Source organism: Pongo pygmaeus, chromosome 6 (genome assembly GCF_028885625.2).
Source record: "Pongo pygmaeus isolate AG05252 chromosome 6, NHGRI_mPonPyg2-v2.0_pri, whole genome shotgun sequence".
Classification (NCBI taxonomy): Eukaryota; Metazoa; Chordata; class Mammalia; order Primates; family Hominidae; genus Pongo; species Pongo pygmaeus.
Genome location: NC_072379.2, coordinates 123690723 through 123979080, shown reverse-complemented (window position 1 = coordinate 123979080; position 288358 = coordinate 123690723). Strand labels below are relative to the sequence as shown.

At 35.8% G+C, this 288358-nt stretch overlaps 2 protein-coding genes, 1 long non-coding RNA gene and 1 pseudogene across 7 annotated transcripts in view; 2 read left to right on the top strand and 2 right to left on the bottom strand.

Annotated features, from left to right (window-relative positions):
- Positions 1-28364: 28364 nt before the first annotated feature.
- LOC129041297 (elongation factor 1-gamma-like) lies at positions 28365-30178 on the bottom strand (annotated as a pseudogene).
- Positions 30179-68208: 38030 nt separating this feature from the next.
- Positions 68209-133368, bottom strand: LOC134739891 (uncharacterized). 2 transcript variants are annotated; one of them, XR_010126984.1, is made up of 6 exons: positions 133246-133368; positions 122924-123029; positions 76102-76212; positions 72739-72916; positions 72455-72577; positions 68209-72014 (listed from the first exon to the last, which is right to left on the bottom strand). It is a non-coding gene; the product is annotated as an uncharacterized LOC134739891 (long non-coding RNA). The 2 variants fall into 2 exon arrangements; XR_010126985.1 differs by lacking the exons at positions 72455-72577; positions 72739-72916; positions 76102-76212 and having other exon boundaries at positions 71280-72014.
- Positions 133352-240130, top strand: POT1 (protection of telomeres 1). Of its 4 annotated transcripts, none has more exons than XM_054496751.2 (18): positions 133352-133468; positions 134264-134448; positions 165045-165158; positions 166184-166231; positions 171021-171135; positions 192316-192446; positions 199760-200050; positions 204297-204452; positions 210342-210508; positions 211520-211599; positions 216500-216556; positions 220555-220711; positions 222338-222543; positions 228003-228138; positions 234071-234159; positions 236110-236201; positions 238041-238146; positions 239324-240130. In XM_054496751.2, the coding sequence occupies exons 2-18, from the start codon at positions 134326-134328 to the stop codon at positions 239434-239436; spliced, it is 2181 nt and encodes a 726-aa protein (XP_054352726.1). In that variant the 5' UTR covers positions 133352-133468; positions 134264-134325; the 3' UTR covers positions 239437-240130. The 4 variants fall into 4 exon arrangements, with proteins under 4 accessions (XP_054352726.1, XP_054352730.1, XP_054352727.1 ...); XM_054496752.2 differs by having other exon boundaries at positions 133355-133468; positions 134267-134448; XM_054496756.2 differs by lacking the exon at positions 133352-133468 and adding an exon at positions 147638-147710 and having other exon boundaries at positions 134373-134448.
- A 38492-nt stretch (positions 240131-278622) lies between these two features.
- LOC129041295 (uncharacterized protein encoded by LINC03043) overlaps positions 278623-288358 on the top strand; it is a 13569-nt gene continuing 3833 nt past the window's right edge. Inside the window, exons 1-3 of the mRNA XM_054496750.1 lie at positions 278623-278889; positions 281577-281633; positions 287394-287467. Coding sequence (XP_054352725.1) covers positions 278809-278889; positions 281577-281633; positions 287394-287467 — 212 coding nt within the window. The 5' untranslated portion in view covers positions 278623-278808. The remainder of the gene's footprint in view (positions 278890-281576; positions 281634-287393; positions 287468-288358) is intronic.

Sequence of the window (288358 nt, the reverse complement as noted above, 5' to 3'; positions counted from 1 at the left end):
GCCTTCAAGTTTTATTCATGGTAAGTGCCCTATATAAGGGTTACATTTCTTATCTTTTATACCATATTTTACCATAATTTTTCTATATTTAGATAGGTTTAGACAAATACTTACTGTGTTACAATTGCCTACAGTATTCAGTACACTAAAATACTGTGCAGCTGTGTAGTCTAGGAGCAATAGGCTATACCATACAGTCTAAGTGTGTAGTAGGCTATATGATCTGGGTTTGTGTAAGTACATGCTATGATGTTTGCAAAGTGGCAAAATTGCCTAACAATGCTTTCCCAGAATGTCTCCTCATCATTATGCTAAGTGTAACTGTACATTTGTACAGGATGTCAAATAAAAATGATAGTGTCATACTTTAGCATAAATAACAGCGAAATAGGAATTAGGGCATGAAAGATCTCTGAGCCTCAGTTTCCTCATTATAAAGTAAAAGCGATGTTTCCGTATGATTTATCTGATGTGTGTGTATTGAAAACTGTTAAGGACAGGGTAAATTATCCTTAACACTTTTCACATCCCTAAATATCCAGAGCTATAGAGATACAATCATAAGAGAAAAAAACTACAAAAATCAGACAATAAAATTTGTTTTATTGATTTATTGTCATATCCCATCATAGGTAAGACAACATTATTTCTGCAAGCTATATGAAATACTTTCAGATTTTTTGAGATGAAATTATGTCATCATATGCATTCCAAGAATATTTTTCTGCTTATCTGAATATGAGATAGAAAATTATTACACTAATCATGAGCCATGAGTCTTTCTTAACATTTAGATAATGGAAAACTATAACTGCCTTAGCACATACTGCCCACAGAACCAGCTATGAAGAACCTTTCTGAAGCCTTGTCAATGTGGAAGAATCATTTAGGGTAGTAGTTCCCAGCTGGAGGCAGAAATAAGCAGTGTTATTTCTGAACCAATTGTATTTCGTAAAGCATCTTCTCACTTTAGACTGTTGTCTTTATAATTAGAATAGTGCTGTGGGTAAGGGAGTTGTAATTTGAAAAACTTCATTTTCAAATCCTTCCTCTTCTGCTCACCAAAGGAAGAATTAATCAGAACCACTAAGGAATTTTGCAGAAACTCTCAAATTGCATAATAATTCTGATGCACACTCAAGCCACAGCCTACCTCCTACTCACTCTATATTAATTGATAAATTATTCATTTTAAGGGCTTCCAAATAAAATCAATAACAAAATCACTTATAAATCATTAATGACCTCAGTTCCCACAAACACCTTCAATTTCAAAGAACTCATTGGACAAATATGTTTACATCTATAGCTTGGATGTTTGTAGACTTTGGAAATAATGCATTTGGAATAATGAGGTAAAACTCTCTTAGCAAGTTAGAGCACACAAAATGATCTTGCTAATCACTGGTTTGGTAAATGCATGCTCTCAATGACCTTGACATCCTCTGTCTCTCTCTTCCTTGTTCATTCTGGATATTAGCCCTTTGTCAGATGGATAGATTGTAAAAATTTGCTCCTATTTTGTAGGTTGCCTCTTCACTCTGTTGATAGTCTCTTTTGCTGTGTGGAAGCTATTTTGTTTAATTAGATCCCATTTGTCAATTTTAGCTTTTGTTGCCATTGCCTTGACTTGATCACGGTGGATAAGCTTTTTGATGTGCTGCTGGATTCGGTTTGCCAGTATTTTATCGAGGATTTTCACATCAATGTTCATCAGGGATATTGGCCTGAAATTTTCTTTTATGGTTGTTGTGTCTCTGCCAGGTTTTGGTATCAGGATGATACTGGCTTCATAAATTGATTTAGGGAGAAGTCCCTCTTTTTGTATTGTTTGGAATAGTTTCAAAAGGAATGGTACCAGCTCCTCTTTGTACCTCTGGTAGAATTCAGCTGTGAATCCATCTGGTCCTTGACTTTTTTGGGTTGGTAGGCTATTAATTACTGCCTCAATTTCAGAACTTGTTATTGGTCTACTCAGGAATTCGACTAATTCTTGGTTTAATCTTGGGAGGATGAATGTGTCCAGGAATTTATCAATTTCTTCTAGATTTTCTAGTTTATTTGCATAGAAGTGTTTACACTATTCTCTGATAGTAGTTTGTATTTCTGTGGGATCAGTGGTGATATCACCTTTATCATTTTTATTGTGTCTATTTGACTCTTCTCTCTTTTCTTCTTTATTAGTGTGGCTAGTGGTCTATCTGTTAATCTTTTCAAAAAACCAGCTCCTGGATTCATTGATTTTTTGAAGGGTTTTCTGTGTCTCTGTCTCCTTCAGTTCTGCTCTGATCTTAGTTATTTCTTGTCTTCTGCTAGCTTTTGAATTTGTTTGCTCTTGCTTCTCTAGTTCTTTTAATTGTGATGTTAGGGTGTCGATTTTAGATCTTTCCCACTTTCTCCTGTGGGCATTCAGTGCCATAAATTTCCCTCTAAACACTGCTGTAGCTGTGACCCAAAGATTCTGGTGCATTGTGTCTTTGCTGTCATTGGTTTCAAAGAACTTATTTATTTCTGTCTTAATTTCATTGTTTACCCAGTAATCATACAGGAGCAGGTTGTTCAGTTTTTATGTAGTTGTGTGGTTTTGAGTGAGTTTCTTAATCCTGAGTTCTAATTTGATTGTACTGTGGTCTGAGAGACTGTTTGCTATGATTTCCATTCTTTTGCATTTGCTGAGGAGTGTTTTACTTCCAATTATGTGGTCAGTTTTAGAATTAGTGCGATGTGTGCTGAGAAGGATGTATATTCTGTTGACTTGGGGTGGAGAGTTCTGTAGATGTCTATTAGGTCCACTTGGTCCAGAGCTGAGTTCAATTCCTGAATATCCTTGTTAATTTTCTGTTGCATTGATCTGTCTAATATTGATAGTGGGGTGTTAAAGTCTCCCATTATTATTGTTTGGGAGTCTAATTCTCTTTGTAGGTCTCTAAGAACTTGCTTAATGATTCTGAGTGCTTCTGTATTGAGTGCATATATATTTAGGATAGTTAGCTCTTCTTGTTGCATTGATCCCTTTACCATTATGTAATGCCCTTCTTTGTCTTTTTTTTTATCTTTGTTGGTTTAAATTCTGTTTTATCAGAGACTAGTATTGCAATCCCTGATTTTTTTTTTTTTTTGCTTTCCATTTGCTTGATAAATCTTCCTCCACTTTTCTTTTTATTTTGAGCCCATGAGTGTCTTTGCACGTGAGATGGGTCTCCCGAATAAAGCACACCAATGGGTCTTGTCTCTTTATTCAATTTGCCAGTCTGTGTCTTTTAACTGGGGCATTTAGCTCATTTACATTTAAGGTTAATAGTGTTATGTATGAATTTGACCCTGTCATTATGATGCTAGCTGGTTATTTTGCCTGTTAGCTGATGCAGTTTCTTCATAGTGTCAATGGTCTTTACAATTTGGTGTGTTTTTGCAGTGGCTGGCACCAGTTTTTCCTTTCCATATTTAGTGCTTCTTTCATGAACTCTGGTAAGGCAGGCCTGATGGTGAAAAAATCTCTCAGCATTTGCTTGTCTGTAAAGGATTTTATTTCTCCTTCGCTTATGAAACTTAGTTTCGCTGGATATTAAATTCTGGGTTGAAAATTATTTTCTTTAAGAACGTTGAATATTGGCCCCCACTCTCTTCTGGCTTGTAGGGTTTCTGCAGAGAGATCCACTGTTAGTCTGATGGGTTTCCCTTTGTGGGTAACCCAACCTTTCTCTCTGGCTGCCCTTAACATTTTTCCTTCATTTCAACCTTACTGAATCTGAGGATTATGTGTCTTGGGGTTGCTCTTCTTGAGGAGGATCTTTGTGGTGTTCTCTGTATTTCCTGAATTTGAATGTTGGCCTATCTTGCTAGGTTGGGGAGTTCCTCCTGAATAATATCCTGAAGAGTGTTTTCCACTTTGCTTCCTTTCTCCCTGTCACTTTCAGGTACACCAATCAAACTTAGATTTGGTCTTTTCACATAGTCCTATGTTTCTTGGAGGCTTTGTTCCTTCCTTTTCGTTCTTTTTTCTCCAATCTTGTCTTCACGTTTTATTTCATTAAGTTGATATTCAATCTCTGATATCCTTTCTTCCACTTAATTGATTTGACTATTGATACTTGTGTATGCTTCATGAAGTTCTCCTGCTGTGTTTTTCAGCTCCATCAGGTCATTTATGTTCTTCTCTAAACTGGTTATTCTAGTTAGCAATTCCTCTAACCTTGTATCAAGGTTATTAGCTTCCTTGCATTGGGTTAGAACACGCTCCTTTAGCTCGGAGGAGTTTGTTATTACCCACCTTCTGAAGCCTACTTCTGTCAATTCGTCAAACTCATTCTCCATCCGGTTTTGCTCCCTTGCTGGCAAGGAGTTGTGATCCTTTGGAGGAGAAGAGGCATTCTGGTTTTTGGAATTTTCAGCCTTTTTGTGCTGGTTTTTCCTCATCTTCATAGATTTATCGACCTTTGGTCTTTGATGTTGGTGACCTTTGGATGGGGTTTCTATGGGATGTTTCTATGTTCACATAGAACATTCTTTTTGATGATATTGATGCCATTCCTTTCTGTTTGTTCGTTTTCCTTCTAACAGTCAGGCCCCTCTTCTGCAGGTCTGCTGGAGTTTGCTGGAGGTCCACTCCTGTTTGTCTGGGTATCATCATTGGAGGCTTCAGAACAACAAGACTGCTGCCTGTTCCCTCCTCTGGAAGCTTCGTCCCAGAGGGGCACCCACAAGATGTCAACTGGAGCTCTCCTGTATGGGGTGTCTGTCAACCCCTCCTGGAAGGTGTCTCCCAGTCAGGAGGCATGGGGGTCAGGCACCCACTTGAGGAGGCAGTCTGTCCTTCTGCAGAGCTGGAGCACTGTGCTGGGAGATCCGCTCACTCTTCAGAGCCGGCAGGCAGGAATGTTTAAGTCTGCTGAAGCTGCACCTACAGCTGACCCTTCCCCCAAGGCACTCTGTCCCAGGGAGATGAGAGTTTTATCTATAAGCCCCTGACTGGGGCTGCTGCCTTTCCTTCAGATTTGTCCTGCCCAGAGAGAAGGAATCTAGAGAGGCAGTCTTGCTATAGCAGCTTTGCTGGTCTGGGATGGGCTCTGCCCAGTACAAACTTCCTGGCAGCTTTGGTTACACTGTGAGGGGAAAACTGCCTACTCAAGCCTCAGTAATGGTGGACATGCCTCCCCCCACCAAGCTTGAGCATTCCAGGTTGACTTCAGACTGCTGTGCTGGCAGCAAGAATTTCAAGCCAGTGGATCTTAGCTTATTAGGCTCTGTGGGGGTGGGATCCACTGAGCTAGACCATTTGACTCCCTGGCTTCAGCCCCCTTTCCAGGGGAGTGAACCGTTCTGTCTCACTAGCACTCCAGGCACCACTGGGGTACGAAAAAAACCTCCTGCAGCTAGTTCGGTGTCTGCCCAAATGGCCTCCCAGTTTTGTGCTTGAAACCCAGAGCCCTGGTGGCGTAGGCACCCGAGGGAATCTCCTGGTGTGCGGGTTGCAAAGACTGTGGGAAAAGCATAGTATCTGGGTCGGAGTGCACCATTACTCAAGGCACAGTCCCTCATAGCTTCCCTTGACTAGGGGAGGGAGTTCCCTGACCCCTTGCACTTCCTGGGTGAGGCGACGCCCCACCCTGCTTCGGTTCGCCCTCTGTGGGCTGCACCCACTCTCTAACCAGTCCCAATGAGATAAGCCAGGTACCTCAGTTGGAAATGCAGAAACCACCCGACTTCTCTGCTGATCTCACTGGGAGCTGCAGACCAGAGCTGTTTTTACTCAGCCATCTTGCCAGCCACACTTGTGTGTCTTTTATATTGAAGACACTGTCTCATCATTGAAGAAAACTTTTAAACTAATCATCATTAGTTTAAAATAATACAATAATACAATAAATGGGAGATAAAGATGTGGGATTTTTAATATCCATATCTGTCTATAACATTTATAACCTGCCGAAAATATTCCATTGCAAATTTATTCAACAAATATATATTGTCCACTAACTTTGTACTTGGTACCACTCTAGGCACTGGAGTTATTCCTTCCATTTATTCCTATCTCTAAAACAATCAAAATTAATTAAAACCCAGAACTGTAGATAATTCTATGTTCTCAGTAAGTGTAATAACACCACATTTTTCTATAAAATATTTTGCAATGCCATATTCCAAATATTCTATAAGAAGTTAATATCTAATCCTCTTGTTCTCTAAATTTGTTATCTATTACAATGCTGTTAACATCTTTGTTACAATGACCATCTTAGTTCCTTGAAGCAATTAATAATTGAGTCATTTTCTGCTTTAAAAATAAACTCATATTATCTGCAATTTGTAGGTAACAGTTTTGCTCTTGCCACTTAATTTATCCTGGCTTTTATAGAATAAAAAGTAAAAGAGGGGAAGTATGGTTTATAGCCAGTATTGTAAAGGAATAAATTTTATGTAGTTTACCAAAAGGATCTTTGTTCTCTTATAATTTAAAAAACACTGTCTCTCAGCCACACAATAAAATATTTTTTCTTTTGAAAAAAAAAAGAACTAAAACTTCTGTGAGATTTTTTAACCTGAAAGGCATAATCAGATTAAAAGGAAGTCTGTTAACAAAAATGTACCAGTTAGATCTTCACCAGTTGACACTGGCTTCCACATTTAGATGCAATTCTCACTATTTCTTCCTTTAAATTCATTGTATTATCTTAAATCAACTTGAAAACAAGATAATGAGAGTAGAAGTAACCTCCTTGAGAAGATTCAATAACAATTACTGTGGGGTTAATTACCATTTTTTAAGATTTTTAAATCACAAATAAATATTTGTAAATATTGTTAGATTGTGAATTCACTGGTGGTTTGAGAACGGAAGCACATGGATTAAATCAAACTGTGGTGGTGGGAAGGTTTTTGAAGCACAGGCACCTTTCCCAGATTGCAATTAGCCCCACCCTGATAAGATTCATAGTGTTAAAATTGAGGTGGTTATAAGGTGTGTGTGTACATTCAGACTGAAACCACACAGTATATTCTAATTTCCTCAACCCTCACTCCCCTGCAAAACTAAATCAGAATCTCTAGGAAGAGACTAAAATATATATTTTGAGAAAACTCTACAGACTGTCTTTTATTTTACCCGTGTTTAATCTCATTTTCTCATTTTCGTTTACACAAAATACTGGCATCCCTGAGACAGAATGATATCTTAAAATACACAGATGCTGCAAAGAAAACATCTCATGGCTGTACAACAGAAACATAAGGCCACTGAAATACATTAACTTGTCAGTATACATGTAAATATGGATGAGAAAAAATTTGGCAAAAGAGCAAACATATTCTCATTCAGAAAATACAACACAGTAAAACATAAGCACAATTAAATGAACCGAATTATAACACATCAATAGATGAGAGGCATACCATTGACTATGTCTGCACAGTAACTATACTGTCAATTTTCTGGATTATTAGACAAAATATGCACAAAGCTTTTGGATGATTAACTGTGTTTATTAAAATCCCATTAATTTAACCAACATTTATTGAATACCTATCATATGTCATGCACTGTGATGAACACTGGGTTTACAAAGATTAAAAACAGCACGGTCCATGCATTCAAGAACCTGCCATCTAAACCTCAAAATCATGCAATATACCCATATAACAAACCAGCACATGTACCCCGTATCTAAAATAAAAATTGCAATTATTAAGAAAAAATAGGAGGCTGTATCTTGTTTTTGCTCTGCCCCCATCCCCAACATCAATTCACACAAATGCATTTCCAAACCAAATAAATGCTCTTTTTGTATCAGTAAAAAAAATAAAAAATAAAAAAGAACCTGACATCTTAAGTCATTTGTTTACTACATAGGTTTAAATGTCTTACAGGTCACCTTACAGTTTTTGAAAATCAGCATATGACTGATACAACATGATTCACCTATGTTTTGTGATGCTCTTGTTTTACATAAGTATGCAAAAGTTAAACTTACTTTACAGTCTTTGAAATTTTAGCAATTATAGAGACAGTTAAAATATATTTTTTAAATGTCTCATTTATTCATTTTTTTATTTAACAAATATTTATTGAAAGCCTGTTTTGTGCCATGTTCCCTGCCAGGAACTGGAGACAGAGCAATGAAATATCAGTCTAGTTCTTGTTGTTTAGAACGTCAATTTTATATTTATTCTTTTCCCAATAACAAAGCAGTTAGATGCTTCCATCTGTCCAGATCATTCACTTTGTTTTCCTGCTGCTAGAGTTTTAGCCCTCCTTGTCCTGAGACTCTAAATTTTTCTCATCTCCATCAACCTTATTTGGTGCGGTTTCTGTTTCCTTCTCTATATAATCTGACATGCTAATTTATACTAAACTGTCAAGAAAATATCTCTTCTATCTGTGTGATCATTGTACATTTGTGCAATGGCCTTTTAGAAATCATGTATTTAAACCAAAGTGAGTCTAGTGCTAAAGATTTCAAACTCTAAGAAAGTCTTAGGAAATGTCTGAGTTAGTTATCTACATACCTACCTACCTATGCAGGATTATGCCTAGAGCCACCCGGTGTTAAATGCTGTGAAAAGTATTTTGGTATTTAACTGCATTGCCCATCTCACAGTGTGGTGCCCCCAACATGATGCTTCCCCCTTCTGTTTGAGAGACTCTGGCATGGACCTTTGATTTATGAATGCAGTCACTTCATAACAGGAGTTTTGTTTTTCATCCTTTATCCTGTTGTGTCCTGCTAATCATGTACTAAAATGAGCAGAGGACATTCATCCTCGAGACTACTTTAACAGTGTTTAGTTCAAACATACTTTATCAACCTGATCTGCTGTCAAGCTGAGCCAGTCATCAGGAATACTTCCTACTACCTCTGACAAATTTCAGTTTTCAGAATCATTTATTTCAAGGCTACATTTTAAGAAAAGCTGATAACATTTATGTGATAGGAACTGTGCTGCTTCTTTTAAATAATTGTTTTACTTTAAGTTCTGGGATACATGTGCTGAACGTGCAGGTTTGTTACATAGGTATACATGTACCATGGTTGTTTGCTGCACCTATCAACCCGTCATCTAGGTTTTAAGCCCTGCATGCCTTAGGTATTTGTCGTAATACGCTCCCTCCCCTTTCCCCCCACCCCCAACAGTCCCCAGCGTGTGATGTTCCTCTCCCTGTGTCCATGTGTTCTCATTGTTCAACTCCCACTTATTAGTGAGAACATGCAGTGTTTGGTTTTCTGTTCCTATGTTAATTTGCTGAGGATGATGGTTTCCAGCTTCATCCATGTCCCTGCAAATGACATGAACTCATTCTTTTTCATGGCTGCATAGTATTCCATGGTGTATATGTGCTACTTCTTTATATCTGCCATCTCATGTAATTCTCTTCATGGTCCTATGAGTTAGATTGAATATGTCCATTTTTTAGATAAAGAAATTGTGATTAAAAGAGGCTAAATCTTTGGCCATAGTCATGTAGTCAAAGAGTCTAAAAATTAAGATTGAAGCAACTGTAACAGATTTCAATGGTGCCAGAAATAGGTCATGACAAAAAATATATTTAACACCACTTATCACAGTGACTGAAAGTCTACGTTAGTAAATAATTCTTTGTGATTCCAGCATTAGTTTATTTGACACTTTTAATTTTGAAACGTTATATATGTACATCCCTAAGAGGAGTAATGCCTGCAGTTTTCAATCTAAATATTATTGGATATTCAGACATATCTCTAGGGAGACATTTTTTGTGAATTCTATGCCTTATATCTAATTTACCTAATTTCACTAAATCCAGGATACTATTTATTATAAAACATACCAGTCTTTTGCATACCACCAAGAGAAAAAATGCCAGTTAACCACGACAATGATAATTTTGTTATCATACTGACTTAAAGTGGTATCTCAATTTCAGAGATGTTAAAATATGAAAAATGTGCTTCTTATTGACAAAATAGCATACTATTCCTTTGAACCGGAATAAAATAAATAAGATGGAATTTAGAGTATCATTAAAGACTAATTTTACCTACTTTACCATTTAAATGAAGATTAATGAAATCGCTAGATACTTTTATTTACATTGGTTTGGGAGACTACAAATTAAATAGCTTTGTTATTGCAGATTTTGGCTACGCACCATCATTATATTCAGGGGACTGTAGTTGCTATAGTTATGAGCATAATTAAGAAAATACTAATTTATGATATATATATATATAACTTAATATCACTTTGTTCTCCACAATGTAAAGGCAAAGTAGAGAGACAATATTCTGTTTCTCAAAATTTTAACTCTAAAGCCAAGATGGCAAATCGTGTTTGAGTTTAAGTAAATAGATAAACCTATCTGTATTCTAATCTCACTTATAAAATACTTCTGAGAATATTTTGTATTCAGTTCAGGAACAACCATCATTATCAGTGTTGTTCCAAGAATACCATATATGCATCACTACTTGTGTAACTTGCAACAGTCTCTGTGTGCCCTCTCTTATTGTAGCCTCATTTTATTAACTATCTGAGTAAGAGTTCAACAGTACTTGCTTAGTGGAAAAATGCATTTTCTGTCTTTAAATGGTTCCCATTATTTTTAACAACTAAGAAAACATCTGAGCAGATAGTTTTCAAAATAGCTTAAGCTTTTCAGTTGTTGTTGAATTTTGAGCACCTCTAAGACTTGATTTCTTAGATGTAAAATATAAGAATTAAATGAGTTAATATAAACGTTAATATTTCATGGTGTAAAAGCCACTTGTTATTGTACACAATGTAGTTCAAAGAGTTCCTTTTTAATGCTCACTTTTTAAATTATACTTTAAATTCTGGGATACATGTGCAGAATGTGTAGGTTTGTTAGATAGGTATACATGTGCCATAGTGGTTTGCTGCACCCATCAACCCATCATTTACATTAAGTATTTCTTCTAATACTATCTCTCCCCTAGCCCCCCCCACCCTTGATAGGCCCCAGTGTGTGATATTCCCCTCCCTGTGCCCATGTGTTCTCATTGTTCAACTCCCACTTATGAGTGAGAACATGTGGTGTTTGGTTTTCTGTTCCTGTGTAAGTTTTGTGAGAATGATGGTTTCCAGCTTCATCCACATCCCTGCAAAGGACATGAACTCATCTTTTTTATGACTGCATAGTATTCCATGGTGTATATGTGCCACTTACTTTTTAAAATTTATTCATCTCTCCTTTTTTCTTCCCCTGCCACTTCTTTTAACTTTACATTTTCTGTCTGTACTCTGCTGCAAAGTCCATACTACTGAACATCTGGGACTTGGTTTGTTAGTGCCTAGAAGTTTTACATGAATATCAAATATACAGAAAATAAATCCCAGTGACTTTTTAGTTCTTCTTCCCATATTAGGAAAAACTAGAATATGTTTCTCTTAAATCGTCAATGACATGTTTTTCTCTTCCTACTCAGCCCATTGATTCAATGATTTCTAAAATTCTAGACAAGTTTTATCAACTGTTCAAAGCTAGTTTTGATAAGCAATAATTCTTCTTTGTTATTTACTGGTTCCTGAATTAACATTTTTGAAAAGCTACCACTTCAAGTCTTTTTACAGTAATTAGGATCTTTGGTAGGAGTTTGTCACTGTCAGGTGACAATCTTCAAGTAGTTAATTAAGGATCCTTTCTCCCCACCTATGGCATATTGGAAATGTACCTATAAATATTTCATCTTAAAATTAAAATTTCAATATTTCTTATGGCTTCTAATTTTGGTTTTAGATGACTTCTTGTACATTGGTAAGTACTATCCTCATTTTCTTTTACCATTCCTTAACTGCTATTTTATGCATCTTACAACTTTATATTAAGAATATAGAAGACATTAGTCTTAATTCATGAAAATTTATAGTTATGGAAAAGTTTTTAAAAGCAACACCTGGCTGGGCATGGTGGTGTGCAACTGTAATCCCAGCAACTCTAGAGGGTGAGGCAGGAGGATCACTTGCGCACAGGAGTTCAAGACCAGCCTGGGCAAAACAGTGAGACCCTATCTCTTAAAAAAAATTAAGAAATAAAGGTCCAACACCTGAATTCTTCGTCTTATTTTTGGTATTTCAAAACAAGCAAGTTTTTGTCTAATAATTTGCTTTAGAATAACAAGTTTTAATAGACAAATCAAAACATCTGAAATTCATTTCTCTGGTGTGGGATAATTACTAGAGCTTCTACAATTTTTTTGAGTGAGTAATTTTCTCAGCATACAATATCTACTTTTAGACATAATAGGGAATGTATTCTTTACATTATTTCTTTTTAGGATTCTCAAAAATTCTCTCATAATAACATTCGATTGCTGATTCATTTAGCCCCGTGGTTCTGCCCTACTTTCTCCATGTTTATACTCTTAGCAGGGAGCTGCTAATGTTCCTCAAAATATATAATAAACTATTGTCAGCTGGCAGTCAAAGTAGTTACATACCTGAAGTTATTATATGTGAGGCAATTTTGCATTAATACTAACATACACTGACAGATTTTATGAAACATTTATTTAACATAAATCTTACTGAACCAATTAATTGTTTTACTATGGAATTTTTATTTTAAAGATAGGTGCATATTGAAAAGTCAACAACAATTTGTTTCAAATGCATTTTTTTTCTTTTAAACAAGTAATAGAATATTTCATGTGGTCAGATTTACAAGTGCACAACTCATAGGTGAGCTCTTATCTAACCTAAGTTCTTGCCTTAGCAGATCCCCTGTGCTTACTGGCAGAGTAGGCTTTTGGGGAGAACTCCACCTCTATAACCTTGTTCCTTAACACTGTACCCAAGATATTACAATGAAGAAAGATAATCTCCTAGAATTATTTTCAAAATAAAACAAAAACTTTGGAAATATTGACTATAGTTCAATCATCTGTTTTGCAAATGAAGTAACGGCAGGCCTCTCCCTCTTAGCTATAATGACTTCTACATTGTTAGCTCCTCCTCATCTAAGAAAAAAAAAAATCAAAACCAAATCTTCATGTACAATATTCTTTTTCTCAGAGGCATTTATTAAGCACTGAGAATCCAGAGATGAATAAGTATGGTTCTCTGATTTGAAAGATCTGTAGTCTAGTCGGGGAGAAAAACGACAAATAACGATCCTTCGCTATACTGATGGTATAATAAAAGTTTATGTAAAGTGCCAGAAAGCACAGAAGGTGGAAAGACTAGTTACCAACCAAACTTAGAGTAACTTTTATATCTGATCTCTTTTTCCTCTGACCTTTTTTGACTTTTAAATAAATACCATTTAAATAGTGATATTTTGAAATTGATTTTTTTGTGCTGTGCTATATGGCATTTCATGAAACAATTTATTGAATTTATAATAGAAGGTACATTGATTCTAGTATTCCCTTATCTAGTAAATCCGTCATTACATTAAAGATAAGAGTGATTGTTATACTTGTTTAAAATATATTTTGCTATTGACCATATTTTAGACATTTTATTCCCAACTGTTCATATTTCACTAGTATTTCTTGGGTCACAAATTTAAGTCGATCTGTAAATAATATAGCTCAAACTTATGAAAACTTTCTATACTTTTGAACTATATCCATCCCAGAGTGGAAAACTTTCAGTCTAAACTTTTCAGTGCATCAAACCTAAAGTGGAAGCTGAACAGGCTTTTATAATGGTGTTTCTATTAAAAATAACGAATGTGTGATAGAGTAACTCTTAGTTAAGCTTTTATTTTACCTAAGCTCTTACCTTAGTAGACACATGCCCTTTTTAAATATACAATAATAAAAATCATTATGATAAAAAATAAAAGCTACTGAGAAACTAATAAATACATTGTTTTCCATAAAATTTTTATGCATGTGAATCATTTAGTCCTCAGAAAAATTCTGTGAAGCACTAGTTATTATCCCAATATTAAATACATATGCAGAAAGGTATTCTGAAAATTTAAGAGATTTGCACGAGAACATACAATATACAGACAGCCTAAGCAGAACTTCAAGTTTTTGATTTTGAAATTTCATAGTAGTATATTTTCTAATGTAAAATATAACATTGTCACTTCTAAACATTTCCATTTATACTTAAATGTAACAGACAATTATGATTCTAAGTTTCACTATATTGTAACATATATAAAATCAATTTAAAATGGCAAGATTTTTATACTTAATCACAAACACACCAAGCATTCATACAACTTACAATAAAATCTTTACAACAAAGACTTAGAAAGAAGAGAAAGTATGTTATATGGACTGAATATTAGTGGCTGTGAGTTTACTACTAATGATTTCACATGCCTATAGATAAGTGGTAAACTGGCTTGGGATTAGAACCAAAACTTAGTTCTGTCACTTACTGCGTGACCTTGGACAAATGCCTTAAGTTATCTGCGCTTCTGTTCCTTCTCTGTAAAATAATAGTACATCACACATAGTACTTTGGTGGAAGATGAATTCTAGGGGAAATATACAGGATGATAGCTGGCATATAGCAGGCATCTAATAATTATTAGCTAATATTAAATTTGCTATAAGAAAAACTATGTTAGGACTTGATATTATTTTTAAAGTTGTTAACACTATTTTTGATAAGACAATCCCAAAGTTCAGTTTTAAGACATTATGCATTTGTTCTGCCTGTAAATATAAAATAGCTAATTAATTTAACAAAGTATTTTCCCTTTGAATAATACATGTTTAAAGAGAGCTTAGCTGGAGACTATTCTGTGAGGTTACAGAAATTGAAATTTTACATGAGTATTTTCAACTTTATAGTCAATTGGAAAGCTATTTGTTAACAAGGCTACCAAGGCAGTCATTATCTGAGAGACCAAGATCTGAAGTAATGGGAACCACAAAGAAGTGAGTGTAACATACTAATACAATTTCCCCTGGAGGTATTTTCAGACAACTGATCTGAACAGGCATAAGAGGGAAAGTCAAGAAAATAAGAAAAAACAATGCCTTTTTTTAAAAAAAAAGAAAACTCAAAAACTATGCAGAGATTTTGACACTCTTTTAATTCTGGGGTTATAAAAATTGGAATTTGGGATTCTCCAAGTAGGAAGAGGTCTATGGGAAACACTTAATGCTTTCAGTTAAGAACTTGAGAGGGCTGTTCTCTAGTGTAGGGGCAAACTGGAATTAAAATAGTTCTTAAAAATCCTGAAATTATTTCAATTCATATATGAATAAAGATGATCTTGCCTACTAGAAAATTAGATCCTCTCTGGAGGAAGAAAACATCATCTCTAGCCTCTATAACTTTTCACCAGATAGGAGCTTTAAAATAACTGATCGTGTTAAAGAAATAGATAAGAAAGTGGAAAATTTTACTCAGAAACAAACTAATTAAAATAACCCATTGGAAATTTTAGAAAATAAAAAATGCAATAAATCAAATTATAAATTTAATAGCTATGTTTCGTTAATGATTAGACACTACAAAAAAGATTATTAACTAGGAAACAGATAAGTAGAAAAATAAACAGATTGAAACAAAGTTAGAAAAATAATTTTAAAATATATAAAGAAAATGAGTTTCATAATTGAAAATATCTAATGCATATAATAGGAGTTCAGAAAGGAACAGAAAGAAACAATATTTGAAAATATATTGGGCAGATAAAACCAGACAACATCAAACCTGTAAAAGATATCAAAAAGCTTTAAGATCAAATAGAATAAAGAAAAAACACACACAGACACGTTGGCTGTACACTTGGTGAAAAAGAAAGAAAAACTTGAAAGAAGGTACAGGGGCAAAAAGGACGTTACATTAACAGGAATGACAGACAACAAGACTGAGAACTCACTTGAGCTGACATAATGTAAGTTGAAAGATGATAAAATGACAGCTTTAAAGTACTGGGGGAAGAAAAGCCAATCTTAACTCCTACGGCCGGTAAAAAAAAAATACCCTTAAAATTACGGTCAGATGAGGAAATTTCCAGATCAATATCTAAGAAAAGTCATTTCAAGGAACACTGTAATAAAAGATATAATAAGGTAGTTCAGGAAGTAGAAGTACAGTAATGTAAAAGGGTGAATACCTTTGGAAATTTGGAATAGAAATGAGGATAAATCTAAATGAATATTCACCATTCTGAATAATGTCTTGTGGAGTTTGAAGTATGTTTCTGTGTATAAATAAATACATAAATATATGAATATATAATAATAAATAAATATAATAATAAAATATAATAAATATATAAACATGTGTGTATGTGTGTGTAGATTTGCATATATGTATACGTTTATATTTGTATGTGTATATGTATATAATTAAAATATATGAAAACAATAGCACGAAGCTCAGGACTTAGACAAGTAGAATTAAAATATAAGGTTATTATATTGTCCAGAAAGTGGTAAAAATATAAATAAAAAGTGAACTGTGGGCCGGGCGTGGTGGCTAATGCCTGCAATCCCAGTACTTTGGGAGGCTGAGGTGAGCGGGTCATCTGAGGTCAGGAGATCAAGACCAGCATAGTAAAACCCGGTCTCTACTAACAATACAAAATTTAGCCAGGCATTGTGGTGGGTGCCTGTAGTCCCAGCTACTCAGGAGGCTGAGGCAGGAGAAGCTCTTGAACCCGGGAGACAGAGGTTGCAGTGAGCCAAGATCACGCCACTGTACCCCAGCCTGGGCAACAGAGTGAGACTCCATCTCAAAAAAAAAAAAAAAAGAAAAGAAAAAAAGTGAACTGTGGAAACTTCTAAGAATAAGTATAATAAATATATGTGTATAATTTAAAGCTAATAGAAGAATAAAGGAATCCTTAGAAATTATGTGAGTTATTCTAAAAGAAAATAAGAAAGAAGAAAATAAATGAACAAAACCAAATAGAAAAATAGGGGAATGCTCACTTTGGCAGTACATATACTAAAAGAAAAACTGGAATGAAAAATAGGGGGGAAACTACACTAGTAGATTTAAATCCCCCATACATCAATACTTATATTGATCATATGAAGATTAAATTGACTATATACTTCAAATGTTTTTAAAAGATTGTCAGGCTGATAGAAACACAAAACCAAACTACACTGTTTACAAGGGATACATATTAAGTATGAAAAGATAAAGGACAGTTAAAAGAAAAAGGATTTTTTAAAACATGCCATGTAAAGGCTATCAAAAATAAAAAGCTGACACTAATATAAGACAAACTGTATTTCAAGAAAAGGTGAAAACCTAGACAAACGTATGGAAGTAGAGAGTGGAATGGTGATTACCAGAGGCTGGCGAGGTTGAGATAGATGGGGGTGTGGAGAGATGTTGATCAAAGAGTACAAATTTCCAATTAGGATAAACAAGTTCTGATGATTTATTGTATAGCATGGTGACCACAGTTAATAATAATGTATCGTATATTTCAAAATTGCTAAATGTAGGGAAATTTAAATATTTCTCACCATAAAGAAACAGTGTGTGAGGTGATTTGTATGTTAATTAGCATTGCTTGATCATTCTACAATGTATGTATGTATGTATTAAAACATCACACTGTACTCCATAAATATATACTATTATTATTTGTCTATTAAAAATAAAATAATTTTTAATTCAGGGAAAGAACAACACACTAAAACTTATACAACAGAAAAAAGAAAGTAATAAAACTAAAACCAAAAATCAATGAAATGGAAAACAAACATACAATAAACAAAATAAAGAACATTACAATCATGCGCCATAAAAAGACTAACAGAATGATGAACCTCTGGTAACACTACTCAAAAAAAAAAAAAAAAACAGAGGGAAAATATGGATGGAAACGAGACAATATTACATAACCCACAAACATTAAAAAATAATATAAACTTTACATCAGTAAGCTTGAAAATGTAAGAAATTGGAAAAATTCTTTTAAAAACTCAATTCCAAAATCTCAATAGGCCTTTATCTGATAAACAAATTCATAATTTAAAACTTAAAAAATAACCAATAGGCAGGGAGTGGTGGCCCACACCTGTAATCCCAGTACTCTGGGAGGCCGAGACGGGTGGAGGTCAGGAGTTTGAGACCAGCCTGGCCAACATGGTGAAACCCCATCTCCAATAAAAATACAAAAATTGTCCGAGCTTGGTGGCACATGCCTGTAGTCCCAGCTTCTTGGGAGGCTGAGGCAGGAGAATCGCTTGAAGCTGAGAGGCAGAGGTTGCAGTGAGCCAAGATCATGCCCCTGCACTCCAGCCTAGGTGAAAAAGAGTGAGACTCCATCTCAAAAAAAAAAAACACAAAAACAGTTCTACATGAAACACATTTTGTGGATTTCCACAATCACCGTATCAATTAAATATTATAATGGATACTCTTTCCAGTGAAAGCAACAAAAATTTAAATATATTTCTCAATTCTAATGTCTTACTGTGTTGGATTTTTATGTATGCAATTATGTCATCTGGAAATAATGACAGATTTTTCTTCTCCATTTCTAGTAAGTGTAATTTTCGGCACATTCCACTGGCTTCCGGTATCATGTGGGGCTTGTTTCTAAAATTAATCCTTTTATCAGACTTTTTAAAATGTTTTAAATTTTCCGACTTTTATCTTAGATTCAGAAGGTGCATGCACAGTTTGTTGGAAAGGTATATTGCATGATGCTGAGGTTTGGGGAATGACTGAACCTGTAACCCAGGTAATGAGCATAGTACCCAGTAAGCAGCTTCTCAGCCCTTTCCCTTCTATCTCTATTCCCCCTCTAGTAGTCCCCAGCATCTATTATTCCCATTTTTATTTCCATGTGTACCAGTGTTTAGCTCCTACCTTTTTTTTTTTTTTTTTTTGAGACAGAGTCTCGCTGCATTGCCCAGGCTGGAGTGCAGTGGAGCAGTCTCAGCTCACTGCAAGCTCCACCTCCCAGGTTCACTCCATTCTCCTGCCTCAGCCTCCCAAGTAGCTGGGACTACAGGCACCCGCCACCACCCCCGGCTAATTTTTTGTATTTTTAGTAGAGACAGGGTTTCACCGTGTTGGCCAGGATGGTCTCGATCTCCTAACCTCGTAATCCACCCACCTTGGCCTCCCAAAGTGCTGAAATTACAGGTGTGAGCCACCACACCCAGTCTAGCTCCCACTTATTAGTGAGAACGTGGTACATTTGGTTTTATGTGTCTGCATTAGTTCACTTAGGATAATGGCCTCTAGCTGCATCCACGTTCCTGCAAAGGACATGATTTTGTCATATGGCTGCACAGTATTCCATGGTGTATATGAACCACATTTTCTTTATTCAGTGCACCATAGATGGGTACCTGGATTGATTCCATATTTTTGCTATTGTGACTTATGATGAACATATGGATGCATGTGTCCTTTTGGTAGGGTGATTTATTTACCTTTGGGGATTTACGCAGTAATGGGATCGTTGGGTTGAATGGTAGTTCAACCTTTAGTTCTTTGAGAAATCTTCAAAAACAGTGGCTGAACTAACTTAACTTACATGCCCACCAACAGTGTCCTCTTTTCTCCACAGTCTCACCAACATCTGCTATTTTTTGGCCTTTTAAACAAATCCATTCTGACTGGCATGAGATGGTATCTCATTTTGATTTTGATTTTGATTTCTCTGATGGTTAATGATGATGAGCATTTTTTCATGTTTGTTGGCACTTGTATGTCTCCTTATGAGAAATGTCTGTTCATGTCCTTTGCTCACTTTTTAATGGGGTTACTTGCTTATTGTTCATTGATTTGTTGAAGTTCCTTATAGATTCTAGATATTAAACCTTTGTTGGATGCATAGTTTGAGAATACATCTGTTAACTTCCTTGATAGTTTCTCTTGCTATGCAGAATCTCTTTAGTTTAATTGGGTCTCACTTATCAATTTTTATTTTTATTACAATTGCTTTTGAAGACTTAGCCATAAATTTTTTTTTTACCTTTTATTTTAAGTTCAAGGATACATACACAGGTTTATTACATAGGTAAACTTGTGTCGTGGGGGTTTGTTGTACAGATTATTTCATCACACTGGTATTAAGCCTAGTACCCATTAGTTATTTTTCGTGGTCCTCTCTCTGCTCCCAACTTCCACCCTCCAAAAGGCCCCAGTATGTGTTGTTCCCCTCTATGTGTTAATATGTTCTCATCATTTACCTGCCACTTATAAGTGAAAACATGTGGTATTTGGTTTTCCATTTCCTGTGTTAGTTTTCTAAAGATAATGGCCTCCAGCTTCATCCATGCCCCTGCAAAGGACATGATCTTGTTCTTTTTCTGACTTAGTCATAAATTCTTTGCCAAGGCCAATACTGAGAAGGGTATTTTCTAGGTTTTCTTCTAGGATTTTTATAGTTTGACGTCTTACATTTAAGTCTCTAATACACCTCTAGGTAATTTTTGTATATAGTAATAAGTAGGCATCCAGTTTCAATCTTTTAATCTTAATCACAGAGAGTCTTAAGTAAGGCTGCTCAGAAAACATGTGTCTCCTGAAGTTAGGTGGGGGATGATTGACTGGAAAATCTAATGGGCAGAGACACCAGACAGCTGTGCCAGTGGTGCAAAGTGAGCAAAAGAAAGGTTACTGCCATGTTAGGCCTTACTTACAGCCGGTGTTTGCTTGTGGTAAAAAAAGGCATGAGTGTTTCCAATGGACCTGTAGTGGAACATGTGAGAGAAAACTCAACTGAAGCCATTGTAGGATGCTCTATAGGGAAAATAATGATAATGAATACTTACACCACGGTTCTATGGGATGGATAGATGGACAGATCAGATGATCTGATAGGTCTTTAGATAGAAAGTTTCCTCTCAGCATATCAATGAAATTAGTTCTACTTATTACCATCTCCATTTTCAGATAAAGAAAATGAAGCAAGGGATATTAAATAACTTGTGCAAGGTCACACAACTAGTAAGCAGTAGAATCAGGATTTGAACTCCAGCACCCCAGCTCAGTTATCTTAAACGCCACGCTCTGCTGGATACACAGAGAAAGTTTAAGTAAAGCAGACCACCAGAAAACCAGGAAGCGGGTAGTAGGAAGGTAGAAGGCCAGGCAGAGAAAATTGCATTACCTGCATCACGAGAATCTATGAAAGTGCATATGAGAGGAAGAGCTTTAAACATCTACCAGGCTCTGAAACAGAAAACTAACTCAGCCAAAGAGTCATTTTTCCCCCCCATTTTCACCCCTTCTGTCATTTCCAGTTTGACCCTAGAGGATCTTGGAATAAAATATTAGCCTCTTTAGCTTTTCTTTATTCACCCACATGCTTTGAAAAAAAAAAAAAAAGGATTAGTTTTTAAAACAGCTTAACTCATATTTGTCAGATTATTCTCTTATTCTGACTAACAAGGATTCACATTACTACTTGCAGTTTATCATAATTTGCAAATTTCTAGACTCTCTGGGTGTGTGCCCTCAGTTACGAAAGGGATTATATTTGGAAACTCAGGATGAATGAGAAAGAGACCATGAATTTGTTGTTCTGTTTTCCTCCTCACTTTTTTTTCTGTGCCAGACAAATTAAATAAACAATCTGAGTTTCAATTCTAAAAATAAAAAGCATGCATTTACAGTTGCCCAAATATGTTTTCATTTTCACACATAAAAGGAAATACTATAAAGATTTAATTATAACAAGACTTTGACATTTGTAGCATAAGTACCATAGGTTAGCTAATGTTCGTGTATCTTCTCTACACAAAGAAATAAACTAGGACCCAACAGGCCAGCCTGAATGCTGTCCAGCAGCTGTCACGCTGCAAATTTGTCATATGGATTTCATAATAGTAGAAATTAGCTGGCAACTCTTCAACCCATCAGGCAAAAACGCTGCCATTCCTTTTAGAATTTTGTAGTACAGAAGAGAAATACTGGGGAAATTAATGCAGTCTTATGGAGGTGATAATTGTTAAAGAAAATGAAAGGATTAATAGCAGCCTGTAGTGTGAAATGTGCAATTTACTGCAAGAATCCATGAATGAGGGTCTAAAATATTACTTTCAAAGGGATAATACTGAAGGCAATCAACAGCTGCCTTTACTTCATTCTACAGATATTTTAAACTTCAAAGTCTGGCTAGTATAAGTGTTAGGCAGACAAAGACTAGCAGGATCCTGTTGGAAAATGATGCACAATTAGGTATTACTAAAATTAAGAGCAATGACATTAACCAACAAGGGTTTTTCCAAAGGAAGAATTTTCCAAATTCTTCTTGGAATGTCAGCCAAAATATCATGTTACCTGAAATCTTCTAACTCTGAATATTAACTATTTAATCTAAAATTTCTCACAGAAAGAGAATATTTTAAAAATTTTAAGATGCATTTTCATCTTTTTCCTGCCTCTGAGAATAGCTCTAAAAGAAGATAATAAACCCTATTTAAAATACAATTTGTTCCTCTAACATTTGGGGTTTAATAGATAAATTCTATTTATGGATTGATAAAATAGAAACAAAGCAATGGAACTCATCTGTCAATACCTAGCTCTCTTGTTCGCTCTTGTTTTTATATACCATAATGAACAGTGACTTCAGCCTGGAACATTCTTTGATTTGAATCTCAGTTTAGACATTCCTTTCTCTAGGAAGAGTTTCTTGATTCTTCCAAACATTAGAGATTTATGAGATAATTTTTGGCTGTTATCTTGTTTTTATTTGTCCATAAAATAAACTGGGACTAATGTTGCCCTAATTATTTTTTAACTTTTAAGTTCAGGAGTACATGTGCAGGTCTGTTACATAGGTAAACATGTGTCATGGGGGTCTGTTCTGCAGATTATTTCATCACCGAAGTATTAAGCCTAGTGCCCACTAGTTATTTTTCATGATCCTCCCCTCCTCCCATCTTCCACCCTCCAATAGGCCCCCTTGTGTCCAGGAGTTCTTACCATTTAGCTCCCATTTATAAGTGAGAATATGAAGTATTTGGTTTTCTGTTCCTGCATTAGTTTGCTAAGGATAGAATTTTTTATGCTTCCAAAAATGCAGGATTTGTGCAATAATATATTAGAAGAACATAAATGTTTAATATTCTTAATGTGCTTTCATAATATCCTATATTTCTTCTCTCATAGTACTTAGCACACACTGTATTGGATGCATTTATTTAATTTTTCCCCTTTCTAATCTTATAAATGCTGAGAAAGCAAAGAACACTGATATACAGTAAGTTCTCCATAAATACACAGAATGAAATTATAGATAAATTCGAATTGAGTATTTATAAAAATTCACATAGTAAAGTTCTGACTCAGAATAAAATTAAGATTTTGGACAGCATAAAAATAAAAGCCAATCAAATCACCAAAAATCAGAGAAAGATGGCTTACAGAAATAAAGCATTTAGAAGATACTTTAAAAATGTGGAAAATAGCAATGAATGTTAACAGTAGACGAAGCACATTCAGAAAGTAAAGTCATAAGCAATATGAAAACTGTGCTAGTTATTTTGTCATAATTTTTTTAAAATATTAAATGAAGCCATTCATGTTGTAAAGGAAGTCAAAAACAGAAATACAGGAATCCAGAACAAGGATAGTGAGTGAAACAACAGAAGAAATAAAATGTGATCTGTTAGAACTTGGGACAGAAGTAGAAAGAAAGAAAAAAAATGCAAAAATGAAGACAAAATTTGAAGGAACGCAAAGGAGAGCAGAAACACGTAAAAATATATAGTAGGGGGCACAGAGTGTAAAAGTTTAAGTGTCAAGCGTGAAGAATGGAGATGAAGACACAAATAGGAACAATTAGAGATACTGTAATAAAGATAGAATACAGGCAAAATAATAATGGGAGTCTTGAACAAGTGAATAAATATTTATACAATTCTAGAAAAATTTTATTAAATACACATACTAGAAGAACACACTGTCAGCTAGGGAAGTGACCCAGAATGATTAATACTGTGCTACAATCTAGTCAAGTTGTTAGACTTTAACCATACAGAAACAAATAGGAGGAAAAAAATAAGGTAGGATTCAAATTTCTCTGCAGCTATAGAAAATACCAGAATAGTATTGAGCAATATCTAAAAGATAATTAAAAGAGAAAGCATAAGCTCAGGCTTTATTAAAACCAGGATATAAAGTACAAAGCCACATTTTGTAGGACAAGCTGCCCTACAAATGTAATGTTCAATAATTCTAGAAATATTGTCTCTACGAACTTTCTTGAGGATCTATTTAGGGAATTGCCACAGAAATTATGAAAAAAAAAAGTCAGTGAGACAGAAATAACCTAATTACGGAACTTCAACTAAAATAAAAATGGAAATTAAAGTGGTTTCAACCACACAATTTCAATTTCCATTGTTTCTTCTTTCCTCCTGCATCTTTGCATTTTCATCTGGAATTTTTTTTTCTGCCTGAAGACCCTTTAGTGTTTCCTTTGGTGCTGTGTTACTGATTACAAATGTTCACAGTTATTGTTCATCCCAAAGTTTATATATTTCATTTTCATTCTCAATGAAATTTTTCACTCAATAAAGGATTTTGATTGGCATTTTTTTCCTGGCAAGAAGTTACTTGCCAGTGATCATTGCTGCTTTTAAGTTCATCTGTCTTCTTTAAATTCAGCTACTTTTAACATTTTCTTGTATTTCTCTTAAATTTGCATTACCTCTCTTCTCTCTCTAAATAATTCCATTTACATATCTTAAACTCTTACTTTCTGTTTTGAAGTGTCAATGCTCATTCTGGGTATCTTCTTCTAACCAGTATATTATTAATAGTTAATAAACGCTACTCTCAACAGTACTTAATGTGCTGCTAAACTTTTATCACTTATTTCCAAAGTTGACTATGATACTTTAGTCCTAAAATTTCAATATTTTATAGTTTTCAGTTCTCTGCCAGATTTTCTAGTTTATATTATGTGTCCTTTAACAGAGTAAAATTGTTATTTTAGGAGTTTTGATAGATCCAGTATCTGGAGCCCTGTGAATCTTTTCTGATGCTTGTTTCCGCTAGATTTTGTTCAGTTAGTCTTTCCCGTTTATATGCCTGGATATCTTGGATACTTTTATGTTCCAGACCTTGTTTTTGCAAAACTGGCTGCATAAATAATTTTACTTGACCTAAGATGGTGTCACTTTCCTCTAGAGATGATTTATCTTTTGTTTCTGCCGGAGCAATATAAACATGGGATTTCCTTTATCTACTTTCAGAAACTGAAATGTCCCAAAGCTGACTTGAGAGTTTGCAAGGGTGTTTATCTATCCAGTTGACCTTTACTTTTGGGTTGCAGCTTATTGGAAGCCCTCCTCAAAGCTACAGGTATCCACCAGAGCCAAACTCCCCTTGCACGCAGATTTCTGCTCTAGTGATCTATAATAGAATTAGAGTTGGATTATTTTCTGATACACTTAACAACTAATAACTACAAGCAGAGATTCAATTATAAAAATAAAGAAGCTATTGAAATACTGAAGGAAACTACGGAGAACTTTTATATAAACTTAGAGTGGAAAAAGATGATCTAATCATGACTTGAGATTCAGAACTCTCACAGAAAAGACTGATAATTTTCACCACATAGGAATTTGCCCAACTCATAAGTATTTGAGGGTACAAACCCATGGCTGGGCTCGACTTTTTAAAAGTCTTATCTGAGATTCTTCATCGAACAGAGTTCTGTCAAAGCCAATTTAAAAAGCCTAAGTGAAAAATAACTATTCTTGCTACACTTTATGCAAATAATCAGGCCAAGTACAGTAAGAATAAGTTTATTTTATAAATAAATCAGTTCTATCATGAAAAAAAAAATTTCACCACATAAGAAACTTTAAGAAAAACCTTTTTGCACGTCAAGAAATACCATAAATAAATTCAAAGAGCAACCCAGAAAAAATATTTATGATTCTGTCACAGACAAACATGGACTCTTGCTAGAATATATAAATCTCTAAAAATAAGAAAAAATGAAAAATGGGCAAAGGTTATGGAAATAAAAAAATGCAAGCAGTCTTTAAACATAAACGGATGCTCTAACTAATAATGAAAAAACAGGAATTAAGCCTACTCTGAGACGCCATTTTATCTTACCACACTGGCAAAAACTGAAAAGTTCAAGAAAACACTCCATCAGTGAGGCTATGGGCAAACAGGTATCCTCATATATTGCTGATTGGAATAGACACTGGTGCTATTCTAATTAACAAAAATTTGTCAATAACTATCAAAATTGCAGAAATATTTCACACAACAATCCAACATATGACATATTTCTCACATATACTTGCATAGGTGAAAAATGATATACAGGTTGAGTATCTTGAATAAAAAAAAATCTGAAATGGTTAAAATACTACATTTTTTGAATGCCTATGTGGAGACTGAAAGTTTGCTGTTGTCTGTTGTTGCTGTTGTTCAACAGCAAGTATTCTGATGATGCTACTGCACTGCTTTGTTACCCTGAACACATCATTTTTTCACTATATGAAGGCTATGTCACATATTTTACTGTTAAGTACTTATGTGGGAATAAGAGTAAAACAATGATTACTTATTGGCAGCATATAAATTCAGAGTGAGGAATGATGGCAACCACAGATTGTTCACAAATGTGGCTGAGACAGTGACATCTTTGCTTTCTGATGGTTCAGGATACACAAACTTTGTTTCATGCACAAAATTCTTTAAAATGTTGTATAAGATTACCTTCAGGCTATGTATAGAAGGTGTGTATTAAACATAAATGAATTCGTGTATAGACTTGGGTTCCCCAAGATATTTCATTAGGCATATGCAAATTTCCAAAATACAAAATACAAAACACTTCTGGTCCCAAGCATTTCAGATAAGGTATACTCAACCTGTGTATGCACAAGCTTATTCATTGCAGTATATTGTCTAATAGCAAAAGTTTACATTTGTAATATTGAAATGTGCACCTATATGAGACAGATCAAGTAAATTATGGTTACTTTATGTGAACTCGGATCATTGTTTTCACTTTCATAGATATACCACAGACCTAACATTTTTATTTATATATATATAATTATTGTATATAAAATTAAATGCTTAGTAACAACATACACTAAAACTAAAACACTAGCATAAATTAACACAAACTCTATAAGTAAGAAAACAAAAACTTTTGGAAGCACTCCACTTTGACTTTGTGTGTTTCTGTACAAATAGGAAGAAAAAAGGGCTTTGTCAAGAAAAGGAGAGAATAAGAGGTTCTATTGGAATATATCATCCAATAATGTGTGTTAGGAGAGCATACGAGTGGTGTGGTATATTTCATAAGCCTTTCAATAACAGAAAATAATTGTATTCCTTTCAGAATTAAATGACAAATTTGGTGGAAATAAAATTCTTAGATCAAAATATTTTTCCTTCAAAATACCAAAGAAAAGGCCTCTGCCACACCCAAGACTAGACCAGGTTATATACATATACTTACACACACACACACACACACACACACACAAACACACCCCTTGCATTTCACCTTTTGTTTCAATATCGTATATATAATTATTTCACTATGAAGTGTCTTCTCCCCCATCCTGCAAATTCCATGATAATAAAGACTGTGCCTATTTTATTTGCCTCTTTTTCATGTAGGTCTGTGTCAGATATAGATTAAGTGTACAGTGAATGAATAAATTAGCAAATGGACAAATTCAAAGAAATACACAAAAAGCCTATGTGTTTTTCTTTATTTTCTTCTGCTATTTATAATTAAAGCAAAAGTACCTAAGGAAAGGTACATTTTGCTCTGTAGTGAATACGCTGTATAGTCTAAGCATATGCTTAAAGGATTTTTTAATCCTATTTTGAATTTAGTACAAATCTGTCTATTCATGAAGCGTTTTACAATCTGATTTTTGTTTGTTTGATTTTGGTGTTTTGTTGTTGTTGTTGTTGTTGTTCTTGAAACAAGGTCTTGCCATGTCACCCAAGCTGAAGTGCAGTGACACAATCACGGCTCACTGCAGCCTCGACCCCCTGGACTCAAGGGATCCTCCTCCCTTAGCCTCCCAAGTAGCTGGGACCACAGGTGGATATCACCATGCCCAGCTAATTACCCTGTCTCTACAGTCTGTATTATAGAACTTTTTAAAAAATTTGGAATAATTTGGATTCCAAGTGTAACTATGTCCATTACCAATGCAAGATCTTGGGCAAAAGTGTAAATAGCAATAATAGCTAACACAAAGTGCTCCGTTTTGTGTCAGAGACCTTTCCAGGAGCTTTATTAAAAATACAAATTAATTCCAAATTAATTCTGTGATGTTATGTGAATTTTATGTGGATGAGGCATCTGAAACAAGCAGAGGTTAAGAAAGTTGTCCAAAGTAAGGAAGCAATGTGGGAGAGAAGAGACTCTTTTTTCTTCAATGTTCAGTTTCCTTTAATGACCCCCATCTCCCTGAAGGGGCAGGTGCAGGCAGGTAGGCGTTGGCAAGAGATGTTCACTTGAAGATCTTGCCCTGATTGAAGGCTTGGCCAACATGCTGGAAGGCTCCCTCCCAGGAAAAGTACTCTCGAACCAGCATCTACATCTCCTCACTGCCAGTATCCAGTTTCCGCCATGTGTATGATTCATAGTCCACCTGCCAATTTGGACTCAGCGGAAAGGCAAGCTCCTGGCCTCAGAAGACCCAGGCTCTAGAAATGGAGCTGCTAGTGTTGGTTCCAAAGAGGATGATACTGGCGAAGGCATTCTTTCTCAGCTTGTCCAGTCGCTGGAACATTCCAGTGATGAGATAGCAGCTCATGAAGATCTGAGTGAGCTCTTCAGGGAAGCGATACTCTTGAGTATCACAGGGACCAGCCATCCTCATCAAAGTGCTCCCAGAAATATGGCAGTGCCACAAGGAGTGTGTCATTGTTGGAGTCCCTGCCGCTTAAATTCATCCAACACAGCCGGGTGCGGCGGCTCACGCCTGTAATCCCAGCACTTTGGGAGGCCGAGGCTGGCGGATCACAAGGTCAGGAGTTCGAGACCAGCCTGACCAACATGGTGAAACCCCGTCTCTACTAAAAATACAAAAAATTCGCTGGGCGTAGTGGCAGGCACCTGTAATCCAGCTACTCAGGAGGCTGAGGCAGGAGAATCGCTTGAACCGGGGAGGTGGAGGTTGCCTTGAGCCGAGATCACACCACTCACTGTACTCCAGCCCGGGCGATAGAGTGAGACTCCGCCTCAATCAACCAATCAATATAAAATAAAAATTCACCCAACACAAAGGTACTCTTGGGCAGGTGAGCGGAGGGATCCTTGGCCTTAGGCTCAGCGGCCAGCACCTGCTTACATTCATCCGTCTCCTCCTCTGGAGCAGGGGCAGCTGCCTTTTTCTCCTCCTTCCACTCAGCCTGGGGCTCTGCTGCTCTTCCTGTGAACCCTGCTTTTTCCGCGGGGTGTCCTTTTTAGGGTGGCTCTCGGCAAACTTTTTAGCATCAAACTGGGCCATCTTCTCACACAGTTTCACTTCCCCCAAGACAGCCCAGAACTGAGACTGGTTAATGCAGGTGAGGAACCAGCGGTTATAATATATATAGTAAATATATTATATATTGTATTATTTTAATATTTTACAATATATTACAAAATATTTTATATGATATTATATATAATATATAAATTATATATAGTATAATAACGTATATTTTATATATAAATTACATATTATAATAATGATATATATTATAAATATAATAAAATATATTACAAAATTGGGAAAGGCTTGGTGGAAAGAAGGTTCTATGACCTGCTTATAGAGCCACAACAGGGTGCGGACGACTGTGATAACAGCCAGTCACTCATTCGCCCACCAAAAAAGTCCTCATCTTCAAGTAAGCGTCCAGCAGCCCCAGAATTCGCCTCACTTCCTCCTTTGCATTCTGAGTGGCCTGCTTGTTGTGGTGCATGATGCCCGTGATGCGGAACACCCAGGCACTGGCTGGGGGCACTCTACCGCTATCAGCAAAGCTCACCCACTGCGCCACCTAGGCTGCTGCTTCGGGTGTACTTCCCCGCAGCTCCTCATTGCTCACATATGGCATTGCTGTCAAACACACAGAACCCACCGTCACCCTCAAATGCTGGAAACTTGCCGGCAGGAAATTTGTGGAGACATTCAGGCGTGCGGTTGGTTTGGCCGAAGTGGAAGTGGGGTGGTGCGGACAGCACATGGACCTGAGCCCCGCTGTACTGAGCATCAATGAGGGCCTTGAAGGCCCTCCAGTTTTCAGGATATGTGTACAGGGTCCCAGTCGCCATGGTGCTTCCGCAAAGAAAGGGGCGAGAAGACATTCTTTTTGATGTTTAAGATACATACCATCTATCTGTATTTAAAATATATATTCATATGCACAGAAAAGGCATGTAAAAGAAACTCAGCAGAGGCTACTTCCCGAGAGGACTGCAGGACTTAGGATCTACAGTGAGAGGAGGATTAATATTTTACTCTAAATGTTTATCTTTGTAGTGTTTGAAAGGTTTACGATGTGCATATGTCATATTGTCAGTTAAAAGAAAAGACAGAGCAAATCCTACCTACCCTGAAATGTGTGTTGTGTTCCACTTGGCAAGGAGTGCCAAATAAAGGGAGGAAAGCCAAGGCCCAAATTGTCAATATCACAGTCTTGCACATGGCCAGCCCTGTTTAGCAAAGAAAGTATTTCGGATAATTTATAAACATCAAAATACGTATTTTGTAAATTTTATATCTATGCCTTTGGAGAAAAATATACTACAAAACAAAGTGTAGCTTGTATCATTTTATTTGAATTATTTTACATATTGATTTACTTTAGAAAGCCATTGTGAAATGTGCTTCTACTGTAATATACGACTGTGTGTGGTCACTTTATTAACAGAATAATTGCATTGTGCTTTTTTTTTTCCACGTGTACTGCTACTCAGAAGTATTTCTTTGAAAACAGCACTGACGTTTTGATCCCCAGAATTCAAGTCTTGTAATCATTCAACATCAAATAGGGAGCAAATCTCATCATTTTCAAAGCTACTCTGAGGTGTTATTATGGAATATCATTCTAAGATATTGTTTCACCGTCAGAAAAACTCCTGTAAGAAAGAATTAGTCTATTTGTCTATTTCAAAAGGAGTTTTTTTAAAAAGGTGAAATCTGAAAAACAAAACAAAAAATGACTTAGGACAAGACTTGTAGTAGGATGAGCCACTGTTATTTTGCCTTCTGCTTGATCCAACTCACAAAAGAAATACTTGTTTGGCAAATGAGTAAATGGTGGTATTACTTACTGAAGTTGACTATACAACATACTCGAACAAGGATAGTTTGAGAATAAAAGGATGTATTATCCACTATCCTCAGCAATCTAACACAGAAGCAGAAAACCAAACACCACATGTTCTCACTTGTAAGTGGGAGCTGAACAATGAGAACACATGGACACAGGGAGGGGAACATCACACACTGGGGCCTGTGGGAGGTGGGCAGGGGGAAGGAGAGCATTAGAAAAAGTAGCTAATGCATGCTGGGCTTAATACCTAGGTGATGGGTTGATATGTGCAGCAAACCACCATGGCACACATTTACCTATGTAACAAACCTGCACATCCTGCACATGTACCCCAGAACTTAAAAAAAAATGAAAAATTGTTAAAAAGATGCAATGCCAATAATTACTCTATGACAACAGGTGTAAGCTAAGACTGTCCCAGGCATATCAGATGGCTTTTGCTACATAGCATACTACCATTGGATTTAAACAACAATAATTTTTTTTAATTTCATGATTCTATGGGTCGCTTAGGAGGATTTTGTGGCTTGGCCTGCTTGGCTGATTTTCTGTGGGCTCATAGACAGAATGTAGGCCAGTTGGTGGCTGAATGATCTAAGATAGCTCCTGAATCATTCTAGGCTCACAGCTCTGGCAGTTGTCAGCTAATGTGCAGCTTGTCTTATTATCCACTGGGCTGTCTCTTCCACATGATAGCCATAGCATTCTACAGGCAACAAAAGTTGAACCTAAGACCTCCTGAAGCCTGGGCTCATAACTCGAACAACTTGTACCTCATCATTTTTACTATATTTGACGTATTAAGGAAAGTTACAAGGTCAGTCCCAGATTTAAAGAGTGGAGAACTAGACTCCAGAATTTGATGAGAGTTACTGAAAAGTATTGTAAGTATTTTTGCAATCCAAAACTCTAGGCACACTAGAATATATGATCAGCCTTCATTTTCTGAAACTTGGAAAGCTAAAAGAAGTACAGCTTCTTTCCAAAAACGACAAAACAAAGGCTATGCTACTGCCCTGTGACTTCAAATACAGGTCTTAGAATTATGAAAACATCTTTGAAAGCCAGAACAGGACCTCAAAATGCTAAAAAGGTTATATAAAATGAACCCTCTGTGTTGTTAATAAAATAATCCTGTAAACCCTCCCTAAGTCATCCACATTCTCAAAATGCAGTAAGTACCTTTAAAGCCAGATATTTAAATCAGGCCTATTCACTCACAATACTGGTCAAACAGAAGGTATTTGCCTGTTCTTGATCTTTTGCCCCTGGTCTCTCACGCTGCAGGCAGATACTCTCATAGCTCATGGATTCTTATCTTTGGAAGAGACATGTTGATCACAGTTGCAAAATTTTGTATCACAAATGGACCATTAATTAGTTCTCTGTAGCTTTGCCCATTTTTTCCTAAGGAAATTAAAAGGAGTTCAGATGGAACTCGGAGCATCACTTAAATGGGAAGGATGTGCCAAGCCCAGGGATCTTATGACGTCACAAGTTCTTAACTTCAGTGCTCTTCTGGTATTTTCACCTGCCTCCTTTGGCTCAAAATATAAGCTGTCCATTAGTCCACATGGTAACCAGGTCTTCACCTCCTCCTGCACCCAGTCAAATCTCAATGGACCAAGTTTTAAGGGGAATCTTTATGTGTTATTTTATTTATTTATTATTATTATTCATTTTGTGTTTTGTTTGTTTGGTTGGTTGTTTGTTTTGAGATGGAGTTTCACTCTTGTCGCCCAGGCTGGAGTGCAATGGTGCATTCTCAGCTCACTGCAACTTTCGCCTCCCAGGTTCAAGCGATTCTCCTGCCTCAGCCTCCTGAGTAGCTGGGATTACAGGCGGCAGCAACCACACCCAGCTAATTTTTGTATTTTTAGTAGAGACAGGGTTTCACCAAGTTGGCCAGGCTGATCTCAAACTCCTAACCTCAGGTGATCCATCCGCCTCGGCCTCCCAAAGTGCTGGGATTACAGGTGTGAGCCACTGCGCCTGGCCGGAATCTTTACTTTTAAAAGCTCCTGAAAGTATCTTGCTGAGTTATCAAGTTGGGGACACATAGATGTTATCAACAAGTTTATATTTCAACCTAAATCTTTTATTTAATCTTTCTCCAAATGACATTAAGGAACCTAAACAAAGAAGCAAGAAAACACCAAAGAACCCCATCAAAAAGTGGGCAAAGGACATGAATAGCCAATTCTCAAGCAAAGATATACAGACAGCCAACAAACATATGAAAAACTGCTCAGCATCACTAATTACCAAGGAAATGCAAATTAAAACCAAAATAAGATACCACCTTACTCCTGCAAGAATGGCCATAATTAAAAAATCAAAAGATAATAGATGTTGGTGCAGATGTGCTGAAAAAGGAACACTTTTACACTGCTGGTGGGAATGTAAATTAGTACAGTCACGATGGAAAACAGTATGGAAATTCCTTAAAGAACTAAATGTAGAACTACCATTTGATCCAGCAATGCCACTACTGGGTATCTACCCAAACAAAAAGAAGTCATTACATGAAAAAGCCACATGCACAAGCATGTTTATAGCAGCAGAATTTGCAATTACAAACATATGAAACCAACCTAAATGCTCATCAATCAACGAGTGGATTTAAAAATGTGCTATGTATACACCATGGAATACTACAGAGCCATAAAACAATGTAATAATGGCCTTTGCAGTAACTTGGAACTGGAGGACATTATTCTAAGTGAAGTAACTCAGGAATGGAAAACCAAACATCATGTGTTCTCACTTGTAAGTGGCAGCTAAGCCATGAGGATGTAAGGGCTTTGGGTACTTGTGGGGAAGAGTAGGAAGGGGGTCAGGGATAAGACTACATATTGGATATGGTGTACATTGCTTGGGTGACGGGTGCACCAAAAACTCAGAAATCACTACTATAGGACTTATCCATGTAACCAAACACCACCTGTACCCCAAAAACTATTGAAATAAAATAAAGATAAAAAATCGTTTAAAAGAAAGAAACTATAATGTATAGATTATTTTCTAAGAAGAAAGAAATTATTATTTTGGTTTCTCTGAAACACTTTTACTAGAAAAAAAAATTACGCATCACTGACTAAAGAAATTTGGTAGTCAAACACCTGCTTCCTGTAAATTAGAACAGTTTCTTAGGGATATAGCTGACAGATGCCACTTTTATGTAGTGAATCTTCAAAACTGGTACATTATTCTCTTGAAAAGAAGGCTGAAATGTATAAAAATGAACAATAGCAACTACAGAATACATGGAAAAGAAAATTCCTGCTCAATCAGACATAAACTAATGGAGAGCAAAATCTGTGCAAAGAGCAAGATTTGCTCTTGCTTTTTCTTTCCTTTGTGTGCACCAAACACTATTAAAGTAATAATGGCAACAACCATGATTATCAAATCCTCCACTAGGTGCCAGGCCTTTCACTAAGCACTTTACTTGCATTCATCTATTAAATCCTCAAAAAAGTATGAGGTAGCAGTGTTAGCCCCACTTTAAAGATAAAGAATCTGGAATGTAAAAGTGTTAAGTAACTTGTCCAAAGTCACACAGCAGATAAGTGACAGAACTGAGATTGGAACCAGGTTGTTATCCTCCAAAACCCATAAAGGTCAACCGTTGCTACAACCTACCATGGAATATGATGACTAGGGGTAGAGCAAAGGTGGAAAAGGTGACAGGATCTGATAACATGTTCATGGTTTCTCAATATATGCTTAGTAATAACTACAAATTTGACCTCTAACTTTGGATTCTCCCAAAACCAATCATCAATCCACTATGCAGGTGAGTATATAATATTCAAATACCTATATGTTTAAATATATGCTCCCACTTGACAGTGAAAGAAACATCATGTTCCATAAGGACATTCATTTTCTAATCCTTTATACTTGACATTATTAAGCTAAAGTGTGAATTTTCATTACATTTTTAGGGAGATTTTAGTTGTTCATTTTTGTTTCCATATCTTATTCAGATTTTTCAATAAGATGAATATTTATTTGCTGCTAAATCAATAAAAAGTAATAGCACTCAGGGGCTGCCAACCATGTGAACAAAAGTCTCTAGCAGGAATTAACTGATAAATTCAATTGACTGGATCTCATTCAAGGGGGCAAAGAGGAAACAATGCAAGTCTTCCTCTCCCACATAACATTATATGAATGTTCCTGTAAGAAAAAGAACATTTCACCAATTTGCCAAGTATTTGAGTTTTTTTCACAACCAGTGTAGCAAAAGTTAGCTGTATGCATTATCCTTAATTTAAAATAATTTTATATAAATGTGATTTATGCCTCAATTGGCAGTAAATGGCACATGTAATATATATATATTATAATACAGCTTTTATTTTTCTTTGCTTCTGATCTTATACATTTTAACTGGGAATTTTTCGTTTTAAATTTCAACAGCAAATGCTTTAAGTTGTTTTGTTAGATATACATTGTTTCCAAGAAATAAAACATTTAAATATCTATTATCTTGATTTTCTCCTGAGTATTAGACACAGGGTTTCTCTCCCATTATTATATAAGATTTAGATTCAATTATAGTGTTAAGAATTATCTAAATTTATTTTAGGTACAGTTTAAAAATCAAATTTAATCATTTTCTAGATACCATAAGATTGTCTTCTGGTCCAGATATTTGAAGGTATCTAGATAAAAGTCAAAGTAATAGGACTATATATTTTATGGGAGTGTGCTGTTAATTCCATAACACCTCTAGAGTCATTCTATTTGTTTATAAGACCAAAAGGAAGTGGAAAGAGAGGTATAGGACCAATTGGCTCAGCTATCATTGGTTTAGAGATCTGTGCCTATGTCTTAGTATAGTGGTAAGTTTCATAGTGAATGCGAACCCGACCTGAAATCCATCCATGCTAGCTATATCTGAAGAGAGGGCAAAACCAGAGGTGAGGATTTGCATGGTAGGAAGATTACATGGGTCCCAGCAAAACTCATAGAGGATATCATTTTTCATCCAAATGCTATGTTTAAATCAGTTCCTAATACCTGTTAGTAGAAAAAGATAAAAGTGTATCTTTTTCCTTCAAACAACTTGATAAAATCTCACATTAACATCCAAACAGTTTCAGGTATGTCAGGAAGCACACTTTAAAGAAATACATAAGAAGCAGATCTTCATTCAGTCCATTTGGACCACAAGGCCTAAAAATTCCCTTTGTGGGGCTGAAATAACTAAGACGAGCTGTCTACATTAATCAAACTACATAAGAAATGGGCAAGAGTCTACTACGTGCTGTGTAAAGACAGACACTGACAATCGAAGCTAGGGAGTTTTAATGAGAAGACTTAATTAAGATACACATCATCTTCAGAAATATGAGTCTTTAATTTTCAGAAAATCACTGCCAACCTTAGCTCATCTGTGCTAATTAGCAAAGACTGGGAATTCAGAAAATCAGGCTCTTAGGGAAAGGGATGCTAAAGAGAGACTTTACAGAGCACTACCCAGATAGTATACTGTTGCAACTCTGATCCTATCATAGAGACTTTTGTAGATTTTGGCAGGAACAGGATTTTAAATATACCTGGCTAAATCGCCCATGAAGTGCATTGTTCCCTAAACATCCTGACATTTGGGAATCTCAAGAACACCAGAGACAAGGACTCATTATGCTCTGTGGTGTTCTACCAATTGTTGAATAGCTCAATTTAATTGAAAGTATTGTCTTAGGCTAAGCCAAATCTGTCTCTTTGAAGTTTTCATTTACCGTTTAACTCTTACTCTCTGAAATTATGCAGAAGAAGACTAACCCATGTTTCCATATCTCTCTCTGTTAGATTTTCTCTTTTCCAACAGAATTCTCTGTTTTTTCTATTGTTTTTTGATAACTCCATTACAGACGTTACCACTATCCTTGGCAGCCTCCTGGAAGAAACCGAGTTGCTGTCCTTCTTAAAAGTTGGTGTCTCAAAGTGTGATCTACTCAATGTGTCATGTAGTAGAACTTTGCCTCTGGTCCTCTGGACAATTACATTCTTTAATTGCTACCTAAGTTTGCATTAACGTTTTGGCAGTTACAGCACGCTGTTGGCTGGTTTTAAACTTGCAATCAACTAAAACACCTGTCTTTTTTTTATGAACAACTGTTGAGCTAGGTTCCTCTATATTTTGTGCTTCATCAGTTGATTTTTAATTTAAGTCCAAATTTATTTAGTCTCTATTAAACAAATGATCAATGTCCGCTTGCAGAAAAATTAGAAAATATGGCAAGATAAGGAAGATGAGCAAGCATAAAAATTAAGTATAAATCATCCCTATATTCCCAACATTTGAAGATAACCACTCTTGACATTTTGATATATATTTATCAATATGTTTTTCTGTGCATACACACAATGGCTGTTGGGTATTTATGTGTATTTTTGTGCACACATACATGGAATGTAATTATTTATACTCTTATGTACTTGTCATTTTCTGTAAATGCTATAAAAATATTAGTTTTATATTTTCATTTAAAATTGCCTCAAGAATTTCGTTTTTACATGTGTTATTATTTCATTTACTATGGCTATGTAATAAACCACTTCGAAATATAGTGACTTAACAACATTTATTTTGCTCATAATTCTGCAATTTTGCAGACTCAGCAACTTGTCTCTGTTCTATTAAACTAGCTGTAGTGGCTTAAAGAGTGGAGGCTGGAATCAGTTGCGGAATCTACAGTGGCAACATACTCCCCACCTTCTCTTTTTTCTAGTGGAACCCTAGTGCTTCTCTTGTAGCCTTAAAAAATTTTATTAAAAAATATTATGGAGGCTGAAATCATCTGAAATCTCTCGTATTACTAGCAGATGCTAGCTATTGGCAGGAACCTAAGCTAGGGATGTCTGTTACAACACTTACTTGTGACCTTGCCGCATCACCTGGGCCTTCTCACAACATGGTAGCTGGGTTTCAAAGGAGAAATACCCCAAAAAAGAGGGAGCCAAGTGGAAGTAATGTTGCCTTTTTTGACCAACTTGAAAATCACCCAACGTCACTTTCATTGTAGTCTATTCATTGAGGGAGTCACAAAGTCTTGCCTGGGTTCAAGGGGAAGAAAAATAGACTCAAACTCTAAATGGGAGTGTGGTAAGGTTGAGGTTGAGCATTTGAGAGTGGAAATACTGTGATGGCTAGTTTTGGAAAATATTGTCACTGCAGCTGTAACTCGTTTATGCTACTTAATATTGTTTAAAATTTTTACCTTTAGAAAAAATACTGCAAAGCAGTCTCTACATTTCTGAGTATTTGTGCAATTATTTCCTTGGGATACATTCTGAAAACAGTGATTACAGGGTCAAAATTTACACACATTTTTAAGGCTTTTGACAGATACTGGCAACTTGTCATTCAGAAACAACGGAAATTTCTATCCCAGTCATGAGCCTATGAACAAAAAGGCCCATTTCCCAGCTACCATTTAAACATTAGCTATTATTAGACTTGTTAATATTAGCCAGTGCTATCTTATTGTTATTTACTTTTTAATTTCTTTTAGTACTAGTATATTTGAATATTTTTATATGTCTATTAGTAATTTGTATTTCTTCTTTAGAAGTTGTTTTCATTCAATTTCCTACAATAGGTACTCTCTGAGACTTATATCTTTATCTTTGAACATATCTCACAGATATAACTCCTAAGTATTTTATAATTTAGATTATTATTGTTAATGAGCTATATTTTTCATAGTAGGTCATATTTGTTTCTTGATAATACATAGGAAAACTATTATTTTTTACAATTCTTTCTTATCCAGCCCCTCACTGAATTATTTCAAATCTAATTGTTTTCATTTTGAATCCTCTGTGTCCTATATAGGCAATCAAATTATCTACACCAAATATATTAATAACAGTCTTCACTTTCCCAGTATTCAGATAATTTATACATTATGTTAGAATGTTTACAATATATATTTTAGTTAGAATATCTAAAGCAATGCTAAATATTAATGAAGAAAATACACTTCTACTTTTATTTTTTAATGCATGAGTTAATGAGAATGCAGCTAGAATTTCACCCGTGCAAAATAAAAATTCTTACTGTGCTCATTTCCTCCTGTTCTTCATAAGTTTTTCTTCTATTCCCAGATTATTAGCCATAAATGCCATTTTAATTTTTTTGACATATGATTCACAAACCATATCATTCTCTTTTGAAGTATACAATTTAATGGTTTTAGTATAGTTTGGTACAAAAGTAATTACAGTTTTTGCCATTTAGAGTGAAACTGTGAAACTGATTCCATTAAGACTCCTTTTCTTTATAAATTATCGAGTCTCAGGTATATCTTAATCAGCAGTGTGAAAACAGACTAATACAGTTTCTAAAGTTGGAAATACTGGACTGAATTAAATGATAAAGTATTTATGTGAAATGTCCAGAGTAGACAAATTACTTTTAATGGCAAAAACCATAATTACTCTTGCACCAACCTAATATATTGACAAAGTTGTGCAACCATCACCATTATCTACTTCCAAGACATTTTTGTCACTACAAAAATAAACCATTAATTGGTAGTCACTTCCCATTCCCCACATCCCTCACCCCTTAGCAATCTGTAATCTACTTCCTATCTGTATGGATTTGTCTATTCTGGACATTTCATATAAATACTTTCTCATTTAATTCAGTCCAGTATTTCCCACTTTATAGGCTGCATTAGTCCATTTTCACACTGCTGGTTAAGATATACTTGAGACTGGATAATTTATAAAGAAAAAGAGTCTTATTTGACTCAGGTTTCATGTGGCTGGCGAGGCCTCACAATCATGGTGGAAGGTGAAAGGCATGTCTTACATGGTAGCAGGCAAGAGAGAATGACAGCCAAGCAAAAGGGGTGCCAAGCAAAAGGGGAAACCCCTTATAAAACCATCAGATCTCATGAGACTTATTCACTACCACAAGAACAGTATGGAGAAAACTGCCGCCATGATTAAATTATCTCATACTGGGTCCCTCCCACAACATAGGGAGATTATGGGTGCTAAAATTCAAGATGACATTTGAGTGGGGACACAACCAAACCATATCATTCCACCCTGGTTCCTACCAAATTTCACTTCCTCACATTTCAAAACAAATCATGCCTTGCCAACAGTCCCCCAAAGTCTTAACTCATTTCAGCATTAACTCAAAAGTCCACAGTCTAAAGTCTCATCTGAGACAAGGCAAGTCCCTTCTGCCTATAAGCCTGTAAAATCAAAAGCATGTTAGTTACTTCCTAGATACAATGAGGGTGCACACATTGGATAAATATAGCCATTCCAAATGGGAGAAACTGGCCAAAATGAAGGGGCTAAAGGCCCCATGCAAGTCTGAAATCTAGTGGGGCAGTCAAATCTTAAAGCTTCAAAATGATCTCCTTTGACTTCATGTTTCACATCCAGGTCATGCTGATATACGAGGTAGGTTCCCGTGGTCTTGGGCATCTCTGCCTCTGGGGCTTTACAGCCTCCCTTCCAGCTGCTTTGAGTGTCTACACCTTTTCCAGGTGCACAGTACAAGCTGTCAGTGGATCTACCATTCTGGGGTCTGGAGGACCATGGCTCTCTTCTCATAGCTCCACTAGGCAGTGCCCCAGTGGGGACTTTGTGAGGGCGTCAACCCCACATTTCCCTTCTGCATTGCTCTAGCAGATGTTCTCCATGAGGGCCCTGCCCCTGCAGCAAACTTCTTCCTAGACATCCAGGTGTTCCCATACAGCCTCTGAAATCTAGGTGAAGGTTCCCAAACCTCAATTCTTGACTTCTGTGCACCTGCAGGCTCAACACCACATGGAAGCTGCCAAGGCTTAGGGCTTGCACTCTATGAAGCCACAGTCTGAACTGTACCTTTACTCCTTTTAGCCATGGTTAGAATGGCTGGGACACAGGGCACCAAGTCCTTAAGCTGCACATAGCAGCAGGGCCCTGGGCCCAGGCCATGAAACCGTTTTTCCCTCCTAGGCCTCTGAGCTTGTGAGGGGAGGGGCTGCTGCAAGGGTCTCTGACATGCCCTTTGAGGAGACATTTTCCCCATTGTCTTAACGATTAACATGCAGCTGGTCGGGCACGGTGGCTTATGCCTGTAATCCCAGCACTTTGGGAGGCCGAGGTGGGTGGATCAGGAGGTCAGGAGATTGAGACCATCCTGGCTAACATGGTGAAACTCTGTCTCTACTAAAAATACAAAAAATTAGCCGGGCGTGGTGGCAGGCACCTGTAGTCCCAGCTACTCAGGGGGCTGAGGCAGGAGAATAGCGTGTACCCAGGAGGCAGAGTTTGCAGTAAGCCAAGATTGTGCCACTGCACTCCAGCCTGGGTGACGGAGCCAGACTCCGTCACAAACAAACAAAAAAAAATGTGACTTCTCATTAGTTATGCAAATTTCTGTAGCAGGTTTGGATTTCTCCTCAGAAAATGGGTTTTTATCTTCTATCATATCATCAGGCTGCAAATTTCCCAAACTTTTATGCTCTGTTTCCCTTTTAAAATTGAATGCTTTTGATGGCACTGAAGTTACCTTTTGAATGCTTGGCTGCTTAGAAATTTCTTCTGCCAGATACCCTAAATCATCTCTCTCAAGTTCAAAGTTCTACAAATCTCTAGGGTAGGGGCAAAATGCCACCAATCTCTTTGCTACAGCGTAGCAAGAGTCACCTTTACTCCAGTTCCCAACAAGTTCCTCATTTCCATCTGAGACCACCTCAGCCTGCATTTCATTGTCTATATTATTATCAGCATTTTGTTCAAGCCATTCAACAAGTCTCTAGGAATTTCCAAAGTTTCCTATATTTTCCTGTCTTCTTATGAGCCCTCCAAACTCTTTCAACTTCTGCCTGTTACCCAGTTACAAAGTCACTTCCATATTTTTGGGTGTCTTTACAGCAGTGCCCCACTACCTAGTACCAATTTACTATATTAGTCAGTTTTCACATTGCTGATTAAGACATACCCAAGACTGGGTAATTTATAAAGAAAAAACGGTTTAAGGACGCACAGTTCCACGTGGCTGGGGAGGCCTCACAATCATGGCAGAAGGTGAAAGGCACGTCTTACATGGTGGCAGGCAAGAGACAATGAGAGCCAAGCAAAAGGGGAAACCCCTTATAAAACCATCAGATTTTGTGAGACTTATTCACTACCATGAAAACAGTACGGAAGAAACTGCCCGAGTGATTCAATTATCTCCTACTGGGTCCCTCCCACAACAAGTGGGAATTATGGGAGCTACAATTCAAGATGAGATTTGAGTAGAGACATAATCAAACCGTATCAGAGACTTTTCTGAATTCTAATTCTATTCAGATTATATGACTAGATGAATGTTGATAGTTTTATAAGTATGCCTCTGTGTCTTAAGTTACTAATATATTTTAAACACAAAAGAGCCAATTATTTGCTCAACTTCTATGTAGAAACCATTTGTTACATTTGAATAACAAGCTCACAATTTGCTCATTTCTAGAACCATGTTGCCTGCATATCTCTATTTTGCCTTTAAGTATGTACTGAAAGACTAAGTGATTAGCTAAACACATGATACACTGTCTCTGCTATGCCAACCAAAACCTTGCCAAATGACAAAACTAGGGGGTTTTGGCAAAGTTTATTCTAAGTAATTACATAGGAACTCATATTAATCAATGTACCTTCTCTGTATGGGAATAAATCACCCCTTTCATAATGCAATCCAGACTCTTTCACTAGTATTAACCACAAGCCTACTGACTCATGGTTTTCAGAACAAAGCATTTTTAAAACAAATCATTCAAGTTTTTCTCTTCCTCTAAACTCTGTAATCTTTCCTTTTTTCACAGTATCTAAAAAAGTCACAGACACTGTGGCAAATGCTAAATCTCAACTTTAGTGTCTGCTTTGTAAACACTACAGCCTCGCTGAAGAAGCAATGAAAGGGAGAACAGTATAATTCACATTCATCTATCAAGTTGCTGGTGGTTCTCAAGACATAGTTTATGGAAACTTTCATATTGAATTTTATTATAATTAATAATTCAATTTAGCTTTCTTCTCCCAATTTGGTTGCTGTAAATTATCATGAAAAAGAGTCATGGACTAATAACGTTAGGTAAAATTTTCATTAGTATCTACATGCAGATTTATAATTAATATAGTCATGGGATCATAAACATTTGTGAAATCTTGTTGAGGGCATGCATATGCAAATCTGCAAATATGTAAACAAGGACACCTTTACCTGATGTGAACTTCATGAATGTTTCATGGATTCTTGAGTGACAGAAGTTTTCAGGAGCAGTGTTTCTCTGATTTCCTTTGCCTGCAAACAGGACACACTGGTAACAATTTATTGCAAGCTTTGTCTCTCATCACCTAATTAATGGGAAATGAATGTAAACCTGAGTATATTCAACCACTGAAGAAAATTAAAAAGATACTAACTAATAAAGAGAAAAAAATTTGTTAATAGCTTATATAAGACCAACTTTGTTGTTTATTAAATTACCTGTATTTACAGAAATCTGTTAAGATAAATATAAGCTTGATGGTGAACTAAATGTTTTATTTTCTATTTGTGAATATGATGGACAGGAACTGCTACAAAAGAGAAGAAAGGTAAATTCTTAAAATATTCAATTCTAGAATGTGTCCATGACCTTTTGTGCCTTATGCCACAAAATGAATTATTCATAGAATATTGATAACTATGTTATACACAGTGGATCGAAGCATTGAGCTGGAAGATGGAAGATTTTAAGTCTCATTTTGGCTCTCCAACTAACCATGTGTCCCTGGACAATACATTCATTCATTCATCCACTTGATAAAATTTTTGAAACTTCTGCCATGTGCTATGTACTCTACCAGGCAATAGAATATAGTAATTAACAAAACAGAAAAATGTCCCTGATTTCAAAAAGCTTAAGTCCAGTCATTTACCCTCTATTCAAGACTTTTACTTTCTAGTCAAGACACACAATTCCTTTGTCTCAAGTGTTCTCATTTATAAAATGAAAAACTTGGATTGCAGTATTTATAATATCCGATCAAAGACTCCTGAGTCTTCATCAATAAAACATGTGCTTTCACTCATGTCCTCAGTAATGACTGTAGGTTGTCCTGAGTTGTGTGTATACCAGGTTTCAAGATCTCCACATGATCACTAGCAACTATTTCTTCAGCAAATTGACATTTTTGTTATGTGGACTATCAATACACCAACACAATTCTTGCTGAACAACACGGGTGTCCATTCCATAAGCACAACCTCTTGAAGTTCCATTTCAAAATTCAGAGCATTCCAACCAATGTGGATGAGTTACATCTGTGAGTGTGAGGAGACAGCGTTTTCCTCTAGCTTCAGGGTGTTCTGATAAAAGTATGGGAGGCTGGAGCATGTGGCTTGTGCTCTCCAAAAGTAAGCATCTTTATCTACTGCCCTTCAAGTACTGCATGTATATATCATTTTCTAGGTGTGCCATGATGTAAAAGAAATTGGGAAGTATTGATCTAACCAACCAAGTTATAAAATTAAAAATGGTAATATTACAATTTAGATAAAGAAATAAGTAAATTAAAGAACAGAAGAAAAACAGGAAAAAGGGTATGGTCAAGTTCTAAAAAGTCTTTTGTATCACCAAAACAAACTTATTGTTATGTGAATAAAATTGAAACCAATAGATCTTAGACTTCAGGGAGTATAAAATTACACATAAATATGACATTTAATTTAAAGTGAAGTGGGCATCTTTTGAAAAATCTAATGGAAAGCTATGAATTCATCATTTCACTTTATAAGGCAGTATCACCTTCCCGTTTATTTAATATGTTTATAAATATAATGATCTAAAGTGCCTATATTTGTAAATTCAATTAATATATATTAGCAAAACTAAATCCCAGTGATTGTATATGGAGCCCTAAGGGAACAATATTTTAAAGCTTTCTTCTTCTCACTTAAATATAAATAAATAAGTTAGATCAAAGCCCTGATTTATACAAGTCCTGTTGATCCTACAACCCCTCCAGTTGCTCAAATCTGTTGACCTCCCCATTTGCAGCCATTGCTTTAAGTCAGGCTTCCATATCTGTCATCTAATCTACCTCCTCATTGTTTCAAAAATGCATCTCTATCCTCTGCAAGACATTTTAAAGGAAATTCTTTGCCTACATAATGATTTGCACTGAAAGAACGTAAAAACTACAATAATCTCAAATTGTTTTAGGAGAGATTTGTTACATATTTCAAATGGATTTTCTTTAAAAGTATGTAACACTGGTCAGCCAAATAGAGTCTAAATTTCTTTGTATGGCATGCAAGATCCATCTTGATCTGGACTCAGCAAATCTCTTTAGTCTCATCTTCTCCCATCCCTATTTCAAACAATTCTAAACTGTCCAAAGTTCTTCCAAGCATTGGTGCATCAAATACTGGGTGCATTTGAACATGCCTTTCTTTTGCCTATAATCACCTATCTCCATTTGTGATATTCTTCAATTGTATTTCTCACATAATCACAGATAAAGTTAATCATTTCTCCCATGTTTTACATCTGCTGCTCTTACAACAGAGTTAAAAGTATGTGTACGTCCATCTTATCTACCAAACTAGGCTCTCTTTGAGAATATAGATTGTGTATTGCATCTTACTCACCAGCATATATCAGGTAGACAATAAATATTTATTAAATTAAAGAAAACTCTTTCCTATAAAGGTATTCATAATATTCTTTGCAGCCTTGGAAATCAAATTATAGTTGAGGATTCTTATAACACTATATGTCAACTTGAAAAAATATTACAAGATTAATAACATATTAGCTCAGTGTAATAAAAGAAGAATTTACAGTTACAAAGCCTATATTCAAAATTACCTTATCATTTTCAGCAATGACAGTGAAACAGTCAGTGTGCTAAGTAGTGAGAATTGAAAAATAAATAAGAAAGGATCATTAGAACCTTCAGTTCAAAAATGTATGTTGTCATCTATATTTATGATGTCTACTCAAGCTTTACTCAGATACTTATAAAAATAAATACTTATCAAAATACTTATGAAAAAATGATAGTTTCACAATTACCAATTATTAGGACTAATAAAAATCAATATCAGTATCTAGAATGAAATGAATATGAACTGATACATTTTTACTGTGTCAGTTAATGTCATATCTTGCCGTTGTTTCAAAAAATAAATTCAGTCTGCAATAACATAGCATATGCTTTAAGTTTCTGAGAAAAATTATTTTAAATTTAAATTCTATACCTGCCAATAACAGGAAAGCCATCTCCAAAGGAAGCTCCTGGCAAACTGGCTAAAATCATCTTTATTAAAAGTAAACTTTGTGCAAAGAGAGCTTTTACTTCCCAATATTTCCAGGAAAAACAAGCAACAATACTTCTTCTGAAGGCACCAACATGATTCATATTTCTGAATCAATCACTGTGGCCAAGAAAATTAAATGAGTTAGTTAGTCAGACAGGTTACATCTCCATCCATGAAGAGAGAGCAGTAAGGCCAAGAGGTCACACATACCTAAATCCCATGGACTAAGAGTGGGCCCTTCCAAGTGTAATCAGGTCACTGGTATATGAAGAAAATAAAAGAGATGCTGAAAAAAAATTAAAATGCAGGTTCACTATAGAATAACGACGGAGAAAACCTCAAAATCAGTATTAGTCTATGATCTCCCTTCAGCATTATTTTTTACTAAGAATATGTTGATTATTGTGCTATCAGGTGTTCTAGATATGGCAAATAATGTCTTATTATAATTATGAATACAGGTTTGACCTCATAGACTCCATGGAATTACATTAAAAAGCTTCAGGAATACACGAACTATTTTTTGAGAGCCACAGTTTTAGATAATTCTTCTCATTTTAATGTCTATATAAATCACCTTGGGATTCTGATAAAATGTAGACTGTGATTCAGTTGGTCAGAGATGGGACCTAAGACTCTTCATTTCTAGGAAGTTCCCAGGCAATATCAATGCTGCTAGTACATGGACAACTCTTTGAGTGGCAAAACTTAAACCATGAGGACACAATCGACTCACATAAATGAAACTCCAGAGGCAGAGAATAATTCATGATTGGTTTACTCTGGGATTGTTTTCTCTCTCTTCTCTCTCTCTCTCTGTCTCTCTTTGTCTTTCTTCTCGCTGCCATTCACAGTGTCACTTTTGTTCTAAGGCTGATATCATCTTTAATCATAAGACATCTGCAAGAAATATTCATGTCCAGCAGGAAAGAACACTTCTCACCCTCAGTGAATCAGAGGCTTGAGCTTATATTCCCTGAACCTCTCTTGAAACAGTTCCTGCAGATGGAAAAATGCCACATGCTGATTGATTGGCTCAGATGGCTGGGGTACCTGAGCCATTACGGCAGAAGCAACTGATTTACTAATTAGCTGAAAAGCGAAATGGTGAGACATAACATTTAGCCAACAAATTATACTTCAATTTAGCATAAAATATAAGGAGATAACATGTATGAAATAAATATTGAGAAACAAGAAAAACAGATATGGAAATGACAAACAACACAGAAAAAGAAAGGAATAGAATGAACAAAGAGATGGCATGTTAAAGAATTAGATTAAAAACTATTCTTACAAGAAATTTAAGACAGTGCTAGAAAATGGAGGGGTAATTGTAAAATTGTATAAAGTTAAACACTTTTTTAATGTTTAAGAGAAATGAGGTATATAAAATGCAGCAAACAATAAAGGAGGAGAAAATATGAGAAATAGAAAATACAAAATAAGACCAAAGATATGGGAGAGATTTAATATTTTACATGACAGGAATCTTGCAAATAAAGCAACAGAAAAGGAAAGTGATACATCCTCATGTTATTTTCAATATACTTTTGTACTTTGATTTTTAAATAAAGTACATTTTAAAATAACAGTTTCTTAAAATACCAATAAGATGGAGAAAATATAAAATATTTTATGCTTTTTAGCAAAAATGTAGTATCTAAGAATAAGTGAAAAACCTACAGAATAAACATCACAAAATTATACTGAATGTCTAAAACAGAACTTAAACAAATGGAAAGCATTTCATGTTCTGAGCTGCAAAAAAAGGATATTAAAAAGTTCTTTTCACAATAATGCCATTTTTATAAATAACCCTCAGGACTCTGTCAAACTTGATAAAATGGTAGCAATTTTTGAAAGAATAATATAATAGAACAATATAATAACATAATATGAATGGAACAAAACAACAGACAATTTTGAAAACTACATCAAATGATTACAATCTTAAGTTACCAGGTATTATAAGATCTTAATAAACTGTATAGAACACACATATTGGGAAATATTAATGGAACGAATGGAATGTCCAGAAGCAGATTTATTTAGTGTTTGCTAAAAGAGGCATTTCTAAATCTCAGTATAAGATTGGTTGATTAAACAACTTTTTTTGTAACAGCTGGTCAAATCATTAGAAAAATGATTAACTTTCTTATATTATTTAGAGAAACAAATTCCAGAGATTTTTCCAATGAACTAAAAGTACCAAAAAAATTCTAGGCATTTCAAGCAGGGGGAATTTAATATAGGGAATTGGTTTTTCCAAACATGAAACAGCTAAAAGCCAAAAGCGTGATACAAAACGTAGCAACAAAATAAAGCTGTTATTACTCACTTGTGATTAGTGGATAAAGAGGGGTGGCAGTCTTACCAAGGCCTAAGATCCACAATAAAGGAAAGAGTGCCAAGAAAAGATTGTTGTGTTAACTTTAAAAAGTTAATTTTCTATATGGCAAAAAATATCAACAATCAAAATGAGGCTAATAAAATGGATAAAAATATTTGTAATATATGTAATATCTTTAATATGTTAAGAATTGTAAAGAAAATTTGCAAAAGAAGAAATGTAAAAAATTACTTTTCTATGTTCAATCTTATGCACTAGAAATAAAATAATGCAAATTAAATCAGATAAGCTTGTATTAACTGAATGAATATTATGCTGATTTAAAATCAATAACCACAATAAAATATAGACATGGGATTTTTTCATAGTAGATGTAGTTTTATTTTTTAGGGTGTAAAGATATTTAATCCTAACAGGATATTGAAAGGGAAAAACTCCAAGTCCACTTTGTAAATAATAATCTTAAGCCTGGAGACTGAAGCTGGAGACTCTGTCTCAAAAAATTTTTTAAATTTAAATGTAGAAATAAAGTTCACACCTTTGGCTTCCCAGTATATACAGTATATAGAGATGATCTTCTAGCCAGGGTCTCTGCAGTTCCTACATCTAGTTGTAAATTCAGTTTTTCTGATTGATGCTTACACCTTCTTTAGTACTTTCAGGATGATGATCAGGGTGATTCCAAGATGGTGATCATAGCTTCATTCCCAAGATCTGAGGGTTGCAGTAGTCTTTCCTTAATCTCTAGCACTGGTTGTTGCAAGTACCATGAGGGTTTCCAAAGAATCAATTGAGTTTCATCTATGCTTCTTCCTGCCCATAGTGTGTATCAATATCCTATTTTTAATTAATACTCTAGGTTAACACTTCAGCACTCATGGTAACACTATCCTTTTGCTGATATGTACTATAGTAATTCTATTTAAGCCTATTTAATCCAAAATAAATACCTTTTTTAGTTTTTAGTGTTTTTTGTTGTTGTTGTTTTGTTTTGCTTTGTTCTGTTTTTGAGACAGAGTTTCACTCTTGTTGCCCAGGCTGTAGTGCAATGACGGCGACCTCGGCTCACTGCAACCTTCGCCTCCCGGGTTCAAGCAGTTCTCCTGCCTCAGCCTCCCGAGTAGCTGGGATTACAGGCACCCACCACCATGCCTGGCTTATTTTTTGTATTTTTAGTAGAGATGGGTTTCACCATGTTGGCCAGGCTGGTCTCAAACTCCTGACCTCAGGTGATTCACCCACCTTGGCCTCCCAAAGTGCTGGGATTACAGGTGTGAGCCACTGCACCCAACCTAGTTTTTAGTTTTATGAGTACATACCAGCTATATATATATATATATATATTTATGGAATACATGAGATATATTTAGTTGCAAGCATACAATGCATAATAACATCAGGGTAGATGGAGTGTCCATCACCTCAAGCATTTATCATTTCTTTGTGTTACAAGCATTCCAATTATACTCTTTTAGTTATTTTAAACGTATTTTTGTAGACTGTAATCACTATATTGTGCTATCAAATACCAGATCTTATTCATTCTAACTATATTTTTGGACCCAGTAATCATCCTCACTTTCCCCCACACTCACTACCCTTCCCAGCCTCTGGTAACCAGCATTCTACCCTCTATCTACAATTCAACATAAACGTCTTTTGAGGAATGATAGAATCTGTCCAACTAATTAACCTGCTAGTAGGTAGCTTATTGGACCACTAAAATATAGGGCTCGTTAAGTAAGAGCCCATATAGTATCCTGATCTTTCATAAACAACCTGATCACCATTGGATCTACTGAGTCATAAGGGCTAAGAAGCACAGTGCTTGCACAGCACCCTTTTATTGGTCTTGGTGCCTCTAAAGGTGAGTGGTCCTTCAAATCATCAGTCAGATAGGTTTGATAAGTGTATACATAAATATGATAAACTAGCAACCCTCTTAGCCATTTCCACATAACTTTCACCTACTTGCAGAATTAACAAATGCTGTCATACACCCATATACTATTGCTCCCACTGAATTATTATATGCTTCCCAAAGTTCCATTATATTTATTCTGAAACATGTTTGTGCTTTCATCTATAATTACATAAGTTAGTTAACTATCATGTAAGCTAGTGAAATATGTATGTAAAAAAGGAATTTGATTCTATAAAAACTAAGTTGAATATATGGAAAGGTCCAAGTAACTTAAATTACTTTAAATTATAATCATTTACATATAAGACAATAATAAAAGTGGAGAAAATCTGGATTTCTGTAAAGACCTCCACGCTTAAATTTCTTTGAAAGTACTTCTAGTACTCGCCCAGTTTATAAAAGCTGGATGTGGTTATGAAAAAATACAATAATAAGCTAACCAAATAGTAATCTAAGCAAATCAAAGGCACAAAGAAAGCCTTTATTCTGTCTGAAAATTTGATGAATAAATGTACATTTTTGCTTTAACTTACTGAATTTTTGCCTCATTGAATTATACAAGTCTATATGTTGTCATCAAAATAAGAAGTGGTCCTACAAGCATTGTGCCTCTTTCTTAAAGTAGGTGATACAAGGTGGAACCACTTGCACTTGGGAAAACATATCCCAATATATACTCTTACTCACTGGTCTTCCAGAAGCTCCACTGAGGCTGCAGGAACTTAATTTTCATGGTTATTATTCCCTATCCTTTGATACATACTTGTCCTACCTAGGCATCTCGGCATAAGCAATTTCTCATTCTCCAGGTATTGGCAGCCTAATGTCGTCAGTGGACCGAAGTAGCAACTTATAGGATGATGAGATAATTAGTTCCTACAGACTATACCTTTCATGAATCCATGAGACAAGACTATGAATTTGTATTACTCTCCTTGCTCAATGTAATAAAACTCATTCTGGAGGGTTTTTTTTTTTAGCTATTGGGCAAAATTAAACATTATTTCCAAGGTTAAAAGTGTGTTTACCCAGTATTTACCACAGTTGGTAAAAATTTCCTCAGCAAGGAAATCCACCAGCTTGACAACATTTATAATAATCCACTAACATTATCCAAAATGCATTCATCTTCTGTGCCTGCCAAATCAGGTGGTTAAACAGGGACTTAATAAGAATCACTAAAACTGCAACTTTTAAGTATTGATATTACTTTTGATGTCATACTGCTTTTGCAAAGAAGAAAAGCTCTAGGATCTTCCCTTGCTCCACACTATCCCTTTCTCCTTAAGTGAGGAAACCAAGTGAGGAGTTTGTCATTTACTTTAACATTTTGTTGGTTGATAATTTTATTTCTGTCAATGAGTAAGATTATGAGTAGCCCTGTCTTAGAGAAAACAGTTAATAAATGATTTTTGAAAGATGTCACTCACCATTTATTTCTCATGGCTTGCAGGAAGAGAGTGTGGTACTGTTCTTCTTTGGAGATATACTTAGAGGCTAATTCACACACAATCTGCTAAAAATTTTAGATTAGTTTTGCTAGTAATGTTAACATGTTTTACTGGCGGACTTTCATATGGGGTTTAAGGGACATACCTAGTAGATAAATACTGTGTCTGTGGCTTGAGAAAGTTTGCAGTTCAGGAGAGAGGGTAGTGGAAACCAGTTCCTTTGTTTTGTACATGTAAAATTTTGGATGCCTATTAGATGTTTAAATTTACAGATGCAAGTGGCACATTATGTAATCTGGAGTTCTGGGATGTTTGGAGCTAAAGATACAAATTTGACAGTCAGTCAAAAGTAGATGGTATTCAGAGCCATAGGATTGAAAAAAAAATTATCTATGGAGAAAGAAAAAAGAGCCAAAGTTCAATCCCTGGGACATCTATTGTTCAGAAATCAGTCACAAAAGAAACCAGAAAAGTAGGATGAGAAGTAGAAGCCACTGAAGTATAGTAGCAGAGAAGTTAAGACAATCAGGTGACCCAAGACATCAATAATGGTTAACCGTCTACTGCTGCTGAAAGATGAAGTAAGATGAAGACAAAGGAGTTATCAAGAGATTGGCAACATGCAAGAGCTATTTCGCTGCAAAGTTGGAAAAAACAGTTCATTTGGAGTTTATTAAAGTAAAAATGAAAAGTGAGAATGTGGATACAGTAAAAACAGCTTTTAAAATAAGATGCTGTGAAAAGTTGCAAAAAATTATGGTGGAAATTGAGTAGCGTGTAAAGTCAAAAAAAAAGGATAGCTTTTTTTCCTTAAGTTTGCAATGATAAAGATGTATTTATGCTGACGTAAGCTGAAATTTTAAGTTGTTAAGGCTAAGCAGATGTTAGCCAGACAAGGAGCAAAGAGAATCTCTTCTGAGAGAGCAATGTGTAAGAAAGTGAAAAGAAGCTTAATACAGTCAGTCCTCCATATCCATAAGTATTCATGAATTTGGATTGATTGAACACATTCAGAAAAAAATAAATGGTTGCATCTGTACTGAATATGTACAGACTTTTTTTCTTATTCCCTAAATAATACAGTACAACAGTGTTTACATACAATTTACATTGTATTAGGTATTACAGATAATGTAGAGATGATTTAAATTATATGAGACAATGTATGTAGGTTACATGCAAATATCTATACCATTTTATATAAGGGACGCGAGCATCCATGAATTTTGGTATCGCTGAGGGTCCTGGAACTAACCCATTACTGGTTATTTACCCAAAAGAAGGAAAATCAGAATATAAAAAATACCTTCACCCCCTGTTTATTGCAATACTATTCACAATAGCAAAGACAGAATCAGCCTAAGTGTCCATCAACAGACAAATAGATAAAGAAAACACGGCCAGGAGCAGTAGCTCATGCCTGTAATCCCAGCACTTTGGGGCGGGCAGATCACGAGGTCAGGAGATCAAGACCATCCTGGCTAACATGGTAAAAAAAAAAAAAAAAAAAAAAAAAATTAGCTGGGCATGGTGGCCAGTGCCTGTAGTCCCAGCTACTCCAGAGACTTAGGCAGGAGACTGGTGTGAACCCAGGAAGCGGAGCTTGCAGTGAGCCGAGATGGCACCACTGCACTCCAGCCTGGGCAACAGAGCAAGATTCCATCTCATAAAAAAAAAAAAAAGAAAAGATAATATGGTATATATACATAATGGAATATTATTCAGCCATAAAAAAAAATGAATGAAATCATGTCATTTGCAGCAACGTGGATGGACCTGGAGGTCATTATGTTAAGTGAAATAAGCCAGGCACAGAAAGACAACATTGCATGTTCTCACTCATGCGGGAGTTAAAAAAAAATGAGTCTCATGAACGTAAAGAATAGTAGTTAACAAAGGTTTGAAAGAAAAGAATAGAATAATAGTTAACAAAGGTTTGAAAGAGTGTGTGGATAGGGGAGTGAAGAGTGGTTGGTTAATGGGTACAAAGATACAGAAAGATAGAAGGAATAAGTTCCACGATTTGATAGAAGAGTAGGATGCCTGTAGTAACCAACAATAGTTAACAACAAAGTATTACATATTTCAAAATAGTTCAAAGAGTAGACTTGAGGTGCTCCCAACACATAGAAATGGTAAATACTCAAACTGATGAATATCCTAAATACCCTGACTTGATCATTACATATTCTATGCATGTAACAAAATATCACATGTACCCATAAATATGTACAAATATTATGTGTCAATCAAATAATTTATAAAGAAGTAAAAACTGGCCAATTTGCCTAGAGCTTAGAGAGAAGTGTGAGACAAGAATTAGATGTAGGGAGGGATAGCGGTGTGCTCTTATGCCCAGTTTCTTATGCCTGATTTTTGAATTGGCTCTGAGGAAAAAAAGCACAAATTTGCAAACAATTTACAGAGAATAATGAAATGCATAATACTCTGCTATAAATTCCATATAGCAAATTAGTTCTCACAGAGTGATTTTATTGATTTTTGCTGAACTCTTATGTTCTATGACTGTAAATAACAAGTGTAGCTTCAACATTAATGTTGGTTGATATTTTCATTTCCATTAATAAGCCAAAAGTGAAATGAAGATATACGTCTGAACCTTATTTGTTGGTCAATGACATAAAGGCCTTCCTTGTTGAATTATAGAACAGTTTTCCCAACTGGAAAAATATTTTTTATTTTTTGTGATATTCACAATGTGACAGGAATAGACATGACACTTAAAAGTTTAATCCGTATTATTAAGAAAGCGTCTCCTTCACATTATTGTGTAGGCGCCATATGATATATTTTCTTTTATCACTTTCTTACGTCTATACGGTCAACAAAACAGTAAATCAAGTTCTGATTTTTAGCATTTGTCAACTCCTGTGGTGTAAATATTCCCACCATGGCCAATTTTAAGAGATCAACATATCATCATAAAATGCTGAGTTGGAAAGAGCTGCCAGTAACACTCCATTAAATGATATTTCCATGACACAGACACAATAAGTTAAGTAACCTCAAGATAATAATAAAATATAGCCAAATAATTATGAAGTGATGAGTTTCAAGTATTTATTACCTATGTTTGTTATATAATCTATTTAATGTTAAGTTTATATAATTATCTTAAAATAATATCTGGGTTTAACAACCGGCTCACAAAATTTCTGAAAGTTTAGCTCTTGCGAGTTGGTACAAGCCAGCTCCTTCACACTATCATGTAGAGGTCATAAGACACAATGCCTCACAGGTCATATTAAAAATGTTTGGTATCAAACTATGTGCAAATTTTGTGTCTAAGACATTTAAAAGTAGAGTAATAGGAAGAATTAAGGCCACAAAAATATATTAATGTTCGCCTCTTAATACTTCAACAAAACAGGAGTGTTTAGAAATACGGTTGGAGAACAATTGGGAAAACTTACTTTGGAACAGGCCACAAATTGTTAGAACCAAATTACTTCCTAAAATCCATTCCACTTTGATTTTTCTGCAGTTCTCCAATGACTATACCAACTACCAAAAATATGAAAATTTAGGTCCCACACAGCTGATGATCCACCATAGAGACTATTAGGTTAACTGATGATTCAAGCCCAGTAGGTTTCAGCAGAAAGCATGTTAAACTGAACTCTGATAAGAGTTTTTCAAGGTCTAAAGTCTTCTGATAAATAATATGATGTAACATATTGCTAGATTTTTGGATATTAAGCCATCATAGCATTTGTGAAAAAATCCTACTTGGTCATGAGGTATAATTATTTGTATTTGTTGCTACATTCAGTCTGCTAGTATTTCCGAAAATTTATATGTCTATATTCATATGGAATATTGGTCCACAGTCATCTTTATTTGTAACTGTTGTATCTGGTTTTGGTAACTGAATAATTAATAAAATAGGAAATATTACCTTTAAAAAACTGAGTACGATTAGACAATCAGTAATGTGGGAAAATAAGATGATATCCGTGGGTTCCCAGTACTAAATCAAAAATATGTGAATGGTGTGTATAAAAAGTGGTGAAAATAAATTTTTCTTTATTGCTATAAAGCTAATTAAAACCTCGTTTCAGAAAAGAAATGAAGTCATCATAATATTTACTGGTACATGCAATTCCTAGAAGGAAAACTTTAAAAAGAGAGGGAGAAATGAAATCACTCCCCAATGAGAAGGCAGCCTGATCAAACATAAAATGTTGAAAAAAATGTTAAAGTACAGAATTAAAAGATGTAATTACTACACCTGTGACACTATCAAATTGGTTGTTTTCAGTGTGGCTCTTGAAAGTGGTTTGATGGGAGCCAAAGTGTCTTTTGGCTTGTGAGGCTAAGTGATAAATTGCTCGTCCAGCACATTCTCCCTCTCCAAACCCATAGAAGCCTTCATTACACTCACAGTGACAGTTGGTTAACAAGTCTGGATAGTCTGGATAAAAACTACTCATATTAAAAGTTTAGAGCTCTATTGAAAGTGTTGAAAATAACTTGAAAAGTGTTCTTTGTAGTGAAATTATATTGTAAATGGTTAGTCACAAAATATAATTGTGGATTTAACAGCTACGGGTTTTTTTTCTTTTTAATTGGGGAAGCCTGCTGATCAAAGGGAAAGTCTTAAGAGAATTAATTGAAAATTTATTTAGTTCTCTTTTAGATTGCATTTAAAATGTGATATTTCTTGAAGTTATGAGTAATATTATTGAGAATAGAGAGTTAAATTAACCTACATATTTTTTATAACTTACCCATGTATTTAAGAATCTTATTTATTACACCCATTTTCACATTATTTAGCTACATGAAGAAGAGGCAGCATAATGAAGTTATTATTAAAACATTATTATTGCTAAAGAAGCCACTGATAAAAATTCATTTTTGTCCATTGACAAGTATAGATACCTAACATTAACAGAGAGGAAAAGAAGACCTAATGAGAAGCGTAAAAACTAAAAATAGAATGAATTAATTTGCATACATGATTTTATACTGAAATACCATATATCAGAACTCATTTTTTGCCCAATTTTTTACCATTCATTAAGAAAGAATTAGCAGCTAATATGACGTAATTTGTTACAAAAAGTGCTGTTGCACAGTCTTTAATACGTGCTACATCAAATTAGGCCCTCACATGTAATGTACACATGTAATATGTATATGTAGTATGACAAATTGTCATACATACTATAGGCAGTTCTTAACCATCACCCAAATTCTACTCTATAGTACTTCTTTATTTGGTAGTATAATTAATTCCACCCACTTCCTCTAGAAGTCAGTCCTGTTTTTCAGAGTCAGATTCAAAGACAGAATGATGGCAAGTATACAGGTTTGTAACGTGTGCAGCTATAAATTATCTACCTGTCTTTGAGATAGTAGCCAGAACAAAAGGATAATTATGGGAAGAAGAGTAGCAAGTAGTATTCACAATTTTATGTGGGGAAAAAAAAGGTTCTTGTTATAAGTAAGTGAGTGAATTGGCAGAGTAGTTCTGTAGTTCATGCCCTTCTATGTTAGGACATAAAAATCTATCGAGGTAGCCAGGCGCGGTGGCTCACGCCTGTAATTCCAGCACTTTAGGAGGCCTAGGCAGGTGGACCACCTGAGGTCAGGAGTTTGAGACCAGCCTGGCCAACATGGTAAAACCCTGTCTCTACTAAAAATAATAATAATGATAATAATACAAAAATTAGCTGGGCATAGTGGTACACGCCTGTACTCGGGAGGCTGAAGCACAAGAATCACTTGAACCCAGGAGGCAGAGGTTGCAGTGAGCCGAGATCATGCTACTGCACTCCAGCCTGGGCGATAGAGTGAGACTCTGTCTCAAAAAAAAATTTATGGAGGTACAGGGGACTATTAACAGTTATAAGTTAAGGCTTACAAAACCAGCTTGCATAAAAGATAAGGATATAGAGTGCTGGCAAGGTCAAATACACTTTAAAAATATACAAAATTATTAAAATTTATCTTCCACCAAATCTCAGTATCGAGCATAATAATAGTAAACACAAAGGATTTTGTTGTGCCAAATAAATAAGAAAGCCCATGTAATATGAGCTGCATTCAACAGATAATAAATGTCTAGGAATGGTGACTATGATGATGAGAATAATTAGGTTAAAACATCTTACCAAATATACATAAGTCTTCAAAAATATCTTTTAGGAGTAAGGTTTATACTCTTTGACCCAGCAATTCCCACTTTGAGAATATTTTTCTAAGGAAATAATTAGATACGTGTGCCAAGATACATGTGTAATGATTTTTATAAAAGTTAATTAGAATAAAGATACTGCTAGCAACCTAAGTATTAAACAAAAGGGAATAATTAAATCAGCAGAATTCATCTACACCATGCAAAAATGATAAATGATGTTATAAAATATTATATGACACAGTACATTTTCACAATACATTGTTAAATGATAAAATTTTATATATCTAGAATGTTATGTTTTGAATATACGTAAATAATCCATACCTGATGCTATTTGTATTTTTCATTTATTCACAAATTTTACATATATATTCACATATAGTGAAAAAATATATACCTAAAATGAGCAACTCTATCTAGGTGGTGATTACTTGTGTCTTTTATTCTTTCATTTCCATTTTCTTCTTTTCTGCATATTTCAAATTGTCTATGCAGCTACACACAATTTTTATAATGTCAATATCAATGACTAGTCTACCAACGGACTTTTTAATAGACACTAATAGAACTAGGAAAGGTATTTAGTGGAGTACATTGATGGGATTTGGTTGAGGTTCTAAAGGATGCTAGAATCATAAATCAGAGATATAGCCAATGCTAGAATGAATACCTCATTCTGATTCTGATAATCTATAGGGTCAACTTTAAGTATTTTTTTGGCCACAGTTTCTTTAAGATTCACACATAGGTCTTCAAGCAGTTTAAGACACTAGTCCACTAAATCAAGCAGGCACTTCTTTGACAAGTTCATTTTATGAGATGATCTCAATTATTGCTAATGCTTTAAAATTCATAATTAGAGAATGTGGTCCTCCCTTCATGTCCTGAACAACTGAGGGGAAAAGCTAACAAAAAGAGGTTGGTAAATGGGTATGTGATTCCAAGGAGCAGATGGCTCTGGTGGTCTTCAGCAGGTGCTCATTTACATATTTTTGTCATAACCACTCTCTTCCTTCCCCCAGCATGGCAATATGCTCTGGCTTGAATGCACATTTATACCAGAAGCTTTTTGATTTGGTGAAAAATGTACTGACCATAAGGTCTTAGGTTTTGTTTATTGTCCTGTCCCTTAGGCTAAGTACATGTAGTCTTAAACACGTCCCTTAAACCTCGTGAATGTTCCTTATCCTCAACCATGCTTCCCTCTCATACTATTCATACAGAGATAAAAGGAAACTAAATGGAAAATTGTGCTTGGGAGGGCTTAGATTTCATCCTAAGACACTGATAATTTAAGGGCCCAAATTTTGGAAAGAAGCAGAAATGGTGCAGTGGGTAAAGCCACAAAAACTGGAGGTCAGAAGACTCTGGTCCTCGCCTGGTCACTAGTTATACATAGTAGGACCTTCAAAACATGTAATTTCATTCATTCTCAATTTACCTACGTGCAAAATGCGGGTAGAAGAAAAGGGGAAGAGAAGGTAGAAGCTAAGCTATGTTATGTTTAAGGCCTTATTCAACTACAAAATGCTTTAACTTTGTCCTATGGTGTGAGTCATCTGGTGGGGGTTTTTTTGAGAAAAGTAAATTTATTCTAAAATTTTAACAGATTTAATGTGCTAAAGAGAATATAAGATAGAACCTCACAGAAACAAAATAATATGTAATGGGACATATTATTGAACAAACACTTCACCATTATACTTTATCTATGATTAGAAAATAATTGATATATCCCTACCCGTACTAGTTAAATATAAGGGTTCCTTCTAACAAATAGTATTTTCCCATATTATTGGTAGCATAAATTTTTGTCATTATGATCCTTTCAGACAGTAGAAATACTGTCTAATTTAGTCTTTAGAATACTAACGGAACTTTTGAAATAATAGAGTAAATAAATTTAACATTTCAAAGAAACTATTCAGACTAGTTCAAAACATGTTTTGCGGAACATAACTAGTTTTTTAAGTATTTGTGATTTATTTTATACCTTCCAGGTATAATCATTCCTGGTATGATCATTCCAGGTATGATCACTTTCCTGTGTGTCATAAAATGAAATTAATTATGGAAAAAATCTTGTCCACAAACTAATAGAATCATCTGGATTTTTAATGATATAGTAAAATATTTTAATATTATACTACATAAATAAAACTTTAAAAATTAAGAACAAGATTTTATTCAAAGTTCATTCATTTCTTGAACAAGATTTAATTGTGTGTCTGATGTGTTACAGCATTGCAGTAAGCATCAAAGTCTTTAAATAACATCAGGTGAATATTTGAGAGGCAAATAACTGTAATACCAGTTTCATCATATTGTTTTTTAATCCATATGATATGCTAATCTTTCAACTTGTAATAGCATCCTCTTATCCCTGATAATTTTCAGTTATTTAGAACTTTTGAAAAATATAAATGTATAGACATTTTATATCCAAGAGCCAGCTTAAACAAATATTATTAGAGATCACAGAGTATCCCACCAGTCTAATTATTTTTATTCCAGAAGGCAGAAAAATCGGCAGATTCAAATATAATACAGGTAAATCATTTAGAGAATGAATTACAACATCTCCTAAAAGGATGATATCTTTTGTGTTGAATTTTCATAGATTTTTGAGAGAAGATGACAATGAATCCTACTCAAAGGTGACAAACCCATAGACTTTTTTATCTTCTGATAGAAATGCATTTCCATCCCTGAAAGAAAATAGTGATGAGATTCTGAAATCTGAACAAGTTATCAAGTTTTCAAGCAAGTATAATAAAACACAATAAAAATACTTACAGGAAAATAAATGTTCAAAATCTTGTGAACAATCTATTTTTCTTGCAATAGTTGCTTCAAATCCAAAGAAAATAAAGTGCTTCTCTATTACTGAGCCTTAAATATATTTTGAATAACTGAGTGTCTAAACTTTTCAAAAATCCACTCTCCAGTCAGCAATTTAATTGGATTTTAAGTTTCTAAAATTGACATTGAGGAGAGGACAAATCTGTCATAAGTCATAGCAATTTCAATGACGATATAAAAGTCAATCTAACCTCTTCAGTAAATGACTTAATTGGCTTATGCATAACTGCAAGGAAAGATAAATAATTTAATTATTACATAAATGTAAAATGTTTGTAATTAGCTCTTTTAAAAGTCTAGGGCAACATTAATGCATAGATAATTACATCAAAGTTTGCAAATTAGTTTCCAGTGTTCACCCACAATTCAGTTAAGTGGACCAAATGGCCACATTTGACCACCTCTTACTCTTGTTGACATTTCATGTTTTCTTGTGTATTTTTGTCTCTTTGGTTTTCCAATTAATTCTTACAGGTAGCCAGCTTTTAAAACGTTCTTCCTTCTGAGGCATAAGAAATCAAGCATGAAGAGCACACCATTGCCCCTACCCACATCTAGCTTCTGTCTCTCCTCACTTCCCTCACTAAGTTCTAGGCAAAGTGGCCAGGTTTCACCTCTTTAAAAGTAAAGTCGTCCCTCCATATCCACAGAAAATTGGTTCCAGCACTCCCCCTTGAATACCAAAATCTGCCAATGCTGAAGTCCCTTATATAAAATGGTGTAGTATTTGCGTCTAACCTATATACATCCTCCCACATACTTTAAATCATCTCTAGATTACTTATAATATCTAATGCAATGTAAATGCTATGTAAACAGTTTTATGCTGCATTCTTTTAAATTTGTATTATTTTATTGCTGTATTTTTTATATATTTTTAAGTATTTTTTATCCTCGGTTGAATTCATAAATGTAGAACCAACAGATATAGATAGTTGACTGTAATAGTTAATAAAAATCATGCAACTGAAAAACAAATTCATATTGAACATTTTATATTCATATATAATTTTAAAGTCCTCATTGATACATCTTAAATTATTTTGTTTCTAAAAGATAGAGATGTATGTTGAAATTAAGTGAAATTATCCTATGATAATAAGGATTGAGTAGTGTTCAATTGTGTTGGTGAATCTGCCTCTTTTTATGCATATTCAAAAAGTGGAATTGAACTGCTAAATAAGTTTACCAATAAAAAATTAAGATTAGATCAATAAACACACATATAAGCCTCAAAATTGGGTAAGGGTATTTTATGAAATTATACATTTGTGTATTCATTCTCAGGAATAAAAGAGACAGAGAAAGAGTGCAGTGAAGCAATTTTCTTCCTTTAGAAATAGCTTGGATTTCATTTTTGTCCTAAAGAAACAGAAGTGTAATATGGAACATTTCACACTGACAGATCTATCATCTTAAAAACAAAGACAAAGTGTGACAAGCAGTTTAACAAAAGTGAAGAGGAATTCTGTTTAATTTGGAGCTGTAATAGGAATCATGATGCAAGAACTTAAAACTGAAGGAGAGAACAAATAAGGTATTTGTCCAATAAATATCTTACCAAGAGCATCAGCATACTCTTTTTTTTTTTTTTTTTTTTTTTTGAGACAGTCTTGCTCTGTTGCCCAGGCTGGAGTGCAGTGCAGTGGCACAATCTCAGCTCACTGCAACCTCTGCCTCCTGGGTTCAAGCAATTCTTGTGCCTCAACCTTCCAAGCAGCTGGTGAGCACTGCCACGCCTGGCTAAGTTTTGTATTTTTAGTAGAGATGGGGTTTCGCCATGTTGGCCAGGTTTAGGCCCTCAAGTCCTCTGCCCTCCTGGGCCTCCCAAAGTGCTGGGATTACAGGCGTGAGCCAATGTGACCGGCCATCATCCCTTTCTTAAAAACAGATGCCAAATACCATCAGGGAAGCTTAGGACCTAGACAAGAGAATATATTATAGAAAGAAGTGAAGTCAAATCCTCTAAATTTATCTGAAAATTCTATGATGAAAAATAGATGTCTAGATTCAAAACTTTCTCTTTGTTCGTCAATCCACTGTACCATGTTACCTCTCAGAATATCTTGAGGTGAACAATTCTTATTCACAACACTAGAAACAATTGGGAAAACACTAATTCTATTTTAAGCCTGATTGGATGTGTACTGATAGGGAGTTTGGTGAAGTTAGTCACATAATGACTCTTCATAATAAAATGTTTGACAAGCTATCAAAACTCTTTTGGAGAAAGAAATGGTGGATAGAGTTACTCTAAGGAATACATGTCAATTCAGTTAGCTTATTCCTGTATCACATTTTGATGGCAGCTGAGTGATCTCTGTGAATCTCATACTAGAAATTAGGTTAAAGTAAAAAATGAGTCAGATTGATTTTGAAGAATTTAGTTAATGTTACAAGAACAGTGGTGACACTAGTGCCAAAATTTTTACATATGGTAAGCTTTTTAAAAAACTAAGATTTAAAACAAATTCCTGACGTATACAAATTCAAGTTTACGACTTGACCAAATAATACGTTTATGACTTTACCAAATAATTCAATACAGACACTGTAGTTCAGAGGCTCATATTTCAAATGTCAAAAGTTAGAATCTAAAAAGAAAAGCTGTCAAGAAATAGGGAAAGAAGGATAACTCTCTGAAAGCAGACCAAAACTCATAATCTGTCATCTGGGTAATGAGACAAAGAAACAGTTGTATTGTAGACATATCGAGGAGAACATGATTTAAAAAACAAAACAAAACTGTATCACCCATGAAAATTTTTTATTGACTTGATGTTTCCTAAGGAATGTCATCCAGCTACTTTAGCTTTGAGCCAGGTGTGGTGGTTCATGCATGTAATCCCAGCACTTTGGAAGGTCAAGGAGATAGAATCACTTTAAGTCAGTAGTTTGAGACCAGTCTAGACCAGTCTAGGCAACATAGTGAGACCTCATCTTTATAGAATATTTAAAAATTAGCTGGGCATGTTGATGCATGCCTATAGTCCCAGCTGCCAGGTCCAACCTGCAGACCCCGACCCAGAGATGAATGAAAGACTTACACTGACACAGATATTTTGTCAGCACAGCTAAGGGTCTCTGCTGCCTGAGTCCACAGTGTCTTGCTGATAAGCTGGTGAAGTTTGCATTTATTTAGTACAGATTAAATGACAAAGGCTTTGGGTCAACACACCTGTGGGTAATTAATCTGGTTGCCCTCCCCTGGAGAGAGCAGTCTCACCCTCAAATGATCAAAGGTCAGTCTTAGGACCACATGAGTAAACACGCTATTTAGATATACTCCCCTACATTCCTTGTATCTACGCCCTAAGCTTTTAAGAGAATTCAGCTGCCTTCAGCCAAATCTTTTACTAAAACTATTATAAAACCTTCCAGCCTCCCAAGAAGGTTTGCATCTTTCTACAATTTTTCCCACAACCCTGACTGAACTCCCACACCTACCTACTCAGGAGGCTTGGGTGGGAGGATCTTCTGAACCCAGGAGGTTGAGGCTGCAGTGTGCCATGACTGCCCTACTGCACTCCAGCCTGGGCAACAGAGTAAGACCATGTCTCAAAAAAAAAAAACCTAAACTTTAGCTTTGGCATTCCAGGGTCCTTTATGACCTTGATCTTGACCTCATGTGCCTCTCCTCTCTTATCTCTCTGTTCCCTATACTCCAGCCACACTAGACTGACTACTCACCTGATCAACAGATTTATTGACTAGGAGGCATTGATGAAACTCTCTCTGTAGCTTTGAGGATCAAAACCTTACCTAAATTGTAAGGCTTAGTTCAATTATTCAAATCCCCTCTCTTCCCAGAAAATTCCTCTGATTACTCACAGAGAATTATGGTCTTACCTGTACATACATATCTTGCTTTGAATCTATAATTGACTCATCACATTCTGCCATAAATTACAGTTGAATGCATATATCTGTCTTTTCCCTATATATAGCCCTAGAGTACAGACAATATATGAGTCTTTTTGTATCACATTTATATCTGGAAGATTTGTAGAATGTAACTAAATGAATTAGTAACTAGATTAGGAAATCTTAGATAATGCTATATTTAAATATCCTTTATCCCATTTTATATAAATAGAAAAAATGTTCTCTGGAATCTTCTGCCATATGTCTACTTTGACACTGGAAAATGAGCACCCAAGCATTATTCTAGGGCACTAATATCTCTTAAAAATTCTTCTTAAACTCACCCTGTATATTTATTTTCTGATGCTCAACTATAGCAGCCTGTATCCATCCACAATAGCACCACATATTTCCTTCTCATTTGGGATTACAACAGTCTCTGGTAAAAACATCACACTGTCTATACTCTCAATGCTGAAAACTAAAGTTAGAGACATGAGAAATTGTTATATGTTTATATATATATGTATTTATGTGCGTGTATATATATGTATATGTATGTATAGTTTCAGATGCCAGAATAAAATGAGAAATATTTATTTACTGTACAATAACTGTAGGGTGTTCTACAATGACATTCTGAATTTTCCTATGTAGTTAAAAGGAAAAGTATCTTTGTGTTTACTGATTTTTTAAAAAATGCATTATGTTGAAGTTATAGTCCAACACGAACTCAGGTCTCACCACAGGCTCTTAGCAGTTAACATCTTCTAACCAAGGCTTGTAATGTGAATATTTTATGAAGAGACTCGTTTAAGTGATCAATATAAGAAATACCTCTGCCAGAAAATTGTGTGGGCACCCTATTCTGTTGACTCCATGTAGTCAGCTATTTGTTTTTAGACTCTAGAACATATAGGCCTCTAGGCAAAAGTTATTCACAACTGAAATATCTGAGACAGGAATAAAGGAAGGGAGGGTATAGGGGAGCAAACAGCATCAGCTTCAGGGTTATTCCTGTCCTTTCTTCATTACTCTGACTCTGAGTTTCTATTCTCATGTTACTTTGACTTGCTCCTTAAATGATGAAGAGCTCTGATTCACCCATACTTTTAACCAACCCACATCTTACTGCTGCTTCAATTTTTTTAGTTCACCTGGTTGCTGATTATTTACATGAACCTTAGACTTCATGCCCTGCTTTATCTCTCTTATTTTCCTATCTGGCATTGTATACACCTCTTGCCTGGACATACTACACTTGTCTGTGTTCTACTTTCCTCATGGCTCTTCAGGGGGCTTCTCTCCTCACTGCTGGAAGAGGCAATCATAAATAATAGTTTCACCTTCTCAACTTTTCTCAAATACCAGTTGCAACCCAGCTTTTTAAAGGCGTTGAATTTAAAACTTTTACTGTGATAAACGGATAATGGAGAACAATGGTGTATCAGAATTCCAGGCTGTGTAACAGATTACTAGAAATTGGAGGACCTCAAAAGCCAAATTTAATCTCTCACAGTTCTGAATCCTGTAAGTCCAAAATTAAAGTGTTGACAGGGTTGGTTTCCCCTGAAGGGAGAGAACTGATTCCGTGCTTTTCTCCTAGCTTGTGGTGGTTGCTGGCTGCTACGGTTTGAATGTTTGTTCCCTCCAAAGCTCACATCAAAACTTAATCCCCAAGGTGGCAGTATAGAGAGGTGGAGCCTTGAGGAGGTAATTGGTCATAAGGGCTCTGCCCTCATGAATGAATTAATCTGTTCAAGTATTAATGTATTAATGGGTTAATGTATTAGTGGATTTTCAAGGGAGTGAAACTGGTGGCATTATAAAAAGAGGAATAGAGACCTAAGCAAACACATTAGCATGTTCGGCCCCCTCACCGTATGATGCCCTGAGCTGTCTTAGGAATCTACAAAGAATCCCCACTAGCAAGAAGACTCTCACAAGATGCAGTCCCCCAACCCTGGGTTTTTTTTTTTTTTTTTTTTTTTTTTGAGACAGAGTTCCCCTCTATCACCCAGACTGGAGTGCAGTGGCCTAATGTCGGCTCACTGCAACCTCTACCTCCTGGGTTCAAGCGATTCCTCTGCCTCAGCCTCTTGAGTATCTGGGATTACAGATGCGCGCCATCACGCCTGGCTAATTTTTGTAGTTTTAGTAGAGACAAGGTTTCACCACACTGGCCAGGCTGATCTTGAGCTCCCAACCTCAGGTGATCTGCTTGCCTCAGCCTCCCAAAGTGCTGGGATAACAGGCGTGAGCCACAACACCCAGCCCGGACTTTTTAGCCTCCTTTTTTTTTTTTTTTTTTTTTTGCTTTAAGTTCTGGGGTACACGTGCAGAATGTGCAGTTTCATTACGTAGGTATACATATGCCATGGTGGTTTGCTGCACCCATCAACCCATCACCTGTATTAGATATTTCTCCTAATGCTATCCCTCCCCTAACACCCCCCACCCGCTGACAGGCCCCAGTGTGTGACATTCCCCTCCCTGTGTCCATGCGTTCTCATTGTTCAACTCCCACTTATGAGTGAGAACATGTGGTATTTGGTTTTCTGTTCTTGTGATAGTTTACTAAGAATGATGGTTTCCAGCTTCATCCATGTCCCTGCAAAAGACATGAAATCATCCCTTTTTATGGCTGCATAGTATTCCATGGTGTATATGTGCCACATTTTCTTTATCCAGTCTATCACTGATGGACATTTCGGTTGGTTCCAAGTCTTTGCTACTGTGCATAGTGCCACAATAAACATATGTGTGCATGTGTCTTTATAGTAGAATGATTTATAACCCTTTGGGTATATACCCAGTAATGGGATTGCTGGGTCAAATGGTATTTCTAGTTCTAGATCTTTGAGGAATTGCCACACTGTCTTCCACAATGGTTGAACTGATTTACACTCCCACCAAGAGTGTAAAAGTGTTCTTCTTCTCCACATCCTATCCAGCAACTGTTGTTTCCTGACTTATTAATAATCGTCATTCTAACTGGTGAGAGATGGTATCTCATTGAGCTTTTGATCTGCATTCCTCTAATGACCAGTGATAATGAGCTTTTTTTCATATTTTTGTTGGCTGCATAAATGTCTTCTTTTGAGAAGTGTCTGTTCATATCCTTCACCCACTTTTTGATGTTTTTTTTTTCTTGTAAATGTGTTTAAGTTCTTTGTAGATTCTGGATATTTAGATTGCAAAAATTTTCTCCCATTCTGTAGGTTGCCTGTTCATTCTGATGATAGTTTCTTTTGCTGTGAAGAAGCTCTTTAGTTTAATGAGGTCTCATTTGTCAATTTTTGGCTTTTGTTGCCATTGCTTTTGGTGTTTTAGACATGAAGTCTTTGCCCATGCCTATCTCCTGAATGGTATTGCCCAAGTTTTCTTCTAGGATTTTTATGGTTTTAGGTCTTATATTTAAGTCTTTAATCCATCTTGAGTTGATTTTTGTGTAAGGTGTAAGGAAGGGGTCCAGTTTCAGTTTTCTGCATAGGGCTAGCCAGTTTTTCCAACACCATTTATTAAATAGGGAATCTTTTCCCCATCGCTTGTTTGTGTCAGGTTTGTCAAAGATCAGATGGTTGTAGATGTGTGGTGTTATTTCTGAGAGCTCTGTTCTGTTCCATTGGTCTATATATCTGTTTTGGTACCAGAACCATGCTGTTTTGGTTACTGTAGCCTTGTAGTATAGTTTGACGTCAGGTAGAGTGATGCCTGCAGCTTTCTTCTTTTTGCTTAGGACTGTCTTGGCTATGCAGGCTCTTTTTTGGTTCCATATGAAGTTTAAAGTAGTTTTTTCCAGTTCTGTGAAGAAAGTCAGTGGTAGCTTGATGGGGATAGCATTGAATCTATAAATTACTTTGGGCAATATAAACGGTATTCAAATAGGAAGAGAGGAAGTCAAATTGTCTCTGTTTGCAGATGACATGATTGTATATTTAGAAAACCCTATTGTCTCAGCCCAAAATCTCCTTAAGCTGATAAGCACCCTCAGCAAAGTCTCAGGATACAAAATCAAAGTGCAAAAATAAAAAGCATTCCTATACACCAATAACAGACAAACAAACAGGCAAATCATGAATGAACTCCCATTCACAATTGCTACTAAGAGAATAAAATAACTAGGAATACAACTTACAAGCAATGTAAAGGACCTCTTCAAGGAGAACTACAAATCACTGCTCAAGGAAATAAGAGAAGACACAAACAAATGGAAAAATATTCTGTGCTCATGGGTAGGAAGAATCAATACTGTGAAAATAGCCTCCCTATTTTTAAGAAATCGAATCCTTTTTTAAAATAAATTATATAGTTTCTGATATTTTTATAAGCAACAGAAAATGGACTAAGATATTGGCAGCCCTTGATGTTCCTTTGCCTGTTGGTGTGTCACTCCAGTCTCTCCCACTGTCATTACATGGTGTTATCCTTGTGCATCTCTGTCTCTATGTCTATTCTTTCTTATAAGAACACCAATTATATTAAATTAAGAGCCTGCCTTACTCTAGTGGAACCCAATCTCAACTTAATTACATCTGCAATAACCCTATTTACAAAAATGTAACATTATGGTACTGAGAATTAAGACTTTGACATATCTTTTTGAGGGACACAATTCAACCCATAACAAATTGTTATAGCCTATGCTGGCAAATCTAATTTGCTAGCAAAAATTTACAACAATTAAAAATTATTGCAATTTCTGACCAGATAAATGCACCCCTGCTTCTGCAGGATATAGTTATGATGGCTTTCTCTGCCTTTGTTTTTCATCAAAGAAAACTTCTCAAAGCCTGAATCTCATGCATACTAATGAGATTCAGTTGTTTTGTTTGTTTGCCATAACTGCAAATCGTTTCACATTTGTACCATTAACAGGCTTATATTTTATTTAACACATACTTATATTCCTATTTATTATAAGATACTGTTTTAGGAAAAATAACAAACTTACATAGTTTGGACAATTGTCCCCTCCAAATCTCACATCTAAATTGATCCACAATGTTGAAGGTGGGACCTAGTGTAAGATGTTTGGGGCATGGGGCAAATCCCTCATGAATGGTTTAGTCCCATTGGATTAATGGTAATGAGTGAGTTCTCCTCAGTTCTAATAGTTCCCAGAGATCTAATTGTTTAAAAGTCTGCCACCTCCCTCCCTATTCTTTTTCCTTCTCTCTTACTTTCCACCATGTGATCTCTACATGCCAGCTCCCCTTCAACTTCTATCCTGAGTCGAAGCTTCCAGAAGCCCTCACTAGAAGCAGATGCTGATGCCATCCTTCTTGTACAGCCTGCAGAACTGTAAGCCAAATAAACCTTTTCTCTTCATAAATTATCCAGCCTCAAGTATTCCTTTCTAGCTACACAAACAGGCTAGACCACTAAATTTCAAAGTACTTACTGTAATAAATTGCCAAAAAAACAAAAAGTGCAAATGAAACATCATAGATTTGAATAGAGGCAAGAATGACAGCAGCTGAAAGAATGAGGAAAGGCTTCCAAGAAAATACAGTTTTAAGTTTAGATCTTAAAGGATAAGAGCAGTACATGCTTACCAGAAAACTGGATTTGGTGGAAGGTTGTATATCTTTGTCCCCAAAATTTTGAAATTCTGTGATTTCATTTTCTCACAAATATGAAAATAGCTTATAATGGGCAAAATTTCAAAGAGAAGAAAATTAAATTATAAACAATTAAAGGACAAGGAGAGTATGTCTCAGTGTGGTTGGAGTATTACTAAGGAAACTAACTGAAGATAACACCGGAATGTTGGCCCAGTGTATGACTCAGGCTAGTTCCCAGCAGTCGCAGCCCAAACTCCTGATCTCAGGATCAACCTTGATCAGAAACAGAGAACATATAAACCTTCTTAGCCAACAATCTTGGGTTAAGTTTCAAGTCACCTTTGCAGCAAGTTTCTGGCTGGTCCCTAAGCCCTAGTCATGTCATTTGTGTCAATCTATAAAAATCTAAAAGGGCACTGTGGGGACTGGGTATTCCTATGCATTACTACTGGAAATTTGAATAGTAATGGCACCTTTGAAGAGCAATCTGATGACACTTATTAGAAATTAAAACATATAAATTACTTAGGCAGAATTAATCTCTTAAGAATCTATCCTAAAAGTGTTAAGGAGAGAGTAGATAGAGATCTCAGTGCAAGGATATTTATTGTAGCATTGTTAACAGTGAAAAAAGAAAAGAGAGAACAACAACAAAGTGAATACCACCATCAATAGAGGAACAATCGAATTAAACAATGTTTATAAATAACTTAATTCAGCATGTACCATGTTGCTATTTCATCCATTTGAGCTAATCTGATCTCATGTTCTCTCTCTAAAGGATTATTCTATTATGATAATTAATAGTGTTCTCTCAGTTTTCCTCTAGAAAAGATGTATAGTACATATATTCCATCATTACTTTTGAGTATTTTGACCAAACTTCATGGAAACCATTCACTTCCTTCTTTACACATTTATTTGTTGTAGAAAAAATATGTTTATTATAGATAATCTAGAAAATGACATAAGCAAAATCTTACCCAGTAATAAATATTATATATCCTTCAATGTATATTCTCCCAGTATTTTTTCCTGTGAAAACATTTTTAACCAAAATGATATCAGACTGAACAAAATGTGCTGTTGGACGGTGAATTAGTTTCCTATTTTTTCTGTAATAAATTTAGTGGTTTAAGACAAGACAAATTTATAATTTTACAGTTCTGAAGTCAGAAGTCCCAAATGAGTTTCACTCGACTGAAATTAAGTTGTCAGCAGGCCATGTTCCCTCTGGATCCCTCTAAGGATGACTCTGCTTCCTTGTCTTTTCCATCTTCTAGAGGTGGCCTGGATTCCTTGGCTCCTGGCCTCTTCCTCTGTCTGCAAAATAAGTAGATTTTAGCTGCTCTTGCCACAAAAAAATTAATTAATTAATTGAAGGATAACTATGTGAGATGATGTATATGTTAATTTGCCTCACTATAGTAATGATTTTACTATCTATATGTATCCCATAACATCATGCTGTATACATGTTTTTGTATTTGTTGTATAACAAGTAAATACACACAATAAAATTTATTTTAAAAACCAAAACAAGAACCTGGTAGATTAACATCTTTAAATCTCTCTCTGACTCTGACCCTTTCTTCTTCTGCTATATCTACTTTTCTGACTGTGAAACTTCTCTCTCCCTTTAAGAAGAACCCTTATAACTACATTGGGGCCATCAGATAATTCATGATAATATTCACATATCAAGATTCTTAATTTAGTCACATCTGAAAAATCCTTTTTGCCATGTCAGGTAATGTATTTACAGGTTTCTGAAATTAAGATGTAGACATCCTTGAGGGGTCATTATTCTGTGTACCACAAATAGGTTCTCCAGAAGCAGATGCTCAGATGGAGTTTGGGATGCAAGATGTTTTTCGGGGCTTAATCTGTGGAAGGGAAAGAAAACACACATTTGGGTAGAGAAGGAAGTCAAACTTTGTCAGGCCTAACAAAGTCTCAGCCAGCCCAACAAGGAGCTCTACAGAAATTGCTACCATTTAAGAGTATCCTAGGTCAGCCCCAAATAGCTAAGCATTTATAACCTGACCTGTATCAATCACTGAGTGATCCCAAGGAGTAAAGTCAGGCAAAGCAGCTCTCTCTGTAGCTGAGGCAGACCATGAAGACAATGACAGCTGGAAGCTGTCTGCTCACCATACTTGCTATAGCTGGGCAGCAAGTCTAATCCTTGAAGAGGGAATGTGTGTGGCACATCCTCAGGTCACCTACATAATATATTTATAATGTATCTATAGATTACTCTTTTATAACTTGATTCCTTCATTAAATATAGTTTAAACATTTTCTAAATAACTGCATATTTCTTAATGTCTAACTAATACCAAGGTACCTGTAACAGACACCTTGCAGTTGAACATTTTGGGCATTGCCATTTTTTTACTCTATTATAAACAATGTAGCCAGGAACTATAAGTTATATCACTAAACTATATTCACCTAATATTCATCTTAAATTTGCACTTTCTTATCTATCCAGAGTGATAATCACCTTTTTTCCATTCCCCCCATAACAATCAGATCATATTGGAATAAGAAATGGTAAATCTTTTAAATCTAAATTCTACAATTTATCTTCCAGAAGTTGTACTTTAGGACAGGATATTATTTTCTGGCATGAAGATCTAAAGTTTTCTTTATTAGTATATTTTATCCTTTTTAATATCAATAGTAAGAAATCTTGTCAAAGTTTGTAAAAGCTACACATCAATTTTAAAAGTAAAAATCTAGAGTAGATATAAAGTTCTTCATTCATGAACAACCAGCCTCCTCATCTCAGGTACACTGGTCCTCTTCCTCTCACCAGTCCCATTCTGTCTATCCCATTGTCACATGCTTTCACTTTATTCCCATTGAGATACAAAGGTCTGCTCTCCCAGTTATAGAGCTTTAAGCCAGGACCAGAGGTTAATACCTTTAAACAATAACTACTAGCGAGACTTCTACATTCTCTTTACATGAAGCCAATCCTGGGTGCACATTTATGTAAATCAAGAAAAGCCAAGAATTGTCCAAACACAGAGAAACAACATTGGGAGATAAACAAATCCCATTCCTCTCTGGACCAAAATATTAGTCATCTTAGTAGTCATTCCTACTTATTTTCCTGGCAAATGTCCACATATACTAAGAGAACTGGGGCATGTTTGGGAACAAATTCATACCAAATAGTGGAAAACATTGATAGTATTTTAAAATATGAATCTCTTTTTCCATAGATACATTAATAATTTTCCAGAACATGGAAGTAAAATTGCATTGAGAGGAATAATTTTATATATTCTTAAATACATCCCACACATAATTGCTTAGTACAGAATGTTTCTCTTATGCCTGTTCCTTCCACTGTTAAAAGAACAGCAACTTTCATAATTTAATTGGCTACTAAACTATCATGTCACAGATTAGTCACATGTAAATTTAAAATTCATATAAAGAAATATTCGGGGTAAATAGTTATAGTATTAAATGCCCAGTGAAAATGCATTAAAAATAATTTTGCGTTTGATGGAAAAAAATCTTATATACCTAAAGTATCCTACTTCATTCAGAAAGTCAAAATGAAATATTCCTGCAGACATACAAAAGTTATACGATAAAAATGATTTTTATAGACTCTATAAATGATTATTTATAGAAATAGTTTATTACTAATGTGAGTTCATTTTTTGCCAGAATTTATCAGAAAATTGGTATTTGCATAACTGAGCATGTACTTTTTTTTTTGCTTCCAAGGTAAGGAGTATTACACCTGAATATAGAGCAATCACTACGACAAATTATTGATGAAAAAAATGTCAGTAAGCTATTGTTCACTTTTATATAAGGGTGCTGGGTGGAGATTAAATTAATTGAATTAAGTCTGAGCTGACAGTTGGATGACAGCACTGAGCTAATTAGTATAACACTAAATGAGAGGAAAGGATAATTGGGCACCAAACCAAGATATCTCATTTTAAATAGATTATGTACCTGGTTTTTAAAGTATGTAAAGAAAATAACAAGCTCCATATGATTTCTCACCTACCCCATAAATTGAGACACTAGCAGTGAAGAGAGTTAAAAGAACCACAAACAGCAGTGAGACTGTGGATCTCTTAGCACTGTTATTCAGATGTGATGGTTAATATTGAGTGTTGACTTGACTGGATTGAAGGATGCAAAATATTGTTCCTGGGGGTGTCCCCTCCTCTACCCTCTCCTTTCCTTCCCTTTCCATCATGTCATGGTCCCTCCAAATATATTTTTAATTTTTTTTAGCTCTTCCTGTTCTACATGGTGTTACTTCTGAAGTTGTAGAAGACTTGGCCTTCTGTGATACTTACCTCTTACCTTCTGACTCCCTTTACCTCTGGCCATAATAGGGAAAAAATAAGAATCAGAGTAAAAAAAACAAAAAAGTTGCAGGCAGAAAAATGCTTTTAAACAAATAAGCCTTGCAGGGAAATAAAGGATGTAAAGTCAAAAGGGTGAAAAATGAAAGATTAGGGACAAATTAGAATGTAGTGGATGTAATGGTTAATATTTGCTCTCAAAGACAGTTTCCAAGAACAGTGCAAGGATGTTCATGACCATTTATGTCAAGTGCCAACTGTGCTTTAGAAGGGAACCAGGCAGCTTAAAAGGATCCTTTCCCTTGGAATGCCCTTGTCCAGCATAACCCCATCTGCCTGAACAACTCCTATGCAGTCCTCAACTCCTTCCAGTTGCCTCTCTCATATCACCTACTTATTTCTTTGATAACAGTTGCCACCATCTGTAATTACCGTATTTTATTTATTTGTGACATGTTTGTTGTCTTTTTTTCTTAATAGAAGGTATGCTACATGATGCTAGGAGCCTCTGTTTTTTACAACTTATGGCTAGTACTGAGCACGGTACATAGCACAAAACTGAATGAATTCAAGATACAATTCAAGCACCATATCTTAAGTCAAGTGTTTGTTTTACACCTTAGTTTCTTTCCCATTATAATAATGGCACCTTCTATATACAATTGTATTTTATTCTACATTAATAAACTCATTTGTTTTCTTTTCACTTCTAACAGAACATGAGCCCCTTGAAGGTTGGGTCATGTCTCATTCCTCTTTGGAAATGCAAACCACTTAGTATATAGTTCTGTGAATGGATGAACATTTTGAGAAAGCATGACTAGCCTCCCAAAACCATCTTGAGCAAATGAGAAAATTTGTATTTCACAAGTTATTAAATATGAAAAATACACTTCTTTATAATTCAGAGAGCAGAAACATTTTTATAATTTGCTTATGGAAATATATCATAATTTAAATATGCATTTTCTCTTCACCTGTACATTCCATAGTCTATTTTAACCACTTCATTGGCTAAAAGTTAGCTGTTAAATATAGAAAATGCAAAGCTATGATACCTTTTTGGAGTATCTCTTTAGGAATTGCTGATTGGCTTCACCACTCCTTCATTTTCTTCAACTCATCCGATACTTCAGTACCCATTAAGAATTGTGACTTTCCCTATGATACTTAAACTTTCAGAAACATCAGAGACTGCTCAATGACAAATATGAATTTGAAGAAAAAGTCATTTTCCACCTTTTTGCAAATTTTTAACTTGATGAGATGTCCTATATTCAATTGAAGTTGAAAGAGATACTTAGGCTACATAAAAGTAGACATTTTCTTTTCTAATAGAAATACAGGATTCTGACTAAGAAAAGTTAATATTTTTCTTCATTGTGGCTACATTTTGCCTTTTGGTTGAACATTTTCTTAGATGTAATTTGCTATAAAAGATATAAAATATGTATGCTTTAGATGTCTTAAAAGAAGAGTGATATTATTGGGCAACCAACAAACCAGCTTGCCTAGGACTGAGGGTTTTCCTGGGATATAAGGCATTCACTGCTAAAACCAGGCAAACCAGGATGGTTGTTTACCCTAGGCTGATACAACATCATTTTTTTTCTTTTTAAACTTAAACTGTATACTTGTTAGAAAAGTTTCTAGAATTTTATAAGATGCCATCTCTAAGGTAAAGTTAAAGAGAGGAAGGTAACTTATTTTCGTTTGAAAGGTTGACATTTTTATGTTTTACTTTCATCCCAAGATGATGATGATGATTTATTTATAATAGTTGTAAGGGTACATGGCACTTAAAGACACATAAAAGACAAAGCTCCTGTGGGTGCTCCCATCTAACCCAAAATGCAATACAACACATAATAGCAAAAGAGGAGCTTATAAAAGGGGTGGAAAAAAAATTGATACTGGAAGGCTTAGTGAGAGAAATGTGTTCTAAACTTTCAAGGAGAGATGTCAAAGAATAAAACGAAGTGTGTTTCAGTAAGACTAATTTGGTTTTAAACATTTTAAGAATTAAACATGCATAAATAATAGGAAAATTAATTTCTGTATCTGTTCTCTTGTTATACTGTATCTTCCTTGTGAGTTTTTTTCTTATTTGCCATTATGCAATGACCCTCTTTATCCTTAATACTGTAATGTTTTCTGCTTAAACAGTTCTCACTGAGAGTTGTATACTTACTCCAGCTTCTTGTTAATATTTGTCAGGTACATCATTTTTCCTCCGTTACTTTCAAATCGAACATGTCACTATGTTTTAGATGTGCCTTTTAAAACAGCATATAGCTGAGAATTCATAATCCAGTCATAGAATTTCCATGTTTTAATTGTTAGGTTGATTCTATTTTCTCTTACTATGATTCTTAGTATTTTATTTTTGCCACCTTACTTTTAGGTTTTACGTTCTTTTCTTTTTGTTATCGTCTATTGAACTCAAATGTCTTTATTCCATTTTTTCTCCTCTAAATTATTGGAAGTTTCACATTATATTTCTAGCTTTTTTTAGTGGTTTCCTGAAATTTCTAACATGTATAATCAAACCTGACAATGTCTAATATTAATCAATATCTTTATACCCCTACTTCATAGAAGAAAAGTAACTTACAAACCTCTTCCATGTAATTCATTTCTAATACTAAAATTGTTTTGTTTTCAAACCATACACGGTCATTATTTGTAATTTAACTTCATGTTTACCACATATTTACCAATACTCATTCTTACCATCCATTTATGGATCCTGTTCCTACCTTCTGAGTACAGTTTTCTTCTTCCTACATTAAATCCTTGATTTTAATTTAAGTGACTTTTTAAAATCCAACAAACAAAAAGCCCTATTTGAATATATCTTCTCTTCCCCCTCACTCTTGAAGAATTATTTAACAGTGTATAGAACTCTTGATCTCCTATTTTCTCTAAGCATTTTGAGTGTATCATTTATTCTTTATTTTCTGACTTTTCTTGTTGATTTTGAGATATCTGCTGCAGTCCAAATATTATTTCTCTGTAGTTAATCTCTCTCTCTCCACTTCTCTTTCTCTCTCTGCCTCTTTGTCCTTCCCTCTCCTTCTCACTCCCTTTCTCTCTCTTCCTTTTTCCCTTTCTCCTGGCTTTCTTCTCCCTCTTATTTGTCTTTAAGATAAAACAAACAAAAAAACCTGTTGTCAGTTTTAATTAAATATGATTGGTATAAATTTATTTTTAATTATCCTGATTGGAAATTATTTTGCTTATAGGCTAAAAGAATTCTTATTTTTCTTCAATCTGGAAAAGCTTTCAATTATTATCATTTCAAATATTGTCCCTTTCCTATGCTACACTGGTAACTTCTATTAATATGTATATTGGATTTTCTCTTCTATCTTCCATGTGCCTTAGTCTCTCTTTCGTATCTTTAATCTTCATATCTCTTAGGACTACATTCTGGGAAATTTTACCAGCCAACCAATTCAACATTCTCTCTTCAGCTTTACCTTTTTTTTCTCTTTTTTTTTTTTTTTTGAGAGAGAGTCTCACTCTGTCGCCCAGGCTGGAGTGCAGTGGCACAATCCCAGCTCACTGCAAGCTCCGCCTCCTGGGTTCACACCATTCTCCTGCCTCAGCCTCCCGAATAGCTGGGACCACAGGCACCTGCCACCAAGCCCAGCTAATTTTTTGTATTTTTGGTAGAGATGGGGTTTCACTGCGTTAGCCAAGATGGTCTCGATCTCCTGACCTCGTGATCCGCCTGCCTTGGCCTCCCAAAGTGCTGGGATTACAGGCATGAGCCACCACGCCCAGCCCAGCTTTACTTTTATCTTAAGAATCATAGAATAAGTGTGATGTGGTGCTGAGAAGAATGTATATTCTGTTGATTTGGGGTGGAGGGTTCTGTAGATGTCTATTAGGTCCACTTGGTGCAGAGCTGAGTTTAAGTCCTGGATATCATTGTTAACTTTCTGTCTCGTTGATCTGTCTAATATTGACAGTGGGGTGTTAAAGTCTCCCATTGTTACTGTGTGGGAGTCTAAGTCTCTATGTAGGTCTCTAAGGACTTGCTTTATGAATCTGGGTGCTCCTGTATTGGGTGCATATATATTTAGGATAGTTAGCTCTTCTTGTTGAATTGATTCCTTTACCATTATGTAATGGCCTTCTTTGTCTCTTTTGATCTTTGTTGGTTTAAAGTCTGTTTTATCAGAGACTAGGACTGCAACCACTGCTGTTTTTTTTTTGCATTCTATTTGCTTGGTAGATGTTCCTCCATTCCTTTATTTTGAGCCTATGTGTGTTTTTTCACGTGAGATGGGTCTCCTGAATACAGCACACTGATGGGTCTTGACTCTTTTTCCAATTTGCCAGTCTGTGCCTTTTAATTGAGGCATTTATCCCATTTACATTTAAGGTTAATATTGCTATGTGTGAGTTCGATCCTGTCATTATGATGTTAGCTGGTTATTCTGCACATTATTTGATTCAGTTTCTTCACAGCATCGATGGTCTTTACAATTTGGCATATTTTTGCAGTGGTTGGTACTGGTTGCTCTTTTCCATGTTTAGTGCTTCCTTCAGGAGCTCTTGTAAGGCAGGCCTGGTGGTGACAAAATCTCTCAGCATTTGCTTGTCTGTAAAGGATTTTATTTCCCCTTCACTTATGCAGCTTAGCTTGGCTGGATATGAAACTCTGGGTTGAAAATTCTTTTAAGAATAATGAATATTGGCTCCCTCCCTCTTCTGGCTTGTAGAGTTTCTGCCGAGAGTTCTAAAACTGACCACATAATTGGACGTAAAGCACTCCTCAGCAAATGTAAAAGAACAGAAATCACAACAAACTCTCTCAGACCACAGTGCAATCAAATTCAAACTCAGGGTTAAGAAACTCACTCAAAACTGCTCAACTACATGGAAACTGAACAACCTGCTCCTGAATGGACTACTGGGTACATAATGAAATGAAGGCAGAAATAAAGATGTTCTTTGAAACCAATGAGAACAAACACACAACATACCAGAATCTCTGGGACACATTTAAAGCAGTGTGTAGAGGGAAATTTATAGCACTAACTTCCCACAAGAGAAAGCAGGAAAGATCTAAAATCAACATCCTAACATCACAATTAAAAGAGCTGAAGAAGCAAGAGCAAACAAACTCAAAAGCCAGCAGAAGGCAAGAAATAAATAGGATCAGAGCAGAACCGAAGGAGATAAAGACACAAAAATCCCATCAAAAAATCAATGAATCTAGGAGCTGGTTGTTTGAAAAGATCAACAAAATTGATATACTGCTAGCAAGACTAATAAAGAAGAAAAGAGAGAAGAATCAAAGAGATTCAATAAAAAATGATAAAGGGGATATCACCACCGATGCCACAGAAATACAAACTACCATTAGAGAATACTATAAACACCTCTACACAAATAAACTAGAAAATCTAGAAGAAATGGATAAATTCCTGGACACATATACCCTCCCAAGACTAAACCAGGAAGAGGTTGAATCTCTGAATAGACCAATAACAACCTCTGAAATTGAGGCAATAATTTATAGCCTGTCAACCAAAAAAGTCCAGGACCAGACGGAATCACAGCCGAATTCTACCAGAGGTACAAAGAGGAGCTGGTACCATTCCTTCTGAAACTATTCCAATCAATAGAAAAAGAGGGAATTCTCCCTAACTCATTTTATGAGGCCAGAATCAGATATAAAATAAAAAAAGAGAATTTTAGACCAATATCCCTGATGAACATCAATGTGAAAATCCTCAATAAAATACTGGCAAACCAAATCCAGCAGCACATCAAAAAGCTTATCTACCACAATCAAGTTGGCTTCATCCCTGGGATGCAAGGCTGGTTCAACATATGCAAATCAATAAATGTAATCCATCACATAAACAGAAACAATGACAAAAATCACATGATTATCTCAATAGATACAGAAAAGGCCTTCAACAAAATTCAACAGCCCTTCATGCTAAAAACTCTCAATAAACTAGGTATTGATGGGATGTATCTCAAAATAATAAGAGCTATTTATGACAAACCCACAGCCAATATCATACTGAATGGGCAAAAACTGGAAGCATTCCCTTTTCCCTTTGAAAATCAGCACAAGACAAGGATGCCTTCTGTCACCACTCCTATTCAACATAAAGCTGGAAGTTCTGGCCAGGGCACTCAGGCAAGAGAAATAAATAAAGGGTATTCAAGTAGGAAAAGAGAAAGTCAAATTGTCCCTGTTTGCAGATGACATGATTATATATTTAGAAAACCCCATCGTCTCAGCCCAAAATCTCCTTAAGCTGATAAGAAACTTCAGCAAAGTCTCAGGATACAAAATCAATGTGCAAAAATCGTAAGCATTCTTATACACCAATAACAGACAAACAGAGAGCCAAATCATGAGTGAACTCCCATTCATAATTGCTACAAAGAGAATAAAATACCTAGGAATCCAACTTACCAAGGATGTGAAGGACCCCTTCAAGGAGAACTACAAACCACTGCTCAACGAAATAAAAGAGGACACAGACAAATGGAACAACATTCCATGCTCATGGACAGGAAGAATCAATCTCATGAAAATGGCCATACTGCCCAAAGTAATTTATAGATTCAATGCCATCCCCATCAAGCTACCAATGACTTTCTTCACAGAATTGGAAAAAACTACTTTAAACGTCATATGGAACCAAAAAAGAGCCCGCATAGCCAAGACAATCCTAAACAAAAAGAACAAAGTTGGAGGCATCACGCTACCTGACTTCAAACTATCTGATCTTTGACAAACCTGACAAAAATAAGAAATGGGGAAAGGATTCCCTGTTTAATAAATGGTGCTGGGAAAACTGGCTAGCCATATGCATAAAGCTGAAACTGGATCCCTTCCTTACACCCTATACAAAAAGTAATTCAAGATGAATTAAAGACTTAAATGTTAGACCTAAAACCATAAAAACCCTAGAAGAAAACCTAGGCAATACCATTCAGCACATAGACATGGGCAAATACTTCATGTCTAAAACACCAAAAGCAATGGCAACAAAAGCCAAAATAGACAAATGGGATCTAATTAAACTAAAAAGCTTCTGCACAGCAAAAGAAATTACCATCAGAGTGAACAGGCAACCTACAGAATGGGAGAAAATTTTTGCAATCTATCCATCTGACAAAGGGCTAATATTAAGAATCTACAAAGAACTTAAACAAATTTCCAAGAAAAAAACAAACAATACCATTAAAAAGTGGGCAAAGGATACGAACAGACGCTTCTCAAAAGAAGACATTTATGCAACCAACAGACACATGAAAAAATACTCACCATCACTGGTCACCAGAGAAATGCAAATCAAAACCACAATGAGATACCATCTCATGCCAGTTAGAATGGTGATCATTAAAACGTCAGAAAATAACAGATGCTGGAGAGGATGTGGAGAAACAGGAACACTTTTACACTGTTGGTGGGAATGTAAATTAGTTCAACCATTGTGGAAGACAGTGTAGCTATTCCTCAAGGATCTAGAACTAGAAATACCATTTGACCCAGCAATCCCATTACTGGGTATATACCCAAAGGATTATAAATTATGCTACTATAAAGACACATTCACATGTATGTATGTATGCTTATTGCAGCACTATTCACAATGGCCAAGACTTGGAACCAACTCAAATGTCCATCAATGATAGACTGAATTAAGAAAATGTGGCACATATACACCATGGAATTCTATGCAGCCATAAAAAAGGATGAGTTCATGTCCTTTGCAGGGACATGGATGAAGCTGGAAACCATCATTCTCAGCAAACTATCACAAGGACAGAAAACCAAACACCACATGTTCTCACTCATAGGTGGGAATTGAACAATGAGAACACTTGGACACAGGGAGGGGAACATCACACACCGGGGCCTGTCGGGGTATGGGGGACAGGCATAGCATTAGGAGAAATACCTAATATAAATGACAAGTTGATGGGTGCAGCAAACCAACATGGCACATGTATACCTGTGTAATAAACCTGCATGTTGGGCACGTGTACCCTAGAACTTAAAGTATAATAATAAAAAAAAGAAAAAGGAAATAATAATAATAAAGAATCATAATTTAATGTCTGAAATTTATACAGGATGATTTTTCAAATCAGCCTGGTTTCTTTTTATAATGTCTAATTGTTTCCTTATGAATTCTGTTCATACATGGTTCTAACTAAATTAAGTATGCCTATTTTGTTTTCTGTTTCAGATTTTCCTATTATCTTTTTTATATTTGCTCATTGCACCTTTGTTAAATCATTTCCTTATAATTGTTTTTATATTTGATTATAATCTTACCTTCCAAAGCAATTATTTACTCCATATGCATTTTGTGCAGCACAAGTAATGGAAACATGTCTCCAGTAGTTTTACATTTATTTTTTCAAAGTTTCTCAGGAGTACCATTGTCCCAGGAACAATTTTTTTAACATCTTTATTGAGATTTAGATTCGGTACCGTACAATTTTCTGATTTAAATTGTGCAATTCTATGGCTTTAGTATATTCACAGAATTCTGTAATCATCACTACAATCTAAGTTTAGAACAGTTTATCACTCCAAAAAGGAAACCTGTGTCGTGAAGTCACTCTTCACTCCACCCCTTCCTCCAAGCAACCAATAATCTACTTTCTGTCACTGTGGATTTGCCTTATCTGGAAATTTTATATAAACAACATCATGAAATATGTGGTCTTTTGTGACTGACTTCTTTCACTTAGCATAATATTTTAAGGCTTATCTGTGTTGGAGCATGCATCATTACTTTATTTCTTTTTATTATCAAATAATATTTCATTGTATAAATGTACCACATTTTGTTTATTCCTTCATCAGTTGAGGAACATCTGGGTTTTTTCTAATTTTTGACTGTTATGAATAATGCTGATATGGACATTCATGAACAGGTTTTATGTGGATGTACATTTTCATATATATTTTAGCATACACCCAGGAGTGGAACTACTGCATCATTTGGTAACTCTGTGCTTAGCAGCGTAGCATTTTGAGGAACTGACTGTTTTTCAGAGTTTGTAGCATTTTACATTCTCACCAGCAGTGTCTGAGAGTACCAGTTTCTCCACTTCCTCATAAACACTTGTTATGATCTATATTTTTTATTTTAGCAGTTCTAGTGTGTGTGAAGTGGTATTTCATTATGATTTTGATTTGTATTTCCCTAATGGATAATGATGTTGAACATTTTTTATGTGCTTATTGGTCTTCTTTATATCTTTTCTGGAGATATGTCTATTCAGGTCCTTTACCCATTTTTAAAACATGTGATTTCTCTTTTAATTATTGAGTTGTAGGAATTTATATTCTGGCTACTAGTCCTTCATCAGATAAATGATTGATTTGCAAAGATTTTCTCCCAGCCAATGGGCTGCCTTTCACTTTCTTCATGGTATCATTTGTAGCAACTTTTTAAAAAGTTTTGATGTCCAATTTACCTATAAATTTCTTTTGTCACTGTGCTTTAGTATCAGATCTAATAAACCATTACTTAGACCAAGTTCATGAAGATTTATTCCTATTTTTATCTAGGATTTTTACATTTTCAGCTCTTAAATTAGCTCTAAGATCCACTTTGTGTTCACTTTTTGTGTATGGTTTAAGGAAGGAGTCCGACCTCATTTTTTTTGCCTGTGGGTATTCAGCTTTTACAGCAATATTTGGTGTAAAAACAACCTTTGCTTCTTGCCTTGACACCTGTGTTGGTAAATTTTTTTGTGTCAACTTGGCTGGGCTACAGTGCCCAAATATTTGGTGAAATATTATTCTGGATGTGTTTTGTGAAGGTTTTATTTTTGGATGAGATTAACATTTAAATTGGCAGACTTTGAGTAAAGCAGATTACCATCTATAACGTGGAGGGGTTCCATAATGTGGGTGGGCCTCATGCAAGCAGTTGCAAGCCTTAGTAGAACAAAGACTGACCTCTGAGCAAGAAGGAATCCTAGCAGCAGACTGCCTTTGGCTTGAACTTTTACTCTTCCCTGGGTCAAAAGCCTGCCAGCCTACTCTACGTATTTCGGGCTTGCCAAGTCTCCACAATTACATGAGCCAATTCCTTAAAATAAATCTCTCCCTCTTTCTCTCTCAATGTGCATGTGTGTGTGTGTGAGAGAGAGAGAGACAGAGAGATGCAGACTGGTATCTGTCATTCCACATATACACATACATACACACATCTTGTTTGGTCTGTTTCTCTGGAGAACTCTGACTAATACAGTACCATTGTCCAAAATAATTTGACTTTAATTATGAGGGTTTAATTCTGGACTTTCAATTCCATTCCACTTACACATATGTCTATCTTTATGACTCCAGTACCAATTTTAATGCCTCCATTTCATGATTCACATATCTTATACAAGATTCACATATATAAACAAATTTGGATCAGACTTCAAACCTATGTATGGCACACTCTTCATTTTGAGCTCATGAGATATTTCTATTTCTACCAAGAACTGAGCAGAGATATGACAACTTGACTCATATTAGGTCACTGTAATTTTTTTTGATCACCAAAGGTGGAAAGGCAGAAGATGCTAACTTTGTGTAGCTGCCTTAGTTCCAACTTTGTGTTTAATTTCTCCTGAAGTCTCATCTTTTGTCTCTGCGTGGACATTATGGCTCAAATTCTTGGGCATTATAGTTTGTTTCTGAATTTGATAATCACCTCCTAGATAAGCAATATCAACTTGTGCCCTTAAATGCTCCTTCTTCATTTTTGACACTACACACACACACACACACACCCCCCTCACTTTTAGTTACAATTTATTCATCATTTCTAAGTACGAGAGTAAAGATTTTGGCCACAATCTTCGTTAGAAACAGAATTTAAATACATTTGTTTGTTTTTGTTTGACAATTTCAAAAGTCTGAATTAAAATTCAATTTTAAAAGTTCAATATTAAATATATATAGTCAAGAAAATAGGATGTGAGTACTCAAATTTTATTGATATGAATACTCTAAATTTCTTATATATTGAACGTATAAAGCTATTCCACGCTTAAATGACACAGTCTTTTTTTGGTGGGGGAGAGGGAAGGGTCTCACTCTGTTGTCTGGCTGGAGTGCAGTGGAACGATCTCGACTCACTGCAACCTCCGCCTCCCCGGGCCCAAGCGATCCTCCAAGTAGCTGGAACTACAAGCGTGTGCCACCACTCCCGGCTAATTTTTGTATTTTTTGTAGAGATAGGGTTTTGCTATTTTACCCAGGCTGGTCTCGAACTACTGAGCTCAAGAGATCCACCCGCCTCTGCCTCCCAAAGTGCTGGGATTACAGGCATGAGCAACCGCACCAGGCCTAAATGACGTAGTCTTAACATGGATTTTAGTGATTAAAATAAGTCACTGACCACTTAATAAATTAAACTATTGTATTTAATTTTATTGTTCAGCTACACATTGGATTATATATATGTATGGTTAACCTTAGGAGTTACTTAAATCTTACTATTTCTTTTTCCATAAAAGAAAATATATTCTGAATTCTAAATAACTATTGCCAAATGTATTTTGAAATTTTTAAAAAACTCATGTCTATTATTCTATATTATATTTAGGGCTCTACCTACTTGAAGACAATGCCATTTAGACAAACATAAAGGCAAGTTATATTGTAATAAGGGAAGCATGCAATTTCTAAACATTTTATCTTCCTCACTGCAACAAAAAATTCACAGACATTTTTAAAGTCTCAAAACAAAAGTTCCAGAGAAAATATTAACAATTTTACTTCCAAAATAATCAGCTATTATAAACTCCTCAACTTCAGTTATTAATGCGTAGAAATGACACAACAAACCACAGTAATCTTAAGAACCTTTAATTCTTGAGGTGTACCAGCCACTCCCCATTTCCTAATGAAATGGCAGTAAAATAAACATTTATTTCCCATACTTCCACTTTAAAAGTAAATGTTTTTTTGAAATATTTCTTTGAAAATATTTGTTGTTAAAATACTAATTAAGAAAACTGAATTTAGTGTTCTTGTCAATATGTCATTCTGCTTTTGGGAAGCTTTTCCTATGTTGTATGCTGTTCAAAATGTTTTGAGAAGCAACAAATTAGTATTTTAATAAAAAATCTTTTCAAAGAAATACTTCAACATAACATTTACTACAAATTAGAGGCTTTCTTACAATATGTTAATGATTTCACATTGCCCAAAACTATCTTCCAGCCATATAGCTTTGATTATCTTCATTTTATCTGTTTCTAGAGCTAGCAAGTAGAGTATCCACAATGAATGTCTATGGTGTTTGTTCAGGGAAGAAGACAGGCAAAAATGAAGATATATAATGTGCTTAGTATGTATGAATTTTGTAAATATGATTTACTCTATCAATTAAAACAATTGGTAAGCCATACACCTCATAATTGTAGGTACCATGTTGTATATAACCCTATTTTTCTTAGTTTTGACAGGAAAGCTTCCCAAGAGTGGACAGCTATTGCTACAGGAATATAAAACTTTTAGAAATTCTATATAACATGTTGAAATTATTCCACACATTTTTGAACTTGTATTTTGGGTGAAAATTGATTTAATTTTAACATACTTCTAACTTATTAAAACATATATTTCGTTTTGCACAATTCAATAGGTTTGATGTTGTAGATTGAAGCTTTAAACAGGTACCTTCTCAACAAGATTAACAGCTAATATGGCCTCCCTCAGATGTGTGAGTTTGTTTCATAAAGAATTATTTATCTAGTTGCATTTCCCAGTTGATATGAATCTCATTTTTCATAATTTAATATTTCAACATTTTTATATGTGATGTTAAAATTATTATGCTGATTAACTTTCAAAGAACTTTTTTCTGTAGAAATAATCTATTCAGTTTTTTTTTTTTTTTTGAGATGGAGTCTCGCTCTGTCACCCAGGCTGGAGTGCAGTGGCGCGATCTCAGCTCACTGCAAGCTCCGCCTCCCGGGTTCACGCCATTCTCCTGCCTCAGCCTCCTGAGTAGCTGGGACTACAGGTGCCCGCCACCACACCCAACTAATGTTTTGTATTTTTAGTAGAGACGGGGTTTCACCACGTTAGCCAGGATGGTCTCCATCTCCTAACCTCGTGATCCTTCCTCCTCGGCCTCCTGTTCAATTTTATATTTAGGTGAAAGTATGAGATTTTTATTTTTAGCATCTGTTTCAGTAGCCATTCACTTTTGTATTATCCATTATTTAAGAATTGCCTTTCAATTGTTTGATGTTAAATAACAATGGTGCCAGAAAATAAATGTAAAGGCTTCTTACTAAAGATATATAAGATCCAATCATTTCTCAATTAGTCACTGATAAATAAAAAATGGCATTCTCCCCAAAATGACAGGTAAAACCCAAATCTCGTGTATTTATATCAGAACTTTTCTGTCAGATAAAGGGGAAAGATATGAATGTCTCTATTTTTTTATATTCAAGAGAGGAAAAGTCAGAGTGAAAAGTTAAATTTCTAGCCCAGTCCACTAGAAATTTTGAAAATGATGACTTAATTTCTGGGCATCAAGAATTAGAAATTAGTCCTAAAATAATACTTAAATATTTAAAAATAAATTATCAGGACTGCAAAAACAATGTCAAGTACAAATATAAGTTTTGTCACTTATTATATTTAAATTTGCTTTTTTTAAGAGGAATAAACCATGTTTTTTTTTTTATCATTTCAACTTTTATTTTTCTTTTCTTTTCTTTTTTTTTTTTTTGAGACAGTCTTGCTCTGTTGCCCAGGCTGGAGTGCAGTGGAGTGATCTCGGCTCACTTCAAGCTCTGTCTTCCGGGTTCACGCAATTCTCCTGCTTCAGCCACTCGAGTAGCTGGGACTACAGGCACCCCATGCCTGGCTGATTTTTTGTATTTTTTTAGTAGAGAAGGGGTTTCACCATGTTGGCCAGGATGGTCTTGATCTCCTGACCTCGTGATCAACCTGCCTCGGCCTCCCAAAGTCCTGGGATTACAGGCTCAACTTCTATTTTAGACTCGGGGTACACATGGATATGCTGTGTGATGTTGACGTTTGGGGTAACACATCCCATTGCCCAGATTACTATCTCACTAAGTGCCCAACTCACTAAGCACAGTACCTAGTAGGTAGTTTTTCAACCCACACCTCCCTTTTTTCCCTACCTCCACAGTGTCTATTGTTCCCATCTTTATGTCCGTTTCTACAGACATCTTCATTTGTGTTAGTTTACCTAGCAGTTTTTCTAATATATGTGTGTTAACAAAAACACTTTGAAAATCAGTCTGAGATAATGGCTGAACACAGAAAATGAGAGTAAATGTGACTCCACTTTCGTCTTAAAATATCTTTATTTTTCAGATGATTTACTTTAAATTTTACATGAGCTCTGTATGTGAACAACAGATTGTGAGGGCATGTTCTTCTCACTAAAGATTTTACTGTGTTTTTACAGTCTAAGATTCCAGTTACCAAATAATAGAACAGCTAGCTTCTGTGGTTGCAAAGATAGCCTTCACGCTATAAATCAATTCACTAGCTTCTTGTAAACTGCTGTGAAGCCAGACAGCCTGAACAATTTAATACCGAGAGAGGTGTGAATTCCCTCTATCTTAATAAATGATTGAGCTCAAAATATTTAAGTACTTACAGTTTTATTCCAAAATAAAAAGGCTCAAATCCAGTTATGGAAATTAAATCACTTTTCATTTCACAATGTCTTGCTTATGCTCTGCTATTTAATTACTACTATTTTAAAAATGGGTTTTCTAGGACTAATGACAATATTTGACAAACTAAATTTTTGAACATAAACATAAAAAGCATTTAATCATACTTCCAAAGGTTTTATCAATACTATCAATAACATTGACTTTTCTATCATTACTAACAGTAATATTGAATTTGTAATAAAAGTGTGGTGTTGCTGCAGAGTTATACATTGACATGGAATGGAGATCGAGCTTGGTTATATAGCACTTGTCTGGAGTGAGAATTTCTAGGTTCCGATCCTGGCTCTGCTATTTATTATCTAAGACTAATTTTGGACAAATTATGTAACCACTTTCTGCCTCAGTTTAGTCATCTGTAAATCAGAATAATAATGGCATTACCTCATAGGGCTATGATAAAAGTTAACTGGGCTAGTATTTCTATTTAGAGCAGTACCTGGCATATGTAAGTAATATACATATGAGTTGAAAAAATACTTTAATATAAATAATATACATATGAATTGAAAAAATACTTTACCTAATAATATACTATAATAATACCATGTATTGAATAACATTTTGAATTTTGTAATGCCTGCTTTCTTTCTGAATAGTGGATTGTTCTGGAGAATAGTGAATGAAAGTCAATGTCTCATCCAGAGGAAAAATAAAAGACATACTTATTAAACTTGTTAATAATACAGAATTGAGAGCACAGCTGATAGTTTCAATAACATTGACATTCAAAAAGTTTTGCTAGAAATAATAAGCTGATTCTAGCCAAATAAAAGTGAACATGAAAAAATAAAATTCTAATGTTTAGATTTTTTAAATTGCCAAGTCTAGAATGGAAGAATTTAGTTTAACAAAGATTCCATGTTCTATGAAATGGCAAGTTCAAAATTAACCAACCATGTTATAGTTGCCCCAAGTAACTATTAACTTTGCCTGAATCAATAAATATGTAATGTCAGTTATTTTTTTAAAAGAGTTAGAATGTAATCTGGACAGGTCTTAATATTACTAGAATATTAGAAAAGACCAGAGATTATTTTTAAGATGGGTATTGACTAGCTGAAGTATGTGTGGAAGGTGTCAGGAAAACTGAATAATAGAAACCTCAGCAAAAGCAGAACTGAAGTGAATTATATGGTTTAGTCTAAACAAGAGAATACAAAGGTACAGGATAACTGTCTTCAATAAGTTCTATAAAATTCTTGAAAGGAATTCTACCTCATTCCCGTTAAGCTTGAAAACTGAAGTAGTTTCAAAATGCTTAAATACCTACTACTTTGCAAAATTTTTGTCTACAAAAAACTTTCTACTTGACATATAAGTGACAGATTTCTCTGTTCTCCTCATTCTCATCCTCTTTACAGAAGTAACTAAAACTAACAACTATCTGAAACTGTTGTGTCTTGAAGATCTTTCTCCACTAACCTGCACCTTCAAGGTTTTTTTCTTCCTTTGTTTCCTCTTTGTCAGGCTCTCCTTCCTTCTTCCATTTCCTTAACTAGGAGTTCAGCGAGATTTTTTTTTCTCTATATTAATCTCTCAATCATAACAACCTTCTCTATATATCTGCAAATAATACAACTGGAACTGCACTTAAGCTCTCTCAGGCACCATCTATTGATTATTTCCAAAGGACTACCTTATTAACTTCCTCAGCTCTGTCTTGGCCCACCCATCTATAGCCTGGTAACCCAGAGTTTCTGCTACCATCCAAGCCATCTAGAAATACTACTTTCAGGGAAAGGTAGTGTTGGGGAAGAATAATTAAAAACAAAATCCTCTCCCAACCCAGAAAACCACTCCACAAAGAGGAGAAAAAAAAAACCAGTTTTATTTATTATTGAATAAGCATTAAACCAGAAAGTGGTGTGCATCCCAGGCAATCTGCTAAGAGATTGCAGACAGAAAGGAGTCTCACCAACATTTATAGATCCACGGAGTTTCAACCCATTATATATATGGTTCTAAGATAAACAATTAGTTCTCAGGTAAGAGAACTTGACAGCACCATTTGTTGCACATAGTTTTGTCGGAGGCATTTGAACCACAGCAACTCCATCTTGAATAGGGGCTAGGTAAAATAAGGCCTGTTGGGCTGCATTCCCAGACAGTTAAGGCATTCTGGAGTCACCGATGAGATAGGAGGGCAGCACAAACTACAGGTCATAAAGACCTTGCTGATAAAACAGTTGGCCGTAAAGAAGCCGGCTAAAACCAACCAAAACCAAGATGCCGACAACAGTGACCTCTTGTTGTTCTCACTGTTACACTCTGCAACGTGACAGTTTACAAATGCCATGGTAACATCAAAAATTTACCCTATATGGTCTAAAAGGGGAAGGCATAAATCATCAGTGCCTTGTTTAGCATGTAATCAAGAAATAACCAAAAAAATGGGCAACCAGCAGCCCTCGCAGTTGCTCTTTGGAGAAGCCATTCTTTTATTCCTTCACTTTCCTAATAAACTTGTTTTGCTTTACTCTATGGCCTCGACCTGAATTCTTTCTTGCACAAGATCCACCTCTCTTGGGGTCTGGATCTGGACCTCTTTCTGGAACAGTTTATTCTAAATTTACATAGTAATTGGGGTGACCATTTGTGTTAGTTAATTGGCTTTATCCAAAGGAATAACAAACTTCCCATATCATTATGACAGAAGATAGTCATAAGGTGCAAACACCCATTCAAGTTAGGCTCTAGCTCTCCCACAGAAACTGAGACATAGGGATGCTATCTTCCTTGATGGTTACATTTCCAAGATATGGCTCTCAGGTTTTTGAAAGAGGTCTTCCTGGGTCATGAAGGTAGCAAGAGACTTATTTAGCTTTTAAAAGTATTTTTGTACATTTCAAAGTCACAGAGAAAGAGTTTACAAGTTTCTAAAGTGAATTTTCTTTAAAAAAAAAAAAAAAAAGGGATAGAGGGAGTTTCTTCCCTATTTTCAACGTGGAGAATTTAGCCTCTTATTTATCTGTATTTCCCCTTCAGGAGAAGGGAGGAATTGAAAATGACGAAGGAAAAGGCAAAGAGTCTTTGCCACGCATCAGCATTCAAATGTAGAAAATACAAGTGGCCAAAGAGAGAAATCAAGAATATTTGTTTTATAACTGCTTATAAATGAGTGATGATGGCAAGGCAATCATCCCTCCTTTTATTAAAAAAGGAAATACAGTATATGTCATGATTTAATTTAAAATTATAATATCACTTACATCTAATGTAAGTTCAGCCCAATACAATTAGACTTACAAAGGAATGTGGGAAAAAAACCACGAATTTATTGATATTTGCCCAGGCTCCATTATTTATTGCTCCAGAAGGGTAATTAAGAAACTAAAAAGAATTGCACTGGGAACAATTTGCATGAACACATTTTCCAGAATGTGCTCCAAGAAAAAGAAGAATGCGTGGTAGAACAAATATAAGAAAAATTACATTTGCCTCCCAGGATTAGAGGTGTATGGGACACATTCCCATGTTAAAGCCTCTGTGAAGTCCAGCATTTAAGAGACCTGTTTAACTGCTGTGAAAATAACAAAGACCATCTAAATGAGAAGAAACAGAGACTATTTATTTGGATCTTGGTATAGCAAGAGAGTCAGCCATCATCACTTGTATTTAGCAGAGATTTAAAGGCAGGCAGGGGAATTTGAAAGCTGAATCATAGTGAAAAAGAGGAAGGCTTTCAGGTAGGCTCTAACTGGAAGATGTTGGCATGGAAAAGATGAAGGTGTGACAACTAGAAGTGGAGAATCTCATGTGATTGGATCCTAGAATGTATTTGGCTTTTTTGGTTTGTCCTGAGTTGGTAGCAGGGGAAAAATGGAGAAGCCGGCACTCATTGACTTGAGCTGAACAAGTTCTGACCATTCTGGGCTGGTTGATGCAGAGATTGTGGGTCAGTGTTCTATAGTCATATATAGCCTGGCCATTGTCCATGTGTATGTTATAGTATCTCACTTTTTTTAACCCAACATTCTCAAACTTTATTAGGCTGGTCTTTTGTAATGAGATGAAAAACTTTTCAGGTTACTATGTACCCTGGAACAATTTATAATATCAGCAATGATATGTATTTTTTGAAAGTTTAAGAGAACTTAACTATAAATCTGCTCCCTTCATATTTTCTGAATTATCTTTAACGATAACATAAATAAGTTAACTTCAAAGAACCCAAAGGATATACAGCGAAAACTAGTCCCCCATCTTGCCTTCCTAGAGGCAAACTCTCAAAACAGATTTGTATGTCCTTACATATACACATACACATCATATACATATACATATACATATACATATGCAATCCTTTCTTCCTTCTCACAAAGAATAGCACTTTGCTCTTTTTAAACCTCGTAACATCACTTAACGGTTGTGCCATATTAACTTCTGGAGATAGATATTTAGGTTTTCCCAGTCTTTTGTTTTTACTAAAACAGGCTTCTGTTAATAGTCTTGTATACACATTCTTGCACATATGTGTGAGTCCATCAGGTGGTTAAACTCCTAGAAGTGAAATTTCTGGATAAGAGAATTTTAAACATTGACAGATACAGTCAATTTGCCCTCCAGAGAGACTGTATCAATTTCCACTCCTACCAACAACTTCAAAGTGGGCCTGCTTCCTCATACCGTTGCCAACACAGTCTTCTATTCAATGTTATACTAACAACAGGTTAAAGATAGTGTCTTCTAAATTATTTAATTTGTATTTTTCTTAGAAACATTAAGCATGTTTTTATGTTAAAACACATCTTTACTTCCTGTAATTTAGTCATGATCTTTGTCCCATGTTTTCTTGGATTACTTGTTTTATAGATTTGCAAGAATTTGTTACATACAGACTAAATCAGCCATGTGTATATTAAATGTGTGATAGAATTCCCCCCCGCTTACTAGGTTTTTTATTTGTTTGTGTTGTGAGAGTGGTGATGGTTTCTGGCACTTTTGTATGCAATGACTTGAAATCGTTAAGGTGTCATTATTTATAACTCCTGGATTATGCCTAAGGAACTTCTTTCAAAGTTTAGTTTATTTCAATCTCAAATTTAGTGTGAGTACTTCTGTGAATTCATATTTTGCACTTATATCTGGCTTTACCTGAAATTTACTTTGGTGTAAAGAGAGAGTTAAGAATCCAGCTTTACTGTTTTTCTAGGTAGCTAGGGTCAAAATAAAATCAGGTCAAAATTTTTTAAAATTTTTAAAGTTCAGCCGGATGCGGTGGCTCACGCCTGTAATCCCAGCACTTTGGGAGGCTGAGGTGGGCGGATCACAAGGTCAGGAGATGGAGACCATCCTTGCTAGCATGGTGAAACCCCATCTCTACTGAAAATACAAAAAATTAGCTGGGCGTGGTGGCGGGCGCCTGTAGTCCCAGCTACTCAGGAGGCTGAGGCAGGAGAATGGCGTGAACCCGGCAGGTGAAGCTTGCAGTGAGCCAGGATCACGCCACTGCACTCCAGCCTGGGCAACAGAGCCAGACTTCGTCTTAAAACAAAAAAACAAAAAAATAAAAAAACAAAAAAGTTTAAAGTTCATTGTTCATATAAAAGAACAGTTCAAGGACCAAGGAACCTCAAATGGAAAGTGATAAGAGGTCCTGTTCACAACAGTTACAACACAGCTTATTAAGCTAAAAGAAGGACGTATTTGACCTTTTATGTGATTGGCTGTTATGTGTAAACATCCGTTTTGAGATAAGTAGAGCTGTTTAAGCTGATTTGTCTATAGCTGATTGGATTAATTTCACTGACTCACACTGACAAAGGTATAAAACTGACATTTTTTGCTTTGTTTATAATTTATTTATAATTGCAGCTAACATTTCAAGAAAATCCGGATGATTTACATGTTGGCTATGTGGGTATGGGCAGTTGACCTTGAGGTATATCTAAAGTGTGGCCATTGTTTTTATTCATTTTATTTAAACACTAGTCAATTTTTTTTCTCCAAATGAATCTGTGTTTATAATCCATAGGCTTGAAATATAGTGTTACATTAGATAATGGTTTATTTGCATTATTTCATGCTTTTACATATATTTAAGACCATGATCTTTTTCTCTGAAAATATCTCTGTATATTTTTTAGGTCTGAAATATAATAATTATTGCTGTATTTCTAGATATTCTGGAATATCTACATTTTCTCTTTTATACAATGCTTACCTAAAGGTTTTTTATTTTTTATTTATTTATTTATTTATTTATTTATTTTGCTTTTGTTTCTAATTCTGCAATGAATTTCTGGTTTTATAGCATTGTGATAGAGACCTGTACTTTTTCTGCCTTTTGAAACATGTTTACATTTTCTTTAGAAACTTTTATATTTGGATGATGTTTATTACTAGCCAATAGTAAAGGTGCAGTCTTTGTTTTCAAAATATAGGGCACAGTATATCAATTAACACTACCTTAGTAATCATATAAGCATGTAATTTTGGTTTGCTATTATTACTTATTTTCTACTTGATTGACCTTGAGTGAAAGAGATGAATTAATCCCACATAATACTTTTGTCTTTTCATTTTTTTCTCCTTGTATTTCTGTAGCTTTTGCTTCATTAACTTTCTGGTGTCATAAATATTCCTGACTATGAAACTGCCTTTGCAAAAGTTGGATCAGTGAGAAAATTCTAAGAGCAAACTGAATGAACCCATTCCACATTTTGCATTACCCTTTATTATTCCTGGGCTATTGGTCCAAGCTAACTTTAAAAGGCATTTAGGCTGTAGTTTAAATGATAATAGGCCTTGCCCCAAAACTCAGAAACTCAATCACTTTTGTAAAGCTAATGGGAGGCCAGCAGGCTGGGGTGAGGAGAGGAGCCTGAGACCTACTAAGACTCAGACATAAATTATTGTCAGCCATGAATCTGGAGGTTATAAGATATGCAACATCCCCAATTATTTCTTCATATAAAAGTATTATTGTAGATTGGCCTTTTGAGATATCAGTTCGGGATCTTTTTTTTTTTTTTTTTTTTTTTTGCATGTCTGATACCCATTGCTTCACCTGGACTCACCAATCTTGCTCCTGTGGCCCCGCCTGGAAGGCATTCAAGCCCTCAGGAGGACAGCCTTGAGCCCCTGTGATTTCCTCTCGGTCCCAACAAATCAGCAGTGTGCCTAGCCACACCTGCCCCTTCCCGCAAACTGTGTTTGAAAAATACCTAACATAGGCTGACTCTCTTTTCGGACCCAACCCGCCTGCACCCAGGTGAAATAAACTGCCTTGTTGCTCACACAAAGCCTGTTTGGTGGTCTCTTCACACGGATGTGTGAGATGTTTGGTGCCAAAGACCTGGGTCAGCGGGACTCCTTCGGGAGACCAGTCCCCTGTCCTCACCCTCACTCCATGAAGAGATCCACCTACGACCTCGGGTCCTCAGACCAACCAGCCCAAGGAACATCTCACCAATTTTAAATCGGGTAAGCGGCCTCTTTTTACTCTCTTCTCCAACCTCTCTCACTATCCCACAACTTCTTTCTCCTTTAAATCTTGGCGCCACCCTTCAATCTCTCCCTTCCCTTAATTTCAATTCCTTTCATTTTCTGGTAAAGACAAAGGAGACACATTTTATCCGTGGACCCAAAACTCGGGCGCCGGTCATGGACTCAGGAAGGCAGCCTTCCCTTGGTGTATAATTATTGCGGGGACGCCTGCCTGATTATTCACCCACATTCCATTGGTGTCTGATCTCTGCCGGGACGCCTGCCTTGGTCATTCACGCACATTCCCTTGGTGGCAAGTCAATTGCTGGGATGCCTGCTTTGGCTGCTCACCCACATTGCAGCCCAGGGCTGCTCCCCACCCCCTTCTCTGTGTCTCTACCCTTCTCTTTAAACTGGCCTCCTTCACTACAGGCAAACTTCCACCCTCCATTCCTCCTTCTTCCTTAGCCTGTGTTCTCAAGAACTTAAAACCTCTTCAACTTTCACCTGACCTAAAATCTACGCGTCTTATTTTTCTTCTGCAACACCACTTGGCCCCAATACAAACTCGATAATGTTTCCAAATAGCCAGAAAACGGCGCTTTTGATTTCTCCATCCTACAAGATCTAGATAATTTTTGTCGAAAAATGGGCAAATGGTCTGAGGTGCCTGACGTCCAGGCATTCTTTTACACATTGGTCCCTCCCTAGTCTCTGCTCCCAATGCGACTCATCCCAAATATTTCTTGTTTCTCTCCTGTCTGTTCCTTCAGTCTCCACCCCACACTCTGAGTCCTTTGAATCCTCCTTTTCTACAGACTCATCTGACCTCTCCCCTTCTCCCCAGGCTGCTCCTCGCCAGGCTGAGCCAGGCCCCAATTCTTCCTCAGCCTCTTCTCCCCCACCTATAATCTTTCTGTCATCTCCCCTCCTCACACCTGGTCTGGTTTACAGTTTCGTTCTGCAATTAGCCCTCCCCCACCTGCCCAACAATTTTCTCTTAGAGAGGTGGCTGGAGCTGAAGGGATAGTCAGGGTACATGTGCCTTTTCTCTATCAGACCTTTCCCAAATCAGCCAGTGTTTAAGCTGTTTCTCATCAGACCCCACTAAATATATACAGGAATTCTGATATCTAACTCTGTCCTACAATTTAACCTGGAGTGACTTAAATGTCATCCTAATTTCTACCCTCTCCCCAGATGAATGGGAAAGAGTTTTTTCTCCAGCCCAATCTCACGCTGATAACCACCTATTTCATGAGCCAGACCTCCAGGAAGGCATTAGAGAAGTTCCCCGAGAAGATCCCCAATGGAACTATCAGGCAGATTCCCCAGGTATAGCTAGGCGAGATTACATGGTTTCCTGCCTAGTTGAAGGGCTTAAGAAGGCAGCTTACAAAGCTGTTAATTATGACAAACTTAAAGAAACTACCCAAGGTAAAGACAAAAACCCAGCCCAGTTCATGGCCCGCTTAGCAACAACCCTTAGACACTTTACCACCCTACACCCAGAGAGGCCAGAAGGCCGCCTTATTCTTAATATGCATTTTATTACCCAACCCGCTCCTGACATTAAAAAAATCTCCAAAAATTAGATTCCGGCCCTCAAACGCCACAACAGGACTTAATTAACCTCGCCTTCAAGGTGTACAATAATGGAAAAGAGTTGCAATTACTTGCCTCCACTGTGAGACAAACCCCAGTCACATCTCCAGCACACAAGAACTTCCAAACGCCTGAACTGCAGCTGCCAGGGGTTCCTCCAGAACTTCTGCCCCAGGAGCTTGCTTAAAGTGCTGGAAATCTAGCCACTGGGCCAAGGAATGCCCGCAGCCCGGGATTCCTCCTAAGCCATGTCCCAGCTGTACGGGACCCCACTGGGTATCAGACTGTCCAACTCACCCGGCAGCCACTCCCAGAGCCCCTGGAACTCTGGCCCAAGGCTCTCTGACTGACTCCTTCCCAGATCTTCTTGGATTAGCGGCTGAAGACTGACGCTTCCCGATCACCTTTGAAGCCCCCTGGACCATCACAGATGCCGAGCTTCGGGTAACTCTCACAGTGGATGGTAAGTCCGTCCCCTTCTTAATCAATACGGAGACTACCCACTCCACATTACCTTTTTTTCAAGGGCCTATTTCCTTTGCCTCCATAACTGTTGTGGGTATTGACGGCCAGGCTTTTAGACCCCTTAAAACTTCCCAACTCTGGTGCCAACTTAGACAATGTTCTTTTAAGCACTCCTTTTTAGCTATCCCCACCTGCCCAGCTCCCTTATTAGGCTGAGACATTTTAACTAAATTATCTGCTTCCCTGACTATTCCTAGGCTATAGCCACACCTCATTGCTGCCCTTTTCCCCAGTTCAAAGCCTCCTTCACATCCTCCCCTTGGATCTCCCCACCTTAATTCACAAGTATAGGACTCTTCTACTCCCTCCTTGGTGACTGATCATGCACCCCCTACCATCCCATAGAAACCTAATCACCCTTACCCTGCTCAATGCCAATATCCCATCCCGCAACACGCTTTAAAAAGATTAAAGCCTGTTATCACTTGCCTGTTACAGCATGGCCTTTTAAAGCCTATAAACTCCTACAATTCCCCAATTTTACCTGTCCAAAAACTGGACAAGTCTTACAGGTTAGTTCAGGATCTGCGCTTTATCAACCAAATTGTCTTGCCTATCCACCCCGTGGTGCCAAAGCCACATACTCTCCTATCCTCAATACCTCCCTCCACAACCCCTCTGTAACCCATTATTCTGTTCTGAATTTCAAACATGCTTTCTTTACTATTCCTTTGCACCCTTCATCCCAGCCTCTCTTCGCTTTCACTTGGACTGACCCTGACACCCATCAGGCTCAGCAAATTACCTGGGCTGTACTGCCGCAAGGCTTTGCAGACAGCCCCCATTACTTCAGTCAAGCCCAGATTTCTTCCTCATCTGTTACCTATCTCGGCATAATTCTTCGTGAATACACATGTGCTCTCCCTGCTGATCATGTCCGGCTAATCTCCCAAACCCCAACTCCTTCTACAAAACAACAACTCCTTTCCTTCCTAGGCATGGTTAGGTACTTCCGCCTTTGGATACCTAGTTTTACCATCCTGACTAAACCATTATAGAAACTCACAAAAGCAAACCTAGCTGACCCCATAGATCCTAAATCCTTTCACCACTCCTCTTTCTGTTCCTTAAAAACAGCCCTAGAAGCTGCCCCACACTAGCTCTCCCTAACTCATCCCAACCCTTTTCATTACACACAGCTGAAGTGCAGGGCTGTGCAGTCGGAATTCTTACACAAGGACCGGGACTGCACCCTGTAGCCTTTTTGTCCAAACAACTTGACCTTACTGTTTTAGGCGGGCCACCATGTCTCTGTGCGGCGGCTGCCGCCGCCCTAATACTTTTAGAGGCTCTCACAATCACAAACTATGCTCAAATCACTCTCTACAGTTCTCATAACTTCCAAAATCTATTTTCTTCCTCACACACCTGACACATATACTTTCTGCTCCACGGCTCCTTCAGCTGTATTCACTCTTTGTTGAGTCTCCCATAGTTACCATTGTTCCTGGCCCGGACTTCAATCCGGCTTCCCACATTATTCTTGATACCACACCTGACCCCCATGACTGTATCTCTCTGATCCAGCTGACATTCACTCCATTTCCCTATATTTCCTTCATTCTTGTTCCTCACCCTGATCACACTTGGTTTATTGATGGCAGTTCCATCAGGCCTAGTCGCCACACACCAGCAAAGGCAGGCTATGCTATAGTACAAGCCACTAGCCTGCCTCTTATAACCTTTCATTTCCTTTCCATTGTGGAAATCTAGCCTCAAGGAAATCACTTCTCAGTGTTCCATCCGCTATGCTACTACTCCTCAGGGAGTGTTCAGGCCCCCTCCCTTCCCTACACACCAAGCTCAGGGATTTGCCCCTGCCCAGGATTGGCAAATTGACTTTACTCACATGCCCCGAGTCAGGAAACTAAAAAGCCTCTTGGTCTGGGTAGACAATTTCACTGGATGGGTAGATGCCTTTCCCACAGGGTCTGAGAAGGCCACTGCGGTCATTTCTTCTCTTCTGTCAGACATAATTCCTCGGTTTGGCCTTCCCACCTCTATATAGTCCAATAACTGACAGTCCTTTACTAGTCAAATCACCCAAGCAGTTTCTCAGGCTCTTGGTATTCAGTGAAATCTTCATGCCCCTTACCGTCCTCAATCTTCGGGAAAGGTAGAATGGACTAATGGTCTTTTAAAAACACACCTCACCAAGCTCAGCCTCCAACTTAAAAAGGAGGACTCTATCAAGGATAGAGCCCCAAAACTCACTAACCAAGCAAGTAATTATGCTGAACTCCCTTGGGCACTCTCTAATTGGATGTCTGGGTCCTCCCAATTGTTAGTCATTTAATACCTGTTTTTCTCCTTCTCTTATTCGGACCTTGTGTCTTTCGTTTAGTTTCTCAATTCATACAGAACCGCATCCAGATCATCACCAATAATTCTATACGACAAATGCTCCTTCTAACAACCCCACAATATCACCCCTTACCCCAAAATCTTTCTTCAGTTGAATCTCTCCCGCTATAGGTTCCCACGCCGCCCCTAATCCGGCTCAAAGCAGCCCTGAGAAACATCGCCCATTATCTCTCCATACCACCCCCAAAAATTTTGCTGCTCCAACACTTCACCACTATTTTTTTGTTGTTGTTGTTTTTCCTATTAATATAAGAAGACAGGAATGTCAGGCCTCTGAGCCCAAGCTAAGCCATCATATCCCCTGTGACCTACAGGTATACATCCAGATGGCCTGAAGCAACTGAAGATCCACAAAAGAAGTGAAAATAGCCTTAACTGATGTCATTCCACCATTGTAATTTGTTTCTGCCCCACCCTAACTGATCAATGTACTTTGTAATCTCCCCCACCCTTAAGAATGTTCTTTGTAATTCTCCCCACCCTTGAGAATGTACTTTGTGAGATCCACTCCCTGCCAGCAAAACATTGCTCCTAACTCCGCCGCCTATCCCAAACCCTGTAAGAACTAATGATAATCCACCACCCTTTGCTGACTCTTTTTGGACTCAGCCCGCCTGCACCCAGGTGAAATAAACAGCCTTGTTGCTCATAAAAAGAGAGAAAGAAAGAAAGAAAGAGAAGAAAGAAAAAGAAAGAAAGAAACAAACAAACAAACCTAACATAGGAGCTTTGGAGGAGATAATCTGAGGATGAACTCCATCTCCCACGTGGCATGGCCGCTTTCATATCTGTTAAACTCTTTCTCTACTATAATGCTGTGGTCTTTCATTTTCCAGCAGGCAGGAAGAACTCCTCAGGCAGTCACAGCCACTTCATTGCAGACTCCCTAATTTGCCTCTCTGTTTTCATGCTTGCCTCCCTTTGGTCTTTTCTCCACACAACATCACATGTGAAATTTTAATATATGTAGCAGATCATGTTATTCCCCCTTGTCAAAAGTGTTCAATGTGTTTTACTATCAAGAAATAATTTCTTCATACCATAGCATATATCCTAGATTAGGTTTCCTAGAAGCAAACTCAGTGACGAAGCTTTATTTGCTAGTGGCTTATTGGAGAATGCACTGGGGAAAACATCTATAAAGAAGTGTGGAAAGCAAGATTAAGCAGAGAAATTGTACTGTGACACAATTGCAAAGAAGGTCTGTATTCATTCCATGGGGAGCATTGAAGCTAGACTAGCCCTTTGAAGTCATCCCATGGTTTTTCAAGGGCCTTTGTACAACTACATCAACAATTAATTTGATGCTGTGGCCCTCAGAAATGGGTAGCACTTTGGGTGAGCCATATCCATTCTTCTAAGGGTCATTCATAAGCCATAAGCAGCCAATACTCCTGGCAGCTACAGTAATAAATGAATACTTTGGTCACAGCATTCCCCGGAGCAAATACCACATAAAGAGACTTACTATTGGCCCTTGTTTAGACTGGAGACTGCAATTTCCTTTCTGTTCCTATCCACCCTGATGCTCTTACCACACTCTAACTGCAGTAGCCTAGGAGTTTCCCCTCAATGCCTTGGCATTAGCTGTACCTTTCACCTGGAAATGTCTTCCAGGAGAGCTTTGGGTGCCTTGCTTTCTCATTTCATTCAGGTCTCTACTGTGGTATCACTTTTGTGAAAAAAAAATAAATAAAATCTTGGGACCACACCTCACTATGCCAGTGGGAAAAAAAAAAAAATAAGCTAAAAGCTGAGGCGTGCAAGAAACTGCCTTTCCTTTTGTTCCTAAACAATAGAATTTACCCAATATGGTCTGAAAGGGGGAGGAATGCCAAATATCTCCACAGGTAGCTATTCAGTGTTCACTATCTTATGTGAAATGCTGATTTACTGAGTGGGAGAAAAATACATAATTGACTATTCCTCTACCTGCTTCTTTTGCAGCATGTATTAGTCCATTTTCATACTGCTATGAAGGAATATCCAAGACTGGATAATTTATAAAGAAAACGAGGTTTAATGGACTCACAGTTCCACATGGCTGGGAAGGCCTCACAATCATGGTGGAAGGCAAAGGAGGAACAAAGACACGTATTGCATGGTGGGAGGCAAGAGAGTATGTGCTGGGGAACTATGCTTTATAAAACCATAAGGTCTTACTATCATGAGAACAACACAGGAAGCCCCCCCCCCATTGACACGATTTCCTCTCACTGGGTTCCACCAGTGGCGCATGGGGATTATAGGAGCTGCAATTCAAAATGAGATTTGGGTGGAGACACAAACAAACAGTATCATTCTGGACCACCCCTTCCCAAATCTCATGTTTTCACATTTCAAAACCAATTATGCCTTCCCAAACAATTCCCCCAAGATCTCAACTAATTTCATCATTAACTCAAAAGTCCACAGTCCAAAGTCTCATCTGAGATAAGGCAAGTCCCTTCTGCCTATGAGCCTGTAAAATCAAAAGCAAGTTAGCTACTTCCTGCAATGGGGATATAGGTATTGGGTGAATACACCCATTCCAAATGGGAGAAATTGGCCAAAACAAAGGGACTACAGGCCCCATGAAATTCTAGAATCCAGCAGGAGAGTCTTAAATGTTCTGAAATGATCTCCTTTGACTCCATGTCTCACATTCAGGTCATGCTGATGCAAGAAGGGGGTTCCCATGATCTTGGGCAGCTCTGACCCTGTGGCTTTGCAGGGTACCGCCACCCTCATGGCTGCTTTCATGAGTTGGCATTGAGTATCTCTGGCTTTTCCAGGTACACGGTACAAGCTGTCAGTGGATCTACCATTCTGGGGTCTGGAGGATGGTGGCCCTCTTCTCACACCTCCAATAGGCAGTAGTGCCCCAGTGGGGATTCTGTGTGGGGGCTCTGACCCCACATTTCCCTTTCACACTGCCCTAGCAGAGGTTCTTCACGAGGGCTCAACCCCTGAAGCACACCTCTGCCTGGACATACAGGCTTTTCCATACATCCTCTGAAATCTAGGCAGAGGTTACCAAACCTCAGTTCTTCTGTCCACCCACAGGCCCAACACCACATGTAAGTCACCAAGGCTTGGGGCTTGCACCCTCTGAAGCAACAGCCTGAACTGTACATTGAGCCCTTTTAGCCACAGCTGAGATACATATCCCAAGACCACATAAAGCAGCAAGGCCCTGGGCCTGGCCCACAAAACCATTTTTTTCCTCCTAGGCCTCTGGGCTTGTGATGGGAGGGGCTGCCATGAAGACCTCTGACATGCCCTGGAGACATTTTCCCCATTGTCTTGGCAATTAACATTTGGTTCCCCACTATTTATGCAGATTTCTGAAGCAAGCTTGAATTTCTCCTCAGAAAATGGGTTTTTCTTTTCTATCACAGCATCAGGCTGCAAATTTTCCAAACTTTTATGCTTTGCTTCCCTTTCAAACTTAAGTTCCAATTCCAAACATATATTTGTGAATGAATAAAACTGACTGCATTTAAGAGCCTCCAAGTCGCCTATTGAACACTTTGCTGGTTAGAAATTTCTTCTGCCAGATACCCTAAATCATCTCTCTCAAGTTCAAAGTTCCACAGATCTCTAGAGCAGGGCAAAATGCTACCAGTCTCTTTGCTAAGGCATAGCAAGAATCACCTTTGCTCCAGTACCCAGTAAGTTCCTCATCTCCATCTGAGACCACCTCAACCTGGACTTCATTGTCCAGATCACTATCAGCATTTTGGTCAAAACCATTCAACAAGTCTCTAGGAAGCTTCAAACTTTCCCACATCTTCCTGTCTTCTTCTGAGGCCTCCAAGCTGTTCCCATCTCTGCCTGTTACCCAGTTCCAAAGTTGCTTCCACATTTTCAGGTATCTTAATAGAGTACCCTACTCTACTGGTACCAATTTACTGTATTAGTCCATTTTCATACTGCTATGAAGAAATACTTGAAACTGGTTAATTTATAAAGAAAAAGAGGTTTAATGGACTCACAGTTCCACATGGCTAGGGAGGCTTCACAATCATAGTGAAAGGTGAAGGAGGAGCACAAAGGCACATCTTACATAGTGGCAGCAAGACAGTGTGTGCATGGGAACTGCCCTTTGTAAAACCATAAGATCTTGTGAGACTTACTCACTATCAAGAGAATAGCATGAGAAAACCCACCCCCATGGTTCAATTATCTCTCCCATTGGGTCCCACCCATGACACCAGGAGATTATGGGATCTACAATTCAATATGATATTTGGGTGGGGACACAGCCAAACTATATCACAACATGTGGACTCAGTAATGTGACCACAGCTCCCTCCTTCCCCTCCAGCCATCTTTTGCCCTTTAAATACTGAAGCCCTCAAAATCAGCTTTGGAAAAAAGACAAAGACCACTGTCTGTTTCTATGATTTTGTGTTCCTTTTTTCCAGCCATGTCTTTAACCTTAGCAAAATAAATCTCCAAATAGATTGAGATCTGTCTCAGATCCTTTTTGGTTTACACTTTCTTATTTGAGTCCTTTATCTAAAAATTCTCCCCCATCCTCTATCTCAATCACTTTCTTGTCTCTTACTGTTATTTATTTTTCTTTATGCTATTTAATATTTTCAAAAAATACATAATGTATTTGTTTGGTTACTTATTATTTATCTGTGGCTCACAAGATATGAGATCTATGAGATCAGAGATGGATCATATGTTTGGGTTTTTCACTACTTTATCTACACTGTCCCCAGGAAATAAAAAATGAGTGAGTGAATTCTTAGTAGTACAATTTCTCATGGCAAAATGTTCTGAGATACAAGTTCTGCAGGACTGGTTTCACAAGACACAGGTAACAAAGATTCCACTGATAAAATAAGATGTGGTAAAGAAGCCAGCCAAAACCCATCAAAACCAAGATTGCAATAAAAACAACCTCCTGTGGTCCTCACTGCTCATTATACACTAATTATAGTGCATTAGCATGTTAAAAGACACTCACTAGTGCCATGACAGTTTACAAATGCCATGGCAACATCTAGAAACTGTCTAATGTAGTCTGAAAGGGGGAGGAACCCTCAGTTCCAGGAATTCCCCGCCCTTTTCTGGAAAACTTATGAATAATCTACCCCATATTTAGAGTATGATCAAGAAATAACCATAAAAGTAACCAATCAGCACCCCTCAGGGCCGTTCTGACTATGGAATAGCCACCCTTTTAGTCCTTTACTTTCCTAATAAACTTGTTTTCACTTTATTCTGTCAGCTGGCTCTTCAATTCCTTTCTGCGAGAAATCAAGAAGCCACATGGCCTCCAGGGCTGAACCCCAGTTTTGTGATTTGCCCTGTGATAGTTCTTCCTGTGTCTTCTAATTTCTATTTTATGTTTGTCTTCTTATTTTAAATGTTTTTATGAGTTTTTTCCAGCTTTATTGTTGTATAATCAATAAATAAAAATTACATTTATTTAAGGTATACAGTGATTATTTGATATATGTATACACTGTGAAATTATTACCATAATTAAGTTAATCGACACACCTATAACCTCACACAGTGACCTTGTGTGGGGGGAGAGGGTGAGAATATTTACAATCTACTCTCTAGCAAATTTAAGATATATAATACAGTATTATCAACTATAATCACCATCCTTGTACATTAGACTCCCAGAACTTATCCTGCCTAACTAAAACTTTTTTTTTTTTTTTTGAGACAGAGTCTCCCTCTGTCACCCAGACTGGAGTGCAGTGGCACGATCTCAGCTCACTGCAACCTCCGCCTCCTGGGTTCAAGCGATTCTCCTGCCTCAGCCTCCTGAGTAGCTGGGATTACAGGTACCTGCCACCACACCCGAGTAATTTTTGTATTTTTAGTAGAGATGGGGTTTTGCCATGTTGACAAGGCTGGTCTTGAACCCCTGACCTCAGATGATCTGTCTGCCTTGGCCTCCCAAAGTGCTGGGATTACAGGCATGAGCCACCGCGCCCAGTCTAACTAAAACTTTTTACCCTGTAATCAACATCTCTCAATCCTGACTCCACTTGAGCCCCTCACATTCTCTTTGATTCTGTAAGTTTGACTTTTAGATTCTACATATCAGTGAGATCATACAGTAATTGTCTGTGTCTGGCTTATTTCATTTAGCATAATGTACTCCAGATTTATCTATGATGTAGCAAAGGACAGAATTTTATTCTCTTTTAAGGCTAAAATTTCTTTGTGTGTTTGTGCATATATCTCTTTGAAATACTGATTTCATTTCCTTTGGAGACATACACAGTAGTGAAATTTCTAGGTCATATGATAGTTCTATTTTTAATTTTCTGAGGAACATCCATACTAGCTTTTCCATAATAGCTCTGCCAATTTGCATTCCCACTAAGAGTATGCAAGAATTCCTTTTCTCCCACACATCCTATCCCTTAGTCATTTTGATAATAACCATCCTAACAGTTGTGAGATGCTTCAAATGTTTTTATTCTTTAGTATGAAATATGTGTTTTCTCATGCTCTTTCTGTAAGTGCTTATGTGGTTTACTTCTGAGAAGATTGAGTTTTTATGGTCACAACTTTTTATAACAATCTTAATTTCCTTTTATTATACAATATTTATTGACTTACCACTATAAGCAATTAGAGTATCAGCTTACTTCACTCCCTCTGACTCTAGTTCCTTCCATTTACCACCTAATTTACATGAGTTATTTTATTGTTTTTCTAGTAATTATTTTTACCTCATATATTCTTATGCCACTATTACCTGGTTTAATCAGCATTTTGGTGTCTATAAACTTTACCACTACATTTTAAAACTATGAAATCAGGATTTTTATAAACCTCCCTTCTTCTTTTTCCCTCTATCATTAAACACTTGATATTAATAGTGTTATTTCTGCCTTGTCACAGAACTTGTTCTGTAACCACAGTTTTCCTAGATATGAAAGTCTTACTTCAACATTTAAATGACATTAGGCTTAACCACAGTCTTTGCGTTTATTTCTAGGTTGGTTGAAATGCATCCTCCAGTAATTTCTTAAAGAAGAGTTTTTAGAAATTATCTTGCCTGAATTCTTACCTGGCTGAAAATATCTGCTACCTTTAGAGATATTTAAAAATGTAGAATGGTACAAAAAGTTTGAGTCACACTTTCTCTACTTGGTCTTCCAAGAATTGCTTTACTTCCTTATTACATTGAAAAATGCTGTAGAGAAGGTTAAAATCAACCTAATAAGTATCTCTTAAGGTGAGTTAATATTTTATTTATATAGTTTTGGTAGTTTCTATGCCATACAAATCTTGCTTTACTTTTAATCATAGGAAATTTATGTGAAAAGGTTTTAGTATTAATGAATTGGAGGCAATTTTAAATGGAATACAATATCCATTGAATTGAACCAAGTATTCTTTTATTTCAAGAATCTTTTTCATGGCTATGTCTTTAAATATAGTTTCTGTTCTATTCATTTTATTCTCCTCTACATGAACCCCAAGAAAGAATGTAGTGGATCTATTTTGGCAAACTTCCACATCTACCTCTTTCTCTCCAATTACTTAAATGCTTTTATTATTTTCTATTACATTTAATTCAATATTCTCAAAACTCCTCTGCATTTAAATAGGTTTGTTTTCAGTGGTGTAAATGCTTCAATTGTTTTTTGTTTGTTTGTTTGTTTGTTTGTTTTAATTGCACCATGTTCTTTAACTTTGTCGCACACCCTTGAATATTAGAAGTTCTTTCTGGCCCCAGTTATTTACAGAATTTAACGTGGAAAGAGACCAGGTGAATACTTCAGGCTAACATAAAGAAGAGGGTGGTAAGCTGCCTTGTTACAAAAATTGAATACATATAGTTTTATTTTCTTCAATCCCAACTCCCTTGCCACTACAAGAGGAAAAAGAGGGCTTCTTCAGTCATGCTACACACTAGACCTTGAATGTCTAACACAAGATTAGTTAAATTTCCACTGGATGGTACTAATCACTTTGGAAATCTACTACAGTGACAGATCTGCTCATTATCTGTAGTGGGTGATGATCTCTTTCAGTCTTCTCTATCAAAATGGTCCAATATTTAATGGACTTGGCATCCTTTATAAAGTCTGAAATTATTGCTGCTAATATCATCTAAGATAAAATTCCCATTTCTATTTCTCATTTTCTTTGTTAGGAGTAGGCAGATTTTGTTCTTCCTCCAGCTTAAAACTGCATGTCTGCATGTTTCCATTTTTTAAAGAGTAGGTCTTTTACTGTCTTTTCCATTGTGTCTATTCTCATTAATTCCTATTTTCTATTACTCTAGAACCAATACAGGTAATTTATATTTTCCTAGAAAATTATCTATTTCATTTAGCCTTTAATTTTATTGACATAAATTTTTAAGCAGCATTAGTTTATACTTGTTTAACATTCTATATCTGTAATAAGTCCCTTTATTTCTAATATTTTTGTAATATTTTGGCTCACTCTGAAGATACTAATTATATTCATCTAAGAGTCTCCTGTTTATTTTCTAAAATACTGGGATTAACTTCTTGTCAAATTGATGACTTCTGTTAATAAACCATATTTTCCTCACAATTTTGGTGATTTTATTTTGCTAGCTTCTCATATTTTTTATTACTTCTGCTTGCCTGGATGCGGATGTATGTTCTGATATCAGAGCTGGCCTCAGCTCTGATGCCTCAGGAGATAGTGGGAAAAAAAACTGCTGGTAGATTGTGCCAGAAATTTCTGTCTGATTATGTCTGGCTTCAGTGATCTAGGCACTCTCCCTCGCAATGCTACTCTGAGCGCAAATGAAGTGGATGCACAGGGAAGGAAAGAACTCTGTCCACCTATTCCACAGGCACTCATCCAAAAAATCCTTTCTCTGGGACTCTCCCCAACTGTTTGTCTGTGTTGACTCTGGGCTTGAAGCATCCTTTGGTACCATTCCACATGTGTCTCAGAATCCTCTTCAGTATATCTTTTTGGCTGTGGTTTAGATGAAACTTTTTTCTCTGTTTTCTGTATTTAGTGAATTTCTCAAATTACATGGTTAATAGATAAAATAGATATTCTAGGTTTTCAGTACCACTTGAGATTTATTATTTTGCAAAATATATATGGCCATTTCAAAGAGAATTTGCACTGGAGAGGATGACCATGTTTTCAGTCAGACAATTTTATCCAGTATCCACGTTGAGCATGTTCTATGATAATCTGATTTGAAGCCTGTTTTTTACTCTGACCTGTATTATCTGAGTAAATTTCTCTTTTCTGGAAATTTGAGCATTTATTTGTTTAAGAGGCATTTTTTGCAAGCGACACTTTCCCTTGCAGAATGTTTTCTCCATATGTGCTTAAGGAAGGAAACAGATTCTAAAAGTTGTAATAGTAGAAAAAAATGGTTTAGTTATAGCTGACACATTAAAATACAATAATCCATGGTACAAAGATCAGAATAATATCATTACATATTTTGTTATCTAATGATACTAATTGAAATTATTAAAAAAAACTTGTGGATTAGTTTATGTGGAGGTTAAATGCTTACATTTTTAAAACCTGTGTTTTTCATCTTTGTGGCAGTCATCACCATAAAATGGAAATAATGGGGTGCAGACAGAGCACAAATGAATCTATGCAAAAATGTAAGTATTTGCACTCAGCTAAATGACTCTAACATTCTATGTTTTATGTCGGTTTTTCTTGAAATATTAGGGGAATCTGTCAACGATTACATGAAAACTCATATTAAAACTTGGAGCTATATGAATGTAAGTAAACATGCAATTATAATTAAAAAATGCCAAAACCATCATTTTACAAAAATGACTCTAGCTCGAGTATGTATTTTGTTATTTGAGTCTGGAGAAAGCTAGAAAATTGTAAATTTTATATAGGCATATAGAAATTGCCACATATAAAATTTCTGGGAAGAGTCTTATGATTTTAATATTTCATCTTCATATTCATTTTTTATGACTTTTCTCAGGCTTTCTGGGATTTACAAAAGTGTTAAACTAGGATAATAGATAGCTGTATTAACCAAAGGGCCTCTGAGAAACAGGATTTAGATTAACAATTTATCACAGATTGTTTGTCCTGAAAAGTGTCTTTGTCACTGTTTTCTCCAGGATTTCTTTTTATCTTCAAAAATAAACATTTTGAACGAGATTAGCATGGCCTTGAGGCACTCACTGTGTTTACTTTCCTTTTAATTCAGTAATTTCTAAGAGATAAGTGCTTTACCTCCTAATTCAGTGTCCTGAAAAATAGTTATAAACTAGTCTTCAAAAAGTGAAATAAAATTCCTGTAAGGTTATGCCATATATCCTTTCCTTGGCCCTCTATGCCTTCTCAACAGTCTCCTTTGACCTACTTTCTACCAGAAGAGGCTGATATGTATAGATCTCCTCACCGCTACCCCATACCCTCTGGCTTTTTTTTTTTTTTTTTAAAGTTCAGGGGTACATGTGCAGATTTGTTATGTAGGTAAACTCATGTCACAGGAGTTTGTTATACAGATTATTTTGTTATACAGGTACTAAGCCTATAATCCATTAGTTGTTTTTCTCTGATCCTCTTTCTCCTCTCACCCTCCATCCACAGGTAGGCCTCAGTGTCTATTCCCTTCTATGTGTCCATGTATTCTGATCATTTAGCTTCCATTTATAAGTGGGAACATGCAGTATTTGATTTTCTGTTCCTGTGTTAAATTGCTAAGGATAGTGGCCGCCAGCTCCATCCATATTGCTGCAAAGGACATGATCACATTTTTATGGCTGCATAGTATTCCACTGTGTATATGTATCATATTTTCTTTATCCAGTCTACCACTGATGGGCATTTAGGCTGATTCCATGACTTTGCTACTGCAAATAGTGCAGCAATGAACATACACCTGCACGTGTCTTTATGATAGAATGATTCATATTCCTTTGGGTACACACCCAGTAATGGGATTGCTGGGTCAAATGGTAGTTCTGCTTTTAGGTCTTTGAGAAATCACCACAGTACTTTACACAATGATTGAACTACTTTACACTCCCACCAACAGTGTATAAGCATTCCTTTTTCTCCACAACCTAGCCAGCATCCATTATTTTTTGACTTTTTATTTTTTATTTTTTATTTTTTTTACATAACGTGTTAAATTTATTTTCAACAAAGTAATGAAAAAATATATAGATGAATTTAATTAACATGAAGAAGTACAGAAACAATTTACCTATGCAGAATTCAGCTATGCCATTGTCTTATTCAACCAGAAAGAATACCTAACAAAACCAAAATTAGGCAGAAAAGACCAATTTCAGAGGAACTAAAGTAGGTGTGACAAAAAGACTTTTTAATAATAGCCATTTTGACTAGTGTGAGATGGTATCTCATTGTGGTTTTGATTTGCATTTCTCTAATGATCAGTGACATTCAGCTTTCTTTCATATGCTTATTGGCTGCATATATATCTTCTTTTGAAAAGTATCTGTTTATGTTCTTCACCCACATTTTAATTGGGTTGTTTGTTTTATTCTTGTAAATCTGTTTAAGTTCCTTATAGATGCTGGATATTAGACCTTTATCAGATGCACAGTTAGCAAAAATCTTCTTCCATTCTGTAGGTTGTCTGTTTACTCTGTTGATAGTTTCTTTTGCTGTGGAGAACCTCTTTAGTTTAGATTCCATTTGTCAATTTTTGCTTTTGTTGCAATTGCTTTTGGTGTCTTCATCATGAAATCTTTGCCTGTTCCTATGTCCAGAATGGTATTGCCTAGGTTGTCTCCCAGGATTTTTATAGTTTTGAGTTTTACATTTAAGTCTTTGATTCATCTTCAGTTGATTTTTGTATATGGTGTAAGCAAGGTGTCCAGTTCCAATCTTCTGCATATGGCCAGCCAGTTATCCCAGCACCATTTACCGAATAGAGAGTCCTTTCTTCATTACTTGTTTTTGTCAGCCTTGTCAAAGATCAGACAGTTGTAGGTACGCAGTTTTATTTCTGGGCTTTCTATTCTGTTCCTTTGTTTTATGTATCTGTTTTTATACCTGTACTATGCTGATTTGGATATTGTAGTCCCATAGTATAATTTGAAGTCTGGTAGTTTGATGCCTCCAACTTTATTCTTTTTGCTTAGGATTGCTTTAGATATTCAGGCACTTTTTGGTTCCATAATAATTTTAAAATAGTTTTTTCTAGTTCTGTAAAGAATGTCATTGGTAGTTTGATAGGCATAGCATTGAATCTGTAAATTGTTTTGGGCAGTATGGCCATTTTAACGATATTGATTCTTTTTATGTATAAGCATGGAATATTTTTCCATTAATTTGTGTCATCTCTGATTTCTTTGAACAGTGTTTTCTAGTTCTCAATATAAAGATCTTTCACCTCCCTGGTTAGCTGTATTCCTAGGTGTTTTATTCTTTTTGTGGCCATTGTGAATGGGATTGCATTTCCGATTTGGCTCTCAGCTTGGCTGTTGTTGGTGTACAGGAATTCTAGTGATTTTTGTACGTTGGTTTTGTATCCTGAGATGTTGCTGAAGTTGTTAATCAGTTTAAGGAGGTTTTGGGCTAAGACTCTTAGGTTTTCTACGTATAGAATCACGTTGTCTACAAACAAAGATAGTTTGATTTCCTCTATTTCTATTTCAATGCCCTTTATTTCTTTCTCTTGCCTGATTGCTCTGGCCAGGACTTCCATTACCATGGTGAACAGGAGTGGTGAGAGGGGGAATCCTTGTCTTGTGCCAGTTTTCAAGGGGAATGCTTCCAGCTTTTGCCATTCAGTATGATGCTATCTGTGGGTTTGTATAGAATCGATGATTATTCTTATTTTGAGGTTTGCTCCTTCAATATCTAGTTTATTGAGAGTTTTTAACATAAAAGGTGTTAAAATTTGTCAAAAGCAGTTTTTTTGCATCTCTTGAGATAATTATGTGATTTTTGTTTCTAGTTCTGTTTATGTGATGAATCACATTTATTGATGTGCATATGTCAAACCAACCTTATATCCCAGGGGTAAAGCTTACCTGACCATGGTGAATAAGCTTTTTGATGCACTGCTGGATACAGTTTGCCAGTATTTTTATGAAGATTTTTGCATTGATATTCATCCAGGATATTGGTCTGAAGTTTTCTTTCTTTGTTGTATCTCTGCCAGGTTTTGGTATCAGTATGATGCTGGCCTCAGATAATGAGTTAGGGAGGAGTTCCTCCTCCGCAATGTTTTGGAATAGTTTCTGTAGGAATGGTACCAGCTCTCCCTCATACATCTGATAGAATTCAGCTGTGAATCTGTCTGGTCCTGGGCTCTTTTTGGTTTGTAGGCTATTTATTACTGATTCAATTTCAGAACTTGCTATTGGTCTGTACAAAGATTCAATTTCTTCCTTGTTCAGTCTTGGAAGAGTGTGTGTCTCCAGGAATTTACTCCTTTCTTCTAGATTTTCTAGTTTGTGTGCATAAATCTCCTCATAATATTTTCTGATATGTATTGGCATTTGTGTGGCATCAGTTGTAATATACCCTTTGTCATTTCTAATTGTGTTTATTTGGATTTTCTCTCTTTTTCTCTTTATTATTCTAGCTAGCAGTCTATCTATCTTATTAACTATTTCAAATAACCAACTCCTGAATTCATTGATCTTTTGAATGGTTTTTCATGTTTCAATCTCCTTCAGTTCAGCTCTGATTTTGGTTATTTCTTGTCTTCTGCTAGTTTTGTGGTTGGTTTGCTCTTTGTTCTCTAGTTTTCTTAGTTGTTTTGTTAGGTTGTTAAATTAAAATCTTTCTAACTTGTTGATGTGGGTGTTTAGTGCTATAAATTTTCCTCTTAATATTGCCTTAGCTGTGTCCCAGAGATTCTGGTATGTCGTATCCTTGTTCTCATTAGTTTTAAATAACTTCTTCATTTCTGCCTTTATTTCATTATTTACACAAAAGTCATTCAGGAGCAGATTATTTAATTTCCATGTAATTTTGTGGTTTTGAATGATTTTCTTAGTCTAGATTTCTAATTTTATTGTGCCATGGTCTGAGTGAGTGGTTGTCATGATTTCAATACTTTTGCATTTGGTAAGCATTGTTTCATGTCTTAATTGTGGTTGATGTTAGAGTATGTGCCATGTGGCAATGAGAAGAATGTATATCCTGTTGTGTTTGGATGAAGAGTTCTGTAGATGTCTATCAGATCCATTTGATCCAGTGTTGAGTTCATGTCTTGACTTTCTTTGTTAATTTTCTGCCTCAATGATCTGTCCAATACTGTCAGTGGGGTGTTGAAGTCTCCCACTATTATTGTGTGGGAGTCTAAGTCTCTTTGTAGGTTTCCAAGAACTTGATCTATAAATCTAGATGCTCCTGTGTTGGGTGCATATATATTAGAGATAGTTTGGTCTTCTTGTTGAATCGAATGTTTTACCATTGTGTAATCTCCTTCTATGTCTCTTTTGGTCTTTGATGATTTAAGGTTTTTTTGTTTGTTTGCTTTGCTTTGTTTTGGAAATTAGGATTGCACCTCCTGCTTTTTTCTGTTTTCCATTTGCTTGGTAGATTTTTCTGCATTCCTTATGAGTCTATGGGTTTCACTGCATGTGAGATGGGTCTCTTGAAGACAGAAAACCATTGGGTCTTGGTTCTCTGTCTGGTTTGCTACTCTGCTTTTTAACTGGGGGCATTTAGCCCATGTACATTCAAGGTTAGTATTGATATGTGTGAATTTGATCCTGTTATCATGATGTTAGCTTACTGTTGTGCAGACTTGTTTGTGTGGTTGCTTTATAGTGTCACTGGTCTGGGTACTTAAGTATGTTTTTGTAGTGGCTGGTAATGGTCTTTTCTTTCCATATTTAGTGGTTTATTCAGGAACTCTTTTAAGGCCAGTCTAGTGGTAACAAATTCCCTCTGCATTTGCTTGTCTGAAAAAAATCTTATTTCTCATTTGCCTAAGAAGCTTATTTTGGCTGGATATGTAATTCTTTGTTGAAATTCCTTTCCTTTAAGAATGTTGAATATTGGCCCTCAATCTCTTCTGGCTTGTAGGGTTTCTGCTGAGAAGTCTACTGCTAGTCTGATGGGCTTCCCGTTGTAGGTGGCTTGACCTTTCTCTCTAGCTGCCTGTAACATTTTTTCTTTCGTTTCAACCTTGGAGAATCTGATGGTTACGTGGCTGAGAGATGATTTTCTTGTGAAGTTGTGATGTTCTCTGCATATCCTGAATTTGCATGTTGGCCTCTCTAGCTAGGTTGGGAAAGGTCTCATGGATCATTTCCTGAAATGTGTTTTCCATGTTGCTTCCATTCTCCCCATCTCTTTCAAGGACACCAATGAGTCATAGATTTGGTCTGTTTGCATAATCTCATATTTTTCAGAGGTTTTACTCATTCCTTTTCATTTTGTTTGTCCATTCTCGTCTGACTGTCTTATTTTAGAAAGCCAGTCCTAAAGCTCTGAGAGTCTTTCCTCCACTTGGTCTATTCTGCCATTATTACTGTGATTGCATTATGAAATTCTTGTAGTATGTTTTTCAGCTCTGATTAGTTACATTCCTTTTTTATACTGGCAATTTTGTCTCTCAGTTTCTGTATCATTTTATTGTGATTCCTAGCTTCTTTGGATTGGGTTTCAATATACTCCTGCATTGCCATGATCCATATTCCTATCCATTTTCTGAATTCTATTTCTGTCATTTTAGCCATTTCAGCCCAATTCAAAACCCTTGCTAGAGAGCTACTGCCATTGTTTGAAGGAAAGAAGGCACTCTAGCTTTTTAAATTGTCAGCGTTTTTGCACTGGTTGATTCTCATCTGTGTGGGCTGATGTTCCTTTAGTCTTTAAAGTTGCTGTCGTTTGGATTTTTTTTTCTTTTATCCTATTTGATGACCTTGACGGTTTGACTGTGGTATAAGGTAGGTTCAGTCAACTGGCTTTATTTCTGGAAGATTTTAGGGGGCCAATGCTCAACTCACAATTCCTGGATTGTGTGCCCTAACTCTGGGGGACTGGTATCGGGCCCTGACTTTGTTCTCTGGCTCCTTGAGGTTAGGAACCCACTGCACTATGGAGGCTGAGTTGCTCTCAAACCACTGTTTATAGCACTCCAATAGGTGGTACCAGCCAAAGTGTTTCACAGGGTGATGGGAGCAGGATTCATCCTCATTCACATGTGCCCACAGCAGCAACAGTGGCAGTGTGGCAGGATACATGATCATCCACTGTAGTAGAGTGCCAGCAAGTGCCAGGGTGCCAGCCTTCCTGCAGGGGTTTGCAGCAGCAGTGGAGGCAGCACAGCTTGAGGAAGGTGGGTACCCTGCTGGTGACTGTGACCAGTCACACTGGTGATAGTTTTAGCATGTGGGGTGGGGTGTTGGTGGGCACAGGACTGTGTGCACCCTCTGTGCATTCACACAGGTGGAGGTGGCCACTGAAGGTAGGGAGGGTTTGCTGTCCTCCATGCATAGTTTCACTGCAGTGGCAGTGTTGGCACAGTGGCAGGGCACTGGTGGCAGCAGAGCTGGTGGGCATAGGGCCCACCAAGGCTCCAACTACAATGACAGTAAGATGTTGGGCCTGGCAGAATACACTTTGCTGGCAGCAGTGGGAGGCCAGCTTTCATGCACACATGCACTGGTGGGGCAGGGAAGGAAAGATGCCCTCTGGCTTTTGATTGGCCTTGGCCAGTGAGGAACGTTGACAATGTTACTGAAGGAGTACAGATGTGTAGGGTTTCCTGAGGCTGGCTATATCAGTATATTGAAGGCCACACACCTGCTCAAAGCCATGCTCTCTATATGACTTTCTCCTTCTGAGATCTCTAATCTGCTAGCTCTCCTTGCTATTGATATAAGTGGTCCTACAGCTGACATATTGACATAGATGTTGACATAGATGGCATCAAGTTTCAGAATGGAAAGATTAATATCACTAGTAAAGAAAAAGAGATGGCAACAGTTTCAATAGTAGGGTTCACATAATGTAGATAAGATCTATTTTTGGCTCATGGACAATAAGAACTTGCATTAATTATTTTAAGTGAAAGAAACTCATCAAATTTTCATAAGTAAAAATGGATTGACTCTTCTAACTGGAAAGTCTAAAAGTAGATAACAAGATTACAACAGATGGGGGGGTGCGGTTGTAACACTGCCTTTGGACACTTGTGCATATCCCTTCATTCTTATATTCCTCAGTCTCTTTTCTCCAACTTCTCCCTTTACTATTTCTTAGCTCTACTTTTGTTTTAAGGGATTTTATTCTCAGCAAGCTCTATGTTTATCAAAGTTGAACTTACTTACGATCTTACAATATCTTAGTGTCTGGAAAGCCCAATGTAAGGAGAGCTTCTGTTTTTCCAGTTATTACAACAAAATTCCCTATAATTACCAAAGTAATTGGCTATGTGATTGTTTCTAAACATTAATTAGTGTGGCTGGGGTGATGAAATTTGTTAACTGACCAGGCTTGCAGCAAATGAATGCCTATGATCATGAGGATGGGGAGTGGGGTTACCCATCAAAATATTTATTCAATCAATCAATTAATATTACAGACTATATCCCTATCACTTAGGAGAGTGTCTATACCCTGTGACACTCTCCTAAGTGATAGGGATATAGTCTGTAATGAAATCTCTGTCAAAATGAAACTTACCTTCTAGTCACAATTATAAATGGTAAAAATAAATAAACTGGAAATATACAGTGTATTAGTCTGTTCTCATGGTGCGATGAAGAAATACCTGAGACTGAGTAAATTATAAGGAAAAGAGGTTTAATTGACTGAGTTCTGCACGGCTAAGGAGGCCTCAGGAAACTTACAATCATGGCGGAAGACACCTCTTCACGGGGCAGCAGAAGAAAGAATGAATGCCAGTGGGGAAAATGTCAGATGCTTATAAAACCATGAGCTCTTGTGAGAAATGACTACCATGAGAACACCACGGGGGAACTGCCCTCCTGATTCAGTAACCTCCCACTGGGTTCCTCCCATTACAATTCCAGATGAGATTTTGGTGGGAACACAGCCGAACCATAACATTCCACTCTGGCCCCTCCCAAATCTCATGTCCTCACACTTCGAAACATAATCATGCCCTCCCAACAGTCCCCCAAAGTCTTAATTCATTCCAGCATTAACCCAGAAGTCAACAGTTTAAAGTCTCATCTGAGGTAAGACAAGTTTTCAAAACCAATCATGCCTTCCCAACCGTCCCCCAAAGTCTTAACTTATTCCAGCATTAACTCAAAAGCCACATTCCAAAGTCTCATCCTAGACAAGGCAAGTCCCTTCCACCTATAAGCCTGTAAAATCAAAAGCGAATTAGTTACTTCTTAAATATAATGGTGGTATAGACATCGGGTAAATACACCCATTCCAAATGGGAAAAATTGGCCAAAGCAAAGGGGACACAGGCCCCATGCAAGTGCAAAATCCAGTGGGGCAGTCAAATCTTAAAGTTCTAAAATTATCTCCTTTGACTCCATGTCTCACATCCAGGTCACGCTGATCCAAGGGGTGGGCTCCCATGCCCTTGGGCAGCTCTGTCCCTGTGGCTTTGCAGAGTATAGCTCCCCTGCAGGCTGCTTTCACAGGCTGGCATTTAGTGCACATGGCTGTGCAAGTACCTATGGCATTGAGTGCCTATAGCACAGTGCAAGCTGTTGGTGGATCTACCATTCTGGGGTCTGGAGGATGGTGGCCCTTTTCTCACACCTCTACTAGGCAGTACCCCGGTGGAGACTCTGTGTGGGGGCTCTGACCCCACATTTCCCTTCCATACTGCCCTGGCGGAGGTTATCCATGAGGATTCTGCCCCTGTAGCAAACTTCTTCCTGGACCTCCAGGCATTTCCATACATCCTCTGAAATCTAGGTGGAGGTTCCCAAACCTCAATTCTTGACTTCTGTGAACCTGCAGGCCCAAAACCACGTGGGAGCTACCAAGGTTTGGGGCTTGCACCCTCTGAAGTAACGGCCTGAGCTGTACATTGGCTCCTTTTAGCCATGACTGGAGTGGATGGGAAGCAGGATGCCAAGTCCCCAGGCTGCATACAGCAGGGGGGCCCTGGGCACAGCCCAGGAAACTATTTTTTCCTTCTAGGCCTCTGGGTCTGTGATGGGAGGGGCTGCCAGGAAAGTCTCTGACATGCCCTGGAGACATTTTCCCTATTGTCTTGGTGATTAGCATTTGGCTCCTTATTACTTATGCAAATTTCTCCAGCCCACTTGAATTTCTTCCCAGAAAATAGGATTTTCTTTTCTACTGCATAGTCAGGCTGCAAATTTTCCCAACTTTTATGCTCTGTCACCTCTTGAGTGTTTGATGCTTAGGAATTTTGAAACCGCCTTTGTAAAATTATGACTGAAACAGTGAAAGAGATCTAACTTAACTGATTCCATCTTGTTCTAACCTCCAAGCTGTCTTTGTTTATTCCTGGGCATAGGCTGAACTAACTTTGGGAGAAACTTAGTTTGTTGTTTTCAGTTTAAACAAAGATGGTAATAGCCCTTTCCCAAAGCAGACCTCCTTCTTGCCTGGTGACTAGACTAACATTAGCCACAGGATTAGAAATTATGGTTTAGGAGTCGAACGAGCGAAGTGGCTCACACCTGTAATCCCAGCACTTTGGGAGGTTGAGGTGGGTGGATCACGAGGTCAGGAATTCGAGACCAACTTGGCCAATATGGTGAAACCCCATCTCTACTAAAAATACAAACAAATTATTAGCTGGGCATGATGGTACACACCTGTAGTCCCAGCTGTGTGGGAGGCTAAGGCAGGATAATCGCTTGAACCCAGGAGGTGGAGGTTGCAGTGAGCTGAGATCGCACCACTGCACTCCAGCCTGGGCAGCAGAGCAAGACTCCATCTCAAAAAAAAAAAAAAGGAGTCATGCAACTGGAGGTTATAACATTCTGACCTTCCCTAAACTGCTCCTAAGATCAGTGCTTGAGATATTTTGGAGACCCTGCACTTGATGGATCTGCTGGCACCACCCAGATCGATAAACTGGCTCCTTTAATCTTGTGGCCCCCACTCAGGAACTGACTCAGTGCAAGAAGACAGCTTCTACTCCCTATGATTTCATCTCTGACCAATGAGCACTCCTGGCTCACTGGCTTCCCCGCCACCCACCAAGTTATCCTTAAAAACTATGCCCTCCGAATGCTCAGGGAGACTGATTTGAGTAATAGTAAAACTCCAGTCTCCCACACAGCCAGCTCTGCGTGAATTACTCTTTCTCTATTGTGATTCCCGTCTTGATGAATCGGCTCTGTCTAGGCAGTGGGCAAGGTGAACTCCTTGGGCGGTTACAATTTCTTTTGCCAGATACCCTAAATCATCTCTCTCAAGTTCAAAGTTCCACAGATCTCTAGGGCAGGGATAAAATGCTACCAGTCTCTTTGCATAGCGAATGACCTTTACTCCAGTTCATCATCTCCATCTGTGACTACCTCAGCCTGGACTTTATTGTCCATATCACTATCAGCATTGTGGTCAAAGCCACTCAACAAGTCTGTAGGAAGATTGAGAGTTGGACATATCTTCTAGACATCAAGTGGAAATAGTTAATACACAGTTGAAAACACAAGTCTGGAATTTATGAAAAATACAAATTTGGGGTGTATACATCTAGAACTGAAGATACAAAATTGGGAAGTCATAAGCATATAAACTGCACTAAGAGTGGAAAGGGAGTGATTTACCAAAGCAATGTCAAGCTGTTGTTGGATAGTGGAAGGATGAGAAGTTAAGTACAGAACACTTAGGTGCTATACATTTATTTACTGTATTCTCCCACCTGGTACCAGTTTTTACTAAGTGCAAAGATTATTAGTGATTTTAGATGTCATATGCCTGTGAATTTCCTGATGTTTGACTGAAAGGAAACTGTTATTTTACTGCCAGTAACAGAAAACCAAAAACTCAAACTGACTTAAAATAATAAGGAAATTTTCTAGTTTCTATAAGTAGAAATTAAGAGACACATGAGATTTCAGGGTTAGTTCATATAAGGGCTTAACACTACTATGAAAGTTGCAGATTTTATTTTATTTTTTTAAATTTACGTGACATTCTGTTCAGTCAACCACACGATTGGCTTCATTTTAAATTGGGCTCCCTTTTGGTTGTGGAATGGCTGCCAGGAATAATCAGATTACACATTTCCTCACACAGCATTAGGAAGAGGAGAGGCTGATTTCCCATGATATTTCTCCAGAGAGAAAGAAAAAAAAAGTCTTAGAAAGTCCAGAAAAAGTATTTCCTTACCTCTCTTTGGCCTGAATTTGTTACATGCTCATTTCTGAATCTGTAGCTATAGCAATGAAGACAGGATTTTTCTGCTCCAGGATAGACAATTTGATATAAAGGGTATCTGGCTGAAATGGAAAGAAAAGAAGCATTTTTACTATGAGGGAAATTAAGGAGGAGATTGATCAAGATTAATATCATTAGTATTTGGATGTATAATATGGATAGAATTAGCAGATTATCTAGAAGTGGTAGAAAATTATTGATGGTCAGATATAAATAACAAGACAAAAGGAATACATTTCTTTTTAAATATTTCCTTTCAGTCTAATAGACTTACAAGAGTCTATTAAGCAAACATGCCTCTATACTTAGGACTGGTTTACACCATCCTCATGTGAAAATAAGTAAGAGTACCAAAGTATTTCTTTTTCTCCATCTGTTCTGTTCCTTTGGCTGTGCCAGACTCTGATGCCAAGTTCTGGGTTGAATATATCCTAATTAAACTGAAGTTTTTCAAATGCGATTGTGTAGTAATCACTTCTATTCTGCTCTAATCATAGAAAAGGTATCTTGGAGTAATTTTTTACTATTGAGAATTAGGTAAGAGGGACAACACAAATGAGATTTTATTATCTTATTAATACAGTAGCTGTAAACTTATCCTTCTAACAATACATAGTCTTTGATGGGCAAATTGTGGGGAGGAAAGGTAAACTCACATTTAGCTATAGAAAGTCTCAATATTATTGCACACAAGTGAAAAATAAATAAGCTATCCACAATTTTCATCAAGGAGACTATATATTGACTTTCCCATTTCCCATAGAACTGTATGAATGTAATGAATAGAGGCAAATTTAATTTAAATTAATAAGAAGGTTCGGACAAAGTTACAAAATGTCTTTCTGTGTTAAAAGTGCATTTGCACCCTAAAACAAATGGTTCTCAATTACTTCAAATAAGCATAATGAATCTAAAAAACATGCAAACTCTTAATTAGCTTTCTATTATTTAAAACTATTCATTATAAAGTTTCTAAAATTGTGCCAATTTTTGATCATTCAAAAAACAAGAGGAAGACAAAGAAAAATACAAGGCTAACAAATTGCTCTCTGCTTCTGTGTTCTCCAGCTTAGAGCTGGTCCATTAGTTTTCAAAACAAATTAATTATCAACGCTTTTTTAAAAATCTAAGATTACATAGAAAAGAGGCTGTAGACATGGGCATTATTACAGATTTTCCCAGGACATATCTTCATGACATAAAATGTAAGATATGTAAATGAAGGGGACATTAAATTCAAGACATAAACCCCTACTTCCACAGTGTAAAGGAGTTGAAAGATCCTCTTTGACTAGTCTACTTTCTATTAATTTCCAGCAATTTTTTTCTTTTTCTTTTTCTTCATGTGCCTTTTGTGTGTGCTGCCTCAATTGGAAATGCAGCAATCTGACATAAACCAAGCTCCTCACTGGTTTTCTCAAAAATTTCACTCATTCTTAAGCATTCTGTGAGCTCGATAACTTTTCTAAAGATTTTTTCTTTGGATTGAATGTGGGTACAGCATAGGCATCAAAGGGTGGCATCTCTTCTGGGAAACATACATACTCTCTTGGTTTTTCTGGTTCAGTTTCTTTTCTTTTTCTCTTGCTTCCCCATCTTTACAGAGAAACCTGAAGAACCAATCATTTGTTAGGCAACATAGTTCTTCTCACACATAGGCACCTGGAGGGTCTTGGCTGTTACTATAAGCAGATTTGTCAAAGAACATGTTTCTGAATAAACACTCAGAATTATCACTCAAAATGATTTTCCTAAATGTAGTTTTTTAAAAAAAAATTCAATAAGTATATTTGGTGTAATTTAACCAAAACTTATCTCTGTTGAGATAGTCTATTTTAACCTTGTGCCTTTTACACACTGAGTCACCTAGGTGCCACATGGCATGGCTCAATATTAGAAAAGGATCCATTTCTCTCCACTATGAAAATTTTGCCTCTCCTTGCTTAGTCTGTGCCTTGTTGCATATACTTCGATCCTCTGTTATGCTAATTTGACTTTGAGTCTTTTATTTTCTTTCCAGTCATTCATTTTTCCCTTAGTGCAGGGCTTGTCTCAGCATTTCTACAGCGCTTTTCATCGTATTTGTTTTCATTCACTCTAAGTCATTACCCTATCAGATGTGGTGATAAGGGAGCTTAAAAGTAACCCAACCTGATTAAAAAATATCCTCTGTTGCTGAGAGAAAAGATGGCATGAGGGATCTTAATCTCCAAAGAGTGCTGGAGATAGACCTCTTGTTTAATCATTCTAATTAGAAACTATCTAATTCAAAAATCACTTGTCTTTATTAGCCTATGTAAACTTACAAAATTTGAATCTTGACTAATGTATGACATTACATTACACTCAAAAGTTTTTTCATTTTACTTGTAATTTACAAAATATGGTCTTTGAACCACTGGTAGGCCATACAGATTCTCCGTGTTATTCATGGAATAAAGATATATAATGTTCATGTTCATAATGTAGCTTCTCTACTTTTCTGGCATAAATAAGAAATTTGCCTGCTTTTCATCATCATAGATAACCTCACCGATGTCAATCCAAAATCAGTCTTTCTTCATAGCAATCCTACCGATGATTTCCAAGCATTGCTATATTGAAGTTAATGAAATGTGTTGTCCATTGGCCTGTGGACCACTGGAGAGAGAACTGGTTAGTGAATCATTAGGCATGGTGTCTTAACCATTCATTAATCAAGTATTTATTGCCTGCAAAACGAACAAAGCAGGCTGAAATCCCTACTACTGTGGAGCTTACCTTTTAGTGTGGAACACAATTAAAAGGGTCAGTTTTACAGAATGTTAGAAGATGACTAGTGCTCTGGGGAAAAAGAAAAGGGTAGCAAAACTCTGGAGGGATGTGTGTGCAAATTTAAACACAGTGGTCAGTTTGGCTGCTTTGACAAGGTTGTATTTGAGGAAAATTCTTGAAGTAATTGAGGGAGTTAGTAAGGGAAAAGTATTCTAGCATTCCACTCTAAGACTACAGAAAAAGAGCAAGGAGGCCAGTCTATCTCAAGTGAGTGAACATAAGGGGTAAATTCAGAAGGATAGCAGAGGGATTAGATCACTTAAAGGACTTTGACTTTGACCCTGACAGTACTGCAGAACCCTTGTAGTGTTCTAAGCAGAGGAGCAAATGATCTGACCTGCTGTTCTTGATGAAAATGGAGCAATAATTGTGTGTGGTCAGGAAGTGAAGAGTAAAGAATCAGGGGACCCTCTAGGATGCTATTGCAGAAATCCAGTCCAGAGGGTATGGTGACTTGAATCACAGTGGTAGTGGTGGAGGTGATATGCATCGGTCTGATTCTGTACACATTTTAAGAAGAAAGCCAATAGAAATTCCTGAGTGTTATCTGTTACAATGCTATTGGTTGCAAGTAACAGAAATTTAACAAAAACCAATAAATACTGGTGGAATTCAAAAGTATCACATGGAAGCTAGAGTTTTAACTCCTTTTGAAGAACATTTAACTCCTTTTAAAGAACTATGTCAAATATACTAAAGATACTAAGAACCCAGAAAACTACTCCATCTTTTTCTCTGGGGTTGCATGGTGTCTGGTTTTGCTTCTCTGTATATATCTGATTCATCCTTCTTTGCAGTTTGTTTTTTTCTGCCTCTTCATGCTGTTATGGACAGTGGTCACCCTAGCCTCCTATTTGCCCTTGCAAATCAAGTGTCAAGGCCAACTCACTTGTACACAAATGACCAAAGTCATTTACTGGATTCTTTTTTTTATTTTTATTTTTTGAGATGGAGTCTCACTCTGCCGCCAGACTGGATTGCAGTGGCGCCATCTCGGCTCACTGCAACCTCCGCCTCCCAGCTTCAAGTGATTCTTCTGCTTCAGCTTCTTGGGTAACTGGGACTACAGGCATGCACCACCACCCCCAGCTAATTTTTGTATTTTTAGTAGAGACGGGGGTTTCACCATGTTGGCCAGGATGGTCTTGATCTCTTGACCTCATGATCCACCCACCTCGGCCTCCCAAAGTGCTGGGATTACAGGTGTGAGCCATTGCGCCTGCTCCAATTTACTGGGTTCTTAAGAGACAGATTCTAACTGGCTCCATCCAGGTAACAGATTGGCTGCCTCCGGAGTCAAGTGATCAGGTGATTATCTCGGTTCAGCCTATAGTCAGGATGGAACAGGATTAAGTGCATAATACCAACATGGCTACATATACAGACTTCTGTGTTTGGAAGGCAGCTGTCAGTGGAGTGTGAACTGCATAAACATGCAAAATGTTGTATATATGGTTATCAGATAATTTTACCACTAGAGGATGCTTAAATACGAGTCTTTCTAAAAACTTCTTTTGGTTTAGTTATTTTTACTCATGTGGCTAAGTGATAAAAGTAGTGAAAAAAACCTTTAATTAAAAAAAAATAAAGCAGCTAGTCATTTAAATTCTTCATTCAACAATAACCAGTGTGAACATTTTATGAATATCATTTCAGATATCTCTGTATAATACATAGAATTAGAATTAAGCTACCGGCCAGGAAGACAGAATTAATTTAAAATAAAAGAATCATAGATGATATTTTAAATTAAAAGTATTAATTTAAATTTTATTTGAATTAATCAAAAGAGAAACAGTTTAAGTAAAACTGAAGGGATGATTAAACTTTGGATAAATGACTTTTTTCCCCAACAAAACACATAAATTCTTATAAGAATCCTCTGATGTGGAAGAAAGCGAGCTGGAAGAAGAAAGTGCCCATTCGTGTTATAGCATTGAGATAAGCCATGGCCTTTTCTTTATTCTCAGGAAACAGCCAACTCTGAGTCTTGAGGGTGCTCAGGTTGACTTTTAGCAGCAGAACATCTAATTCACTGACAAGCCTTGAAGGCTTACTCTGTGCTTAGAAAGAGGTGAATATATATCTATAAAAATAAAATTATATGCCATAGATGAGAAAATTTAAAGAAAGAGATCCCTGTCTTTTCAGAATCACTAGAGAGATTACAGTGATTATACAGAGTCTTGAATTTTACAAATTGTTAGACAACTAAGGGAAAGAACATGGCATAGCCAAACACTTGTAAATATTACTGGAGCCATAGCTGTAATTTATTTCTAATCCAAATCAAGGCACAGAAAGAAAATAAAAAAGAAAACAGGACACATCTGAAGAAGGTTAACTACATGCCTAGAAAAGAGACCATTTGAGAGGCAAACATTCAGGGGAGATGGTGCCCTGACCACAAATGTGAACATCCCCATATTTTTCTCCAGTAGACTATGACATCAAACTCACATGACTTGATTATGCTAGGTTGTAGGATCATCCAAAAAATTTTCTATGTTGAAATTCCATGCTTTCCCAACAACCAAGTGTTTATAATTTGGTTCCTCATAAGTACTGATATTAAGATAATGCCATATTCCAGATATATAGCTAATAATTTAAAACATTTGGTTGGAATTTAATACATTTGTATTACCAGGTTTTTTTTTAATATCAATGTGAGTTTGTTTAATGTGAGCCAGTTTCACCAGTCACGCTCTATTTTTTTGTGTCTAATATCTGAGCATGATCACATAAAATCATTGCCTGTATGAGGGTTATATCTGTGGCAGTCCAGGGATAGCAAAAGAAGTGATGAGTTTCACCTGAAGACCAAAATTAAGGCTGAATACAGGGTTTAGAGAGTATTTAAGAAAAAATATATGTTTTGATTAGCCCACAGTTTTTTATGCTTGAAGCCATATATTTTTATAGGACTGAAATGTACTACAGATAACTAAAATTTGCCTTGATTATATTGCTGTATTTTCATCTCTGCTTAATTCTTACTTCTCAGGAAGGCCTAATGTGACCTTTCTATCTAGGTCAGTTTCTTCCATTACATACTTTCCTAGTACCATGACTATTCTTTGTATCTCACATCATAATCAAAATTTTGCATTGGTTTATCTGAATTTCGAAAAGATATTCTGTCTCCACTGCAAGATCCAAATCAGCCAGGGCCATGCCTGGTTGCGTTTAACTTATTGTTAGATGGCCCTACTCAATTTCAGGTACTTGCTAAATGTTCCCTGAATATTCATTAAGTTTACACAATGCCTTTTTTTAAACATATTAAAAACATGTTATCAGAAATGGTGGCTCACGTCTGTAATCTCAGCATTTTGGGAGGCCAAGGTGGGAGGGTCACTTGAACCCGGAGTTTGTGACCAGCCTGGGAAGCATAGTGAGACTTCATGTCTGCTAAAAATAATTAGCGGAGCACAGTGTTGCCTGCCTATAGTCCCAGCTACTCAAAAGGCTGAAGTGGGAGGATCGCTTGAGTCTGGGAGACTGAGGATACAGTGAGAGCTAGGATCTTCCCACTGTACACCAGCCAGGGCAACAGAGTGAGACCCTGTCTCAAAAAAAAAAAGAGAAAATGTTATACATGAGGTATTATATTTTTTGGGAAGTCATACATTTCTTAGAGTCTTTCAACAAGAGAAAGTTCATATTTGTCATTCATTCATATGGATCAATACACTATAATATGTTGACCTATAAATTTTAATTATAGTTTATAATTAAAATTTGAAAATAGGTTATTTTTTTCTTGGACAATTCTTTTTTTTTTTTTTTTTGAGACAGAATCATGCTCTGTCAGCCAGGCTGGAGTGCAGTGGCACAATCTCGACTCACTGCAACCTCTGCCTCCCATGCTCAACCAATTCTCCTGCCTCAGCCTCCAGAGTAGCTGGGATTACAGGGGTGTGCCACCAGGCCCAGCTAATTTTTTTCATATTTTTAGTAGAGACGGGGATTCACCGTGTTGGCCAGGCTGGTCTTGAACTCCTGACCTCAGGTAATCCACCTGCCTCGGCCTCCCAAAGTGCTGGGATTATAGGCGTGAGCCACCATGCCTGGCCCAACAATTCTTAAAATGAGTAGCAATGGAAGGAAAGACAATTTTTTAACTGCTGAGGATTTTTTTTTTTTTGAGATGGAGTCTCGCGCTATTTCCCGGGCTGGAGTGCAATGGTGTGATCTCAGCTCACTGCAACCTCCACCTCCCAGGTTCAAGTGATTGTCCTGTCTCAGCCTCCTGAGTAGCTGGGATTACAGGTGCCCGCCACCACATCTGGCTAATTTTTTGTATTTTCAGTAGAGACAGGTTTTCACTATGTTGGCCAGGCTGGTCTCGAACTCCTGATCTCGTGATCTGCCTCCCAAAGTGCTGGGATTACAGGTGTGAGCCACTGCGCCTGGCCTAGGATATTTTAAAATAATAAATTAAAAAGATTTATTATTAAAGTACAAAAGCTTTTGAGAGACCTCTTCAATGGACAATAGTGTTTTCTCAATTTGTAGTACCTAATATTATGTTTTAAAAATATCTTTATTTTGTTTCCTAGTATGCACTGAATGATTACATGCTTTACCATTTAAATTTGTAACTTAAACATACATTTGAGAAAAAATTATGTTTGATTTATCTCCTGGCTCAGCTACATAACAATATAAAAATTTGATGCTTTATTGAAATAGGATTTTATAAATCCATTTAGATGTTCGTTAGGATTGGGCAGAAAGAATATTAGATACAAGGAAATGAACTCCAACTAATGTAGCCTAGCTATTATTGCTAGAAAATCTCAGGAGTAAGAAGATGATATTGTCAGGCTCTAGAGATGCAACCTGATGATAACAGCTTGCAGGACAGATGGACTGCAAACAGGAATGGGTTAATCACCCCACAATTAATGCAAAGGAAATGAATTTGAAGTGCTGGACATGTTAAGCAATTCAATTTTACATGTAGACATTAACAAGTAAATAGTAAAGGATAACATGAAAATGCTATGAGAGGGAAGATGTGTCAGAAATTTGCAGACTAATTTCTTTCAAGTTTGATTTATTTATAATAACTATACTGAATCCTTACATTTATACATCACTTAAAAATTACCCATTCTGCTTTTGGTCTTCATTATTTATTAATGAAAATTTAATTTTAACTTTTCTTAAAATTGAACATTTTTACATTGTAGATTTTATATAAAAACTTTTTTCATTGCACCTTTAAAAGTCATAACTTCTAATAACAATTACATTAATTGTTAGCCTTAGAGTAGCTTTTTTATACTGCTTCAACAGGCATAGAACAATAGTAATGGATTGTTTTGGCATTAACATGTCTTCATTGCCTTATTCAGTTGATTTAATCTCTTTTTTCCTCTCTTATTATCTTAAATTGTACTGTATATTCATGAGCAATTTTCTTCATTTGTGGAAACTAATTGCTAACGTGAGAGAAAGCATTACAGGCTCTGGAGCCTCTGCCACTAATTGGGAGATTATGCAGAAGAAATAAGATTGGAAGTTACTTGGATGCGTAGGAAGTGTTGTGTCCCACAGGAACTGAGAACAACCACTTTAACAAAATAAAAGGACTTACGTATACCCCTGTTAGATATCTTCATCACATTCTATAGAACATGGATACTTACAGGCTAAACAGATTATGAGAAATTTTAAAATATTCAGTTGGTAGAAGGTAAGAGGAAAACTAGGACCATGTTGTAGCACAAAGAATGTTTTCAAAAATATGAGACTAAAAATGTCCTTTTCGGTTAGCAACAAAGAGTTCTTCAGTGGTTTTTCTAAGGGCAGTTTAAGTGTAATGGGGTGGTGAGGGGCAGGGGTGGGATGGAGGGGTGGAAGTCTGAAGTAAGATAAACAGTTTTCCTCAGCATTTGTTCATTCAACAAATATTTAGTACCCACAGAGGAGTGTGAGCTGACTGGGCAACATAGTGAGAACTCATCTCCACAAAACTTTTTTAAAAAATTAGCCGGGTGTGGTGGCCTGTGCCTGTAGTCCCAGCTACTTACAAGGCTGAGGCCAGAGGATCGCTTGAGCCCAGGAGTTCCAGGCTGCAGTGAGCTATGATCTCGCCAGTGCACTCCAGCCTGGGCGACAGAGCAAGAGCCTAGGAGAATGTGTTTAAACGGTGACGGGAAAGAATGAAGAAAGAAGGAAAGCTTAAAATACATTAAGAGAAAATATGTTGATGATGATGGAAGGGAGATGAAATTGGTCAGGGTCCAAAGCTCATGTGGAGGGCTTCACATAAAAAGGAGGAACAGTATTTCTCAGCCGGATGCAGCCAGAGATGGAAGGAGGATAGCATCTAAACCTTCCCTATAGTTTTCCTCAAATGGACAGCTCCTGAGTTCATGCACTTGTCACCCCCAGCTCGTGCGTGGGATATAACCACAGGGATGGGGAGGGGAAACACGAAATGGGCTAATACTGAATGCTTCCTGTTGGTAAAAAAGGCACTTTAAACATAGTTAGCTGGCTGGGCGCAGTGGCTCATGTCTGTAATCCCAGCACTTTGGGAGGCCAAGGTGGGCGGATCACAAGGTCAGGAGTTCGAGACCAGCCTGGCCAAAATGGGAAACCCCCGTCTCTACTAAACAAATACAAAAATTAGCCAGGCATGGTGGCCTGCGCCTGTAATCCCAGCTACTCCGGAGGCTGAGGCAGGAGAATTGCTTGAACCCAGGAGGTGGAGGTTGCAGTTAGCCGGGATTGCGCCATTGCACTCCAGCCTGGCGACAGAGCGAGATTCCGTCTCAAAAAAAAAGAAAAAAAAAAGTTAGGTATATCCTCCTGCAAATATGTATATAAAGAAGATATTTTCGTTCAAATTAGCCTTGGAAATATTCATGTAATTCTTTATTACATTTAGTTTCACACTAGGATGGTTTCACTTAAATGACTGAAGGCATATATCTGGAATTAGAGAATTCACGTTTAACAACTTATCATTATAAATGATAATAATATTTATCAATTACAAGTTACAATAAATATTAAACTATAATAAACTTATAAAATAATTTATAATAAATATTAATTATACCACAAAATCATAGCCCTATAAAACAATGACAAGGTTAATCAAATCTGTCTGTAAATAGCAAGACTCAATGGTGGCATTATGCCAATGCCCGAAATTACTATAAAAACTCTCAAATAACATTGTTATCCTCGTAAATGCTTCCTTGTAACGACTGCAGTAGGTGCCTATTTCTTGTGGGAAGAGAACTGGATATTAAAAGAAAGGCTCTGCCTACAGCAGCTTCCAATCTACCAAACGGAAGATCAAATCCCGCCCAGCGGACCCGCCCGCTTCCTCTGAGCTTGCCTCGCGCCACGAAAGCTGGAAAGTGACTGAGGGCGGAGCTAAGGGGAGCGGCGAGAATTCCGGGGGATGTGACCGGACTGGGCGGGACCTGTACCTTGGCCCTACGCTCCCGTTGGCGCCGCATCCTGTCAGTATTTCGCCAAACCTCTAGGAGCCATCAGTGTGTGAACCGTTACGCAGCTTGTCCACCGCTGGCGGAGAACAAGGGGCTATGCCCTGGGATCTTGCACGCATGCGTGGAGCTGGACGGTCAGCGTGCGTGTGACGTCACGTGCGCGCCCGCCTAAACTCTTCCTAGGGTTCTTTCTAGAGTACCGGTGAGTGAAATTTGTAAGGTTTGCTGTGTTCATTTGAGTGGGTACCAGACGGAACGAGCCCGGGATTGAATTAGTTTAGATCAAAATTTGATGTAATTATCGCAGAGAAACGCTTTCTTACGAGTGTGTATCTCGAGCCTGCTGTGTTCAGCATCTTTCTTGGTGTTTTGGGAGAAGCAGACAGGAGTTAAGTCCAAGTCCCCGCCCTCACAGAGCTCAGGTGGCTTGGGGGAAGGTTGGTGCGCAAACATTAAAATTAGATATCGACACTAGTGAGTGTGCCCGTCAAGAGGTCTATGAAATAAGGTTGAGCCTACGATGCAGAAGTTAATCTCAGTTCAGTAATTTTTGTTTTTTCGTTTATTTAGCGGGTGAAGGGAGGGGGCCACAGAAACATCGTGGAGTACGAAGCTTTTGGTGCACAATTTGCCTGTACAATATTACAACTCCTGTGGGGGTTAAAAAAAAAAACACGATTTTTCAGCCTCCCTCTTCCCCAATAAATTTTACATTTTAAAGCACAATATTAAAGGCGTTTGTTAGTGACGTTACAGATCTTAAAACTGGCTTTTTAGAGGTACTTTAAGCAGCTAAGTAGAAAATAGTTAAGTTTCAGTTCCTTGGAAGAATGTTTTGTATTGATCTTTGCAATAAAATTGTGAAATAATCCATCCTCCTGTAACCCGCAACCCTGAACCGTGTTAACTATAATAAGGAAAAGCATAACTAAGTCAAAGTGACTTAAAGCAAATTCTTGACTGCATTTTGGGTAAAACACTGGTTTTGTATCTTCAGCAGCAAGTTGTCAAATTCCCTAGTTGAATTTGCTTTGGACATCAGTGTGAAGCAGAACTGATATGCCACTTGAATTAATAAAGGAAGTCAATGGGGTGCCTGAAGTTCAGCCGCTGAGTGAATTACATAAAGTAGATTTCGGATCCCTACAGCCAGGTTACAATTATAGCAAGAAATATATTCAGGTAAGAATTTCTATAACTCAGAATGCTTTTTCCTACTAAAAGGAATGCAGTTTTTAAATGTTGAGTTTATTTATGAGAACTGGTTTAGGTATGGTTTTTATCTTTGTCATAACATTTGAGATTGAATATCTCAATAAGTTATTCTTATTCAGTACTTATTTAGCGAACAATTATCAAATTCGTGTGTGAAACATTGGAGTAAGTTTCTGAGGTACAAAGATGAATAAATATAGTCCCAGAACTAAAGGTAATCACATTTCTGTGGGGTCTGACAGATCAATCACCTGATCTCCAATTAAAATTAATAGATGTGATATTAGCATTGTGATATGTGAACATGAGAGAGCTTTTGGTTCTGACAGATCAGGAAAGTTGAGCTGGAACTTACGGGATAACAGACTGTGCTATACTTTCCTTTGGGGTAAAAAAAGTCCTTATGTGCATGTTGAGGAATTTGGATATTACTTTAAAAGCTATGGGAAGTCTTTAGTAGGTTTTAGCAGGAGAAAGACATGATTTACTTTGAGTTCAAGAAACTTTGCTTCTAGGTAGAGAATATATTGGCGAATGCAAGATTGGAGGAAAGATGTTTAGTTAAGAGGCAATTACAGTAATTTAGGTGAGAGTTGATGATGATCTGGGCCAGTGGCAGAGGGGATGATGGGAAGGAGATTGAAAAAAGATAGTAATAATAATAACTAAAGTTAACATTCATTGCATTTTTTTTCCATGCGTTAGGTAGTGTTTTAAGTGCTTTACATATATTGTTTAATCATCACAAAGACCTATGACATAGGTACTGTTATTAAAGACACTGTGTTTCAGAAAGGTTAAGCAATTTGCCTCAGATCATATTGATGATATGTAGTAGCGCAGGAATTTGAATATAGATGATTTCCTTTAGACTTGACAGGATAAAGAAGCAGAATCAGTAGGTCTTAGAGAACAATTAGACTAGAGTGGCAAAGAGAAATTCAGGAAACTTCTGTTTCTAGTTCCTAGCCAACAAGGAGAAGAAAATAGAGGGTACATACTTAGGGAGAAACATGATGAGTTCAATTTTGGTCATATTTGAAAGGTCTTTAGAGGTATATAAATAGTAGTGTCCAGTAGGCAAGTGGATTGGGAGTTTGAAGCCCAAAGGGACTCTCATTTAGATGGGTTTGAGCCAAAGCATAGAAGAGAAGAGAACCATGTTGAAGGAGTCAGTGAAAGAAAGTATGAATAAGAAGCAGAGATGGTCTAGAGAAGGAGGAAGAAACTCAGGAGTCTTTGATAACGTAAGAATGCAAGTTTCAATAACACTTATATAGATTGTTGTCTAGTAGGCACTCTCCTAAATGCTTTGTATATGTAATCTCTTAATCCTAAGAACTCTAAGTATTATTCTCATTTTATAGCTGGAAAACAAACACAGGTTAAGTGATTTATTCAAGGTCTAATTGCCAGTAAGTGGCTGAGCAGTGATTTGCATTCCCATTGTCTTTGCTACTAACCAGAGCATTATGTTGCTATTAGGTGCTCAAAGGTCTGAAAAGTATCTGTTCATTCTAATAACCAAGAAATTATTGATCACTTGGAAAGATTAGTTTTGCCTAAACACTAAGAGGCAAATTCATTTTTCAGTAGTTTGAAGATTGAATGTCAGGTGAAAAAATGAAAGCAGAAAATGTCTTTCAGGAAATGAGTTGTGATACTTTTGATAATTTAAACAAAATTTTTAAAATTTGTTTTGTAAATAGGTGTGGGAAACAAGTGCAGTTTTGCTATGTTGATATATAGCACTGTGGTAAAGTAAGGGCCTTCAGTGCATCTGTCACTGGAGCAATGCAGCTTGTACTCACCAAGCAACCTCCCATCATCCACTCCACTCCTAATCCCCTACCCCTCCAAGTTTCCATTGTCCATCTCTGTACACTCTGCTTCTGTGTGTACACATTATTTAGCTCACATTTTTGAGTGAAAACATGCAGTATTTCTCTTTCTGTGTCTCAGTTGTTTCACTTAAGATAACGGTCTCCATTTCTATCCATGTTGCTGCAAAAGACATAATTTCATTCTTTTTAATGTCTAAATAGTATTGTGTACATATATGACTTTTTAAATCCAGTCTTCCATCGATGTACACTTTGGTTGATTCCATATCTTTGTGATTTTGAATACTGCTGTGGTATACATATGAGTGCAGGTCTCTTTTTTATTTAATGATTTCTTTTCCTTTGGGTGCATACCCAGTAGTGGGATTGCTGGATCAAATGGTAGTTCTATTTTTAGTTATTTGAAAACTCATTATACTGTTTTCCATAGAGGTTGTACTAATGTACATTCTCACCGACAGTGTATAACAGTTCCTTTTTCTTTGCACCCCAATGTCTGTTTTTTCTTTGTCTTTTTAATACCCATTCTGATTGGTGTAAGGTGATACTTCATTGTGGTTTTAATCTGCATTTTACTGATGATTAGTTATATTGAACATTTTATCATGTGCTTGTTGGCTATTTGTTTATTTTCTGAAAAATGTTCATGTCCTTAGCCCACTTTTTAATGGGCTTATTTGGGGGTTTTTTGGTTGAGTCCCTTGTAAATTCTGGATATTAGTCCCCTGTTGAATGTATAGTTTGCAGATATTTTCTCTCATTCCTGAGATTATTCATTCTGTTGATTATTTCTTTTGTAGCACAGAAGCTTTTTAGCTTAATTAAGTTTCATTTGTCTATTTGTGTTTTTATTGCCTATGTTTTTGAGGTCTTAGTCATGAATTGTTTGCCTAAACCAATATCTAGAAGAGTTTTTCCTAGGTTTTCTTCTAGTATTTTTATAGTTTGGGGTCTTAAATTCAAATCTTTAATCCATCTTAAGTTTATTTTCATGTATGGTGACATGTACGTTCCAGTTTCACTCTTCTGCATGTGGCAATCCAGTTTTCCCAGCACCATTAATTGAAAAGTGTGTCTTCTCCCCAGTGTAGTGTTCTTGCCATCTTTGTCATAGATCAGTTGGCTGTAAGTATTTGACTTTATTTCTGGTTTCTCTATTTTGTTCCATTTATCTGTGTGTCTGTTTTTATACTAGCACCATGCTATTTTGGTTGCTATAGCCTTGTAATACATTTTGAAGTCAAGCAATGAGTACCTCCAGCATTGTTCTTTTTGATTAGGATTGCTTTGGCAATTTGGGTTCTTTTTTGGTTCCATATGAACTTTAGAATTGTTTTTTCTAATTCTGTGAAGAATGACATCAGTAATTTGATAAGGATTGCATTGAACCTGTAGCTTTGGGAAGTATGTTCATTTTAATAATATTAGTTCTTCTGATCCATGAGCATGGGATGTTTTTCCATTTTTTTATGTTGTTTACAATTTCTTTCATCCGTCCTTTGTAGTTTTCCTTGCAGAGATCTTTCACCTTGTTAGTTAAATATATTCCTAGGTATTTTATTTTATTTTTGTAGCTATTGTAAATGGGATTGCATTCTTGATTTGGTCCTCAGCTAGACTTTTATTGGTGTATAGAAACACTACTGATTTTTGTACATTGATTTTGTATCCTGAAGCTTTACTTAATTTACCAACCTAAGAGATTTTTGGTGGCGTCTTGAGGGCTTTCTGTATACAAGATCATATCATTAGTCAACTATGATAATTTGCTACTTCCTTCCCAATTTGGATGCCTTTGTTTTTTTCTCTTGCCTGATTGCTCTGGCTAGGACTTGCAGTACTATATTGAATAAGAGTGGTGAAAGTGTGTATCCTTATCTTGTTCCAATTCTTAGAGGGAATCTTTTCAACTTTTCCCCAATTCAGTATTATGTTGGCTGTGGATTTGTCATACATGACCTTTTATTATGTTGAGGGATGTTCCTTCTCTGTCTAGTTTGTTGAGGATTTTTGTCATGAATGGAAGATGAATTTTATCAAATGCTTTTTCTTCATCTGTTGGGATGATCATCTGGTTTTTGTCCTTAATTCTGTTTATGTGATGTATAACACTTACTGATTTGCATATGTTGAACTATCCTTGTATCCCTGAGATAAATCTCACTTGATCGTGGTGTATGATCTTTTTGACGTGCTGTTGGATTCAATTTGCTAGTATTTTGTTAAGAATTTTGCATCAATGTCATCAGAGGTACTAGTCTGTAGTTTTTGTTTTTGTGTATCTTTGTCTGGTTTTGATATCAGGGTGATACTGACCTGGTAGAATGAGTTAGGGAGAATTCCCTCCTCAGTAGTTTTGGAATAGTTTTAGGTGGATTGGTGTTAGTTCTTTTTGTGTTTTGTACATCTAGGCTGTGAATCCATCTGGTCCTGGACTTTCTTTTATTGGGATTTTTTTATTACTGATACAATCTTGCTGTCATCATTGATCTGTTCAGGAATTCTCTTTCTTCCTGGGTCAATCTTGGGAGGTTGTATGTTTCCAGCAATTTATCCATTTTCTCTTGGTTTTCTAGTTTATGGGCATGTAGTTATACATAGTAGTCTCTGATTACCTTTAGAATTTCTGTGGTATCAGTTGTAATGTCTCCTTTTTCCTCTCTGATTTTATTTGGATCTTTTCTCTCCTTTTCTTGGTTATTCTAGCTGGTAGTTCATCGATTTTGTTTCTCTCTTTAAATAACCAACTTTTTTTTCATTGATCCTTTGGGTTTTGTTTTTATTTGTTTTTTTGGGTTTTTTTTTTTGGATTCTCGTTCATTTAGTTCAGCTCTGATCTTTGTTATTTCTTTGCTTCTGCTAACTCTGACTTTCGTTTGTTCTTGTTTTTCTGCTTTCATTGAGGTGTGATGCTAGTGTGTTAATTTGTGATCTTTCTACTTTTTTTCTCTACTGAGTCCCGCGTTGTTTGCTTGTCTGGGAAATTTTTTGTATCTCTTTTATTTATTAAGCTTATTCTGGCAGGATATAAAATTTTGGCTTACAGTTTTGTTTGTTTGTTTGTTTGTTTGTTTGAACACTTGGAAAATGTTATTCTTTCTCTTCTGGCCTGTAAGATTTCTGCTGAAAAGTCCAGTTAGTTTTATAATGTTTTCTTTATAGGTGACTAGATAGATGCTTTTCTCTTGGTAATTTTAAGATTTTTTTTTTTTTAACTTTGACTTTACACATTCTGAATATAATATGCTATGATGAAGTCCTTTTTGCAGTGTATTTTCCTGGGGATAGCTGGGCCTCCTGTGTCTGGATGTCTAACTCTCTTGCTAGACTTCGGAAGTTTTCATTGATTATTTCCTTAAATAGGTTTTTTAAACTTTCTAATCTCTCTTCCCCCTTAGGAATACTGATAATTCATATGTTTGTTTGCTTTATGTAGTCCTGGACATCTCAAAAGGCTTTGCTCATTCCTTTTTATACTTTTTCCTATTTTTGCCTGACTGCATTATTTCAAAATTTCGTTCTGTCTTCAGGTTCTGAGATTCTTTCTTTTGCTTGATCTAATCTGTTATTGAATCTTTTGAATATATTTTGTATTTTCTTCAATTTTTTAATTCATGGTTTCCGTTTTCTTTTCTTTTCTTTTTTTAAAGATGTCTGTCTCATTGGTAAATCTCTCATTCATAACCTGAATTCATTTTCTGATTTCTTTGTATTGGTTTTCAGATTTCTCTTGCATCTCATTAAACTTCTTTAAAATCACTATTTTGGATTCTTTATCTGGCATTTCGAGGAATTTTTTTTAATTGATATATATTGCTAGATAATTGTTGTGGTCTTTTATGATATATTTCCCTGCTTTTTCATGTTTCCTTTGCCCTTCCTTTGATATCTGTGCATCTAGTGTAGCAATTGCTTGTTCCATTTTTTTGAAATTGCATTTGTAGCGAATAAATGTTTTCTGAAGATGTATGTATGTTGTTGGTTAAGATACTTTGGCTTTGATTTTGGGTGCCTGTGGTAGTGTGGCCCTTATATTAAGAGTGTATCAACATTTCCTTTCTTTTTCAACTTATTTATGGTTTAGTATTTTAAGTCTCTCTTAGCATATAATGGGATCATGCTTTTTTGATCCAGTCTGACAGTCTCATTATTTAATCAGTGTAGTCAATTTATGTAAAATAATTATTGATATGGTTTTGTTTGTCTGTCAAACAATTTGAGTTCCCTTTGTTTTTCCTGTTTTTTGTTCTCCTTCCTGAGTTATTTTGGGTTAAATGTTTTTTATTCTATTTTATTTTCACCATTGGCTTTGAGCAACACCTGTTTTGTTCCTTTAGTGGTTTGCTAGTACAATATACATCCTTACTAAGGTATACTTACAGCTAGTATTGTACCACTCCCCATGCTACAGTTGTTATTTCTCATGTCCTGCTTTTTCTTCCCCCTTGACAAATATAAGAATCTTATAATAGTGAAATTCCATTTACTCACTCCTCTGTTCATTGAGCTGTTATAATCTTTTACATGTACATGTATTATAAACTCTACGTTACATTACTACTTTTGTTTAAACAATCAGTCGTCTTTTAAGGAAATTAAAAGAAGGAAAAAGTATAGTCTTTATATTTACTGACATATTTACCATTTCTGGTGTTCTTCATTTTTACCTGTAGATCCATTTTTATCTGGGCATTATTTCCCTTCATTGTGAAAAACATCTACCATTTCATATATTTCAGCTGGCGATAACTTCTCTTAGCTTTCATTCATTTGAAAATGCCTTTATTTCATGTTTGTTTTCAAGGATATATTTATTGGATATAGAATTCTGTGTTGACTTTTTTTTTCTTTTAGGACTATAGAGATACCGGTCCACTGCTTTCTGGATTCTATTGTTTCATATGTGATTTGCATTTTTTTTCCTGCCACCTTTCTGTTTTATCTTTTAGTTTCAGCAGTTGGACTGGCATGTGCTTAAGTAAGCTTTTTCTTTGAATTTCTCCTCTGTGGGTAACTGAGCTTCTTGGATTCATTCAGTGTTTTTCATCAAATTTGGGAAATTATTGTATAATATTTCTTGAAATTTTTTTTTCTGCCACATTATTATCCTTTTCTCTTTTTTGGGATGCCAGTTACGTGTGTATGTTCATGTGTTAGGCTATTTGATACTGTAACACGGATCTCTGAGATTCTTTTCCTTTCTCCTTTATTTTATTGTGTTTTATTTGTGTGGCAGAGAGGCTTTTCAGTTGAATAATTTCTGTTGCTCTCTCTTTGAGTTCACTGAACCTTTTGTCTGCCATATCCAATATTCTGGATGCATTTTTAGTGAGTTTTTAAATTTTAGTTGAGGGGGTGAGGGACAAAATGCATCTGATAATAAATAGAAATCTACATTTCAGTTTTGCTTGTCTATATTCTTTGTATAGACATTTGTTTGTTACACATTTTACTCACCTATTTATTTCTTTTTAAGTTTTATTTCTATTTATTTTCCTGGAATTTTCTTTCTTATTAAATAAAGTTTTATGAATTACAGTTGGTCTTTTCTACTTAATTGTATTTAAATGATTATCAGATGCTTGTTAGCATTCTCAGCTTATTTTACATTTGGTCAGTTAGTGTGATATTTCTTGTATACTTGTATTTATTAATAAAGTGCAATGATTTGATTTCTTTTTGACGTATCATTAATACTGATTATTTCCGAGCTGCATCTGGTTTTGACATACTTTTATTGTTTTGTGTGCTTGATATAGAAATGTTAAATACTATGACAGTTTGCTAAGTTCTTATTTTATTTTTATTCCTACTTTTATTAGTGAAATATTTTTTCAATTTCAACATTTTCGTATTTGTTTGCTTAAGAGATGGATCTTGCTCTGTCACCCAGGCTGGAGTGTTGTGGTATGATTGTAGCTCATTGTAACCTCAAACTCCTGGGCTCAAGGAATCCTCCTGCCTCAGCCTCCCAAGTAGCTGGGATTATAGGCACATGCCACCATGCCCAGCTAATTAAAAAAAAATTTTTTTTATAGTGGCAGGATCTTTCTGTGTTGCCCAGGCTGGTCTCAAACTCCCAGCCTCAAGCAATCCTTCCACCTTGACCTCTCAAAGTGCTGGGATTACAGGCATGAGCCATCGCCCCTGTCCAATTTTAACATTTTTATTAATGAATTCTTTTAGCTATAAGTGAACACATTAGTATCTAGTAGGGTTAAAACTAGGAAATAGCTTTTATGTATTTTTCATGGTTAACAGATTGTTATGTAGAATGCTCACTTTTTTAAAAAAAAGATTGAAGTATTTGTGTTCTTTTACATATCTGAATAATTTTTCAGCTCTATTGTGTACTTACATACCCTTTTCTAACCTGCAGATATCTATGTTTTTTGAATTTTATTAAATGGATTTTAGTGCTACGTTCTGTTTTTTGCATACACTTCTGTGAGTTTTGACGAATACATGCAAATGTGTATGTAACCACAATCACAATTAAGTAGTTCATCACCTTCCAAAATTTTATAGTTAGCTGTTTTGCCAACTCTAACCACTCATGACCGCTTACCAGTTTCCTGACACTGTTTTTTTGTTTTTCAAGAATGTCATATAAATGGCATTATACAGCATGTCGCCTTTTGCATCTGGCTTCTTTCACTTACTATGATACGTATGACATTCTTTCAGGTTGTTTTTTTCATTAGTATTTCTTTCTTTTGGTGATTAGAATTTTGTTGCAGCCTATTTATCCATTGCCCAGTGTAGGAATATTTGGATTCTTTCCAGTTTTTGTGATGGTAAATAATGCAACTGTGAATATATATGTACAGATTTTTATCTGAACATAGGTTTTTATTTCATTTGAGTAAATGCCAAATGTTCAAATAGTTCCTAAGCAGTAGTGTGTGATACAGCTCATAGGTTGGCATGCTACACTTCTCTAGATTCAGCTGTTAAGGAGGCAAGGCACCCAAATAGATTTAGGTAGTATATTACTTATTGGCACAGCAGGGAACATGAACTTTATGTTTGCACTGGTTCTTCTTTCCTCCCCAAGTCCCATGGGGGCAGGGCCAGGTACATAATGTGCACACGGAGTTTGTGGCACATCTGAGGGGCACTGAGCTTAGAAAATCCCCAGTTTTTAAAGAGGGTATATTAGTTTGTCAGGTCAGCCATAACAAAGTACCACAGATTGGGTGGCTTAAACATTTCTTTTCTCATAGTTCTGAAGGCTAGAAGATCAGTATCAAAGTGGCCACAGGATTGGTTTCTTCTGAGGTCTCTCTCCTTGGCTTGCAGATGCTCACCTTCTCACTGTGTCTTCACCTGGCCTTTTCTCTGTTCATGCCTGAGACTCTGTTGTGTTTCTGTGTGTCCCATTGTCTTTTGGGGACACCAGTCAGACTGGATTAGGGCACATTCTAATGGCCTCTTTTTAACCAAACTACCTCTTTAATGGCCCTGTCTCCAAATACAGTCAAATTCAGAGTTGTTGAGGGTTAGAGCTTCAACCTGAAATTTGGGAGAACACAATTCAGTCCATAACAGGATGTGTTACATTTTTTATATCTATACTAATTCATTTTTGTCCTAAAAGCAAACAGGATTTCTAGAATACAGGCAGACTCTTATTACAGTTATGCACTATATACAACATCTCAGTCAACACTGCACTGCATATATATGATGGTGTCCATCCCATAACATCATAGTATTGTGTTTTTACTCTACCTTTTCTAGGTTTGTATATGTTTAGATACATACATACTTACCATTGTCTTATAATTGCCTACAGTATTCAATACCGTATATGTTGTACAGGTTTATAGCTTAAAAGCAATAAGCTATATTGTATAGCCTCGGTGTATAGTAGGCTGTACAATCTAGGTTGGTTTAGGCATACTCTGATGTTCACACAAAGACGAAATTGCCTGACCACACATTTTTCAGAATGTATCCCTGTTGTTAAGCACCACATAATTATATTATTCTCAGCAATAACTCCCTGCCCATCCTCCCCATTCAGAGCGATGCAGTGAGGGCCAGATGTCTTCCTGCTGTGTGAAGGGGATTTCTTGTACTCTCAGAGAGGAAGGCTGAAATGATGCATCTAGGAGTTTATATAGGGCAGCTATTCAGCTTTACCCCTCCCGAGAGAGGGAGAGAAACCTAATTCCCTTAATGTAAATACGTCATTTGGAATTTAAGGGAATAGCTATAGATTTCATCTGTTGAATTGTAAACATGTAATTCTGGGACATCAGTCTCTCTGGAAGTCTCTCAGTGTCCTTTAATTTTCAAAGCTTATCTTTTAACTCAGGTTCCAGTTTTCTTTCCTTACTTCAACAAGGGCAGGGACAAATTTCCTACCACCTTTCTAATGGAATAACTTCCATTGTAGGTAAAACTGTTGACATAATGTATAACATGATCACCCAAAAAGGTCTTTTAGTGAAGACTTGAATGTTTCTTATGTTTCTTATTACTACCCCTAGGTGCAAGACACACTGTTTATTTGGTTAGTTTCTGCCTTTCACACAAGAAACGCAGTCCCAGTGGCACACATGCCACCCCTGAAAACAAACAGTTTATAATTGTTGGTCCCCCCTCCAGGAAGTATGTATTAATAGATAGGCAGGCAGCATGGGTTGACAGTGCCTCTTGTGTTGTTAGTTAGCTAGTAGTCTCCTAAGGCCCCTAGTTTAGTTCTGGTAATTTAGTTTGGTCTGGTTTTCAGAGAGACTGCCTCAGGGCAGTTTGTTAAATTTGTCTTAATTTACTAATCCATTTGTCCTAGTTATGGATGGCATTTGGAAGTAATCAGCATCCAAGCTGCAGGAACTGGGCCATGCCCTGCTGGCTCATGGTTAGAGGAGTTGGGTGAGGCATGGTAGGCAGGCTTAGCAGTTGATTTACTTTCAAATTTCCCAGTAGTTTCTGAGAGTAGCACCAGAACATTTTTCCTTGGTAAAAGAGGTTCCTGGAGTTCTGAAAGACAAAGATGATTAATGCCTCCCCTCCCCTACACCTCCTGGGACCTAAGGGATTCCCTTTCCAAGTTCTAGAGTTTTCTTCAGGTGCTAGGGCCCCTTCGCAGGTGCGAGGAGTGTCTTCCTACATGCCTAGGTGTTTTTTGCTCTCTTTTCATTGTTCTAAAACTAGTGTGGCTCATTCCAATAACTATAACTTTATATTTTTTCTGATTATCCCCTCTACTCTGAGACTTTTCTTCTAGTTGGATCACATGCAAGAGGAACAAAAGCACCTGCTTTGAGTTTAATTTGATTAATGTCATTTAATCTAATTGATTGTGGTTCTCTTGATTGCTTTGCGTTTTTTCTTGCCTCTTTTGTATGCCTCATATGTTGTTATTGTTCAAAGCTATACGTCTTGTGTAGGACAGTGGAAACTGGGGTAGTTTTTATTTCTGGGCATGTGTAGGTCTTTCTTTGTGCTAGGCCTTTAGTTTGGTGCATTGAGTTAATCTAGTCGGGTTAGAGTTAGGTTTGGGATTTGTTGTTGTGTTTGGTGCTTCAATGCACTAGAGGCTTCATATTCCTCTAGAGTTACTTTGTATGTAGGATCGGAGATGGTTGATGAGAGGATTTTTCTCTTGTCTTCCCCATCCTTAGTTTTAGGTCTTTCCTTTGTGCTTTGCCTCAAATAAGATCTCCTCCCTGCTCAAGGGCTTCTCTTCCAGTAGTAGACCATGTTACTTTTTACTAGGTACTGGTTAGCCTTTAATAGGTAGATGTTCTCTGTTCTGATGAAGCCTGTCTTCGTAGCAGTAGGTCCTGGGTCTTGTGAGTGGGGCCTTCTCAATGATCCTGCTTTGCCTCTAGCTGTATAGGTCTGGGCCTTACACCTATGTACCCGTTCCTGCCCATCCCTAACAGGGATAGAAGGTGTTTTTTTCTGTTCTTGCCTTCCAGCTGTAGTGGGTTTTCACCAATGGTCTTGGATTGACCTTTTTTTGCCCTTCTCCCAGCATTTTAAGGCCTTTGTTCTGAAAGAAAGATAGAGGAGAAAGAGCCAAGCAGAGTTTCCTGCCTTTCGTGCAGTAACTGCTGCTGCCATTGCCCTACTTCTGTCCTGAACCTTGTCAGGTCTGTGGAGAAGCGCATATAAATGAATGAATTCCCCTGTGTTTGCAGCTTGGGGGCTCCATGTGTTTTCATTGCCCCATACTTGGCCTCTAGCAATTCATTAAAGTGTTAGATGAATTTTTCTTACAGATGTCTGGGTACATTTGTCATTTACCTTAGGTAAGCAAGTTGCTATAAAAATTTTATTTGTATCTTGGTGTGATTATAAACTTTGGCTCTTCTTTGTAACTATTTTTTTTTTCTCATTTCAGGGAAATCTTTCACTATCTCTTCTTTAACTTATCATAGAAATAAAACAATTGTTTTATTCTCATTAGAAGTACCTTGCTTTCCTCAGATTTCTGCTTAGTTGGTTGCCCTGTGACCTCAACTCTCTGATGGGTCAAGAAAAGTTTTGAAATTTACAGATTGTTTAACTTTTTATTGTTGACACTTTTTTCAGCTTTCTATCTTCTAAGTGTAACTGCTTTTACTTTTGACTGTGAATCATGCATTGTTGATAACCATATTTTTATTTATGTTCCTATAAGTAAAATTGATGTATAAGTAAAATTGAGTCCTATTTTATAAGTAAAATTGATGTATTTTTTATTAGATATATCAAAGTCTGGAATATTAGCCTGGGAGGCTAATAGGATCTATTTTTAAACTTTATTTACATAAACCGTCCAGATTAAACACTTTATTTTATCTGAGACTCTAATTAAGTAACTTTTTTTAAACTGACAGAGCTGGTTAGTTACAGAAACTGAACAAAGACTAAACTGTACTTGTGTCTTAATCTGTTGATTTGTCCACACTATATGAGATTTCCATTTTGCATTTCTAAATCTTTATTAAGTTTTCATTTCTTTCTAGGAGCAAACATCATTTTATTGTTTTGTAGAGAACAATATTACAGATTAAAACAAAGCTAGGGAAAGTTGATCTAGTTATCTGCAAAATAAGGAACTGATAGTACTTAACTAACAGGATTACTTAAGAAATTATATTATAAACCTTGAAGTATTTGTAGATCTGATTTTTCTCTAGAAAAACAAATTCAGCAGTTTCTTGTCTTAAAATAGTTACTTGAACACAGTACTTTGACTTCTTGAAAGATAAAACTGTTGCTATAGAAAATTCTAATTTTTATTTCTATCTTGGTTTTATTATAAACTCCTTTGACTCCTCTTTGTAACTATTTTTTTTTTCTCATTTCAGGGAAAACTTTCACTTATCTCTTCTTTAACTTATCGTGGAAATAAAACAGCTGTTTTGCAGATTGGACAACGAGGTATATAGCATAAGCAACTATTTCTACTTATTTTTTTCCCTGTAATATATAAATATGTGACTTCATATATATATGTGTGTGTATGTACATACATACACACACATACATATAAATGATTTCTGAAAGGTAGTACATTAATAGTAGTACGAAAATCTATAGAATGAAAAATCAGTCCTCTAGCAAAGTTTTTCCCAAATATCCCTTCCCTTTCCCTCCCATTTCTTCTATTCTACTTCATAGCCCTTTACTCTCATATCTAGACCATTGCAGTAGCTAACTGCTTCTAGTTTCACTTATGTGACTTAAACATCTTAACAGCTTAACTGTCTTAAAACTTGGCTTTTAACATGTTACATAGATGTACTTGTTACATAGATGTACTTGTTACCTAGGTGTTGTTCTTACATAGCGAGAATTCTTTCTCCATATAGCCCTCAAGTAATCATAGTAAGCTAGGAAGGGCTACTTTGTAACACTTAGGGACAAAAGTAGATCTCATCTGAAGCCTGTGGTTGGTTAGAAGAGTCTGGAGCAGTAAATGGGAAACAAACTACAAAATTCTATAACTACTGACTGCTAAGTATATATCAGACACTGTTCTAGGTACTGGGGTTATAGCTATGAACAAAACTTAGTTCTTGCCTTATTGAATTTACATTTTAGGGGAATGAGGAAATGCAATGAATAATTACATAAAGTAATATTAGGTAGAAATGTGGTCTGGAGAAGAAGCAAGTTAAGGTGGTAGAGCATAAAGGGAGTTATGAGAAATAATTTTCTGAATAAATTAAGTATAAATACATTTATTAAGTAACAGATACTTGTAGAAAATTGAGTTACAGTTGTTTCTCTGTATATGCGTGAGATTAGTTCCAGGAGCCCCCTATGGATATAAAAATCTGTGGATGCTCAAGTCTTACATAAAATGGTCAAATATTTGCATATAACCCGTGTGTATTCTCCCTACCATTGACATTAAATCATCTCTAGATTATTTATAATGCCTGATGTAATGTCCATGCTATCTAAATAGCTAGACTATATATTTAAAAATTTGTATTATTATGTATTGTTGTGGTATAATTTTTTTAAAAACTTTTTTTCTGAATATTTTTCAGTCTGAGTTGGTTGAATTTGCAGATGCAAAACTTGCAGATACAGGGCTAAATATATGTTAGAAGAAGGGCTTTTATTCTTTTTTCTTTTTTTGGTACTTTCCGTGATTAGTGCCTTGTACATAGCAGAAACTTGTGTAGAAAGACTTGATATGTTAAGCTGTCAATACTACCTAAATGAGCTATAGATTCAAGACAGTCCCCATCAGAATTATAAAACTTTGCTGCAGAAATGTAAAGACCAATCCCCAAATTTGTATGAAATTTCAAGGGGCTTCAAATTGCGAAAACAACCTTAAAAAAGAACAACAAAGTCTGAGTACTCAGGCTTCCCAGTTTCAAAACATCACAGAGCTACAGTAATCAAAACAGTGGTACTGGCATAAGGATAGACAGAGATCAGTGGAGTACAATTGAGTCCAGAAATAAACCCGTACTCTTTTTTTTTTTTTCTGAGGCAGAGTCTCGTTCAGTCACCCAGGCTGGAGTGCAGTGGTGTGATCTTGGCTCACTGCAACCTCTGCCTCCTGGGTTCAAGCAGCTCTCCTGCCTCAGCCTCCCGAGTAGCTGGGACTACAGGCGCGTGCCACCATGTCTTGCTAATTTTTTGTATTTTTAGTAGAAACGGGGTTTCACTGTGTTAGCCAGGATGGTCTCGATCTCCTGACCTCGTGATCCACCCACCTCGGCCTCCCAAAGTGCTGGGATTACAGTAAACCCATACTTCTATGGCTAAGTAATTTTTTGACAGGGATCACATGTTCAGTCAATGACAAAAACAGTTAAATAAGAAGAAGAAATAAAAGACATTTAAATTAGAAGGGAAGGAGTAAAACTATCTCTATTTAAAAATGACCATTTGTCTTTTCAACAAATAATAATGAGACAACTGGATTTCCACATGCAAAAGAATGAAATTAGATTCTTACATTATATACAAAATTTAACTAAAATGGATTAAGCATCTATATATAAGAGCTAAATCCATAAAATCCTTCAGAGATACAGAGGCAAATCTTCATGAGCTTGGATTTGGCAATGGATTGTTAGATATGATACAAAAGGGATGAGCAATGAAGGAAAAATTGATAAATTAAGCTTCATAAAAATGTAAAAATTTTATGCATCAAAGGACATTATCATAAACATGAAAAGACAGTGTATAGAATGGGAGAAAATATTTGCAAATCATATATCTAATGAGGATTTGCTATCCAAGATTATATAAAGGACTTCTTAAATTCAACAACAAAAAGATAAGCAATTCAATTAAAAAAATAGGTGATATGATTTAGTGTATCTTCAAAGAAGAAATACAATACTGATGGTCGTTGATATGGTTTAGCTGTGTCCCCACCCAAATCTCATCTTGAATTGTAACTCCCACAATTCCCATGTGTCATGGGAGGAACCTGGTGGGAGGTGATTGAATTATGGAGGTGGGTCTTTCCTCGGCTGTTCTCATGATAGTGAAGGAGTTTCGCGGGATCAGATGATTTTAAAAACGAGAGTTTTTCTGCGCAAGCTCTCTCTTTGCCTACTGCCATCCACATGAGATGTGACTTGCTCTTCCTTGCCTTCTGCCTTGATTATGAGGCCTCCCCAGCTATGTAGAGCTGTAAGGCCAATAAACCTCTTTCTTTTGTAAATTGCCCAGTCTCGAGTATGTCTTAGCAGCTTGAAAACGGACTAATACAGTGGTCGTGGCATTCTGGGGTGTATCTTATCTTTTGAGGCTGTGGCCATCTGTTGGCTTTCTGGAACTGGAGCCTCTGCAGTATACCTTGCTAGTCTTTTGTATTTGAAATATTACTCTGAATACATCTGTGCTTCCGAAAGGAAATAGGAGAATTTGCATGTATTCATTAAGCCATTCACACATTTATTAAACAATATATTGAATACCTATGAGGAGCCAGGCCCTATTCCTAGACACCGATGAGCCAAACAAAGTTGTCCTTATGCAGCATACGTTCTAGGGAAGAAAGACAATAAACCAAAAAAAGTAAATATATACCTTTTCTAGTTGGAAACAGTGCTATGGAGAATGTAAGGCAGAACTGTAAACGTGAGAAGGGGAGGGAAGGTATATATTTATCTGGTGGTGAAGAAAAGACTGACAAGTAACGTTTGATAAGAGACTTCAAAGAAGTGACGTGAAGTGATCCTTCAGATATTTGAAGTAAGAGTGTTCTAGAACAGTCTTAGCAAGTACAAAGGCTCTGCAGTGTGAGTATATGTTTCATATATGGCAAGGGGAGGCTCAGGGTATCTAAAACCCAGCAGGTGTGACTTGGAGTAAAACCCTTCATTCCACTGAGCTTTTTTTTCCCCCCCAATTTTGAAGATGGAGGTAATGATACCTGCCTTTCTGGATTGTTGAAAGGACTCAAGACAGAATATAGCCACTACTAGCACATAGTGGGAACTCAGTACATAGCAACTATTATTATTGTCATTACTATTATTGTAATTAGATACAGCCTCAGTGAGGAGGGAGGACATCTGAACCCTGAGCCCAGTAGTTTAGCTTCTAATCCCTGCTTTTCTTCAGTTAATTATTGACCCTTGAGTAACATTGAATGTTGCCAGCTTCAAATTTAATCAAATATAAAGTAAGGGTTTTGGATTAGCTGAGAATTCTGAATAGCTATGACATACAGTAGTTGCAGAAATTGTGGTGGTTTAAATAATTCAGTGCCCTTGAGAAATGGTACCATTTTTGTAAAACCTATGGGGTCTGGAATAAAGATCCATTTCAAGCAAACTGTTAGAACATCTGCTTTTATTTTCTTGTTACAAGAATTTTGTGATACATTGTCAAACTCAGATTTTATCTTTTTTGCTCAAGTTGCTGTGAAGAACTGTTAAATCAGTTAATTTTTTTCTCACTTCTACTTTGAACAAAGAAAAGGAAAATCAGTGTCGTGTTAGTTTTCCATGTGCAATGCTGTTACTAATCAGTGGTATATCTTAAAATCTTGCTTTAGAATTTAGGGAAATAACGCATTTGCCATACAGTTCATGTCCTAAAGCTCATAGTACAAATCATCGGACCATTTCTCTGAGATTGATTGCTGATAAAAGTTTTAAAATATTAATTGAAATATAGTTCTAATCTAGTTGATGTGGCACAAAAATTCTAGAGACAAATATACTACAAAGAAGTCTCTTGACAGTCATCAGGGAAGGACACTAGGAAATAAAATAGAAAAAAGCATGAGTGCATATACATACAATCATGCCTGCTTGAGGCGATGTCAGATAGGAATTAATTGCTCCAAACAAATCCCTTTGTAAATATCTATTTTGATAAGGTGCTTTTGTTAGTTGGTGGCCCCAGTAAAGGTCTGCTATCATTACTGTTATTTGTATTATTCTTCCTCTTGAAGGCAAGACTTTATTTCAGCTTAGTTAAAATAATTAATATTTGAGATGACATTTCTGAATTATTAAGAATTCAGTGTTGGTATCTTATAAAAAGTTTGCATTTATGAATGTTAAATGTCAGGTGCTAATATGAATACAAAATCTCATTCACTAAAGAATTTTTGAAACATTTGTTTTAACATAATACAGAAAATAGTGTTGGGGTAAATGTAGGTAGAGTTGCTCTGAGAGAGGTGTATGTACATTATATTTGTATGAATACATTTAAAAATTTATCTGAGTGTATAAATGTGTTATGCTTTTTCTCATTACTCTTAGGGTGTGTCTGATTGTGTACCTGTCTGTGTTACACACCTATGTGTGTTTATGTTTGTTGGGAATTCATAACTTAAAGGGTTTTTCTAGTTAACATTTTAGATGTTTTGAGGTATGGTGTAAAGAGATGCAAATTCTAATTTCTTGTGAGGTAAGGAGATTAAAGAACTTATTTTTCTGTTTCTTTTCCTATCCTTTGTTTATTTTACATAGTTCAGTAGCAAATAAGGTATATATTTAAAGAGCCATTAGATAGTAAAAACCACTGTTTCTTTTTCAAACGTTTATTATAGCCAATTTTTAACATTTAACCAGTTTTTTTCAGAATTAAAATTTTAGTAATAATATTATATTTGCATGAAATCTTACAGATTGCAAAGTGTCTTCGTATATGTTTTTCATTTAAGTATTAACTGTTAACCCTCTGTGATGATGGTGATTAGCACTTTTGTTATGAAGATAACCCTCTAAGGCTAACATTTGTTAAAGGACTTAGAATAAGTAGAGAAACCACTCTGTCTCCACACCTTTTTTTTCTTACCTCATGGTGGTATTATGGACTTGACAATCTTGCAAATATTTGTCTGAGAAGATTTTGTTGTTTTTGTGTAGTCATGATTTAAAAACATTCAGACAGTATGGCAGGCTATAAACTGAAAAGCAAAAGTTCCCTCATTCTCACTGAATCCCCTGCCATTTCCCAGTCCCATTCTTCAGGTAAAAAACACTGCTATGCTTTTTTTAGTACCCTTCCAGGTTTTTTATATGTGTATATATATGTGCACATGCTTTTGTGTGTGTCTGGGCATGGATAAGCCTGTATGTGCATATTTTTCACCAAGTAACTATCTGTGTTTTGCAAGTTGCTTTATTTTTACCTAATATATCTTGGATATTTTAGAGATATGTTTTAAAAATAAATACATGCTATCGAATATCAGAGATCAATTTGTTTATATTTTAAATATATTTTACCTTTATCCTTTAAGATTTTTATATTAAATGTTTATTTGAGAAACAGTATAAAAGGGTTATGATATGAATTAACAAAATATGTATAGTACATCTACAAAATATGTACATTACATTAGGTATTAGTGTTTTACCTGACATGTGAAGTGTTTTCTGCTATTGAAATACATTTTAAATAGGTATTCATTAAAATAGAATAGAACTACACTAGTTAATTAGTACCTGTCAGATAACAGAGGTTGTTAATAATGGTAAGTCAAGGTTTCTTGCTTTTAAAATATAATGATGTAAAGCCTGAGGTCACATTTACTTTAAATTATTTCTGGGTTTAAAACCCAGAAATGCTGATTATTTGAGGGTCTAATATACCCATTTATTAAAGTATCAAGGTTGAAGATTGTTCCAACCCAAAGGTAAAACTTTTTGCTTAAAGGAATGAGTTTTCTCCAATTTGATTCTTAAACCCTCCTTTGCCATTTGCTTGTTCCCTTAAGGGTAGCATTGTATTTGAATACAATAATCCTAAAACACTAAAATGAATTTTAACAAGATTTTAATCCTTGCTTTGGTAGAATAATGTGATATATTTTGCAGAAATACACATGTTGTAGTTAAGCCTTCCTCTGTATGAGACATTTTTTGTTTTAGTTTTCATATTTTAAAGTCAGTTTTAACATTTAATATGTGGACATAAAATATGAGGAAAGACTTTTCCAAAGTATTCTGAAAGTTAAAAAAAATTACCACAAAACTATCAAAAATAAAGACACTTATTAATACCTTTTTACTCCCTGTGTCCCTGTTAGAGTTATTTCTGAAAGAGGAATTAGAGTGGTACCTGTCTTGAAAGTCAGGAGATTTGGATGCTTGTCTTGGTTCATAGCTAATTAACTGTATGTGACCTTAGACCATTTATTTATTCTCTCTGGCCCTTATTTTCTCATCTGAAAAATGAAGATGTTTGATTACATGGTCTCTAAGGTCCTTTTAAGTTCTAAAATGCTAACAGTCTATGAAGTAAGTTTTGTAGTAGTTGTACAGTTTATTTTATTTTAAGATTCCTGAAGGTATACTATCTACATATGTATGAATATTAATATCTTTGATCATTTATTTAGTTGTCCAAACATTTGTTAAATGTTTTTGTATTCTATGATAGATGTTGGAGATATAGCAGTGAATAAGACAGTCATGGACCTCACCCTCATAGAGCATAGTGTCCCATGGAGAAGAATTAAACAATTATTACATAATTATTTTATCCAGATATGATATGTAACTATGAATATTGAATAGTAGAATGAGAAGAGTAATGGAAAAATGATCACAGGCGTACTTGGGTTACAGATTACAAAGAGAGAATAGCATATACAGAGGCCTTGAACAAGCATCCTGGAATATTTAATGAATTTTGAGAAGACAGAATACCAGAGTGAGTCACACAATATGTGGCTGATGTGGCTGGTGAGGTGGGTAGGGGTCAAATCATACAGTGATTTGTAGGCAATTTAAGAATTTTGGTTTTTAATGCTAATATTATTCACATACATTACTTTCAATTATGACCTTGGTATTACTCAACCCAGTACATGCCAGTGCTCATGAAATACATTTTTATAGAGAAACATTTTCTGTCAATCACCACACTGTCAGTGCCATCAGGTCCCTGGTTTCTGCCTGTACCCTTACTCTTGAAAAATGTTTTAAAATATGGTAACCTAACAAGATTTGTAAGGTCAATATAGAAAAATTATTTAATGCTTGTTAAAGTCAAATAAGTGTTTTTCATTTTGGATTATCAGTTATTTTATATTTTCAGTGCCCTTTTCTTGCCCACTAAGTGTAACGACTTGAGAATTTCTGAGGTATTATTTGTTAAAAATTAGCAAACTAATACACGAGTCTTGTAGTTTATGCTATTATTTGCCTGTTGATTTGCTTATTTCACCACTGACTGTTTCCTTTATTAGGAGGTACTAACATATAAAAACCATATTTGTTAATACGCAAATAAATAATCTGATATACTTTTTAAAATACATGTTTAAAGCTTTGGTTTTTTAAAAAATACTTTTTAAAAAAAGTTTTAGGTTCACAGCAAAATTGAGAGAAAGATAGACAGATTTCCTTCACATTCTCTACCTGCAGTTATGCATAGCCTCTTCTGCTATCAATGTTCCCTCACCAGAGTGGTATTACAGTTGGTGAAGCTGCAATGACATCATTATCACTCAGAGTCCATGGTTTACATTAGAGTTTACTCTGGGTGTTGTACATTCTATGAGTTTTGAAAAATGTATTTTGATATATATCTATCATTATAGTACCTTATAGAGTATTTTCCACTCCCCTATAAATCCTCTGGCTCTGCCTATTCATCCCTCCCTTTCCCTAACTTCTGGCAACCTCCGATCTTTTAGGTAGAATCATACAGTATGTGGCCTTAATTTTGCAGGGGGTGAAGCAGTTAAGTTAATTGTTGATTTTTTGAAGAACACTTCTTATTGTTAAGAAGACTTTTACTGACTTCATTTTTCTTCTCTGAGACTGGTTTGCAGTAAATATTCTATTTGGCTATACTAAACAGGGAATTGTTTAATGACAAGGGAGCTCACTCTTTGTAAGGCAATGTGACAGGGATGACAGGTAGTACAGACACAAAAAGGAAATGACCCATTTGCTAATATTTAAGTATCTTAAATTAGTTTAAAGATTTCAGTAATTCCAAATGTGTTTTTAGTTTTATAACTTGTATATGCATTGATAAAACCTTCTCACTTTTTGTAGCATAGTATTTTTTCTCCAGGCTGGTCTCCTAACCTTTTTCACCCAATTGAGTTAAACATCTACTGTGGTATGTCAGAATATACTCTTGGCACAGATCTAAGTAATTCCAATTCTTGTTTGAATGGCTTCAGTATGCTCTTCTTAGAAGCTTAGAACACCCCATATAAATCTCATTTTCAATTCAATCTAATGAGTGTTTATACAAACTACTATTACCTGTTATATATTTTTCCTATCCTCTGTGTACTTGAATGTTTTAAAAGCCATTATGATTCATAAATTCATGGAAACTGGATCCTAAGAGCCATTTTTTTTCCCTCTTTGTTTAGTTCTGTACTTCAGTTTTTGCCAGTGTTAATTCATTAATTCACGAGATATTTGTTGAACACTATGAACAGAAGCCTCTGGCAGCCATTTGTATGAAATATACACATGAATAAGACATTTTTTATTTTATTTTTTATTTTTTATTATACTTTTAAGTTCTAGGGTACATGTGCACAATGTGCAGTTTTGTTACATATGTATACATGTGCCACGTTGGTGTGCTGCACCCGTTAACTTGTAATTTACATTAGGTATTTCTCCTAATGCTATCCCTCCCCCTTCCCCCCACCCTATGACAGGCCCCGGTGTGTGATGTTCCCCACCCTGTGTCCAAGTGTTCTCATTGTTCAGTTCCCACCTATGGGTGAGAACATGCGGTGTTTGGTTTTCTGTCCTTGCAATAGTTTCCTCAGAATGATGGTTTCCAGCTTCATCCGTGTCCCTACAAAGGACACGAACTTATCATTTTTTATGGTTGCATAGTATTCCATGGTGTATATGTGCCACATTTTCTTAATCCAGTCTATCATTGTTGGACATTTGGGTGCTTCCAAGTCTTTGCTATGGTGAATAGTGCCACACTAAACATATGTGTGCATGTGTCTTTATAGTAGCATGATTTATAATCCTTTGACTATATACCCAGTAATGGGATGGCTGGGTCAAATGGTGTTTCCTAGTTCTAGATCTTTGAGGAATCACGACAGTGTCTTCCACATGGTTGAACTAGTTTACAGTCCCACCAACGTGTAAAAGTGTTCCTATTTCTCCACATCCTCTCCAGCACCTGTTGTTTCCTGACTTTTTAATGATTGCCATTCTAACTGGTGTGAGATGGTATCTCATTGTAGTTTTGATTTGCATTTCTCTGATGGCCAGTGATGATGAGCATTTCTTCATGTGTCTGTTGGCTGCATAAATGTCTTCTTTTGACAAATGTTAGTTCATATCCTTCGCCCACTTTTTGATGGGGTGGTTTGATTTTTTTCTTGTAAATTTGTTTAAGTTCCGTGTAGATTCTGGATATTAGCCCTTTGTCAGATGGGTACATTGCAAAAATTTTCTCCCGTTCTGTAGGTTGCCTGTTCACTCCGATGGTAGTTTCTTTTGCTATGCAGAAGCTCTTTAGTTTAATTAGATCCCATTTGTCAATTTTGGCTTTTGTTGCCATTGCTTTTGGTGTTTTAGTCATGAAGTTCTTGCCCATGCCTATGTCCTGAATCGTATTGCCTAGGTTTTCTTCTAGGGTTTTTTTTTTTATGGTTTTGGGTCTAACATTTAAGTCTTTAATCCATCTTGAATTAATTTTTGTATAAGGTGTAAGGAAGGGATCCAGTTTCTGCTTTCTACATATGGCTAGCTGGTTTTCCCAGCACCATTTATTAAATAGGGAATCCTTTCTCCATTTCTTGTTATTGTCAGGTTTGTCAAAGATCAGATGGTTGTAGATGTGTGATATTATTTCTGAGGGCTGTGTTCTGTTCCATTGGTCTATATCTCTGTTTTGGTACCAGTACCATGCTGTTTTGGTTACTGTAGCCTTGTAGTATAGTTTGAAGTCAGGTGGTGTGATGCGTCCAGCTTTGTTCTTTTTGCTTAGGATTGTCTTGGCAATGAGGGCTCTTTTTTGGTTCCATATGAAGTTTAAAGTAGTTTTTTCCAATTCTGTGAAGAAAGTCATTGGTAGCTTGATGGGGATGGCATTGAATCTATAAATTACCTTGGGCAGTATGGCCATTTTCATGATACTGATTCTTCCTATCCATGAGCGTGGAATGTTCTTCCATTTGTTTGTGTCCTGTTTTATTTCGTTGAGCAGTGGTTTGTAGTTCTTCTTGAAGTGGTCCTTCACATCCCTTATAAGTTGGATTCGTAAGTATTTTATTCTCTTTGAAGCAATTGTGAATGGGAGTTCACTCATGATTTGGCTGTTTGTCTGTTACTGTTATATAGGAATGCTTGTGATTTTTGCACATTGATTTTGTATCCTGAGACTTTGCTGAAGTTGCTTATCAGCTTAAGGAGATTTTGGGCTGAGACAATGGGGTTTTCTAAACATACAATCATGTCATCTGCAAACAGGGACAATTTGACTTCCTCTTTTCCTACTTGAATACCCTTTATTTCTTTCTCCTGCCTGATTGCCCTGGCCAGAACTTCTAACACTATATTGAATGGGAGTGGTGAGAGAGGGCATCCCTGTCTTGTGCCAGTTTTCAAAGGGAATGCTTCTAGTTTTTGCCCATTCAGTGTGATATTGACTGTGAGTTTGTCATAAATAGCTCTTATTATTTTGAGATACATCCCATCAATACCTAGTTTATTGAGAGTTTTTAGCATGAAGCGCTGTTGAATTTTGTCGAAGGCTTTTTCTGTGTCTATTGAGATAATCAGGTGGGTTTTGTCTTTGTTTCTGTTTATATGATGGATTATGTTTATTGATTTGTGTATGTTGAACCAGCCTTGCATCCCAGGGATGAAGCCAACTTGATTCTGCTGGGTAAGCTTTTTGATGTGCTGCTGGATTCGGTTTGCCAGTATTTTATTGAGGATTTTCGCATTGATGTTCATCAGGGATATTGGTCTAAAATTCTCTTTTTTTGTTGTGTCTCTGCCAGGCTTTGTTTTAAGGATAAGCTGGCCTCATAAAATAAGTTAGGAAGGATTCCCTCTTTTTCTATTGATTGGAATAGTTTCAGAAGGAATGGTACCAGGTCCTCTTTGTACAAAACTCTGGTAGAATTCAGCTGTGGATCCATCTGGTCCTGGACTTTTTTTGGTTGGTAGGCTATTAATTATTGCCTCAATTTCAGTACCTGTTATTGGTCTATTCAGGGATTCAGCTTCTTCCTGGTTTAGTCTTGGGAGGGTCTAGTAATTTGTCCATTTCTTCTAGATTTTCTAGTTTATTTGCATAGAAGTGTTTATAGTATTCTCTGATGGCAGTTTGTATTTCTGTGGAATCAGTGGTGATATCCCCGTTATCATTTTTTATTGCATTTGTTTGATTCTTTTCTTCATTAGTCTTGCTAGCAGTCTATCAATTTTGTTGATCTTTTCAAAAAACTAGCTCCTGGATTCATTGATTTTTTGAAGGGTTTTTTGTGTCTCTATCTCCTTCAGTTCTGCTCTGATCTTAGTTATTTCTTGCCTTCTGCTAGCTTTTGAATTTGTTTGCTCTTGCTTCTCCAGTTCTTTTAATTGTGATGTTAGGGTGTCCATTTTAGATCTTTCTTGCTTTCTCTTGTGGGCATTTAGTGCTATAAATTTCCCTCTACACACTGCTTTAAATGTGTCCCAGAGATGTTGGTATGTTGTGTCTTTGTTCTCATTGGTTTCAAAGAACATCTTTATTTCTGCCTTCATTTCGTTATGTACCCAGTAGTCCATTCAGTAGCAGGTTGTTCAGTTTCCATGTAGTTGTGCAGTTTTGAGCAAGTTTAATCCTGAGTTCTAATTTGATTGCACTGTGGTCTGAAAGACAGTTTGTTATAATTTCTGTTCTTTTATATTTGCTGAGGAGTGCCTTACTTCCAACTATGTGGTCAGTTTTGGAATAAGTGCGATGTGGTGCTGAGAAGAATGTATATTCTGTTGATTTGGAGTGGAGAGCTCTGTAGATGTCTATTAGGTCCACTTGGTGCAGAGCCGAGTTCAAGTCCTGGATATCCTTGTTAACTTTCTATCTCTTCGATCTGTCTAATGTTGACAGTGGGGTGTTAAAGTCTCCCATTATTATTGTGTGGGAGTCTTAGTCTCTTTGTAGGTCTCTAAGGACTTGCTTTCTGAATCTCGGCTTTCCTGTGTTGGGTGCATATATATTTAGGATAGTTAGCTCTTCTTGTGGAATTGATCCCTTTACCATTACTTAATGGTCTTCTTTGTCTCTTCTGATCTTTGTTGGTTTAAAGTCTGTTTTATCAGAGACTAGGATTGCAACTCCTGCTTTTTTTTGTTTTCCATTTGCTTGGTAGATCTTCCTCCATCCCTTTAATTTGAGCCTATGTGTGTCTCTGCATGTGAGATGGGTCTCCTGAACACAACACACTGAAGGGTCTTGACTCTTTATCCAATTTGCCAGTCTGTGTCTTTTAATTGGAGCATTTAGCCCATTTACATTTAAGGTTAATATTGTTATATGTGAATTTGATCCTGCCATTACGATGTTAGCTGGTTATTTTGCTCATTAGTTGATGCAGTTTCTTCCTAGCCTCAATGGTCTTTACAGTTTGGCATGTTTTTGCATTGGCTGGTACCAATTGTTCCTGTCCATGTTTAGTGCTTCCTTCAGGAGCTCTTGTAAGGCAGGCCTGTTATTGACAAAATCTTTCAGCATTTGCTTGTCTGTAAAGGATTTTATTTCTCCTTCACTTAAGAAGCTTAGTTTGGCTGGATATGAAATTCTGGGTTGAAAATTCTTTTTTTAAGAACATTGAATATTGGCCCCCACTTTCTTCTGGCTTGTAGAGTTTCTCCTGAGAGATCCATTGTTAGTCTGATGGGCTTCCCTTTGTGGGTAACCCGACCTTTTTCTGTGGCTGCCCTTAACATTTTTTCCTTCATTTCAACTTTGGTGAATCTGACAATCATGTGTCTTGAGGTTGCTCTTCTCGAGGAGTATCTTTGTGGCATTCTCTGTGTTTCCTGAATTTGAATGTTGGCCTGCCTTGCTAGATTGGGAAAGTTCTCCTGGATAATATCCTGGAGAGTGTTTTCCAATTTGGTTCTATTCTCCCCATCACTTTTCGGTACACCAATCAAATGTAGATTTGGTCTTTTCTCATAGTCCCATATTTCTTGGAGGCTTTGTTCATTTCTTTTTACTCTTTTTTCTGTAAACTTCTCTTCTCACTTCATTTCATTCATTTGATCTTCAGTCACTGATCCCTTTCTTCCACTTGATCCAGTCGACTACTGAAGCTTGTGCATGCATCACGTAGTTCTTGTGCCATGGTTTTCAACTTTATCAGGTCATTTAAGGTCTTCTCTACGCTGTTTATTCTAGTTAGCCATTCGTCTAATCTGTTTTCAAGGTTTTTAGCTTTTGTGCGATGGATTCAAACATCCTCCTTTAACTTGGAGAAGTTTGTTATTACTGATCTTCTGAAGCCTACTTCTGCCAACTCATCAAAGTTATTCTCTGTCCAGCTTTGTTCTGTTGCTGGCGAGGAGCTGTGATCCTTTGGAGGAGAAGAAGTGCTCTGATTTTTAGAATTTTCAGCTTTGGTTCCTCCCCTTTGTGGTTTTATCTACCTTTGGTCTTTGATGATGGTGACCTACAGATGGGTTTTTGGTGTGGATGTCCTTTTTGTTGATGTTGATGCTATTCCTTTCTGTTTATTAGTTTTCCTTCTTACAGTCAGGACCCTCAGCTGCAGGTCTGTTGGAGTTTACTGCAGGTCAACTCCAGACCCTGTTTGCCTGGGTATCACCAGCAGAGGCTGCAGAACAGCAAATATTGCAGCACAGCAAATGTTGCTGCCTGATCCTTCCTCTGGAAGCTTCGTCTCAGAGGGGCACCCAGCTGTGTGAGGTGTCAGTCGGCCCCTACTGGGAGGTGTCTCCCAGTTAGTCTACTTAGGGGTCAGGGACCCACTTGAGGAGGCAATCTGTCCATTCTCAGATCTCAAACTCTGTGCTGGGAGAACCACTGCTCTCTTTAAAGCTGTCAGACAGGGATGTTTAAGTCTGCAGAAGTTTCTGCTGCCTTTTGTTCAGCTATGCCCTGCCCCCAGAGGTGGAATCTACAGAGGCAGGCAGGCCTCATTGAACTGCAGTGGGCTCCACCCAGTTCAAGCTTCCCAGCTGCTTTGTTTACCTAGTCAAGCCTCAGCAATGGTGGAAGCCCCTCCCCCAGCCTAGCTGCAGCCTCACAGTTCGATTTTGGACTGCTGTGCCAGCAATGAGCAAGACTCTGTGGGCGTGGGACCTGAAGAGCCAGGCATGGGATATAATCTCCTGGTGTGCAGTTTGCTAAGACCATTGGGAAAGCACCGTGTTATGGCAGGAGTGTCCCAATTTTCCAGGTACTGACTGTCATGGCTTCCCTTGGGTAGGAAAGGGAATTCCCTGACCCCTTGCGCTTCCCCAGTGAGGTGATGCCCCGCCCTGCTTCAGCTCACACTCTGTGGGCTGCACCCACTGTCCAACAAGTCCTAATGAGATGACCCCAGTACCTCAGTTGGAAATGTAGAAATCACCCATCTTCTGTATGGCTCATGCTGGGCGCTGTAGAGTGGAGCTGTTCCTATTCGGCCATCTTGGAATGATCTCCATTACTTTTAGTCCAAGGAACTTACAGGACTTTAAGGGCTTTAAAGGCATTAAGAAAAGTTTGTAAATAACATACAAAGTGAAAAATGCTAAAACGCTGTATAGGAGAGTTTAGAGGAAGGTAGAATTACTTGTTTCTGAGAGAGAATCTGTGATAGATTCTACTAGGAAGAAGAAGGCTAGACTTTGAAATATAGATTAGGTCAGAGATGTACAGATGGGAAACATGTTATTTATTTGTAGCAGTGGCTCAAAATAAATAAAGAATATAAGTGGAAAAGCACTATACTTATAAGAGAATCCAATTTGTCTAATATTGAATGGGAAGTATATGGAAATAAAACAGGCAGAGTTGCTTGGGATGAGATCACTGAAGGGCCTTCAATGCAGTTTTTATATGTATATTCAAATATAAATCATGTTTATGAATATAATAAACACATTTTAATTTTTAAAAAAACCTGTGATTGTTATTTCCATGCTGTTGAATATATGCCAGAGTAAGGGTTGTAACTTTTTACTGAATTGTATATAGCTACTGTTAAATTCAGAAAAATTTTTCTTCTGAATGCTGATGTCCAGCTTTTAGTCATTTATTCTTTTCAAAATTTTTCTTCATGATAAAAGAAATACATACATACTCAGTCTTTTTAAAAAGTTTAGATTCTACAGGAAAATAGAAAAAAAGTGGTAATCTGTACTCCAACATTTGCATTTGGTGTATAATATTTACTTTTGAAAACATTTTTAAGTGTAACAGAGAATAACAAGAGGTAAATTTTTTTTCTACTTGGATAATTTAGAACTGATAAACTGTTGGCTTCCCTACTTCTGTTTATCTTCCTGTGTTAGTTTGATAAACAACTTTAAATCTTTGACTAAAATCTTAAGTTTTCATTTAATCAGAATGTATTGGTTTGAGGTCACTTGAAAGCAGAGTGTATATTTCAGTTTGTAAAACTGAAAAAAAGTAACTCAAGTTGTTATTTTTATTCCAGAAACATGTTCATTTTATTTTTTTAAACTGCATAAAAGGTTTTAGAGAGATATAAAATCTTCAGTAAGAAGAAAAATTTTCTCCCATTTAACTATGAAGAGTTGTGGTAATTTGGCATTATCAGCATACACTCAATTATGTTTGCAATCTCATGTGAAGAAAAAAACGCAGGAATTTGCAGAGCTACAATACCTGGTTAGGGCAAGAGATTTTTAGAAAAGGCAACATAAGGTCTTTCGTTTGATTCATAGACAGTTTGTTTTGGGAGGGCCTGTTTTGTGCCAAGTCCTGTAAATACAGAGCAGAATTAGAAATGACCACTATCTTCAATATGCTCTCAGTCCAGTTATTAAATCTGAATAGAGGATTGTGGGAATTGACACCAGGCCCTTGTATGTGCAAAGCAAACTGTGGTGATGCAGAAGACTTCCACTTGATAGAGTTTTAAATTATTGAAGGAAGATGACCAAAAGCCCAAACATTTTGGTGTATCTTAAGGTTTTGTTGTTAAAATTAAAGGAGTAAGACAATGAAAAATATATAAGCAGCAAGGCAAAACTCTTTTAGTATTTCTGTTTTAGTATTTGGAAAATAAGAAAAGGAAATTTAAAGAATGAGAGAGGAAGGGATAAATGGAGAATGGCTTGTTACTACTGTTACAAACCTAAGTAGAAAGAAAATATCTTTGTTCTTATTAGTATATAAATGGAAATTTCTTATTATGTCCATGCCCTGTATTTGTATGCACATGTATTAGTTTCATAATATGTGGAGTTTTTGCACTGTCATGCCTTTCTCAATGTAGTTTCTCAACTTTGAGATTTAATTTCATTTAAATTCCATCCTTATTACTATTGGAACATCTGAGTTTCACTACATAAAACTTTCTTAGTGATTTAGCATTTTCCTGGTCCATGAAGTGGGACGTTATAGTCATCTGTGGCTATATTGGAGCTGTAGATGTTGAAGATGTTTTAGAGGAAGTGGTAGTCTAAATAATGTATTCAGTAAGTATTAAACAAGTTTAGGTTAACCAGTTTTCTACTTTATAGAGGTAATTTTTATTCTAAACAAAATATTATAAATAAGGATTTATATGACATTCCAAATTATACATATTTTGGTGATTGATTCAAAAACTTTTTTTTTCCTATGTAGGACACCATTGCAGTGGCTAGATTTATTGTTTTTTTAGCTTCTTCGTCTACAAGCAGAGATGGTAAACCTTGCATATTTTTGAAAGCATTTGAAGACCTCAAAGCAACTGTTTATGTAAGTATGCAGCTTTTATTCTCTAATTATATTGCAGATTTAATGAGCTAAAGTGATGGGATTGAAAGTATTTCTGTAAATCTGCAGATAAACTACTTGGTCTGACTAAATTCTTTTAATTGAATATTTTAAGTTTAAAAAATAGAAGTTTTTTTTCTTGGTTTTATTTTTCAAATGATGAGATAGAAAAGGGAATTCCTTTATATTTAATAAATACTTATTAATGAAACTTACAAAACTGCACAGACATTCTAGATTGGATATTCTTTGTAATTATACTGTCAGGCACTTTGTTCTACTTGATTTCACTTTAAATTAATCAACTACCCCTCTTTAGGTAAAACTGATTTTTTCCTTCTCCTATTTTATTCGTTGTGAAGATGGCCTTCCTCTCCTCTTTTAACACCCTACCTTTCACACACACAGTTGAAAACTGCCTTTTTAGTCAAGGCTGTTACGTAGAATTGGGCTAAGCCAAGAGCCTGCAGGCCAACATCTGCCTGTTTTTTTCTAGTATGCACAAAGATGCTATAAGCACTGATGGTGGCTCTGCTTGATATTAAAATTAATGAATTAGGCTGGAGATGGGTAAAATTTGCAGTTAGAGTGATCACTGAAGCACTTCCTTATTTTTTTTTTTCTTTCTGAAAACATCTAAGGTTCTATGCGGAAAAATTTTGAATATCAGCTCTGATTTTCCATTTCTATTGGACTGATAGAAGTTTGCATTCTTTTACATTCTATCCTGAGAACTGAATATTGCTGTGCTTCAGATTTAATCTGTAAGAACACTAATATTTTAATAAAGTACATTTTCATTTGACCTTATATCTTTGCCTTTTTTTTTAAGTTTCTGTAGCTTAGACAACTTTGCACATTTCACTCTTAATTTGTAAGCCATAACTTTATGTCATCCTGGTGAATTTGAATATTTTACAAGTAAGTGTGTACTTTTACTACAACTAAAAGCATGTAATCACATTGGAGGTCTGTATACAAATAAGTTCTTTCTTTTTTTCCTTCAGGTTTATGTCAAATCTGTAAGAGATTTTTCTACAGAATCAATGTCTTTGGTAAGATGATATTCAGTTTAATTTAGAATATTACACCTATACCTGTATATGCCACACACACATAGATACATGTGTATGTATATTCAGTCCACTTTGTAGTCTGATATTGATATAGTATCAATACACTGGAAAAACATAATCTTTTTTATAGCTGATAATGTTATATTAGAGTTATGTATTTTACCTAGTAATCAATATCTGAATATTCTGTTGTCTGGAATATCTGCCGATATTTTGTGTAAGCTATACATACACAAGAAAAATAAAATAAGTTTTTACCATATGAAGATCCTTAAATTTTTGTTTTAAACCATAGGCAAATTCATTTCTTTTTACATTAGCTTGTATTTAACCAGACAATTATGTGCTGAATTATATAATTGAACAAATTATATAATTTTAAGTAGTTTTCTTATACTTACGATACATTTCTTTTTAACCATTTTTTCCCACTATTTTATAGCATAGATATAGCTATAGCTTCCTTATAGCAATGGGAAGATGCCCATTCCCATTTTTACAGATAGTCTACTTGTAGCTGAGTAAAACTGGAAAGAAGGTCTTAATAATTTATTGCTATAGTTTAATATGATGTTTATGTTCTACTTATGTTTTTGAACCTTTAGTTTCAAATGGACAGAATTCAGGAACTGTTTCTAGTTGACAATGACTGTAGGACACAGATACTAAATTCTGAGTATTAGTATAATTAATATTTTTGGGGGGACTGTTACCAATAAAAGAACTGATGTACTTTTTAAAAAATGTGAGTTAGCTCTGGTATCAGTATTTCCCAAAATTGTTATAGATTGTTTAATTTAAAATATTTGATATATCTGTGAACCTGTAAATAAGGCCGGAATAAATGAAAAAGCCTCTGAACTTTGCAAAAATGTTTTTTCACAAAGCCTAGGTATTGTAAGTTAAATCAGGCATAGATCTATTTGACTTTGTTTTCCTGACTCATCAGAGATGCTCATTTTTACATTTCTACATTTTTAAACTGAGCATGGATCTTGCAGTTGATATAAAGAAAATGGAGTTACTGTTTTTGAGTTTCTTGTTTTCCTGAAAAAGTGTATTTTTTCAAGAATATAGTATTAAAAGTGTAGTCTATGAGGACCAGGGTGTTTTTAGAATTTAGAAAATAGAGTGTTTTGTTTTTCAGTGGTAGAAAGTTTGCTTTTCAAGTGACTCAGGGTAATCATTTGATCTTGTATTGTCTTCAGGATTTAAAAGCTTTACTAGCCCACTTACGTGATCTGACGGCCCAATATAAACTATCCCCTGTATTTTTATTCAACCTAATCTTGTCATTACCTTTGACCAGTACACTCCAGCCATCCAAACCTCCTGGATTTTCAAATATACTGAATGTGTTTTCTCTGCTTGGAACACTGTTGCTTACTCATTCCCGACTTCTGTACTTCATTTAATTAGTTCTTTCTTTAAATATCTTTTCAAATAGACCTTCTAAGACAACTCTAAGACATCTCTCCGCTTTTATGGTTTGTTCTTCCATTGGTGTAGGGTCTATTTGTGTTTTGTTCACACTTATTTTTAGTGCCCTGTATAGTACATGGCCCATCAATGAATGAATGAAGGAAGGACAGAAATAAATAAAGGAATGAATGAATCAAATTATGCTGCTGGGTGTCTTTCTCTCTTCAGGCTTTTATTGTCTGCTGTGCTTGATTTTTGTCCACTAGTTGACTTTCTGTGTATGCTGTAAATTGCATCTCATTTAACCCAGTGCTCACATTTTCTTGACTGATTGATTCCATAATTGGCTGCCCCTTAAGTTGTCAAAAAAAAAAATTGTTCATGTCTGTGTGAAATGTGGATCAAGTGATGTCCTTAATGATAATGCTATCAAGTTATGTTTAGTATATCATGAGCCCATGGTTTTCTCATGGACATGTGCCTGTGCTGTGCAATACTGAGCAACTAGCTGTGTGTGGCTATTAAAAATTCAGTTCATGATTTGCACTAGTCATATTTAAATTCCTGAGTAGCCACAATATTGATATAGAATATTTTCATTATCACAGAAGATTCTCTTGGATAGTACTGTTCTAGATTATTTAGTGAGCAATGAAAATCCTCAACAAGTATTTTCGTAAGTACTAGTTTTATTAACCTAGGAGTTGTTAGGATGTCATAAATATTATATGCCTATTGCTTTAGATATTAGCCATGTGCCTTTTGCACCAGCAGTGTGAAACTATTTTCAGATCCCTGATTACATAATGCTAGTATATGCTATCATTTCTCCTTGTTACTTGTCCTTCAAAATTTAGATTTTGTTGCCACCTTCAGAAAGCCTTTGCTTACCATTCTCCTAAACTAACTACACTATTTCTCCTGCTAACACATTTGTTCACACTGATTTGGATGTCCCTCTACAGTCCTTGTTTGTGGAATACAATACTTTATTGTGTCAGCAAGGGAGGCAAATTGGCTACTAAGATAGGGCTTACTGGGAATCATGTAAATTTAATTACCTTGTTGAAGTGTGAGCTTACTCAAGGGTACGTTAACCAAACTTGTAAGAATATTAACCCAACTCGTTAGAGAATGATTAAGAAGCAAAAATATCAATTTATGAATTTATAATGAGGATTATATCTTAGCTGTTGTACACATAAATACTTGCTGATTTACATGGAAAACCAAAGAGGAAGTTGTTTATTGGTAATGAATTAACAAATGGCAGTTACTTGGTTGATTATAATGGTTAGTGTCATTGAGTTTTGCTGGCCTTTCCCGTTCATCTCTCCATGAGATGTTAAGATAGAATATTGAGTGTAAGCTAAGCACATGTTTTCTCCCTACTGTTCAGTATGCTTCTCTTCCATTATTTCTCTTTCCATTCCATTATTCCATCATTCTTTTTTAAATCATTGATGAGCTAGCTTTCTTTATATTGAAGTTTGATTAGATTAGCAAATTCTACTCTTTTGTTTAAACTGAGAAGCCTCCTTGGAAAAACTAATGTTTTAATTTGAGTTTTAAAATTTTAACTCTCAGAGTGATAGGTATCCTTATTTCCATTTGATGTTGGGGCCACTTATCTAAAGCCCTTTAAGGCTTTATTTAGTATCACTGTAAATATATGCAAAGATATCTTTGTAAACCACTTTCCCTTTTCTTTCCCAACTTATTCATAGTTATTTTAAAAAATAATCTTTTGGTTCTCTTATTATTATAGAACAAAAGGAGCTCGCTACCTGATGTGTTATAAGCCAATACTGTGAAATGAAATTTTTGAGAAAAGAAAAGCTGAAAGTCAACACCTAAGGAGACATGAGCTGAGCTCAAATATGTCTCCCTGTGCTTTCTTTAAGGCAGTAGTTTTATTAGAAAAGTTGTAGAGAGTAGATACTGGGATTAGTAAGTCATTAGTTGGATGAAAGGGAAAGTTTGGAAAGTCCTTGGGCATGCATAGTTATTTCTTCACATTAATGCATGGGTTGCACGTGCAAATTCAGGTGGAGATAGTATGATGAATGTGATGGAAATTCATAATGTGATGTCAGCAAACTCATTCTCAAATTCCAGTCAGCCATCTTGGTTTCAACTGATTTCAGATAGTTTTTTCCTGCTGTCACAATCAGTAGGAGTTTCAGTAGTATCTCAGCAAGTTGTTTCTTTTCTTATCTGATATTCTGCAAGCTCAAGAATTTTTGTTAGTTGCTGATTTCAGCTTCTCAATAAGTTTTCATTTCTTATCTACTATACTGTAAGCCCAAGAATTTAGGCATTGTTAGTTTTAATTCTTTGGGGTAGGGTTTCATTATTAGCATTTTAAATATTTTTATACCATTTATGACTCAAAACCTGGCTTGAGTTATGAGTCAAAATTTAGGCCTATGGAAAATCTCTATAATAGCATGGGGGTAAGGGGAAGACAGAAATTGTACCACAAGTTTCAAAGTGATATTAGTTAAAAAATAGAACCAAAATCTCTTTAATTGCATTTTTTAGAATTTGCTCTCTGTTAACAATTTGATTTATTGTCCCCCAGCTACAGTTTCTTGACCAAATAAGCTAGGGATATACTAACTTAAAGATAGCTAGGATGATTTAATTACTAAAAGATTCCTTGAGAGTGTCCTTAAAAAAAAAAGTTTTCTAAACTTACAAGAGATGTAACTTGTATTGTTAAGACTAGTATTCTAGTTGCCTTTTCAGGGCTTCTAAAAATATCTCATTATGCCTTGTCATTTACCTTTAATAAAACTCTCTTTTCTTTGACCTTTTACATTGAAGATGTACATATTTTTAAAAAGTATTTCTTGTTTTGTGTTATTGCTTCAGTTTTGACACATATTGCTGTTTTTCACTACAGATGCTCCTTGATTTACAATGAAGTTACATCCAGTATACCCATCATAAGTCAAAAATTTCATAAATACAAAATGCATTAAATTGCCTAATAGACCCATTCTAAAGTCAGAAGATTGTAAGTTGAACCATCATAAGTCAGGGACTATATGTATATACTGTTTGCTATGTGTTTTATTGAAGAAGTATGATGTTTTAATTAGATTATAGGTTATGCCTTTATGAACTAGTGTGCAAATTGTACCATTTATAAACAAAGTTCTAATGAAAACTAGTTAGATAAGCTAAGCTGTGTGCATTGCCTTATTTCAGGTTATAACTTCTTTTAGACACTTAAAAGGATAAAATACAGTTACATGGATTTGCTGCTAATATGATTATAACATGATTCTACAATGTAAATACTTTCTATAAATGTATTCACTGTCTTCTCTTTCTTTAGGTTCCAGCAACAAATTATATATATACACCCCTGAATCAACTTAAGGGTGGTACAATTGTCAATGTCTATGGTGTTGTGAAGTTCTTTAAGCCCCCATATCTAAGCAAAGGAACTGGTAGGTATTAAAACTGGTGGAGTTTTTTGGAGTAGAAATGCATTATTGATTTAGCAACACAGTTCCATCAGTACCCTAAGTCCTAGAATAGAAGCTCAGTTCTGACCTATAATTGCCAAACAACACTGATGCATATTCTTTGGCTAGTTTAATTTGTAAAATAAACGTGATCTTTAGATTCTAGAGTCTAGTTAAAGACAGTAAGGACAAAGAATGAAGCAAAGGATGCCAAACAGCAATGTGAAACCATATGAAAATATAAAATTCACTGGGAAAGGTAAATATATAAACAAATGCAGAATACTGCAATTCTGTAACATTGATGCATAAATCACGTTTAATTCTGCTATAGAAGTTGAAAGGCAAATATATAAAAGCTATAACTATAGAAATATGTTAATGGATACATAGTATAAGAAGATGCAAATTATGACCTCAGTAACATGAAGTGTGATTTGGGGTAGAAGTAAAAGTGTAGAGTTTTTGTATGCAATTAAAGTTAAATTGTCAGGTTAAAGTAGATTGCTATAAATATAAGGTACTTTGTGTAAACCCCATGGTAACCACAAAGAAAATACCTATAAAAGATACACAAAAGAAAATGAGAAGGGAATCAAAGCATGTCATTACAAAATAATGAAACACAAAGGAAGATAGCAAGAGAAGAAAATAGGGAATTTAGTGTCACAAGACAGATAGAAAACCATGAATTAAATGGCAATCGTAAGACCTTCCTAATGAATAACTACTATTATTATAAATGAATTAAATTCCCTAATAAAAAATCATAGAGTAGTTGAGTGCATTAAAAAAAATGAGATACAACTATATGCTGTCTACAAAAACTCACTTTAGATTTAAGGACACACATAGGCTAAATGAAAGTGAAGGAATGGAGAAAGATATTTCTTGCAAATGGTAAACAAAAGAGGAGAAGTGGCCATACATCAGACAAAAGAGACTTTAAGTCAAAAACTGTCACAACAGGCAGTTTTTGGATATCATATAATGATGAAAGGGTTAAAATATAACAATTATGTATGCTGCTAACATCAGAGCGCTTAATCCATGAAGCAGACATTTCAGAAGTGAAGGGAGAAATAGACAGCAACACAATTATACTAGGAGGTTTCATTTCACCACTTCCAATAATGGGGGAGACCATCCAGACAGAGATCAATAAGGAAACGGAAAATGTGAACAACACTGTAGACCAAATGGAACTAACAGACATATCAGACATATACAGAATATTCTACCCAGCTAGAGCAGAGTATACATTTTTCTCAAGTGCACATGAAACATTCTTCAGTATAGATAACTCGTTAGGTCACAAAACAAGTGAATAAATTAAGATAGCAAGTATCTTTTCTGACTTCAATAAAATCAAACTAGAAATCAATAGCAGGAGGAAAATTGTAAAATTTAGAAATGTGTAGATATTAAACAATACACTCTCGGAGAATTAAGGAATCTCCATGCTGTTTTTTATAGTGGTTGTACTAGTTTACATTAAAAAATGTATGCACCTTGATGATAAATACAGTATTGCTAAAAAATGCTAAGGATAAGTTGAGCCTTCAGTGAGTTATCATCGTTTTGCTGGTGGAGATGGTAGGTTGATTGGTCAGGATGGTGTTTTCTGAAGACTGGTGTGGCTGTGACAGTTCATTAAAATAAGACAATACTGAAGTTTCTCATATCAATTGACTCTTCCTTTTACAAAAGATTTCTTTGTAACGTGAGATGCTGTTTGATAGTATTTTATTCACAGTAGAACTTCTTTCAAAATTTTAGTCAGTCCTTGTCAACCCTGCTGCTGCATTATCAACTAAGTTTATGGAATATTCTAAGTCTTTTGTTGTCATATAAAAAATATTCATAACACCTTTACCAGGAGTAGATTACTTCTTAAGAAACTACTTTCTTTCCTTATCCATAAGAAGCAACTCTTCATCTGTTGAAGTTTTATTATGAGATTGCACCACATCTGCAGTGACTTAACTCCACCAAAGTCTTGAACCCCTCAAAGTCATCTGTGAGGGTTGGAATTAACTTTTTCCAAACCCCTGTTGATGTTGGATTTTGACCTCACATGAATCATGCATGTTCTTGATGTCATCTAGAATAAATACTTTCCAGGTTTTTAATTTACTTTGCCCCAGTCCATCAGAAGGATCGCTATCTATGGTGGGTATAGCCTTATAAAAGGTATTTTTTTAAATAATCACACTTAAAAGTAAAAAATTATTACTTGATTTGTGGGCTGCAGAATGGATATTGTATTAGCAGGCATGAAAATAACATTGATCTTGAACATCTCCATCAGAGCTCTTGTGTGATTAGGTGCACTGTCAATGAGCAGTAATATTTTGAAAAGAATCTTTTTTGCTGAGCAGTACGTATCAACATTGGGCTTAAAGTATTCAGAAAGCCATGCTGTGAGCAGTGTCATCCAGGCTTTGTTATTTCATTAAAGAGCACAGGCAGAGTTGGTTTTGCCTAATTTTGAAAGGCCCTAGGATTTTGAGAATAAGTGAGTATTGGCTTCAACTGAAAGTCATCAACTGCATTAGACTCTCACAAGAGAGTGAACCTGTTTTTTGAAGCTTTGAAGGCAGGCATTGACTACTCCATAGTTGTGAAGGTCCTAGATGGCACCTTGTTCCAAGAGAAGACTGTTTTGTTTACATTGAAAATGTGTTGGTTTGTGTAGCCACCTTCGTTGATGATCTTAGTTAGGTCTTCTGGATAACTTGCTCCAGCTTCTTCATCAGCACTTGCTACTTGCTGCTCCACCTTGTACTTTATGTTATGAGGATGGCTTCTTTTCTGAAATGCCATGAACCAACGTGATAGCTTCAGATTTATCTTCTCTAGCCTTCCCACCTCTCTTGGCCTTTAAAGAATGGAAGAGAGTTAGGGCCTCATTCTACTTTAGGCTTTGGTTTAAGGGAATGTTGTACTGGTTTGATCATCTATGCGGACGACTAAAATTTTCTCTGTATCAGCCGTAAGGCTCTTTGACTTTCTTCTCATTCATGTGTTCACTAAAGTAGCACCTTTAATTTCCTTCAGGAGCTTTTTCTTTGTATTCACAACTTGGCTAACTGAGCACAAGAGTCCTAGCTTTCAGTGTATCTCAGCTTTGGATATATGCCTTCCTAAGCTTCATCATTTGTAACTTTTGATTGAAAGTGAGAGACATGTGACTCTCTCACTTGAACACTTATAGGCCATTATAGGGTTATCAAGTCATCTAATTTCAATATTGTTGTGTTTCAGAGAATAAGGAGCCTCAGGAGCGGGAGAGGGGAATGACAGGTTGATGAGGGAGTTAGAATATACATATTTATTGGTTAAGTACACTGTATATGGGTGTGATTTGTGCTACCCCAAAACAATTATAATAGTAATGCCAAAGATCACTGATCACAGATCACCATAACAGATACAATGAAAATGGGAAAGTCTGAAGTATTGTGAGGATTACCAAAATGTAACATAGACGCACATACTGTTACAAAAATGGTGACAGTAGACTTGCTCAGTGCAGAGTTGCCACAACCTTTAATTTATAAAATTGCAGTATTACAAAGTACAATAAAGTACAATTACATGAGTTATGCCTTTATTAACATGGTCATACTACTCAGTCATCTGAGATTCAATGTATTTCCTATCAAAATCCAAGTAGCATTTTTTATAGAAAAATAAAAATCAATCTTCAAATTCATATGGAAACACAAAGGACCCTGAATAGCCAAAAGAATCCTGAGAAAGATCGAATCTGGAGGCTTCTCTCTTTCTAATTTCAAAATACGTTAAAAAGTAACAGTATTGAGATGGTATGATACTGCCATGAAGCCAGACATACTGATTAATGGAATTGAATAGAGCGCCTAGAAATAAGCCCACACGTTTATTATGGTCAACTGATTTTCGACAAGGGTGCAAGAATATATAATGGGGAAAGTGTAGTCTCTTCACCAAATGGGGTTGGGGAAACTGTATATCCACATGCAAAGAATGAAACTGGATCCTTAGATCATACACAAAAAATCAATTCAACGTGGATTAAAGACAAGAGTATGACCTGAAACTGAATGTTCTAGAATAAAACACAGGGGAAAGGTTTCCTGGCATTGGCCCTGGACATGATTTTATATAAATATATACATATATATGAAGTGATACAGAGATGTATATATATTTGGATAGTTTTAAAAGTAAAGTAAAAATGTATAACCTATTAATTGCTATATGATAATGTAAGGTTTTAACAAACATGTAAATGAAAACATCAAAAGCCATGAATTTCAGTTTATTGTGAGGTAATAAAGTGAACAGAAACACACACTTCACCTGTGTTTAATATTTAGTTTTACTAAATTTAACATTGTTTATTGTATTTCATCTATTCTAAAACACCATTATCTGTAAAAGGCTTTATCATTTTATGTATCATTAAGAAGGGAAAAATGCTATTTAAACTATGCTTAACTGTCAATTTTAAGATAGAGCTGTATTTCAGAGATGTTAAATAGTGAAACGTGGATGTTGTTTATGAAATGTAGACTTTATCTCCTGCATGCCAGGAATTGTGATCATGTTGCAAACACAAAGATGTTCTCATTGACTTCATATTACAAAACCATTTTTAAAATAAAGATACATATATACAAATTTTACTGTTGAGGAATGAACTAGGAATTTACTCTTTGGTCAGGTGGATGGGGGAAAATCTTTTTCTTGTGGTCAGCATATTTTATTAATGTATAATATTAAAAAAACTAGTCTGTGTGTAAATGAACATTGTGAAGACTATTAAATACAGAGATAAGTTTTAAATAGACCTCATACTAAGCCTGAAGACTGCAAAGAATGTTTTGTGGAAAATCCTTTTAATATCTGTTGTTTTAGAGGAAAGGGGAACATTGAAGTTGAAGTAGAGAAATTTGTGCTTAAAGACCTATTTTTCAAATATTCTCATTTCATCTTATTCCCAGAGTCTTCATTTCCTCACCCCATCATACTGTTCAACATAAACCACATACTTTTCCCTTAGTAGTTTCCTCTCCCTATCAATTTTCTTCAAATCTTACGTGTGCTGCCCCTTCTGGGAGTTAGCCATAAAGATGTAATCACTATGATCCTCTTCGAATTTGAAGTTTTACCTGGTTGAAAGTTTGGCCCACCAAACTTAGGAATAAGTTACATTGTTGCTAATAATGTCTATCTATAGAAGATATAATTTAAAAAGTTTTTTTAACAAATTGATCTGCAAATACATCATTTTAAAAAACAACTTAAAATATGATAATATAGACTAAAATGATAGCTCTGTTAGAACATTGATGACAACATTAATTTTCAGTTGTTATTAGAAAAATGTTTTCTCATGATAATGTTATTAAATCTTGCATATAAAATGAAAGCCATGGGGAACAAGAATATGTATTATATTTGCATATGTATCTTATATCTCTATCAGATATGTTTACTTCAATCACTGCAGTCCCCTAGTAAAAAATTCATGGCTAGTAATGAGCCATCTGTTATTACCAAGATAATACGTTTGTTTCTTCTAAGATACTAAATTAAAATGAATGTCATCAATTTTATCTGAACCTGGTCGTTGAAGCTTTTAAATAAATCTTAAGACATAGCAAGATGTCTTGGCTACTAGCCAGACAATAAAGTTTAAAACTATCTCTAATAACTTTAGTTACAGTTATATTAGACAAATAGCACTGATATTTGTGTTCAAGAAAAGATCACCTTCATTAGTATTACCACAGAGAAGTACAAGAATAGATATACAGGAACAGTCCACAGCTGTGCCTTTTAAAATATTACCTAAAGCAGTACTTTTTCACAAATACAGGGCTACAATCTAAATAACATCCAGATGTATATAGCTAGTTATGTGGTGGAAAATTACCTTTATGCAATTCAAATTTAGGTAGATGGAAAAAGTGTATTCTGTTACATATCATTTGCTAGAATTTTTCGTGAAAATTCATCTTATAAATGTTAAATTCAATGTGATAGAAGCAGTTAGTAGTTTGGCATCTTTACTCCTTGACAGAAATTTTTCTTGAAAACTTTGCTCTTATCCTGAATAATGATTACATATGACCTGTAGCATGCTATCTTATTTCTGGTAGAAATCTTATTCTGGTAGAAATGCTTCTATTCCTAAGTTTATATTCACCTTTGGAGTAAAGTTTTAATTTTTACATAGAGTCTATCAGAACTATCGGAGTTAAAAGAACATATAATGCTATAGATACTAACATTCCTATTCAGTTTTGATAAGATTAATGGTGAAAACTGAGAAAGAATTCCTCACATATTACAGAATCAACATAATGAAATGTCCTTTTATCATCAAAATTTATTTTATGTTATTTTCTTTATTTATTTTTATTTTTATTTATTTATTTATTTTTGAGACGTAGTCTTGCTCGGTCACGATCTTGGCTCACTGCAAGCTCCGCTTCCCGGGTTCACACCATTCTCCTGCCTCAGCCTCCTGAGTAGCTGGGACTACAGGCACCAGCCACCACGCCTGGCTAATTTTTTGTATTTTCAGTAGAGACAGGGTTTCACTGTGTTAGCCAGGATGGTCTCGATCTCCTGACCTCGTGATCCGCCCGCCTTGGCCTCCCAAAGTGCTGGGATTACAGGGTTGAGCCACCACGCCCAGCCTATTTTTTTAAGAGAGACAGGGTCTTGCTCTGTTGACTAGGCTGCAGTGCACTGCTGAGATCATAGCTCACCTCAGCCTTGACTCCTGGGCTCAAGCAATCCTCCCACCTCAGCCTCCCTAGTAGCTGGAACTAGCAGTATGTGCCACTGTGTCCAACTAATTAAAAAACTTTTTTTTTTTTTTTTTTTTTTTTTTTTGTAGAGATGGAGGTCTCGCACTGTTGCCCAGGCTGGCCTAAAACTCCTGGTCTCAAGCAATCCTTCTGCCTCAGCCTCCCAAAGTGCTGGGATTACCGGTGTGAGCCACCATACCAAGCCCAAAATTGATTTTGATAATGACTCATCAGTGATACATACTGTGCTTCTTTCATATAGGAAAACAAAGTCGTTGCCTTCTTTAAGACTAGAGATTTTATAACAATAATTTTCTCTGAAAACCTTACATATACTTTGGCTTTGGGAGCTGGGTAGATAGTATTAGGTATACAGTTTTTGCCATGGACACATACCATTCATCATATTTTCTTAGATAACACATATAAGGGAATTTAATTTTAGCTGTGTTTCAGTTTTTTAGAAATAGCTATTTTTTAAACTTGAGACACATTTACTCTGTTTTTATTATCTGCTCTTACAAAATAAAATAAATGTATTCAGACCACAAAACATTTCCAGACTTGTTAATAGTGTATGGCTCATCCTTGCTTGATCAATATCATAATGCCTACTCACAATGTGAGCAAATAGGAAAAATAGAGGGAACCTTATTTGTGCTTAATCTCCTAATATTTGAATTTAGAGGAAGGGAGAGGCAAAATATTTATTGTTCGCCTCTCCTTCTTTTTGTTCTGTCCTCAAATTTTGAGTCCCTTCTTTCTTTTATTCGCTAGAGATCTCTCATCCTTTTTGTGTCACATAATGTGGTACATCACCTATGGGCTCACTACCTTACCTCAGGAATGGTCTGTGTTCCAAAATTACTTGTTTCTCTTACCCCGCCTTCCATTAAAACTCATTTTAGAAAAGTAGTTTGTTTAGCAGTCTTGGATGTTACAGTGTTTCTTGAAGCAGATCTTTCTCTCTTCCTGTTCACTGTCTTACAAGGACACCTTCTGTTTTAGCTACTTACTGAGCAGTATAATCAAATTTCTCAGTAGCATCCAAAACATTGGATTCTGGGAGCCTCTGTTAGTTTTGTTTGCTTTTAGATTTTGGGATAGGATGCTAGGATATGGGGCCGTAACATTTTTTTCTTTTCCTGTTCTATAAAAATATCCCAGCTAACTCTAGAATGCTGTTTTTTGTTATGTAATATTGATTATTTTCACATCTGAGAAGGACATGTCATGTACATGTAGTGTCATGTAGCATAATTGTTTTAATATTTTGGTTTTGTATTAGCAATACTGGTTGCATATTAAATGAATATATACTTTGCCTTTTAATTTTTTAAAGTATAACAATGTACTTTCACATATCCAAAATTGACATAGTTGAAAATATCAACTATGTATTATTGATACACATATTGATATTAATGTATTAATTACTGAGTAATTAGTCACTCATTGTTACTTCATAAGACCTAGGAGCCTTCTGATTTATCAAAGAGAGATTAAAGAATCTAGTATGATGTAAAATTATATGTAATAATTATTTAATCTATTTTTCAATTTTTTTACATTGAAAATGCACCTTTGGCGTTTTAAAACAAAAAAGCCTTTTGCAGTCATACACATGTGATGACAAGTTATAGAACCTATCCTAGAAAAATATACAACATACACATATACAGACTTATGCGTATATCTATGGTTCATGCTTCTCCCACTTTGAACTCCATGTTGTGAACTCATGACCTGTGACATGTTCATATTCACTTACCTGAATATTTAGATGATATTAAAACCATAAGGATGTCCTCTTTGTTTAATGTATGACGTATAAAATAAATAAATATATAGTTTTGTATTTTGGTTCACTCATTTGTTTGTTCAACAAACTGATTATTTATTTTCTGTATGCCAGATAATATGACATGGGAAATTCAGAGGTATATATGTCATTGTTTCTGACAAGGGATCAAATTTTGTGAAGACAGATAAATTAATGAATAATTACAATACCATTACTATATTACTTATATAAATTTTTTTTAGTCTTTCCCCAATTGGTAAAACTCTACTTTTCTATTTTTTGGCTATGTAAGATAGAATCTTCATTTGTGAAAGATACCATGCTTTTTGAATATATATTTTCAAATTGAATGATGACTTATCTATTATAATGAATGGAGTTGGTGGATCAGACAGACACTGAATTTTCCATTTCTCAGGAGCCAAAAAATAAATATGTCTAGGTGAGTGAGGGGAGACTCTTCCCAGGTGCTTAACTGCCTTTCAGAAATGGACTCATTCAGGTCATGGCGGGTTATCACTTACCTCTTTAAAGATTTGGGTAGTTGAGACAAGCCTCCCCTCTTCAGCTTACTCATACTGTTTTCCAGCTATTCTATTAATTTTCATCTAAAGAATGGAGATGGAGAGAAGACACTTTCCTCTTCCTATCACTTCACTTTGTATTTATTTTTTGCTCTTTCTCATTTTCAGGAATGACTTTTTTGATGAGACTTCAGGCTTCCACCTGACTTTTATGAACTAGCACTAGCTTCTTGTCTTTCGTGACTTTTTCCCAAATTATTAGCATACTAATTTAGAGAATTATCCCTGTCTTCATTAGTTTACAATTTGAATTGTTTTAATGAATCGTAAAATTTAGTAGTTTTTTAATTCTTAAAACTTGTGGTACAGTCTTTTATTCATTCAGTTAAAAGACTTTTTCTCTAGTCTTATGTATAGTGTAAAACATAGAAGTAAAACTCCACCAGAATAACCTTTATGAACGCATGCAATGTCTAACATCTGTCTAATCTGTGTCACTGTATACATCATAATATTTATTACATCATAACATATTCTTTCTTCTTTCTTTCATCTTCCATGCTGTCATGCTCTTGCAATAGAATGAAAGCACAAGTGGAAATTATGTAAGCTCACACCAGAAAAATAAAGAGTGCTCTTATTTTTGTATTGTACAGTAAGTTTCCTTGTAAAAGAAGTAAGACGACAGCACATAATGTAGCTTGATTCAGTGATTTGCCTTCATAGGTATTACTTGAATGTTTTAATGATATACTTTTCTACCAATGGAATAGTGTTGCTCAAATACCGATTGGTTTAAAAACAGCAGTGTTTTAGTAGATAAAAAGGAGATGAAGCAACTTTCATGGAGGAACTCTTTGTGGATTGTATAATTTATGCATGCATGCTTCTTTGATTAAAAACCTTGCTTAGATGAACTACCAGCTCTCCCTTATAATAAAACTCCGAGGCAATTTACACTTAATCATACTGAGTAAATTCGGTGAATTGCTCAAGATTGCAAAATAGAGAACTTAATTTATCATTTGTTATCTTTTCCAGATTTATATCAAGCTATGTGAATTATTACCAAAGTGTTAAACTAGTTAAGTACTTTGTCAACAGTTTAAATATGAAGTATTACTAAAGCATTAAAGACAATACTTTATCAATGGTTTAAAGATATACATTATAAGTACTGTGTACTATTTATTTAAAGTACGAATGCTGATTTATTAAAGGATTTTCTACTCTTTCCACTTTCCCTGTTAATGTTAGCTAAAAAGAAGATAGACTTTTAAATTACCTTTAACTTTGTACCTTCGTTTGGGAAAGAGCAAAAAATAAGGCATGGGGAAAATATTTTTATTTGTGAAGTCATTATTGAAGGATATTTTTGTGTATTTGGTAAAACACTTCACTTCCTTGGAGCAGTTAAATAAGACATATTTTAGCAGTTTGCTTTGTTACTATTTGTTAAAACAAGTAGTGTGGTTCCCTTCATGCCATGAATCTAATGCTAATTGAGGGAACCTGAAAGCTGTTTAACATTTCTTTTAGCTTGCTATTTTTTTCTTATTGTTCTTGAGAGATTATTGAATAGATTTTTTAAATGCCACTTGTTCTCTTAACCTGAATTTTGTTTCTTTTTACAAATATGTACTTATTTAAATTAAAAATAAAGTACAGTCATGTGCCACATAACATTTTGATCAACAACGGACTGCATGTATGACAGCGGTCTGGTAAGATTATAATGGAGCATGTATAGAAACCTGATACGTGGCACTTAATATTGGCATAACAGATCAGTTAGGGGAAATGACTGATGTTTAATAATGATGCTGGGACATTGTGTTTTTTCATATGAAAATATATATATAAATTTAAAAATAAACATCATCTGGGCTTGTGTAAGTACACTCTGTGATCGCACAACAATGAAATCGCCTAACTACACATCTCTCAGAACATATCCCCGTCATTAAGCAATACATGACTGTATATTGAAACAGTATTTTATTTTGAAACTGCTCATTATTTTATAGATAACCTTAGGAGGTTCTAAGAACATGCTAACGTGTAGTTATGTCATTTTAGAGAGCTTGCATTATAGCAAGTAGATGATATTTTGGAAGTGTTGCTACTGTAAGTGTATCTGAGCCTACAATTCAGTGATTTAATAGAATTGTGTGTGTGTGTGTAGCCAAGGCTGCTGCTCTCTTGGACTCAGTCAAGTTCCTCTGTAAAATTGTTTAGGTTTTTGCAGTACTTTTATTTGAGAAAGGAGAGTCTTTTTCTAATTTACACAAAGATTCTGCAAAAGCAAGAGGTGGCCTTGTAAAGATCTCGATAGTGGGCCTACAATAATGTTTCTCAAAGTGTTACCTAGAGTCTTTTGCAGTCTGTTAGGTCATCTTTTGGAAAGTTGACATTTTCATAGAAAAATCAAAATATGAAACAATTTTCAGTATTTTAAAATTTAGATTAAATCTAAATTTTTACAAAAATCTCAATAGTTTTCTGTAGTCACTACATTCTTCAATATTATGTAAGTGCTACAGGGACTGAGCTTTGTCAGTTCATCTTGGCTAACATTAAACTATTTAAATTAAACATTAAACTAACATTAACATTAAATTAAACTATTTACTATTTTTTTGCCTAGTTAAGTTCACAGTTTTTTTCTTGTATTGGTCTTATAATCACAATTTACAAAAGTAGATCAGTTTGGAGCATTTAAAGTGAGAGGCATAATACAGAATTACTGCAGCTTAAAATCTGAATTGGATTTTGTCAGACTAGTGATCTCTTTGCCCTTGTGTTTGTCATGAAATTTTAAGAAACTTCAAACATTCAAAGTATTTGTGTTTTATGCAAAGTACATTGTGTGGTTTTTTTTTATTGGCAAACCAATCATTTGTTTCACTGTGAAATTGCTTAATTGTGTCACATTTGTGGGGAAAAGGGGGATCAAAACTATACAGGCGTTATTCACAGTTCTACTTACAGCATAAACAGGTTCAAGTGACACTATTGGGAATATGCTTATGAATCCAGCTGCAAAGTTAATAGCCAGTATAGTGTTTGGGGAAACACTATAAGCTATTACCAAAAAATCCTCTGTGAGAGGGTGTTAGTTGGATGTCACATAACATAAATGATGTACTGTGTGGAAGAACAGTTGTTGTATTGTGTATTGTAGGATTTGTTTTTAGATGAAACCGTTAATGTACATAGTAGGAATTAACTTTTACATAGGTGAAGTACAAATAGAGAAGTGATAGTGATTTTTTTATCTTTATCACTAAAATCTTATATTGCTAAAAATGAATTTTCCCTCTCAGAAAACACTACATTATCCTAATCTCTTTACTTTTTAATCTTGCTATTCAACAGAAAAATATCCTATTGCATTCTTCTTTTTCAAGTATGTCTTAAATAGCAGTAGCCCCCTGCTCGTCCATTTTAACTTTAGAGTCAGCATGTCATTTGCCATTAACAAAAACCAAAACAAAACAAAAACTAAAGAAAACCAAACTAAGAGGATATCTACAGAAATTTCATTGAATGTATTAATGCCAGTTACTCCACAAACTGGCCTATTATTATTTTTCCCTCGTTTCCAAACCATGGCACAGACAGGCAGATTTTCTTCATGATTCCCTATGCTAGCAGGTGGATTTTTTTTCCCTAGCTTCCGTTTTTTAAGGTCACTGATTTGTGCTGATAGCTCACTTTCAGCTTCTACCTTGCAATAGACCCAGATGTAGTTTCTTTTCTCAGACTTGGTATATAATTTCCAAAACTCTAGATTTCTAGTGAGAGCCCTTTCGGATGTGTTTTAGCTTTTGAATTTGCCTCCCACCTTGGTTCACCTCCTGGATTATTTGTTTTTATCCTGGGATTAACTTATGATTTGAGAAATGATTTTTTAACAGTGTTACCATGTGGTTGTAATTTATCAATTAGTATTTTCAGAGGAAGAGTTTAGATTATATAAATGTTTTATACTATGGAAAATATAATTCCTTTTAAATTTTTCTTTTTTTCTTATTGATTCTCTTTAACTTTAAATAATATATTTGTCTTTCATTTCTTATTCGTCAACTTTATTCAGTGTTGTTGTTTACTTTCTTCTCTAGTCTTCTGTCAGGTTTACCTTTACTTATCTTTTGTCATAATTATGAGCATTTATATTCTCTTCTGTAACCATATATATTTCTTCCATTCTTTGGCTATCTCTATGCTACATTTTAGTTTTCTTCATATTTGGATCAGATATTCCTGTATAGCCTTTTATATTTTGTGGGATTTCTAATGCCTTTTCTTTTTTGTTGCTATTGTTATTAATAATAAAACTGCACCTTCACTATGCCCTCAAGTTTATATAAATATGTAGTTGTCTATGGGATTATTTATTGTTTTAATTTAAATTTTTATTTTAAATTGGCAAACAAATACATATTGTGTGGGACAATGTGATGTTTAGATATGTGTATACATTGTGGAATGATTATAGAAAGCTAATTAACATATCCATTACATCACATACTTATTTTTTATAGTGAGAACATTTAAAATCTATTAGCAATTTTGAAATATGCAATACATTATTATTAACTATGGTCACCATACTGTGCAAATCTTGAAAATTTATTCCTCCTGTTGAACTGAAAGTTTGTATATCCTTTGGTAAGCATCTTCCCCCCCCACCCCCTACTTTTTTTGAGACAGAGTTGCTCTGTCACCCAGGCTGGAGTGCAGTGGCATGATCTCAGCTTACTACAACCTCCGCCTCCTGGGTTCAAGTGATTCTTGTGCCTCAGCCTCCTGAATAGCTGGGATTACAGGCACGCACCACCACACTTGGTTAATTTTTTATATTTTTAGTAGAGATGAGATTTCGCCATGTTGGCCAGGCTAGTCTCAAGCTCCTGGCCTCTAGTGATCCACCCACCTTGGCCTCCTAAAGTGCTGGGATTACAGGCATGAGCCACCGTGCCTGGCCAGCATCTCCCCATTTCTCACCACTGCCACCCCCAGGCGTTGATAATCACTTTCTACTTCTGTAAGTTTGACTTTTTTAGATTCTGTGTATAGATGAAATCATGTGGAAAAAAGAAGGAAGTTCCGTCACTTGAAACAGCATGAAGGAATCTGGAGAACATTATGCTAAGTGATCACTCTTTTTTTTTCTTTTTTTGAAACGGAATCTCTCTCTCTCTCGCCCAGGCTGGAGTGCTGGAATGCAGTGGCACCATCTCAGTTCACTGCAAGCTCCGCCTCCCGGGTTCACGCCATTCTCCTATCTCAGCCTCTCGAGTAGCTGGGACCACAGGCGCCCGCCACCATGCCTGGCTAATTTTTTGTATTTTTTAGTAGAGATGGGGTTTCACTGTGTTAGCCAGGATGGTCTCGATCTCCTGACCTCGTGATCTGCCCACCTCGGCCTGAGTGCTGGGATTACAGGCATGAGCCTCCGCACCCGGTCATTTACTCTTTTTTTTTAATGGACCTCTCCTTTCTTATCAGCTCCCTTTCTTCTGCTCCAATCTAGAGTAGTTGTTTGCTAGGCCTGCTCTCTAACTGTCTATCTGGGAGATCCATTACTATTGTCCGTACTCTGCTTTTTTCTGTTTTATGGTTTTTCCCACTGTATTGCTGGAGAATTACCTAAGAAAGATACTGTGGAGGTAAAATATCTGATTGGCCAAAATCTGGAAATGTTCTTCATCTGTCTTTATGCTTGATTGATAGTTTTGTCAGGTTTTATAAAGTTGAAGTATCAAAATTATTCCTTAGACTTTTGAAGCCACTGATTTTTTGTCTTTTTAGTAACCCCAGTCATGTTGTTAGAAAAGTCTGATGTTAATCTGCTTCTCAGTCTTGCATTGGTGACTTGTTTTATTCTCTACAGAAGTTTTTAGAATTTTAAAAAATATTTGGTATTTCCTAATTTCACAGTTATGTGACTTGGTGTGATCATTTATCCTGTTTGCCTTCAATGGGCCCTTTTAATTGGAAGACTACATCTTCATTTCTAGTAAATGCTCTTCCTCTATTCTTGAACAATTTACTTTTGGGGCTTCTCTTGGTTAGATATTGTACTGCTAAGGTTGATTTTATGGAATAAGATTGTCAGCTGTTCTTTGGTTCTGACTTTTTTGCCTGGGGTACAGAATTTAACAGAAACAAAGTCTATGTAGAGTAGAACAGTTAGTAGCATATTTTTGTATGGCTTTTCTTTTGCTCCTGTATTTTTTACAGAGTATGTGTTTTCTGTGGAATGTTCCACAAAAGTGTACAAGTGCTGGAGTTGAGAACAATGGCCCATTCTTGCCACATGAATTTCCTTTAATACGTATGTTCCAGAAAAATTTACAGAAACAGTCTATGTTTCTGTAATGGTACATATGTTCAGTGCCCCTGAGTTTTGAACCAGATTGCATAAGTGAGGATATAACCTCATTGTGGGGAAGCAGGTGCACCATATCCAGATATCCATAAAGAGGATCTCTTTCTCAGAAGACAGAGTTCAGAAAGCCCAATTCTTTGAGTTTGCTGTCTCACTCATTTTTTTTTCTCTATTTTCTGTCCTTTTGTCATTCTTTTTCCTTTTGCTTTAAGTTCTAGGAGATATCATCAGTTTTTTGGCACCTAAGCATAATAGGAAAAACAATCATTATCTTTTATTATATGAGTCCAAACCTTTTAAAGTTTTTGAATGTTTAAGTCATTTTTCAAATATTATACAGCAGTGAGAATAAAGAGGTAATAAAGTCATTAAAAAATTACAAAAAGGATATAAACATAGCAAAGTCATTTTTATTTCATAATCCCATATTTTCCTAGTTTTAAAGATATACAAACAAATGGTTCTAGCTGATTACTGCTTTTGGTTTTTCTTCTTGCACTTGCATCATCAAAATACTTTTGAAAACTTTGTCGGCTCAAAAATTTTTTTGGAGAGAGCAGCTGTTTTTGCTCCATAATTACAAAACAGTTTCTATTTTAGATTTCTGAACATCAATTCAAATGATTAAAGATTGATCTTTCATTTTGATATCACCTGTTCTTTCCACTACCTTTATTTATATATTTGCCTTCTGCATATCCACTTACATGCCATTTTATGTAAATTTTGGTATGCAAATATCATGTAAGATGAAAGAATGCCATCACAAGTCATTTTAGCAAAATGAAATGGTCCTCAGTCATGTCCCAGAATATCATATGGTGAAATCATTTTTGTTGAATGACTTACTGGATAAGAATACCATATTTCCTCTCTGTTTTTAGAAATATTTTGTATTTTCTCCCTATTTTTAGAAACATATTTTCATGCATCAATTCTTGAGCTTGAGAAACTTTATATAGGATATCATCTGGAGATAAATAGCCTGAGATTTCACTTATGTGATCAATTTTATCATCATTAGCTAAAATGCTGCTGTTTTGCATTTAGCTTTTGATTTATCTAATAATGGTTAAATGACTTCCACCATCAATGTTCTCACTGACCATGGGCACAAATTTTAAAATTCTGAATTTTTAACTATGTTTAAATAAAGCTAAAGAAGAAACTCAAAAGATGGTGTCTCCAGACTTATGTCTTGCAGTACAAAAACTGAAGAATGATATGATAGTGATTATTTATTTCTTTCTTGTATCATCCTTTAGACAATTGCCTCATTTCACATTTTAAAAATTAGTCTTTTTAAGCGTACATAGAAATAATTAATGCATAGTGATGAAATAATTACTCAGATAATGAATATCTGTATTTCAAGATACAGGAAAAAAGATCCCATAATGTGTCTCAGATATATAAATGGGTACAATAGAACCATATGGTAATTGCAAGTAAGAATGTGTTCTCTATTTTGAAAAATAAATAAAATTTATCTTTGGTCTTTGGAAGACCACTAGCAAGAAAAAATGTCATGAAGTATCAGTCCTTACTAATAGTGAGAAATATTGACAAAGGAAACTTAAAACCTAAAATTGGAGCCAGTGGGTCCTCAAGGGATGAGAATATAATATGTTTTTACTCTTTCTGAAAGTGCTTATTAAAGGTTTTTCATTTTTGGGTTTTTTTTTGTTCCAAGTTATTTCACCCTTCTCACAAATTCAGATTTCTCTTTTTCTACCCTCTTTTCTTTCTTGTCTCCCTTTCCCTTCCCATTCCTCTCTCCCTTTCCTCCCTTCTTTCTCCCCTTTACTCTCTCTCTCCTTTTTTTTTCTCCCCCTCACTCCCTTCTCTCCTTTTTCTTCCTAACCTCATTTTCTTTCTGTCTTCCTTTTTTTTTTTTTTTTTTTCTGAGACAGATCTCACTCTATCATCCAGACTGGAGTGCAGTGGCATGATCTCGGCTCACTGCAACCTCCACTTCCCAGGCTCAAGCGATTCTCCTGCCTCGGCCTCCCAAGTAGCTGGGATTACAGGAGAGCACCACTACCACCCAGCTAATTTTTGTCATTTTTAGTAGAGGTGGAGTTTCACCACGTTGGCCAGGCTGGTCTTGAACTCCTGACCTCAAATGATCCACCCACTCGGCCTCCCAAAGTGCTAGGATTACAGTGTCTTCCATTTTTATTCTAATGTCTGGTAATTTTCTGCTGTCTTTTTATATTTAAGAATGTAGGTATAGTTTATTTTAGGTTTTATATACCTTTCTCCTTTGCTTTGTATGTAAGTAGTTTGTTTCTCTAATACGCCCTCCCCTTGAGTGGGAAAATTGATAGTGACTAATAGTACTTGTTAGGGCATATTGATTGAAATTTTCAGCCTAGGGTGGGTGGTGGTGAGGAGGAATTTATTTATTAGGTTGAATTTATATTCAACCTAATGTGATGGTGAGGAGGAATTTATTCTAGTTGTTAACACCAACATGAGAAGTCTTACCACTTCCCAGTTAATGAGTGCAGCCTCCTTGGAAAAGAGCCTTTGTTCCTAGAATTTTTCAAAATGGAAAGGTTGTTAAATACAAAGATGCTGCCTGAAGTCATTTTCAGGGAAGTGGAGAATAAGGATGGGTAGTCATTGAAACACTTGTTCTGTGTGTAAACTTCTAATTGATCCCCTGATTTCAGACCTACTTTTTACTCTCACCCTTAATCCCAGTGGCTCCCATCTTCACTGTAGCCACCTTGTAGTATCTTCTGGATTTTGGCCTCCTCTGTTTATTTTATCCCTGAACCACTTACTTTCCATTTTCCTGAAATATGTTAATATTTTCTTCCACTCTCTTTTCCTTCACTGTTTTGGGGTTTGTTCCTTTCAATCTCTATACCTTCATTACTAGGGGACTAGGAAGGACAGAAAGTCAATGCGTTTTCTGAATCATGTATATAGGCAGCATCAAATTGTATCAAACATTCGATGGAGAACTAACACCAATTCTTCTCAGCCTCTTCCAAAAATGGAAGAGACGCGAATGTTTCCAAACTCATTTCACGAGGCCAGCATCACTCTGATACTGAAGACAGACAAAGACACAGTAAAAACTAACAAGCAAAAAAACTACAGGCCAATACAGATGCAAAAATCCTCAACAGAATACTAGCAAACCAAATTCAACAGCACATTAAAGAGACTATTCGCCATGATCAAGTAGGATTTATTCCAGGTATTCAAGGGTGCTTCCACATACACAAATCAAAATGTTTATTAGCAGAATGGAGCACAAAAATTATATGATCATTTTAATAAATGCAGAAAAAGTTGAAAGCTTTTCCTCTAAGATCTGTATCAAGACAAAGATGCCCACTCTTGCCACTTCTATTCAATGTAGTACTATGAACCTACTAGAAGAAAACATAGGGGAAAAGCTCCATGACATTGATCTCACCAAAGATTCTTTGGAAAGGACCTCAAAAGCCCAGGCAGTGAAAGCAAGAATAGACAAATGGGATTGTATCAAACTTAAAAACCTTCTGCACAGCCAACTAACAGAGTAAAGAATGAGAGAAAATATTTGCAAACTGTATATCTGATAATGGGTTAATATCTAAAGTATATGAGGAACTCAACTAGATGGTTAGAAAACAACCCAATTTAAACGTGGGCAAAGGACCTGAATAGACATTTCTTTAAAAATGACATACAAATGGCAGACAGGTATGCAAAAAGATGTTCAACATCACTAATCATTAAAACCACAACAAGATATCACTTCACATCTATTAGAATAGCTGTTATCAAAAAGAAGACTAGTATCGAGAGGGTGTGAAGAAAAGATAACCTTTGCACATTGTAGGTGGCAATGTAAATTAGCACAGGTATTGTGGAAAACATATAAATGTTCTTCCAAAAATTAGAACTACCATATGATCCCATAATCTCACTACTGGGTACAGTACTTTTCCTTTGTCCAAAGGCGATATGCTCCAAGACCCCCAGCAGCTGCCCAAAACCGTGGATGGTACTGAACCCTGTATATACTGTTTTTTCCTAAATATATATATCTATGATAAAGTTTAATTAAGCACTTATCACTTTGCCTTAGCACTTTGGGGCAATTATTAAGTAAAATAAGGGTTACATGATCACAAGCACTGTGATACCTCGACAGTTGATATGATAGCCAAGACAGCTACTAAGTGACAAACGGGCAGGGAGCGTGGACAGTGTGGATACCCTGCATGAAGAGATGATTCATGTTGTTTATTTCTGTAATTTTCCATTAAATATTTATAGATCACAGTTGACTGCAGGTAACTGAAACTGTGGAAAGTGACACTTCAGATAGGGAGTACTACTATGTATATCAAAAGGAAATAATCAGTATGTTGAAGAGACATCTGCACTCCCATGTTCATTGCAGGCTTATTCACAATAGTCATAGAATAAATCTAAGCGTCCATTAACGGATGAATAAAGAAAATGTGGTCTATATACACAGTGGAATACTATTTAGACATAAGAAGGAAATTCTGTCATTTACAACAACATGGATGAACCTGGAGGACATTCTTAAGTAAAATAAGCCAGGCACAGAATCTTAAAAAATTGATGTCATAGAAATAGAGAGGAGAATGGTTGTTGCCAGGGGCCTGTGTGGCTATGGGAAGGTTTTGGGGAGATGTTGGTCAAAGGATACAATATTTCAGTTAGGAAGAATAAGTTCAGGGATTCTATTGTATAACATAGTGACTGTGGTGAAAAATATGTTGCATTCTTGAAAAACGTTAAGAAAATGGATGTTAAGTGTTCTCGCTGCAAAAATAATTATGTGAGGTAATGTGTGTATTTTCATTAGCTGGATTTGGTGATTTCACAATGTCTGTGTACTTCAGAACCATGTATAGCACACCATAAATACATACAATCTTTTATATGTTAATTACAAAAAAATTTAAAGGAAGGATCTATTACAGTTTTTACTGCCACCAGTGTTTGAAGTTACCGTTTTATAGCAACCCAAATATTAAATTTTTCTGCCAGTTTAAATTTTATAAAATACCTCTCTTTTGTTATAATGTATAATTTTTTATAGGTGACTAGCAAGAATTACCATTTTCTCTTCTGAGTTTTTTGTTATGACATAGTTTTCTATGTATTGTTTATTCATTTGTATGACATTTACTGTATCATCCTGATTTTTATAACAGTTTTCATAAATTCTTTATGCAGTATGGATACAACTCTTCATATCTGCTGTAAATATCTTAGCCTTTGTTTTCATTCTAAATTTAGTTATGTTTATTTTATAAATTGCATTTTTCTTATTTGACTGCATTTATGTTTCATGATTTGTAAACCTTGAAGCAATAACAAAGGTTTTCTCTCCAGACAATTTACACTGAATGTGATTTTTATTTTTGTTTTACTAAACTTTCTAAAATTAGTATTTATAGAACACTTCTGCAGAATAATTTTGCAGTGTGTATTGAAAGCCAAGAAAACGTCTCTGTTTTAATCCTCTTAGAAGACTTAGTTAAAAGGAAGAATAAGTTTTGGTGTTTTGAAGTAAGCATATTCTTATTTTATCAAATGCTTTAAAATATTGAAAGTCAGGTAAAATATTTTTGTGTTTTCCAGATTATTGCTCAGTTGTAACAATTGTGGACCAGACAAATGTAAAATTAACTTGCCTGCTCTTTAGTGGAAACTATGAAGCCCTTCCAATAATTTATAAAAATGGAGATATTGTTCGCTTTCACAGGCTGAAGGTATAATTCATATTGTCTAGAACTTATATTTATTTGAAGAGAACTCTGTATTGTTCACTGAAACTAGTTAGCACTAATTATATAGTTGCTTTGTTAGAACATGACAGCAAGCTTTTCAGGAGATAAGAAGTAATGTAAATATTATCAGACTTCAAATAATTTACAGTAAGAAACATCTTCATTTGAACAAACCACTGCGTTCATTCCCCAGAAGGGTATTACATGCCATGATTAAAACTAGTTCCATTCTGTCTTCTGTTTCTAAATACAGACTAATGCTACAGAAGTTTTATCTGTAGATTTTGATAAAGAACACTTATTTTTTAATGTTTTAAAAAGCTTTAGGTCAACAAGAAAAAATGTATACAAAGATTAGGAGATTATATTATTCTTTCCCATTTCTTCTATTAATTCAAGTTCAATGAAAACATTGAGATACTAAGTATAAAATCAAATTAAGTTGGTTTTCATTTATAAGAAATAAGATATGAACAGGAACTTTAAAAATTATGCCTGTAGTGAAATAACTAAATGTAAGAAAGCCTTTAATATAAGGGTAGAGTTATTAAATAGCACAACTTTAAAAAAAATTTTAGAACTTACAAAGGATTATTATTTTCTCAAAATTATTATCTTTATTGCTATAATATTTATTTAATTGAGCTTTTTTGTTCAATGCACTTTTGGAATTTTTCTTTAGAAATTACTACATGATGCTTTGGACAGCTTTTAAATACTTTGTATATTTTCAGTCCCTTAGATTTTAAATATTTCTGTTTCTTCATCTTTTCCTCTGTTACGTGGGTTTCCATGTAACCTCTTCATCATCTTGGTTGTCTTTTTCTTCTAATGCTTGAGTTTAATTCTGTCCTTCATGGTCAGTCTGCTGCTCATAAACGAAGACAGTGTTCAGCTGTGTTCTACTCTTAGGCACTTTTTATGACCTATTAATGCTGTTTCCTTGAGAACAGGAGGATAATAGAGAATATTTGTGTAAAGATAAAAAGAAATAGAAATATTATCATAGCCAGGCGTGGTGGCTCACACCCGTAATCCCAGCACTTTGGGAGGTTGATGCTGGCAGATCACCTGAGGTCGGGAGTTCAAAACCAGCCTGACCAACATGGAGAAACCCTGTCTCTACTAAAAATACAAAATTAGCCAGGCGTGGTGGTACATGCTTGTAATCCCAGCTATTCAGGAGGCTGAGGCAGGAGAATCGTTTGAACCCGGAAGGTGGAGGTTGTGGTGAGCCAAGATTGTGCTATTGCACTCCAGTCTGGGCAACAAGAACAAAACTCTGACTCAAAAATAAATAAATAAATAAATAGAAATATTATCATCATAGAAATGTAATACATACTTATTTAAACATCAAAAAATTGCTTACTTTTCACAGTATTGTTTCCTATATACTGTATTCAAACAATACACTCTTTCTTCATAAACATATTTAGTTGTTGTTATTGTTTATGGAAGTTACTATTTAATAGCAAATAGATAAACATCTCATTCACAATATAACCATACTCATATAGCTAACACTCTAGAAACTTCCCTCATATCGCCATCCAGGAAGGTCATCATTGTGCCTCCTGCTACAGGAGTAAAGAGTCTCATGATCTCTAACAGCATATAGTTACCATTGAACAACACAGGTTTGAACTACATGGGTACACTTATATGCAGACTTTTTTCAGTAAGTATTTTGGAAAATTTTTTGGAGATTTTCAACAATTTGTATACACAAACACTAACAGACCATACATGGCTCCATTCACAGTCTAGAGAAATGTGAATGAATGTAAAGATGCAGTATTATCACTGTATAAAATTTGCTGTACTACTATAATAATTCAGCCACCTCTTTTGTAATGTATTCATTTATGACTAAATTTTTTAAGTACTGCCTTAGTTGTATCCAGCAGTTTTTAATTTGTCATAACTTCATTACCATTCAGTTCAATATATAATTGAATTTTTATATTGATCATAGATTTCATCTCTGATCTGTGGGTTTATAAATAATTTTAAAATAATCCATAAGTCAGAGAGGAAATCAATATGAAAAGTCAAAAAAAATTGAATTATCATTGAATATATATTGAATTATTATTGAATATAATATATTGAATTATATTGAACATATATATATTGAATTATATTTGAATTATATTCAAATAATCCAAATAATATATATATTGAATTATATTCAATCCAATTCCGTAGGATTATTACTTTTTTTATATTTATTTAAATCATTTAATAGTTACCTTTTTTTACTATTGTTTATTATGGTCATAAAACATACTCTGAAATGTTTAGTATTTTGAAATTTGTGGATGCTTACTTTATATTCTAACATATGGTCAATATAATTTTTTATTTCTTATCTATTTTATCAGCTATTTAAAACTGTTTTAAAGGCTACTATGATAGAGGATTTGCTTGTTTCTTTTAGCTCTATCGATTTTGCTTAATAATTTAAGGCAATGTTAATGGGGTTTAAGCCTTCTTATTTAATTTTATGTTTTATATATTGTGAGGCTGCTGTATAGATTTAGCGTTACTATATTTTTCTATAAAGTTGTTTCTCTATTTTCATGAAACGTTCATATTTACGGCTAGTAGTGCTTCCTTACACTCTTTATGTTGACAGTTCCACTAGCTTTGAATAGCCCTGTTGTCTTTTGTTGAGCAAGGTCATTCTAAGTACAGACATCTCTTTTAGACATCAGAATTTATTTTTTCTTGTTTTTCTTATTGCAATTTGAAGATCATAGTTCATAGCAAAAATATACATTAAAACAAGAGTCAAGATCTACTCTTCTTTTTTCCAGCAAATATTTATTTATTTATTTATTTATTGTATAGGCATCTGTTTTAATGCAAAGAAGCAGACAGTATGAAAGTAAGCATTGAAATCAAAGTAATTTCAAGTAGTGATAGCTACTATAAAGAAAATAAAGTGACCGGGCGCAGGGGCTCACACCTGTAATCCCAGCACTTTGGGAGGTCTAGGCGGGAAGATTGCAAGGTCAGGAGTTCGAGACCAGCCTGGCCAGTATGGTGAAACCCCGTCTCTACTAAAAATACAAACATTAGCCAGGTGTGGTGGTGGGTGCTTGTAGTCACAGCTTACTCAAGAGGCTGAAGCAGGAGAATTGCTTGAACCCGGGAGGCAGAGTTTGCAGTGAGCCGAGATCGCACCACTGTACTCCAGCCTGGGCGACAGAGCGAGACTCCATCTCAAAAAAAAAATAATAAATAATAAATAAATAAATAAATGAAAATAATAAAGCAAAATCAGGAAAGGCCTTTCTAATGAGTAGACATAAGTATTGAGACCCAAATGATGATAATGAGAAGTCCTACTGAGATTTGAGGGAAAATGTTTTCCACCAGATGACGCTATAGGTGCCAAAGCCCTGTGATAGGAATGAGCATGGTATTGGAGAAACAGAAATAAGACCAGCATGGTCAGCTATGGGAGAGGTGTTACAAGATGAAATTGTGGTAGGTAAGTTATTTAGATTTTACTCTAGGTATAATGAGAAGTCATTAGAGAGTTTTAAATGTGAACATGAAATTATTGGTTCAAATTTTGAAAAAATCACTCTTACTGACATGTGGATAACAGAAGGGTTGTTGAAGAACAAGCATGAAGGCAAAGATATTCTTTAGAAGGCTATTTCAGTTTTACAGACATGAAATGAGGATGCCTTAGACTACAGTGGTGGTGGAAATAGAAGTAGACTAATTAAGGTATATTTTGAATCTCAAGCAAAGAGGACCTGCTCATAAATGATATGTGAAAGCTACCAACACACCTAAGCTGGAAGATTGTTCTGGTTTACTATGTTAATCAGCAGAGGCAAGCTTTAGTCAACAGTATACACTAGTGAGCATGGAATTGGTGATAAAAATGATGATCACAGAACCAAGAATCAATCAGACATTGGAGTATAAAAGAGAAGCAGCATATACATCAAGTAGAACCCATTTAAAAGTTAGGTAATAGATCAGTTGTAGGCAAGTATAGTTAGAATCTGCAGAGTGAACTTCTGTGTTATGAAAAATTAACTGGTACTGGACTAGCCCTACTGCCACGAAGACCCATAAGACATTATGAGGCAACTGTTTTTTAGGCATCGGACAATGGGTAGCTATGATCAGAGAGTGAAGAGAAACTTATAAAGTGAGCCCCATGATGACCACATCTCTGCCTACAGACATTTTCTCAACCACTGCACAGTAAGCTGAAGTCCAAGCTGTGGTCCTGCTATAGCTAAAGTCAAAGTTCAAGGCAGCTGAAAGCTGGAATTTTCACAACAAGAAACCAGAGAGGAAAGTTATACAGAAGGGGATGTCTAAAAGTCCACCAGGGTTGGGGTAGGCTTGAATACTTGGTTGAAAGCCAGGCTGCACAGGGCAGGGTAGAACTACTTAAGGATTACAAAAGCTGCTGTGTGGTTGAACTGTGGTTGAACATTGTGGTTGAACTGTGGTTGAACACGAAACGGATACTGGAGGTCTAGTAATGGGGTGCTGGAAGTCCAAGATAGGGACAAATAACCTTATTAATACCTCCTTAACAGCTTGGACATTCAGCTGAGGCAGCACAAAGGTTTCACCCCCCAAAAGTAGCTCACCTCACAAAGGACCACATCTTATAGTAAGGCCTATTCTACACATGTTTTATCAAAGCCTAAAACAAGTTCTACGGAGAAGACTTCGCAGAGAGTTTGCAGGGTGAGTCCCATCAAGGTAGAAGACTTTGGGAAACATCATGGGCTTTCCACAGATCACCCTAACAAAGCATAAAAACAAGCATTCATGAGTTTAAGATGACCAGACAATAACTCAGTGGCCAACAAGAACAAAAATCAGTGTTTGTCAGAAGAAGCCAACATAACTCAGAGTCTTTACAGTATAGCATCTACGATGTCTAGTAAAGAAAAAAGATATATTAGACATGAAAACAAGAAAGTGTTACCCCTAGTCAAGAAAAAAGAAAAAAAATACACATTCCAGACCAACTCCATGGTAGCCCAAATGTTGTCTTTATTAAACAAAAACTTTAAAGCACGGATTATACAGACTTTCAAAGAATTATGTGGAGGTGAGAAGATCCCTTGAGCCCGGGAGGTCAAGGCTGCAGTGAAATATTATTACACCACTGCATTCCAGCCTGAGTGACAGAACAAGACCCTTCTCAAAATAATAATAATAATAATAATAATAATAATAAATAAAATAACTTAAAGGAATTAAGTAAAAATAGATTCAGTGAATTAGAGGAAGATGTTAAATGAATGAAAAGATAAATTTCATCAGAGAAGTGGAAACTATTAAAAAGATAGAAATTCAGGAACTGAAAAGAACAAATGAAATGAAAAATCTACTGGATGGGCTAAATAGATCAGGTATAAGTTAAATTGATGACAAATCATTAGAAGCTACCTAATCTGAAGAACAAGGATTAAATAAAAATTAATAGACCCTAAGGACCTATGGAACAATATCAAATGTTACATGTAATTTAGGATGCAATAGGAGAGAGGGTGAAGGGAAATAAAATATTTATAGAAATTAGGACCAGAATTTCCCCAAATTTGATGAAAAACAAAGACTTAAGTGTACTTTATGCAGGGTATGTGCAAAGAAACGCACATACAGACAAAACATGGTGAAACCATTGAAAAAGAGAAAAATCTTGAAATCAACTGGAGAAAAAAATGATGCATTGTTGGAGAACAATGATACCAGTCATCTTTCACTTCTTACCAGAGACAGTGACACCCAGAGAACAAAGAAATAAGTTTTATATGATGATAGAAAAAAATTTATTCACACAGAATTTTATATCCAGCAAATACATTCTTCAGGAATGAGAGTAAAATGAAAACATTTTATATAAAGGAAAAATGAGATAGTCCATGGCAGCATATCTGCATAGCATTAATGCTAAAGAATGATATTCAGGCCAAGAGGAATGCTAGCAACTAGAAGCTGGATAGTTAAGAAGTGACAAAAATACAAGAAATGATGGAAAAAAATAGCAAATATGTAAACAATGTTTTTCTTTCCGTAATTTAATTAAAAGAGAAATGCCTATTTAAAGCAAAACCAATAATATTACATGGTGAAGATTATAAAATATGTAGAAAAAATACTACAACAGTAACACAAAGGATGGGTGGGATGAGTAAATGGAATTCTACCATTGAAAAGATATTTGTGAAGTAGAATGCATAAAATAGGAAGTGGCAAGTATGAAATGGAAAGTGGAAAGTAGAAAGTACATAGTGGAACAATATTGATTCCAAGTGAACATTAAGAAGTTAAAGATTTATTCATAGCTAAGAAGAAGGAAATGGAGCACTAATAAGAATTCCAAAAGGAAAACAAGAAAGGAACAATAGGAAAAAAAATGGTTTTAAAAAAGCAAAGAAGCCAAAAAGCAAGAAGTATGAAAAAAAAAAGGAAAGGAAAATAAGATAGTAGACTCAAATATGGCCATGTTAATAACTGCATTTCTGTGAATGGACTAACTTCCAATTGCAAGGAAAAGATTGACCGAACAAAAATAATCAGGAACCAAATATATGCTACCTACAAGAAATGCACTTTAAATATGAAGACCTAAACAAGTTAGAACTAAAACTGTAGAAAAAAAAATGTACAAAGTAAACATAAGGGAAATGAAGTAACGATATTACTACCAGAGAGTTTTGGAAGGAGCATTTCATAAGGACAAAGGGGTCACTTCATGAAGATGTAACAATGTAAATGTATGTGCCTCTGATAACAGCCCCCAAATTCAGAAAGCAAAAGAGCTTATAGCATATCTCAGTGCTCTCAGTCACTCTGATTAAACTCTAGCCTGAGCTTCATTTTGTTCACTTTATATTCTCATATTTCAAGTGTTCTAGTCTTTTCTATAATATTCATAAGTCACTGTCATTTATGATCCTTTTTCCTTGTATAAATTACACCTTAATAAAAAAACTAATAAATGTAAAACTGCAAGCTTGATAGGATTAGGGAGACTACCACCTAGCTCTTTAAAAAATACAAGTGAATTTTGCATGGAGGTTCACAGTTTCCATGATACTTCTGTATCTTGGTGTAGCACCAGCACTTGAGTGTAGAATTTACATGCTAATTAAATGAAAAATAGTTTTTAAAAAATGCTCTCTCTTAATTATGCTGGCAAAATTGATAATCTTTCCAATTTCTTTGGTTCGTAGGTTGTGCATCAGTAAGCTATTTTATTTGTATCTGTTTTCTACTTTGCCCTACTTTCTTAGATTCAAGTGTATAAAAAGGAGACTCAGGGTATCACCAGCTCTGGCTTTGCATCTTTGACGTTTGAGGGAACTTTGGGAGCCCCTATCATACCTCGCACTTCAAGCAAGTATTTTAACTTCACTACTGAGGACCACAAAATGGTAGAAGCCTTACGTGTTTGGGCATCTACTCATATGTCACCGTCTTGGACATTACTAAAATTGTGTGATGTTCAGCCAATGCAGTATTTTGACCTGACTTGTCAGCTCTTGGGCAAAGCAGAAGTGGACGGAGCATCATTTCTTCTAAAGGTACATATTTTTTAATACTGGGAATTATAAGTTAGCACCACTTACATGTCTGTAAAGAGCTTATGTTTCAGCATTCTGATGAGATAAATGTGCATGCTGTGTATTGTACTAGGAACTTAAATTTTAACTATTTTTGATGAGCCTCGATATTCATGCAGCTCTACTCTTGTACCTCTCTAAAATTTTACACTTTCCTTCTAGAGAAATATAGTGTTATCAGATCTACATGTTAAATATAGTATGACTTATGCATTTTTTTTTATTTTAGTAGTAATAAGATGTAGACTTGTTTTCTATTATTTCATAGTTTGTAGTCCTCTACATGAATATTTCTGTTTCCCTGTCAAGGTCACCTTCTCTCTCATTTATTTACTTTTTTGTCCCGTTGATGTTGGGTTGTCTTCTTATGTCTTTCACTGCCTACTTCATAGTCATACCATGGATAGTTTTGAAGCATTTTGCATTACTGTGTTTTGCTTTTAAATCAGCAAGATAAAAAAATAACTTAAGACCCATCAAATCTCTGTATATACCTATCCCAGTTTAGAGAATAACTTCTGGAGAAGCTGGATGTCTGATGTTTTTCTTGCCTGGACATCCTATGGAGGATACATTTGAACAAATGCCTCTTCAGGCCTGCTCCTATAGTTATTTCTCTCTATACTCTCTTTGGAATAATAGGGCAAGAAATGGAGTGCAGTGGCACTTGGACAAGTCTTGAAGTTTAGCATTATTATCATTTACACCTTGCCCATATTAAAAAACAGAGAAGTTAGAAATCATTGAATAAAATACAAAGTTCTAGCAGTTGAAAATAGCACATTCATATACACATGGAATATTATGAGAAAGTCATAAATACATGCCATGCAGAAAGTTAAATAAGTCAAATATGATAAAGCTGAAGCTAAAGCAATGTAAAATCAAGCAAACTTAGAGCGAATTTTAGGTCAGCCAGTCATACTCTCTGGCAAAAGTGACATTCTTAACAAATGAGCATTTGCTAACAACTGAACACTGCCTATGACAAGGACTCTACTACTATGCAGTAAGGCATATTCTATCTTTTGACTACGTTTTTAGAAAATTCTTAAATTCTAAGATAAAATGTGCCAACTTTTAGCTGAAATAGTTGAGTCTACATTTTCTCTCTGCAGAAACACAACATATACCTGCATCCCATTGTAACAGATAACTTTTTTGGACAAGTGAAAACAACTGTCATGTAACTGTTAGTTTAAAATACAATATTGAAAAGTCAAAAAAGAGCCCATATAGCCAAGACAATCCTAAGCAAAAAGAACAAAGTTAGAGGCATCATGCTACCTGACTTCAACCTATACTACAAGGCTACAGTAACCAAAAAAGCACTGTACTGCTACCAAAGGAGATATATGGACCAATGGAACGGAACAGAGGCCTCAGAAATAATGCCACACATCTACAATCATCTGATCTTTGACAAACCTGACAAAAACAAGCAATGGGGAAAGGATTCCCTATTTAATAAGTGGTGTTTGGAAAACTGGCTAGCCATATGCAGTAAACTGAAACTAGACCCCTTCCTTATACCTTATACAAAAATTAATTCAAGATGGATTAAAGACTTAAAACATAAGCCCTAAAACCATAAAAACCCTAGAAGAAAACCTAGGCAATACCATTCAGGACATAGGCATGGGAAAAGACTTTATGACTAAAACAAAAAAAGCAATGGCAACAAAAGCCAAAATTGACAAATGGGATCTAATTAAGTTAAAGAGCTTCTGCACAGCAAGAGAAACTGTCATCAGAGTGAACAGGCAACCTACAGAATTGGAGAAAATTTTTGCAATCTGTCCATCTGACAATGGGCTAATATCCAGAATCTACAAGGAACTTAAACTAATTTACAAGAAAAAAAAACCCCATTAAAATGTGGGCAAAGGATATGAACAGACACTTCTCAAAAGAAGACATTTATGCGGCTAACAGACATATGAAAAGTTCATAATCACTGGTCATTACAGAAATGCAAATCAAAACCACAATGAGATACCATCTCACACCAGTTAGAATGGCAATCATTAAAAAGTCAGGAAACAACATGCTGGAGAGGATGTGGAGAAAAAGGAATGCTTTTACACTGTTGGTGGGAATGTAAATTAGTTCAGCCATTGTGGAAGACAGTGTGGCGATTCCTGAAGGATCTAGAACCAGAAATACCATTTGACACTGCAATCCCATTACTGGGTATATACCCAAAGGATTATAAATCATTCTTCTATAAAGACACATGCACACGTATGTTTATTGCAGCACTATTCACATTAGCAAAGACTGGGAACCAACCCAAATGCCCACGAATGGTAGACTGGATTAAGAAAATGTGGCACATATACACCATGGAATAGTATGCAGCCAAAGCAAGGATGAGTTCATATCCTTTGCAGGGACATGGATGAAGCTGGAAACCATCATTCTCAGCCAACTAACACAAGAACGGAAAACCAAACACCGCATGTTCTCACTCATAAGTGGGAGTTGAACAATGAGAACACATGGAGACCGGGAGGGGAACATCACACACTGGGGCCTGTTGTGGGGTAGGGGGCTAGGGGAGAGATAGCGTTAGGAGAAATACCTAATGTAGATGATGGGTTGATGGATACAGCAAACCACTATGGCACGTGTATACCTATGTAACAAACCTGCACATTCTGCACATGTATCCCAAAACTTCAAGCATAATTTTAAAAAAAGAAAAGAATTAGAAAAGCCTTTCTTATGACAATTTAAGAATAAGCCTCAAAAGTCTTTTTGTACCCTTCAACTCAGCAATTTTATTTTCATTATCTTAAGGAAATAATTTAAAATATTTACAAAGGTGCATTTAAAAGAATATATTTATCTTACAGTATAAAAAATGAGAATACAGTAGAAAAATTAGAAAAAAATAAATACTAACAATAGAGAATTGTGTACACTATTTATGTAGGATGACCATAAAATAACATTGTAAATGTCACCATAAAATACTTTGTAACCGTAAAATGACATTATAGACATACACTTGTTGAGGTAGAATTTCATGATAATCTATTTAGTGATTACTGTAGTTTCATTTACTCACTAAAAATGTATATGTATATAGCAAAAATATATTGGGAGGCCTATAAAGCAACATTTTACTGTTTTCAACTCTGGGAAATAGAATTATGAGTGATTTTTTTTTCCAGACAGTGATTTTCTTATGTATCAGAAATAATTTTTAAATTATATTTTTTAATAACAGAGGAGCTAGACATTACTTGATATAACGTCTAGTTACATACAAAATAGTATAATCATTTTCCATCTCAACCTGTGCACAATATTAATATTGGTACCTTTTTTACTAACCACAGTGCATTTATTTTAATTTTTCAGTAGCCGTGGTATACCAATCATTTGCATTAAATATAATTTAATAAATTTGTTGATCTGACATCATTCCATATTTTTCTCTATACTGTTAATATTATATAAGTTATTTTTCTGAGCAATACTCTCAAATTGAATTTTCTCTAAGTATATATATTCTATTTGTTTTAATATCTACAGTATTGGTGCAGCCTTATCTTCTGTGTGTTTTGTTTTATGATTTTTTTTTTTATTATAAATAACCAGGCGTCATTTATAGCCTAAGCTGGTGGGTAGTTTGTATGTCTCATCTGTAATATGGTTTGGAGAACAAAAAGCATAATGTGAAACAGAAAATCATCATATAAAGGAAATTATTCAAATTTGCAACATTTACATCTTTGTATGGAAACATCAGAATAATGCTTTACAACTAATTTAAGAATGAGACTGAATCTCATAAAAATTTGATTAATGTCAAAGAAATGTATTACTATTATAATTTTTAGAGCATTCATAATTTTACTAGTTGTATTTATGTGCAAAAATATTTTAATACATATGAGTGTTTTTCAAGACCATTTTGGTTTGTTTTTATTGTATAAAGCACTTGACTCAGGAATATTTAGTCTGAGCTTATGGCAGTGTGACTCTTTTTCTCCTTTACATTCTTCTACATTTTCCACATTACCCATATTTCATATGTAGTTCTTTAACAATCAGAAAATAATGTCATATTTAAAATAGGGCCTGTATTCAGAGGCATAAGTTTAATTACTTTTAAGTACTGTTTCCAGGAAAAAAACTTTTTAGCACAAGCATTTTTTCAAAAGGATCATAAAACTACTCTACTCTCTTATGGCAGGTATGGGATGGCACCAGGACGCCATTTCCATCTTGGAGAGTCTTAATACAAGACCTTGTTCTTGAAGGTGATTTAAGTCACATCCATCGGCTACAAAATCTGACAATAGACATTTTAGTCTACGATAACCATGTTCATGTGGCAAGATCTCTGAAGGTGATGTTGAGTAGGAAAAAATGTTATTTTATGTTTTTATAAATTATAGTGATTTTTGCTCATGTAAATTTTTTATATATGGTTACATGTATAGGTGATACAGTCTAGAAATTATATTTATTTCTTTGATTTTTAAGTTGTAAAATGTATATTACAATAAATTATTAAAAGATAAACTTAATGGGTTAGAGCAATTTTTAAAATAATCTTTCTTAAATATCTTAAAGGTATACATAATTTTACTGTGAAAATAGTATAGAAAAATTTTGTTGTGTGAGATAATACTGCTTTAGAATGAAAAAGGCTGTATAAAATATTGCTAATTTAAATGCTAAGCTTGGTAAACTGGTTTGATAGAATGTAGCTGATAACTTTGTTCATTAGTTTAACAAATTGTTAAATTACTTCTAATATTATTATAAATTGGGTGTGTGTGTATACTGTGTAATTTATAGAATTTGCATACTGTTTTCTGAAATACATTAAGATACACAGTTTAGATATGGCAGTACTTAACTATTAACAAAAATTGTAGGGAATTTTTTTCTCTATTGTATCTTTTATTTGCAAGTACTTTTTGTAGTAAAGAATGGTATGATAAATAATAATACAGTAAATAATAAGAGTAACCTTTGCTAGGCACTATAAGATAGGTGATGATAGTCATCTCGTTCTACAAATGTGAAATGAGGCACTCAGTGGTTAAGTCAGTGGTTCAAGATTCCACAGCTAGTTGGATTGAAGCAGGGTATTTCCCTGACCCCTTCATGGGCGGGAACTGGAGTGCACGGGTGCTGGAACTAGCCAGCCGCTTCAGTGCTGGCAGGGGAGAGCTCCACTCACTCAGACCACAGGAGTGGGAGCATGCAGGTGAGCAGGTGCAGCAGCCAGGGCAAAGGCTTTTGGGCACGGGCAGAAGCAAACTCTGTACTGGCCCCACAGCAGCATCTGAGAGGGTGCCGGTGACCCCTGAAGCCCCAGAGGAAGTGTTACAGTACTGTTTTAGCTCTGTCTTCCATGGACAGCTTAAGTGTTAACAGTTCAGTGGAGGGTAGCTGTGACCGACTTTCACACCACACTTGTGGCACCCGAGCTCTTGTGTACCATCCAGGAGGAATGAGGTCTCAAGAATAAATTGAAGATGGTAAATGCAGGGGATTTTATTACTGATGAAAGCGGCTCAGTGGGAAGGGGAAGTGAAAAGGGGATGGAGCAGGAAGGTAGTCTTACCTTGAAGTCTGGCCCTCTCTGGCCAGATTCTTCTCCGAGGTTACACCATCAAGCTGTCCCTCTGAAGTCAAGCTGCTTCTCTCTGACATCCAGCCATAGTGTCTGATGGCCAGCTGCCTCTCTTCTCTCTGCCGGCTGAGCCTGGGGTTTTTATGGGCACAGGATGGCAGGTGGGGTGGGCCACGGGTGGTTTTAGAAAAGGCAACATTTAAGCAGGAAAACAGGGATGTAAGTTCTCACTTTGGGCCGCGGTATCAGGCTTTTCAGCTTGAGAGCAGGGTCCTTGCTGGGGACCTGCCCTCTTCTGTGTAGAATTTCCCTCCCTCCTGTCCCTATCTGGATGAAGCCAGTGTTTGAATCCACGATGTCTCTTTGCAGAGCTAATCTTTTAAAGCATTAAATGGAAGTGATCTACATCACAAATATCTTCTAGCCTACTTACAGGAAGTTAAAAGAAAACAGTAAGAGTGAAGATCTGAATTTCAATGCCCAATTTCCCTTTATAAATCAGTGGCCATGGAGTAGCAAATATATCCATTCTACATTGTATTACAAATAAGTTCACCATCAATACTGTTCTGGGTTACAGAAAAAATAGCAATTAAAAAACAAAACAACAACAAAACAAGTAAGTTTACCCAACTCAAATCAATAAATTAGATTAAATCCAGGGTCCAGGTTGATAGTGACTGTACTTTTTTGTCCTCTGTGTGTATATATGCATGCACATACATCTGTGACATATCAGAAAACACTGACTGTTGAAGATATATTTTTGACATTATTTCCCTGAAAGATATTATCTACATTGATTAGTTTATTTCAAAATTAAATATAATGATAAGTTCAGTTCTGGAGGTTTTTTCATAGAGTTCTTTCATAAATAAAATGAATTTACATTTTAGATTCACCTCAGTTCCACACTCTGCATACCTTCCTTCGCCATTTTATTCTCTTCTGTTTCGCTATACTGCTTCCAAACAGGTCTTCCAACATAGGTCTTTCTGTTTCCGCTTTTCCTGCTTTTCTTGTCTTAGTCCTGAACAGCACCTATCACAGTGCTTTCCCTGTAGTGAGGATGAAGTAATAGCTGCTGCTGAATGAATGAATCAGTGAATGCTGTGGATTTTTTTTCCAGATTCTTTTCTCCTTTTTTATGTTCTGCTTTATTTTGCCCACTAGAGGGTGATATGAGCACACATAATTAAGAAAATATATGGCACTGTGTTTTCTGTGAAGATATCATGGCATTATATTAATTTGTCTGCAGTGTAATATAAAAATGAAAATGATTTTTCTCTGTGTAAGTAATATAACTTTAGATTTTTATTTAATACACATTGACATCACATTTATTTGTTTTCTGACAACCTCTAACATTTCTTCTTAATTTAGGAACTCTTCACTCACATGACATTGATATAAATGAATTCTCCTTGGTACTTTCAAGACAACTGTTTAAAATTACGTTTTTGTGTCAAAATACCTGGAACCAGTGCGAAAGACTTTTGTTGTATAGGAACAGGCAAAAATGTGTTTTTATTTTAATAAAGAGGACAATATAATGCAATTATAGAATATAATATAATCAACATCTACAAGCAATGTATTTTAGAGCCCGAATTGCCCTTAACTATTTTTGTTATATCATTCCCTTAAACATTTTACACAGACCCAGTCACATAAACTGAGATTTCAAATCTTTTGTCTAGAAACTAAAGCTTTACTTTCTAAATCCCTACTCTTTTCCAGACACAATTGTTAATTATAAAATATACCTGGTCATAATTATGTTTTGGCCTTCAATAGTTCAACAACTGTGATTTGGTTGGCTATTTTGAGACATATTCAGGGAATTAAAAATAATAAACCTAAAGAGAAATTCGTGACCGTTTATGAGGAATCGTTTGATTATTTCTAAAGAGATAGTCATTTCTTACTAGCCATATTTACTTTGCTTTTTTTTTTTAGTGTTTCTAGTTTTTTTAGTATTTAAATAGACTTCTATAATTGTTTTTTAAACTGTATTTTTATAATTTTTTGGTTGATATTTCATTTGTATTTTTGGAACCTTAATACTGACAAGATTAACCAATACTTGTTTTTTATAATAGAGCATCTGGCACATTTCATAGTATTTTTAGTCAAGCTTTTGAAAAAATACAATGCTGCCTCCATAAGGAATTTTTGATAATAACAACTTATCTTTATGTGAATAACTTATATCTTGGCCTCGAAATTTTGTTATATTAAAAAATACTGTAGTAGACAAGATAGTATAATAAACACCTGTGTGTTCACCTTATTTTTAAATGTGTTGCCACATCTATTTCAGACACTTTTAAATTTTAGGAAATAAAACTCTACACATTGAACCTTCTTTGAGCCACTGCCTGCTCTGGTTTTTTTTTGGTTTGTTTGTTTGTTTTTCTCTCCTCTCTGTGTCTCCATATGTAGGTTTGTATGTATACCTATGTTTATTATCCTTTTTCTTTATGTATTTTTTGATAGGGTAAAGCCCCTCTCTCATTCTTTAAAATTGATTTGACTGTTTCTGTTGTATAAGTTTTTGGATTAGCTTTTCAGATTCCATGAAAGCTTCTGGGAATTTTGATTGAATTGCATAGAATTTAAAGTTTAATTTGGAGGAAATTATCATTTTTGTAATATCAGAGCTTTTTGTGTGTGAATATCTTTCTCCATGTGTTTAGGCCTTCTTTCAAATCTTTTGTAGATCATACATACATGTGCTGTACTAATATATTTATATATATATATACACACACATATTTTTAAAGAATCACAAAATAATCAAGTCAAAAAGAATGAGATAAAACTAGAAATTTTTATGTTTTTTCCAATGTCTCACTTTGAAGACTATGAGGAAAATTAGTTTTTTCTTTTTTCTTTTTATGCTTTTCTTCTTTAACTTTCTTTATACTACTCCCTGGCTGTGATATAGATGTAAGTGAAAGAGGTCAAAGGAAAGGCTTGTATCTTGTCTGCTCCTCATAAAACCCATGATTGGATGGGAAAAAAGATCCTTGGGAATGAAGGAGTAGCACCTGGCAGTGTGGGTTTTCTCCTTACCTCCTTTGCTTATATCCTCCATAAGAAATAAAGAGTAATGAGGGGAAATATAATTAAGAGAAGCTACAATAAGCAGAATTGGAAAGTTGATTTGCTACTCATCTTTTTTTTTTTTTAAATGTTTCCTTTTATAGGATTGAGCCTCCGTAATCTGAAAGTCCAGAATTCTCCTAAATGCAAACCTTTTTTTTCCTTTTCTTTTCTTGTTTTTCAACTCTATTTTTTTCTTTTATTTATTTATTTATTTATTATTATTATACTTTAGATTTTAGGGTACATGTGCGCAATGTGCAGGTTAGTTACATATGTATACATGTGCCATGCTGGCAAACCTTTTTGAGTGCCAGTATGAGAGTGACCCCTTTGCTTTCCGATTATTCAGTGTACAAAAATTTTGTGTCATGCACAAAATTATTGAAAATATTATAGAAAATTACCTTCAGGTTATGTGTATAACATATATGTGAAACATAAATGAATTTCATGTTTAGACTTGGGTCTCATCCCTAAGATAGCTCATTATATATATGCAGATATTCCAAAATCTGTAAACATCTGAAATGTGAAACACTTCTGTTTTCAAGTATTTCAGACAAAGAATATTTAACCTATATAGCTTTTTTGTTATTTAAGATGTCTGTTATTCAATCCTGAACTTATGGGGGAAAAAAAGTGGTATCCCTATAGTCATCCAGTAGTCAGCAGTGCTATATTTATATAAATGAATTAAATTTCCTTGTTTGTAACTCCTTTTGCTTCTAAATCTTTCTTCATAAATATAAATGTGATTTAGGTTATATAGCTTCTTTTAGGTAGGTGTCAATATCTTTGAATAGCATTCTGCAGCTCTCTCATTTGAAATCTCCATTAAAAGAAAAATCTCAGTGGTCTATAATTAAAGACATTTGTAGACTAAGTTTAGCAAAACATCTGAGATTAACTATAGAACATTTAATTCAAAACTCTAATTAGTTAACTCTTATGTTTGAACTCAAAGAGTGTTTCACACTGTGGTGGTGCAGGCACAAATGCAGAAGTTTTCTTTCCATGGAACTTGTAAGATGGAACATGTTTATTATTTTTTGATAGTATCGTATTTAAAATTTCTTCTTAGCATTCTTGTAATGACAGTATCTTCGGGATCATATTTAATTAATCCTTAAACTAGTTAAAGCAAGGCATTTTCAGAAACCTTAGTCAAATGGAGGGCTTGAATTCCGTTTAGGTAATGGGTTTCTTAACCATTATATTTTATTGATGCTAAGACACAATATTTTTTCACATTGTAATATATCTGAAATGGAAATATCTCTTACAGTTGAATGTGTGTGTATGTGTATGTGTGTGCACACACGCATATGCATGCACATGTCCATATATTTAGTTTTGATATAGTGTCCATGCAGCTGATACTCAGCCACACTCATATAGCATACTTTGCAGATACTTTAGTATATTTCCTGACTTGTCAGTGCCCTCGTTGGCCCCATATTGGTTATTAAAGTTTTAAATATCAGAAGTATTTTAATTTTTCCCCACTTTCTAAATAACAAATGATCTATTTTTTAGGTTGGAAGCTTTCTTAGAATCTATAGCCTTCATACCAAACTTCAATCAATGAATTCAGAGAATCAGACAATGTTAAGTTTAGAGTTTCATCTTCATGGAGGTACCAGTTATGGTCGGGGAATCAGGGTCTTGCCAGAAAGTAACTCTGATGTGGATCAACTGAAAAAGTAAGCTTTTAGTATTTAGAAAATGTAAATAAGGTATTGATTAAGCCGATTTCTAAGATAATATTGTTCCTGGGGCTTCTGATAGTTCCCTAGCCTTTTGTGCCATTTGCCATGTTTTTAAATAGATGAGCCAAATGAAACAAATCAAATGATTATAGGCTCATATAGCTAAGTAGTAGCAGAGCCAGGGTTATAGTTGAAGTTTTCCAACAGTTAGAATCTGGCTTTTACACTCATGCTTCTCTTCTATCATTTACCGCACTCTCCAAGTACAGCAACAAACAGTGGAAACTAGACCTTAGCTAAAGTTTGGAAAATTTGATACATATCTAAGATTTCAAAAATATTTAATTCTCTCATGAAAAAAATATATTTCTGAAGTGCCACTGATTAAATAGATAACACATGTTTTGGTGTATCACTCTCTTTTAAACTTTTTAACTTTTACATGTGCCAGAAAGTAAATAGTATCTTAGACCTGCTATATATTTAGATCTGCTTTTCCCAAGGTATTCCTAGTGAGTACTGTGTGCAGAAGCATTTTGGTCAATATTCTAGAAATTTTAAGTCTTCATATCTTCAAAGAGAAAACATACTGTTCATTAAATTTAAATAACTTTTGTCTACATTTTAATTCATTGGAATCAGTGTGACATTCAATTAGCTTCTGTTTTATTTTATATCAATTTCACTGATTTTTAATTCATATTTAGCTTCTTGAATCTAGAGTTAGATTGTTCTGACTCAGAATGCCATCCATTAAATTCCCAGTTTATTTTTGTTCGTATTATTTCATCATTCTGTTGTTTCACTTGTATCTTTCTCAACTCAGATTTTTAATTTGAACCCTCAGAAAATCTGATGAAAGCAATAGATCCTTTACTGAAGAATGCATATACATACAAAATTTTAAATACAATTTCAATGAATTTCTGGATTTTGTGGGTAGAGCTAAATTTACTATATTGACTTTGTTTTATGCAATTTGAAATTGTATTCTTTCAATTATAGGGATTTAGAATCTGCAAATTTGACAGCCAATCAGCATTCAGATGTTATCTGTCAATCAGAACCCGACGACAGCTTTCCAAGTAAGGATAATCTTTAACATTGACAGTTTAGTTCTTGCCAAATAAAATAGTTTTATCAACATAATTCTTTTTAATGTCTCCTCTTTGTCTCTCCCATTAAAAATTTCATGTAGTAGAGGAACATACTAAAATCTTAACTGTGCCCTATGCCAAAAAGTAAACATGGTTTCTTCCTAAATTATATAATTACGTTTTCAAATTGGGTGGTAGTGATTACTTGATTATGATATATACATTTCATATGTGTGTATTCACAAGAAAATCTGTATTGATTTCATAGACAGCTATTTTGCTTGTCAGTTTTTAAAGGGAACAAAGATTGTTTTTGCCACTTATTTCACATAACCCAAATACTTTTTGCTCACAGTTATGTTAGATGTATACATAGTTTCTAGTCTTTATTGAATTAATCAGGTATCTAAATACAAAATTTTAACAAACAGTGGGATATTTGTCTATCCCACTAATATTGTCTAATATTGTCTGCTTGAATAAGTGACTAGTCAAATCTGAACTTGAACGCTTTCAATGTGCATTGTTTTTTCCTTTACCACTTTGTCTTAATTTCTGGGTTTTTGTTTGTTTAAGAGACAATGTCTTGCTCTGGCGACCAGGCTGGAATGCAGTGATGGAATCATAGCTCACTGCGGCTTCAAACTCCTGGGCTCAAGTGATATCCTCCCTCCTCAGCCTCCTGAGTAGCAGGGACTTGTAGTCCTGCACATGCCAACATGCCTGGCTTTTTTTACTCTTAATTTTTTAATTTTTTATTTTTTGGTAGAAACAGGATCTCACTATATGTTGCCCAGCCTGGTCTCAACCTCCTGGTCTCCTGGTCTCAAGCAAGCCTCCTGCCTTAGCCTCCCAAAATTCTGGGATTATAGGCATGAGCCACCACACCTGGCCTGTCTTAATTTCTACTTCTGCATTTTGGGACCTAGAATCTAGGTCATGTTTCTCTATTGTTGTTTTTTTTTTCTACCTAACTCCTACCCTGCTATGATCCAAAGAATCATTTTATGAGATTTATTTTCTTTCCCTCCCAATAATAAGCATGAAAATTAACATACATTTCTTGGTAGGCATGTAAGTGCCTGCAGGCATTATTATTTAATTCTTTTTTTGTTTGTTTTTTTTGTTTTTTTTTGAGACGGAGTCTTGCTCTGTTGCCCAGGCTGGAGTGCAGTGGTGCGATCTCTGCTCACAGCAAGCTCCGCCTCCCGGGTTCACGCCATTCTCCTGCCTCAGCCTCCCAAGTAGCTGGGACTACAGGCACCTGCCACCACACCCGGCTAATTTTTTTTTTATATATTTTTAGTAGAGACGGGGTTTCACTGTATTAGCCAGTATGGTCTCGATCTCCTGACCTCATGATCCGCCCGCCTTGGCCTCCAAAGGGCTGGGATTACAGGCGTGGGCCACTGCGCCTGTCCGCATTATTATTTAATTCTAACAACAATCCTATGAGATGAATTATTCTCTCACCTTTTGACAATGGGAAACTGAGGCTTTGATGGATGGATATCATATAATTTGTCCACAGTTACTTAGCTGTTAACTGATGACAAAGCAAGACAGGTTCAAATGCAGGCTTTTTGAGTTTTTGTACATACTTTACATTATTTTCTTCATTCTCTCTGTTTTAAAACTCTCCTTATTTTAAAATGCTAACAACTTCGTGATAACGTTTTGGCCTGGTATATGATTACTTGAACTGCTATTAGGAAACCAATTTAGTTCAAATGACAGATCACTTGGAAACAGTATAATTTGTAATTATACTTTATACTTTTTACAATCTCTTTTTCCTTTTAAAATGATTCATTATTTTTAAAGTACACTGTAATATGTGTTATAATTTCTAGTTGAATAGCTTTCACTGTGCCTTTATTCCCTACTCCCTGAGGTAAGATTTAACAGTTTAGTGTGATTCCTTCAATCACTTCATCTTTATACAAACATATATACCTATATATAAACAATATGACTCTTCTCTTTCTCTTAAATTTTTACCAAAATGAAATCACACTATAATAAATAGTTGCTTTCTTCAACAATATATTGTAGATCTTTTTTTCTGGGCTAATTCATATGACTCAAATTCATTATAGTTGCATAATAATAATATTATGCTTTTTTCATTTTTCATTTAATAGATGTTGAGATCATTACCAGTTTTTTGCTCTTACAAATAATACTTTAATAAACATTGTTGAATATATGTACTTCCATGTTTTTACTTCTCCACAATAAACTCCTAAAAGTGAGGTCGATGTATCTAAGGTTATGCACATTTTTTAATAGATGCTGCCAGATTATTTACCAAAGGTCATAGGAATTTATATCTAAATAGCAGTGTAGGAGAATATACTTTACTCACACCTTCACAGTATTGGAAGTTAACACTATATGTAATTTTTGACAGTTCAGCAGGTGAAAGGAGTTTTCTTACTTAATTTTCCTGACTACTTGGAAACTTGAAAATCTTACTATATATTTACAAACGTTTTTAATTCTCTCTTCCTCAGGTTTTCTGCTCTTACCCTTTATCTGATTTTCTGTTGAATTATATTTTTGTCAGTTTGTGGGCAACCATGTATGTTTTACACATTTTCTTATTTGACTACTTTTATGGTTTCTGCCATTATTTCCATCTCATGTTGTAATGGCCAATATTAATTACTAAATTAGATTTATTGAAATTATACCATGCCAGCTTGAGATGTCCATTCAAGTCCTCTTGACTTGGATTTTTATACCACTTATTAGCAATATTGAGGATATGTTTGTGTGTATGATGCTTTATAAAATAAATTATAAAAACATAATGTACTGTTATGTATAATAGAATGTAAGCTAAAGTTATTACAAAATACACATTTTTAAAGTCTTAAATTCTTCTTTTTAGAAAGCATTTTGTAACCTTAATGCTATGACTACTACTTTTGCTTTTTTGTTAGAGTAAAATCCTGTTTTTGATGTTCATTTGGTCATTCTATTAAATTTTGTAAGTTTACTATTTTATCCATCTCCGCTTTTATTTCCTCTACACTGTATTTTTTCAACATAATAAAAACTTTCATACATGGTAGAGTTAAAACAGTTGTACAATGAATACTCAAATAACTACCAGCTAGACTCTCCAATAACTATTTTACTTCGTTTGCTCTGTCACGTGTATTTATTTCTATATATCTCTTTTTTTTTTTTTTTCCTTTTGAGATGGAGTCTCGCTTCATCCTCCAGGCTGGAGTTCAGTGGCATGGTCTCGGCTCACTGCAGCCTCCGCCTCCTGAGTTCAAGCTTCTCCTGCCTTAGCCTCCCAAGTAGCTGGGATTACAGGTGCCTCCCACCACGCCCAGCTAATTTTTGTATTTTTAGTAGAGACACGGTTTCACCATGTTGGCCAGGCTGGTCTCGAACTCCTGACCTTAGATGATCTGCCCGACTCGGCCTCCTAAATTGCTGGGATTATAGGTGCGAGCCACCGTGCCTGGCCTATGTGCCTCTTCATTCATTAATTTATATTTTTTATACATTTCAAAGTAAGTTGCAGACATAAGTACATTTTCTAAACACTGTGGTATGAACATAATTAGCTAGAGTTTAGTAGTTAGAGTTTTTTATTTTTGAGGTAAAATTAGCAGTGAAATGGACAACTTTCCATTTTATGAACCACTCCATGAGTTTTGACTAATACATAAACATGTAACCCAAATTCCTCTAGATTTGCTGTTCTAGAACTTTGAAAAAATTGAATCATATGTACTCTTTTTGTACATACTATATGTTTTTGAGATTTAATCACATTGTTGCATATATCATTTTTTCCTTTTTAATGCCTAGTTTGTTTCCTTTTTAATGCCTAGTCACATGATATGCGGTAGACATTTTTTCTTTAGATAGGAATTTCTAGTTTTTATGACATCATTTGTTTCCTTTTTCCTATTAGATGGCTTCAATGTCTTTGTCAAAAATCAAGCAAGTATAAATGTGGGCTTATGTCTAGGCTTCCCATTCAGTGCTTACTAGTATAGTGTGAAGTATGCATTTTCCCCATACTAAATTTTCAGTGATTGCAGCACCATTTGCATTCTCCTTGCATTGCTTTGCTGCTTTAGTAAAAAATCAAAATACAATGTAAATGTGGGTTTATTTCCAGGCTCTCTATTTAATTTAATTCAGTTGATCTATTTTTCAATCCTCATGCCAGTACCATGTTGTCTTAAATTGCTGTAAGTTTATAGTAAGTCTTGAAGTCATGTACATTGTTCTCCAACTTTGTTATTTTGTAAAATGTTATTTAATATTCTAGATTTTCTGCACTTCCACATAAGTGATAGCATCTGCTTTGCAATCTCTACAATAAAGCCTCTGCTATTTGTTTGTTTGTTTGTTGTTGTTTTGAGGCAGAGTCTCGTTCTGTTGCCCAGACTGGAGTGCAGTGGCACAATCTCAGCTCACTGCAGCCTCTGCCTCCTGGGTTCAAGTGATTCTCATGCCTCAGCCTCCTGAGTAGCTGGGATTACAGGCATCTGCACCACACTTGGCTAATTTTTGCACTTGTAGTAGAGATGGGGTTTCACCATGTTGGCCAGGCTGGTCTCTAACTCCTGACCTCAAGTGATCTGCCCACCTCAGTCTCCCGAAGTGTTGGGATTATAGGCGTGAGCCACTGTGCCCACCCCAGCCTCTGCTATTTCGGAAGGATTATGCTGAATTTACAGATTAATTTGGAAAGAATTGATATCTTAACAATATTGAGCCTTCTAAATCATGAATGTGGCATATCTCACCATTTATTTATATTTTCTTCAGTTTCTGTCAGCAGCGCTCCATTGTTTTCAGTTCTCCATTGAAGTTGTAATGGACTTAATTTTTTTGCCTTTTCCTTTTTTAGGCTCTGGATCAGTATCATTATACGAGGTAGAAAGATGTCAACAGCTATCTGCTACAAGTAAGACTATGTATCGTTTTTGAGATGGGCACAGTAATGAGCATAATAAAGTCTGCCTCTACACTTACCAGCTAATCCATTTCTTTCTAATAGTAGAACACATATCCTTTAAAGCTAAAATATGTCCATATTTAGCTTTCTTCTTCTACCGTGTCTTGTTGGCATAAAATGGAACCCATAAAGATAACGTGTCTTTACATTGCGTATTTTAAGTCATGTATCTCTAACAGACTTAATGTTTAAAACAGATATATGTTTTAAACATTAAATACATGATGTATTTGAAGTCATGTATCTCTGTTAGAGTTACATGACTTCAAATATGCAATGTAAAGACACGTATCTTTAAACTATTACATGAAGAGTTATCCCTGTCACATGATGCATTTAACAGTGTACCATAAAGGAGCTCCTTGCAATATGCCTCAAAATTTTAATTTAATGTTAGTAATGATAGTGTGTCTATCAAGTACCCTCCTTCTATTACATCAGCTAAGATTAAAAAAAAATTTTCAGAAAAATATTTTTAACCACAAATTTATTAAATGTGCTATTGTAAAAATTTTAATTTCTCAAATTGGAGAAGGAAGATACAAATATGAATGGGAGAAGGATTGATGAAAGCTTTTAATGTTGTGTTGTAATTGGAGGTACCATTATGTACTCATGTTTTCTAGGTAAACACAGAAGTTGATGTAGCCATGTGTATGTATGATACATATATATTCACACATATACACATTTGTTTATATTATAGCGGGGTGTGTGTGTGTGTGTGTGTGTGTCAGTATGAATGTGTGTTCATATGTACCCTATCTCTCTCTCCATGAAAAGGCATAGAGGCAGCAGCACTCCAGTTGCCATAAGCACACCTAGTGTGCAAATCTTGGTTTATAAATAATATTTCTCTCTAAAAGAATCAGAGCTCCTTGGTGAAACAGCAGATTTCAGAACTAAAACAAGGGAATTACAAGATTAGTATGGAGTAACCTTGTAGTACTAGAAAGTAAGGAGGTTCTCATTTAATGATGAAACTCGTCAAATGGCTTAGGATAGAACATGTCTAGGAACATTTGAGCATCAAAACAAATAATAGTAATTGAGTAAAGCAGGAATGCATGAGCCCATGTTGATGATGATAAAGGAAAAATAAAATATATGGGGTTAAGTGGAAATATCTTTCTTAAAGTAAAATAACAAATATAAAAGGGATAATGAAATTAGAAAAAAAAAAAAAAACACCATTTTTAACCATGATTGTCATTGTTGAGTTAGTTGTGAATCTGTGGATTCTAAACTATCAGGATATTTGATGAAAAATAAGATATTTACATTTTCTCTAGTATATTCTTGTTAAATACAAGGGGGAAACAGTAACTTTTTAGTAGAGAAGTGATTGGACACTACCTTTACCAGCTGAATAAAGTTTAGGTCTACAGTAATAGAAACACTCACTTTGTATGCCCCTTGATGTGATGCACTGAGAAGCATACAGTATCACTTACGCATTATTCCTCCAAAAATGCATAAGCTAAATCTGAGCCTGAGGAAGAACCAGACAACACCCAAATTGGTGTTTATTCTACAGAATAAATGGCTGTACTCTTTAAATATATCAGTGTCGTGAAAAATAAAGAAAAGCCGATGACTTATTTTACATTAAAGAAGTCTAAAGAGACATGAGAATTAAATGTAATACATGGTCCAGAATTGGATCTTAGACTTGAAAATAAAATGAATGCTAAGAAGAACATTTTGAGTCCAATTGTAGAAATTTGAGTAATGTTTGTTAATTCGATTATAGTAATAAATCAGTTAAATGTTCTAATGTTGAAAATTGCCTGTAATTACGTCAATAAAATGTCTTCTTTTGAAATACGTAACTGGAGGATTTAGAGGAAAGGAGGCATAATGACTGGTAGTTATTCTCAAATGATTCAATAATATTTATGTGGTGAGAGACAGATAAAGACAGGCACAGTGACAATGATAAATGTGCAAAAATGTTAACAATTGGTGAATCTTGGTGACTATTATACAGAAGGTCTTTGTATTGTTTTTGCAATTTTCCTTAAGTTTGAAAGCATTTTAAAATGAAAAGTTAATAACTTTAGGTTAAAATATGAGTTTGAAGCAATTGCTCTTATCACTGTGTAGCAATTTACACTAAATTGATCAGGTCTGCCAATGGCCTTTTTTTTTTTTTTTTTTTTGAGGCGGAGTCTCGCTCTGTCGCCCAGGCTGGAGTGCAGTGGCGCTATTTTGGCTCACTGCAAGCTGCACCTCCTGGGTTCACACCATTCTCCTGCCTCAGCCTCCCGAGTAGCTGGGACTACAGGTGCCCGCACCATGCTGGCTAATTTTTTGTATTTTTAGTAGAGACAGGGTTTCACCGTGTTAGCCAGGATGGTCTCGATCTCTTGACCTCGTGATCCGCCCGTCTTGGCCTCCCAAAGTGCTGGGATTACAGGCGTGAGCCACCACGCCCGGCGCCAATGGCCTTTTTAAAACCATCGCCAGCTGGGTGCGGTGGCTCACGCCTGTAATCCCAGCACTTTGGGAGGCCGAGGCGGGCAGATCACCTGAGGACCGGAGTTCGAAACCAGCCTGACCAACATGGAGAAACCCCGTTTCTACTAAAAGTACAAAAATTAGCTGGGTGTGGTGGTGCATGCCTGTAATTCCAGCTACTTAGGAGGCTGAGGCAGGAGAATTGCTTGAACCTGGGAGGTAGAGGTTGTAGTGAGCAGAGATCGCACCATTGCACTCCAGCCTGGGCAACAAGAGGGAAACTCCGTCTCTGAAAAAAAAAAAAAAAAAAAAAAAAACATAATCGCCACCACAACAAAATGTTCCACTGTAATAAATGTTCCACTCTGATGTAATAAATGTTCCACTCTGATAAAGGCAAATGAGAAATAATAAATGATGAATATATTTGGGCAGACTCATTTGTCACAGAAGTATCTTCTTAAATATAAACCTTTATTAACTGAAATATTTGAAAAGAGTTGTAATTACTTGAAATATCTAATTAAGTGATACAGAGAGCCTTGTTGGTAAACTTCTGTCCTTCTTGGCCATTTGCTTCTGGAAGGAAAACTAATTCAACAAGAATTTCATTGGATTAAAGCTCAGTACTGAAAGGAATTGTCTTCACCTTTGAGGTTAATAACATTTGTACATCATTTCCCTTTTCTAAAACACATGAAAGTGTTAAGCTTGAATGTATAGCAAGCTGTTGCCTTAAGCTAAGGGTCACCAGCAATTTTATACTTTTTCCTGGTAAAAACTGATCACTACAATCCCAGGCTATCTTTCCACAAGTAGCTTAGGAGACCTATTGTACCTATTTCCCAGGCAATTGCTCCTAATGCTTTTGTCTGAGTTTTTTTTCCAGTTTGACTCAACTTCCTCTATTTTTCCTCTCCCTCCTCCTCCACTCCCTCCTTCCAACTCCCCAAACTTCCTCTTCTCCACTACTACACCACTTCCATGACAGTTAGGTCACCCTTAATGTCCCTTCCTATTCTTAATCTGATGTTATAAATGTTGGTTCCATAAAAAGTAACTGATTTGAAACATCCAAGAGCCTGCAAATAATATTTGCAAATAATATTTTGCAAGTGTGTTTTGTTACATTCTTTTGTGGCAGATACCAGTTAGAACTTAAACAGTTGCCTAGCATAATATTTTCTTAGCTAAATAAACCTTGCTTTTTTGAATGCTTACTAGGCAATTAAGTTACTTATTTCTTCCCCCAAATTATCCAGCGTTTATTTAGTACACATTTGTTGAGTACCTACTGTGTGTGCCTGGCACTATACTAGTGGGCCTTGGGTATACATCAGGGAATAAAGACATAACCCTTGCTTTCATGGAGTGACACTTAATAGAGCTTAAATTAATTAGATTTTATAGTATATATATGGTTCAGGAGGATGCATGTCATAAATATGATTTTTGTTATTCTGATTTAATATAAAAATTCTTTACAGTACTTACAGATCATCAATATTTGGAGAGGACACCACTATGTGCCATTTTGAAACAAAAAGCTCCTCAACAATATCGCATCCGAGCAAAATTGAGGTCATATAAGCCCAGAAGACTATTTCAGTCTGTTAAACTTCATTGCCCTAAATGTCATTTACTGTGAGTATTTTCCATAATAAAACAAACGTTTTCATATTATTTGTGTGTATATGTGCACATATGTATAATTTTGTGTCTTAGGAATAAGTAAATTGTTAATATATATATTATATTTTGTAAGAATGGTAAAATTTTTAGGTAAAATGCTAAATTCTTAGAGAATAAATTATTCTGATAGTAATAAAAGTGGGTGCTATTTTCAGATCTAAAATTCAGCTTAGTCACTCTGATAAAGGCAAATGAGAAATAATAAATGATGAATATATTTGGGCAGACTCATTTGTCACAGAAGTATCTTCTTAAATATAAACCTTTATTAATTGAAATTTTTGAAGAGTTGTAATTACTTGAAATATCTAATTATGTGATAAAGAGAGCCTTGTTGGTAAACTTCTATCCTGCTTAATAACTAGAATATAATAAATATAATTTAAATTTTCTTTAGTCATTGAGAATTTCTCAGTGCCTTTACTCTGAATATCAGTGATTATATAAATATGTAATAAATGTATATAACTGTTTTGTAATCCTTTTACTACATAATCGGCTCAAGACATATTCTGAAAATCGTATTTAAAAGCTCCTCATCTTTTTGCATTGTACCTACTTTTCCTCTGAATATCTAAAATGATGTTTTGGAAAATGTAGATAATTGATGGTTATATGCATTTGGATGCCCTAAATTGAGTTTTCACTAAAATGTGCTACAATGTGTAAAAATATATGTACATCGCCATGTATTTGTGTGCTTATAAATTGTGAGTATCTGTGTTCATTAATATACATATATTTTCCAATCCAAAATTTGGGTTTGTTTGAAGAAATTTTTTATTTTAAAATCTCTTTAAATAAAATGTGAGGGAACTGTTTTTACCCATTTGAGCTTGAAATGGTGGTTGGGATTAAAATGTATATATAAGGATTTTAGATAATTCTTCAAGTATTATCAGATTTTGGTTTATTGAATTTTGTAAAATAGTACAGCTTTATAAAATAAAACCACTCTCTGCGATCATTTTTTAAACAAATAAGGATATTATCTCAGAAATTAACAGAAATTATCTAAAGTTACACAGTTAATTGGCAACAGAACCAGAATAAAGCCATACACCTTTTGATTCCAAATGATGCCGTTTCTGCTACATGATACTTAACCATATGACTTGTTAAAATTATTAATTATTAAACAGAATTGGAAATATTATTAGTTTAGAAGTGCCCTTTTCCCTAAGTGTGTTAAGTGGATATTTAACTGGAATGAAGACGGGGCCACTGCATTTTTTTCTCCTACTGGGAAATTTAGCATTCTTTACAGAGGAGAAAAAAATTGATACTAGAAATAATTATGAGTAACTTTGTCTCACAAAACCAGGCATAGAAATCACTGGTAATTAATGTAAGTATGATTTGGATATACTTACCCACAAAATATCAAATATTTATCTATTGAATAAAAGTTATTTGTTCTGCAAAGTGAATTATCTCCATAATTTACATAATTTAAGAAAAAGTAACTGACTCATCTACATATAAGAATGATACTTTTTAATTTGATAACTTGTTAAATTGAAATCTTCACGCTTATACCAAAATCGATTTGTATCATTTCATTGTCAATAATTTTAGGCAAGAAGTTCCACATGAGGGCGATTTGGATATAATTTTTCAGGATGGTGCAACTAAAACCCCAGATGTCAAGCTACAAAACACATCATTATATGATTCAAAAATCTGGACCACTAAAAATCAAAAAGGACGAAAAGTAGCAGTTCATTTTGTGAAAAATAATGGTATTCTCCCACTTTCAAATGAATGTCTACTTTTGATAGAAGGTAAGATATTTAAGTCACTGTTTTGTTAGAATACTCCTTTTGCATATTTTTCCTAATTAATTATTTAATACATTTTACAGACAACCTAGTACATATAAAGTAAAAATAGTATTTAAATTTTACAAAATTGAATATATATGTTAACTAGGTTCAAATATATATACGCACGCGTTCATAAATTTATCTTAATTACATTTGAAATTGTACTTCAGACTTGTGTTAACATTTAACTATATTGTTGGATTGCATTTTATTTTGTCAATGCTAAGCTGATTGTCTAGTTAAGTAATAATAAAGAGGCTGATTGCTTATGTACCATTGCTGTTTTCTTGGCCTCTGGATGTCACTGTTGTTTCATAGAAATAGGGTGAAAGTCATCTATTATATCAAAATCAAAGGAGAGACCATTGAAACAACTAAAGATAACTTGACAAGTTTTAAACGAAATTTATCATGTTTGTTTTTTCATTTTCATCTAATTTTTATCTCATATTTACCTAAAATATGTACTGTAAATTTTTTTTCATGGCAAATTTAGAATTTTTCTTAAGGCTTCTCTTCCCTTGTAACCTTTTCATTGTTTTTCTTAAGGCTTTCCTTCCCTTGAAACCTTTTCATTGTTTTTCTTAAGGCTTTCCTTCGCTTGAAACCTTTTGTAATAGAAGAAAAATACCTTCTTTAATTTGCATTAGAGTAATATTTAGCTTTATTTTTAATAAATGAGGGAATTCTATGTAAATTATAGACTTTGGGTGATTATGTGTCAGTATTATAGGTTCATTTTTAACAAATGTACCACTCTGGTGGAGGATGTTGATACTGGAGGAGGCTAGCATGTATGGTAGAAGGGGATACGGAAAATCTCTGTACCTTCCTCTTAATTTTGCTGTGAACCTAAAACTTCTCCTTAAAAAAAAAAAAAAATGAAGTCTTAAAAACAAAACATAGAATGTACAACACTGAGAGTAAACCCTAATATAGACTGGACTGAGTGATAATGGTTTGTTAGTAATGTAAACTGTGGGCTTTGAGTGATAATGGTTTCTTAAAATAGGTTTCTTGATTGACTAAATTTACCACTCTGGTGCAAGATGTTGATAATGGGGAAGAGGCTAGGGGACATAGGGAAACTTTGTACCTTTTGGTTAATTTTGCAGTGAACCTAAAACTGCTTTTTAAAAAAGGCTTATTTAAAAAAATTATGAGAATGTATGTAAAAGCACTTTGAAATGTAAAAGGAATATAAGAAATGTGAGCTATTTTTATTTTATGTTTCTGAATATTAGGATCTTACTGCAGTATGGCACTGTTCTGGTTAGGAAGTAACAAAATAAAAAACTGACCTAGACTTAGAGATGAACCAAAGAAAACGATATAAATACAAAGTCATTCTTAGACTTTAAGGACCTGCAGCAGTATTCACTGATATTCATGCCAAGTTAATGCAGTTGACACTATTTTATTGTGACCATAGTTTACATTAGGGTTCACTCGTTCTGCTTTACAGTTCTTTATGCTTTGACAAATGCAGAATACCATGTACCCACCATTAGAGTCTCATACAAAACAGTATCAGTTAATTTCTGTAAAAGCTCTAAGATCTGTGTCCAGATTTTTTTTGCACGCGGATGTCCAGTTTTCCAGTACCATTTCTTAAAAAGACTGTTCCTTCTCCATTGAATTGCCTTTGCTTCTTTTTCAAACCAGTTTATTTGTGTGAATTTGCTTCTGTGTTCTCTATTCTGTTTTAATCTATTTGTCTGTTATTTTCCTAATATCACACCATCCTTATTTCTAAAGCTATATAGTAATTCTTGAAATTGTGAAGTGTTGGTCCTGCAGCTTTCTTCTTTGAGTATTGTGTTGGCTATTGTAAATCTTTTGCATTTCCATATAAACTTTATAATCAGTTTGTCAATATCCAAAAATAACTTGCTGGGATTTTTATTAAGATTGCCAGCTGGGCGCGGTGGCTCATTCCGGTAATCTTAGCACTTTGGGAGGCTGAGGCAGGCAGATCACCTGAGGTCGGGAGTTTGAGACCAGCCTGACCAACATGGAGAAACCCTGTCTCTACTAAAAATACAAAATTAGCCAGGCGTGGTGGTGCATACCTGTAATCCCAACTACTCAGGAGGCTGAGGCAGTAGAATGGCTTGAACCTGGGAGGCGGAGGTTGCGGTGAGCCGAGATCACGCCATTGCACTCCAGCCTGGGCAACAAGAGCGAAACTTCATCTCAAAAAAAAAAAAAAAAAAAAAAAAAAAAAAGGTTGCCATAATCTAGAAGTCAAGCTGGAGACGGAGAACTAACATCTTGATGTTATTGATGATGAACATGGACTATCTCTCTATGTAGATCTTCTTAGATCTCTTTAACTAGGGTTTTATAGTTTTGCTCAGATAAACCTTGTAAATCCAACAAAATATAGATCACATTTTGTTAGCTTTATATCTAAGTATTTTCTTTTTTGGAGCTAATTATTTAATGTTAAATTCAAACTTTGATTATTTATTGCTTATGTATAGGGAAGCAATTGATTTTTTTTTTTTAATTAAACTTGTATCCTCTACCATTGCTATAATTGCTTGTTATTTCAGGAATTTTTTTGTTGTGATTTCCTGTAAACAAAGACAGTTTATTTCTTCCTTCCTAATATGGATACCTTTTGTTTCCTTTTCTTACTGCATTAGATAGGGCTTCCAGTACAATATTGAATAGGAGCAATGAGAGGGAATGTTCTTGCTTTTATCCCAGTCTTAGGTGGAAAGTGTCACCATTAAATGTAATTTTAGCTGTGGCTATTTTATCGATGTTCTTTATCAAGTTGAAGAAGTTCCCCAATATTCCTAGTTTGCTGAGAATTTTTATTATTAATGATGTTGGATTTTATCAAATGCTTTTTGTATTGCATCTGTTAATATGATCATACAATTTTTCTTCTGTAGCCTATTAATGTGATAAATTACATTAATTGATTTTGAGGTGTTTAACCAGCTTTGCCTACCTAAAATAAATCTCATTTGGTCATGGTGAATAATTATTTTCTTTTTTGATTCAATTTTTAAGTACTTTTTGAGTATTTTTTATGTGTTTTCAGAAGAGAAGTTGATCTATAGGTTTTCATTATTGTAATGTATTTGGTTATGTATTAGAATATTGCTGGCCTCATAAGAGTTAGGAAACATTCCCTCTACTTCCATTTTCTGGAATACATAGTAGAGAATTGGTGTCATTTCAGTGTTTGGGTAGACTTATCTATTGAAACAATCTGAGCCTGATGACTTTTTTCAAGATTATTATTATTGATTTAATTTCTCTATAGACATAGACCTATTCAGATTATCTGTTTCTCCTTGTGTGAGTTATGCCTTTCAAGAAATGGAACCATTTTATCTAAGGTGTCAAACTTGTGGGTATAGAATTGTTTATAATATTTATTTATTATTAACACTATATTTTAAACTGCATAATATTTAACTTCCTCTGAAACATTTTGTATTGTTTCCAATTGAATTGAATCCAATTTGTATGGAACTCTAATATCACTGAATCGTTTTATCATAATATTTATTATTAATACCTATAATTTACTGAATAGACTATGTGTCAGGCACTGTACTAGTTTAGTATTTTATCTTTAACTCTCATAACAGTTCTTCTGCAAGCTAGATGTATCCCCTTTGTAAACAGAAGAGGAAACTGAGACCAAGAGAAAATGGTGAAGTACTCAAGGTTAAAGACCTAATAAATGTCAGAAAAAAATTCAAACTTAGGCCTTTCTGTCTCCATAGTCCATGTTAAATATTTCTACTGATTGCAAATAAATTGCTCTCAGTTAGGATGTCTCCAGATACAAACCTTGAGAAACGTAGTATGCACATATATACATGTAAATGTCTTTCTTTATACTTATTCATTTGTTTAGCACATGTTTATTGAATGCCTACTGTGTGCCAGACAATGATTTAGGCATTAGTGGTAATGTAGCAAACAAAACAAAGTACTTCCTTTCATGGACTTTACATTAAGAGGAAATCACTAAAATATTGATAGTAATAGTCACTCATGGCTCTAAGTGCTTTACAAATATTAACTCATTTAACTTTATAATGATCTTACAGAGTAACATTATTCTCAGTTTTACAAATGGGGAAACTGTTATACCAGAGTTTAAGTAACTTGACCAAGGTTGTCCAGCTTATGTGCCAGAGCCAAACTCGTGTGACTGGCCAGTGTGAATGACTAGATGAACTCTCACCAGATTCTTTGAAATAGTATTTTTGGGGAGGAACTCATAGAGAAAAGAGTTAGTGAATGGTCACCTATTGCAGTTTTGAACAGTAGGCAGGAGTCTCTTCAGCAGGGCTGGGTATCCGTCTCCAAAAGATAGACTAACTTTTGGGCTATGAAACTTTTAAGTAGCATGCTTAGGGAATATTGTTTTGAGTTTTTAAGCATGCATAATGAGAGTTTCTATCTAACTGCAATATGATATAGCAGAACTGTGGCTTCCAGTAACAAAGAGCTCGGGGGAAGGAGGATGGGAACAGGGCAAGTTAAAATGCCACAGAGCTCACCGTTCTTGCCAAAATTCAGCCCTTTTTCTGGAGCAAACACTCCTTGGATTGTTGAAGGCCTCTGGTAATTTCCAGAGTTCTAAAAAAGGTTTTACAGTTTTTGCCAATATTCTTACTGCTGTTATAGTCAAGTGTGTCTTTGGATGTCCTCACTCTGCTATACCAGAAGTGCTTCTCCTTTATAATTGAATGTTGACATTACAAATTCTACCCAAATTTTAGAAAATACACAGAGGTATTTTTTAAATCCTTTTCGTTTTGCCTGGAGAGGGGAAGCATTATAAGCTAAATAAAAAGGACACTGCCTTCTAATAATGACATGGCATTGGGCAATACTTCTCAGCCAGCTTGGTCATTTGAATGCTTACTCTGTCATAGAATTAACTGTGATAATTTTCCCAGGAAAAATGAACAAATTTTATATGTGAATTCATATCACATGAACTACTCGTATCTATATTTAAATGAAATATTGACCTGAAAATTGAGATTTAAACTCTAAATTTGCCCAGATATTAATTAGTATATAGCAAATTAGTGAGAATCTGATCATAACTTAGCTTTTAACTTATATTCCCTCTTTTGGTTATTTGAACCAAAGTGTTCCTGAAATAAAGAGCAGTTTGTTTAAATTTAAGAAGTTGGCTAAAATTTCACAAGCTTTATATTTTACCCAAGTCTCAGCATTTTTGTGCATTGATTTTTTTAATTAATGTATAGGATTGTACATTTACAAATTAATATTTTTCACATACATTCATTGTCTTTTTCTGTCAATTCCTTTAGTCTTTTATTATACCTCACACATTATTTAATAGGACTGTACTTTGTCTACATTTTATTTATACTACTTGAAAGATTTATTTATTCTCTTAACAGGAGGTACACTCAGTGAAATTTGCAAACTCTCGAACAAGTTTAATAGTGTAATTCCTGTGAGATCTGGCCACGAAGACCTGGAACTTTTGGACCTTTCAGCACCGTTTCTTATACAAGGAACAATACATCACTATGGGTATTTTGTTTTGTTTTGTTTTGTTTTGTTTTGTTTTGTTTATTATACTTTTAAGTTCTGGAGTCATGTACAGAACATGCAGGTTTGTTACATAGGTATACACGTGCTATGGTGGTTTGCTGCACCCATCAACCCATCACCTGCATTAGGCATTTCTCCTAATGCTGTCCTTCCCCTAGCCTCCCACCCCCTGACAGGCCCTGATGTGTGATGTTCCCCTCCCTGTCTCCATGTGTTCTCATTGTTCAACTCCCACTTATGAGTGAGAACATGCGGTGTTTGGTTTTCTGTTCTTGTGTTAGTTTGCTGAGAATGATGATTTCCGGTTTTATCCATATGCCTGGCAAGGACATGAACTCATCCTTTTTTTGGCTGCATAGTATTCCATGGTGTGTATGTGCCACATTTTCTTAATCCAGTCTATCACTAATGGACATTTGGTTTAGTTCCAAGTCTTTGCTATTGTGAATAGTGCTGCAATAAACGTACGTGTGCATGTGTCTTTATAGTAGAATGATTTATAATCCTTTGGGTATATACCCAGTAATGGGATTGCTGGGTATATAGTTCTAGATCCTTGAGGAATTGCCATACTGTCTTCCACAAAGATTGAACTAATTTACACTCCCACCAACAGTGTAAAAGCATTCCTGTTTCTGCACATTGTCTCAAGCCTCTGTTGTTTCCTGACTTTTTAATGATCACCATTCTAAGTGGCGTGAGATGGTGTATCAGTGTGGTTTTGATTTGCATTTCTCTAATGACCAGTGATGATGAGCTTTTTTTCATATGTTTGTTGGCTGTGTAAATATCTCCTTTTAAGAACTGTCTGTTCATATCCTTCGCCCACTTTTTGATGGGGTTGTTTTTTTCTTTTAAATTTAAGTTCTTTGTAGAGTCTAGATATTAGCCCTTTGTCAGACGGATTGCAAAAATTTCCTCCCATTCTGTAGGTTGCCTGTTTACTCTGATGATAGTTTCTTTTGCCGTGCAGAAGCTCTTTAGTTTAATTAGGTACCATTTGTCAATTTTGGCTTTTATTGCCATTGCTTTTGGTGTTTTAGACATGAAGTCTTTGCCCATGCCTATGTCCCGAATGGTATTGCCCAGGTTTTCTTCTAGGATTTTTATGGTTTTAGGTCTTACATTTAAGTCTTTAATCCATCTTGAGTTGATTTTTGTATAAGGTGTAAGGAAGGGGTCCAGTTTCAGTTTTCTGCATATGGCTAGCCAGTTTTCCCAACATTTATTAAATAGGGAATCCTTTCCCCTTTGCTTGTTTTTGTCAGGTTTGTCAAAGATCAGGTGGTTGTAGATGTGTGGTGGTGTTCTCAACTGAGAAAACTTTTGGAATTAAAAACTGTTTAAGAGTAATTTTTATTAGTTTATTTCATTGGTTACTATATGTTCAGCATAAACTTACAGTGTATCAACTTATATGTACTAGGTTTTTCTGGCATATATCTGTTCTTTTAATAAGTATATATAGTGAGAGTACACACAATGTGTGAGGCATAAGGCTGCCATCTTTTGATTCCTCAGCCAGAGGCTGGTACTCACTTGTTTTCTTTAACAGTGAGGATTTAGATTCCAGTTACAGAGGAAAATTCAGAGCTGCAAACCTAGTAAAAATTAAGTGATTCAGTTTCGGAATTTCTGAGCCACTAAATTACAAATTTGCTGCCACTGAAAATTGGAATATAAAAGAATTCATTAGGAGCTATAAACAGATTTCTACATTTAGAAGGAGGGTGTAGGGATAAACTCTCCTCTACCGCTTGATGAGACAATCACCCTGGACACATTCTGATTTGAGAAACCTTGGATTATAGCATATGTTTTATCACCTATTCCTCTTTCTTTCCGACTTCTACGTTTGTAGCAATTAGTAGTCATTGTCATAATGTGTAAATCCTGATTGAAAAATTATATACTTGTTGAAAAATATTATACTGTAAGCATGATACCTCCCTAATTGTGTGGTAAAGTCACTGTTAGGCATTGCCCTGTGTTCTTCCAACATATCATAAAATTTTAGCCATAAAGCGAAAGTGTATGCCACTGACTTAAATCTCTGTGTTATAGCTGTTTTTACTCTGATATACTCAGTGTCTAATTCTCCCTCTCATTAGACTCATGATCTGAGAGTCCATCTTTTTTGAAAATAAAATGATTTTTAATTAAGCCAATTAATTAAAAAATTAAAACTCATAAAATTGTGTTTTTCTTGTATAATAAGTCACTGAGCTTTCTCTTTTTGCATGCACATCCTCGCTCACTTGCTTTTGTTCTTTCCCCTTTCTCTCTATTTTGCCTTGCCAGTACTGGGCACCATGACGAGTCTAAACCAGGAAAGGAAATATTCATATTCATTTTAAACTCTGAAATACTACTTCTTCTTTTACTAGAAGCCTCAAAAAAATTACCTTAAGGCCCCCATTTTTTTTTTTTTTTTTGGGATGAAGTCTTGCTCTATTGCCCAGGCAGGAGTGCAGTGGCATGATCTCGGCTCACTGCAACCTCTGCCTCCCAGGTTCAAGTGATTCTCCTGTCTCAACACCCCCCCCCCCCCCCCGAGTAGCTGGGACTACAGGCACGCACCACTAACACCCGGCTGATTGTTTTGTATTGTTACTAGAAACGAGGTTTCACCATGTTGGCCAGGCTGGTCTTGACCTCCTGACCTTAGGTGATCTGCCCATCTCGGCCTCCCAAAGTGCTGGGATTACAGGTGTGAGCCACCGTGCCCAACCAAGGCTGTGGACTTTTTACTAGTTGCTTCAAAACTAAGGCAAATGCTGTTCACACTCCAGATTTTAAGACATTTTTACATTTTTTATTACTTGAGTTTCATCATCAAAAGCCAGTATATCTTTTAATTGATTCTTCTTTTTATTTTTGGGTTATGAAATAATTTTAACTTGTAGAAAAATATAAAAAGTAACATCACAACAATTATGTATCCACCATTTAGATTTAACAAATCTTAACGTTTTAAGATTATTTCAGACTCAGACTCTTTTTTTTTTTGGAGACAGTGTCATTCTGACACCCAGGCTGCAGTGGCATGATTTCAGCTCATTGTAGCCTTGACATCCTGGGCTCAAGCAATCCTACTACCTCAGCCTCCCAACTAGCTGGGACTACAGGTGCACACCACCACACCTGGCTAATTTTTGTAGGGAGGGGGTTTTGCCGTGTTGCCCAGGCTGGTCTTGAACTCTGGAGTTCAAGCAATCCACCTGCCTTGGCCTCCAAACTTTTATTTTTAAGAAATTAAATGTTACAGAGAAGTAGTATAACCCTGTATCAATCCCTTCTCTAACTCTTTTTTCTCAGAGGTAGCTATTTTTCCAAACTTGGATTAAATCCTTCTCATCAATGTTTTTATGCCTTCATTATATGTGTGAACTCTTAAGCAGTATGGCATATTTTTCATTTTTTAAATTTATATAAACTGTTTCGTACTATGCCAAGCCTTTTGCAGCTTGCTTTTTTTGATTCATTATAATTTTCAAGATTTACCCCTATTGACGCATGTAGATTTAGATTATTTAACATCTATGGAGTATGTTATGAAATATCAGAATTTATTAGCCTATTTTCCTATTAATGGATATGTGTTATTTTTTGTTTCATTTACAGACCATACTGAAGTCACGTTATATGTTTTCTTGTGTATTTCCCTTGTCATAAAATGAGTTCAGTGGGTCATAAACAGTTTTTTTTTAATTATATGATTTAGTTGTAGTAAGAAATGGAATGAGAGGGAATGGATAATAAAGAACATTTTACACAGTAAGGGTCAATGTTGTTCCCTAAACGTTCATTTCAATTGTATGTGTATGTATGTATTACTAAGATATGATATTAAATGAATTTCTTACTGTGAGTCCTTAACAAAAATGTTTGAAAGTTACTCCTAAGGTGTTTACCTGGAATTAGAATTACTGGATTATAAGGTATATATAAGTTTTGCTTTATGGGAAGAAATACCAAATTGTTCTTCCCATGGTTTTAACAATATATGGTCCCATCAGTAATGTATAAAATTTTAGTTTCTACCAAGTTCACTCCAGCACTTGGTATTAGTATATTTCTGTCTGATACTTGGCATTAATTTTGTAATTTTGTCACGCCAGTGAGCATCAGATGGTATCCATGATGTTTTTCTTTGTATTTCCTAGATGTCTAGTGTGTTTAAGCAGCCCCTGTGTTTATCAGCTACATAGGTTTCCTACTTTATGAATTCCATGTTCACATCTTTTGCCTGTTTTTCTATGTAGTTACTGATTTCTTTTTTGGTTTATGTGTGAGCGCACATACATGTAATTGATTGTAAGGTTTCTTTCCATGTTAGAGATACTAATCTTTGTCCGTTTCATCCATACTTCTAGTGTATTCCATGCCTTTTTAACTTTATGGTTTCTTGTGTTTTATAGGTTTTTTAAAAAATTTTGTTTGGTAATTGCTTTATAGGTTACTCTCATCCCTTTGCTTTCAAGTTTCTGGCATTCTATTTTGTATGTCACTCATAAATAAAAGCTTATGGCTAAATTTTAGTTTTAATAGTTGAGTTTAAATATGTTCTTAAGTTATTGATATATTTAGTTTATGTTTCTAATTTTTTCTGTTTCCCCTTTCACTGCTTTGGAAGTAAGTAGTTCTGTATTTAATTTTGACTTAATATCCTTAATTTTTAATTTTTATACTATACTTACTTTAATAATGTCTAATGCTAATCAATATCGTAGTCTTTTTCTTAGGCAATAATATTCTTTCGTTAAATTGACATCTTTTGTTAGAAAAGAAACACCTATATATTTAATAAATAGGAGGGGATAAGATGTAATGTGGTTACCGTCTTGTTTTCCTCAAAGTGCAAATGAAAACAAATTGCATGGACCTTTCGAACTTTTATTTTTATTCAAGTATATCTTTTCAAGTATATTTTCTTATCAACATCTCATAAACATTATGATGATGCATAATAAAAAATAAATTACTCATAGTTAAAATATGTTGGTATTCAAGTAAAGCAAAATACCTGTACTACACAATGCACAACTTCAGTGTATTGTGTAGTCTTAGATTTATATACATTTCAAAAGTTAACTATGGAATTAGGCATCATAAACTACAAACCTCTGGATATGTGCTTACTAAAAATATTAATTATCTAGAATCTTGCATGTTCGTAATTTTTCTCTATTGGCCATATTTATTAACACTTTGAATTTATTAAGATATTACTTACAGAGGCCAAGTATGGTGGCTCACACCTGTAATCCCAGTACTTTGGGAGGCCAAGGCAGGTAGATGTCTTGAGCTCAGGAGTTGAGACCAGCCTGGGCATTGTGGCAAGACCCTGTCTCTACAAAATTACAAAAATTACCCAGGCATGGTGGTGTGCAACTGTGGTTCTAGCTACTTGAAAGGCTGAGGTGGGAGGCTCACTTGAGCCCAGGAGGCAGAGGTGACAGTGCCTGGGTGACAGAGTGAGACCTTGTCTTAAAAAAATATATATATATATATAGAGAGAGAGAGAGAGAGAGAGAGAGAGAGAGAGAGAGATCATAGAATCAGAATTCTTAGAGATGATCCTTTTCTTCAACTTTTCATTTTAACAAATAAGGAAATTGAGAGCAAAATTAATTAATGATTTGGACCTGGAACCGAGCACCCTGTTCTCAATTTATAGTTGTTTATCCTGAATCTTATACTGTCTTTTTTATTGCCTTTATGTAATAAGCTTACTCTTTCATAATTCTCTTGTGAAACAGGCAGGCACATTACAATATGGGGTGCAGTATTCTTCTGTTTAATAATTTATATTTTAAAACTACACATGTTTGAGCAGTAAAAGTTTATAACAATTAAACAAGCTAAATTACTTGTAAATATTTATGGTTCTTTCTTTTATAAATTTCAGATGTAAACAGTGTTCTAGTTTGAGATCCATACAAAATCTAAATTCCTTGGTTGATAAAACATCGTGGATTCCTTCTTCTGTGGCAGAAGGTTAGCTAAATTTCCATGCCCTGCAATTTTAACTGTTTGTATACAAGGTTATTTCACCTACTTATATTTCAGTATACCTGAAAGTATACCTGTTCCTTCTTTGTATGCTTATTCCTTCTTCTGTAAGATAAACAGACTTTGTAAATTTAAAGGTATCTGCCAAGCCTTCCTTTAGTCTGTATTTCTTCAAGCAGGCACCGTCACATTTGTTTGTACTTTCCCCTATGCCTTACTATTTTGTTTTTCCTCCTCAGTAAGCATTCCACTTTACCAGTGCTCTTCTCAGAATTTGGCATTCAGAGCTGGATATTGTGCTGCAGATGTTGTTTGGCCAATTCAGAGTAGAGTGAAATTATTGTTTACCTAAAACTGGACACTCAGCTTCTACTAGCCTGAAATGTCATTGTATAGCTATTTATTTGTACACTTGGTTTTATTTTCTTTCCTTTTTAATACAGCCATCTCATGTTTTGTTTGTGGTCCAGTGAAATCCTAGGTTCCTTCTTGAACTTGGTCTCCTCATTTTATTCTTAATGTAATTTTTTTTTTTCTGTCACATGAACTTCTTGAACTTGGTCTCTTCATTATATATATTCTTAATGTAATATTTTTGTTTTTATGGTTCCTGGGAGTAGGTGCTAAGTTCATCTTTCTTAGCTTTAGTTCACAGTTTTAACCTATTGAGACCTTTTGAAGCCTAAAAATCAGTTCCCCTGTATTAATGTCTGTTGTATGCCGTAGTTCATGTCTGTATGTCCTAATTTATTCTTACTTGCCCTCTTAATTAGTCCTACTGTTTAAATATGAGTTCCACAGATAAAAGCTAATAAAACATTCTATAAATTGAGTATCTTCCATTTCCAAACAAGAAGATATTTATCTTAACCTGTGAATTTTCATTTTACCCAGTATCTCTAATTTCTTATTTCTTCCTCATCTTACCAAATTATTAAATCTCAGATTCTGACATTCTTGTCCGTTCAACCAGATGATATCCCTTTTTTCTTTTTTAAAGTTATAAATTATTCCCCTAGCTTATAATAGAAAGGAGAGAGGCATGCTAAAACGGTATTTAACTGCATGCTATTTTTTAGAATATTCTGTATTTTAATTTTACCTTTCATAAAACTAACATGCAATGAGTTACATTTCATGAATCACTTTTTGTGGTTTCTATGGAGGCTATCAACTGTTTTATTTATTTATTTTTATTTATTTATTTATTTTGAGACAGAGTCTTACTCTGTTGCCCAGGCTGGAGTGCAGTGGTGCAATCTCGGCTCACTGCAACCTCCGCCTCCCAGGTTCAAGCAATTCTCATGCCTCAGCCTCCAAAGGAGGTGGGATTACAGGTGTGTGTTACCATGCCTAGCTATTTTTTTTGGTATTTTTAGTAGAGACAGGGTTTCATCATGTTGGCCAGGCTGGTCTTGAACTCCTGACCTCAGGTGATCCGCCCACCTCAGCCTCCCAAAGTGCTGAGAATACAGGTGTGAGGGTGTCAACTCATTTTAAATATACGTTAATATTTAATCAAAAAGATTAAATTGCTTATCATAAGATATTCTCCCTATGTAGGTATAGTGAAATATTCCAAAATGAATCTGCTAAATGAGCTTAATTATAGGATGAGTATCTGAGGAGTTAAAAACACAAACTGTCCTCTGCTCTGACACCACAGCAATCAGCGCAGAAGACTTATGTGACCAAATGCATAGGGGTTTTCACCCACACACCAAGCAGGCAATCCCTCAGCAGACACCAGCTGGGTGTCCTCCAATTCAATTCTGACACTATCTACCTGGAGATAATACCAAGTTTTTCTTTGTATCTTAAGTTATTTTAGTAAATAAAATTTACAAGTCTATACTATCATAAAACAATTTTAACTTTACCTTGATAATAAGGAATAGCAGACTCATATGGTTTGATCTTTTTTTCCTTGACTAGTATTGGGTATTGTACCCCTCCAATATGTGTTTGTTATGACCTTTACACTTGATGATGGAACAGGAGTACTAGAAGCCTATCTCATGGATTCTGTAAGTATCAGAGGTAATAAAGATATTTTTAATTAAAAAATAATATTTAAAAAATTGAATACATTTATTCATACCTGCTTTATTCCTAAAAGGACTTAAGGCAACTTAAAAATATAAATAAAATATGAGCACATAAATCTTGAATCATCTGTGTATGTATCTCTTTTTTTATTTGACACTAAATCTTAACATTTGAATAGTGAAAAATTAAAGAGCAGGGATTTAAAGAGTCATTCCCTATACCACGGCCAAAATGCAGAGATATGGCCACACTATGGAAGCATTATTTGTAGTCAACATTTTATCGTACTTTTGTTTGTTTGCTTTTTGAGATGCAGTCTTGCTCTGTTGCCCAGGCTGGAAGGCAGTGGCACAATCTCGGCTCACTGCAACCTCCGCCTCATGGGTTCAAGCAGTTCTCTGCCTCAGCCTCCCAAGTAGCTGGGATTACAGGTATGCACCACCACGCCCAGCTAATTTTTGTATTTTTGTAGAGACGGGGTTTCACCATCTTGGCCAGGCTGGTCTTGAACTCCTGACCTCGTGATCCACCCACCCTTGGCCTCCCAAAGTGCTGAGATTACAGGCATGAGCCACCGCGCCTGGCCTTGATCATACTTTTTAAACCTCCACATTTCATATTAGAGGAATGAAGTTACTTTAACAGGGAAGATAGATATTATTGTATAAAGTTTTGAGGCAGTCTACAAAACCTTCCTCATTTCTGACACTAATTGCAGTTGGAAGTCCCCAAGGCCACTCTTAGATTTGATAATTCACAAGACTCCTAGAACTCACTGAAAACTGTTATACTGACAGTTACAGATTATTACAGCTAAAGGATGTACATTAAAATTAGATAATGAAAGAGATGTATAGGACAGAGTCCAGGAAAGTTCCAGGCATGGAACTTATGGTTGTCCTCTCCCCATAGAGTTGTGGACTGTTACTTTCCCTGCAACAGTGTGTAGCAATATACATAATACATTGCCAGATAGGGAAGCTCTGCTAAAAGATTTTAGTGAGACTCTATCATGTAGGTATGGTTGACTGCCCATATGGCTGATCATAGTCTTCAGCCCCTCTTGAGATCAAGCTGATACCACATGCTCCAAACTTCCCACCCTACATCATGTTGTTAAACTATTCATAGTGACCCAGGGCTTCCAGGCAAAAATACTTCTATCAAGTGTGACATAGAAAGGGCTTAGAGATTACGTTCCACAAGCTAAGGTCAAAGCCCAGACCTCTCTTAGGGTAAAGTTAAAATGTTTACTACATGGATTGGAAAAGATCTGAGGTATAGTTGAGGGGAAAATTTTTCTCCCACCTACACAATTCATTTAACCTTTCATTAAATATTTAATGAGCATCTGGTGTGTACTAGGTACTATCCTATGTGATGGAGACACAGCGGTGAACAAAGTAAACAAAATTCCTTCCTTCTTGAAACTTATAACATAGTAGGGAAGAGCAAAATTAAATAACTATATAATACATATACTATATGTTATATTCATTTAAGCTTAGCGCAAGATTTTTTTTCTATGCACAAAGAGAATAGTCAGCCTCATTGTTTTTAAATCATTATTACCATCATCATTATTAAATCAGAGCAATTTACTTGATTATGTGTATCTCAAAGCTATTTTAAGATTAAAGAGTAAATAAGATTTTGGAGTTGAGACCAGCATTCTAGTTTATGAATTCTACAATCTTGATAGAGGGAAACTGTCTAGATTATCTTTTAATTGGACAATATTGAAATATGTGTTAATAATAACATTAAAAAGGATTAATATTATTTCCTTTTTTTTTCTCTCATGAAACATTTTTAAGGACAAATTCTTCCAGATTCCAGCATCAGAAGTTCTAATGGATGATGACCTTCAGAAAAGTATGGATATGATCATGGATATGTTTTGTCCTCCAGGAATAAAAGTTGGTAGGCAAGAATATTTTAACAATCCCACACTTCTTTTACTTGAGATAGCACTAACATATATGTACTCTGTGGACTTTTAGAAGTCTGAAAGCTTTGCTTCCAAATGAATTACTAAGTAGTAAGTGATTACTGTATGATCAACCTGTAATGAAGAGAGTGGCAGGGATAAAATAGTTACGAATCATAATTCCTGCAGTCAAAAGATTTTTAAAATATTTTTAAATATAGGAAAGGGAGGTAGTTTTGATCACAAGCACATTTGACATTGTCACGCTACAAGCATTTTAGTTGAAATTAAACCAAAAGTGGTGAATTGTTGGCAGTAAACATTTTCTGTAACAAACTCCAATTATCCAATTTAATTCATGGATTAATTTTTTTTATTTATTGTTAACTAGTTTCAGATTTTACAAGCTTTTGTTTTACCAATTTTTTATGAGCTTTGTTTTCTGCATAAACATTTGATTAACAAACCAGATCTTCCTCATTTCAAATTGTACTGCTTATACCTGCTGCCACTGAATTTTCCTTCTGTGACCATATTTGTACTTATGTTGAAACTTGCAGATCTAAGTCATATTAAGACAATTTGATTTTTCTAACAATTTTTTATTGTAGGAAATTTTACCAGCTGTAGATTTAGCAGCTGGTTTAATTTTTGTATATTATTTTTAATCAAGCTTTACTCTCCCTGGTCAATCTTTGCATCTTGTAATAGTTACATAATGATAGGAATTTGTATTGATCTCTAACAAAGTTTAACCTGAATACCTTTATTTGTTGTCAGTTTTAATTTGTGTTAGCTGTTTGGATTCTTTTGGATAGATTTCTAGAAGTAAATCTTTATATCCAAAAGCATGGGCCTGGTAGACCCATTTTAACCACTATTTTAGATTTTTGAAATATATACCAATCATTTTGAAACCCAAGATGTAATCACTGTTACCTGCTTGTGGCAAAAAATTCAAATTAGTCACAATTGCTCCAAAACAATAACATGAATCTAGTATGTATTTTGAAGAGAGAATAATGTTAAATTTGGAAGGAACATTTACTTACTTTTCAAGCCAAAATAAATGTTAATTTTTCTAGCTCAGTGGTAAGCTTAGGTACCTATTTCAGAGTTATTTATTTTGTTTTAATGGTTAAATAGCTTTTTTTGTTTTTGTTTTTGTAGATGCATATCCGTGGTTGGAATGCTTCATCAAGTCATACAATGTCACAAATGGAACGGATAATCAAATTTGCTATCAGATTTTTGACACCACAGTTGCAGAAGATGTAATCTGATATTGCCATCCAATTTAGCATACATAAAATGTTGCCATTCACCTTCACTGTTTGAGCTTCTTTTCCTGCCCTGAGTTTTGTATCAGCAATGTTGATGATGTTAGCATGGGTATGGGATTAGAAAATGTCCTTACCTTAAATCTCTTGGCTTTTACTGGGTGCAAGGTAAATAATGGCTATGAATTTTGTTTTGCTTTTGTACAAAGAGACCTGCTTAAACAAGTAGTGCTGAGATAAGTGTTTGTCTGATCAAGCTACAGTGTACTTTAAGTAGAAATGGCAAAGTTGCTTTGTTGGGGTGCTGATACTGATGATTTTAGGATAAATTCATTTCTTTAAACTTGTAATACATGGTTTTATTGCTTGTTTCTCTCCAGGATAGTAGAGATATCTCTATTTCACCTCAACCTAATAAAAGTGGTCAGATTTATAATGTTAATGACTTAATATTATCCTTTTCTAATAGTCTCATGTAAAATATGCCGCTATTACAACTTACAACTAATTGAATGAGATGTTAACTTAGTGAAATAGTTTGATTTTTACCTGACAGTGTTTGTCAAATTTAAAATCATGAATATTCAATTTTATACATTTATATATATGTATAGATTTGTGTATGTTATTTGCCAAAGACAGATATAAATTACCTGTTTTAATATTAGTGAAGAATAAATAAGTGCACACATTTCAACTGTTTCATTTATTTGCCGTAAGTTGAGCTGAAAAATGATATGAGGCAAAGAATCGAAATAGGTGTGGCAATGCAGCAGATGTTTAGGGCTGTCTACATCCCAGGTACTGTGCTAAGCACTAAACATGTATTTGATCCTCACAGCAACCTATTTTTCTGATAAGAAATCTGAGGCTTGATTGATAAGCTGACTTGACTAAGTTCACACAGTTTTTAAATGCTAGAGTCTGTGCCTTAATTCACATAATCTCTATTCAGAGCCTGTACTGTTAACCACTCAAGGATTCTGAAACAGAAGCTAACAGTTTTCTGCAATGAGTCTTTGACTTAAATATCTGAAATAACATTGGAAATAGCTTATAAGAGGAATCAGTGTGTTTTTCTATAGTTTCAAAATACTTTTAACATCTTATTGTCAAAAAGATTGGATAACTGACTTTCTTTGCTCGTAATAACTCTAAATTCTAGTTCCTGAGTACATTAACACATCTCTCTACTTAACTACCAATGTCCCCCATCATCGACTTACCAGCTTGTTTGAGACAATGAGAAAGACTGATTTTATTTTCAAGAATATAGACTCTGGGTTCAAAACACTTTCAGGAAAAATATTTTAAAACCCTACAGTTGAACAGGTGTGTTTCCGTGTTGATGATGTGCTCAGGATACAAAGGTGAGATAAACATTTTTTCTGCCTTCAGGAAGCACTCAATCTAGAAGAGTAGAGGTCCAAAGGTGCCATAGGTTCACACTGTGAGCCTGCAAGATCTCCATGTTAACAAAGGAAAACTCTTCCCATGAATCTTCATGATGATAGGCCATGTCTCTTCTTATTTTTGTTTTAAATAAACATCCACATTATCATTTCTTTTGGTTTATTGTGGGGTTTTGTCCTTGTCTTTTTTTTAAAAAACTTTTCAGTTTTTAGCAAGACTTATTCCATCAACATCTAGTGTTTCTCTAGAGATGATGTATGCACTTTATGCTAATCAGGAACCCAGAGAGGAGAATTTTATTTCTGGAGCAACAACTAAATGGTAGTTCATTGTGCCCCAATTTGATCCCTGCCCCTTTCTGTAAACACAGATAGAATCTTCCTGTCAGATTTTAAATTACACAAATTTAAGAAAGAGGTTTGTGTACAGACTCAGCCTCAGTTTCCACTTTCGCAGCATCCATTTTTTAAGACACTACTGGATTGACTCATGCTGTCCCTGTATTGTTCTTAGAATGTATGTCTTAGAAAAATCTGAGACAGTCCATTATTCTTTATCTGGATGTAGCAATGAGAAACACACTACTTACAGGCTTTTTCTGTGGCCACCTTCAATTATACTGCTGTATTTGAGGGAACTATACATGCCAACATACAATGTATCATTCCTCATTTCTTTTTACCCCTGCTCATGCTTTAAGTTGGAAATTGTTTCTAAATGATTATAGAAAGACTGATGTTGATGGTCTAGAAGAAGCTGACTATACCTCTGTCTACCTAAAAAAGCCATCTTCACCCATTAGGGTACTGGCTGCCCAGATTTCAAATTGGTGTAGATCCTGTGCCTTAGCTACTTGGAGGTAACAGGAAAGGACCAAAATCTTTTTCCTGCCTACTTCCCAGCTGACTATGCAGTCCTGTTTTAGATATCAAAGCATGAATTTGTCACTACGTGTGACTCTGAATCCAGACAATTTTCTTCTATACTTTCTAGAAGCTTTTCTTGAGATCTGGAAAGGCTAAACTCTTTTGATTATTTTCAATGTTGTTTTAAATTTGACCTTATATTTCATCAAGTTTTGTTTTTATCTAGATTTTTTTAATTAATAAAAGTAAGAATTTGAAACAAATATAGGGTCTATAAACTTGAACTGATTCCTGCTCCAATTAGTACCCAGGAAGAAACCACTTTTAACAATACAATGTATAATTTTTCAGATTGTTCTTTCTAAGAACATGTGAGCATGCATATGTGTGTATGTAATACACACACATATATATTTTAGCATCATGTTAAATAGTTCTGCAACTTTGTCACTTTATGTAGACAACTGTATTTTTTCATGTTGATACACATACACGGAGAAACTCATTGCCTATAATTACTCAGCATAAGTAACTTTCAATGTGTAATTCTCTGATAATTTTACTTTCTATTTCTGTTGTGGTTTTTTGTGTAAGTATTCTATTTTTTATTGTGCCGGTTTGGGATTTTATATGTTTACAAAAATGTATTCTTGTTATCTGCTTTATTACCACATAGTTATTCATGATAATGTGTTTTACTTATTATTTTAGTCTGTATGTTGTCTGGTGTTATTTCCCGTTTAAATGCATCTGGAAGCCCAAAGACCTAGTTTCACTATGTCCTCTGGAGGTTTTTAGGTGATAAGAATTTTGGAGACCTATACAGACTTCCAATACAGGATTAGGACTCTGCCATGACATAGTTGCTTTAAATTATTATTTCATGCTTTGAAGAATTTATTGTGAAATGAATGTTAATGTAAGAAAAAAGAACACCTGTAACGCTTTTCATTAGGAAATACAGACTCTGTGAAGGCTATGATAAGTCACACTAAAGTTCTAGAACATTATTTTAGGGGAAATATAAATATCTCTTCCTTTCTTGGCCCCTCAGAATCTGGATAGTGTCAACCCTACCCATTCCAGGAAAAAGGGACCTAGTCAGCTAGTAAAATCTGGGCATGATGACCTGTCTTCTCTCTGGTACTTGGAAAGGGTATCTAAACTCACTAAGCAGGCACTCACAGGTGCTGTCAGGTATGTGAGATCCTATCTTCTTTTGGCAGTCGGGAAATTAGTAGTGCTATGTTTTTGTTTTTGTTTTGTTTTTTCACTATTGTGATTTAAGCTGTTAGGAAATTTGAGATCAGCTAGGGACTCTAAGTGATGATCATCTTACATGGAGATAAATAAATGTCCCTTCCATCAGGACTGCATTTGATGGGTTGAAAATTATTGGGCATCAATTACAATGACAAAGATAATGTATCAGTGTATATGGGAGGTCTTCCTCACATGGCCAATTGGTGAAACATGGATAGTGCAGAGATTCCTCGGCTATTTTTCGACTCTAGCAACATCTTAATGAATTTCTGGCATTTTTCCTTGAGACGTAGGCCACAAAGTCACAGTCACACATTGGTTGTGTGTGTGTGTGTGTGTGTGTGTGTGTGTGTATGCTTTTATTCTCTTTGTGTTCACTTTGCAGGATACTAGGTTGGAATTTACCTAAAAATCTAGTCCACAACTTCCAAAGAAAGCATTTTCAACTTGTGTGAAAGTTTCTTTTATTTCATCTATTTGTTCATAGTATTTTAAAGATTTGGAAAGCATGTGTGTTTTAAAAACCTTAACCTTCCTATCATCTATTAAACAAATATGGTGCAGTTCCTAAACATGTACCTTTTTATATACAACCTTGCTTTTTTTCCCTATAACTTCAAAATGGTTTTTCCCTTCTTTGAAATTGGAACTCCCAGATAAAAGCCCGTTTGTTGTTACACAAACACTATTCCTTAGCTGACTTCTGTCCTCCATTAGAAGGCAGTCTTTCTAGAATTTAAAGTCCCTTGCCAAGTTTAGCTACTTCGTAAGTGACATTCTGTCCCAAGCTTTTATAATAGTTAATACATACATAAATAGCTAATACAAGTCTCTCATAGCACTACAAGGAAGGTAAGTCATTTTAAAATCAAAAGTATTAACCTGTGGAGTCAAGTGAAAACATAGCTTGCAGCAGTAGGCATGGCTGTGGTTTTATTTTTGTATAGGAAATCTTATGTGCTTAATCTTCATTAGAAAAGGTTCTAAAAAAATAAACTTATCTTTAAATTTTGGAATTGTTAAATATTTTTGTACAGTAAAAGGTTAAATGGAGATTAAGACAATACAAAGTACAAAATGATATGTAAAAGTTATTACATACCTCTGTATTCATTTATTACTCATACAGTGTCTGTATCCAAAAAGGATTTGGTGCGATTTACAATAAAAGACAAACATGGGACACAGGACACACCTTTAGAAACAGGACAAGAAGGGCCAAAGAGAGAAGTTAAAGATAATTTAAAAACTCTAATCCAAGGAATGCTACAGGTTTTAACAAAACTTATTGAAACAGCAGTGTTCGCTGACACCCCTCGCAGGACATGTGACAGGGTTGTGACTCTGTGTTCAGGCCGCTGCAAACTCAAAACCCTTATTGGACAGGGAGCACACATACGGGTAGGTGCAGGAACTGGGGTGAGAACTTTTGGGCTCCAGCCCCATGGCAGCATCTAGGGGTGGATGCCTGCGACTCCTGAAGCCCCAGTGTTACAGTGCTCTTTTAGCTCTGCCATCCGCAGATGGCTTAAGTGCTAGCCTCTCAGTGCCCCCTTGTCACGCAGGCTCTTGTTTGGAGTCCAGGAAGAATCAGGTCACACATGGACTTGAATGGTCAATGTGCGGGTTTTATTGAATGGTAGATGTGGCTGTCAATGGGATGGGTGGGGAACTGGAAGGGGGATGGAGTGGAAAGATGATCTTCCCCTGGAGTTTGGCCATCCACCAGCTGATCTCTCCCATCACCTCCAGCCAAACTCAACATTCAGGCACTCCTTGCCTTCTCTCCTTGTCTACTGTGCCTTTCCGCCATTTTTCTGTTCGTCTCCTCATCTGCTGCTGGAGTCTGGGGCCTGAGGTTCGTATGGGTACAGGATAGGGGGGCATGGCAGGCCAAAAGGCAACTTTTTGGGTATGAAAACAGGAATGCCTGTTCCCATTTAGGGCCGTGGGTTTCTAGGCTTGAGAGTAGGGCCTTTGCCAGGGAACTGCTCTCTCCTACCGCGTATTTTCCTGTCTTCTGTCCGTATCATTATTACACATGAAAATGCAACAGGTTACATTGCTCCTACTAAATAAAAGTTATTAAATTATGCTTTTAGGGCATACAAATCTTTTCTTTATCTCAGTATTGAGTACAGGTAAGTTTTTATATTACACACCCAAAACAGAATGATTTACGTAGTTAATAGTAGTTGCTTTAAAATGCAAAAACATGATCCAGAATGTAGGAGTTAAGTTCTGAAGATGGAAGAAATGGAGCAGGGGAATATTCCTCTAACTGTCCACCTTTTGTCTCTTATGTGAGGAATGTTTTTGTTTTAATGATTAATGTAAAGGGTCTGAAATATCTGCATATTTAAAAATTATTAGAAGCAATCATTACAAGAAAAAGTCAAATATTTTTCTGGTATTAAAAAATCTATTCTCAGCCGGGCATGGTGGCTCACACCTGTAATCCCAGCACTTTGGGAGGCCGAGGTGGGTGGATCACAAGGTCAGGAGATCAAACCATCCTGGCTAACATGGTAAAACCCCGCCTCTACTAAAAATACAAAAAAATTAGCTGGGCGTGGTGGTGGGCGCCTGTAGTCCCAGCTACTCGGGAGGCTGAGGCAGAATGGCGTGAACCTGGGAGGCGGAGCTTGCAGTGAGCCGAGATCACACCACTGCACTCCAGCCTGGGCAACAGAGTGAGACTCCGTCTCAAAAAAAAAAAAAAAAAAAAAAACTATTATCTTTGGATACAAATGTCACTGAGAAAATTGGCCTTTTCCTTTTCTTGTTGGAGATGATGAATTAAAAGAAATCTTGAACATAATAATTCATGTCAGGAAGAATGCAGGTTTTAATGAGTCATTTGGAAGACATGTATTCCAGTTTTTCACCTTTAGTGCTCCATGGAAAGTGTTGCTTTAGTCATAAGTCAAATTAGCTTCACACCTGTGCCCAACTGGGAATTTGCTGAGAGAGTATTTTACCTACATCAAATTTACTGAGCTCTAATACCCAAACATTACATCTAGTCATCCATGATTCCTCTTTCTTTTGCGCTCCACATCCAATCCATTGTAAAAATTATCATGGCTAACTCTTTAACATACATCCAGAATTTGACCATTTATTACCACTTCTACCATCATGTTGGTCATGTTACCATCTTTTTATGCCTGGACTAGAGCCAATGCCCTGCAACTGGTCTTCCTGCCTCCACAATTCCCCACATATTGCATTCTCAGCCCCAGGTTGATCTGTTAACACATAAAGCACATGTTATTTTCCATGTGATTACCATGGCCTTCACCACCCAGTGTGATAGATCCAGTTCCTCACTACCACTCTGATACCTTCTATTCTCATTTTTCTCCTTTCACTGCTTTCCAAACACTGGTCTTATTTTTCCAACCTGCAGGTCCTTTGTACATGATGTTGTTACTTTAGTCTGGATACTGTTGAGTAGTTGTAGGTTTCATGGTTCATTGCCTGACATCCTCTGTTCCAACATGATCTTACCAGAAAGGCCACCCCTGACTATATAAAGGACAACCCTACCCATCCCACTCCATGCCCCCACCCCTGCCTTATTTTTCTCCACTGCTTTTATCCATGTGACATAGATTTATTTCTTCATCTCACATACATTTATTTGTTCAGTAGCACATGAGCTCCTTAGAGAGGCACAGAGTTTGATTTCTTCACTGCCATTCACCAAGTATCTAGAAATTCATGGCACATAATAAATGCTCAGTAAAAATTCCTAGAATGAATAAAATGATCATCTCATATTTGAGAACTCTCTCCCAAAAATATTAGGTTAGTGCAAAAGTAATTGCAGTTTTTGCCATTTAAAGTAATGGCAAAAATACTAGAATTTATCAGCACCTAAATTGATTTTAGAGCAGTGGTAACCTGGGATGCAGAAATTTACATTGAAAAGTAAAACCACTTACTTAAACCCAGGAGGCAGAGGTTGCAGTGAGCCGAGATCACGCCACTGCACTCCAGCCTGGTGACAGAGTGAGACTCCATCTCAAAAAAAAAAAAAAAAAGTAAAGCCTAGGTAATTGTGATATAGATTGAATAAAGATTCGATGGGCTGAGGCTCAGTCATTTGTGTTAACAATGTCCCCAAATGATTTCTCCTTTAGTAAAAATATGTGGACCCACTTTTCAAAATTCTTTTAGAGTGTGGGGTCTGGATCTGATTGCTTTTAAAAATTTATTTAAAATGCCTGGCCCTGAAAACAGTTGAGTTGAAGCGCCTTGATCTAGAATCTGTACCAATCAGTGGTTCTTAACCCTGGCTTCAAGTTATTAATCTGTACCAATCAGTGGTTCTTAACCCTGGCTTCAGGTTATTATCACCTGGGAAGGGAACTTTAAAAGTATCAGATTCCAAGGTGTCACTCTGGAATCTAGCTCAAGACTGCATGGATTCAACTGCCTGCTGCACAGCTCACTAGCTATTTGACCTTAAGTCAGTGGTTAGCTCTTCTTGAAAATTGGGAATTATAATAGTGCCCACTTTAGAAGGCCGTGATGGGGCAGGAAGAAATGAAATATTAAAATGCTTAGAATCCGGCACAGAAGAAAGTCTCATAAAGGATTAGATGTCAGTAAGTTTTGGCGACAAAAACCAATCATCTTTATTGTTACCCTCTTAAAAAGAGCCTTAAAATTTATTCCTTTCCTCTATTTTGCTGATTCCTTAACATCCCAGCCACCCTTGCTTTAATGGTGACAAGGGGAAGCAACTACACCCTTAAGGTTATTTCAGGCCCAACTAGTGAAGCTATTAAAAAATGAGTATGAAATGGAAGGAACATGGGAATGAAATGGAGTGAATGTCATTGGATCAGTTGACCAAAGAATCCTCTCCTAAGATGGTTATCTGGATAGTTTTATGATTGCAAATGCTATTTTTTCATTATCTTGTTCCTGTTGTGCAAAAATATGGAGAAAAAAGAAACTCAGTAATCATTATATGCCAGTAGGGCTGATTTTTAAAATAGAGAATAGCTTGACTAAGTAACTTAATGAAGAGGAATCTGAAAATAATAGTGTATAAGCACTGAGGAATAAGGAAAACACTCTTTTCTACTCTGAAACAATGGCAGAAAGGAAGTCATTTGTAAATTTTATGGGAAATTTTTTTGCATGTAGCTAGTTGGAGAAAGTCTTTGCAGTTTCTTCATTCAAGTCACTGAAAACTAAATGCAAATAAAACTGTACATTTCCTAATGCCTTTATCACTCTAAAGTGTTTATATGTAATAAATCATTGACTACCATTAGTTGTTTTTCAGAGTCATCAGGAAATATTTGTCTTATTATTTGGTATGATCTAATTTGGAGTGTGATTATATAACTCAATGTACCTGTCTCTTCTTATAATAGAGATTTAAAGAAAGAATAATGATATAATACACTGCTAGTGTTGAGTCCCTGTGGCTTTAGTGAAATCTAAATGCAAATCAAAATGCGTTTTTTTATGCTAGGATATTTGGTAAGACATTTTAATGCTTATTTTATGGTTCTACAGACCATAACTGACATCTGTTTGAAAGCATTGAATTTCCAATATTGAATATGCAAGATTACTTTCTACCTTAAGATCACAAAAGAGACATGGAACATAATTTATCTACCTCAGAAAATAAGATTAGGTTCGTAATGGGAGAACACATGTTGGGTACTTAAAATTTACTGAAATCGGGCTTCAATGTATTCTTCAGTCTTTATGACACTACACTTGGTCATTCTAAGACAGTGATAAAGCAAATCTTTGACAGCAGTACCACACCCACAGGATAACAGCAGAGGAGGTAAAACCATGTGGCACAATTCAGTTAACTTCCCCTATTAGGGAAGCCAACTCTGCAAACATTCATATCATGTTTTCTCCAGCTCCACTCCAAAAAGGTCAATGTTCTTTTGCAAAGTTAAAAAAACAAAAACAAAAACAGCTCATACTTGTCTTAGTCATTGGTTCTTTACCAGAAATTCCACTCTGCCAAAAGAACACCTACTGAGAGGTTGGATCTCTCTTGGTGGAGCTTCCGTTTCCGTTCTTTGCCTTAAAGCCTTAAGCCTTTATGAAATGCAAATCAATCTGGAAAAACACAATACTTGATGTTGTTGTCAATATCTGAGATTAAGTGACATTTTTATTAAAAATAGAAGGATTACCAAGCACAGGTGTCAGAAGGCTCCATTGCACAACTCTGGGGATCACCCCTGACACAGACTCAGGGTGAATGGCACCCGCCCAGCCCAAGCTGGGAAGTGAAGGCAGAGCTGGCAGATGAGATTGCTTACCCCAAGCCTCACCTACTAAGAATCAGCAAACTTGAGATCCAGTCCCTGGCTTCACACTAATTCATTTAATCCTGAGCAAGTCACTTCTCTGGACTATAAAAGACCGTTTGCTTTCAAATTTTCAGCACTTATTAGTTTACAACGTATGCCTATAAAATTTCACCTATTAAATGAAAATGTAAATAAGAGCTTTTGGTCTGATTACTATAACTAATGCTGAATTTAACATAATTCATCTACTCCTAAGCAAAAGCAAGGAACTGTTGCAGATTTCTCGTGGTTAATATTGCAACTGTTTAAGCTTTTTGAAATGTTGAAAATAGTTTAGGAACACCACTTTCTGCCCATTGCTCCCTTGAAGTCCTCTAATAGTTCAGAAATGGTTTGTAAACCAGTAAACTGGAAGATCTTTAAGGTCCCTTCCAATTCTAACATTTCTTTGATTGTTCAGTTTTGCCCAGAGACACTTCTGTTGTATCCCACTGACTGTTGTTGCTGACTGCCCTAAAATAGGAAATCACCCTATCCAGTAACGAGATGTTTTACACTAACTATCTAGCTAAAAGGCTTAATATAATGAGCATTCTCAGTGGAAAGAAGGAAATGACAGAATACTGCTTTACAGGCTTCCTTCTGGACATGATTTAAGAACAAACCCCTAAGTAGCCTAAGGAAAAAGAAATAAGAAATATTACCACAAATCCAAAATCATCATTGACCTTTATTCATAATTCTCTTCCTATTGAGTTTCCTCTTCTGAAGTGTGAATTCCTCTTTGACGTCTGGAAGAAGACTTTTCAATCTCACCTAGAAGAACTTTATATTACCCCTGTTCACGTCAGTGTTTTGAGAAAGAGGAAAATTAATTCTTTAGCTCCTTCATCTGAATGGAGCTTTTTTTCTCTATTAATTTCAGTCTGTAGCGAGTAAAACATTAGTGTTCTTGCAAACTAATCATTAATTTTCTTTAAATCCCTGGCAGTTTATTTAGGTAGTAGATATTTTTAAATGGAAAAACCTCAAATTTAAAGAAATAACTACATACATTACTCTTTATAATTCATAATGCACTTCTAGAGACTTCAGGTTGGTAGTAGTATTAACCTGCCCTGAATTCTCTTATGTCCTTTCTCCCACCTTGGAGTGGGTGGGGGTGGGGAAGGATGTAGGCTGTAGTTTTCCCAGAAGTTTCTTCTAACATTCCCCCAACTTCCCCCGAGAGCACCGATCCAAAATATACAGCCTAAAATTTTATGACAATTAATAAAATTATATTACTGCCTGAAACAAAAGCTTTACATGTGGGTTTGTCCCACAGATTTTTACTGGGCCCCATTATGTAGAAAGAATTGTTGTAGCTCCATTTTAGTATCAGACATACCCATTTTCTTTCCTAACAGTTATTTAGGAGACATACTTCAGACTCTGAAAGCACAGATGAACACAGGAGAGTTAACAAGTTGGGTGAAGATAGCCTGCGTCATTCAGTACACTGTCAACCTTTCTACCAATATTCAGCTATAAGCCAGGTGTAAGTAAAAAATCTATACATTAGAAGTCATTGATAATAACTGATGTTGACATAATAGCAAACATATGTAATTATTCTAATATCTAGATCGATTTTTCAAAATCCGTAAGAAAGAATTTTATGCCTTTCACAGCAATAGTTGATTTGTTTTTTCCTATGAGTAGATAGAATGCACAAATACAATTTCATGTATATGGTACAAATTAAAAAGGCAAAAGGATCAATGTGATATTACAATATTTATTTATAGTAACCTTTCTCCAGGTTAGTAGATCACAAAAAACCTTCAATGAGGCACTTCAAAGACAATAGATGCAAAATGTACTCTTTTGTTCCTATTCTTGTTGCATTAGGGAAAAAATTCAACAGTTGTTGGCAGAAAAGTTAGTTTTCATGTGATATACTTCAGTTGTATACTCTTGGCTAATCTAAAGGCAGGCTGTTAATGACAAAAAAATGCATTGATAAAGATAATTACCATAAACACCAAAAAATTATTTTAAAAAGTCACTGCCTTTAGATATGTATAACAATACCTTTTTTGATTGTGTTTTATCTTGGTCTTCTCAACAACCTATTTTAGGGAAATTTCATTATCTTCTTCCTACTACAACCAAGAACACTGGCACTTGAAGACCTTTGCTATCTTGGAGGCTGTTTGAATCCCTTTGGCTGCTATAACAAAAACCATAGACTGGGTGGCTTAAAAACAATAGAAATTTATTTCTCACAGTGCTAGAGGCTGGGAAGTCTAAAATTCTGATGTTGGCAGGTTAGGTGTCTGGTGAGGGCCAACTTCCTGGCTTATGACTATCTTTTCACTGTCACCTCACATGGCTCTCATAACCTACTCACCACCCAAAGACCCCACCTTCCAATACCATCATCTGTGGGGTAGGATTTCAACATACAAATTTTCAGGGGACCTAAACATTTAGCCCATTACAAAAGGCCTAATAAAAAAAATCTGTGATCAACTGACGCATCCCCTCCGCACTTTAATGAACTGAAAACTGAAACTGGCTTAACCAGAAACTGACCCAGGGCTATAACTATATTGCCAACTCATAGTTTTGCACTTTTTCACTGTGTAATATTAATACATTAATATTAATTTACTTATAATACAATGCTTATATGTCTTAAAAGTGGAAAACTGTATTATAACAATGTTTCTTTCATGAAATGATTAAGGGTCTGGTGTCCACAAAACAATCTTCAAAATCTATTCTAAAGGCAGCAACAACAAAAATGTTCAATGTATTTGGATTGCGAATTTCCTTAAGAAATTATCAGTTGAAAAATGAAGCCACAAAAAATAATACATGAACTTGGTTTTAAAAATTGGTAGTGACAGTAAATAAATTAGGAATGGAATATGGGTAGAACAAAGAGTAGCCTGTCAACTTCGTTTTTCTCTATTTTAAACAGTCACTTTGATGTAAAGCCTTTCATCTAACATGTGTTCTAGTTTGACTATTCTTAAGGTTTGTCTCTTGATGTTATGAAATTAATCGTGTCCTACTATATAAAACTATTTGAATTTACTGTTTTCAAAAGACAAAATTACAACAAATTTAGTTTAAAAATTTTAATTGGCTTTATCTGCAGTTATAGAATTGGGCAACATTTATTTAATAAAATAGAATGAGCAGGCTGATGAGCTGAGCAGAGCAGAAGGGGTTGGTTTTATACACAAAGAAGGGCTGAAGAAAGCAGGAACAAAGAACAAAAATCCCTTTGTAGGGAATAAAGCAGAGGGAACTTCATTATCATGCCCATTGAAACTGACCTATTTGGGAATTTGGCTATTCTCTCTCTCTCTTTCTCCTTCTCTCTCTGTCTCTCCTGCTTTCTCTGAAGGTCAGATAAAGTCGTTTCCACCTGGTAGCTTGGAATTTTTGCAATGAGTAACTCCATTTTGGTTTGGTCTGTTGGGCCTAGCACAGGAGCTCAGTCTAAACTGGTGACCTCCAATAGATTTTTATTTAGTGCTGTATTAAACTAACAATTGATCCTATTAAGTTCTGCTTTCTGCCCCTGGTATTCATACTAAAAGACAAAAGAGCATTGCTATTTTTCATGATGTCAAAATTCCCCAAAAGTCATCCTAGTATTTTTAAACAACTCATTATTCATGCATTTATTTAAATCCTACTTAAATTAATATATACCATGCTTAGTCATCTTAAGCTATTGAAGTATTTCCATTCTATACCATATGTTTTCTTGTTGTGCACCTAAAGCCATTGTTTACAAACTGCTGAAGTATCTCAGGATACCACAGCAAACATACGAAGGACGGGCAGGATATTTTCAATGTCTTAGAGAAGCAACAGCAACATTTGTCAGACTAAGGTTGCAACATTAGAATGCTGCATTCCTTCCAGTTATATTTATTTTTAAATCAGGCTGGAGCAGAAAACAAGGCCAGGTTGAAAAGGGCCTGGGAGACCTCACATAGTGGTTTGAACTTTATTCTAAATTAAATGGAAAGCTTAACTAACATTTTAAGCAGGAAAAGTGCCACAGGAATTATATTCCAGACATCATAATCTTGAGGGTATTTCTCCACAAATATGAATTTTTGTGTTTTTTGAAAGAAATATGTGGAAGAGTCTATCTCTTGACCTACAAATAAAAACTATCGGAAATAATCCTTTAATTGTATACACTATATTTAGAAGTTCTGCAAAACACTACATTTCAAACTCGTTAGATGAGTTCAACCGTAGTAGGGTTTGACTTAGAAGTAATATAAACTGTAATAATTTGGGTGATACACATGCCATTTATGTCCAATTATAATGTAGTACAGTCTCATTGATGTACATCATTTAAAATATATCAACTTCTCATATTTTAAAAAATGCTTAGCACAATGACCAAAAGAAATTTCATCAGTATCTTTATGAAATGGGATAATGAATAATTTTTAAATATACTTTTGTCCTAACTAAATTTCCTGCAATAACACAGTCATATTTATAATTTAAAAAGTCTTTCATTAAATTATTTTACATTTATATTTATCAGGCTCTTTAAATTAAAAAATTGGGCTGGGCACAGTGGCTCACACCTGTAATCCCAGCAATTTGAGAGGCTGAGGCTGATAGATTGCTTGAGTCTAGGAGTTTGAGACCAGTCTGGGGAATATAGTGAGACCCTGTCTCTACCAAAAAAAGAGAAAATGTTAAAGATTAACCAGGCATGGTGGTGCATACCTCTAGTCTCCGTTACTGTGAAGGCTTAGGCAGGAAGATCGCTTGTGCCAGGGAGGTAGAGGCTGCAGTGAGCTGTGATCACACCACTGCACTCCAGCCAGGGTGACAGAACAAGACTACAGATATATATATATATATATAAAAAGAACAAATACATCAATATACCAAAAATATAACGCAAATAACAAACTATGATAAAGTTTGTGAGAAATACGACATACTAATTGTTGCAACAAAAATGACTTCATAATATAAATAAATCTTGAAAAATAAATTCAAATGCTTAATTCCACTAAACATCAAGAAATGCAGATTGAAACATATTTTTGTATATGAAATAAGGAAAGATTGAAAAAATATTTTTTTCTGGAAATAGATTTAAAAAGCACCTTTGATATTATTATTAGGAGTTTGGCTTTTTTTGGGAAGTTATTTAGCAGCATAAATAAATTCTTTTTCTTTTTTTTTATCTTTTTATTATTATTATTATTATTATTATTATTCTTATTATTATTATACTTTAGGTTTTATGGTACATGTGCGCAATGTGCAGGTAAGTTACATATGTATACATGTGCCATGCTAGTGCGCTGCACCCACCAACTCGTCATCTAGCATTAGGTATATCTCTCAATGCTATCCCTCCCCCCTCCCCCCACCCCACAACAGTCCCCGAAGTGTGATGTTCCCCTTCCTGTGTCTATGTGTTCTCATTGTTCAATTCCCACCTATGAGTGAGAATATGCGGTGTTTGGTTTTTTGTTCTTGCGATAGTTTACTGAGAATGATGATTTCCAATTTCATCCATGTCCCTACAAAGGACATGAACTCATCATTTTTTATGGCTGCATAGTATTCCATGGTGTATATGTGCCACATTTTCTTAATCCAGTCTATCATTGTTGGACATTTGGGTTGGTTCCAAGTCTTTGCTATTGTGAATAATGCCGCAATAAACATACGTGTGCATGTGTCTTTATAGCAGCATGATTTATAGTCCTTTGGGTATATAGCCAGTAATGGGATGGCTGGGTCGAATGGAATTTCTAGTTCTAGATCCCGGAGGAATCGCCACACTGACTTCCACAAGGGTTGAACTAGTTTACAATCCCACCAACAGTGTAAAAGTGTTCCTATTTCTCCACATCCTCTCCAGCACCTGTTGTTTCCTGACTTTTTAATGATTGCCATTCTAACTGGTGTGAGATGGTATCTCATTGTGGTTTTGATTTGCATTTCTCTGATGGCCGGTGATGGTGAGCATTTTTTCATGTGTTTTTTGGCTGCATAAATGTCTTCTTTTGAGAAGTGTCTGTTCATGTCCTTCGCCCACTTTTTGATGGGGTTGTTTGTTTTTTTCTTGTCAATTTGTTTGAGTTCATTGTAGATTCTGGATATTAGCCTTTTGTCAGATGAGTAGGTTGTGAAAATGTTCTCCCATTTTGTAGGTTGCCTGTTCACTCTGATGGTAGTTTCTTTTGCTGTGCAGAAGCTCTTGAGTTTAATTAGATCCCATTTGTCAATTTTGGCTTTTGTTGCCATTGCTTTTGGTGTTTTAGACATGAAGTCCTTGCCCATGCCTATGTCCTGAATGGTAATGCCTAGGTTTTCTTCTAGGGTTTTTATGGTTTTAGGTCTAATGTTTAAGTCTTTAATCCATCTTGAATTGATTTTTGTATAAGGTGTAAGGAAGGGATCCAGTTTCAGCTTTCTACATATGGCTAGCCAGTTTTCCCAGCACCATTTATTAAATAGGGAATCCTTTCCCCATTTCTTGTTTTTGTCAGGTTTGTCAAAGATCAGATACTTGTAGATATGTGGCATTATTTCTGACGGCTCTGTTCTGTTCCATTGATCTATATCTCTGTTTTGGTACCAGTACCATGCTGTTTTGGTTACTGTAGCCTTGTAGTATAGTTTGAAGTCAGGTAGTGTGATGCCTCCAGCTTTGTTCTTTTGGCTTAGGATTGACTTGGTGATGCGGGCTCTTTTTTGGTTCCATATGAACTTTAAAGTAGTTTTTTCCAATTCTGTGAAGAAAGTCATTGGTAGCTTGATGGGGATGGCATTGAATCTGTAAATTACCTTGGGAAGGATGGCCATTTTCATGATATTGATTCTTCCTACCCATGAGCATGGAATGTTCTTCCATTTGTTTGTATCCTCTTTTATTTCCTTGAGCAGTGGTTTGTAGTTCTCCTTGAAGAGGTCTTTCACATCCCTTGTAAGTTGGATTCCTAGGTATTTTATTCTCTTTGAAGCAATTGTGAATGGGAGTTCACTCATGATTTGGCTCTCTGTTTGTCTGTTATTGATGTATAAGAATGCTTGTGATTTTTGCACATTGATTTTGTATCCTGAGACTTTGCTGAAGTTGCTTATCAGCTTAAGGAGATTTTGGGCTGAGACAATGGGGTTTTCTAGATATACTATCATGTCATCTGCAAACAAGGACAATTTGACTTCCTCTTTTCCTAATTGAATACCCTTGATTTCCTTCTCCTGCCTAATTGCCCTGGCCAGAACTTCCAACACTATGTTGAATAGAAGTGGTGAGACAGGGCATCCCTGTCTTGTGGCAGTTTTCAAAGGGAATGCTTCCAGTTTTTGCCCATTCAGTATGATATTGGCTGTGGGTTTGTCATAAATAGCTCTTATTATTTTGAGATACATCCCATCAATTCCTAATTTATTGAGAGTTTTTAGCATGAAGGGTTGTTGAATTTTGACAAAGGCCTTTTCTGCATCTATTGAGATAATCATGTGGTTTTTGACTTTGGTTCTGTTTATATGCTGGATTACATTTATTGATTTGAACCAGCCTTGCATCCCAGGGATGAAGCCCACTTGATCATGGTGGATAAGCTTTTTGATGTGCTGCTGGATTCTGTTTGCCAGTATTTTATTGAGGATTTTTGCATCAATGTTCATCAAGGATATTGGTCTAAAATTCTCTTTTTTTGTTGTGTCTCTGCCAGGCTTTGGTATCAGGATGATGCTGGCCTCATAAAATGAGTTAGGGAGGATTCCCTCTTTTTCTATTGATTGGAATAGTTTCAGAAGGAATGGTACCAACTCATCCTTGTACCTCTGGTAGAATTCGGCTGTGAACCCATCTGGTCCTGGACTTTTTTTGGTTGGTAAGCTATTGATTATTGCCACAATTTCAGCTCCTGTTATTGGTCTATTCAGAGATTCAACTTCTTCCTGGTTTAGTCTTGGGAGGGTGTATGTGTTGAGGAATTTATCCATTTCTTCTAGATTTTCTAGTTTATTTGCATAGAGGTGTTTGTAATATTCTCTGATGGTAGTTTGTATTTCTGTGGGATCGGTGGTGATATCCCCTTTATCATTTTTTATTGCATCTATTTGATTCTTCTCTCTTTTTTTCTTTATTAATCTTGCTAGCGGTCTATCAATTTTGTTGATCCTTTCAAAAAACCAGCTCCTGGATTCATTTATTTTTTGAAGGGTTTTTTGTGTCTCTATTTCCTTCAGTTCTGCTCTGATTTTAGTTATTTCTTGCCTTCTGCTAGCTTTTGAATGTGTTTGCTCTTGCTTTTCTAGTTCTTTTAATTGTGATGTTAGGGTGTCAATTTTGGATCTTTCCTGCTTTCTCTTGTGGGCATTTAGTGCTATAAATTTCCCTCTACACACTGCTTTGAATGCATCCCAGAGATTCTGGTATGTTGTGTCTTGGTTCTCGTTGGTTTCAAAGAACATCTTTATTTCTGCCTTCATTTCGTTATGTACCCAGTAGTCATTCAGGAGCAGGTTGTTCAGTTTCCACGTAGTTGAGCGGTTTTGAGTGAGATTCTTAATCCTGAGTTCTAGCTTGATTGCACTGTGATCTGAGAGACAGTTTGTTACAATTTGTGTTCTTTTACATTTATTGAGGAGAGCTTTACTTCCAAGTATGTGGTCAATTTTGGAATAGGTGTGGTGTGGTGCTGAAAAAAATGTATATTCTGTTGATTTGGGGTGGAGAGTTCTGTAGATGTCTATTAGGTCCACTTGGTGCAGAGCTGAGTTCAATTCCTGGGTATCCTTGTTGACTTTCTGTCTCGTTGATCTGTCTAATGTTGATAGTGGGGTGTTAAAGTCCCCTATTATTAATGTGTGGGAGTCTAAGTCTCTTTGTAGGTCACTCAGGACTTGCTTTATGAATCTGGGTGCTCCTGTATTGAGTGCATATATATTTAGGATAGTTAGCTCTTCTTGTTGAATTAATCCCTTTACCATTATGTAATGGCCTTCTTTGTCTCTTTTGATCTTTGTTGGTTTAAAGTCTGTTTTATCAGAGACTAGGATTGCAACCCCTGCCTTTTATTGTTTTCCATTTGCTTGGTAGATCTTCCTCCATCCTTTTATTTTGAGCCTATGTGAGTCTCTGCACGTGAGATGGGTTTCCTGAATACAGCACACTGATGGGTCTTGAGTCTTTATCCACTTTGCCAGTCTGTGTCTTTTAATTGGAGCATTTAGTCCATTTACATTTAAAGTTAATATTGTTATGTGTGAATTTGATCCTGTCATTATGATGTTAGCTGGATATTTTGCTCATTAGTTGATGCAGTCTCTTCCTAGTCTCGATGGTCTTTACATTTCGGTATGATTTTGCAGTGGCTGGTACCGGTTGTGCCTTTCCATGTTTAGCGCTTCCTTCAGGAGCTCTTTTAGGGCAGGCCTGGTGGTGACAAAATCTCTCAGCATTTGCTTGTCTGTAAAGTATTTTATTTCTCCTTCACTTATGAAGCTTAGTTTGGCAGGATATGAAATTCTGGGTTGAAAATTCTTTTCTTTAAGAATGTTGAATATTGGCCCCCACTCTCTTCTGGCTTGTAGGGTTTCTGCCGAGAGATCCGCTGTTAGTCTGATGGGCTTCCCTTTGATGGTAACCCGACCTTTCTCTCTGGCTGCCCTTAACATTTTTTCCTTCATTTCAACTTTGGTGAATCTGACAATTATGTGTCTTGGAGTTGCTCTTCTCGAGGAGTATCTTTGTGGCGTTCTCTGTATTTCCTGAATCTGAATGTTGGCCTGCCTTGCTAGATTGGGGAAGTTCTCCTGGATAATATCCTGCAGAGTGTTTGCCAACTTGGTTCCATTCTCCCCGTCACTTTCAGGTACACCAATCAGACGTAGATTTGGTCTTTTCACATAGTCCCACATTTCTTGGAGGCTTTGCTCGTTTCTTTTTATTCTTTTTTCTCTAAACTTCCCTTCTCGCTTCATTTCATTCATTTCATCTTCCAGGGCTGATACCCTTTCTTCCATTTGATCGCATCGGCTCCTGAGGCTTCTGCATTCTTCACGTAGTTCTCGAGCCTTGGTTTTCAGCTCCATCAGCTCCTTTAAGCACTTCTCTGTATTGGTTATTCTAGTTATACATTCTTCTAAATTTTTTTCAAAGTTTTCAACTTCTTTGCCTTTGGTTTGAATATCCTCCCGTAGCTCGGAGTAATTTGATCGTCTGAAGCCTTCTTCTCTCAGCTCGTCAAAGTCATTCTCCGTCCAGCTTTGTTCCGTTGCTGGTGAAGAACTGCGTTCCTTTGGAGGAGGAGAGGTACTCTGGTTTTTAGAGTTTCCAGTTTTTCTGCTCTGTTTTTTCCCCATCTTTGTGGTTTTATCTACTTTTGGTCTTTGATGATGGTGATGTACAGATGGGTTTTTGGTGTGGATGTCCTTTCTGTTAGTTTTCCTTCTAACAGACAGAACCCTCAGCTGCAGGTCTGTTGGAGTACCTGGCCGGCCGTGTGAGGTGTCAGTCTGCCCCTGCTGGGGGGTGCCTCCCAGTTAGGCTGCTCAGGGGTCAGGGGTCAGGGACCCACTTGAGGAGGCAGTCTGCCCATTCTCAGATCTCCAGCTGCGTGCTGGGAGAACCACTGCTCTCTTCAAAGCTGTCAGACAGGGACATTTAAGTCTGCAGAGGTTACTGCTGTCTTTTTGTTTGTCTGTGCCCTGCCCCCAGAGGTGGAGCCTACAGAGGCAGGCAGGCCTCCTTGAGCTGTGGTGGGCTCCACCCAGTTCAAGCTTCCTGGCTGCTTTGTTTACCTAAGCGAGCCCGGGCAATGGCGGGCGCCCCTCCCCCAGCCTCGCTGCCGACTTGCTGTTTGATCTCAGACTGCTGTGCTAGCAATCAGCGAGACTCCGTGGGCGTAGGACCCTGTGAGCCAGGTGCGGGCTATACTCTCCTGGGGCACCGTTTCCTAAGCCCGTCGGAAAAGCACAGTATTCGGGTGGGAGTGGCCCGATTTTCCAGGTGCCCTCTGTCACCCCTGGAAAGGGAACTCCCTGACCCCTTGCGCTTCCCGAGTGAGGCAATGCCTCGCCCCTGCTTCGGCTGGCGCACGGTGCGCTCACCCACTGACCTGCGCCCACTGTCTGGCACTCCCTAGTGAGATGAACATGGTACCTCAGATGGAAATGCAGAAATCACCCGTCTTCTGCGTCGCTCGCGCTGGGAGCTGTAGACCGGAGCTGTTCCTATTCGGCCATCTTGGCTCCTCTCCACATAAATTCTTTTTCAAGTGTTCCTCTTTGTGCCGGATTTTCTTCTTTTATGAACTGTGAAAAATTGAGAATGACCATAATGTCAAAAAATACCATTTAGAAAGAATGGGAACAACCATTCTGTCCCCAAATACTGACTGAGAAATTACTGATTATCACAAAAAGGAACATAATGTAGCCTGCGAAGATCATGTTTTACAAGAATATCTAAGGATATTCTTATATTTACTGTACATGAAAAAGAAAGACCTGGATTACAGTATGACCCCATTTTACTATGTTTGTCTGCATTTATTTAACATGCAAATTTCATTAATCTCTTACTTTGTTGAGGGCTCAATGATGAGAGTTGGGAATACAGCAGTAAACAATACAGTGTCTTCCTTCAAAGATCACATGGACACATGCATGCCAAAAATTACAGGCCGAGCCAGATGGCTAACAGTGATTATCTGGTTGATGACATTTTGGTATCTTTATTTCCATTTTTGGACTCATCTATAGTTTCCAGAATTCTATGGGGAGCATGTATCAATTCACATTCAGACTAAAGCATAAACACAGTTTTGTATCATGTCACTCATTTTACTCTACACATAGATGAGGCAAGACCCTACCAGAATGAATGTGGTTTCCTTAGGCAGCTCGAGAAATCAGTCTCATTATATCGTAGTGTTCATGATAGTCTTCATAACATGCTGCTAAGTCTCTAGACCAAGGAAGGAAACTAATGAAAGAGAGTACACTATTTTCTGGTATTTCCATTTTGTAATTAAGAGAGGCATTATTTTAAAACTTAGTCGAATATCAGCAGGGAGAATTTATGACAAAAATAGGAGAACCTTCTATACCTACTGTATTACTAATGCTTAGCTATTGAGAATTTGTATAAAATTACTTAATTCAACATCTATTCAATAAAGTGCAACACTGCGTGAGATCTATCATTTTTAATTATGCTAAAAATTCCATTTAAAGATGTCACTAAATGGTTTAAATAACAGTTTATAATTATCATTGCAAAGTCTTTTTTATTCCATTAGGTTTCTAGGTGTAATGAATAATTCAAAAAAAATCACTGTCAAATTTAAGTTAACATCGTATAAAATAAGACTTCTATATTCTTATAAGCTTCACATTAAGAATAATTTATTATTTAGTATGCCCTTGATAGTGAGAAGGTTAATTTTTGTTAGGCCTTTATAGATGAATAGAAGTTCAAGTTAATATTGAAAGATTTGACAGGAACTTCCTGCTGCTTTTTTTGTTGTGAATTAGGCCATAATTTTAATGATCAAATTTTGCTACATACTTAAATAGGTATCAAAATTAATCTACAGAGAAAACAACTCACTTGAAGGGCCGGGCGCGGTGGCTCATGCCTGTAATCCCAGCACTTCGGGAGACCGAGGCAGGGGGATCACGAGGTCAGGAGTTCAAGACCAGCCCGACCAATATGGTGAAACCCCATCTCTACTAAAAATACAAAAATAAGCAGGGCATGGTGGCAGGCATCTGTAATCCTAGCTACTCAGGAGGCTGAGACAGGAGAATCACTTGAACCTGGGTGGCAGTGGTTGCAGTGAGCCAAGATCACACCTGGGCGACAGAGATTCCATCTCAAAAAAAAAAAAAAGGAAAGAAAACAACACACTTGAAATAGCCCAAGGAAATTTAAATTTCTACTGGCAATATGTCATTTAAGACTTACTCATAGAAACAAGGTAATTGATGTATGCCATTGTCTTCACTTTAGTGATTTTGGATTTGATAGGCAGAAAATAATTCACATAATAGATCTTATTTGTAACACTCAAGTTTTTCTATTTCATTCACTTTTAGCAAATGTAATTTGTATACTTTGAATTTGTTTACTCTTTCAACTGAAATTCATTTGTAATTGTTTTTCAAAAGTAAAAAGGGATGAATTTGGAGCCTGGGAATGCTAAAGAAACTTATTGCAAGATAGCTTTAGGTTTCAATAGCTTGAAATGTTGCCTTTGTATCAGAGGCATAACATTTGAGTCTTGAATGTGATGGAGAATATCAGAACACTAACTAGTTTTTAATGTAGTGGCTATTCATGTACCTTTAAAGAGCAACAACTTTACATGTATATACATATGTATATGTATATAGTATCTATATGATGTATATAGTATCTATATACATATATTTTTATGCCTTTTGTGAAAACTGCCATTTATATACTATATACTGCACTATATATACATAGTATTTATTGGAAAACCAGTATTTGTCAAAAAGCTAAAAACCAGAAATGAATTCAGATGAGTTTAGGGACCTTTGATTCCAAAGTTTCAGTCTCCATGAAAATTTTTTTAGCCAATAAATTTTACTGAATCATTACACGATTCATTTAAAAGGGTCTTTTGTTCATTCATTCAATGTATGTGCATGAATATATGCTATGTAACAATAATCCATAATCCACTATGATTATCAAGAACATATTGAGCATATCTGTGTGTGAGATTCTGGATAAGAAGGGAAACATCCATCAGACCAGGATGTTCTTGTAACAGAAAAGTCAGATGGACTCAAATATCTTATTGGCATTAATTGGCATTAACTTATCCTGTGATCTACTTTAAACGACTTCACATCCTTGGGCTGCCTTTCTTTAAACTCAAGTATATAGATGTTTTCCTTCTTTTAAAGCATAATTAAACACCTTTCTTCTGTAATGAACTTTTGTAAGAATTAAAGATGATGCTTCTATGGATTATAATATTTGTTCTTAATAAAATTAATATAATGCATTTTCATTAAGGACAGCAGAAAGCTCTCCTCAAGATTTTAGAAATCTTTATTTTCTTCTTTCAAATGCAAATGTATTTGGCCTTTAAGTTTCCTTCACAATTTAAATCAAAATAACAGAGATTATCTGCAATCTTGTCTTAAGTATCAGACTGCTTTTCTCTTATATTTAGGTTGGTGCAAAAGTAATTGCGGGTTTTCCCATTGCTTTTAATGGCACCAACCTAACAGTAGCACAAAGCAGCAAAATAAATATTTTATAGATGTGTATCATTATATTAGAGAAAAAACTTGGGTTAAAAGGATCGGTTTGCTTAATACAGATTTTATTTTAAATAAGCAAATTCAGAAGTATTCTAATTTAGTTTGATAGTTGCTCATTCTCTTTTCAATCATTCTTTACATATTTCTCACTACGCAAGAAAACTAATGAGACATGTCTCTACCCCCTTAACGTATTTATTTTGAATCTCTCATTCTCTCAAGTAAGTTACTGTCTTCTTTCATGACCTTTTCTTAGACAAGAGAGACTATTTGATTAAAATGAATCAGATTAAAACTCAGTGTGAGAAACTGTAATAATCTTTTCCAATTCTTATTCATTGCTTAGGTGTGAAATTCATCAGGTATTTGTCCTTGAAGTGGTTATTTGTAACATGGAAACTTTAGTAAAGAAATTAATTGAGAATATGTACAACTTTTCTCAAAATTATTATAAAGAAGGGAAAGATGTATTCATGTAGTACAAGGGAATGGTCTCTTTTTTTTTTTTTTTTTAATTTCACCAGTACAAATTATATCCCTAAGACTCTGGGGGCAACAGAGAGACTGATATTTACAAAAGTCTTCAGAGGCTGAAATCATTTTAAAATGTCAACATACTAGTAATAAGACATCCTCATTCTCCCTCTTCATTAGGTGTCTGGTGGGGGGTGGTGGGAAATGTAGCAGATTGTAGAGGGAAGTGTATTTGAGTTTTATTTTTTTAATGATTACACTTTTCCAGTAAGAAAGCAATAAAGAGTTTCAATAAAAGTGTAAAGGTTAAAGCCAATGGTAAGTCTGTTGACTTTCTTTTTGTTGTTGTTACTATTTGTGGCAAACGCTATTGGTTGGCTGGTCTGATAGCCATCCACAGCCCTTGCTCTCTAGTGACATTTCAGCCAGGGATGACCATGTAATACATTTCTGGGTCAGAGATAGGAGTTTGCCATCTGAGAGGTTTGCTTCCCTGATAAAATGAAAGAGATTAAGCTGGCACCCAGCTCTAACCTTCATGCCTTTTGTTCCTTCTCCTTTTCCCTGCTTGGGATGCAGAAGTTGGTAACTAGAGATACAGCATCACTTTACAATCATGAAACAGTATGGATGCATACACAACCTTCACCCTGAAGATAGTGAAGTATAATGGTTAACAATAGCCTGAATCCCTGATAGAGCCTTTGAGAAGCTGAGCTAACTTCCCACCTCTGGACTTTTTGTTCTGTATGAAAAATGAAATCCTGCTTGCTTAAACTTAAACTTGCTTTAAACTTGTTTTTGTTTTCTGTTATTTGCAGTGGAATCCATTCCTAATCAATTCACAATTTTAAACTCTTCTGTTATCTGCCATCAACTGAGACTTACGATGTGTCACGCACTGTGCTAAATATTTTACTTATAATAATTGATTTAATCCAAATGACAGCCATAAGGAAAGTAATATTTTGTTACAGATAATATGCTGGCATACAGGGTGGATGGACCCTGGATCCCAGTGTGACTAGATGGATTTATCAAATGAAGAAACTGAAGCTCAGAAATATTAAGCAACTGTGTACAACTAGTAAGTGGTAGTACTAGGATTCAAATGTCAGGTATATTGCCAAATTTCATGACTTTATGATTTTTGTGACTTACAAAAAGTTCATCTTTACTCGTATTTGATTTATTGTGAGGCTGGCATTCCTTTCAAATACATTTGTCGTTATTATTTATTTCACTCACTTTTAGGACATTTCTATTATTAAAAATGGGGCTTAACCTCATCCATTCTTTCCTTTCTGTCATTTGTCATTTCTCCTTTGGTTAGGGGCTTCATTTTGTCTCTTTTATTGTGCAAAATAATTTTATAATTATAAAGTTAAACTTATCAATTATTTATCTTATATTTTCTGATGATTATATTCTACTTACATAATTCTTAGACTTCTAAGAAAAATATCTCTCCTAAATTGTATTTGAATGCTTTTACAGTTTATTTATTTATTTATTTATTTAGGGACAGAGTCTTGCTCTGTTGCTTCAGCTGGAGTGCAAAGTATGACCATAGCTTACTGCAGCCCTCTACCTCTTGGGCAATCCTCCTGCGTGAGCCTCCTGAGTAACAAGGATTATAGGTGGGTACAGATGGCTAATTTTTAAGATTTTTCATAAGATCTGGTTTTCCTCTGTTGTGTAGGCTGGTCTTGAATACCTGGCCTCTAGTGATGCTTCTACCTCCACCTCTCAAAGCACTAGGATTACAGGTGTGAGCCACTGCACCTGGCCTAATTCTCCCTTTAAATACTTGATCTGTATAGAATCTATTTTTGTGTGAGATGTGAGGTAAGACTATAACTTTCCCAGCTCATTAGAATGCCCCCACTGTCACGTGCAAGAACAAACAAAAAAAACCCTGCACACTCTGTCCATAACTAAACTTTCTGTTCCTTTCTATTGATCTCTTGTGATAAAGAATATCTCTCTCATAACCAAAGTCAGCACCATAATTAATAGAGAATTGCAGAAAGCATTTCTGTGATATTTAAGAAAAATATTACAATGCATAATTCTTCTTTAGCTACTTAAAATTCTGGAGGATATAGTCAATGCTTTAGTTATGTAGCAGATCTATTTATTAGTATACATATAGGGAAAGAAAACACAAAATTAAAATATTTGCAATTTCTATGATGTTAGAAAACCCAAGTGTAAACTGAGAAGCTATGAGAATTAATCAAAACAACTCAGTAAATTGGCAGAACAAAATTTAATTAATCCAAAATCATGAGCTTTCTTAAATATCAGTGAGCCAAATAATCTTTTGAGATTATAATTTATGTTTGTTCTATGTTTTTGTTCCTTTATCTTTCTTCTACCCCTACTCACAATTTAAGTAGGTCTCAGTTCTGCATTTCATTTCCACAGGGAAGGTTTGGCTAAACAGGAGGCAAAAATGACCTACATGATGTTCTGGCTTCCTTTTGTCTACAGACGTTTAAATAATACTGAGGAGAATGAAGAGGGCTTATGGGAAAGGGAAAAGGGATATGAGGGGTGTGTGGTAGAGTCCAGATAGATGTACATAGTTAAGATAATGCAGGTTTACATATAGGAAGTTATAGTCTGGCTTCTTACCCCGCCCTTTTTTTTTTAGATGGAGTCTCACTTTGTCGCCCAGGCTGGAGTGCAGTGGTGCAATCTCGGCTCACTGCAACCTCCGCCTCCCAAGTTCAAGCGATTCTCCTGCCTCAGCCTCCTGAGTAGCTAGGATTACAGGTGTGTGCCACCACGCCCAAATAATTTTTGTATTTTTAGTAGAGACCGAATTTCACCATGTTGGTCAGGTTGATCTTGAAATCCTGACCTCGTGATCTGCCCGCCTCGGCCTCCCAAAGTGCTGAGATTACAGGCGTTGAGCCACCGTGCCAGGCCTTCTTAACCCTTTTGTGTGTTCTGCATTGGAAGTTAGGATGAAGATCTTAAAAATGCCCATGTCGCGCCGGCTCCCTAAGAATGGAGCAGGCCAGTGGCTTATGATGCTGCCCTGAGGCTATCGTGTACCAGAAGGGATGTGAATTCTTTGCCCCCTTTCAGACACATTTCTACCACATTTTCATGAACTGCTCTTGAAGACCTAAGAGAAACTCATAATATAAGTTTATGTGATTGTTTTCTATATAGTGAATTTTGTTCTCTACTTAAAACAGTTATTAATATAACTACTTAAACATTTAAGTCGTATAGGATAACAAAAAAAGAAAGAGAAAGGAAAAATGGAATAGACTTTTTAAATGTGCTAAACAATCTACAATGCAATATTTTTTCTTCAGTTTTATACTTAGAAATTTTTAAATACAAACTTGTGCTTCTTATAGTTAATATTTCAGTTACGAGCCCATATTCATTAAAAATGTAGATAGAAAGAATGGGGCTTCCTTATCTTCTTTATTTCCTAAGAGAAAGCTTGAGTGGGCCTTTGAAACTTAGTTTTTTCTTCTCCCATTTATAAATGTCAAGTTTCAGATACTGGTTAACTTAGAAGCTATTATAAGCACTTGCATATTTTTACTGCAATTTTCTGGACTGCCTGCAATGCTTCTATTAACAGCCTTAGGCAAACCCTTCTAAAACATATGTCTGTCAGGCCATGCCAGTTCATTTATTGAATCATGTAGTAATAAACATAAATTTTAGCATAATCTATGTAAAAGACATTGTCTGATTGATTCTACAAGAAAACTACAATGTTAATGATACATAATCTCATAATCCATTTAGGTAAACAAAATATAATCTTTTAGGAAGGGAAGAGATGACCATATTACACAATAGCGGTTCCAGTCTCCTTCAATCTGGTATTTGTGCAATTACTTCAGGTTCAGTTATTCCATCACTAACTCACTGAAAAAGCTGTGCTTTGCCTCCAGAGATTCTTTGTATTTAATTACCTATAAACCAACCATCTGTTTAACATGCAAGAATATATTCAAACTTCAGGATCATGCAACTATCTGAAGAAAATTGTCCTACTTTGTTGTCATTTTAATCTCTTTTGGTGAGTAGTTTAGTTCATTTGGCCATAAATCTAAAATTTATGTTTGAACTTCTTGAATCTTGTAGATCATCTTCTTGTTTTCCCTCTGGGTCTATTCCATCTATGATATACAATGCCTATAATTCTCTAGTTTTCTTTTTATATACATCATATATATGATACATATATAAGACATATATGTATATATACATATTCTAGTTATAGAATTCAGTGTGATCAAAGTGTTATTGACTCTCCATGAACAGAATGCAAGTGTTTAGGATCTGAACAAGAAGAAAAACACTCTGTGCATTTACAACAAGGAATTTAATGTAGGAATGGGTTATACGGGTGATGGAAGAAACTCAGATGCTAACTAGATGGCAGTGAGGCTATCTAAACCTTGGCCCACCCAAGCTTCCTCCAGATGTAGGCAGAAGGACAAAAGGAGGCAACCCGTGCCCTTGGGCTACTGCATGAAGGCTGGAGCCTCACGGGTTTTATGGCAGGAGCTAGGCCCTAGTGTGACGTTAGCTACTACCAAAGGCAGAAAGTTGAATACCTTGACTTCTCCCTTCCCCCTGCCTCTAATCTGCTGAGGGCAACTGGTGCCTGGAAAATGTAGACTAAAAGGACAGCCCCTTGCAAATAGAACAAAACTGAGAAGGACAAGGGCAGACATTACCAGAATAGGCATGCAGGCATACAATTCAAGTTGTTTACAGAAGTGGGGATGTGTTGCACTGAACTGTCTGCTCTGTTTCACTTGTCAGTCGCTTACTCTCACTGTACTCACCCTGTAAGACTGCAAGAAGGAGGCATGCAGTGATTATGGCAGAGCTTCCCATGGGCCTGAAATCAGAACAATTGTCTTCTTGACCCCATATTGCATCCTGTTGAACAAACCAAGACACATAGAAAATGATTTTATTTTCCACAGCTCATTTTTGGCAAAAACAATACATTGCCACTTTACCATGCTCTTCAGTGACAGCCACAGGGAATACTTTTGGACCATATGGTGGTAGAAAAAAATCCCTAATTAAGACATTTATTTATTTCTGTGCTTTGAAGTTCTTTTTTTTCTTCATAGTTTCGCTTACATGTAACACATGGAGGTGTTGAGCTGAAGTGAAAATACAGAGAATAAATGATTCTAAGAGTTGGGAACTTGAAAGCTGGGTACAAATCAAAGGTAAAAAGTCAGTAAACTGCAATTATTGTACTGCTATACAAGAATAATTATATAAATCTCAAAGAAATTGAAAACTTTAAGGCATGTACAATAACCATATTAACAACAATGGCATAAGATAGCCTTGCTGAAGCCTGGTCTTCAGGAAAGGATTCGGTATAGACATCAATTACAAGCAAGGTGCAGCTGGGCACAGTGGCTCATGCCAGTAATCCCAGCACTTTGGGAGGCTGAGGTGGGTGGATCACCTGAGGTCAGGAGTTCGAGACCAGCCTGGCCAACATGGCGAAACCCCGTCTCTACTAAAAATACAAAAATTATCTGGGCGTGCTGATGGGCGCCTGTAATCCCAGCTACTCAGGAGGCTAAGGTGGGAGAATTGCTTGAATCCAGGAGGTGGAGGTTGCAGCGAGCCGAGACCACGCCACTGCACTCCAGCCTGGCTGGTGAGCAAAACTCCATCTCAAAAAAAACCAAAACTAAAACCAAAAACAAAAAACAAGCAAGGTGTTTCATGGGGAGTGAGGACTTTCAATCATTAGAAGGTGATTTTAACCGAGAATTTTTATATCGTCTCTTCGCAAATGCAATTACAGAGTTACAAGGTAATTTTATGTTTGGCTTTATTATATTTCAGGTAATCAGCTTGCTACAGTTTATACTTTTTGTAGTTTAAGTACTCTTAGAGTCAGATATTTGTAAATTATAAGACTAGATTACAGAATAGATTTTAACTATTTTGATTTAAATAATACCCTGTGATTTTAAAAAGTATCTGTATTTTACATTAAAGATTTTGATTTATTTTTTCAGTAATGCACAGATGTTTCAAGGAAGAGGAAGAGACAACTATGTCTATAAATATGTAGTTAATTGCTGACAAATCTTTGAAAATTATATTATCTAAATATTGTTTTTATATTCAACTAATATTTGCAACTAAAATTGCTAATTTTTACCTTCAAATTTTATAGTTATTTGATAACTATGAATCATTAATTTTTAGCAAGAAACCCAGAAAATTAAGGTAATGTCTAATCATCCTTACTGAAAAAAATTGATAATTTTAACAGTGAGAGTGAGGATCTAGGAAGAACAGTCTTTCTTGAAAATAAATGCCTTAAATTTATAATTTCTGTGAGTTTCATGTTAGTTTTCATTTTACGACAAAGTTTTAAATAAAAAACTATACCAGTGGAGTGAGAGTTTTCTCCAAGGCTGTGAATGATCAATACCAAAACAACTTCTTGCAAAGTAAAGACTATAAGCAATTGTTATTGATTGGCACATGGAAAGAGGTAGTTTGGGTGGTAGGGGAAGGAGGCTTGAGAGAGGGATAGAGAAGAGCCACGCAATATCAAATAAGAGTTAGACAGATCTGTCTTCCTCCTCACACATACATCCCAAACTTCTGTGACTATTTTCAGAAAGGTAATTGCAAATCCAAGGAGAAACTGAACATTTGACACGGTTCAGTGTGACTTCCTAAAATCCTCACCTCTTTTGACTCCTTAGCCAAAAAAAAAAAAAAAAAAAAAAAAAAAGGTGAAGTTAGGATACAAGGAACTAGGAGTGAAGGATAACATTCTATTAATGTGTAAAGCTAACTCACTTGTAGCTGGGGATATTTTCTGATGGATATGGTCATTGTTGAGTAGGTAAGATTTTATTAGGTAGAAATAGAAATTCCAAGAGGAAATAATGTGAATTTTGATTCAGTTGTTCTATGGGTGGGCCTTGGATTCTGCAGTTAACAAGCTTTTAGAATGCCGATGGTGGTAGTTTGGACCACACTTGAAATATCAGGCTAGCAAGGCAGCAGCTTCCAGTTTCTGCATCATACAGAAACATATTCCCAAACCTATTAATCATTAGAATCACCAGCAGAAAATCATTATGTTCTCCTCCCATCTATTCTACAAACAGAAGCCAGGGCACACCTTTCACAATGTAAATCAGATTCTATCATTTGCCTGCTCAAAACTACCTTTTCATCACACTCATTACAATCAAAACTCTTTACAAAACTATATATGATCCAGTTGGGGCAACCTCTCTAATCTAGCATATTTTATTCTTCTCCAGATACACTGGCCCTCTTATTACAAGAATCAGCCTCTGCCAAATACCTTTGTCAAGGTTTATAAATTTGCTATTGTTTAGCCTGGAACACTTTCCTCAAATATCTGCATGATGGCTTCTTCACTCCATTGAGGTCTCTGCTCACATAGAAAATGTATTTTATTTTATTTCATTATTTAGAGATGAGGTCTTTCTCTGTTGCCCAGGCTGGAGTGCAGTGGCAAGATCATAGCTCACTGCAGCTTTGCACTTCTGGGCTCAAGCAATTGTCCCACGTCAGCTTCCTGAGTAGCTGGTACTACAGACACAAGCCACCATGCCTGGCTAATTTTTATAATTTTTTAAAGATGGGATCTCACTATGTTGCCCAGGCTGGTCACATAGCAACTTCTTTAGTGAGGTTTTTCTCCAATGACCCTGTCCAAAAACTGTTCCTGTCACTCTTTACCCCCCTTCTTCTGTTTTATTTATTTCATAATACTTATTAACCCGATATTATCTTTTATATTTGTGTATGTTTCTGTCTTCCTATTACACTAGAATTTCACCTCCTTAGGAATGGGGAATATATCTGTTTTGTTCACTGTTGCATTGTCAGAGTCTGGAAGAGTGTCCAGCACATAGGAGATGCTTAAAATAAACGTATGTTTAAGGAACAAAAAAAGAGGAACTTTATTTGAAAATGAATCAGCCAAACAAATAGGTGTTCTGTTTCTGATAATGGTGGAGTAGGTTATATTCCACTAATATCCTTCCCCCAGTGTCCTAGGTAACAATAATACAATCTGAAAGAAAAAAAAATTAAGGACTGGAGAATAACCAAAATCAGAAATTGATCCTTGACATAAGATCACAGCATTGATCTTGCTTTTCCATTCTAGTTTGTGTAGTACAGGGCAGCAAGGACTCAAGCAAAAAGCTACAGTGTTTTTTATTTGAGTTGCTAAGGGACAACCTAAGTGGCTGAGAATTTCCCTTCAGTAAGGAAAGAGTTACAGAGGAGGGAGCACCACAATATAAATATAAACTTTCCTTAATCCCTTGTTGACTATGTAAGTGTAAGTGAGAATCCAAGAAGCTCGGTGGAAATCAATAGCTGAAAGTTTAAAAGGCTTCCTAGAGATTTTAGCTACTGTCCACTACAAGGAAGACAAACATTTGGAGTGTGAGTCGTGACAAGTTAAAAGGGCTTGACAAATAATACCTTTGGTTTTCCATTGAAACACCATGCTTTCAGATTAAAGACTATAACACAGAATTTACTCTATGAGATCTGACCTAAGATATGGGAATAGGCCTGCTTTAATGATATGTAAAGCAAGCCTTCAGAAGTTTATGGTGAGCAGCCTGTAATTTAATTGCCTGGTATCAAAAAAAAAAAAAAAAAGAATACTACTCAGAGAACAATTAACAGAATCCAACATTTCCCCCAAGTATCATCCACAATATCTCACCTATAATAAACATCACAAAATATGCACAGTAAAACCATGACACTGGATCAGGAGGAAAAGTAGTCAACAGAGACAGACCAGCAGACCCAGAGAAAAATTGGGTGCTGGAGTCGGCAGACAACACCCTTAAAACCACCATTATAAATAAGAAAAAAATGGTCATAATGAGTAAACATAGAAATGCAAACTAGAAAAAAGAACAAAATGCAAATGCTAAAGCTAGAAATTAAAATATCTGAAAGAAAAATGTCACATGATATGCTTAACAGTTGATTAGAGATGGCAGAAGAAATAGTCAGTTGAACTTGAAGATGGATTAATATAAATTATCCAGTTTGAAGAACAAAGAGGAAAAAATACCTTGAAGAGGAGGAACAGAGCTTTAGAGATATGTGCGATAATATCAAGCTGTCTAATGTACATATACCTGTAATTCCAGCTAACAGGAAGAGAGAAAGAGGAAAAGAAATATATAATAAAAATATAATAGCCAAAATTCCCTAAATATGGTGGGGAATTTTTAAGGCTGAAAACAAACTTCAGGCTTTAAAACCTCCAAGAATTTCCAGTAGGAATAATGCATATGAAACCATAACATAATAAAACGGCTGATAACCCAAAACAAAAAGAAATGCTGAAGTAGTCAGAGGCATGTGTGGGGAGAAGGTAGGGGTAGGGTGATGCAATATTAGACACAGGAAAACAATGATTCAAAGATGATTGACTTCTCACCAAAAACACTGAAGGCCAGAAGACAATGGAACAAAGTCTTTAAAGTGTTGAAAATAAAATTATCTCAACTCAGAATTTTATCTCCAAAAATAATAACTTTCAAACAGAAAGACAAAACAAAGACTTTTCAAATAAAAGCTGATAATTTGCCATGAGCAGAACTTGCACTATAAGAAATGCTGAAGAATTTTCTTTAGGTTGAAGAAAAATAATGACTAAAGAACTCAGATCTTCAGGAAAGATTGAAGAGCAGAAGAAAAGATAAACATGTAAATGCATTTAAAATGATATCTTTTTTTCTCCCTTAATTTCTTTAAAAGACAACTGCATTTTTTGGTTTTAAATTGTATATTGACAAATTATAGTTGTATCTATTTATGGGGTTCAAAGTGATGTTATGATTTTTTAATACAGTGTGGAATGTTTGGGCTAATTAATGTATTAATCACCTCAAATATTTAACATTTTTGGTGATGAGAACATTAGAACTTTACTCTCTTAGCAATATTGAAATGTACAGCACTCAGTTATTAGCATATTCAGCATGCTATGTAACTGATATAAAAAATCAGATAAGGTTGTATCATGAGTTTTATAGTGTATATGGTTTTGACATCTATAACAATAATAGCACAGAAAATGGGAATAGATAGGATCATGGGGTTAAGCGCTAGCATTTAAGTCAGCTGGACAAAATATTAGCTCTAAGTGCTGTGATAACTTAAAGACGCATATGGTAATTATATGTAAATTACTAAAAGCAATCCACATAGGTGTAACTAAAAGCCAAAAATAAATAAATAAATAGGTTGGGCGCAGTGGCTCACATCTGTAATCCCAGTACCTTGGGAGGCTGAGACTGGAGAATTACTTGGGCCTAGGGGTTCAAGACCAGCCTGGGCAATATAGCAAAACACCATCTCTACAAGAAATTTAAAAAGTAGCACATGCCTGTAGTCTCAGCTACTCAGGAGGTTGAGGTGGGAGAATTGCTTGAGCCTGGGGGATCCATGCTGCAGTGAACCATAATTGCGCCTCTGCACTCCAGCCTGGGCAACAGAGTGAGACCTTGTCTCAATAAATAAATAAAGACTTAAAATGGACTGCTAATAATAAATAATTAACTAATTTAAAGGGGTGAAGAAAAGAAACCTGTGCATTTTGATATATGTAAAGTTTTACTATAATAAAACAAGGAAAAAAATACTCAAATGAACAGAAACAGACCTAGTGGAACCCAGAATACTGGGAATGGGATTTAGAAATTTATAACAATTCCCCCCCACCCACAATTGTGATGATCATCCATGTTTGAAACTATTAATGAAGATAGATCTTACCAACTTTCCTGTGGTTATGAAAAACACAAAGCCTCTTACAAGGCTCTTCTCTCCTTCATATAGACACATCACTCAATTGTGAGAGCAGCAGGAACCTCAGACTTGTCAGCTGGGGGAAGCTGGATGTGGCCTAATGGTCTGTAAGAACTATGTTATCAAAATGACAGCAGTTATGAAAGCCTTGGATAGTTTAAAGCTTGCTATTTTCTTTTTTATTCTTACATACTTCTTGCTAACTTTTATCTTCCTTCAATTTGTTTTTTATAGGCATCTGATGGAGAGAGAATTATCATAATCTGACACTTCCATTTTTATAGGAAAAGAGACTTGCATGGGGAGTATCAATGTCCTCTGTCAACTCAGACATTTATGGCCTAAGCACATTTGGCACCGAAGTTTTAAGGAGACAAGTCTGTGGTATATATAGCATTTCTGTAAATCCAGTGCTTTGAGGAAGATGGAGAATCTGTCAGAAATGTAGAGAGACAGTGAGACCCATAGTACATCATTAGGTAAGTCATGAGAGATTTGATATAAAACTGTTTCTTGTTCCTCTGGAAGTCACCTTCCATTGTGTTGTGTTGAGGCAAATAAGAAGGAAACTCTTCAGAAGAAAAGTTGATTTAAAATCAGGACAATAATTTATAGTGCCTAGTGTGGAGATTACATGTGCACATCTCAGTGTAGATAAAAGTGTATAATTTGTAGATCATAAATACTCATTTAATGTAATATTAAGAAAATTTTATAATCATTTTAGAAACATGAATTTTTTTCCAGTAGCCTTCCAGGATGGTGGATAATGTTCCATATCCTTCAGGTATATAATCTGATCAAAATCCTCTAATTTCATAATGAGTATCCTGATTGAAGGTTATTTCCACTAAATTTCTCCACATCTGACTCTCTGAGTTGGAAAATTTTTTCATTCATTCAATACTTATTGAGCAACTAATGTGGTTCAGGCTCTGTGATATCCTGTGAGGATACTATCCCTGCCTCACGTATCTCAATCTAATGAGAGGTGCACACAATTTAAGAGACAGTTGGCAGATACTATATTAAGTATTGTGATGGGGAAGTACAGGTACATGGGGAAGGCTGTGTAACTCAGAGCAGAAGGAAAGCTTCCTGAGAGATGGGTTCTCTTAAGGCAAGACTTAAGGAATGATTAGGATTGGGAGAGTAACACAGGAAGAGGATGAAGTACAGAATCCTGCTTCAGGAAGAGGAACAAACATTTGCAAAAGCCTAGAGGTGGGAATGGGCATGGAAAGTTCAGTAAACCTGACATATCTCAGGTTATTGAAATATGGGGTGAGATAGAATGAGAAGGTTAAAAGAGAGGCTTGTGAGGAAAGCAGGTCCCAGATCATGAAAAACGTGTAAGTGATATTTAGGAATATGTAGTTTATTCCAGAAGCAACTAGAAGTCATTAAAGTGCTTTCAAAGCAGGAATGGCCATATTTGCATTATAGAAAGATAATTCTCATTGCAGTGCAGAGAATGAGTTGGAAAGGGAGTTTGGAAGCACTAGGGTCAGGAAGGCCAATGAGGATATTGCTGAGTAATCTCTGTGAGAGGTAATGGTGACCTAAACTGGGTTGGTGATAATGGAAATAGAGAGAAGAGTGGAGATTCCTGGAATATTTAAGAGGTATGATTGTAGGACCTGGAAGAAGAATCACTGAGGTCTAAACTGAGTTATAAAGGATGTGAATATCAAAATAATTTCATAGAAGTGGATTCAAAAGAACTGAGATCGCTGTGGAGTAAAAATTAATGTTTAATGGAAGTAACAGAATGCAAGAGCTGGAAGAGTGAGAATTTGTACTCAAATAGTGAACTTTCAGGTTAAGATTTCAGAGGTGGAGAAATAGCAGGTGATGATAAAGCCTAGGGTATGTTATTGAGTGTCTGTAACGAAAGTGGAACGGAGGTGAAGATCATTAAGATCACTGCAGACAGAAAGCCAAGGAAACGGTAGATGTAGTGCTGCACGAGATTTCCACTTTTTTTGAATTGTAAAATGAAGATTGAGGCAGAGATGAAAACTGCAAATCAGATCCTCAAGCTTTCAGTGAATGAGAATTACCAGGAGGTCAATTCATGAGAGGGTTAAGAAGGAATAGAAGTTTGTATAGACTAAATGATATCATACTAAAAGAACTTGTCTGTTACTCAGAAGAAACAGAAAAATTTCCTTCAGTGACATTCTTCTGACATCTCCCAGATGGAAGCTCATTAGTAGAGTAGTTGCTCTTACCCAAGTTACATCTTTGACATCTCTTTACCTGAGTTAACCTCTGCTGATTCATCACTTTATTATTCCTTTAAATTCCAGTTCTTCTGATGTCCTACCAGTGGTTTCTCCTATCCTAACATTAACAGCCCTTTGGAAATGTGTGCAAGTGTGTGTGCCTGTGTGTGTGTGTGTGTGTGTATGTGCCGAGTGGAGGTAAATGTCATTCTACCTGTACAGTTTTGTGTCTCGTTTTTGCTTCATAGAAATGATGATCCTTTGGGTCCAAAAGAGAAACAAAAACGAGGCATGTGCTGAGAGGTCAGCTAAATATGCAATGGACACAGACAAGCACCAAAGATTGAAAAGTAAAGTTAGAGGATCACAAAGAGCAGCGTTGGGAAGGAGAGATGTTGAGTTTCCACCCTGTTTTAGATAGACTGCTGTATTTGAGATTCTGGATTTTCAGGACTTCACTGGAGCCAGAATGAAATTATAGGTTTGCAGGAGTTAGTCTTTCTATTAACGAGTGGTATGGGGAAATGAAAGTGGGATGGAGAGGCAAACCAGGATTTACAGACACAATAGTCATGAGGGCCTCTCATTCCAAAAATAAATGCTGTAAAATGGGAAATTCAGGGTCTTCTACCCGACTGCAGACAGTGACATCATTGACAGCAAAAAATTATAGCTTATAATTTCTTTGCCCTTAGGGGCCCCTGCAATTTCCTTGTAATGGTTTTAGGTGTTAATTAATTGTTTTCAGCTTGGGATTCATTGAGCTTCCTGAATTTAAATACCGATGTCCCTTAACAGTTCTGGAAAAGCTTTAGCCATCATCTCTTCCAATGTCTCTGCTATTCTTTCTGGAACTTTGAATAGCTGCATATTTCATTTACTCTGTCATTTACTTTTCCTACTTGTGCTTTCACATTCTGGATAATTTCTTTTCCTGCAGATTCAATCATTCTCTTTTCAGCTATACAAATCTACTGTATAATCCTTTCTCTGGGTTTCTTCATTTTAAGGTTTATCTTTTCAATATCTTGAAGTTCTATTTTTAGAAAACTAAAGCCAGGACTAACTTAACTTAAAATTTCCCCTCAAACTTTCTTCAGACAAGAAAAATGGTGAAAATTTGAACTAAAGACTCACGAGAAACCTTGCTAATGGTTATAAATTCTCTAAGGAGGCACCAAGTTCTGGACAGACATATTTCTTTTTGATCCCTTTCTAAAGGAGAGGATTTACTTCTCATTCACCTTTGCTCCGATGGCTTAGTACTCTGGGGTCCAAGCTGTATTAAGGTTTTAGGCTTTATCTCCTTCCTCCTTCCACCCCAGTCCTGCCATGGGGTTGTCAGAAACCACTGAGAGCAAAGCTAATTTTGTCATTTACTGCCCAGTGTTTCTGCTTTCACTTCAGAGTTTCTGCTTTCACTTCAGAGTTGGGCTCTCTGCTCCTCAATTTTGAGCCAAATCAGCTAGGCATGTAAAAAGATTTTCTGTTGGTAAAGCTGGCACTCTTGTTTCAGTAGGAGGACCATGCTGGGTATCCAACTTGAGAGACGCTGAAGTGAAGCAGGCGGAAATCCGCTTCTGAGAGAGGGCTTCCTGAGAGTGATGGTGAAAGTCACTGGAAGTAATGGGAGCAGAGAGGGTTTGTACCAAGGCTCCTGAAATCACGCAGGATGAAGCAGAAATCTACTCTTTGACAAACATGGAGGTATGATCAGAAACTAAGACAATGGCGATAAAGAGAAGGCTGGCTTGTGTCAAGGAAGCATGATGTGTGTCTCAGAGAAAGAGTACATTGTATAATGGAGAACAAAATGCTTCTCATCAGCAACAAGACTGAGAGCTCTGCTCTAGAATACATATATATATATATAAAAATGCATTTATATGGTTAAAATATCCTTTTATTTAAAGTTAACAAATGCCAATCATACTTACTAGAGCAAATGATAATTTGAATGTTGTTTCTGAATTAAATGTTTTCTATTCCTTGGGAAAGAAAGAGAATTGCCAAAGCAAAACCAAAAACAAACAAAGAAAAGAACAACAGTGGAATATACTTATCATGGGAGGTAAAGTGGAATTACGGGAGTGCTTTATCCTTGGGGGAAAGAGGAGAGGGATAAAGTGGGTGGTTGAAATTATAAAGGAGAGAATGGGGACAATAAGGATAGGAGTATTAAAAGAAAAACTTCAGCCACATTCAATGTAAAGGAGTTTAATCGAGCAATGAACGATTCATGAATCAAGAAGCCCCCAGAATCACTGCAGATTCAGAGAGACTCCAGGGGTCCCTCAAGGCCGGAACAAATTTATAGGCAAAAAAAGTAAAATGAGGTATAGAAATCTACAGTGAGGTACAGAAACAGCTGGATTGGTTACGGCTTGGCATTTGCCTTATTGAACACAGTTTGAATGCTCGGCAGTGTATAACTGGTTGAAATATGGCTGCTGGGATTGGCCAAGACTCAGTGATTATTACAGGGCATACTCTTAAGTTTTCAATCTTGTCTACCTATTCAGTTAGGTTGCAGTTCATCCACAAGGATGCAAATATCAAGTATGGAGTCCTTCTCAGGCCATATTTAGTTTGATTTAATAAGAGATAGAAATGGCAGATAATATAATAGGCAAAAAAGAGAAAGAATGAATGTCAGATTATATAAAAGGGAAGAGAGACTAACAGAAAAATACACAATAAAGATGCTTGAAAAACTGAGAGATTACCTGAAGAAAAAACTAAATAGACCAAAGAAACATGTGGAGATGAGGAACAGAAAAGAAGAAAATGGGTTCAAAGGAGAGATGAGAAATGGAAATCTTGAGAAAGGGAAGGAAGTGCAATCAACAAATGTGTGTCTGTGACTTTTGGATTAGTTGTGAGGCTGTAGATGTATGTCTCCAAACAACATGATTTCCAGTCTTTGTGGGCATATACTGATTATCCATCCACAGGGAACTTCAGTGTTTCTTTCTTAGTAGTATAGAACAAATCGAGTAAGAGAGGAAGAGTGACCTTCCCATAGGCAGTGAAATGAACTTTCATAAATATTTGCTTATAATTTATTAGTTTGTATAGGATTTGACTTCCTCCTTAAAATTATTTAAATGACTTAAAAATGAATCCCTTGAATGGCATGTTATTTGAATAAATACCTAAAAGAAAAAAATATTTTTCTTACATTACCATGGACTCTACAAACTGGTATTGTTTAGATTCCTGTATAGGCAGGCCCTGTGAGATTTTAGTCCAATTTGTGACACATAATTAAGAGAAACATTAAATCCATTTATTTGAAGGAAAATAAAATCCCTCACTTAAAATCTGATTCTTTCATGAATACAAGGCTATGTACTTGAGAGTATTTTGAGATATATACTCTAGGTTTGCAAATTTGCAAAAAACAATCACTTAAAGGATTTCCCACATATGTTAGTTTTGAATGATGTTAACTTCATTCAAAATGTGTGATAATGGTTCCCTCAAAACTAACTTAGATTTAAGATGACAGTATTAGCGCATATCTAACTCCCTCTATGCAGATTGCCATTAACATGACAAAGTGGTTATTTAACAAAAATAAAAACAATTTTAAAGGAAAATAAACTCTTTACCAGTGCAGTTAAATATGAAATAGTAACAGTCATTCTCCACAAACATTGGGAGATTTCTACCCCATGTAGAGCAAGTAAAAGAGGAGCGAAAGAAGACCAAACTTAACCTGCCACCTCATAGCAAGTGTATCTGGGAATAAGCGGAGATCTCAATGTAACCCTTGGCGCTCACCATCTGGGAAGATCGGACCTTATCTGGTGCCCAGGACACAATGATCATGGTGCATACTCCTGACTTACTGTTTTCAGGTCACACACACACACACACACACACACACACACACACACACACACCTATCTTGGATAATTTTGGGCTGTCAGTCAAAACAAAGAAAATTGTATCTCCAAACAAAAAGTGTGCACCTCCTAATTTCCTCCAATTTATTGGATCTCTTAGCTGGTCATGATTTATCCCTTTTCCTCTTCCTTTGGACCCAAATGATGCAGAAAGGGATCTATACCAATGCCTGACAGACTCTGTTTCAAGCATAATTCTCACTTTCTACGATGGTATACACAGAAATGAAAAAGTTCATTTTCAGAATTATAAAAATGCATTCCAATTCACAACAAGAAAAGTATAAATATTTTTGTCTTAAAATGAATGCAACAAACAGGAGGAAACTTTAGAAAATGTTTTTTTCATTTTGTTTAATAAATATGTATCATAACCATAAGTAATATCCAAAATATTTTCAATATAGCAACCAAATGATATCTATTCAAAATCATCTAGGATATCTCTCTATAGTTCCCTCCCTCTTATGCTTAAACCCACAGGGCAGCATTGGAATCAAAGGATGTGAGTTCAAGTCTTGGCTCTTCAAATTCTATCAGGTAAGTCTTCTCCAAAATGTTGTTTAGTACTTTCATCTTTAAAAATGAGAAAAAGTATTCTAAGTTATTATATGCTTGGCAGTTAATATGAAAATTATATGCAGTGACATAAAAATGCTAATCCCGTGGAAAATTCTAAATACATTTTACTCTCTTTTTTCTTCTCTTTTCCTTCTTTCCACCTTCACCTTTTTGATTACTATTTTTTTCTTCTCCACCTCACAACTACATTATATACATACATATACATATGTATATATATAGAATTTTCTTACACCCATCCCATTCTCTATACTGAAGCCTTGCCATTTAAGTTAATCTCTGCCCAGATCTGACCAAATTCACTTGTCTTCATTCTACTTATCCTCTTTTGACTCTCTGTTGTCTCTCACATCAAAAGCTAGTATTTCTCCTTTTGGGGCTCTTTTCTTGTTGGCATTTTATATGCTATCCCGGCTCTGTTAACTCTTAACTTCAGTTCCACACAAAATTCATTAACCAGTAGTGTACTCAAGAAATGGCAAAGCGGCCGGGCGCGGTTGCTCACGCCTGTAATCCCAGCACTTTGGGAGGCCGAGACGGGCGGATCACGAGGTCGGGAGATCGAGACCATCCTGGCTAACACGGTGAAACCCCGTCTCTACTAAAAATACAAAAAAAATTATCCGGGCGTAGTGGCGGGCGCCTTTAGTTCCAGCTACTCGGGAGGTTGAGGCAGAAGAATGGCGTGAACCTGGGAGGCGGAGCTTGCAGTGAGCCGAGATCACGCCACTGCACTCCAGCCTGGGCGACAGAGCGAGACTCCGTCTAAAAAAAGAAAAAGAAAAAGAAATATCAAAGCAGTGTCAGAGAAATCATAGTTGTTAATAAATCATTTAGTCTGAAATGTACAGGGTAGCAGTTAATACCATGGGGTCTGGAGCCAGACCTTGGCTGAAAATACAGCTCCACCACTTCCTGGCAGTGTGAGTTTGGTCAAGTTATTTAACTCTTTTGGCCTCAATTTGCTTAAATTTCCTTGAAGTCTTGAAGTTTAAAGGGGATAAGGAATGTAATGCAATCAGCACAGTGCCTAGTAGATAATAGTAGCTAACATTTGTGGAACACTCAATAAATGTTAATTCATATTAATTTGGGGATTTTCCAATTCAGTGTGAGAATTAAATAAAGCACAGGTGAGGGACATTACTGAGAATTGCTTTAATTACTTTTTTGTTTCTGTTTTCATCTCATTCTTTTTCATAACAACTCCTTTCTTTTATTTAAAACCTTGTAAAGTTCCTAATAAATGTGAAAAGAACTTTCATGTTTGAGATTCAGAAACTGTAGTACTTCTTCAAATATTTATAAACAGAGAAAAATAATTCTGTCAGTATGGCCACTTAGATTGTATTAGACTGTTCTCACGCTGCTCTGAAGAAATACCTGAGACTGGGTAATTTATTAGGAAAAGAAATTGACTGACAGTTTTGCATGGCTAGGGAGGCCTCCGGAAACCTACAATCATGGCAGAAGGCATCTCTTCAGAGGGTGGCAGGAGAGAGAATGAGTGCCAGGAGGGGAAATGTCAGAGGCTTATAAAACCATCAGATCTCATGAGAGCTCCCTCACTATCACGAGAACAGCATGGGGGAAACCGCTCCCACGATTCAATTAGCTCCCATGGGTCCCTCCCACAGTGCCGAGGGATTATGGGATTACAATTCAAGATGAGATTTCGGTGGGGACACAAAGCCAAACCATATCATAGATATACTCATTTGAATTCTGAAGACATGCCTAAAAACTATATACTAGAATGAGTAATATAACATGTTGCAGATGAAGGTGACAGGAAAGGTTTTGAGTAAAAAAGTGTTTTTTTACTTCTAGCATTTTGAATTTTTCTATTTCATATTTGACCTCTTATCAACAAGTGAAAAGTATTAATCTGGCAAGCATTAATTAAAACTCTTAACTTCAATATTTCTATAGGTAAGTCAGATCTTTCTGTGGTTTGTGTAATTTTCATTGCAAGGCTAAAGATTTAAATTTGGCATTCATACTTCTGTCAAAATTCATTTTAAGTCATACATAAACATGTCATTTGCATGTTGATTAACTGCCACAATTTCCTCTGTAGCAATCTCACTTTGGAAGTGCATATAAATCACAGCTGAACAGATTTCTATTAGTTCCAAAAGCACATACGAAGTAATTGTTGTTTTTCTGAAGAAAATCTGTAGTCAATGTGCAAATTATACATTTTGTTTATACAAGCAATCTAGAATGGATGTTTTAATTATGCATTTGTTTATATATAAAACTTGGAATTACAAATCAAGGACTATAAATATAGAAAAAAATCTATCCAAACTAAAGTGCAAACTTCACGTGATCAGATTAAACAGTTTGGCTTCTGGAAGCAGTTAGCCTACTCAGGCAATCTGATCCAGTAGCATTACCTTCTGCGAGGCAGGAGAGGGAGCTCTTCCCCACAGTATTCTGGACTAATCTTGCAGAAAAAAATCAGGTGCCAGAAGGCAGCCCAGTCAGAGAAAACACCCTACAAGTTCAAGCAGCATCTTGGCAATGCTATGTTTGGAGACCATGAGAAACATAGTTAGGTCCTTTCTTGAGTTTATGAAGGTTTTCAGAGATTCCAAATAGTTTTGGAGGAAGACTAAAGTTACAGCATCCACTCAGAACTTCAAAAAAAAAAAAAAAAAAGGAAGGCTTTCCATTTAGTAAGCTCGTCCAAATGCACTCAGCCTACAATCTGAAGTCTGCTTACGGACAAACTACACTAACCTGGAGAGCGCCTTTTGGACCAGCTTCCTCTGGGCAAGTCATTAAGGCTGCTGAGTTAGGAAAGCCTTTACTCCTGGGTAAGTTTCTAGGAGGTGGAAGATGCCACAGCTGTGAATATGTGGTGGACCTTTACTTTGGATTCTGGATCCCTTCCTGCACATATCTCTCGTGAGTTCTAAAATACAAAAAAAAAAAAAAAAAAGAATGATTTGGGCTATTTATTTCTGGAATTCAACAATTAGAATTATGCGTTTTTTAAATTCAGATTTAATTTGCACTACAATTGTTGTGAGCCTCCCTTTTTTACTAAAAGCATTATGGATAGCATGGAAATATTTATTTTAGTAAACAGTTATAGTTAGTGAGGTTGCATACTCCTCCGTCTTAAGACTGAGTAACTACGTAGTGACTATATTAATAACAGGTGGGTATTTTTTTTAAAGAACAATTTTCTGAGTTAGTTCTATGTTTACCCACAGAAACTTTGAGGTGCTCATCTATCACAATCACTGTCATTAATGACAAAAGTAGAAGCATTATGCTATTGCTTTCAGAAAGTCAATGGACATTTCTTAGTTTCAGCAATGAGCTAAAAATAAAATCAGGGTTGATATTGAGTTGTGATAAAATGAACAGTTCACATTAATTTTTCTCAGGAATAAATAAAAACATAATCAGTAAACATATGTTATCATGTTGAAATAATAATTTTTTTATTGTTGTTTGATTTTTTTTTTTGAGATGAAGTCTCGCTCTGTCACCTAGGCTGGAGTGCAGTGGCATGATCTCAGCTCACTGCAGCCTCCACCTCCCTGGTTAAAACGATGCTCGTGCCTCAGCCTCCTGAGCAACTAGGGCTACAGGCACGTGCCACCATGCCCAGCTAATTTTTTATATGTTTAGTAGAGACAGAGTTTTACCGTGTTAGCCAGGATGGTCTCGATCTCCTGACCTCGTGATCTGCCCGCCTCGACCTCCCAAAGTGCTGGGATTACAGGCGGGAGCCATCGCGCCCAGCCAATGATGGTATGTTTTAATAGATTTCTAACATTCACAAAATAATTGAAGAGGGCATGTATGTTTTGAGGGAAAAGTAAGAAAAATGAAAGCATATATTAGATAGATAGATAGATAGAGATACATACACACATGACCAGATAAGGCAGTGTGGTGAAATAGAAAGTAAAGGATAAGAAATGGGGAAGAAAAATAGTTTATGAGTGATAGGCCAGTAAAAATTCTCTTCCATTTTTCTCATGGCAAAGTTCCTTCCTGGTTTCTTGAATTAAAAGGAAGAAAATTGTTATGTGAGAAATATTTCTGTCACATGGAAATACATTTTGTTTTATTTCCATATTGAATGAGGAACATGAATTCCTTCAGTCAGAATGTCAAAGATAATTTTTTCAGAAACTAATATATATATTTTATTAAGCAATTTTTTCCAGAATGTTTTCAAGGTTAGCATGCTGCCATTTTGCCTGGTCTGCTCAGCTCCAGACAACTGGGTGATTTATTTCCTGAGTCCAGGGATGTGTCTTTTGCGGCTTCCTCCTCCTCTACGTTTTTGGCCACTTCTTCCCTCTACCGTCATCTCCATCTCTCCCTAAGTCAACACTCTTCTTCCTTCTTCAATGCCTCTTAATTCACTTACTTCCTCTATCATTGTTCTCCGTGTGTTTCTTGGCTTTTTCTCTCTGCCATTCATATTCTATATTTTTCTCTCTCACTTTCCCTTTTTCCTTTTTTCTTCCTGCATTGCGAGCAATATAAAGTAGACCTATGAGTTTTAAAAGATTTGGTATGTAAATTAATAAAATTTTGTGGTTTTTTTCTAATTTCAAAGTAGGGTGATTTTAATTTAAAAACAACAGTCAAACTGAGGCAGGATAAGTAAGATTAGGGAGCTGTATTAGTTCATTTTCACACAGCTATAAAGAACTACCTGAGACTGGGTAATTGATGAAGAAAAGAGGTTTATTGACTCATAGTTCTGCAGGCTGTCCAGGAAGCCTGGCTGGGAGGCCTCAGGAAACTTACAATCATGGTGGAAGGCAAAGGGGAAGCAAGTAGGTCTTATCATGGAGGAGCAGGAGAGAAAGAGAGAAAGGGGAAGTGCCACACACTTTTAAACAACAGGATCTCATGAGAACTCACTCACTATCATGAGAACAGCAAGGGGGAAATCAGTTCCCATGATTCAATCACTTCCCACCAGGCCCCTCCTCTGATATGTGGGGATTATAATTCAAGATGAGATTTGGTTGGGGCCACAGAGCCAAATCATATCGGGGCCATACTGACTTGTCCCCTTGTGTGAAGCCCCACGGGCCCCTCCACAGACAGCCCTACATCCCTTGCATCCTCATGTGCATCAGCACCTCTTTTGCAAGGTAAGCAGTCCTACAGGATACCAGCAGACCACCAACCAGATGGTTACAAGTTCCTGACATCCAGTGTGGCCTGGGAAAGAGAACAAGTTTCTTATTCCTGATGGAATTTCCCCATTCTCCAACCAATCAGCACCAAAAGCCCAAGAAGCTATTAGGTACAAATTCCTGCCTTGGGGGAAGGGAAGGGGGAGGAGAAAGGAAAGGAGGTGGCCAGGGACTTCTCTGGTGTCCTGCATATGCAGCTAGAATCAAGGTTTAGCTTTTAGTAAATTTTTCCTTATTTTAATAATTAAAAAAAGCACCCCTAGGTGGAGATTTTATATGCTAATGATACACATGATTTGTGTTAGGGCATGATACATGCGATGTGTGTTACAGCTAAGCGCATGCTCCAGCTGCAGGTCTGCCTTTGCATATTTGACCCTCCCGGGTTGTATTTTATGAAAATGTATGTACAGCTCCCATAAAAGGAATTCCTTTGAGGCACTAGCTGCTGTCTGCCTCTGAGTAGCTTGCTCTGCCTCTCAGAATGCACTTTTGCTTTGCAATAACTAAACTTTGCTTACTCTTACTTTAGGCTCGCTCTCAAGTTCTTTTGTGTGGTGAAGTCAAGAATCTGTACCTGCTCACCAGCAACAAAACCACAGTGAAGTAAGGATAGGTGTGATGTGTGTGTGTGCATGACCACACATGTGTGTGCATGCATGATGTACATGTGTGTTGTTAATGTTGCTTAGAATATTCTCCTCCTTCACCATCTGACAGTCTCTGGTTCCTCTGGTTCATCCTTCAGAGTTTAGTTCAAATTTCCTTGAAAGTCATTTCTGTATGCTCCCCTACTCCCAATTTAAATTATACCTTTCTACTACACTCCCTTAATAATGACCATTTCTCAAGTTTCTGTTATATGCCATAGTTGTGCTTCAGACCTTATAAATATTATCTCATTCTGACAACAACTCTTTAAGTATGTCTCATCACCATTAATTTACAAATGAGGAACCATGGCTCAGAGAGGCCAAGGAATTTGTCTCAAGTACTCTGGGCAAATACTCTCCTGCCTCTAGGCCTTAGTACTTGCTGTTTCCTTTGCCTGAAATGCTCTGACTCCAGATCTTGGCATGGTTGGCTTCTTATTTCTAGTCATCTTTCTACTCAAAAGTCATCTCTTTGGAGAAGCCTTCCTTGATTACCCAATCTAAATAATTCTGTATCGTATCTGCCTGTTTTATTTCTTCTTTACCTTCTGAAAGTAACTTGTCTGTTTACTTGTGATGGTTAATATTGAGTATCGACTTGACTGGATTGAAGGATGCAAAGTATTGATCCTGGGTGTGTCTGTGAGTGTGCTGCCAAAGGAGATTAACATTTGAGTCAGTGGACTGGGAGAGGCCGACCCACCCTCAAACTGGAAGGGCACCAGCTAATCAGCTGCCAGCACGGCTAGAATAAAGCAGGCAGAAGTTGAAAGGACTTGACTTGCTGAGTCTTCCAGCCTTCATCTTTCTCCTGTGCTGGATGCTTCCTGCCCTTGAACATTAG

Bases quoted from the DNA above. Each gene is read 5' to 3' on its own strand.
- POT1 (XM_054496751.2), top strand. From the start codon at position 134,326: ATGCCACTTGAATTAATAAAGGAAGTCAATGGGGTGCCTGAAGTTCAG. The intron at 211,600-216,499 runs GTAAGGATAATC...TTCCTTTTTTAG, and splicing joins ACCCGACGACAGCTTTCCAA to GCTCTGGATCAGTATCATTA. The intron at 222,544-228,002 runs GTAAGATATTTA...TTCTCTTAACAG, and splicing joins ATGTCTACTTTTGATAGAAG to GAGGTACACTCAGTGAAATT.